The sequence below is a fragment of the Schistocerca cancellata genome, chromosome 2 (assembly GCF_023864275.1).
Source record: "Schistocerca cancellata isolate TAMUIC-IGC-003103 chromosome 2, iqSchCanc2.1, whole genome shotgun sequence".
NCBI lineage: Eukaryota > Metazoa > Arthropoda > Insecta > Orthoptera > Acrididae > Schistocerca > Schistocerca cancellata.
In genome coordinates this window covers 1,088,561,554-1,088,849,911 of record NC_064627.1, presented here as the reverse complement: position 1 = coordinate 1,088,849,911, position 288,358 = coordinate 1,088,561,554, and the positions used below count along the sequence as shown (strand labels likewise).

The 288,358-nt window shown below is 42.4% G+C and overlaps 1 protein-coding gene, 1 long non-coding RNA gene and 1 other non-coding gene across 3 annotated transcripts; 2 read left to right on the top strand and 1 right to left on the bottom strand.

Annotated features, from left to right (window-relative positions):
* The first annotated feature begins 130,213 nt into the window (after positions 1-130,213).
* LOC126161232 (uncharacterized) lies at positions 130,214-182,156 on the top strand. The gene is made up of 4 exons (XM_049916974.1): positions 130,214-130,374; positions 150,284-150,448; positions 181,852-182,010; positions 182,103-182,156. The coding sequence occupies exons 1-4, from the start codon at positions 130,297-130,299 to the stop codon at positions 182,154-182,156; spliced, it is 456 nt and encodes a 151-aa protein (XP_049772931.1). The 5' UTR covers positions 130,214-130,296.
* A 14,554-nt stretch (positions 182,157-196,710) lies between these two features.
* Positions 196,711-246,153, top strand: LOC126163099 (uncharacterized). The gene is made up of 3 exons (XR_007535159.1): positions 196,711-196,871; positions 212,662-212,688; positions 245,947-246,153. It is a non-coding gene; the product is annotated as an uncharacterized LOC126163099 (long non-coding RNA).
* A 13,281-nt stretch (positions 246,154-259,434) lies between these two features.
* Positions 259,435-259,505, bottom strand: Trnag-gcc (transfer RNA glycine (anticodon GCC)). The gene has a single exon. It is a non-coding gene; the product is annotated as a tRNA-Gly (tRNA).
* Positions 259,506-288,358: the final 28,853 nt, after the last annotated feature.

The window sequence follows — 288,358 nt, the reverse complement described above, 5'->3', positions numbered from 1 at the left end:
GCCATCCAAGCTCTGTTTGACTCAATGCCCAGGCGTATCAAGGTCGTTATTACGGCCAGACGTGGTTGTTCTGGGTACTGATTTCTCAGGATCTACGCACCCAAACTGCGTGAAAATGTAATCACATGTCAGTTCTAGTATAATATATTTGTCAAATAAATACTCGTTTATCATCTGCATTTCTTCTTGGTGTAGCAATTTTAATGGCCAGTAGTGTAATTCGTCTCTCCTCAGTACTAGTCCTAGGTGGGCGAATAACTCTCCCATATACTCGTAACGTTACAGTCTCCAGGAACTTTCCAAGTATTCCTCGTCCTCTTGTGATTTTTGCACGATTTCGCTATTACTAGTTGAAATTTATTGCAAGTCTCTTTGAGTCCTTCTCGTCTGTCGTACCTGTTATAAGCCCATATTATCCTGTAACGGTTTCTTCCAGTCCGTGATTATTACATTATCATCTCCCTTTACATACTGAAGTACCCGTCCAATATCCTCATATACATTGTCTATCGATTCATCTTATGCTTGCAACTTCGGGATGTATACCTGAACTATTGTTACTGGCGTTGGAGTCTTGTCGATTCGGACGAGAACAGCCCCATCACTGAACTGTTCACAGTAATTCGCTCTCCGCTTTACTTTACTATTCATAATGAATCTTAAGCCTGCATACCACTTCATGCTACTGTTAATATTAACCCATATTCGTCTGACCATAAATCCCTAACTTCCTTCCATTTCACTTCACTCACTCACACTGTATCTAGACTGAACCTCAGCATTTGGCTCTGAGCACTATGGTACTTAACATCTGAGGCCATCAGTCCCCTAGAACTTAGAACTACTTAAACCTAACTAATCTAAGGACATCACACACATACATGCCCGAGGCATGATTCGAACCTGCGACCGTAGCGGTCGCGTGGTTCCAGACTGAAGCACCTAGAACCGCTCGGCCACTTCGGCCGGCGAACTTCTGCATTTCCCTTTCCGGATTTTGCAGCTTCACTTCCACATTCATACTTCTTACATTCCGCGCCCTGACTCATTGTGTGTTACCCTTTCGTTGGTTTTTCAATTCTTTCCTCATGGCTACCTCCCCCTAGACAGTCCCCTCATGGAGATCAGGAAAAGGAACTAATCCGGAATCTTTAGCCAACGGAGAGTTCATCATGACACTCTTTAAATTACAGGTGACTTTTTCTGTGGATAGACAATGTGTGTCTTTAACATAGTGGTTTGCACTGCCTTCTGCATCCTCATGCCGTTGATCGTTGACGAGTCTTCCGCCTTTTTCGAACTGTTTTCCACCCCAAGAGTAGGGGGGTGTCGTCTTTTCAAGCGAGTTCAAGTTCTGGCTGCAGCAACATGACGGACATACTGGTGTTTGGAGCCTCTGAGAACAACGAACATAGCAAAATTGCCTTCGTCATCGTCATACGGGTCCAGCACCTGGTCTGATGGTATGGAGTGTCGTTGGGTAACACAATAACCTCTGCTTCGCATAGCCGGCAATTAGGACAGCAGGCGTTACATTTATGAAGTGCTAAGGTCGCTGTTTCATGACGTTAGAGGGAACTGTAGAGGCTAAAAATTGTAGAGGAAGACGGAGACTGGAATAAATGAAGCAAATAATTGTAGACGCAGGTCGCAAGTGCAACTCCGAGATGAAGATCTTGGCACAGGAGAGGAATTCGTGACGGGCCGCATCAAACCTGTCAGAAGACTGATGCTCACCTGCCTACCTCGATACAGGTGTTCGACTGTTGCCTTAGTCAGCGTTTTCTCCAGATCTCTCATTCGTTAAAAAATTTGATCATGGCTCGCCAAGAGCCTGGTACGACATCACTCTACATCTACATCTACATTTATATTCCGCAAGCCACCCAACGGTGTGTGGCGGAGGGCACTTTACGTGCCACTGTCATTACCTCCCTTTCCTGTTCCAGTCGCGTATGGTTCGCGGGAAGAACGACTGTCTGAAAGCCTCTGTGCGCGCTCTAATCTCTCTAATTTTACATTCGTGATCTGCTCGGGAGGTATAAGTAGGGGGAAGCAATATATTCGATACCTCATCCAGAAACGCACCCTCTCGAAACCTGGCGAGCAAGCTACACCGCGATGCAGAGCGCCTCTCTTGCAGAGTCTGCCACTTGAGTTTGTTAAACATCTCCGTAACGCTATCACGGTTACCAAATAACCCTGTGACGAAACGCGCCGCTCTTCTGTGGATCTTCTCTATCTCCTCCGTCAACCCGATCTGGTGTGGATCCCACACTGATGAGCAATACTCAAGTATAGGTCGAACGAGTGTTTTGTAAGCCACCTCCTTTGTTGATGGACTACATTTTCTAAGGACTCTCCCAATGAATCTCAACCTGGACTGGTACCCGCCTTACCAACAATTAATTTTATATGATCATTCCACTTCAAATCGTTCCGCACGCATACTCCCAGATATTTTACAGAAGTAACTGCTACCAGTGTTTGTTCCGCTATCATATAATCATACAATAAAGGATCCTTCTTTCTATGTATTCTCAATACATTACATTTGTCTATGTTAAGGGTCAGTTGCCACTCCCTGCACCAAGTGCCTATCCGCTGCAGATCTTCCTGCATTTCGCTACAATTTTCTGATGCTGCAACTTCTCTGTATACTACAGCATCATCCGCGAAAAGCCGCATGGAACTTCCGACACTATCTACTAGGTCATTTATATATATTGTGAAAAGCAGTGGTCCCATAACACTCCCCTGTGGCACGCCAGAGGTTACTTTAACGTCTGTAGACGTCTCTCCGTTGATAACAACATGCTGTGTTCTGTTTGCTAAAAACTCTTCAATCCAGCCACACAGCTGGTCTGATATTTCGTAGGCTCTTACTTTGTTTATCAGGCGACAGTGCGGAACTGTATCGAACGCCTTCCGGAAGTCAAGAAAAATAGTATCTACCTGGGAGCCTGTATCTAATATTTTCTGGGTCTCATGAACAAATAGAGCGAGTTGGGTCTCACACGATCGCTGTTTCCCGAATCCATGTTGATTCCTACATAGTAGATTCTGAATTCTCGTTAACCACTACGACTGTTGGTCTCTGCGCATAGAGTTGAAGGAGCATGAAATGACACTCGTTGTTGCTGCCAGATGCGGCAGCTCTGTGAACTACATTTCGCATCCTGTACGCCCTAAAATCATCTAAAGATTTAGTAATCTGTTCTTCCTAATGTGCTATACAAGGTTTCATTTTAACTGAAGACATTCAAATAACTGGAAAATGACACATCAGATCAGAAAAAGAATTAAAATTTGTTTGTCTCGGAGGAGTACATCCAAAGTACCACCGTGTGTGGGTGGTGGGAAGCAACTTTGAAATCTTCAATGGGAACCCCGTTTTTTTATTGCAGATTACGTTTCTACAGCAAAATCTAAATACTTTTGTCTGAGGCATTTTCTTCGTTTCGCCACAAAAAATGGTTCAATTGGCTCTGAGCGCTATGGGACTTAACATCTATGGTCATCAGTCCCATAGAACTTAGAACTACTTAAACCTAACTAACCTGAGGACATCACACAACACCCAGTCATCACGAGGCAGAGAAAATCCCTGACCCCGCCGGGAAACGAGAACGCTACCGCACGACCACGAGCTGCGGACCGTTTCGCCACAGATGGCGCTGTAATCAGAGGAATTGAAATTGGTACATAGTCGTAATTTACATGCTACTCAATGACCCTTAAATATTCAATAGCACGTGGGACGCCACTTCCATGCTGCGAGTGTAGGACAGGCCAATATTTTATAACTTCTAATTGGAAACCCCATTCGCAACGTTATATTCCTCCGACATACCGAACGGGGGACTACCGACGCGCCTCTGTGGCCTTGTAGCGAACTACGACGTATCATAACAGGTAGTGCACTGCTACCGGAGCTCACGTTTCGTGCAGACGTAGAACAGATAGCAGTTCTAAACATTACAAGTACTTGAGCAGTGTTGATTGCTTGCAGACCTACTTATCTTTTGGACAACAGACGTGCTAGTGGACGATGAAGGTTGCAACCATGGAAGGGAAAATTTTAATGATCCTGATTTACGGAGAATCTAGAGGAAATTTTGTGGCTGCTGTTGCCTTGTAGGCGGAGCGTTTTCCAGAGAAAGTTCGCTCTCTTGCGTTCTTTTACAAGGTTGTGAACGCCTTTATGTGTGGTGGCAGCGTGCAGACCGGCAAAAGGAAAAGAAGTAAACGCGTTGTGGCACACCACAACTCACAGATAAGCTTCCTGCAATTACAGAGCGATTCCGGTATGTCTGTCGGTAGTATTGTCACAATATTGAATCATTAAAAGTATCGTCTGTACCATGTGTCACTGCATCAAGAACTTCATGGCGCCGATTTCCATAACTGAGTAGCGTTTTGTGAATGGGCATGTCAACAAATGCAAATGAACCCCTCACGTTCTCTGTTGAGGTACTATTTTCCTGTGAGTCTACATTCAGAAACGATGGCAGCGTTAACTGGCATAACATGCATTACTGGGGTGTAGACAATCCCCACTAGTTATGACAAGTTGACCGTTAACGTCCTTGGTCGGTTAACGTAAGGTAACAAACTCATTGGTCCGTATTTTATCGGCGGCACATTGAATGCGTGCAAATATCGAACGTTTTTGGAACAGTAACTATCGGCTCTACTGCAGGATGTTTCTCAGGACGTTCAACATGTGTGGTTTCAGTATGACGGTTGCCTAGTTCAAAATGTTCAAATGTGTGTGAAATCTTATGGGACTTAACTGCTAAGGTCATCAGTCCCTAAGCTTACACACTACTTAACCTAAATTATCCTAAGGACAAACACACACACACCCATGCCCGAGGGAGGACTCGAACCTCTGCCGGGACCAGTCGCACAGTCCATGACTGCAGCGCGGTTGCCTAGTGCTTTAGGCAATTGAAGCACTGGAGGTATTAGACTGTGTTTACACTTGTCGGTGGATCGACAGAGGTGGCCCTTTTAATTGGCCCGTTAGGTCGCCGGATTTCTCCTGTGATGATATTTAAAAGATAAGGTGCACCAGTTAGTGCCAACTGACCTGAAGACCGCATCAGAAACGCCCCTGCTGACATTCCTCCTGACATGCTTCTGTCCTGTGCACGTGATTTGAAAAGCAGATCACTAAAAGTATTGAAACTGGTGGTATTACGTTTGAACACTTACACTAATAGGAAAAGTAGAGTAGCGTTCACCTCGAGCCACGACCGCAGTGGTGCATCGTGTAGTCCTCTGTTCAACATGTCGGAGGGATACAACGGTGCGAGTGGGGTTTCCAATTAGAAGTTATGAAATACTGTGCTGTCCTACCCTCGCAGCATACAGGTGGGTTTCTGTTGGATATTCAAGGGCTGGCCGGTGTGGCCGAGCGGTCATAGGCGCTTCAGTCTAGAAACCGCGCGACCGCTACGGTCGCAGGTTCGAATCCTGCCTCGGGCATGGATGTGTGTGATGTCCTTAGGTTAGTTAGGTTTAAGTAGTTCTAAGTTCTAGGGTACTGATGACCTCAGCAGTTAAGTCCCGTAGTGCTCAGAGCCATTTGAACCATTTGATATTCAAGGGCCAGTGAGTAGCTTGTCGTAAATTATGATTGTGTGCCCATTTCTATTCCTCCGATTACAGCGCAATCTGTGGCGAAAGGAAGAAAATGCTTCAGACAAACTTATGTAGATTTTACCGTACAATCGAAATCTGCAATAAGAAATTGAAGATTTCGAAGTTGCCACTCGCAACCCATGCATGGGGTGGGGTGGGGGATCGATTGCGGTACCATTGGCTGTTCCGCTCTGGGACAAACAAATTGCAATCGCAACTTTTTTTGATCCGAAGTGTAGTTTTCGCGATATTTCAATGTCTTTCGTTAAATGAACACCCTCTATATCAACATGTCACAGTTTTGATAGAGATCAGTGTACTGTACTCTATATCCTAGGTCTATTCAGACTAACTGGTTAGGCTTCGTTTTTATCCCGTACATAATCCCAAACGTGAAAATACGTGTTGATCCAAACTCCGACTGCCAGTTAAACATTATGGCATGATTATTTTGCCCATGCCAGATCTTCTCAACTCCACGGCCAATAATGACTGTTGATGAACAACGCAAGCACCCACAAATACAGGGTTATTACAAATGATTGAAGCGATTTCACAGCTCTACAATAACTTTATTATTTGAGATATTTTCACAATGCTTTGCACACATATACAAAAACTCAAAAAGTTTTTTTAGGCATTCACAAATGTTCGATATGTGCCCCTTTAGTAATTCGGCAGACATCAAGCCGATAATCAAGTTCCTCCCACACTCGGCGCAGCATGTCCCCATCAATGAGTTCGAAAGCTCGCAGTTCTGGCACGTTTCTTGGTAGAGGAGGTTTAAACACTGAATCTTTCACATAACCCCACAGAAAGAAATCGCATGGGGTTAAGTTGGGAGAGCGTGGAGGCCATGACATGAATTGCTGATCATGATCTCCACCACGACCGATCCATCGGTTTTCCAATCTCCTGTTTAAGAAATGCCGAACATCATGATGGAAGTGCGGTGGAGCACCATCCTGTTGAAAGATGAAGTCGGCGCTGTCGGTCTCCAGTTGTGGCATGAGCCAATTTTTCAGCATGTCCAGATACACGTGTCCTGAAACGTTTTTTTCGCAGAAGAAAAAGGGGCCGTAAACTTTAAACCGTGAGACTGCACAAAACACGTTAACTTTTGGTGAATTGCGAATTTGCTGCACGAATGCGTGAGGATTCTCTACCACCCAGATTCGCACATTGTGTCTGTTCACTTCACCATTAAGAAAAAATGTTGCTTCATCACTGAAAACAAGTTTCGCACTGAACGCATCCTCTTCCATGAGCTGTTGCAACCGCGCCGAAAATTCAAAGCGTTTGAGTTTGTAGAAAATGTAAACGGTAAGGCTTCTGCTTTAGCCTTTTCCGTAGATTTTCCAAACCGTCGGCTGTGGCACGTTTAGCTCCCTGCTTGCTTTATTCGTTGACTTCCGCGGGCTACGCGTGAAACTTGCCCGCACGCGTTGAACCGTTTCTTCGCTCACTGCAGGCCGACCCGTTGATTTCCCCTTACAGAGGCATCCAGAAGCTTTAAACTGCACATACCATCGCCGAATGGAGTTAGCAGTTGGTGGATCTTTTTTGAACTTCGTCCTGAAGTGTCGTTGCACTGTTATGACTGACTGATGTGAGTGCATTTCAAGCACGACATACGCTTTCTCGGCTCCTGTCGCCATTTTGTCTCACTGCGCTCTCGAGCGCTCTGACGGCAGAAACCTAAGTGCGGCTTCAGCCGAACAAAACTTTATGAGTTTTTCTACGTATCTGTAGTGTGTCGTGACCATATGTCAATGAATGGAGCTACAGTGAATTTATGAAATCGCCTGTACTTTTAAATTCTTTTATTTCGGAGCCATAACTGGTTTCGGGCAATCATGTCCATCTTCAGATGGCTAACATTCCCAGTAACCAGAAACGTCCTCAACAGCAGCGTGTCGTCAGCTCCAGCAGTGCGTTTCATTGGCGGCGCTTCGCCTTACCATGGTCACTCTGCCCTTCCAGGACACTGCTCTGTAAACAGCAGTCGTGCTCTAAACAAATAGCAGTGACATGTAAAACGCACTTCAAAATATTCTTCGTGTCAGACGGGCTTCACATATTTGTTTTACACCCGGTTTTTTATATCTACAAAGCAATGAGCAATCACTGATGCCGGAGGGCAACCGCAGTCGTATATTTCTCAGAATGCGTAGAAAGAAACCTGTGTACCTTCCACAGGATAAAAGAAGGGACGAAGTTAAAATGGTAAAAGTGATCAGTGTAGTAAAGGAAAAGAAAATTAGTACTCATGAAGCAGAAACGTTTTATTGTAATACATTGCTAGATTTGAGGGATAAGGTAAGAAAAAGACAAAGAAGAGAATTCCGGAGGAAATGTTCAGAAGAAAGAGGAGGGAGACAGTTCTTCAGAAGAATCCGTTATTGGAGAAATCAACGTTGATTACTTGGATCTATTATAAATGTACAGATCTTTACCTCTTTTCATGCAACAATATGAAAAAATGAATTTCTTGTCCGTTACGATAACGTGTTATGATATCCCTAAACAGCTACTTTATGCTAAAATAAGTCTGCTGTGATCATCAGATGTATTAGCAATGTGACGTGATGCCGGCTGCATGGTATGTACATCGAATGCCAATTGGGGCACACAGTTTCCAGGTTTCTGGTCCTTTCTCTGATCTCATTCTCTGCAGAATGTGTGGTCTCTGTTTTGGTGCAGACCCAGTACGGGTAGCAAGGCAGACGCAATCTTGATTGACATTTGTCGATCTACATAGCACTAACAATATTCTGGAGTGCCATGTGCCGCGCCTTACGGATGACAGTCGAGTGCGAGTACTATTTGTCATGTGGCATCATTAAGAGAAGCTGGTTGAACGAGAGACACGTCGAGTACGAAAGACCGCTTGAAGCGCGGACTTTTAAAAGGACACAAGTGACGGTCGGGTCGTCTGTTCGCGGGAAACACGCTTCTGACGATGCGCAATACGAGGTGCATTCAAGTTCTAAGGCCTCCGATTTTTTTTCTAATTAACTACTCACCCGAACTCGATGAAACTGGCGTTACTTCTCGACGTAATCGCCCTGCAGACGTACACATTTTGCACAACGCTTACGCCATGATTCCATGGGAGCGGCGAAGGCTTCTTTAGGAGTCTGTTTTGACTACTGGAAAATCGCTGAGGCAATAGCAGCACGGCTGGTGAATGTGCGGCCACGGAGAGTGTCTTTCATTGTTGGAAAAAGCCAAAAGTCACTAAGAGCCAGGTCAGGTGAGTAGGGAGCATGAGGAATCGCTTCAAAGTTGTTATCACGAAGAAACTGTTGCGTAACGTTAGCTCGATGTGTGGGTACGTTGTCTTGGTGAAACAGCACACGCGCAGCCCTTCCCGGACGTTTTTGTTGCAGTGCATGAAGGAATTTGTTCTTCAAAACATTTTCGTAGGATGCACCTGTTACCGTAGTGCCCTTTGGAACGCAATGGGTAAGGATTACGCCCTCGCTGTCCCAGAACATGGACACCATCATTGTTTCAGCACTGGCGGTTACTCGAAATTTTTTTGGTGACGGTGAATCTGTGTGCTTCCATTGAGCTGACTGGTGCTTTGTTTCTGGATTGAAAAATGGCATCCACGTCTCATCCATTGTCACAACCGATGAAAAGAAAGTCCCATTCATGCTGTCGTTGCACGTCAACATTGCTTGGAAACATGCCACACGGGCAGCCATGTGGTCGTCCGTCAGCATTCGTGGCACCCACCTGGATGACACTTTTCGCATTTTCATGTCGTCATGCAGGATTGTGTGCACAGAAATGCCAACTCTGGAGGCAATCTGTTCAACAGTCATTCGGCGATCCCCCAAAACAATTGTCTCCACTTTCTCGATCATGTCGTCAGACCGGCTTGTTTGAGCCCGAGGTTGTTTCGGTTTGTTGTCACACGATGTTCTGCCTTCATTAAACTGTCGCACCCACGAACGCACTTTCGACACATCCATAACTCTATCACCACATGTCTCCTTCAACTGTCGATGAATTTCAATTGGTTTCACACCACGCAAATTCAGAAAACGAATGATTGCACGCTGTTCAAGTAAGGAAAACGTCGCCATTTTAAGTATTTAAAACAGTTCTCATTCTCGCCGCTGGTGGTAAAATTCCATCTGCCGTACGGTGCTGCCATCTCTGGGACGTATTGACAATGAACGCGGCCTCATTGTAAAACAATCCGCATGCTTCTATCTCTTTCCAGTCCGGAGAAAAAAAATCGGAGGCCTTAGAACTTGAATGCACCTCGTAGACCCCACGTCCTTCCAGGAGTAATAAACGTTTATGAGCCTACGGGACCTGGAATTCTTACGCGAGTGCACATGCCGAGAAGGGGCATAGGTGAAGTTAAGCTGCAACGTATTCAGCCAATAACAGTTCTCCGGTGAGCCTTACGTATCTGTAAGAATTATGCTGCGTTGCAGGAAAGCTGAAGAGACGCAGTATTATGTCTGCTGTGGGTCGGCCCCAGGTATCGTTTCTGGAGGGCAGAGTCCCGGTTTGATTGTCGCTGTCCCTCTATAAACACAAGTTGCCGCCACCTTCTCTTTTAAGGGGCCGCATATACCCCAGATTTTAAAACAATTACAGCAGTTCAATATTATTGTAGTGTTAAAAAAATAGAAAATCCGGCAATGTTTCGCAATTGGTAAATAAGTATGAGAATTGGATGTACGTACAGAATTCCGCCGCCCCCCCCCTTCCTCTCTCTCTCTCTCTCTCTCTCTCTCTCTGTCCGCTTCAACCTCACTTCTGTCTCTGCCCATCTCCTCCCCCACTCCCCTCACCCCCCCCCCTTGTCCATCCCCATCTTCCCCCACTCCATCTCCATTTCCCCCCTCTCTATGCCCATCTCCCATCTGACCCTCTCTTCCCCGCTCCTTACTCTCTCTCGATCTTGTGCCTAGTTTGTTGGTATTGCAAACCTTTATTGGGAATTGAAATCGCTTAAAATGAACATGTAAAACGGTTCGGATCATTGGAATACCAGTAATGAGAGCGACTTCTCCACCTGTTGGAGCTATGAGGACAGTAGCTTCAATGACAGTATTTCGTATTGTTACAATCTGAAGAACGGGTACAGTTACAAAATTTCTTAGGCTTCAGTTTCCCTAGTAGCATTCTAATCATGAGCCCATAAACCATAAATAAAATATCCTGTTCTCTTTTAAAACCGACTGCAAGGAAGAAAACAGAACAATATATTGTTGTGTATGCAATTTTTTTTTAAATTGTTTGTAAGGAGAAAGAATAAACAGGGTAATCCATTATTATACCCTTATTGTTATTTAACTATTATTCACCCATTAACAATGTTAAAAGTTGCTAGAATTCTATTTTGTTCTACGTTCCTTGCCATTTCGCATTTCCACATCGGCGGCAGCATTTGTATCACACTTGACACGCAGTTGCAGCACATCGTTCGGTACCCGCGCACACTCTTCCCTAATGACTGCCTCTAAAGTGCCCGAGTCACGTGGTTCCCTGACATACATTTTCTCTTTAAAATATCCATAGAGGAAAAAATCCAACGGAATCAAGTCTGGGCTTCTCGGTGGCCACTTAGGATTTTCGCGACGTCCAATAATACGCCCCGGAACAGCATTGTCAAGCTATTCTCGCGAAATCAACTCAAAATGGGGAGGTGCAATATCGACAATAAAGTGTACATTGTCCACAGCCTCTCAAGTTAAAACAACGGGATGAACCGAAGTTTGTAGCATATGCACAATCTCTGTGCATTCATTGTTTCACGAAGAATGTAAGGGCCGATAAGACTATCATCATGGACACAGCGCCACGTAGTCAACGACGGACGTGACTGCAGTTTTTCAATCGCAACTCCGGAACTGTTGTTACTAGGACCGCAGTAACAGCACTTATGGCAGTTTATGAACCCACCAACATGGAACAAGGCCTCGTCTGACCACAAAATCTCACTCAGGGTATCTGCTTCTTCTTGCATCCATTGTAATGTGGTTTGAGTAAACTCCATCCTAACATCAGCGTTTTCCGATGACGATGTTTGGACAGTGTGGTTCCTTTGGTCTCCAGTCAACGTCTTTCATTAGCCGTTGGACTGAACCATATGATAAACCAGTTTCCCTCTGATCTTGTATCAGAGATTTCGTGGGAATTAGTGGAAACGTCGCTGCAGCGCTGGTTTTAGTCTCTTCAGTGACAGCTCTCTTTGGGGGCCCAGCACAGCTTTGATGAGTGACCTGATCTGTACGCAACAAATTCGCATCCAGTCTCTTCATTGTTTTCACGTCCAAATTTGCGCGTCTTCCCCTCTCCCGTCTCCACCAGCGTTGCACTATTACGGGCGACTACTATTACTTCCATCCTAGCTGCAACCCGAGTACGGTCAGAAATGTGTAGTATCTGCGCCATCTTCACTTAATTCGTGGTTAGACCTGCCACAAACAACACATACGCAATACATCTACATCTACATGGATACTCTGTAAAATCTAATTTAAGTGTCTGGCAGAGGGTTCATCGGAACATCTTCACAATTCAAAAATATGTGTAAAATCTTATGGGACCTAACTGCTAAGGTCATCAGTCTCTAAGCTTACACACTACCTAACCTAAATTATCCAGAGGTCAAACACACACACCCATGCCCGAGGGAGGACTCGAACCTCCGCCGCGACCAGCCGATGACTGCAGCGCTCGGCTAATGGCGGGCGGCCTCTTCGCAATTCTCTATTTTCCAATCTCGTATTGTGCACAGAAAGAACGAACACCTATATCTTTCCGTACGAGCTCTGAGTTTCCTTATTTTATTATGGCGATCGTTTCTTCGTATGTAGATCGGCGTCAACAAAACCTTTTTCGCGTTCGGAGGAGAAAGTTGGTGATTGGGATTTCGTGAGAAGATTCCTCCGCAACGAAAAACGCCTTTGTTTTAATGATCTCAATCCGAAGTGCCGGCCGAAGTGGCCGTGCGGTTAAAGGCGCTGCAGTCTGGAACCGCAAGACCGCTACGGTCGCAGGTTCGAATCCTGCCTCGGGCATGGATGTTTGTGATGTCCTTAGGTTAGTTAGGTTTAACTAGTTCTAAGTTCTAGGGGACTAATGACCTCAGCAGTTGAGTCCCATAGTGCTCAGAGCCATTTGAACCATTTCAATCCGAAGTCCTGTATCATTTCAGTGACACTCTCTCCCCTATTTCGCGATAATACAAAACATGCTACCCTTCTTTGAACTTTTTCTGTGTATTCCATCAATTCTGTCTGGTAAGGATCGCACACCGCGCAGCAGTATTCTACAAGATGACAGATAATCGTAGTGTAGGCAGCCTCCTTAGTAGATCTGTTTCATTTCCTGAGTGTCCTGCCAATAAAACGCAGTGGTTGGTTAGCCTTCCCCACAACATTTTCTATGTGTTCCTTCCAATTTAAGTTGTTCGTAATTGTAATTCCTAGATATTTTGTTGAATTTACGGCCTTTGGATTTGACTGATTTATCGTGCAATCGAAGTTTGATTGATTCCTTTTAGCACTCATGTGGATGACGTCACACTTTTCGTTATTTAGTTTCACTTGCTAATTTTCGCACCATGTAGATATCTTTTCTAAATCGTTTTGCAATTTGTTTTGATCTTCTGATGACTTTACTAGTCGATAAACGACAGCGTCATCTACAAACAATCTAAGACGGCTGCTCAGATTGTCTCCCAATCTTTTATATAGATAAGGAACAGCACATGGTCCATAACACTACCTTGGGGAACGCCAGAAATCACTTTTTCCCCTCCTCGGTGACTTTCCTTCAATTACTACGAACTGTGACTTCTCTGACAGGAAATCATGAATCCAGTCACATAACTGAGACGATATTTCATAAGCATGCAATTTGATTACAAGCCGCTTGTGTGGTACAGCGTCGAAAGCCTTCCGGAAATCCATAAATACGGTATCAATTTGAAATTTCTTGTCAATAGCACTCAACACTTCGTGCGAGTAAAGAGCTAGTTGTGTTTCACAAGAACGATGTAATAATTACACGATGTAATAATTACATAGTGGCACAGAATAGAGCTCAATATAAAGGTGGAGTATTCATCTTACATGATTTGTGATATAAGAGCAGTAAAATAAAAAATATGAATATAATAATGGATGACCCTGTATACGAGAGAAACAATTTGTCTGATGGTTTAAATGCGTTAATATCGTATGTAAAGATCACTGCAGACAGAAAGTGAAACTACACTTTCATAGCACAGCATTTCTTTTTCTCGCAGTCAATTTTAACAGAAAACTTGTACAATGTTGTTTGAAAAAATAATTGAACTATGCCCATTTTAATGTTTATTAGAGCGCTGCGTAAAAATTTGAAGTAAATCGCTCAAGACCTTCTCGTGATTTTTGCTAACAATGTTTCCTCTTTATACATTAAAAATATGCCATTATATTAAAAGAAGTAGTTGCCTGTGTCCGTCTGAACGAATATTGTATAAACATTTGAAATAAATTGTTTTCGAGATTTTTGGCAACAACGTTAAACAACGTCTTGTCCTTATATAGTAGAATGGATTTGATATGTATTTATTTACAACAGTGCTTAGTACGTCGCTTCAGCTTAACTTAACAAATTGCGTCGGATAAATACATAATCTGAAAAGCATTTGTCCAAAAATTGGAGAATTACCTATGTCATCAGTTTTTTAAGAACTGTAATAAAAAAGACTTTTACGATTTTAAGAACTTCATAATTTATCTATACTAATATGTAAAAGGGAAACGTTGGTTCCAAAAACCTCGAAAAGTTCTTGATCAATTTACATCAAATTTTTCACGAGACTCTAATAAACATTCGGATGGAGATAGGCTATATATTTTTAATGTATATGTAATATACAAAGAGAAACGTTGTTATCAAAAATCTCGAATGTTCTTGACCGAATTACTTCAAATTTTTACACGATGTTCTAATAAAGATTCGGAAGGGCAAGAGGTATACATTTTCTTAAATATATGTATAAAACGGTATAATATACAAAGAGGAAACGTTGTTAGCAAAAAACTCGAGAAGTACTTCACCGATTTAAGACTAAATTTCCAAATCAATATCTAATTGAGACGTCAAATACCAGTTGTCATAGCTGTAGGTCTAAAAATGCTTTATTAGTATTTTAATAATGATTTATTTCCAAGAAAATTTTCACCCACTATTTTACCGTCTTCGTGGCTGAATTTCCACAAATGCTGAAACATGCATTTTTATATTTCTGACCGAGAAAACAAGTTACCAGTTCTCGCACTTTCAGCTTCAATATTTTCAAAAATTCTCTGATCCCCTACTTCATCCCCTTAGGGCGGATTTCTACAATCCCTCACTAAACGATGCCTACAGTGTAAGTTCAAGATCCTCTCTCCAGATTTCAAACTTCTATCCTCAGCGGTTTGGGCTCGGCGATGATGAGTCAATAAATCAGTCAGGTTCAATTTCACCCCCTTAGGAGTGGAAAAAAAGTGAATCGCGTTGTTTTTTATTTCTAACTGAGAAGCCAAATACAAATTTTCATAGATTTCGCTCCGAAAATGCTTTCATAAAAAAATATTTCCATAAAAGCTTTCATCCCCTATTTCACCCCATAGGTATTGAATTTAGAAAAGTACTAAACGTGTATAATTTTAATTTCTAACCGAGAATTCATACCAATTTCCATAAGTATAGCTTTAAAATGCTTTAGTAGTTACTTAACAATTATTTGTTTTTTAAAAGAACTTTTACCAAGTACTTCACCCCATAGGGGTTAAATTTCCAAAAAATGCTGAAACATATATTTCTTTATTTCTGGCCGAGAAACGAGACACTAGTTTCCGCAGTTCTAGTTTCAAAACCGCGTTAATAGCGACATATTTTCGAAAAACCTTTCGTCTGCTCCTCACCCCCTCAGGAGTCGAATTTCGAAAAATCCTTTCTTAAGCGATACCTATAGTGTAGGATCACCAAACCCTCCAAATTTCAAGCTACTATGCTTAGCGGTTTGGGCTGGGCGATAATCCGTCAGTCAGTCAGTGCCTTTTACATATAGATATTAATTCTGCCACTTTTCCTCCGTCATTTTGCAATAGATGCCGGCAGCGCAAATAATGGTGCACGTGCTAGGTCGTAAGCGTCATAGAATAAGCTTAGCCACTGTAAACGTAAAGCTATCAAAATATTAGTCCATTTGTGATTGCATCATAAAGTTATTCTCGATTTATTATGTAAATTTCAAGTCCAGTTCACGTCATTTGCGGGAAGTTTTAATTTTGTGCTTTGACATGAATAAATCTGCGCCTGGGGCTCATGGCGAGTAAGACCTATGGCGATGCACATATTAGTGAAAGAACGTGCGGAGAATGGTTTCAAGGCTTCACGAACGATGATTTTGACGTCGGAGACCGGCTGTTGGTAGAAGAGAGGAGATTTTCGAAGCCACTGAAACTGAAGGAAACAATCATAGAACATCATTATCGAAAGCAAGTGTTGCGTTTGAGATGAGCACTGAAATACAAACGGCCACAATACAGCGATAGACATGAAAAAAGTGATTTTGCAGGGTGACAACGCTCGATCCCATGTCACAAAACCTCTCAGCAGATAGTTGGACATGTTGAAACGGGAATTCATTGCCCATTGCTTCCTCTGACTACCACCTTTTTCGATCAGTGGCACACAGCCTGACTGACCAGCACTTCTGATTGTTTGATTAAGCGCGAAGTTGGATCGATTCAGGGATATTCTCAAAACACACCAAGTTCTTCCGCCGTGGGATTCTTATGCGCCCCAAAGATGGGAAAAAGCAGTGGCCAGCGATGGTTAATACTAGACAAATTGTTGCTGCCAGACGTATTCTTTCTCCACACATATCATTTTAAACAAAAATTGCATACACAACAATGTACTGTTTTGCCTTCTTCCGCGCAGTCGGTTTTAACGGAATAAAGGAAAATTGTATTTATGGCGTGTCAGCTTACAATGAAAATACTACTGAGCAATCTGAATCGTACAAAACTTTGTATTGCTGCCTGTTCACAGACAGAAACTATGAAAAGCAAATGTCATTGCAGCTACTATCTTGACAGATCCAGATGCTGGACTGCAACAAATAATCCTGGACAAATAGGGAGTATCATGACGAACACAGGGATTAGCGGCCACGAGGCAGTTGCTGCTAGGCTGAATACCGTAACGCTCACAAAAAGCATGCCAAATTTAAAAGAACGCAAAATCCCCAAGATTGGCAAAGTTTTTCAGAAGTTCGAAATATAGCACGTACTTCAATGCGAGATACTTTCCTAATTTACGAAACTCTGTCTCGAAATCTGGCATAAAACCCAAAAAGATTCTGGTCATACATAAAGCACACCAGTGGCAAGATGCAATCAATACCTTTACTGCGCGATAACAACGGTGAAGTCACTGATGACAGTGGCACAAATATCCCTGAATTTCAATCACGAACAACAGCCAAGATAAGAAACATAGAAGTAGATATCCTCGGTGTAGCAAAGCAGCTTAAATCACTTAATAAAGGCAAGGCCTCCGGTCCAGACTGTATACCAGTCAGGTTTCTTTCAGAGTATGCTGATGCAACAACTCCATATTTAGCAATTATATACAACCGCTCGCTCGCAGAAAGTTCCGTACCTAAAGACCGGAAAATTGCTCATCTCACACCAATACCCAAAAAGGGAAATAGGAGTAATCCGCTGAATTACGGGCCCATATAACTGACGTCGATTTGCAGTACGGTTTTGGAACATGTACTGTTTTCGAACATTATGAAGTACCTCGAAGAAAACGATTTTTTGAAACATAGTCAGCACGTATTCAGAAAACATCGTTCTTCTGAAACACAACTAGCTCTTTGTACTCATGAAGTAATGAGCGTTATCGACAGGGGATCTCAAATTGATTCCATATTTTTAGATTTCCAGAAGGCTTTCGACACCGTTCCTCACAAGCATATTCTAACTAAACTGCGTGCCTATGAAATATCGCCTGAATTGTGCGACTGTCACTTCTCCTGTCCCATAGCCACAGTGCCCTTCGTTCTGTCCTACCACTACTGTCTCCTCTTTCTGTCACTGTCTTCCTCTTGCTCCCTGTTACTGCTACTACCTCTTTTTCAGAATGAGATCTCTGCAGCGGAGTGTGCGCTGATATGAAACTTCTTGGCAGATTAAAACTGTTTGCAGGAGAGCTTCGGTTAAGTTTGGAAGGTAGGAGACGAGGTACTGGCAGAAGTGAGGCTGTGAGGACGGGGCGTGAGTCGTGCTTGGGTAGCTCAGTTGGTAGAGCACTTGCCCGCGAGAGGCAAAGATCCCGAGCTCGAGTCTCGGTCCGGCACACAGTTTTAATCTGCCAGGAAGTTTACTACTTCTTTTGTTCGTTCCCACTACTTCGGTTTCTTCTCGATCCCATAATGACTCTCTTCCTCGTTGTCATTGTCGCAGACTGTCTCTCATTACCACCGTCTCCCACCCAATTCCACTTTCTCTGTCTCTCTATTCCTCACCCACTGCAGCGCCCCTTCATTCTTTTCCTAGCACTGCTCTGTCACTGTCAGCTATGCTTCACTGCAACTGTGTCTCTCTCTCTTTCTCTGAAATTGCCAGTCTCCTTCGCTTCTTTTAAACCACAATCACTCTCTACTATCTTCCGGCACTTATTACTTTTCCGTCTCTTTCCCACTGTCCCTATCTCCTTCTCTCTCAGCAGAAAAAAGCGCGAATACGTTCGCATGCCAATATTTTCGCGAACTTTTTTAAAGGTGCTGAGGAAGGTAGAATGAGGCAGCTGGTACCCCATTTTTCAGTCAGAGCCTTTTAAACATGAGTATATTCGCCTCTGTGCTCCGATAAGAACCTATTTTCTCTGATTTCCTTCATTTTCCTGCTACAGCAGAGCAAGTCACTCATACGAAAAGAACTGTATTGGTCTGTAAAATTGCTTACGTAAAATTGAAATAATGCGAAATTCATTTTACACCTCAGACCGGATTTTACGTGCACAAAGATTTTGCGTGTGCTTCAGTACTATAGCATGGGGTTTCCAGATTTAGACTGATGGTAAAGGAGACACTTTATAGTACATTTCTCCCTGCTACGTCACTTTATAAAATACGTTTTCCCCTCACACCGGATTTTACGTGCGTATTTTACTTCTACAGGTACGGTAACTTTGAACCTACTTATCTGGGAAACGGATAAAGATATCAACAAAATTTTGAAGGTTGTTCGATATCGGTCTCTTCATATTTTGAGATTTTACTGTAAGATCCTTCCTTTTGAGATCGGAATCTTACGAATATACAGTGAAAATAACACCGATTTGCAGTGCGTGTCCGCCTTGGAACCTTCAACTTGGTATCAAAAAACCATGTTTTTGGGCTGTTCTCGATACCGGATATAGATTTTTGAAAACTGGAAGATGCCACTTCTACGTAAATATTTAGGGAATGAACCATCAAAATTTCAGCAGTTTGCTGCGATGGATTATTATTTTTATATCGTCTCACATTGGATTTTTCGCGTATATTTTACTTGTACATATAAGGTAAATTTGAATCTCTGTATCTCGGAAACGGATAAAGACATCAACAAAATTTTGATGGTTCTTCGATATCAGTATCTTAGGAATATATTGTAAAAATTTCAACCATTTGCTGTGTATAGCCGACTTCGAATCCGCGGTTCGGTTATGGTACGAAAAAATGAAAAAATCCGGTGTTTTGGGGTTTTTTCCGAGGAACCACCTAAGAAATAATGGCGCCTCCACAAGCCCCTTACGGGTCACCAGAAACCACATCAAATACACTCCTGGAAATGGAAAAAAGAACACATTGACACCGGTGTGTCAGACCCACCATACTTGCTCCGGACACTGCGAGAGGGCTGTACAAGCAATGATCACACGCACGGCACAGCGGACACACCAGGAACCGCGGTGTTGGCCGTCGAATGGCGCTAGCTGCGCAGCATTTGTGCACCGCCGCCGTCAGTGTCAGCCAGTTTGCCGTGGCATACGGAGCTCCATCGCAGTCTTTAACACTGGTAGCATGCCGCGACAGCGTGGACGTGAACCGTATGTGCAGTTGACGGACTTTGAGCGAGGGCGTATAGTGGGCATGCGGGAGGCCGGGTGGACATACCGCCGAATTGCTCAACACGTGGGGCGTGAGGTCTCCACAGTACATCGATATTGTCGCCAGTGGTCGGCGGAAGGTGCACGTGCCCGTCGACCTGGGACTGGACCGCAGCGACGCACGGATGCACGCCAAGACCGTAGGATCCTACGCAGTGCCGTAGGGCACCGCACCGCCACTTCCCAGCAAATTAGGGACACTGTTGCTCCTGGGGTATCGGCGAGGACCATTCGCAACCGTCTCCATGAAGCTGGGCTACGGTCCCGCACACCGTTAGGCCGTCTTCCGCTCACGCCCCAACATCGTGCAGCCCGCCTCCAGTGGTGTCGCGACAGGCGTGAATGGAGGGACGAATGGAGACGTGTCGTCTTCAGCGATGAGAGTCGCTTCTGCCTTGGTGCCAATGATGGTCGTATGCGTGTTGGCGCCGTGCAGGTGAGCGCCACAATCAGGACTGCATACGACCGAGGCACACAGGGCCAACACCCGGCATCATGGTGTGGGGAGCGATCTCCTACACTGGCCATACACCACTGGTGATCGTCGAGGGGACACTGAATAGTGCACGGTACATCCAAACCGTCATCGAACCCATCGTTCTACCATTCCTAGACCGGCAAGGGAACTTGCTGTTCCAACAGGACAATGCACGTCCGCATGTATCCCGTGCCACCCAACGTGCTCTAGAAGGTGTAAGTCAACTACCCTGGCCAGCAAGATCTCCGGATCTGTCCCCCATTGAGCATGTTTGGGACTGGATGAAGCGTCGTCTCACGCGGTCTGCACGTCCAGCACGAACGCTGGTCCAACTGAGGCGCCAGGTGGAAATGGCATGGCAAGCCGTTCCACAGGACTACATCCAGCATCTCTACGATCGTCTGCATGGGAGAATAGCAGCCTGCATTGCTGCGAAAGGTGGATATACACTGTACTAGTGCCGACATTGTGCATGCTCTGTTGCCTGTGTCTATGTGCCTGTGGTTCTGTCAGTGTGATCATGTGATGTATCTGACCCCAGGAATGTGTCAATAAAGTTTCCCCTTCCTGGGACAATGAATTCACGGTGTTCTTATTTCAATTTCCAGGAGTGTACAAAAGTAACCAACCGATGCGCTCCATTTGCCTCAGAAATGATAAGGAAGTAATATTCATATTTTGAGGTTGTACTGTAAGACCCTTCCGTTGGGTATACAAATGGTCTCTTGCCCAAGGGCTATCTAAAACATTTCAGCCTACCATTCCATCACCGATAGAACCCGAGGTATGAGCCACGAAAGAGTCACGTTTTATGCGCAGAGTTTTGGAAGGTACTAGGTAGGGCATGCTATCGCCTGCGTACCGATTTATCGTGTGGATTTTTGTGCTGCGAGTCCCCGAAAAGATATTATTCTGTTCGCCATCGACAGCTCTTTTCACCAGTGAGCCTGCATCTTTAAGAGAAGTGGGTTCTATCAGGAAAGAAAGGAATCCGGAAGGATATGGCTGTGTCTATAGTAAGAGGCCAACACCGGCATTCACCTAAACTGAAAATAGAAAAGCACGGAAACCCATTTTCAGGGTTGTCTGCATACGGGTCGGCATACGGGTTCGAATCACTTCGCCTCCTTTATCCAGGGGTTGTGATCTTCAACCTGCGATGCGGTTGTGCGTGCTTGGCTTCACGGTATTCAGCGTGTGGCTAGCGCTGTAACATGCCGTTCCATTTCACGCCTGATAATGTATTTTAGTATGTTGATGACACCCAAGGATTGTGCGTCTTTTAATTCTTTGTTTCCCCGGCGGATTATGACGATGGTTTCATCCTATCATACGTGTATTGTCATGTGCTGTCCGGGCTCGTCTTTTAACAGAGTTTTGGAGATGTTTTTCTGATCATGCACGGTTCGGATCAGATGCAGTTTCCAACTGTACTCAGAGTGGAACTGCATATCATCTCGGACATACCGTGTGTCACGAGGGTGAACTTATTCCTCCTGAGTCGGCCGTCTGACGTTTGACAATTCCAGCACGCACCGTCGTGCCTGTGAGTCAAACTGGTTTGGCCAGACCAGCGAACGGGTCCACCTCACATAGAAATCTGCCGGGATTTTGGAACTCTGATAGTGAAGATTCCCACGTCCTGATGATCAGAACGCCTGACCACGTAGTTTGCAAATTTTCGTGGACAGGTCAGGACATTACAGCTGCTGCAGTGCGCTGTTCCTACCTGACAACGCTCCATTTTCTGCTGCCGCCGGAATCACGGTGAAAGGGTGAAGTACTGCTGCACCGGCGCTGGGTTGTTAAACGGTAGTTTACAACTCCCTGTTCTCAAGTGAGCCATAGTTTGTGGTGTACATGGTCGTAGCTGACTCCATTTGAATAGAGTTAGGCTTCAAAGTGGATTCATGTGAGTCCGCAGCTCGTGGTCGAGAAGCCGGCACGGTAGCTCAGCGTGTTCGGTCAGAGGGCCAGTGTCCCTCTGTAATAAAAAAACTGAGTTAATGGATCAACAACGAACTGAAACGGGTGTCTTTCGACGTCCGCCTAGAGCAGATACAACGAACGAAGCGTTCCACATTTATAATTGTCCGCAGCTCGTGGTCTTGCGGTAGCGTTCTCGCTTCCTGCGCGCGGGGTCCCGGGTTCGATTCCCGGCGGGGTCAGGGTTTTTTTCTACCTCGTGATGACTGGGTGTTGTGTGTTCTTCATCATCATTTCATCATCATTGACTTGCAAGTCGCCGAAGTGGCGCCAACTAAAAAATAAGACTTGCAATACGGCGGCCGAACTTCCCCGCAAGGGGCCTCCCGGCCAACAATGCCATACCCCAGATCACGTAAGAAACAGATTGACCGTCCTTACGGCGGAACAGGCAACCGTAAAAATACACTCCTGGAAATGGAAAAAAGAACACATTGACACCGGTGTGTCAGACCCACCATACTTGCTCCGGACACTGCGAGAGGGCTGTACAAGCAATGATCACACGCACGGCACAGCGGACGCACCAGGAACCGCGGTGTTGGCCGTCGAATGGCGCTAGCTGCGCAGCATTTGTGCACCGCCGCCGTCAGTGTCAACCAGTTTGCCGTGGCATACGGAGCTCCATCGCAGTCTTTAACACTGGTAGCATGCCGCGACAGCGTGGACGTGAACCGTATGTGCAGTTGACGGACTTTGAGCGAGGGCGTGTAGTGGGCATGCGGGAGGCCGGGTGGACGTACCGCCGAATTGCTCAACACGTGGGGCGTGAGGTCTCCACAGTACATCGATGTTGTCGCCAGTGGTCGGCGGATGGTGCACGTGCCCGTCGACCTGGGACCGGACCGCAGCGACACACGGATGCACGCCAAGACCGTAGGATCCTACGCAGTGCCGTAGGGGACCGCACCACCACTTCCCAGCAAATTAGGGACACTGTTGCTCCTGGGGTATCGGCGAGGACCATTCGCAACCGTCTCCATGAAGCTGGGCTACGGTCCCGCACACCGTTAGGCCGTCTTCCGCTCACGCCCCAACATCGTGCAGCCCGCCTCCAGTGGTGTCGCGACAGGCGTGAATGGAGGGACGAATGGAGACGTGTCGTCTTCAGCGATGAGAGTCGCTTCTGCCTTGGTGCCAATGATGGTCGTATGCGTGTTTGGCGCCGTGCAGGTGAGCGCCACAATCAGGACTGCATACGACCGAGGCACACAGGGCCAACACCCGGCATCATGGTGTGGGGAGCGATCTCCTACACTGGCCATACACCACTGGTGATCGTCGAGGGGACACTGAATAGTGCACGGTACATCCAAACCGTCATCGAACCCATCGTTCTACCATTCCTAGACCGGCAAGGGAACTTGCTGTTCCAACAGGACAATGCACGTCCGCATGTATCCCGTGCCACCCAACGTGCTCTAGAAGGTGTAAGTCAACTACCCTGGCCAGCAAGATCTCCGGATCTGTCCCCCATTGAGCATGTTTGGGACTGGATGAAGCGTCGTCTCACGCGGTCTGCACGTCCAGCACGAACGCTGGTCCAACTGAGGCGCCAGGTGGAAATGGCATGGCAAGCCGTTCCACAGGACTACATCCAGCGTCTCTACGATCGTCTCCATGGGAGAATAGCAGCCTGCATTGCTGCGAAAGGTGGATATACACTGTATTAGTGCCGACATTGTGCATGCTCTGTTGCCTGTGTCTATGTGCCTGTGGTTCTGTCAGTGTGATCATGTGATGTATCTGACCCCAGGAATGTGTCAATAAAGTTTCCCCTTCCTGGGACAATGAATTCACGGTGTTCTTATTTCAATTTCCAGGAGTGTAGTTTTCCCGTCGGTCAACAGATGTCGCAGGCGACGCTACAATGCTAACTGACCTGTCCATATCGCGGAATTGGCAACGCTGTATCTTCGGTGACGTGAATGATGCTGATTTGTGTTCGGCTAGAGCGCTGCGCGCGAAATGCATTCGTCACACAGCTGACTGTAGACCATGATCGGCTATGTTTTTTCCGAGTTTTCAATCGAAGAATGTAGATTAGCTCCTGTAATTCGACAAACCAAGTTTATTTCTACTGTAGGGATACTTCTCACAGTCATATGCGAAATGAAAAGTAATACACAATCTGCACTCGCGCAGACCTGTTACTATAAGCAGTGTTGTTTTCGAGTGAAAGCTGTGTGAGGATTATTAGCGCAAAGATAAAAAAAAATTAAAATAGGCAACGTCTATAGTTTGCATGCTATGCTCGTTCTCTTCTATCCTCCTCCCTTCATTCCAGTATAAACGTTTGTTCACATGTATACACGAATGGCAGTGCACATTGGCGAATTATCTATGAATACTCATTTGCAGCAGTGTAAACGAGGTTTTACACTCGTTCACTTCGTTCGCTCTTGTATATACCAGGATTTAGAGGGACCGATGACCTAGCAGTTAGATGACGGCTATTATTCATTTATTTCACTGTTGCCATCTCAGCTCTAGAGCCATTTTCAAGTACCAAAGGAAAGGTCTTGTAAGGTAATGCTTCTTAAATTGTTTACCAAATGTTACCACACTATGCTTTGCATTTTGTTATCCATATCTTATATTGGTTTCAGTTTTCACATTGCACACAAAAACGCCTCTGCAGCTAAAATTACGATAGTGAAGTGAATAAAGTTTAAAAAAAGTCCAAAGCGCAGCAAAGATTTCATTTAAAAATTATATGATATGATTCTTGTACAGGAAGGGCTGCCACGTTATATCAGAGTATAAGATCGACAAAATTTAGATAGGATCGAATGCTTAGGGCTCTTTATTAATTCTTACTCGTAACTAATTTATAGATTTACCTGAATTTAAAATCCACTCGCGTAACCTTTCTTTATTTTTGACGGGAATCTGAACATTTTTAGTTCAGGATTTGTTCGTCTACTCCTTCCACAGTTGATATACTCGCAGGCCCTCGGCATGACGACTCGATCCACTACCACCGGTATGTCGGAAACAGCTGTACTTCACTGACGCCAAACAGTGGAAAGCTGCACGCGTTTGGCCGATGTTGCCACATATTTCACAGAACGGAGTGCCATCTAGTGGTTGATTCCACAAGTAAGGGTGTGACGCTGTTGCCGCCTGGTGGCCATTCCCTGACAAGGGTTGCCTGCTAGACCAAGCGATTGGGCAATCTGTTTCTTATGTGATCTGGGGCCATACAATCATTTCATTTCCTTAGCCAGCCGGCACAGTAGCCCAGCGTGCTCGGTCAGAGGGTTAGCCGCCTTCTGTAATAAAAAAAAACTGAGTTAATAGATCAACAACGAACTTAAAAGAGTGTCTTACGACGTCCGCCCCGATCAGATACAACGAACGAAAACGAACAAAATGAAATAAAAAAGCGTTAGCGTTCTCGCTACCCGCGCCCAGTTTCCCAGATTCGATTCCCGGTGGGGTCATGGATTTTCTCTGCCTCGTGATGACTGGGTGTTGTGTGATGTCCTTTGGTTAGTTAGGTTCAAGTCGTTCTAAGTTCTACGGGACTGATGACCATAGATATTAAGTCCCATAGTGCTCACAGCCATTTGAACCATTTTTTTGGATTCATGTGAACAAACTTGCCTTGTAAACGGGATTAATTCAGGGGAGAATTTGTATAGCTTCCACCCCAATGTGTGCTTTGCCTATCAAACACCATTCCTTAACTGATTCGTGTTTGTCAAATTTTTGGTGAGATTTTTCAGCTAGCTGTAGTAATTAAAAAAATTTGTCATTATTTTGTACACTTAAATACGCTACTGTTCTCATTCATACTCCCTCGACTATTCACCGTTTTTATTTTATTGTGGAGTACATGAGTAGCTTAAAGTGAACGACGGCTTGGAATTGGCGTCCCTTGGCCAGGATCTCGAACCATGGCACTTTTGTGAGGAAGTGCGTTATCTTGCGGAAAAGGCGCGTTTGTCATATTCTTTTTCAAAATGAAACTAAGTGTGCTGAGAACATTTAGACCCTGGTTTGGTGGTATGCGTTGTATCTCTGCAATTTGTAGTATGTTATAGTTATTTTATTTCAGTGTATGTATTGTTTGTGTCCCTTTTTTGTTTTGTTTCTCATTGTATCTTGTCAGTGACTTCTGCGTCACTTCTCATCTTACGTGGTGCATTCAAGTTCTAAGGCCTCCGATTTTTTTTCTAATTAACTACTCACCTGAAATCGATGAAACTGGCGTTACTTCTCGACTAATCGCCCTGCAGACGTACACATTTTTCACAATGCTGACGCCATGATTCCATGGCAGCGGCGAAGGCTTCTTTAGGAGTCTGTTTTGACCACTGGAAATCGCTGAGGCAATAGCAGCACGGCTGGTGAATGTGCGGCCACGGAGAGTGTCTTTCATTGTTGGAAAAAGCCAAAAGTCACTAGGAGCCAGGTCAGGTGAGTAGGGAACATGAGGAATCACTTCAAAGTTGTTATCACGAAGAAACTGTTGCATAACGTTAGCTCGATGTGCGGGTGCATTGTCTTGGTGAAACAGCACACGTGCAGCCCTTCCCGGACGTTTTTGTTGCAGTGCAGGAAGGAATTTGTTCTTCAAAACATTTTCGTAGGATGCACCTGTTACCATAGTGCCCTTTGGAACGCAATGGGTAAGGATTACGCCCTCGCTATCCCAGAACACGGACACCATCATTGTTTCAGCACTGGCGGTTACCCGAAATTTTTTTGGTGGCGGTGAATCTGTGTGCTTCCATTGAGCTGACTGGCGCTTTGTTTCTGGATTGAAAAATGGCATCCACGTCTCATGCATTGTCACAACCGACGAAACGAAAGTCCCATTCATGCTGTCGTTGTGCGTCAACATTGCTCGGCAACATGCCACACGAGCAGCCATGTGGTCGCCCGTCAGCATTCGTGGCACCCACCTGGATGACACTTTTCGCATTTTCAGGTCGTCATGCAGGATTGTGTGCACAGAACCCACAGAAATGTCAACTCTGGAGGCGATCTGTTCAACAGTCATTCGGAGATCCCCCAAAACAATTTTCTCCACTTTCTCGATCATGTCATCAGACCGGCTTGTGCGAGCCCGAGGTTGTTTCGGTTTGTTGTCACATGGTGTTCTGCCTTCATTAAACTGTCGCACCCACGAACGCACTTTCGACACATCCATAACTCCATCACCACATGTCTCCTTCAACTGTCGATGAATTTCAATTGGTTTTACACCACGCAAATTCAGAAAACGAATGACTGCACGCTGTTCAAGTAAGGAAAACGTCGCCATTTTAAGTATTTAAAACAGTTCTCATTCTCGCCGCTGGCGGTAAAATTCCATCTGCCGTACGGTGCTGCCATCTCTGGGACGTATTGACAATGAACGCGGCCTCATTTTAAAACAATGCGCATGTTTCTATCTCTTTCCAGTGCGGAGAAAAAAATCGGAGGCCTTAGAACTTGAATGCACCTCGCATGTTATGTCGTTGCTAAGAGCGTTGCGCAAGCTTTTTTCGAGCAGATTTGTTTATGGGCATGTGTACGACATTTTAGAGTAGGTTTTGTTTCATGGGCTTAGGCATACATGTGTGCGTTGTTTGGAAAAATGTCAGAGTAAAGTTGTGGCGTGTGACGCATTAGAGTCGGAAGCTTGCGGAAGTAGCTGTTGATCTGAATGCTTACGAGAAGCAAAGCTCGTGGGTGTAGTGAGAAAGGCTGCGCACTATTGTCGTCCAAAAAGAGGCACGAGCCAGCCACTAATGTTGAACAAGATAGGGCGGGGGAAGAAGCTCATTTAAATCACTCTGCAAGAAGGGCGCAAATGTCAAATGCCGAATTCTCCGATGATGAAGGTTCCGTTCAGTCAGGAAATGAAAGTTGAAACAACGCGGAAGCGTCAAGTCGTGTAGGTTCTGTAAATAGCAAAAGAGGTTCGTCAGGGAAAGTAACAGTCCGATTTCGCGGGAAAGGCTGCGTAGAGCAGCTGAGTCGTGTGCGTCTAATCCACGGTAGGTTACTGGAAGTGCGTAATTATAATCGATCATTCAATTTATGCAAGAGGCAGAGAAGAGAGACAGGAAGGAGATTCAAAATCGTTCAAATGGCTCTGAGCACTATGGGACTCAACTGCTGTGGTCATAAGTCCCCTAGAACTTAGAACTACTTAAACCTAACTAACCTAAGGACATCACAGACATCCATGCCCGAGGCAGGATTCGAACCTGCGACCGTAGCGGTCGCGCGGTTCCAGACTGAAGCGCCTAGAACCACTCGGCCACTCCAGCCGGCAGGCCAGGAACGAGACAAACAGAAGAACAAAAGGGAAGAAAAGAGACGTCAGGAAGAAGGCCAAAGACAGAAGATCCTCATTAATGAGATTAGGGAAATTCAGAACGAACTCACGAAATAGCTAAGGAAATTCAAAGGAGGACTGCCGAGTTTATCGAAAACATACAGTAAATCAGATCAGGAATGAAATTCAAGGTGGAAAAACAGATGTAGAAGACATTAAGAAAAAGTAAGATGAGACACGAGGAGTAGCTATAGAGTCCAAACATGAGTGTACGACAGCAAGATTGGTAGCACGAGATGCGCGAAAAAACGCTAAAGCTGCGCAATATCAGGCAGCGCTGGCAAAGGTCGAAGTGAGCGCAACCAAGAAGGCTATTTCTGCTCTCAAGAAACAGAGACAGAGGGCAACTGAAGTACACAGAAAAGAATGTTAGAAAACGAAAGACGAGCAAACACATCTCACTACCCTGCAGAATGAGCTGGCGAGGAGACGAGACAAATGTGCGAACAGGTCGCTCGAGTGAAAATTCAGCCAGAAGCAACAGCAGGTCGCCGTGAGCTCGTTGGTCACCAAAAACATGCAAGACAAAATTTTGCAACTCAAACTGTAGCCATATCGCCGGCACAGGCCGATATACGGCAGGAGCGCCCGCCTAACGGGGTATGGCACTCGGCCTAGCGCACGGGGTCAGTGGCGCGAAGTAGACATGGGCAAAACTGTTCTTTTCAGAGATTGGATCAAAACTGTTCACTCCCTGAAATGAAGTAGCTCTTTTTCATGACTCACCACTCATTTACAATAGAAAATAAATGGAAGGCACATTGCCCTTTAAACTTGGTTTATTCCAGTACTATACCTGTATTTTGATCTTATTTGATCCTATTTTGAAGTAACACAGATAATGAGTAAGAATTTTGTATTGTTTATTGAAATTTCACGATATGACAAATTTTTGGATTATTGATTTATTTTGCACTATCGTGGTTTTTTGGGTGATCGGAAAATGTTGTAACTTGAGATTTACAAGTGAACGTTTCCTTCCGAAGACGCCTAAAATCGCAAAATCCGTACCAGAATAAGAAAAAAAAAATATAAATTTGACTGTAAAACGAAAGTGCTGCATATAGCCTTACGCAGAATAAAACAAGGAAAATATTGGTGTATCACATTTTGCGATACGTTTATCGGTTCGCTCGTAATTAAAGCGTAAATTCGAGTGTCCATAATAAAAATCCTATAGTAAGAGGAGTCGTCAGGAACCTAATCTAATCAGTTTAAACAAAGAAAAATAAAATAAAAACAATTGATGTATACATAACATAATAATGTAATATACATAGCGGTATTACTACGAAGAACAATATCCAGTAGAGACGAACTCCGATGCAGAGGCGCTGAGTCGAGCAGGTCGAGCCGCGAGCTGTATTACTGCGTGAGCTGAGACCGCAGAGACCAGAGTGACACCTGAGTCGCTTTTCTCAACGCTCTGGCTAGAGTCGAGACGGTGGGGCGAGCGTTGAGCGGGCGAGTTCCGAGGGTGGGGGGGGGAGCTGTGAACTCACCCGCTCCGAGACAAATCGTCCGTTCCCTTGCGAGCAGGTTGTTGCAAGTAGTTCCTATGTTATCCGCTAGGTGGCTCTCTGTCCTGTTGCTCGCATCAACTGCCCAGAGGGCAGGACGTGCGACTGAAACGATCGCCGACAGAGTGCGATGCGAAGTTACGCTGCGCCAGACACTGCAGGCGGCAGACGACGCACAGAGACGGCACGGCATATGTGAAACACAAAATCCAATGGGGCACTGCACAATGCAGGCAGAGGCCGGCGCTGGCTGTGTTGTGTGGCGTGCACTGTGCTCTGACCAGCAGAGGCGCTGCTGATATGCTCCGTCTCTCTCTCTCTTTCTCTCTCTCTCTCTCTCTCTCTCTCTCTCTCTCTGCCGTGGGAAACGTTTGGAGCTACCGTTCTTTTTTTCTGAATCACTGATTGTTCACTCCTTTGAAAAATGCAACTCTATGCATTAGTTCAAGAGCGGATCCCCCATCTCTAGCGCAAAGTACACAAAGTACCGAGCCGGACCACAATCCTACCCTATTCTCACATACGGAAACACTACTACATGACTCTGATGACACGAGACGAGGGTGCAATAGCATTCAGGGATCTGCCGGCCATGAAATCTTGGGTGTACGAGCGCCAGAAGTTAGGGAAAGTCCAGAGGCGCAAAATCATGAAAATTCCGACTTAAAACATTTTCCCTCAATACAAAATTTACAGATTTACAAAGATAACCACACTTCATTACACTCCAAGTCATGGATTGCGCTGTATGATAGGGTACCACCCGTGTCATGACCACTAGTGTACAAATTGGAATTTGTCTGTGGATACCTGAAAGGTTCAAAAGCAGTGCGCAAGCGTTGTGTTGCAGCAAACGGTCGCAACTACGGCGAATTCAGAGAAGCTTTTCTAAAAACCTACTGGTCACAGGACACCCAATAAAGGATTAAACAGGAGATTATGTTAGGGAAGGATTATGAAGCATCGGGGTGCCTTAATCTGCTAAAGTTTTTCGAGACGCGTGTCAACAACAACCGTTGCCTGGACCAACCATATTGTGAGAAGGAGATAATGCGACTCTGATACATGAAACTTTCCTTAAGGAACCAGGAACTGCTCACTGACACAGCAGAGTCATTCAAAAGCGCTCTACGAGATTTAGACTTCGTCAAGGAAGTAGAAAACGGGAGGGACCGAAGGAGAAATAATGAAATAAATTCGAAAGGTGCATCTGGTTGAAATAATGATGGGCGAAACACAAATAGAAACAGAACGACAAGAAACCACTATCAAGGTCAAAGATTTAATAAAGAGCCTCAGTGGAATGATAGAAGCAGACGGGGAACTTCCAAGAATACAGAAATAGCAACGGAAGGGAAATACAAAAGTCTAACCATTTCATGTAGCCAGTCTGGAACTCAGGGCAAACAGGGAACAACGGAGGTTTTGGTTCGCGAAATACGCAATATGACTACCTGAATGACGTAGTGGAAATAAGATCACCTAACCTCTCAAACAAAAGCCGCAACAGAATTCCACTTAGGAATTGACAATCGGCCGCTTCGGTCTCGGCGCAAAGCAAACCCGCACTTAGTATCGGTATGGGCAAACTTGTACAGTTATATCATTAAGTTAGTGTTAAGAATCATTTGTTTCCAGATCATTTATGTAGCCATTTAGTGTATTATTCTTCATTTGTTCGGACTTGCACTTTTTGGATATTTACTATTATAATTAGCGGATAAGATCTTCTCCTGTGACACCCGATCAATGAGTGAGGCGTTTGTAGTTTTCTGTACAGCCTTTGCGCTTTGACAATTTACCGCCGGCCTAGGTGGCCGAGCGGTTCTAGGCGCTACAGTCAGGAACCGCGCGACCGCTACGGTGGCAGGTTGGAATCCTGCCTCGGGCATGGGTGTGTGTGATGTCCTTAGGTTAGTTAGGTTTAAGTAGTTCTAAGTTCTAGGGGACTGATGACCTCAGAAGTTAACTCCCATAGTGATCAGAGCCATTTGAACCATTTTTGAACAATTTACCCAAATTCAAGACGTACTGGCGTTCTACAATGTTTCACACATAGAAAATTATTTCGTGGATAACAATATGCCGATTTCTCAGCGAAAACCTCTTGATTTATGATAAGACTCCTTGCTTTAACGCTTGAGTAATGCTACGTTGGTAGCTTGTCACGCCACAGCAAGGGTATGTGTTGTAACAGCGTGAAAATTGGAAATTAAATTTGTGGTAAGGTCTTATGGGACCAAACTGCTGAGGTCATCGGTCTCTAAGCTTACGCACTACCTAATCTAACTCAAAATAATTTACGCTGAGGAAAACACCCATGCCCGAGGAAGGACCTCCGCCTAAGACCGCACGGCTACTCCGCACGGCGTGAAAATTGCTTTTTTGGTTTAGAAATGATTGTACAAGTCTTGGAGACACAATTCTTCTCAAAATTCATATTGGAATGTAGTAATGGATTGGTTTGTTCCATTAATATTGTGTGCATTGCCAGTGGGGTGAATGCACTATTTGTTCAACAATTGGTATGCGAGAGGCGTTCAATGAATTCGAAAGTAAAGTTCTATGTACTGACTTGGCAGAAAATCCTAAGAAATTTTGGTCTTATGTCAAAGCGGTAGGTGGATCAAAACAAAATGTCCAGACACTCTGTGACCAAAATGATACTGAAACAGAGGATGACAGACTAAAGGCCGAAATACTAAATGTCTTTTTCCAAAGTTGTTTCATAGAGGAAGATTGCACTGTAGTTCCTTCTCTAGATTGTCGCACAGATGACAAAATGGTAGATATCGAAATAGACGACAGAGGGATAGAGAAACAATTAAAATCGCTCAAAAGAGGAAAGGCCTCTGGACCTGATGGGATACCAGTTCAATTTTACACAGAGTACGCGAAGGAACTTGCCCCCCTTCTTGCAGCGGTGTACCGTAGGTTTCTAGAAGAGCGTAGCGTTCCAAAGGATTGTAAAAGGGCACAGGTCATCCCCGTTTTCAAGAAGGGACGTCGAACAGATGTGCAGAACTATAGACCTAAATCTCTAACGTCGATCAGTTGTAGAATTTTGGAACACGTATTGTGTTCGAGTATAATGACTTTTCTGGAGACTAGAAATCTACTCTGTAGGAATCAGCATGGGTTTCGAAAAAGACGGTCATGTGAAACCCAGCTCGCGCTATTCGTCCACGAGACTCAGAGGGCCATAGACACGGGTTCACAGGTAGATGCCGTGTTTCTTGACTTCCGCAAGGCGTTCGATACAGTTCCCCTCAGTCGTTTAATGAACAAAGTAAGAGCATATGGACTATCAGACCAATTGTGTGATTGGATTGAGGAGTTCCTAGATAACAGGACGCAGCATGTCATTCTCAATGGAGAGAAGTCTTATGAAGTAAGAGTGATTTCAGGTGTGCCGCAGGGGAGTGTCATAGGACCGTTGCTATTCACAATATACATAAATGACCTGGTGGATGACATCGGAAGTTCACTGAGGCTTTTTGCAGATGATGCTGTGGTGTATCGAGAGGTTGTAACAATGGAAAATTGTACTGAAATGCAGGAGGATCTGCAGCGAATTGACGCATGATGCAGGGAATGGCAATTGAATCTCAATGTAGACAAGTGTAATGTGCTGCGAATACACAGAAAGATAGATCCTTTATCATTTAGCTACAAAATAGCTGGTCAGCAACTGGAAGCAGTTAATACCATAAATTATCTGGGAGTACGCATTAGGAGTGATTTAAAATGGAATGATTATATAATGTCGATCGTCGGTAAAGCAGATGCCAGACTGAGATTAATTGGAAGAATCCTAAGGAAATGCAATCCGAAAACAAAGGAAGTAGGTTACAGTACGCTTGTTCGCCCACTGCTTGAATACTGCTCAGCAGTGTGGGATCCGTACCAGATAGGGTTGATAGAAGATATAGAGAAGATCCAACGGAGAGCAGCGCGCTTCTTTACAGGATCATTTAGTAATCGCGAAAGCGTTACGGAGATGATAGATAAACTCCAGTGGAAGACTCTGCAGGAGAGACGCTCAGTAGCTCGGTACGGGCTTTTGCCAAAGTTTCGAGAACATACCTTCACCGAAGAGTCAAGCAGTATATTGCTCCCTCCTACGTATATCTCGCGAAGAGACCATGAGGATAAAATCAGAGAGATTAGAGCCCACACAGAGGCATACCGACAATCCTTCTTTCCACGAACAATACGAGACTGGAATAGAAGGGAGAACCGATAGAGGTACTCAAGGTACCCTCCGCCACACACCGTCAGGTGGCTTGCGGAGTATGGATGTAGATGTAGATGTAGGTAGCAAGGAGATGATAGTAGTGTCATGGAAGTTGATTTGCATCCGATAGTGGATCTCGGCGCGGTTTTGATCACACCACCATTACCGATGGGGATACGTTGCGAGATGGACATATGTTGTCGACGCCAGAGGCGTGTTGATGTTCAAGTATGATTCTTTTTTCTCTTTTCGCTGTGGTTCGATTAGGGTTATCACCAGTGGAATGATGTACTCTGTCGGTGGTTTTCGAATGTGGTTACGCTTGTGGATAAATGCCTATGGTGCGATATTTTTGCTCTGCTGCTACTTTTTTGCTTGTGGTTGTCGCCAATAGTGCGATGATGTTTTCCTTGTGGTATTTTGATCGTGGATCGCCAGCGCCAGAAGCGCGTCATCGGCGATGTTTACCGTAACGCGGCGTGACCATGTGGAGTGTGGGTCGCAGTAGTACATTTTTAGATGAAGAGGAAAGATATGGCGAATTGAATCAGATAAAAACGAAAGATAATCACAAATCTTTAGGCACTACAAATTACGAAAACTGGCATTTTATGTCTTTACAGCAGCTGTTATTTGATGATATCTGTACATCGATTTTTGAGAGTTGTAGGTCAGTTTCAGAGGGAAAGGTGAATTCGTTGCTAAGTCTGATCTATCCTGACAGTTCAGTAAGGAGCGGTGAGGGGTATTCGACCCAGACTCTGCGCCAGGTGGCCGCCCCAGCATCACCATCAAATAAGATGGCATGATGAGATGTACCAAAATTCAGATTAGCATAAAGTAGAACGGGGTTAGAGGTAGCTGGAGTTGGTAATGGGTAGAATATATCTAGAAAGAGTGAGGGTGCTTGAAGTATGAATGTGTGGGCTGTGCCAGCTTAGCCCATTGCAGTGCAGAGTAGTATTCGGAAACTAGCAGAATACTGACATACACTACAGCAACACGACTTCACCACTAGAAAATAATTAGGTTATGTCTTTTAAATAAGCGATTAATTATCGATATTTATTAAAATAAAAAAATCTGTACGGCATTACATTTTTTTTTTTTTTGGAAAGAACCTCAGCAGTAACACTGTTTAGATAAAACAAAACAGTAAGGCACTTTTCAATTTTTTTGCACTAATCATGTTGTGAAGTTTCAACTACAAGCAATTCATATTCTGTTATAATTTTCTAGGGATGTATTTTGTAAACATTCATTGTAAAAGCACGGGACTAAAATACGTGCTAACGATTGTGGAGTGGACTATAGCATTTTAAGTGGAGTGACCGACCAGCTGATGTGACATCACCTAATGGGCACATCAATTGCTGTCAGCTACCGGTGGCCCATCCCCCATCTCCCTCCCCCAAGGCGGCAGTGCTGGTAGCTGGCTATGTGACTACAGCGCAGGGCTCACAGGTGATAAATGTGTGCACAGTCCCACTCATCCCCTTCACTTGCGCCAGTGTTGAGGGAAAAGAATGCCAGATGTTATGGCGCATCAGCAGGGGTGCCTCACCTGCAGCCAGCAGGTAACGGAGGCTCGCCTCTGACATCACGTGACCACCTGGGGCCACCACTGTTTGACGTAAGGGTTTTGAGTGAACAGACCCTTGCTGACGAAAATAGGTGGGACTAGAGAGTGTAAGTAGGCTGTTTAGGTTTTTATATTGGTAACGCCATGTAGCGCTCTGTATGATAATCACGGGCTGTGCTGTGTGCAGTCTGTGGCTGGTTTGCATTGTTGTTGGCCATTGTAGTGTTGGGCAGTTGGCTGTTAACAGCGCGTAGCGTTGCGCAGTTGGAGGTGAGCCGCCAGCAGTGGTCGATGTGGGGAGTGAGATGGCGGAGTTTTCATTGGGCGACACCCAATGCGAAATCCTGGCAGGGTCGCCATATGAAACGTCCCCTTATAAAAATTATACATGACTGTGCTTAAATTGACACACAATATTTTTAGCGCAACGGAATCTGACTTTCAGTAATCGCTACAAAGAATAGCCCTGACTAACATTAACCTATACCTTTCACAAATCACTTACCTCACAAAAATCTTCATTACTCATACTACTGCAACTCAGCGAATGCCACTACTGCCAGCTAAATAAAAGATTCAAACTACTGAAGGCACAAACTACTGATAGGCATAGTTAGCAAATGAAAGATTTTGATAGAGAACAAACAATGTATTTACCTTACTAGTATTTAAAAGTCATAATATCTATATCAGTACATGATATCCAATATTACAAATTTACTGTCCAGATCATCTGCTCTCAAAACTCCGCCATCTCACTCCCCACATCGACCACTGCTGGCGGCTTACCTCCAATTGCGCAACGCTATGCGCTGTTAACAGCCAACTGCCCAACACTACAATGGCCAACAACAATGCAAACCAGCCACAGACTGCACACAGCACAGCCAGTGATTTTCATACAGAGCGCTACGTGGCGTTACCAATACAAAAACCTAAACAGCCTACTTACATAGCCGCCATGCTCCCCACAAAAAATTTTACAAATTGTTTTGGGCAGTGGCCAATACGGATTTGAAAAAATTTTTCATAATTACAATAACAAAGAAATAAAATGCACACACTTATTGATACAATGTTGGTCAAAAGCTAAAATTTTTTCACAGTCCATAAAGACAGTCCTGATCACTCATCACAGTAAAATTGCAGTGTTTTTCTCAAAGTCTGAGCAGTAAAAGAAAATGCACACGGAAGTAGTGGATTTCCATGCAGTCTTGAAGAAGTAGTGTTGTCCTTCCAACGGAAAGACAGTGCTGACTCTTGACATGCAGACAGGTAATGGGCCACAACAGAGCAATCCCACAGCAGAGTCAGTCGAAGTTTTGAAGAATATTGGTAGGTAGGTCATCGCAGAACAGACCCACTGTAGTCCTGGTAGAGATTACGGTATTGGTGGGCCACCAGAGGAGCAGACCCAGTGCAGTCCTTGTAGAAATAATGGTATTCGAGGGCCATCAAAGATGCAGACCCACTGTAGTCCTTGTAGAGACGGGCAGCAGCCATCTGTTGCAACTGTGCAGGTGCACAATCACCATCGAAGAGTCTTGCGGAGAATATAGCAAGTCCATAAACCACCACTTGTGCACGCACAAAGTTTTTGGAATTGTCCTTAGAACCAGCAATGGTGTTAATCAGTCCCTTGCTGAATTATTAACACACTTCCAAACACTAACAGTCCTCTTTTTTTTCACATATTGTGCATATACTATGACAAACAGTAATATGTGCAGTGAAATTAATGCTTACAAATTACTTAATTTGATGAGCTGGTGTCAATTACAATTTTATAACATAAGAATACAATAACAAAGGTACAAAATACATCATTAAAACATAATAGTACAGATAACATTTCTAGTAATACAGGCTTCACAAAACAATAGAAATAAACATGTACAATAGTGTTACAGTAATTGTGACATAAGTACATACATAAAAGATCAGAATAACTTTCGAAACATCAACTTCACACATGAGTATTAAAACAAAACAGAATAAATAATATCTAAGCATCTTTACAAAGTAAATAACATATTATCAGAAAAATTCTACAACATAAATCTTATTAGTTAGACACATACAGACAGGAAAAACACAAATTCACATAGTGTAATAACACAAAAATACAGGACAGGGTTTGTTTTCAGTGTAACATTTGTTACTGCAGTCCAACCCAAAACTTCATTCCATAGATCTTTCGTCTTATTTCAACATCTGTTTCCACCAAAAAATCCTATCCAAGCATGCTTTCTGTATTTATATGTTCACATATTTCTTACCTCATTATTTATTTTCCATTATCTTACCTCATCATTTATTTCCAAGAAAATCCTGCCTAAACTTGTTGTCTCTAAACCCTACTTTTTTGTTCATATCCTCTTTCAAAATACTTTTTTGGCCAAACCATTTCCTTATAGCTTCTCAATGTATTTCTTTCAATTCATCACAGCTCGTTCTCTTATATAGCCTACCCCATCTTAAGCTAATTTAAATCTACTGAGCTCAGATGCTAAGGGACAAGGCAATGCAGCAGCACAAAACAATTAACACAAACATCAATGACAAAAAAATGGAAATTAGCAAAGCAAGCTACAGTAAATCTAAATTACCAAGCAAATGCAACATTAAAACTAATATGAGCCAATGTGCAGCAACAAGAAAAATAAATCAGTAGTAAAACTGGCTTAACAGAGTAATGCAAAGTGAAATTTAGTAGCACTATGCGTGGCAAACAGCAGCAGCAAATGCAATAACTTATATCTAAACATGACAAAGCTCAAGCAGAAAAAATATTACAGTAAAAATGGCCATGTTTAATACCTATATCACATCTTAACACTAGAGTGATGCATCACGATAACTTACTCTACCAAAAAAATTGCCAAGTAGTTGAAAAGAAAATTATGTATGCAGCTACTGTTATTAATACTTCTTATTGTTCTTTCCATTCCAATTGCTCCTTTTTCGAAGAATATGGATCATAAAATTATTACTTAATAGATCTGTTGGCAGAAAGTGTTCACATTAGCAAATGCACTTAATTTTGTTTTATAAAGCCAATGCTGCAACACAGCTGGAAACCAGATATTAAACAAAATGAGCAATCTCTCAACTAGAAAGACAATAGATGTAAAATGTTTCTCATCATTTCATTAGGAATTTTAGTAAATATCATAAATTAAGAGCTCCACAGAGTAATCATATGTTTTCAAGTTTGAGCTTGTCGTATTTGCGATGCTTTCTACAAAGGAATGTCAATAGCGAGAATAATGGCCCCTTCATTTTCCTCCACCTGCGCCTCTGAAAGGCACACAATAGTGGCTTTTTTCCAGGCACTGTCGTGCAGCTGGGTGCCCACAATGCATTACGTGAAGGTGGTCACTTAACTTTCTTACTGATATATTTACGACACCAGTTTGCATTACAGTGACACTCTCATATAAAAAATTTCACAGGTCGAGAATTTGCGTTGCAAATGTGTAGAAACAAAATCCTATGAATATAACTGTGCAAAAAATTTTCGCCTGAATTGTGATACATTCACGCATTTACACACATATCATAACTCTTAAAGTATGGTTCTTGGTTTCCAACATCCTTTTTCACAAATCAGCGTCCCTGACAACTACTCATTATTCCTTACCTTATTACACATATACATATTCGTCGTCACTTCTTCAATATTTCATCTTAATAAATACGTAGCATAATCAAATCCCTCATATAGCATCAGCTTATTGATCATAAACATACGTCAACGGCATAATACACATTGTCGTCGTAATAATAACATCATAACACCTCAGTCAAATCTCAAAAACGTCGTAGCTTCTTTCAATAATTTCAAAACCTTCAATAAAGACATCTACCTCAAACGTACTTCAAAAATCATGTTCCCTTACCAAATACATCATTCAAAGCTCTAATAGTATCACAATGGTTCCAAAAAAATATGGACAGTTCACAAAGTACAGACAAAATTCAATTTCATAAGTTAGAAGTTATCCAACTGTGTAATTACGTAAACATCTGTCACTGATGCAGTGAAATAAATGTTTGTCTCTACCAATTAAATGATCAGATAGCTGTGTAATTTATGTGTTAGAGAAATATGGTACCGATGTGTAAAGTTGTATAAGCAAATACCATATTAGCTAGGGCTCCTTGTGCTTGCCAAACACATGGTACACAAAGTAAGCGTGTACCTCCCTGAGGATTAATGTAATTATACCCTCAGGTGTTACAGACTACAGCAATGGAATGAAATGTATCACGGAAAACCTTTGTATCATGGTAATTCAAAAATCTTTAAAAATAAATGTTTTAAGTACAAAATTAATCACTCAAATACGTGTGTAAGTAGGCTGTTTAGGTTTTTATATTGGTAACGCCACGTAGCGCTCTGTATGAAAATCGCTGGCTGTGCTGTGTGCAGTCTGTGGCTGGTTTGCATTGTTGTGGGCCATTGTAGTGTTGGGCAGTTGGCTGTTAACAGCGCGTAGCGTTGCGCAGTTGGAGGTGAGCCGCCAGCAGTGGTAGATGTGGGGAGTGAGATGGCGGAGTTTTGAGAGCAGATGATCTGGACAGTAAATTTGTAATATTGGATATCATGTACTGATATAGATATTATGACTTTTGAACACTAGTAAGGTAAATACATTGTTTGTTCTCTATCAAAATCTTTCATTTGCTAACTATGCCTATCAGTAGTTCCTGCCTTCAGTAGTTTGAATCTTTTATTTAGCTGGCAGTAGTGGCGCTCGCTGAATTGCAGTAGTTCGAGTAATGAAGATTTTTGTGAGGTAAGTGATTTGTGAAAGGTATAGGTTACTGTTAGTCAGGGCCATTCTTTGTAGCGATTACTGAAAGTCAGATTCCGTTGCGCTAAAAATATTGTGTGTCAGTTTAAGCACAGTCATGTATAATTTTTCTAATGGGACGTTTCAAGAGTACCAAACCAAGCGATTTATGTCTCTGAACACTGACCAGAACTGCTGCTGGAGGACTGTCTTCAACAAGGGCTACAGTTTGTCAACTATTGCCCCATCCCTTGACTGTCAGTTGCCCAGATGCCTACCTGTTGCTGACATAGACAGGCGATAGGCCCTGCCACACACACCACTGCCATCACTGATGATGTTAAGCAAAGGGGTAACTCTTCTCTTAGCACCAAGTCTTACGCTACAACTGCCACGTCCAATCTGTTACATACCTCATGAGGCTAGTGCTGTGTTTTTTTGTGTGACTAATGCAAAGTTAATTTTTGGACTCCCTAAACACCCTTCAGAAGGGAGCAATAGGAGACTTATATGTCTGTGTTTTTTAAATTCTCATTATTGTGTGCCTTGCTGTATTCATTTTATTAGGTTACACGTAATTTTCACGTTTCTATTCTGCTATACTACTGGCCATTAAAATTGCCACACCACGAAGATCACGTGCTACAGACGCGAAATTTAACCGACAGGAAGAAGATGCTGCGATATGCAAATAATTAGCTTTTCAGAGCATTCACACAAGGGTGGCGCCGTTGGTGACACCTACAACGTGCTGACATGAGGAAAGTTTCCAACCGATTTCTCATACACAAACAGCAGTTGACCGGCGTTGCCTGGTGAAACGTTGTTGTGATGCCTCGTGTAAGGAGGAGAAATGCGTACCATCACGTGTCCGACTTTGATAAAGGTCGGATTGTAGCCTATCGCGATTGCGGTTTATCGTATCGCGACATTGCTGCTCGCGTTGGTCGAGATCCAATGACTGTTTGCAGAATATGGAATCGGTGGGTTCAGGAGGGTAATACGGAACGCCGTGCTGGATCCCAACGGCCTCGCACCACTAGCAGTCGAGATGACAGGCATCTTATCCTCATGGCTGTAACGGATCGTGCAGCCAAGTTTCGATCCCTGAGTCAACAGATGGGGACGTTTGCAAGACAACAACCATCTGCACGAACAGTTCGACGACGTTTGCAGTAGCATGGACTATCAGCTCGGAGACCGTGGCTGCGGTTACCCTTGACGCTACATCACACACAGGAGTGCCTGTGATGGTGTACTCAACGACGAACCTGGGTGCACGAATGGCAAAACGTCATTTTTTCGGATGAATCCAGGTTCTGTTTACAGCATCATGATGGTAGCATCCGTGTTTGGCGACATCGTGGTGAACGCTCATTGGAAGCGAATTCGTCATCGCCATACTGGCGTATCACCCGGCGTGATGGTATGGGGTGCCATTGGTTACACGTCTCGGTCACCTCTTGTTCGCAATGACGGCACTTTGAACAGTGGACGTTACATTTCAGATGTGTTATGACCCGTGGCTCTGCCCTTCATTCGATCCCTGTGAAACCCTACATTTCAGCAGGATAATGCACGACCACATGCTGGAGGTCCTGTACGGGCCTCTCTGGATACAGAAAATGTTCGACTGCAGCCCTGGCCAGCACATTCTCCAGATCTCTCACCAATTGAAAACGCCTGGTCAATGGCGGCCGAGCAACTGGCTCGTCACAATACGCCAGTCACTACTCTTGATGAACTGTGGTATCGTGTTGAAGCTGCATGCTCAGCTGTACCTGTACACGCCATCCAAGCTCTGTTTGACTCAATGCCCAGGCGTATCAAGGCCGTTATTACGGCCAGAGGTGGTTGTTTTGGGTACTGATTTCTCAGGATCTATGCACCCAAATTGCGTGAAAATGTAATCACATGTTAGTTCTAGTATAATATATTTGTCCAATGAATACCCGTTTATCATCTGTATTTCTTCTTGGTGTAGCAATTTTAATGGCCCGTAGTGTATGTTGGTCATGAGGGACAACACTATTTTCAGATGCGCACTGGGGTACAATGTCACTCTCATCTAAAATTTAAGATTGACGAAGGATCACAGACAACAAATACACTAATATTCAAACCACTTTCTGAAATTGACTCATGTTTTTATTTTGTCTTTGTCATTTGCGTAAAGTTACATCATGTTTCACATGTCATTTCAATGTTGTTTGTGTTAAGACCTTTTACACCTTTGTACTAAAAGAACAGAAAGACACCTCACTATGAAATAAGGTTAAGAGATGACACAAGTCATAAGAAAACACTGTTGACTTGCCTAGAATTTCTGAATGTTTGGCTAGAACTTGTCACGTTATTTGTCTCTACAGAAGATTGAATCATTGTGAATAAAATCTCAGACACAGAGAATGCTCAATACTCAACGATATTGTATTGTGGTTAGGGAAACCAATTATCTCTGACCTCAGTTTCAGTGTGAATGGGTTAATTAAATGTCTGCACGACTTTTTAACTATTCAGTCATTCTATTTAGAGTCCAGGATGTACAACAAAGACCTGAGGGTCCACAGGAACAATTCTAACGCCGAGAAAATCACATAACTTTTGCAGGCATGCAGCAGTGTGTGTGTCTGTGTGTGTGTGTGTGTGTGTGTGTGATCCCTGTTGAATGGGGTCAAGACTGGTTTTTGGATGGCAGAGCTGTCATGGTCTGGCAAGTATTTCTTGAAGAAATAATTTCTTTTGCTCAATATCACACTGACATCTTTATTGAAGTGTGACTCTTCCCATGCAGAAATTACTGCGTGACGAGGAGGGGTGAGAGGTGGCATGACACTCTGACTGTAACAACAGTGTCAGTCAGATTAACGTTCATATTTTAGGACATGATCTCAGTGTTCCCCGGTACTATATTTGCTATGTGTGGTTAATGAATTTTCCTACACGGAGGAATTGTGGGTAGGAAGTTCTTGTAGCTATATGTGTAACCCTGTATCCAGGAGGCTGTAACGGAGGCGATCGAGAATAGCTAACGAGATGAACTGGGGACCATAAAAGTTGGATGCAGCAACCTGGCCATGCCGGTGATTCTGTTTCTTTTTCTTTTTCTTTTTTTTTTGTTGTGGAGGTACATGAACAGCTTCACTCAGACATATATTTATGATTAAAGCGAGCGACGGCTTGCAATATAACAATATACTGTAAATGTGCTGTTTAAATAAACTGTTTTGTTTTCTTTCTGGGAGTTGGTTTTAACTATGACAGCACGGCATTTGAACAATTAGACAAATGTTTCGTATGGTCAGGTGCATGTTGCCCTTTCACGAACTGGTAGTTCAGAAGACCAGTTCATACTCATGCCACACAGTATCCAAAAGACGAAAGATGTTTAGCAGGGGTTCTGTAATTTTACTGTGTGCAAAAAGTTTAAAGAAACCCTTCAAAACAATAAGAATCAAAACCAAAATTGTGATGCATTGCCGGGTTCGATAGAACGGTATAAAATCGAAGCGTACACTCACAATTATCAGTATTGCGTTTAGGTCTAGGACTCTCTACGCAAGTCTGACGGCTACGGTTATGCAAGCATATAAATTGGGGAAATGCTGTATTTTTCTGTCGTTTCCACCTACATTCGGGTAAGTCGGTCTTTCTATTACGAAACTTCCTGGCAGATTAAAACTGTGTGCCGGACCGAGACTCGAACTCCTGCAAGGTTCGCAGGAGAGCTTCTGTGAAGTTTGGAAAGTAGGAGACGAAGTACTGGCGGAAGTAAGTTGTGAGGACGGGGTGTGAGTCGTGCCTGGGCAGCTCAGATGATGCCGGCACGGTAGCTCAGCGTGTTCGGTCAGATCGCTGGTTGGCCTCTGTAATAAAAAAAAAAAAAAAAAAAAAAAACTGAGTGGAAGGATCAACAACGAACTTGAACGGATGTTATGTGACGTCCGCAATGACCAAATATAATGGTAGAACACTTGCCCGCGAAGGCAAAGGTGCCGAGTTCGAGTCTCGATCCGGCACACAGTTTTAATCTGCCAGGAAGTTTAATATAAGCGCACACTCCGCTGCAGAGTGAAAATCTCATTCTGGGCCGTTCTGTTGTTTTCTCCTCAGTAGAGTATGTTGCTTCTCCTGTCTCACATCGGTGTGCGTAGAAGTGTGCTGTGAAAAACATTAAGAAATGCTTAGTGCTGCAGAACAACTAAAACTTAGACCAAAATTATCAATGTCCAAGGCAGAAAATCATCAACGATATGGCTAGCAGACGGCATTTCCCGATGTAAGAGGGAAATCAAGCGAAAATCACCACCACTGATGACGCTTTACCTCAAATAAAGCGCCGCGCGGGATTAGCCGAGCGGTCTCAGGAGCTGTGGTCATGGACTGTGCGGCTGGTCCCGGCGGTGGTTCGAGACCTCCCTCGGGCATGGGTGTGTGTGTTTGTCCTTAGGATAATTTAGGTTAAGTAGCGTGTAAGCTAGGGACTGATGACCTTAGCAGTTAAGTCCCATAAGATTTCACACACATATGAACATTTTTTCAAATAAAGCGAAACGCGTCTGATAAAGAAAATCGCGTACTTTTGTGAAACTTCCTGGTAGATTAAAACGGTGTGCCGGACCGCGACTCGAACTCGGGACCTTTGCCTTTCGCGGGCAAGTGCTCTACCATCTGACACGACTGACGACCCGTCCCCATAGCTTCAATTCTGCCAGTACCTCGTCTCCTACCTTCCAAACTTCACAGAAGCTCTTCTGCAAAATTCTTCTTGCAGAACTGAAGCTGTGAGGACGGGTCGTGTGTCGTGCTTGGGTAACTCAGATGGTAGAGCACTTGCCTGTGAAAGGCAAAAGTCCTGAGTTCGAATCTCGGTCCGGCACGCAGTTTTAATCTGCCAGGAAGTTTCATATAAGTGCACACTCCGCTACAGAGTGAAAGTCTCATTCTGGCGCGTCGTTTTTTATTTGCAATGACAGAACAAAAATGCCCTCAAGATTCAAAATTTCTTTATCACACCGTCTGATGATGCCCCGAAAGAGCGAAACGCGTTATTGATGTTAAGCGTCTTTGCATCCATGACTGTTTTTATTCTGAAATAATTCAAAAGTGCGATTGCTGTGCCACCCAGCTGCAATGGAATGGAATAAAATAGCTCCACATGAAATCGTTTATCATTTAATATCCGTTATGTGACAAACATCTCCACAGAGTTTGACAAATATCAGCCTGATGCATCATGACGTCACATTTTCCATTTACGTCAGTTTGAATTCAGGCGTCTTTTACACGAATAAACAAGCAGCACTGGCGATGAAAATTTGTGCCACGACCAGGATTCAAACTGCCGAATTCCGAGTCGAGTGCACCCGCACAGGTACGCACATTAGACCTCAGCTGTGGAGGGTTTTTGTGCAGCAGTAAGACTCCTTTGCTCCCTTTCGTTTTGACGTTTTATTGATGGCAGAACTGGCCAAGAGGTACGTGGCTCGTGGCGTGACAGGCGGATGGCCGCTCCGGTTGCCTCGCGCAATTCCCGATAAGGCTTATCAGCGGCCCTGCGGATTCCGTTACCGCGACAGCTGCAGGTCTCGGCCCACTAAACGAAACACCTTCGGCTTCCGCTGTTGACGCCGCAATTCTCCATTAAAGAGAGACTCTCGGCCGTAAAACTGCAGCAGAAACTGGGACGAAGCGCGGAATAGCTGCGCGTCTGGGAATGCGGTATAATCTCCATCAGAGATAAGCTAAGTACCGCAGCGTGACAGAGACCTAGATTGCCTTAATAGGAACGTCGCGAAAATTCTGAGACGACGACACTGTCGTATTGTTGGGCAGAAAGAGGGTGCACGGAGAGTGACGACAGAGAATTAATAGCAGATCGTGCACACGTAAGGCTACATTCTTCCCTTTGTACAACGTTTGTTCTGCTCTGTCTAAATCTGTCCTTAAATGGCGTGAGAAAAGCATTCGAGTACGAAGAACTATTCGAGTTTTGTGACTTCACGGTCCATAGCATTTCGTAGCGTCAAAAACTGTTAAGTCATATTCTCGCTCCGTCGTGAGGAACTGTTGACGCCGCAATTCTCCATTAAAGAGAGACTCGCGACTGTAAAACTGCAGCAGAAACTGGGGCGAAGTCGCATTCTACACTCCTGGAAATGGAAAAAAGAACACATTGACACCGGTGTGTCAGACGCACCATACTTGCTCCGGACACTGCGAGAGGGCTGTACAAGCAATGATCACACGCACGGCACAGCGGACACACTAGGAGCCGCGGTGTTGGCCGTCGAATGGCGCTAGCTGCGCAGCATTTGTGCACCGCCGCCGTCGGTGTCAGCCAGTTTGCCGTGGCATACGGAGCTCCATCGCAGTCTTTAACACTGGTAGCATGCCGCGACAGCGTGGACGTGAACCGTATGTGCAGTTGACGGACTTTGAGCGAGGGCGTATAGTGGGCATGCGGGAGGCCGGGTGGACGTACCGCCGAATTGCTCAACACGTGGGGCGTGAGGTCTCCACAGTACATAGTGGTCGGCGGAAGGTGTACGTGCCCGTCGACCTGGGACCGGACCGCAGTGACGCACGGATGCACGCCAAGACCGTAGGATCCTACGCAGTGCCGTAGGGGACCGCACCACCACTTCCCAGCAAATTAGGGACACTGTTGCTCCTGGGGTATCGGCGAGGACCATTCGCAACCGTCTCCATGAAGCTGGGCTACGGTCCCGCACAACGTTAGGCCGTCTTCCGCTCACGCCCCAACATCGTGCAGCCCGCCTCCAGTGGTGTCGCGACAGGCGTGAATGGAGGGACGAATGGAGACGTGTCGTCTTCAGCGATGAGAGTCGCTTCGGCCTTGGTGCCAATGATGGTCGTATGCGTGTTTGGCGCCGTGCAGGTGAGCGCCACAATCAGGACTGCATACGACCGAGGCACACAGGGCCAACACCTGGCATCATGGTGTGGGGAGTGATCTCCTACACTGGCCGTACACCACTGGTGATCGTCGAGGGGACACTGAATAGTGCACGGTACATCCAAACCGTCATCGAACCCATCGTTCTACCATTCTTAGACCGGCAAGGGAACTTGCTGTTCCAACAGGACAATGCACGTCCGCATGTATCCCGTGCCACCCAACGTGCTCTAGAAGGTGTAAGTCAACTACCCTGGCCAGCAAGATCTCCGGATGTGTCCCCCATTGAGCATGTTTGGGACTGGATGAAGCGTCGTCTCACGCGGTCTGCACGTCCAGCACGAACGCTGGTCCAACTGAGGCGCCAGGTGGAAATGGCATGGCAAGCCGTTCCACAGGACTACATCCAGCATCTCTACGATCGTCTCCATGGGAGAATAGCAGCCTGCATTGCTGCGAAAGGTGGATATACACTGTACTAGTGCCGACATTGTGCATGCTCTGTTGCCTGTGTCTATGTGCCTGTGGTTCTGTCAGTGTGATCATGTGATGTATCTGACCCCAGGAATGTGTCAATAAAGTTTCCCCTTCCTGGGACAATGAATTCACGGTGTTCTTATTTCAATTTCCAGGAGTGTACATCATCACCAGGACTTGGGGGCGCCATATAGGTTTAAGTCTTGAAACTTCCTGGCAGATTAAAACTGTGTGCCGTAGTGAGATTCAAACTCGGGACCTTTGCCTTTCGCAGGCAAGTGCTCTACCAACTGAGCTACCCAAGCAATATGGTTTCAGTTTACATAAACATGACTTATTACGAACATTAATGATACAACTGTAACAGAGATATATGTGATTAACATTGACCGTCGTCTGCTAGTAACGATTACAATGGAGTATCTTATTCTCTGGCTGACGCGGTACCTATGTGTTCGTAATATGTGTTCCCATTCTGCTACATTACGTACTATTCATCGATGATATTAATGCCTCTTCGTAACGGATAAGGTAGGAAAATTAGGTTCTAACATCCTGTCGATGACTTGGTCATTAAAGACAGAGCCCAAGCTCGACCTGGAGAGGGAAAGGAAAGGAAATCGGCTTCTACTTTTAAAGCAACCATTCTGGTAATTTTGGGGAAATTATTCGAAACCTAAATCTACATTGCCGACGGGGTTTTAACTACCATCAGCCTCAATGCGAGTCCACTGCACCAACACTGCACCATCTCTTTCAGTTACATCAGATAGATTACATGTTTCTATGATTCTATTTTTATTATTTTTTCTTACTACGAGTAGGCTATCTGAGGACCACGTTCCACTTTCAGTTTTTTTCTTTGTACTTCTCTTTTCTTCCAATATTCATCTCTTCACTATGTTTCTTCTTTCTGTCTTCAGACCATTTTGGACCTGTCGTTTTAGCTACCCTGCCTTGGATTCCTTCCATTTTTAATACTTTTTCCCGAAAGGCTTCTCTGTTGTTTATATATTTTGTTTTTACATTGTTTCTTTCTAAATCTTTTTTTACTTCGTTGACCCAGCTTGCTGTGGACTTCTTACAATCTTATTAGTTAACCCACTGTCTTGAATTCGAAATAAATGTCCAAAAAAACTTGAGTCTACTTTTTCTCATTACGTTTGAAATATTTTCTATATTTTGGTATATTTCAGCATTACTTCGTAATTTCCATACTTCTACTGTGTTTTGTGATTCTAATATTTTCCTTATAATCCGCCTTTCTAGTACATCCAATTTATCTAAATTACAATTAATGCCAGGCATTCTGGCTTTACTGCTGTGCTGTAATGCCTTATTTTTGGGTTTTTGGATAGTCACTTTTTGTTGTAGAGGTCTTTGGCGATACCATATACTCTCCTTTTTTATGCAGCCTTTCCTCTATTGCAGATTTTTCCAAAGCTTTTTATTGGGTTATCTCCCCTAGATATTTATATTTTTTTAGCCTCTCTGTTTGGCCAAAATCTTTTCACGAATTTTGGAGCATGGCTAACGTTTGTTACAAATTTTGTTTTTTCTGCAGAAATTCTTAAGGCAGTTTTGCTGGGCTTTTCCTTAAAGGAGATCTGTGTTGTTGCAAATGTAACATTTTTGGAAAGTATAGAAAAAAATCTGCAAATGCAAGACAGTTGATTTCGATCTTTTTGCTTCCTCTTCCTAACCTTATAGGAGAGATGTTTAGTTCAGTAAGTGTTTCGTTCCAAATTCTCACTGTTTTCTCTAACACACTATTAAAAACACTTGAGGTAGGCCGTCACCTTGTCGTATGCCTGTTGTTATTTTCAGAAGCTGTGAAATTTCTCCCATAAATTTTATTTTATGAGCTGTATCTCTAAAAATTTCATGGGTTAGGTTTGCCAGTTTAGACTTTACGACAAATTCTCGAATTATTTTACATATAGTTTCTCGGTCAACAGAATCAAAAATCTTTTTTTTTGAAATCCACAAACATAACTACAACGTCCTTCGAATTAAGTAATCTGTGGCGAATTACTGACTTGAGATTAAATAGTTATTCTGAGCATGACCTCCCCTTCCTAAAACCACATTGATATTCACCTAAATTACTGTACTGTGTTGTTCCCATTCTGCTTAATAAAATCTTGGGAAATACTTTATGCACTACTGGAAGTAAAGAGGTTCATCTGTAGTTTTATACATCCTGTTTACTACCTTGTTTGTGGAGTGGACATATCAAGGCAACTTTCCATTACTCTGGGATTTATTCTGTTTTCCAGATTTCTTCTGACAGTAAATTTAGCTCATTTGCTAATTTGGCAAGAAGCATTTCAAAAGTTCAGTTGTAATACAATCTTCTGCACTAGCTTCATTGATTCTGAGGGTTTTAATTACTTCTTCAGTTTCTTCCATAGTTGGTGGTACATCTTCTTCCAAATTTTCATTAATATATGAGAAATACAATTTATGACTTGGTTCAGTACAGTTCAGAAGGTGATGAATATATCACTAGCGTTTCACAATTTTCAGTATTGCTTTTTGCTATTTTCATTTTTGAAACAGACATTTGAAGTTTGAAATGCCTTTAATTTGGTCTTACAAGTTTGACCAAAGTTATGAGTATTCTTTTTTAGAAAGTTTTTGTCTATTTCCAAAAGTTCCTCCTTTTCAAAAGGTCATTTGGCATTTCTGATTAACCTGGCTGTTTCCTTTCTTTGTTGAAACTTCCTGGCAGATTAAAACTGCGTGCTAGACCGAGATTCGAACGTCCCGAGTTCGAGTCTCGGTGTGGAACGCAGTTTTAATCTGCCAGGAAGTTTCATATCAGCGCACACTCCGCTGCAGAGTGAAAATATTGTTCTGGAAACATCCGCCAGGCTGAGGCAAAACCATGTCTCCGCAATATCCTTTCTTCCAGGAGTGCTAGTTCTACAAGTTTCGCAGGAGAGCTTCTGTGGAGTTTGGAAGGTAGGAGACGAGATACTGGCGGAAGTAAAACTGTGAGTGAGGTCGTCAGTCGTGTTTGGGCAGCTCATTTGGTTGAGCACTTGTCCATGAAAGGTAAAGATCCCGAGTTTGAATCTTGGTCTGGCACACAGTTTTAATCTTCCAGGAAGTTTCATATCAGCACACACTCCGCTGCAAGGTGAATATCTCATTCTTTTGTTTGAGCATTTCCATTTTTCCCCATTTTTTTAGCCTTCTGTGCAATGGCTTCTTCGCATATTTCATTCCACCAAATTTCCTTTTTTTTATTGATCCAAATGTTTTCTATGTAGCCTAAGTAATTGCTTTAGATATTTCTTGCCAATTTCCATGTTTAACCACTTTAATTTCGTCTTGAGAGTTTTTACTTCATTCTTTTGTTATAGTAAGTCTATAGACTTACTATAGAGTACATTTTATTACATTTTATTGACATTATTACATTTTATTGACGTATGTGATTTTTTTGTTCTTTATTAAGAAAGAGTTGGACTTTAATTTAGAGAGGTAATGATCAGAATCAAATTCATCATTCCTTACTACTTTCACATTCATAATTTCCATTGTACTTTTTTGCGAAGTAGCCACACGATCTAACTGAAATTCTCCTAATTGTGGGTTGGGAGATATCCACGTTTTAGCTCTTCTTGGGAGTTGGGAGTATTATTATTATTATTATTATATCAAATGATATGAAATGATGTGTTGTTTGTAACACACCTCCATCCACAAACCACTTAGAATGGTTGTGGACATACCAGCGCATTGTCTACAGGTCGAACAAAATCCCACGTCCCTACGTATTGGTAATACGTTTTGTCATCCACAGTCTGTTCTTGTGTGCTCGACTCTCAGCCTGTAGGCTATTGCAGATGACAGAGCTTATTACCAATATCTGAGGAGACGTGGGATTTTGTTCGACCTGCAGATGATGGGCTGGTATGTCCACAGCTTTTATAAGTGGTTTGTGACTGTAGGCGAGTGGGCTGTGTTAAGGGCTCGTAATTTCCCGTGTTGGCTGAGGTTTTCCGACACCTGTTGGAAAGAAGCTTCTGAAACTCCTAGTAGGAAGAAGGAGTTAACAGAAACTCCTGTCAGTGCCAGAAAGTAATGGCCAACAGGAATTCCTGAATTCCATCTTTGAGGCTGATTCGCTGAAAAGACTCAACGTAAAATAGGTTTTCGGAGTGGTGGAGCTCATGACATCGAGGAGTTGGCCGGTCAGCTCTGCGAAGTTAGATGGCCAACCTTGTGCTATCTGGGGCAGAGGTGATTATTTATTTATTTATTGCTTGTTTAGAAAGACCAGATTAGGGCCTTAACGTGCTCCCTCACAGCTGCCTAGGAACAACACACACAAAAATATTACATAACAATTACAATAATAATAATTTGCATTATTAGTAATAATAATTGGCAATAATAACAATAATAATAATTACCAAAAATAATAGAGAAATTTTTGGCCAAACTTTTAAACATGTACTTAAAGGATAACAAAGGCTAAGTATTTGTTTCAAAGATAAAAATTACAAAATAGGATTAAATGACAAAGAAAATGTTGAAATACTAGCAAAAAATTTTGATAAGCTATTAAACTGTCCACTTACAACAACTGAAATTTCTGGCAATGTCACAAAATCTCGCGGAAGATTTCCCGCCAACAGAGCGAGAAATTCATGAAGTCATCAAATCAATCACAAATAACAAAGCAATTGGGGAAGACTCCTTTACAGCAGAATTGCTGAAATGGTCAGAACCAAATATTATAAATGATCTATGACTGCTTTTTGAGAACATCTGGAAAACTGAAAAGATTCCAGAAGAGCGGAAAATAGTGTTAATCCACCTGCTATGTAAAAGGGAGACAAAAAAGCCGACAATTACAGAGGAGTCTTACTTCTATTAGTGGTATATAAAACATTACCAACAATTCTGCTGGACAGAGTTTTAGAAACTTTTGACGAACAATTGGGAGAATATCGGGAAGGTTTTTGAAAGGGAAGATCCTGCACAGAACAGATTTTTAACTTAAAATCAATAATTCGCCACAGGATGTTAAGTAGTAAATAATTAACTGTATAATTCATTGATTGCAAGAAATAATTTGATTCGGTAGACAGAGAACAACAGTTAAAATCGTTACAGAATCTACTGTTGAAGCAAATTTAGTGAACATAATTCGTTAAACTTTTACAAATACAATATTTAAATTTTTAAATACAATATTTAAATTTGTGGAAGAAGTATCAAAGACATTTGAAATAAAAATTTGTGTTAGAGAAGGGAATGGTTTATCACCTTTACTGCAGTGTAGAAAAAATTGTAAGGTTCCAGAATTTGGAGTTAAAGAATCACAAAAGTGAAACAATAATGCTAGTAAGGAAAACAAATGGAATAAAGGTAAGCTGCCTGGCTTTTGCAGACGATTTTGCAATGATTTTTAAAAACCTGACAGGCACAGTTATTCAAATTAATCTTCTGGAAAAACAACAAATAGGACTAGTCTCAAAGTTTCATCTGAAATGCAAAATTCGTGACAAACATTAAAATGCACCAAAATTCATAGAAGATATAGGTAAAATAGAGCGAGTAAGTAAATTAAAATATCCTGGAGAGACTATAAAACAGAATGGACAAGAAAAATCTGCAGTTGGTATAAGAGTTAACAAAATGGAGAGAGCGTATTGTTTGACAAAGAATATTTACAACAAGAAATGCTTACCAGTATCTAGAAAAACATAACTAAAATACCATCCCACAGTGGTGCAGTCAGAATGTTTATATGGATGTGCATGCTTAAGAATGAATTATAAGCTGGATGGAATAGAAGTACATGAAAGAAGGGTAGTTAGAAAAACAACAGGTGCAGTACAAACTACAAAAGGCTGGAAAATGAGAAGTAATGAAGAGATCTACAAAACAGTTTTTGATATTGTTGAGCAACAGTCATACAATATTTTTTATAGGAACACACCGCCATTTGACTGTTTTATTGTTTATTTAAGTACAAACCAGGTTTTGGTCCTTTTATGGCATTTTCAAGTATTTGGTTTTATGTCTTTAACATATACTGCAGGAGATTTAACACGTTGTCAAGCGCAAAGTTGGCCATAAATTAACAAAAATATTGGCTCCCCACGAAATACCAAATGTAAAATCATCATATTGTACCAGATCAGTAAATAATTGTGAGAGCACGTCATATTTAGTAAAAACAGGCTTTCGTTGGTAAATAAAAGATGAGCACAGTTCCTTAAAACGTAATGATAGTGAAATCAAAGAGTATAAAAAGAGATCTACAAATGTATGCAGAAAATATTAGAAGTAATGGCTAAAAGAAAATTAATCTTTTTTGGACACCTCTACCAAATGAATGAGAACAGGCTCACAAAACAAATATTCCTATATCTGGAAGAAGAAATCAATAACAGCAATGATTACAGAAATAAGGAAATATCTAGAAAGAAACAATATCAAAGAATCGGAAGAGCTGGACAGAAATCTTTTTAGGAATAAAATATTAAATTTAGAAGGTTTTCAACACAAAAGAAATAAGAACTCGGGAACAACATGGACAGAAGAAAGGAAAAGACAGCATGGGGAGAAGATGAAGGAATACTGGAAAAATATAAAACAGCAAGGAAAGAAAAGAAACTGAGGTTGTTACGTGATCCTAATTTGTGAATTCGAAAATAAAAAATAATAACGATAACACTAGTAATAACAATAAAATAAGGGACACATTAACATGATGTTGATTAGTTAGTACATAACATTCTCACTAATAATAACTTGCATTATTAATAAAACAGAAAAATTGTCAAAGGTAATAATAATAACAATAATAATAATAATATGGCTAATAATAATAATAAAGTAATGGAGACATAATGAATAATATTGATTAGTTTAGCACATTTGAAGCTTTCTTTGATATTAGGAGTGGAAGGAATAATGAAAGAGCATTGAAATGAAAGTGACAATGGCTGTTAGGAAAGAAGAGAATTTTAACAGAGAACTCTTCAGACAACACACAGGGAAAAATGTTAGGCGATGGAGGGTTGATGAGACTGAACTGCAAGCAAGCATGTGGAAGAGAGAACTATTGTGATAGAAAGTGGGTCATTGGCTGTCTTTTAAAGTTTGAAAGGATTTCGATTTCTCTAACATTCAAAGAAGAGTGTGCTAAAGTCGAGTTCCTGATACAGAAAATGATGTAGGGAACATGACAGTGTTGTGTAGTGGTGCAGATAGGCTTTTATTTTCTTGAACAAGGGTATTTCTAGTATTTCTGTTGTGCCATTCAAGTAGTAGTGTAAGGGATAAATAAGAGGGACTGCAATAATAAAGGAAACTGTGGAACATGAACAGGGCCTCTATGCTCATCGGCATTTAACCATGATAATTATTGTTCATAGGCAACAGTGATATGGTTGAAATAATATATATCACAAATGTATTGCACGCTAGACTTTATCGCCATTTCCAGCTGGGGTGAGCTATCATACGAAAGTCCTTGGAGAATAGGCTCACCGTAATCAAGGATGGGGAGTGTTAGTCCCTCTGAATTTCTTTTTAAGTATGAGAAGAAATATTTTTTATATTTCTGTAGTGAATGAAGTGATGCTGATACCTTCTTACTGACTGAAATTTTGTGTTCAATCGAGAATTATCCCCAAGTTCTTTGCAGAAGAAGGAAATATTATTTCTGTGTTGTTTAAGGTTAAGGGTGTAAGAGATTCTCTGAACTGAGGGATAGTAAGTCTTCTGTGAGCGACTAAAATTGCTTGCATTTTGGATGGGTTACATTCCAAACCTATGGTCTCCATCCATTTTGATAAGGATAAAAAGAGCATCTACAAGCTGTACTGTTGTGCACAGGTTTGTTGGCCTTGAGTTTTCGCATAGGTATAACTGAAGGTCGTCAGCATGTAACTGATATTTTCAGTGAGAGATAATTATCTACACAGGACTAACACATGATGTGAAAAGTAATAGGCCCAATACTGAGCCTTGTGGGAACCCTGAAACTACATTACTCCATTGTGAGCTTTTTGTTCCAACCATTGTTCACTGTCAGCGCGCTGTAAGATATGAGTGGAACCATTGTACAGTTCTTGAGGAAAAGTTTTAACTTTCGAGTTTTTCAAGTCGAATATCAAAGTCGACAGTTTTGAAAGCTTTACCGAAATCCAAAAAGCATATAATCGTCGCCTCCTGTTTGTCTGTAGCTAGATTCAATTCAACTTAGTTTAATGGTGTTTAATACTGCCGTTCAGGAATTAGTCATAACCACACAGGCCATTATGGCGGCGACTTGAGGTCTCATTTTTCCAATTTTTTGGAGAGGCAAAGGCACTATTACTCCTGGTGGCTTGGTGTGAGGATCCAACAAGTATGACTTCACATCATGGCTGGTAATAATTGAACGAAGTCTTACGACACAACGGTATGTCACGGACGTCCTGCATATTCACGTGTTAACACTCATGCGACAGTAACATTTTGCCGTTTTTCAATAGGACAATGCTCGTCCACACTTGTCATGTTGCTCTATGAACTGTCTGCCTGATTTCGTTGTATTCTCATAGCCAGCAAGATTCCTACATTTGCCACCGGTAGAACAATTCTGCCGCAGTGCCAGCCTCTAGGACACTGAAGACCAGCTGCATCAGCTGGGGTCGAGCTTGCCTCACGAGAGGATACAATAGATTTATGAAGACACACTTCCCAACCAAATCAGTAGGTGGATCCAGGCCAGAGAGGATGCAATGTTGTATTGAGAGGCGGTCTCGTACTGCCAAATTCTTTGTAAATTTGACTCCTTAATCACTGAAACAACATAACATACTCTCTCAAACAGTAAAGTTTCCATTCCTCCTCCGTTTTTGTGTGCTTCAAGTTTTGTCGGTATTGTATTTGAACGATTTCATAATATTCTCATTTTCCATTCAATGTAAAATCATACAAGGAGAACAGTGTAATGAAACTGGAGTCATCATTTGGACAGTCACTCTTGTTTGTAAAGAGAAACCGTTTATACTGGGTAAGGACTAAAGCTCTGGTATCGTCTGTTACGTCGTTTTTTTTGCGTGTGGTGTAGAAGACGGTATTGAAATATACGCTTTTAAATAATAACCGTTTGTTATCAACTGCTTCTGAAGACGAACATGATTACAAGTGAAACGTCAGTCCTTGATGATGCCCAACAGGTGTTCACTGTGAAGATGTCCATGGACGTCATAGTGGTGAGGAGCAGGGTAGTTAAGTAACGACAGAGTCCCACGACGCTGGAAGCTCATGGGCAGTCACATCACATGCAGATCCTGCGAAGGGGTGCCCTCGGGAGAGGCATCGTACAGGGCTCGTGGTGACGGTGATATGACAGTTTGGGGTGGCAGCAACAGCGGCAGGCACTGGGTCCATAATGGAGACTCGTGGTGACAAATGGTCGGTATGCAGCAAGGAACTTAAGCAGGTCTCGAGGATCTCACTGGCGACCTAAGTACCGTCAGCGGAAGACTGGTAGTTCAGTGTCACGTAGATATATGACAACTCTATTGGAGATAGGCGTCTGTGACTGCAGTGGTGTGTACCACGACCTGCACGCCATGCATCGGCACGGCTCTTGCTCCTAGTAGAGTGACCAGCTTTCCCACATTTCCCGAAATCTCCCGTATTACTGAAGATTTTTTTAATCCTCCCGACTCCCTTATCGTCCGCCTGTTTCACACGTATATATGGTCACTTATCACTGTTACAATAAATTGTAATCACGCTAAGTTCTGTCGACGGTTCAATTTCCCTGAGCGATACATCTCGAAAAGTTTTGGTATAATACATCGATCCTACTGTCGACATAGTTTGTTTCTGTATATGCTTCTACGGAAAGAGAGCGGATTTGCTAAGGGAATGCAAGTAGTGGAGATAGAATTCCACAGCCTAATCGTCTAGAGGTGTCGTGAAACGTGGAATATTTTTTGTTTCCTGGCCAGTAAAGTACTGACCACCCACAGGTGCGCTCGCCTTGTACCGAACAGCAGCTGTGGTACAAGTAATGCATGGAAGTAGCAAGGACGCGCGCAAGCGGTTTATAGAGATGCTCATATCAAAACACACTCATTTTGTTATTTATTTCCCATTTAATTCACACAACAGAACAACATTTCGTTGCTCTTCGAAAGAGCCAGTCAGTCAACACTAAATGTTTGTGAAATCTTCTTTGTGTAATCATAACCACAACACTGTTGAGCGTATACATGTGTCTTCATGTACACAAGAAACAGCAATGGACCCAAGATGGAACCTTGAGGAACACCACATGTGACCATGTAATTAATTCCGAATCAGATGAAGACTGACTGCTTACTGCACAGGTATTTTGCAATGACACCCTTGCTGTTAGATAGATAAGACTCAAACAATTTTGCAGCATTGTCAGTGACACCATAACAGTCTAATTTACTTAAGAGAATGCTGTGTTTCACACAGTCAATGGCTTTTGACAGGTCACAGAAAATGCCAGTAGCCTCTAATTTATTATTTAATGAATTAAGTACATTCCCACTGTAAGTGTAAATAGATTTCTCTATATCAGAACCTTTAAGAAATCCAAACTGTGACTTGGACAACATATATATTGCAATCAGATACTTAAGGAGATGCTTGAACACAATCTTCTGTAATGTTTTTGAGAAAGCCAGAAAAAGTGAAATTGGTCGATAGTTTGATGGTATCTCTTCATCGCCCTTCTTATAAATAGGCTTAACTTCTGCATATTTTAGCCAATTTGGAAATGTTTCGCTGATAAGAGATTAATTACACAAACAACTTAAGATGGAACTCAACTCTCATGAGCATTCTTTGATTAACTTTGTTGATATGTTGTCATACCCAACGAAATACTTTGATTTTAAGGATTTCATGATGGATGCTACTTCCCTGGGAGACGTGAGTGTCATTTCCATTTTACTGAAGTTATTTTTACAGACTGTTCTTATGTACTCCATTGCACTGTACATCAAACCTGATAACCACAAGCTGTCTGTAACAGAAATGAAGTACTTGTTTAAGAGGTTTGCAACACTGCATGGACTTGTTACCGAAGTTTCATTTATTTTTAGAGCTATCTGTTCATCTTCTTTTTTGGCCCCACTTGTCTTTGTCTTCACTGTATCCCATACAGTTTTTATTTTCTTGCCTGAGATAATTATCTTTTTCTTCTTCGATTTCTGGATTACTTGCTTCAGTATTTTGCAGTATTATTTGTAATACATTACAATTTTAACATCAGAGCTGTTCCTAGATATAAGATACGGTCACCTTTTTGTGCTGTATGATATGTTTATTCCCTGTGAAAACCACAGTTTATTTTGTGACTTATGTGTGATTTGAATTACCTTTAGGGGAAAACAATTTTCAAAAGTGGAGGTAACTTTATTAATAAATGCTTTGTATTTTCCATTTGAGTTAGAAGTACTGTAAACATCTACCCAGTTCATGTCTTTGATCAATTTCCTGAATTTCTCAATTTTTGACTGATTTATGATCCTCTTGTACTCAGATTAAATGGATTTTTTATCCTGACAAGTTACAACATTTAACACAAGATGCTGCATGTTATGATTAGATAGCCCATTTACTATTGGTTTGGTGATATGACTTTTTACCTATATTTGTCTACAAAGATATTATCAATAGCAGTCTTAGAGCATTTGCATATCCTAGTTGCAAAGTTCACAGTAGTAACTAAATTGAATGATAGTGCTGCTGACTGCAATAATCGTTCACTGACAAAGATTTATGAAGAGGTTAATATTTCCTGAATGTGGTCTGTAGGTAGCTACTATTGTAAAGGACTTATTATGAAATACTGCTTCTGTTGTACAAGGGCTGCTCTGAACAAAATTTATTAATATCAATATTCTTGAAATCAAAACGGTTTTTGACAAATGTGGCAACTCCTCCTTTCTCCACATTTTCTCTAAAGAAGTAAAAAGCTAACTTGAATACCGTAACATTTAACATATCTATACCAGTGGTCACATTATGTTCAGAGAGGCAGATAATATCAACTGGCTTGCTCAACTCTAATTCTTCAACACAAATAAGCAACTCGTTAAGCTTACCTCTTAGTCCTCTGATATTCTGATGCAATAAGGATAACTGATTTTTTGCACTGGCCCCTAAAAACGGCTGATCTGTCACTTGTAACCGCTGGTACTTTACCACTTGTGACAGTGCCCCTCCTTAAGTTATTTGCTATTAGCCTAGACAGTTTTCCATTCCCTTTCCTGTTGAGGTGACGGCCATGCCTAGTATAGCCCCACCTGCTCATAAAGTTAACATGAACCACACTATATGAGGACCCATATCTGATCCAAGCAGCCATTCCACCTCCAAACTAACTCTCCTAACAGAAGAGATTAAATGAGGTCGGTCATGGAGTCTCAGAACAGACACAAGCTCAACACCAGTAAGTCTCGTTGCTGAAGCTATCTTTTACTTTAAAAGGATGAGAGATGAATAATATTTAATTTGTGTGTGTGTGTGTGTGTCTTAGAATGAATGACGAAGGGATTCATGGTGCATCGCAAGTGCTACTCACAATTAACTATCCACAGTGAGGATAGATGTTACAAAATGTGCTCCCCATGCATTATTACTCCTCGCCATTGCACGACTTGTTTGACCTGCACACTGCAACCCCATTAAAATCAACCAAGTTGAAATGTGTGCACCATACTTAATGTTCGTAAATCACTTGATTCCTGCACTCCTTACTTCTGAACTGGTACAAATTGGAAGACTTCAGGGTGTTAATGCTCTGTGTCTGACCACATCCACTCGTAGTAATAGTGATAATAATAATGTTTATACTGTGCACTGCACTGTAGTAGCCTTTACGAAGTTACCGCTGTGTCGTGCTGTCAATGAATTCATTTATCTGCCTCGAAACGAGTAATGAAACAATTTCTGGACTACTGCAGCTACTATCTACCACTTAGAGAATACATTTTCTTGAGATATTTACCATTTTTACGTATACGTCTCACTTTTGTCATCAGCGACGTGCGGGACAAAGCACGATATTTGTGTAATGGGTCGTGTATGCGAGGACCTGTTACCTCCACTGCATTAATACTACTAACTGAGAAAAAGTAGTTTCAGATAACGTCTCTGCTCAATATCAGAGTCTTACAAAATTGTGATAATAGTAATGATCTTCGGCAAATAATTAATGTCTTGAGTGAAACAGAATCTCTTTCTTCCGTGGGGATCTACAGCCTCTGAGTGTTTGCTAAAAGAATACACTGTCGGTCGTAAGCTGCATTGTGCTTTATTAAAATTGTGCCATTACCTAATTTCGGTCGTGAGTCATTATCAAGCACATTTGCTACGTCATTGTGTGATGAGCACGATGTGTAATACATGACGTAACAAATGTGCTTGATAAAGCTTCACTGCCGAAATTAGCTAACACGACGATTTTAATAAAGCATAATACAACCTACAATGGACGATGTATTTTTCGTGAAAGAGAATCGAATCGTTTAGCTTTTACCCCTTGATAAATTTAATTTCCTCTCGGGGGGTAATTAGCACCAGGTTGGGAACCCTCGCTCTAAACGCTGTGGAAGCTGCAGCAGGCTCTTCTATTGAGAGACAAGCTCCAAGGTGAAGCAGAAGCCAAACTGGCCCGCGAAGCATATCCGAGTGTGTGGTGGCCGAACACGCAGGGACGTAGCCCTGCATGCACCACGTCGTCTGCTTTTTTAAAATTAGATGTAACCGTACGGAGCAACCTGAAGTGGAACAACAACATAACACTCGCTACATGAAAAGCAGGTGCCAGATTGAGATCCATATGGAGAATCATAAGGAACTGTAATTGGCCTTTGGTAGGGGCAGCTTACAAGACAATCGTTCGATTGATTCTTGTGTACCGCTATCACTGTAGGACCCTTGCCAGGCAAAAGTAACATGCCAAATAGAGGAGATTCAAAGAAGAGCAGCGCGTTTCGTCACAGGTTCATTTAACCTGCACTAGATCGTCGCGGAGGTGCTCGCTCAACTCCAGTGGCAGACACTACGAGAGAGGCGTTGTGCATGATGGAAAGGTTTACTGTTAAATTGCCGTAACGGAACATTTCAAGAAGAGACGGCACTTCCTCCCACACACGTCTCGCGGAATGACCACGTCGATAAAATCAGGGAAATTACGATTGAGACTTAGTGGCAGTCGTCCTTGTCACACAGCATTCGGAATGAGACAGAAAAGGAAGGATAGCGTTGTACCATGTTTTCCCTCTGTTACATTTCGTCTGTTGGCTGGCGGAGCATACATGTAGATGAAGAATATGTTTTGGGACGGATGGAGTTAATTGGTTTCACGAGTAGTTAGATGCAGCCCGCTTGGCCTCGAGTCCATGTCCTTTGCCAACTCTTCATCTCAGTGTGACAGCGTCCTCAAATACACTATAAGATAAAGAAACGACGCACCATGAAGGAACTGTCGAATGAAACCGTAATCAGCAGATAAGACATAAATGTACAGACAAACAAATGACTACAGTTTCAGAAAAATTGGATGTTTTCTTCAAGAGAAAGAGCTTACTCAGTGAGTAGCGCATTGGTCCGCCTCTGGTACTTTTTCAAGCACTTATTCGTCTTGGCGTTAGTTGTTAAATTTCCTCCTGAGGGATATCGTGCAAAATTATGTCCAACTGTCGCACCGCATCTTCAAAGTCCCGAGCTGGTTGGAGGGCCCTGGCAACAATGTCCCAAACGTTCGCGTTTGGGGGAGATCCGACGATTTTGTTAGCCAAGGCAGGATTTGGCAAGGACTAAGACAACCAGCAGAAACCCTTACCATGTGGGGGCGGGCATTATCTTGCTGCAGTGTAAGCCCAGGATGGCTTGCCATGAAGGCCAACAAAACGGGGATTAGAATATCGTCGACGTGTCGCTGTGCTCTTGGGGTGCCCTGGATGACAACCAAATTGGTCCTGATATAAAATGAGATGGCAGCCAGACCATCACTCCTGGTTGTCAGGCCGTGCGACAGCCGACAGGTTCGTATCCCATCACTGTCCGGCGCATCTCAAGACACGTCTTCGGCCTGGAATCTCATTGTTTAGAGTACAATTATCTTCAGCGATGAGCCTCGCTTCAAACTGAGCCCCGATGACCAGCGAAGACGTGTCTGGAGACGCCCTGGACAGTGGTGAGATTGACCAGACTGTCATCCGCCGTACAGCCTGACAACCATGAATGATGGTCTGGGATGCCGCTTCTTTTCATAGAAGGACACCTTGGTTGTCATGCACCCTTACAGCATAGCGGTACGTCGACGCTATTCTATGCACCGTTTTATTGTCCTTCATGGTAAGACATCCTGGGCTTACATTTCAGCAAGATAATTCCCGACCACACACTAGCTTTATGGACAACGAACTCCAACCAGCTTGTGATTTTGACGATCTAACACGCCAGTTGCCAGATTTTTGCACAGTATCCCTCAGGAGGACATACAACAACTCTATCGATCAATACGAAGTCGAATAACTGCTTCCTTAAGGGCCAGAGGTGCACCAATGCGTTTTTGACTTGATCAATTTGTGAAGCTTTTGCTCTTGAATAAATCATCCAATTTATCTGAAATTGGAATCATTTACCTGTCTGTAAATTTATGTAAATTGATATCCCCCACCATGAACCATGGACCTTGCCGTTGCTGCGGAGATTTGCGATACAGACAGCTGTATCGTAGGTGCAACCACAACGGAGGGGTATCTGCTGAGAGCCCAGGCAAACGTGTGTTTCCAGAAGAGAGGCAGCAGCCTTTTCAGTAGTTGCAGGGGCTACAGTGTGGATGATTGACAGAACTGGATTGTAACATCTACCAAAACAGCTTTGCTGTGCTTGTACTGTGAGCAGCTGAAAGCAAGGGAAAACTACAGCCGTAATTTTTCGCGAGGGCATGCAGCTTTACTGCATGGTTAAATGATGATGGCGTCCTCTTGGGTGAAATATTCCAGAGGTGAAATAGTCCCCCATTCGCATCTCCGGGCTGGGACTACTCAGGAGGACGTCGTTATCGGGAGAAAAAGCTGGAATGTCAAATCCCCTAATCGGGCAAGTTGGTTAGAAAATTTAAAAAGGGAAAAGGATAGGTTAAAATTAGATATAGTACGATTTAGTGAAGTTCGGTGGCAGGAAGTACAAGACTTCAGGTCAGGTGAATACAGGGTTATAAACACAAAAGCAGATATGGGTAATGCAGGACTAGGTTTGACAATGAATAAAAAATAGGAACGTGGATAAGCTACTACGAACAGTATAGTGAAGGCATTATTGTAGCCAATGTAAACACGAAGCCCACGCCTACCACAAGGGAAAGGAATACAGTAGAAGAGGAATGGGTAGCATTGAGAGATGAAATAGTGAAGGTAGCAGAAGATCATCCAGGTAAAAAGAAGAGGGTTAGTAGAAAACATTGGGTAACAGAAAAGAATTTAACTGATGAAAGGAGAAAATACAAAAATGCAGTAAATGAAGCAGGCGAAAGGGAATACAAACGTCTCAAAATTGAGATCGACGAGAAGTGCAAAATGGATAAGCCGGGATGGCTAGAGGACAAATGTAAGGATGTAGAGGCATATATCACTAGGGGTAAGATAGATACTTCCTACAGGAAAATTAAAGAGACCTTTGGAGAAAAGAGAACTACTTGTATGAACATCAAGAGCTCAGATGGAAACCCAGTTCTAAGCCAAGAAGGGAAAGCAGAAAGGTGGAAGGAGTATATAGAGGGCCTATACAAGGGCAAGTTTCTTGAGGACAATATTATGGAAATGGAAGAGGATGTAGATGAAGATGAAATGGGAGATATGATACTGCGTGAAGAGTTTGACAGAGCACTGAAAGACCTAAGTCGAAACAAGGTCCCGGGAGTAGACAACATTCCATTAGAATTACTGATAGCCTTGGGAGAACCAGCCATGACAAGACTCTTCTATCTTCTGAGTAAGATGTATGATGCAGGTGAAATACTCCCAGATTTCAAGAAGAACATAATAATCCCAATTCCAAAGAAAACAGGTGCGGACAGGCGTAAAAATTACCGAACTATCAGTTTAAGAAGTCATGGCTGCAAGATATGATACTAACACGAATTCTTTACAGAAGAATGAAAAAACTGGTAGAAGTCTACCTCAGGGAAGATCAGTTTGGATTCTGGAGAAATGTAGGGACACTATGACTTATCTTAGAAAGTAGGTTGAGGAAAGGCAAACCTACGTTTATAGCTTTTGTAGACTTAGAGAAAGCTTTTGACAATGTTGATTGGAATACTCTCTTTCAAATTCTGAAGGTGGCAGGGGTCAAATACAGGGAGCGAAAGCTATTTACAATTTGTGCAGAAACCAGATGACAGTTATTAGAGTCGAGAGGCACGAAAGGGAAAAGGGAATCAGTGGTTGAGAATGCAGTGAGACAGGGTTGTAGGCTATCAAAAATGTTACTCAATATGTATACTGAGCAAGCAGTAAAGGAAAGAAAAGAAAAATTTGGAGTAGGAATTAAAATCCAGAGAGAAGTAATAAAAACCTTGAGGTTTGCCGACGACATTGTAATTCTGTCAGAGGCAGCAAAGGACATGGAAGAACAGTTGAACGGAATGGACAATGTCTTGAAAGGAGAAAATAGGATGAACATAAAGAAAAGCAAAACGAGGATAATGGAATGTAGTCTAATTAAATCTGGTGATGCTGAGGGAGTTAGATTAGGAAATGAGACACTTAAAGCAGTAATTGAGTTTCGGTATTTGGGCAAAATAACTGACAATGGTTGAAGTAGAGAGGATTTAAAATGTCGACTGGCGAGGGCAAGGAAAGCGTTCCTGAAGAAAAGAGAGTTCTTAGCATCGACTACAGTTTTAAGTATTAAGAAGTATTTTCCGAAAGAATTTGTATGGAGTGTAACTATGTATGGAAGTGAAACATGGACGATCAATAGTTTAGACAAGAAGAGAATAAAAGCTTCCGAAACGTGGTGCTACAGAAGCATGCTAAAGATTAGATTGGTAGATCACGTAACTAATGAGGAGGTGCTGTATGCAGTTGGCGAGAAGAGGAATTTGTGGCACAATCTGACTTGAAGAAAGGATCGGTTGGTAGCACACATTCTGAGACATCAATGTTTCACCCATTTAGTAGAGGAGGGAAGTGTGGAGGGTAAAAGTCGTAGAGGCAGACCAAAAGATTAGTACAGTAAGCGGAATCAGAAGAACATAGGCTGCAGTAGCTACTCGAAGATGAAGAGGCTCGCACAGGATAGAGTAGCATGGAGAGCTGCATCAAACCAGTCTCTGCACTGAAGATCACAACGAACAAATTTACGTCACATCTAACGATCTCTATCCCACTCGTATAATTTGTTCGTAGACATATTTTTGTCTTAGAGTGAATTTATTGGTTACGTTTTAATCTCTGTCTATGTTTACAGTTTTTCTCCCATAGCTCTCCCTAGTTGCATGGAAGATAATTCTCCGACGTCTTAACTAGTCTTTGTCTGGTGATTGTTTTTCACAAGTTCATTTCCTCGCCGATTCTGTGAAGAACCTCCTTATTTTTTATCTTATTATTAATTTTCAGCATTTTTCTGTCACACTGCATCTCAGAAGCTAAGATTCACTTTTTTCCTGTTTTTACATATCTTATGATTCACATCCACACAATGCCGGGCTGCGGAAGTATATATCAGAGCGCGCCGAAAAGTAATGCGCCCGAATATTTTATGTGAAAGCTCTTAAAGCTTATTAAATAAAACGTACGTTATAAGCATTCTACATCTATATTCTTAATGTTTACATATTCATTTCTCAACACACGCACCCTGGCAAACACATTTCTTCTAACGAGAGACCTGTTGGTTCATACCGTCACCGTAGAATGTTTGACATTGTTGATGGAGCCAAAGCCTCACCTGTGCTAGTGCCGCTTCGTCACTATCAAAGAGAAGTTCTCGAAGGTGTTCTTTGAGTTCTGGAAACAGATGAAAATCGGATGGCGCCAAGTCGGGACTATATGGAGGATAATCGATGACAGTGAACTCAATGTGCCTGATTGTTGCACATGTCGCAGCGCTCGTGTGTGGTCTGGCTCTGTTATGCTGAAACGGAGGGTACTCCGTGTCGGCACGAACTCGATTGCAGCAGGCTGTTTCTCAAGCACCGACACAGCTACGTTACGGTCTGCCATGTTACACGCTTCAATTCGGAGCCCTCTAGCGGCAGAGGGCTCCAAATATGTAGACATGGAGAATAAAGATGTAAAATGTTAATAACGTTTGCTTATTTAAAAATATTTAAGAGTATTCACATAAAAAATTCGGAGGCACTACTGTTAAGCACGCCCTCATACATTCTCAGAAATGTCTTCCTCAAATTAAAACTTATGTCTGATTCTAGTGCATTTGTTTTGGCAAGGAATGTAGGCTTTGCTATGCTACTCTGCTCCTTTTTTTGTTTCGTCCATAATGCGTTATTTTAGTAGCAGAACCCTTTAACTCCATGTATTTTGTGCTTCCCATTTCTGCTTTTAAGTATATCGCTAATCGAATTCCTGGTACACATAACCCCTTCCGTCCCTTTTCAGCCAATCCTCAGTCCATAATCTGACTCCCTTCCACTGAGGGAACCAATATCATCAGCGAATCTTATCACCGCTATCCTTTGACCCTGACATTAATCTCACTCCTTAACCTTCATTTTATTTCCATCGTTGTTTCTTGGATTTACAGGTCGAACAGTATGAGAAAAATATGACACTCATTTAAGTGTTGGTCTTCCTTTTTTTTTTTCCATGCTGTTCTTGTACATATTAACCTCTTTCCGTAGACCTTTACGTGTATTCTTTTTTTAATTTTGTTTTAAATTTTTTTATTTTAAAAATCTTGCACCTTACTACGTTGCCGAACGCCTTTTCTAAGTTTAAGGATCCTACGAATGTGTCATGACTTTTCTGAAATCTTCCTTCCATTGTCAACCGGAAGGTCAGAAAGGTCAGAACCTCCTCTCTGGTGCCTCCATCTCTCCTATAACCAACTGATCGTCCTATAACAGATCCAGAATTTTCTTTTCCAGTCTTCTCTCTTCCATTCTTGACGGCAACTTCGGCGCATGAGCTCGTAAGCTGGCTGAGCGATAATTCTCGGTTTTATCTGTCTTTGGTAACTTCAGTATTGTATGGATGATATTTTTCCGAGAGTCTGGTGGTATGCCTCTACTCTAATAGATTGTACACACTATCTTGAATAATAGTTTGGTTGCCACTGCCACCACCGATTTTAGGAGAATTCCGAAGGGATGCTATCTATCTCTTCTGCACTATTTGATCACAAGCCTCACTAACATAGGACCTAAGAGCACGTGTAAATACGAAGGGACGCATTTCAGTCGCGTGTAAAGAGTACTAACAGTCCGTGGTTAGCACGCTCGTGAGCTGTCGCCTTTGGAATGCAGACACCTGTCTGTTGTGAGTTTGCTAATCAGCAGGCAAACCGTTGCGACAGCTAGTTTTCGCAGTATGAATGGAGCAATTGTACAGCAGCGTGACCCGTCGCTGAGAAAGAGGTATTGAGAGAAGCTCCAGCAAAGGCTGTGCAGAGAAATTGTGCACCTCTGTTTCCAGAGAAATGTGGCTCTGGAGTATTGGACCAGTCTATGGGACAACTTCGACTATTATGGACTTCGCATAGGAGATGTCGTCCGAGAAAGAATTTAAAAACAGAAGAGATTCGTTCTACAGTTTCCAGTACATACATCTATAAAATTCAACAGAAATCATTCCATCCCAAAGCTATAATAATTAAAAAAGAAAATGTAACAACCATCGGAAGGACAAAACTAACCTAGATCAAGGAGCAAAATATTGTCAAAGACTGTCCGATGTCGTTTATACCGTAAGACAGTTCTACCCATGTATCTTGTTATTGCGGTTCTCTGTTCCTGCCGCTTCAGAATTAACCTCCTCATTTCAACTAACAGCTGCATTCAACTTTTTTTTCGTTCCGTCCCTGATAGGGATGGACGGGCCTCATAGATCGTTTAGCTTTATTGGGCCTGAGGCCAATATATTTTCTTTTCCTTTAGCTGATCACAATTTATCAGTTATATTCAGATTATTATAATATTTCGTAATAACTTTTATTTTCTAACAGTTGTAAACTTATATCTAATGCCTAACGTGATTAGAGCTATTTTTTGACGTGAATACGTCTATTCGCTCGTCGGTTAGGCTTCTTTGTGTGACAAAATAGAGTCAGAATTTAATCGCTAATAACAACGAGACTAATAGCGCATAAACAATGGTTGAGTCCACAGCTGATAGATAGCGTCTATACGTGTTTGTCGCGCAGTTTGACTGTGACGTCTTCGTACCAGCGTATGCGCATGCGTGTGTTTGTTACGAATTACGAGAGGCATTCGATAAGTGACGCAACACTTTTTTTTTTCTTTTTAGGGCCAGTTTCTGTTGGAAAAAGTACGGAATTTGTTGTGAGACATCGTGGAACATTCCTCCTTCGGACCCTATAGTTTCATGATGTTCCGATAGGTGGCTTCGCTATATGTAGCCCTCAAAATGGCGTCTACAACGGAGGTGCTTTCCAAGGAGGGAGGCGTCACTGAGTTTCTTTTGGCGGTAAACGAGAGCATCGCAGGTATCCATAGAACGTCTACGGAGACCTGGCAGTGAACAAAAGAACGGTGAGCCGCTGGGCGAGGCGTCTGTCGTCACCGTAATAAGTTCCGTAAAACTGTTCTACCACTCATGTGCCGGCCAGCCACGCACAGCTCTGACTCCTTCAATGTTGGAACGCGAGGACACTTTCATTCGAGGTGTTGGTCGCCACAAAAATGAAAAAGCACTTCCGGTTCTCCACGACAACGCAACGGCTTACACAAGTCTGCGTACCCGAGACGAGCTAACAAAACTTCACTGAACTGTTTTTCTTCATCCACCCGACAGTCCGGATCTCAAACCTCCCATCTCTTTGGCCCAGTGTAGGATGCACTCCGCTGGAAGCAGAACGTGGATGGTGGGGAGATTGTTGATTGGGCAGCACCGAGAGAGGTGGTGCAGTTGTTAGCAGACAGGACTCGCATTCGGGAGGACGACGGTTCAAATCAGCGTCCGGCCACCCCTACTAGTTTTTCCGTTATTTCCCTAAATTGCTCCAGGCAAATGCTGGGATGGTTCCTTTGAAAGGATACAACTGATTTCCTTCCCCATCCTTGATACCATCCGAACTTGTGCTCCGTCTCTAATGACCTCGTTGTCGACGGGACGTTAAACCCAACATTCCTCCCTTTCCATCGTTCATTGATGCAGCAAGACGTTGACTTCGACTTCGACCAGTAGAGTAGTACCATGCGGGCATACATGCCCTCCTAGTAATGTGGCGCAAGGCCGTCGCATTGAAAGGAGATTATGTCGAAAAATAGGATTTTGTAGACAAAAGAATCGGGAGTACTATGGTATATTGGAATGCTGAATAAAACCAACATGCTTCCAGAAAAAGATGTTGCGTTACTTACTGAACACCCTACGTAGTTTTGGGCAAATTTATGAACTGATATAGCTTGAAAACCCGTTTAGGTAGGACACTAGTTGTCGTGTCATTTTGAAGAGCTTCTGGAGCACCTCTAGGACATAAATATATATAATGTAAATATTCGCCGGAATATAACTGAAAATCGGTATTAAAGTGAACGTTAAAAACAATGAAAGATGCGTTTCATATGACTCGTAAATATGCTCGTAATTATAGAAAGCGCAAGTCAGAGGGAAGTTCACGTCATAAGGAATCCAAAAATCGTAAAATGCCCAGCGCCAAGAGAATCGGAGATCCATGGCATCGTCAAAAATGAAATGAGAAAATGGCCCGAAGGGATTATGTATATATCGAGCAGCGACAGTCCAAACTTGTGATTTATCTATTCTGTAACAATTACTCTGTGCAAAGTTCGCATTAAGAGATCGATAATTAAATTACATATTAACACGAAACACTTCTTGTGATTTGATCCTGATGTTTTCACAAAAAGTCTACGGTGCGGACCTGAACTCCGCACACAAAGGGTTTTTATTTATTTTCTCTCTTTACAATTAAAATTTACTAATTTACTTATTTAAAATAATACATTGTTTCAGATTTTCATAGAATGATTTTTGAGTATACAAGAACGCAACACAGTTACAGAGAGCAGAGTTACTGCTACCTGGATAGTGGATTAATTAATATTTATTTCTATTGGTTTGGTGTGCAGCTTTTTGGTAGTTAATTTTTATGGATAGTACGGTGTAGAGCTAGACTTCACAAGTTTTTACTTTTTTTAGTACTGCCTCTGTCATTGTTGGTCTACTTGTGGTTACTTGTAGCATCCACTAGTTGTGTCTAGTAACGCTACTTGTAGTTTTAGCCCAGTTCCAGTAGTTGTCTGAGTTACTTCCACTAAGTTCCTTAACTCTCCTGTCAGCTCATTTTCGTTGACTTCTTCGGCGAACTGTTTTTTCATCTTTTGTGTTTTCGTTCTTGATGGAAAAATATATTTCTGTTTGTCTTTCGTCGTTCTTTGGGAGGCAGTGGTCGAAAGTTGGTTAATGTCGGGTCTATCTTTTAGTAGCTGTCTTTCCTAATGTGCCCTTAGTCTGGCTAATCTTCTCCACAATGGGGTGACCTGCGCTGCTTCTGCTCCGGATGTGATGGAGAGAAGTTTGATTATGCTGCTATGCAGTACAGTAATTCCGCTGTAGCCTCCGTCCTACCTGGTAGGGGAGCTGCTGCCTAGTCCAGCAGGGGTCTGATGAACGACTCGTATATACAGGGCTATTACAAATGATTGAAGCGATTTCATAAATTCACTGTAGCTCCATTCATTGACATATGGTCACGACACACTACAGATACGTAGAAAAACTCACAAAGTTTTGTTCGGCTGAAGCCATACTTCAGGTTTCTACCATCAGAGCGCTCGAGAGCGCAGTGAGACAAAATGGCGACAGGAGCCGAGAAAGCGTATGTCGTGCTTGAAATGCACTCACATCAGTCAGTCATAACAGTGCAACGACACTTCAGGACGAAGTTCAACAAAGATCCACCAACTGCTAACTCCATTCGGCGATGGTATGCGCAGTTTAAAGCTTCTGGATGCCTCTGTAAGGGGAAATCAACGGGTCGGCCTGCAGTGAGCGAAGAAACGGTTGAACGCGTGCGGGCAAGTTTCACGCGTAGCCCGCGGAAAATTGGCTCATGCCACAACTGGAGACCGACAGCGCCGACTTCATCTTTCAACAGGATGGTGCTCCACCGCACTTCCATCATGATGTTCGGCATTTCTTAAACAGGAGATTGGAAAACCGATGGATCGGTCGTGGTGGAGATCATGATCAGCAATTCATGTCATGGCCTCCACGCTATCCCGACTTAACCCCATGCGATTTCTTTCTGTGGGGTTATGTGAAAGATTCTGTGTTTAAACCTCCTCTACCAAGAAACGAGCCAGAACTGCGAGCTCGCATCAACGATGCTTTCGAACTCATTGATGGGGACATGCTGCGCCGAGTGTGGGAGGAACTTGATTATCGGCTTGATGTCTGCCGAATCACTAAAGGGGCACATATCGAACATTTGCGAATGCCTAAAAAAACTTTTTGAGTTTTTGTACGTGTGTGCAAAGCATTTTGAAAATATCTCAAATAATAAAGTTATTGTAGAGCTGTGAAATCGCTTCAATCATTTGTAATAACCCTGTAATTATCCCTGGCTCGTCACTGTGCCCGTATACACTGATCTGCTAGAACATCATGACAACCGACCTACTATCGATTCAAACCCATCCAGGCGATAGCAGCCTCAACTGACAAGGAACGACTGCTAGGCAGACACACGCACGGTCGATATAGTACCAGTGAGCGCGCTGACCTGGTGTAGAACGGGGAAGGCGCGGTCTGTCTGACTTTGACCGAGAGCAGCTTGTGATAGCGCGGAGGCTCAGCACGAGCGTTTCGGAAACTGCACGACTTGTCGGTATTCGAGAAGTGCTGTGGTGAGTGTCTTCAACACGTGGCGAAACCAAGGTAAAACCACGTCCAGACGCCGTGGGGTTTGGCTACTATAATGGCTGGGCGGGCCGTGTTGTACGGTGGTATAACAAGGCCTTTCGGTCCACGGAGGTGCGTAAGAAACAGTTATATCTTCATGGCGATACAAATATCGGCAAGTCAACATTAATTGAGAAAATACTTTCGCGTAAGCAGCATGTATATCTACCGTTTTGTTCCGAATTTGGATTTGGTGGATACGATGCTCGTGTTCATAATGTTATTGTTTTTGAGGAGTTCGAATGGTCCAGGTGGAGGCCGTATGCTTCAATTTTGAAGCGTATAGTCGAAGGACGGCCTGTCACTGTTAATGTAAAGAATAAACCCGGCATGGTTATTAAACACCGTGGCTTGGTCATATTTGTATCAAATGAGTATTCTATTGGTGACGAAGCTTTGATTTCACGACTCAATGTAATACATGCTGATTGTCACATTTTGCACTGTTGTTCTATCAAGGCGGAATTGGATGCGTCGGACACGTCGGATGTGGAGACCCCGCAGGAAGTTATTTGCATATCGTCGGATGAGGACGTACCGCAGGGTTCGCGCTGCACGCCCGAGGCGTTGGATACGCCGACGGACGAATCTGAGTAGGCCTTACTTCGGTCATATGTGCAGATGGCGTACAGAATATACACAGGCAGATGGTGTTAGGTTTGAGTATGGAAAAATGGGTGCCGTTGAGAAACACGATGAAACTGCTATGAACTTTTCAAAATTACAACACTACGACATTACAGATGAATTTAAGTTTTTCTCGAACAAATATTCGTCAGTAATAATTAATAAGGTTGTTACGTATGTGTATAGGATTAATGTCAGAATAGAACGTTTGACATTGGATGATAGAGATAATAAAAAAATACTTGAGGACCAAGGTGCTTTGGAGAAAGTGCGTATAGCTTGTAGTAATAAGATTGGTGCATTTAGTCTTAATCCCGAACGTTCTTCTGGTGTACCATGGCGTAGATATAGTAGAAGAAATAGATTTAAGTTTGTAACGTATTCCAAGCCGGAGACAAGTGCTGATATTTCGAAAGTAAAATCATGGACAGATTTGGAAACTCAGTGTCGAGCTAAAATAAGTTGTTTCAAGGTATTAATCCCTTTTATATTGGCCTTCAAATTGCTGGTGATGAACCTGCGAAGAATGATGCGGTCCAGAGTGAAGTTAAATATGTAACTTTTGTTGTTAGAAATAGAGTTTATATGACTTTTTGTAAAAGGAAGGGTACTGTTACGTTCTGAATAAAGCTTGTTGTTTACAGCTAATGTCTGCGTTGGAGTTTTTTTATGGCAACTGGGACCATATCAGAAATTATCCGGATGACCTGCGCCTCGCCTTCCTTGTTCCTACCAACCAAGAAAGGATTGATGAATTAGCTATTACCTTCTACGGAAACAAAATAAATTATTCAGCAGCCATTATTGTACTTGAAGAACTTTGGTATTATAAGCCAAATCTTAACGATTTAATTCGTCAATTCAGGGATGCATATAGAGAGTTTGTGTTTATGCCTAATGGAATAAGATGTGCACATAGGTATTACGATTTCAGACAAGGACGTTACAGGCCTTTCTGGTATAACTATTAGAGCCTCAATAAACAAAACCTCAGAAGTCATACCTCAGACGCACAGCCGAAGGCCATCCTAGAAAATGGCCTCACGGGTAGTGAGGTCTCCTAATCAGGCTAAAACCAAATATAGGCTTGTTAACAAGTTATCTGCGGAGAAAGAGCGTTGGCATTGTACCTGTCAGAATGAGTTTTGTTTACATTTTAGATGGCAGGTGTTGGCACGTTTGTATTATGTGTTGGATATTTCAGGATGGCACACAACTTGCGTTCCGCTTTGGGATACCGAAGAGCAGAGTATGAAAATGTTGCCAAACCCGACCCCTCATTACCCCTCATTTGGCTACCCCTCATTACAGATGTAGGACATCATAGGCTGGGCAGTCTGCTAAAACAGGACGGCGGTGAACTGTGGCAGATTTTAATGCTGCGTAGAGTATAAATGTGTCTGAACATACGGTAAACTGAACACTCTTAACAATGGGCCTCCGCATCCGACGACCCATGCGTGTACCAATGTTAATAACACGACATCGGCACGTGACCATAGGCACTGGAGGTTGGTGCAGCGGCAGACCATTGCATGGTGTGATGAATCCTGATACCTTCTTCATTACGCAGGTGGGAGGACGCGAACTCGTGTTCTTCCAGGGAAACAGCTCTTTGACGCCTGTACTGCAGGACGGAGACGAGCCGGTGGCGGCTCCATTATGCTCTGGGAAAAATTGACGCGGGCCTCCATGGGTCCAGTGGAGCTCGTGCAAGGCCCCATGATGGCCAAGGAGTATCCTACACTGGTTGAAGACTACGTACGCCATTTATGGCTACCACGTTTTCCGACGCCAGCGGCATTTTTTGACAAGATGACGCAACATGTCACAAGGCCAGGAATGTGATGAAGTCGTTCGATGAACCCAGTGGCGAATTCCAGTCGATGAACTGGCTCCTCAGCTCGCTAGATCTGTACCTGATCGGACACATCTGGGATGTAACTGAACGTGGCGTCAGAGTTCTTCGTCCCTCATCCCGGAATTTATGCGAATTAGGTAATTTGTATGTGCAGATGTGGTGCCAACTCTCTCCAGCGACCTACCAAGGTCCCACTTTTGTTATCCGTGCCAGAGGTGGGCATACCGGCTATTAGGTAGGTGATCATAATGTTCTGGGTGATCGGTGTGAATGTCCCTTTAAATGTCTCATTAGGTTCTGTCTTTTTCTTACTTTTTCAAGTGTCTGTCTTACGTGTATGTCGAAATATACGTACTAGTCAAGGTGGGTGTCAAAGTATTTAGAAGTCGTCTGTGAGGACGAATGGTTTATTCCACAGACGGGGCCAAAATAAAACTCCCCAGAAAAATATTTACGATAACTCTGACGCGGGTCTGAACTTTGTTAGCGAACATCACAGAAGTTTATGGAAATGGCCGACGTTGACATCAGTGCAGCGCTGTGGTTCACTTTTCAAAGTGTGGGACGCACTTAAAAGCTCTTTCTCAGTTATAGCACAAAAGCGTTTTCATTGTTCTGCTGTAGCTGTCCTAGAGTGAGAGGGTTATTTGACTACACTTGACCGTTATATTTGATCCTTATCTAAAAATAGAGAGATCCGGCAGGCGATTGAAGAAGTCACGGTATTTCACTACCTCTGCTGATGGTCCTCTCCTCAACGAACAGCTCAAGCAAGCGTGACAAGGCTGTCAAAGTGGTGTGTGCCGCGCCCGTCTTTCTGCGAACACCTGTACTGTCGTTCATGTTCTGTGAGATGGTTTCTGGGCACATCATTTAGCATTCATAGTTCGGTGAGGGTATCGTTTTACGACGCGGAGAAAAGGCACTGTACACCGAACACCAATCTTAAGAACAGGAACACGAATAAAGAAATGAAAAAACTGAGCATTCAAAAGACCTAATTCCATTTCCCTCAGAAACCACCGACAGAACTTAGCACGCTAAAGTTAGTCCTGACGTTTTACCTCATGTACAAGAGTAAATCAACTAAAAAAGCATGCCGAATTTAAACGAACGCAAAATCCCCAAGATTGGCGATCTTTTACAGAAGTTTGAAATTTTGCGCGGACTTCAATGTGAGATGCTTGTAATAGTTTCCACAACGAAACTTTGTCTTGGTACTTGGCAGAAAATACAAAGAGATTCTGGTCATATGTAAAGTATGCTAGCGGCAAGACACAACCAATGCCTCCTCCGCACGACAGCAATGGAAATACTATCGAAGACAGTGCTGCCAAAGTTGAGTTACTAAGCACAGTCTTCCGAAATTCCGTCACCAAAGAAGACGAAATAAATATTCCAGAATTCGAGTCAAGAACAGCTCCTAACATGAGAAACTTAGCTGATATCCTCGAATTAGTGAAGCAACTTAAATCACTTAACACAAGCAAGTCTTCCCGTCCAGGCTATATACCAGTAAGGTTCCTTTCAGAGTATGCTGATGCAATAGCCCCGTACTTAACAATCACATACAACCGCTCGCTCGACGGAAGATCCGTACCCAAATATCCGTACCCCCCGTACCGTTGCACAGGTTACACCAGTATTCAAGAAAGGCAGTAAGAGTAATCCACTAAATTACAGGCCCATATCATTAACGTTCATATGCAGCAGGATTTTGGAACATATATTGTGTTCGAACATTATGAATTACCTCGAAGAGAACGCTCTACTCACACACAGTCAACACGGATTAAGAAAACATCGTTCGTGTGGAAAACAACCAGTTCTTTACTCACATGAAGTGTTGACTGCTATTGACAAGCGATTTCAGATTGATTGCGTATTTCTGGATTTCCGGAAGGCTTTTGACACTGTACCTCACAGGTAGCTTGTAATCAGACTGTGTCCCTATGGAATACTGTCTCAGTTACGCTACTGGATTCCTGATTTCCTGTCAGGGATTTCACAGTAACTGAAAGAAGGGCGTCGAGTGAAACAGAAGTGATTTCTGGTGTTCCACAAGTTAGTGTTATTGGCCCTGTGAGTAGTAGGGAGGTCGGGTCGTCACTCCACTTTTGATATCAAATTGATAAGCATATTAATTAAAGTGATCAATTAATCACCCATACCCACCCCCGTTCCCGACCACTCCTACCGCCACCCCGAGGTGACGTCACTCGTTTTCTTAGCTGCATGTGTGTTCCAACAGCTTCCACTACCACGCCTCTCCCAACCTACCCTATTGGCGGGAATTTCTTTCTCCCAGGGCTGTGCTGGCAACGCAACCCACCTCCCGCCTGGGAACTGACGGGAAGTTACAATTGACAGTACCCTTTCCGGGACTCCAGCCCTGGCCCTCCTGGGCAGAAAGCTCAAGTGTAACCCCCCCTCCCCCCACTACCACCAACACAATTAAATCCCCAGAGGCGCTCGGAATGGGCGGGAAATTAAAAATGGCTGTGCCCTTTCCCGGACTCGTCCGGACTCGCACGCTGTTTCTAATGGATGGAAAGCCCAAGTGCACCCCCTAACACATGTAAACTGTCCAGACGGTCGGAAAACTGATACAAAGATCGATTCTAATTATCTAATTAATCACAAAGATTGGGTCTAATTACACAATGTGCATAGCGCTACACAAGGACAGCATAAAAGCGCAATACAGCTCAAAAACTGACGATACCATACAACTGGTGTTATCCTGCTGGGAAAAAATTTCGCAGTACCACTCGAAACTAGCGACAGACACACTCAAAATGTACCCTACACCTACAAGCTGGCAGGAAAAAGGCAGGGATGTAAGATACTAACTTTATACTTTTTGGTGGGAAATCTACTGACGAGATGCTGGTGATGGACAGAGAGGAATTTAAAAGTGTATTACCTTTAAGCGTGCAGTATCTATCGCTATTTTACATCAGAGTTCGCTACACATACCTGCTCAAAAACCATCCTGCAGCCCAGGTAATTGAAGCCAATACACGCTACCACAACTGATGGAAAAAAAAATACATCACAGTTCTAATTAAACTTCGAAATTGTCTTGAAAAAACCAGCTCTCGTAAAGAACATGTCGTAATGCAGCACATGTACTGGGGGAAAATCATCATCCTAAAAGACTGCAAAGTGCAGAGGGAGTGGTAGTTAATGTGCGTTCTTCACGATGTACAATCACAAACTGCCGAAAACCAAAGCCTTCTCACTTCCCCTCATGCCTCCCCGTCCCCCACTTTACAGTGCTCCGCCGAGCATCTCGTGCCCCTGTTACCACCCTCTAAGGCCGCTCTACATTAAGCAATTTCATCCAGCTTGTTGAAAAAGCTGGAAGCAATTGCTTAGTATAGATTTTGTTTTGGAGTTTAAATTCTCTACATTAAAACAATGGAATCCGGCACTTTCATGGTTCTTGGTCTGTAGTACCATACATTACTGTGTATATCCGAGGCTTCACAAAATTATATGTAGGGGTGACTATTTGTTCTGATAAGTTATTGGAGAATCTGGAAAGCCTCATCTGTGTCTTATAAACCAATGTCGGCTGTGCTCTGCACCTACATTTGTAAAACGTTAAGAAGCAATAAAAAGCAGACCAGTAAACCAAACCAGAGTCTCATTTCCCTGTCATCACCATATCTACGTCCTTTACCCTGACATCCAAGCCTCTCTATACTGTCTCCACCCCTCTAGACCAAAAAAATTTCACCTTGAACCCGTCGCCGTTTCAGTCGTGTGTACAGCCGCTCGTGTATCACGAAACGGATGATCCCAAAATCTTGCGTCACCTCTGATCTGAGAGTATGTCACGAGTCACGTCAGGTTACTACAGATATAACAGAACGATACTGACCGACTTTGAGAGGTGTCGAGAGTGCCTGGAGGAACAAATTGAGGATGGGAAGCCACATCCGGAAACTTCGCACACCGACCCGACCGAGGGTTGAAGTGACAGTGGGACAAAACGCCTGCCGCTAGGCTACACCTTCGGCAGGGATGGGCCGCGGGCCAGACTACTCGCGATGGGCCAGGGAGCATTCAGGACGTCAGACGGCGGCTACAGCCACATTTACACCAGCGCGAAAGCAAACGAACACAGACGAACGAGCATTCGCCAACAATTCGTCAGTGTTCGCTATGTTTTGCCTCCACCTGAGAACAAGCGTTTACACTGCAGGGTGCGGAAGACAACGCGAGATACGAGTGTAGCGGTGCAAACACATGCAGTAACAATCGTCACACGGGTCTCACTCGAAAAACAGCACAAATGATAGTCGCGATGCGAACTTTCCTATTCAAATTCGATTATTAAGCATTTAGAGCGCTCTATTTTGCTGAAGCAAGCATAATAGGGCAGTTAAAGAAGAAAGTAGGTGCTTGAATTTGTAGGTAAGTTGAAAGGAGTCTACTGGGGCACCGCTTGTATGTGGCACCTGAATATGATAATAATGTTAATGTAAACTAAAATGAATATATTATGTTATAAACGATCTCTGATAGGCTTTATAAAGCGGATCGCTGATTGTGCACGACCGCAGAGCCAAAGATACTGTTTCCGGTCTGAGACTGTAGTGTTGGAGTAAGAGACCGCTTGGCGCACAGTGGTGAATAGCCGTCTGTGAGCGAAAGAGGATGTAGCAGGCAATTTTTGGGCCGTACTCTGTGAAGCCACCAAGTCTTACATTAATACAGCAATTACAAGAACATGTAAGCAAAGTCTTCTCGCAAGCAAGGTAAAGATGTTAAATATTTATGATTCTCGTGTTGCAGCACGTTAGTCTAGATGAGTTGGCTGATAATTTGTAATTGTTGAGTAACTGGTTTGATGAAGAGAATAGTTAGATATATCCCTCCTGTAATGTTTCTAAGATTTGTTAACACAGGTAGGCCTATATGTAATTTTATATGATTTGTGTTAATGCCCTTTTAGTGAAGTTAGATAATACTTTCTGTATAAATCTCATTGTTTGTGGCTCAGTTAGTAAATATGATGTAATTTTCCTGAGTAATTGTAACTGCAATTGTCAGATGTTTTGAAAAGCGAAACTTAGCTTGGAATATAATTTCACTAAAAATTCAGTATCAGTAATTCATCACAATCCGTACCGCCTCCCTGTTCAGGTCATATGTCTTTCAAAGACGTTACATTCTTCTTAAATGTTTTCATTTATCAGCCAAAAGAATTTCATGTGCATTTCATGTATGACGGCCAGCATTGCACACCCCTGAGCCTGTAGATAGCACTTTTTTTTCATGAGAGACCAGAATATATGTCTTTCCACCGTTGCTGCTTTAGAGGTAAGACATTTCATTTATTTGCTATGTGAACAGGGACCAAAATTATCAGTATTGAACATGGCCAGAGGATTCAGTGCCTAAGGGGCTAAATGTATTTTGCAGTGACTGTATTTCTTTATTGGCATTGGGAGTTGCAGTGCCCAAACAGTTCGCATAAAGTTCTTGCTAACAATAACACAGAGGAAGCACACCGCTTGCACTTACAACAAACACGCCAATCCTCAGTCTGGCATTCATTCAACATAATCTTAAAGCTTTCTTTTAAAGAACGTCACGAAGTGTGAAACGCGTGGAGTTAGTGCACACTTAGCACGGAAGTGCAGCTCCAACTTTCCTTAGCGTTATTCCTAAACTTACATGTAGTGTGGCATTGACCACCAGATATAACGAGAGGCGGCGCCCCCCCCCCCCCCCACTCCACCCCAACCCCGCCGGTAGGAAAGGAGGCGGGCAGTATTGTGTTGTCAGTAAAGAAGCGGTAATAGCAGAATGGGTCGTTCAGGGCTAACCATCGGATGTCACCTGAGAAACAGATGCACAAGGGACAATTAAACCCTTCTAAAGCTGTCCAAGTTAACTGTTGTTGATGTGGCTGTTAGGTGGAAATGGGAAGGAACAAAATCAAATGGTTCAAATGGCTCTGAGCACTATGGGGCTTCACATCTGTGGTCATCAGTCCCCTAGACTTAGAACTACTTAAACCTAACTAACCTAAGGACATCACACACATCCATGCCCGAGGCAGGATTCGAACCTGCGACCGTAGCGGTCACGCGGCTCCAGACTGAAGCGCCTAGAACCGCTCGGCCACTCCGACCGGCCAGGAAATCACAAATCCAGTCACACAACTGAGACGTTATGCCATAAGCACGCAATTTCACTACAAGCCGCTTGTGTGGTACAGTGTCAAAAGCCTTCCGGAAATCCAGAAATACGGAATCGATCTGAAATCCGTTGTCAATAGCACTCAGCACTTCATGTGAATAAAGAGCTAGTTGTGCTTCACATGGACGATGTTTTCTAGACACATGTTGACTGTGAGTCAATAGACCGTTTTCTTCTGCTACTTACTAGGCAGATGCCCTGACATCTGCACCACCGGGACACAGAGATCGTTGCACCTGCACGGAACACTCTAGCCCGCCTCCCGTCAGACCCAAATTCTCATCTTATTCGTACACTACTACTGTAGCATGTAACCTCCCCCTCACTTATCGACCTTAATGACAGTGAAAAATTAAACCGCGTGTATCTAATGGAAATCTGGGAAAAAGCAATCGTCACCGAAGTTAATTTGTCGGTAAAGAGGGAGGAAAGGGTTACATCTAAATGAAAGGAAAAATGCAAATGAAACTGGTGGAAATTAATTTTGAAAAGGGGTAAAGTTAATAAAGAAAGTAAATGTGCGGCCGTTACGTTAACAATTAACTAGCGGTAATTAGATATTTGAGATTTGGGGGAAAATACGGTCGCCATTCCTAAGGACAATTACTATAGTACTGAAAAAGAAAGGTTATTACACCTATAATTAGCACTAGAAGCGTGGCAACTGAAGGTTGACACGTGCAGTGTGAAAACTGAAAGTTTGTCAGAAGTAATAAATTTCGCTACACTCTGACTTAATTTAGCAAAAGAATTAATAAAACCGGAAAATCGAAAGTTAATTTAGTGACTGAAGTTAATAGTGAGCTTTCTTTCTGAAGCACATCGAAATTCAGTCAAATACGGTTAGTCTTGGACTACCTCAACAATCATTTCAAAAGCTACTTGAATCTACGCAATTTACAAAGAAGAGATCTAACTTTGAACTTGAATTAAATGATTCTGAACAATTAACAATAGTAAAATTTAGTACGTACCAAGCTGAGCTGCAGTCACAGGTAACTAAAATATGGTAACAAAACTCGCACTCTTAATTTGTGCTTGTGCAATCTAAATATTGTAGCCAGCTGTGAATACTTTAACTCAACTTTGATATTAAAGCAGTGAAATAGAATATTACTTTAATGATGGCGTTTGAATTTCAATGACACTCGGGTTCATTCCGGAAAAGGAAGGGACCCTGCTTGGTAATGCAATTGGGACAATGAGCAACAAAGGTTCATGCTACGTTGCTGTAATTTTGCGATTTGAACAGTTTGAAAAGCTGAGGTCTGCCATACAGTTCTAAAACTTTACGTGCTTCCAGTCTTCCTTGTTGGTTGATTGAAGGTAGGAGGTGGCGACAGTCACTCATTGTCGGCCGTCGCTGTTGCAGAAGCTGGATGTTGGCGCGCCTTCTTCTCGACACGGTCACCAGGCGAAACGGGCTCTTGATGTCCGCCAGCTAATGCTTCCCGTCCGCGACACCATGTCCGAAACTATCATCGCAAGTCGAGCGCAATTACATTCTGCCAAACCCCGAATGCGCGGCAACTCGCGGGAGCGTCACACAACACACCTGCTCCACTCGCTACTCCCGCCAGACTCTCTCTCTGCCCGCGCTCCACGCGACAGAGTTAACACTACCAAAGATCCTACACACTTTGATTCTTCACACGACCTATCGATGTAATCGTTCGATAGCAGTTTTCCCTAGGCAAGACCCAGCGTAAAAATACAAATAATATTTACGAAACAAACCAATTATACATCGACATAAATGCATAAATATATATATACAAATAGTAAAACAATTACAATATACGAAGACACAGAAATGTTATACACTCCTGGAAATGGAAAAAAGAACACATTGACACCGGTGTGTCAGACCCACCATACTTGCTCCGGACACTGCGAGAGGGCTGTACAAGCAATGATCACACGCACGGCACAGCGGACACACCAGGAACCGCGGTGTTGGCCGTCGAATGGCGCTAGCTGCGCAGCATTTGTGCACCGCCGCCGTCAGTGTCAGCCAGTTTGCCGTGGCATACGGAGCTCCATCGCAGTCTTTAACACTGGTAGCATGCTGCGACAGCGTGGACGTGAACCGTATGTGCAGTTGACGGACTTTGAGCGAGGGCGTATAGTGGGCATGCGGGAGGCCGGGTGGACGTACCGCCGAATTGCTCAACACGTGGGGCATGAGGTCTCCACAGTACATCGATGTTGTCGCCAGTGGTCGGCGGAAGGTGCAGGTGCCCGTCGACCTGGGACCGGACCGCAGCGACGCACGGATGCACGCCAAGACCGTAGGATCCTACGCAGTGCCGTAGGGGACCGCACCGCCACTTCCCAGCAAATTAGGGACACTGTTGCTCCTGGGGTATCGGCGAGGACCATTCGCAACCGTCTCCATGAAGCTGGACTACGGTCCCGCACACCGTTAGGCCGTCTTCCGCTCACGCCCCAACATCGTGCAGCCCGCCTCCAGTGGTGTCGCGACAGGCGTGAATGGAGGGACGAATGGAGACGTGTCGTCTTCAGCGATGAGAGTCGCTTCTGCCTTGGTGCCAATGATGGTCGTATGCGTGTTTGGCGCCGTGCAGGTGAGCGCCACAATCAGGACTGCATACGACCGAGGCACACAGGGCCAACACCCGGCATCACGGTGTGGGGAGCGATCTCCTACACTGGCCGTACACCACTGGTGATCGTCGAGGGGACACTGAATAGTGCACGGTACATCCAAACCGTCATCGAACCCATCGTTCTACCATTCCTAGACCGGCAAGGGAACTTGCTGTTCCAACAGGACAATGCACGTCCGCATGTATCCCGTGCCACCCAACGTGCTCTAGAAGGTGTAAGTCAACTACCCTGGCCAGCAAGATCTCCGGATCTGTCCCCCATTGAGCATGTTTGGGACTGGATGAAGCGTCGTCTCACGCGGTCTGCACGTCCAGCACGAACGCTGGTCCAACTGAGGCGCCAGGTGGAAATGGCATGGCAAGCCGTTCCACAGGACTACATCCAGCATCTCTACGATCGTCTCCATGGGAGAATAGCAGCCTGCATTGCTGCGAAAGGTGGATATACACTGTACTAGTGCCGACATTGTGCATGCTCTGTTGCCTGTGTCTATGTGCCTGTGGTTCTGTCAGTGTGATCATGTGATGTATCTGACCCCAGGAATGTGTCAATAAAGTTTCCCCTTCCTGGGACAATGAATTCACGGTGTTCTTATTTCAATTTCCAGGAGTGTATATTCAGGTAACAAAAATAAGGAAAACAAATTTATAGTACAATAGATGGAAATAGGAGGATATGCATTTCCGGTGTTACAAGCACCCCTTGCCCATCACTCTCATTGCGCGCGGCATTTCGCCCTTTCCCGTAAGAGTTCAAGCCTGGTGTGCATTTCCACTGAAGACCTGTCGTTGGCTATCGTCGTGTGTGTGTGTGTGTGAGTGTGTGTGTGTGTGTGTTTGTAGTGTCGGTTTTGTTGCACATGCCAGTTATTAGTTAACACGCCTGATAAATTCGAACAACTGTGATTAAAAATAACGCGGGTACTTATGAAGCAAACGTTAAGGTGGCCAGGGGAGGGGAGGGGGAGGGGGAGGGCTTATCTTCGGCCAATTCCGAAGGTCCACAGTGATAGTGAATCACGAAATTCGACAAAAGAAGCCCCCTTCCAGACCGCTGCCTCGACGGACTTTTATCTGCTTTAGCTGTTGTAGAAGGTAGCCTTAGCATGATGAACGATTAGTTAGACGATCCGAATAACGTGCAGTTGGATAAATGTATACATAAGCCGAAGTTTTTGGCATTTTCAGTGGGGAATCAGTTTCCAAGGAGAGGGTCGAGCACGCAGCTTCAGTAGTCAGTGACGCATGCAGAAATACGTTCATTTATAAACTGAAACTTTCCCATTAAAGCAGAGTATACACATCAAAAGTTTCTACACAGATTCAGTCATCCTCAGTCAGATGACCAGAACTTTCATAATAATTGATACATTTGATTCTGAAATGTACATTCTTTTTCTGAAAATGAAAAGGTCATTTACGCAATAATAATGACGAAATTATAACAATTTTATTGAACATGCTAATAAACAACAGCTTGTAAAAGTTTCCGATGCATACTGTCTTTCAATTACCTAATTTATTAAAAATTCCTGAAGCTGCTATTGGTCGCTTGTTTCACTGCTGTGTTACTTTTGTCTATTTCTAACAAATGCCAATGAACTCTGTTTACCCATAAATGAAAATTTTAGCTTTAGACAATATTTAAATAATTAATGAATTTTGTATTGCTCTTCAGAGCAAATAAATTGGATCTCTTCGGATCATCATCAGCTTCATTTGGAATACATCTGTCGTTCACAAAACAAATAAATTTGTTGTTAATAATTCCTTAGAACTGTGTTCCACAGTGATGTAAACGTTTCCTTAATAATACTGTTAGTCTGAATCAGCGGATTTGGGTATGCGTGGCTATCTAGTCATCAACACGTTTATATAACTTACAAAACTGCGTATTGAGTACAAATTACACCAGTAACTGTAGAGAAAAGCATCAGATGACAGCACATACTCTGACAATCTTTTGCTAGTAAACAGTGCAGTTCTGTACTCAGTAAATTACACATACACATGTTGGTGAAACAACGTTTACTAGCAAATGAATTTCAGATAACTTGTGGAAAGTTGATATATGTCTCTACAGTTATAGGATATGGGTTTCGCCTTTTTGCAAGCAAACTGTTTTTTTATTTTTACTCGAACATGTTTCAGCACCTCTGTGCTATCTTCAGCGGGCTTTTGTTTATTGAAAACTTGGAAAATTGAACATATTTCGTGTTGTAAGTGATCTAACAAAGTGAGGCATAAAGAAAGTTTTCGTTCGTTTTGCTTCTTACCGTAATTTTTCATTTATGGTTTTGTGTGACCAACTGTATGGATTCCTGCATTGACAGCTTGTCATCTTCAAACCAAACTATGTAAATGTGCATTTCATCGGCGAATTAACACATCCTTTGATTTGTAAAAAACGTGATTTTGGAATGTCAAAATGTTTTGCGTATATATTTATTACTACTCATGTTTTGCGTAAATGTGTATTGCTACTCACGCATCGCTTTCTGAGGACACTGCGCACACACATTAATGTACTTCGTGTACTTTCGTCCTTTATAAACGCCTCTTTACTTCGCAAAACGCGGTGAGCACTATGTTGTACACTACCTGAAAAAAAGTGAAGTACCGAGAAGATATGGTGGGACATCAACATAACTGTGCACTTTTACACACCGTCGGCGCGTGTGTAAATGTTTTACACTGCATTTCCATGTGACAGATAGAACAGTACCAGAGTGCATTGGTGTTGTTCATGTTTAGTGTCGCTGCCACGCCTGGTAGGGTGCAGAAAGGGCGTGAACAGCATCATCTACATACATACTCCGCAATCCACCATACGGTGCGTGGCGGAGGGTACCTCGTATCACAACTAGCATCTTCTCTCCCTGTTCCACTCCCAAACAGAACGAGGGAAAAATGACTGCCTATATGCCTCTGTACTAGCCCTAATCTCTCTTATCTTATCTTTGTGATCTTTTCGCGAAATATAAGTTGGCGGCAGTAAAATTGTACTGCAGTCAGCCTCAAATGCTGGTTCTCTAAATTTCCTCAGTAGCGATTCACGAAAAGAACGCCTCCTTTCCTCTAGAGACTCCCACCAGAGTTCCTGAAGCATTTCCGCAACACTCGCGTGATGCTCAAACCTACCAGTAACAAATCTAGCAGCCCGCCTCTGAATTGCTTCTATGTCCTCCCTCAATCCGACCTGATAGGGATCCCAAACACTCGAGCAGTACTCAATAATAGGTCGTATTAGTGTTTTATAAGCGGTCTTCTTTACAGATGAACTACATCTTCCCAAAATTCTACCAATGAACCGAAGACGACTATCCGCCTTCCCCACAACTGCCATTACATGCTTGTCCCACTTCATATAGCTTTGCAATGTTACCCCCAAATATTTAATCGACGTGACTGTGTCAAGCTCTACACTACTAATGGAGTATTCAATCATTACGGGATTCTTTTTCCTATTCATCTGCATTAATTTAGATTTATCTATATTTAGAGTTAGCTGCCATTCACTCACAAATCCTCTCCAAGTCATCTTGTATCCTCCTACAGTCACTCAACGACGACACCTTCCCGTACACCACAGCATCATCAGCAAACGGCCGCACATTGCTATCCCCTACCCAAAAGATCATTTATGTAGATAGAAAACAATAGCGGACCTACCACACTTCCCTGGGGCACTCCAGATGATACCCTCACCTCCGATGAACACTCACCATCGAAGACAACGTACTGGGTTCTATTGCTTAAGAAGTCTTCGAGCCACTCACATACACTCCTGGAAATTGAAATAAGAACACCGTGAATTCATTGTCCCAGGAAGGGGAAACTTTATCGACACATTCCTGGGGTCAGATACATCACATGATCACACTGACAGAACCACAGGCACATAGACACAGGCAACAGAGCATGCACAATGTCGGCACTAGTACAGTGTATATCCACCTTTCGCAGCAATGCAGGCTGCTATTCTCCCATGGAGACGATCGTAGAGATGCTGGATGTAGTCCTGTGGAACGGCTTGCCATGCCATTTCCACCTGGCGCCTCAGTTGGACCAGCGTTCGTGCTGGACGTGCAGACCGCGTGAGACGACGCTTCATCCAGTCCCAAACATGCTCAATGGGGGACAGATCCGGAGATCTTGCTGGCCAGGGTAGTTGACTTACACCTTCTAGAGCACGTTGGGTGGCACGGGATACATGCGGACGTGCATTGTCCTGTTGGAACAGCAAGTTCCCTTGCCGGTCTAGGAATGGTAGAACGATGGGTTCGATGACGGTTTGGATGTACCGTGCACTATTCAGTGTCCCCTCGACGATCACCAGTGGTGTACGGCCAGTGTAGGAGATCGCTCCCCACACCATGATGCCGGATGTTGGCCCTGTGTGCCTCGGTCGTATGCAGTCCTGATTGTGGCGCTCACCTGCACGGCGCCAAACACGCATACGACCATCATTGGCACCAAGGCAGAAGCGACTCTCATCGCTGAAGACGACACGTCTCCATTCGTCCCTCCATTCACGCCTGTCGCGACACCACTGGAGGCGGGCTGCACGATGTTGGGGCGTGAGCGGAAGACGGCCTAACGGTGTGCGGGACCGTAGCCCAGCTTCATGGAGACGGTTGCGAATGGTCCTCGCCGATACCCCAGGAGCAACAGTGTTCTTAATTTGCTGGGAAGTGGCGGTGCGGTCCCCTACGGCACTGCGTAGGATTCTACGGTCTCGGCGTGCATCCGTGCGTCGCTGCGGTCCGGTCCCAGGTCGACGGGCACGTGCACCTTCCGGCGACCACTGGCGACAACATCGATGTACTGTGGAGACCTCACGCCCCACGTGTTGAGCAATTCGGCGGTACGTCCACCCGGCCTCCCGCATGCCCACTATACGCCCTCGCTCAAAGTCCGTCAACTGCACATACGGTTCACGTCCACGCTGTCGCGGCATGCTACCAGTGTTAAAGACTGCGATGGAGCTCCGTATGCCACGGCAAACTGGCTGACACTGACGGCGGCGGTGCACAAATGCTGCGCAGCTAGCGCCATTCGACGGCCAACACCGCGGTTCCTGGTGTGTCCGCTGTGCCGTGCGTGTGATTATTGCTTGTACAGCCCTCTCGCAGTGTCCGGAGCAAGTATGGTGGGTCTGACACACCGGTGTCAATGTGTTCTTTTTTCCATTTCCAGGAGTGTATTTGGGAACCAATCCCATATGCTCGTACCTTAGTTAGGAGTCTGCAGTGGGGCATCAGATGTTGAGTGATCAGTTTGAAGGACACGGAGATGTTCTGAGGAATTTTGAAAGGAGCCTGATGGTGCGTCTCCATTTGGCCATCTTCTCGATTCGTGAAATATCCAGTTTCGAGGGGCGTTCGGATATGACAATGGCTCCATGTTGGACTCCACGGGAACCTGAGGACAGGCAAACTCGCCGTCAAGGTTTGAGTCGGTCGTGTCTGACAACAACAATGGAAGGTCGCCGTAATGTGCACCACGCACGTCACAAGCCCTTCGCATCTGTACCTGCCATCCAACATCATTCCATCGCAACATTCTGCGTCATCTCACGTGATTGGTCGGAGGCTAGCAGCGGCCACACTAGGGCATTACCATGTGATGTGTAGGTTGCCATTAACGTCATGACACATATGGCTGCGATTGGAGTGGTGCGCTGACCGGGAAGCATGCACTGTTGTTGAACGGCGTCGCATTGTGTTCACCAGTGGACCGTGGTTGCGTACGACCCCGGTTGACCGTCGTCGGCGAGAATGTCAGCATCCTACATCTACATCTACATCTACATCTATACTCCGCGAGCCACCTTACGGTGTGTGGCAGAGGGTACTTATTGTACCACTATCTGATCCCCCCTTCCCTGTTCCATTCACGAATTGTGCGTGGGAAGAACGACTGCTTGTAAGTCTCCGTATTTGCTCTAATTTCTCGGATCTTTTCGTTGTGATCATTACGCGAGATATATGTGGGCGGTAGTAATATGTTGCCCATCTCTTCCCGGAATGTGCTCTCTCGTAATTTCGATAATAAACCTCTCCGTATTGCGTAACGCCTTTCTTGAAGTGTCCGCCACTGGAGCTTGTTCAGCATCTCCGTAACGCTCTCGCGCTGACTAAATGTCCCCATGACGAATCGCGCTGCTTTTCGCTGGATCATGTCTATCTCTTCTATTAATCCAACCTGGTAAGGGTCCCATACTGATGAGCAATACTCAAGAATCGGACGAACAAGCGTTTTGTAAGCTACTTCTTTCGTCGATGAGTCACATTTTCTTAGAATTCTTCCTATGAATCTCAACCTGGCGCCTGCTTTTCCCACTATTTGTTTTATGTGATCATTCCACTTCAGATCGCTCCGGATAGTAACTCCTAAGTATTTTACGGTCGTTACCGCTTCCAATGATTTACCACCTATGGCATAATCGTACTGGAATGGATTTCTGCCCCTATGTATGCGCATTATATTACATTTATCTACGTTTAGGGAAAGCTGCCAGCTGTCGCACCATGCATTAATCCTCTGCAGGTCTTCCTGGAGTACGTACGAGTCTTCTGATGTTGCTACTTTCTTGTAGACAACCGTGTCATCTGCAAATAGCCTCACGGAGCTACCGATGTTGTCAACTAAGTCATTTATGTATATTGTAAACAATAAAGGTCCTATCACGCTTCCTTGCGGTACTCCCGAAATTACCTCTACATCTGCAGATTTTGAACCGTTAAGAATAACATGTTGAGTTCTTTCTTCTAGGAAATCCTGAATCCAATCACAAACCTGGTCCGATATTCCGTAAGCTCGTATTTTTTTCATTAAACGTAAGTGCGGAACCGTATCAAATGCCTTCCTGAAGTCCAGGAATACGGCATCAATCTGCTCGCCAGTGTCTACGGCACTGTGAATTTCTTGGGCAAATAGGGCGAGCTGAGTTTCACATGATCTCTGTTTGCGGAATCCATGTTGGTTATGATGAAGGAGATTTGTATTATCTAAGAACGTCATAATACGAGAACACAAAACATGTTCCATTATTCTACAACAGATTGACGTAAGCGAAATAGGCCTATAATTATTCGCATCTGATTTATGACCCTTCTTGAAAATGGGAACGACCTGCGCTTTCTTCCAGTCGCTAGGTACTTTACGTTCTTCCAGCGATCTACGATAAATTGCTGATAGAAAGGGGGCAAGTTCTTTAGCATAATCACTGTAGAATCTTAAGGGTATCTCGTCTGGTCCGGATGCTTTTCCGCTACTAAGTGATAGCAGTTGTTTTTCAATTCCGATATCGTTTATTTCAATATTTTCCATTTTGGCGTCCGTGCGACGGCTGAAGTCAGGGACCGTGTTACGATTTTCCGCAGTGAAACAGTTTCGGAACACTGAATTCAGTATTTCTGCCTTTCTTCGGTCGTCCTCTGTTTCGGTGCCATCGTGGTCAACGAGTGACTGAATAGGGGATTTAGATCCGCTTACCGATTTTACATATGACCAAAACTTTTTAGGGTTCTTGTTTAGATTGTTTGCCAATGTTTTATGTTCGAATTCGTTGAATGCTTCTCTCATTGCTCTCTTTACGCTCTTTTTCGCTTCGTTCAGCTTTTCCTTATCAGCTATGATTCGACTACTCTTAAACCTATGATGAAGCTTTCTTTGTTTCCGTAGTACCTTTCGTACATGATTGTTATACCACGGTGGATCTTTCCCCTCGCTTTGGACCTTAGTCGGTACGAACTTATCTAAGGCGTACTGGACGATGTTTCTGAATTTTTTCCATTTTTGTTCCACATCCTCTTCCTCAGAAATGAACGTTTGATGGTGGTCACTCAGATATTCTGCAATTTGTGCCCTATCACTCTTGTTAAGCAAATATATTTTCCTTCCTTTCTTGGCATTTCTTATTACACTTGTAGTCATTGATGCAACCACTGACTTATGATCACTGATACCCTCTTCTACATTCACGGAGTCGAAAAGTTCCGGTCTATTTGTTGCTATGAGGTCTAAAACGTTAGCTTCACGAGTTGGTTCTCTAACTATCTGCTCGAAGTAATTCTCGGACAAGGTAGTCAGGATAATGTCACAAGAGTCTCTGTCCCTGGCTCCAGTTCTGATTGTGTGACTATCCCATTCTATACCTGGTAGATTGAAGTCTCCCCCTATTACAATAGTATGATCACGAAACTTCTTCACGACGTTCTGCAGGTTCTCTCTGAGGCGCTCAACTACTACGGTTGCTGATGCAGGTGGTCTATAGAAGCATCCGACTATCATATCTGACCCACCTTTGATACTTAGCTTAACCCAGATTATTTCACATTCGCATTCGCTAATAACTTCACTGGATATTATTGAATTCTTTACTGCTATAAATACTCCTCCACCATTGGCGTTTATCCTATCCTTGCGGTATATATTCCATTCTGTGTCTAGGATTTCGTTACTGTTCACTTCCGGTTTTAACCAACTTTCCGTTCCTAATACTATATGCGCACTATTTCCTTCAATAAGAGATACTAATTCAGGAACCTTGCCCTGGATACTCCTGCAGTTTACCAATATTACGTTAACTTTTCCTGTTTTTGGTCTCTGAGGACGGACGTTCTTTATCAACGATGATAATGCCCTCTCTGGTAAGCCGTCAGGTATTTTATCGTTTCGCCCAAGGGGGGGTCCCTCTAACCTAAAAAACCCCCGTGTGCACGCCACACGTACTCTGCTACCCTAGTAGCTGCTTCCGGTGTGTAGTGCACGCCTGACCTGTCTAGGGGGGCCCTACAGTTCTCCACCCAATAACGGAGGTCGATGAATTTGCAACCATTATAGTCGCAGAGTCGTCTGAGCCTCTGGTTTAGACCCTCCACACGGCTCCAAACCAGAGGACCGCGATCGACTCTGGGCACTATGCTGCAGATATTAAGCTCAGCTTGCACTCCGCGTGCGATGCTGGTTGTCTTCACCAAATCAGCCAGCCGCCGGAAGGAACCAAGGATGGCCTCAGAACCCAAGCGGCAGGCGTCATTCGTTCCGACATGTGCTACTATCTGCAGCCGGTCACACCCAGTGCGTTCAATAGCTGCCGGAAGGGCCTCCTCCACATTACGGACGAGACCCCCCGGCAAGCACACCGAGTGCACACTGGCATTCTTCCCCGACCTACCCGCTATTTTCCTGAGGGGCTCCATAACCCGCCTAACGTTGGAGCTCCCTATAACTAATAGGCCCGCCCTCTGTGACTGTCGGGACCTTGCCGGAGAATCGGCCACTGGCCCAACAGGCGAGGCATCCTGTGGTGGCTCGGAAACGATGTCATCACCACTAGGAAGCACCCCGTACCTGTTGGAAAGGGGTAAGGCAGCTGCCATGCGGCCAGATCCCACCTTCGCCTTTCGGCCAGGCACGCGAGAGCCCACCACTGTCCGCCATTCACCCTGGAGTGATGGCTGACCGGTAAGATGCTCACTGCCGGAAGACGCAGCGACATCAGGGGTTCCATGTGATTCCAAGGCCACCGAAGTAGGCATAGGTCTCACCACAGTTGCCCCAACGCCACTACGAGCCGACGCCTGCGCCTCGAGCTCGATGAGCCTAACAGACAAAGCCTCCACCTGCCCCCGAAGAGTGGCCAATTCTCCTTGCGTCCGCTCACAACAACCACAGTCCCTACACATGACTATGTTTACCCTACCCTATACGGTGACAAATTCCCAAGATAATCTTCTGATGAGCTACTCTGATAATCAAGAAACACTCACTGAAATACGAGACGCGAAAACTACGCTAGGTTTTCCCAGAAAAACTATTTAAAAGCTAAGCGCAGCAAATAAGTACAAAAACGCTTTATACAAACAGTACTCGGTGCTGCTGGTGCTCTCGCTCTCGCTGTCACAAGACAACTGCTGATTTAAGTGACTAGTGGCTAACGGCCGCGAAACAAACAAATGACGGTTTTTAGGGCGCTTTCTGTTCTAAACGATCAAGAAAACACTAAGAAATCTAACACGAAAACTACGTAAAGTTTTATCAAGAACTGTTAGTTACTATGCAGAGCAGATAAACACAAATAGAATCCCTTCCTTAGTGGAAGGTCGTAAACAAAATGCAAAATAAACGCTTTATACAAACAGTACTGTGCTGCTGCTGGTGCTCTCGCTCTCGCTGTCACAAGACAACTGCTGATTCAAGTGACTAGTGGCTAACGGCCGCGAAACAAACAAATGACGGTTTTAGGGCGCTTTCTGTTCTAAACGATCAAGAAAACACTAAGAAATCTAACACGAAAACTACGTAAAGTTTTATCAAGAACTGTTAGTTACTATGGGAGAGGTCTCATCTTCCATTGTTTTGGAAAGGTTATTCTGAACGATAGACCCATTTTCAAAAATTCGTATGTATTCAAGTACAAAGCTAAAATGAACAAGCTTTATACAAATGAATAGAGGACGTTTCAAAGTTTTTGGCGCGCGGTTGCGCGCGGGAGGTAATGGTTTCAGAAGCGGCCGGTAGAGTTCGCACAGCAGTAGAACCGTCATTCCGTTTCACCACAGTCTAACATAACAGCCGCAACACTTCGCCTTGATTTTGTTGCCCACTACGCCAACAGCACACCAAGCGGCCAGTAAGTAAATCTGTTGAGTTCGACACGATCGTGAAAGCGAAAGCGAATAGTAATTCTTTATGTTGGTTTGTACAATGGTTTTTCCAAACAGGAGCGTCTGTAGCCCAATAAATCGCGGCAACAACAAGAATAAGATAGCACATCTGCCTTTTTTTAAGGTTTTCTAAGGATCGTGAGAGGTATGAACCGTCATGTTACTAAAGCGTATCGTCAGGATTCGCTTGCAAACTACATGTGTATTAACGATTAATGTTTTGTTTAAGGAGCAGAAAATTTGTACCCCACTGTGGCTCGAACCCGGATTTCCCACTCATTTATACTCTATGAAAAGAAATAGATGAGTGTGTGACATATGGACAGTTGGGTCAGTCCGAGGAACATGCTCGTCTAGCCTAAGTGGTAAGGCGACTGCTCGCGATTAACGAGAAATCCGGGTTCGAATTCCAGTCCGATGTAAATTTTTATATGTTGCTTTAAATAGTACATCTGCCCTCGGTTGTCCAACCTTTTAGCTTATCTGGGCCACACTGGAAGAAGACGAGTATTTTTGGGCAGCATTAAAACTTAACGCTAAAAAAATGCGGGCTCTTGGAGGTACATAACTAACACATTTAAGTAATTTAGAATTTATTACTTTATGAATCTTTATTTTCTAAAAATAAGCATGTTGGAATTGTTTTACCGATCGTGTGATACACTCCTGGAAATTGAAATAAGAACACCGTGAATTCATTGTCCCAGGAAGGGGAAACTTTATTGACACATTCCTGGGGTCAGATACATCACATGATCACACTGACAGAACCACAGGCACATAGACACAGGCAACAGAGCATGCACAATGTCGGCACTAGTACAGTGTATATCCACCTTTCGCAGCAATGCAGGCTGCTATTCTCCCATGGAGACGATCGTAGAGATGCTGGATGTAGTCCTGTGGAACGGCTTGCCATGCCATTTCCACCTGGCGCCTCAGTTGGACCAGCGTTCGTGCTGGACGTGCAGACCGCGTGAGACGACGCTTCATCCAGTCCCAAACATGCTCAATGGGGGACAGATCCGGAGATCTTGCTGGCCAGGGTAGTTGACTTACACCTTCTAGAGCACGTTGGGTGGCACGGGATACATGCGGACGTGCATTGTCCTGTTGGAACAGCAAGTTCCCTTGCCGGTCTAGGATTGGTAGAACGATGGGTTCGATGACGGTTTGGATGTACCGTGCACTATTCAGTGTCCCCTCGACGATCACCAGTGGTGTACGGCCAGTGTAGGAGATCGCTCCCCACACCATGATGCCGGGTGTTGGCCCTGTGTGCCTCGGTCGTATGCAGTCCTGATTGTGGCGCTCACCTGCACGGCGCCAAACACGCATACGACCATCATTGGCACCAAGGCAGAAGCGACTCTCATCGCTGAAGACGACACGTCTCCATTCGTCCCTCCATTCACGCCTGTCGCGACACCACTGGAGGCGGGCTGCACGATGTTGGGGCGTGAGCGGAAGACGGCCTAACGGTGTGCGGGACCGTAGCGCAGCTTCATGGAGACGGTTGCGAATGGTCCTCGCCGATACCCCAGGAGCAACAGTGTCCCTAATTTGCTGGGAAGTGGCGGTGCGGTCCCCTACGGCACTGCGTAGGATCCTACGGTCTTGGCGTGCATCCGTGCGTCGCTGCGGTCCGGTCCCAGGTCGACGGGCACGTGCACCTTCCGCCGACCACTGGCGACAACATCGATGTACTGTGGAGACCTCACGCCCCACGTGGTGAGCAATTCGGCGGTACGTCCACCCGGCCTCCCGCATGCCCACTTTACGCCCTCGCTCAAAGTCCGTCAGCTGCACATACGGTTCACGTCCACGCTGTTGCGGCATGCTACCAGTGTTAAAGACTGCGATGGAGCCCCGTATGCCACGGCAAACTGGCTGACACTGACGGCGGCGCTGCACAAATGCTGCGCAGCTAGCGCCATTCGACGGCCATCACCGCGGTTCCTGGTGTGTCCGCTGTGCCGTGCGTGTGATCATTGCTTGTACAGCCCTCTCGCAGTGTCCGGAGCAAGTATGGTGGGTCTGACACACCGGTGTCAATGTGTTCTTTTTTCCATTTCCAGGAGTGTAGATGCTCATTTCTTGGGTGGGATTGATACTTGCTCTGGGCCGCATGTGGCCCGCAGCCAGCGGATTGGACACCCCTGATCTATACCTGTAACAGTTAAGTTGATTGAAGCTGCACCACCAATGGCCAGTGCAGTGTTTTTCTCTTCACACAGCAACATCGCGTCTTCTCGTCCGTTGTGCCAACGCCACCTTTTGTGGCATTGTATGTCATTATAACTTCAGCTTTCTTTACTTCTTAGGTAACACCGTTTGGTTGGTTACGAAGAGAGCTCAGGACGGGAACAACATCATTCTTCTTAAGAACGTAAGAGGTTATCATCACATCTGGCCGGAAACCAAATAATGTAGAGCATTCTTTAGGTGTAAGAAATTCGGCAGGCAGTTCACGTATTTTTTTCCGGGTAGCATCGACTAGTGACAGATCTTTTGGCAACAAATAATGAGCTGAATCAAGAGGTGTAAAAAGAATTATCACAGGTGGCTTCACGTCGAGGTTTTTCAGGTTCAATCACCAGGGTTTTCACAACATTCTCTTCAAGTTGCAAAGCTCTTGTTTCTTCTTTCTTCCCCAAATACACTTCCATCCTCTAGCATCAGCCTTTTGGACTGTCACAAACTGCCCACAACTTAATTCCGTATCTACCGGGTTTTGATGGCATGTAGGCCTATTGTCGAAGTGGACAGCGACCTCGAAATGTGACCAATTGTTCACCAACGATCATGAACCACCCTGGAAGTCGGCATCTCTCAGGGTAGTTTCCCACATCTCAGAAACTTCTCTAATTGGTTCCAGTTTCTCAATTGACCCATGTTCACATGGGGCTGTTGCACTGTCAGAGCGCAACGCCCTCAGAATATCATGGAGACGGTTTCAAGACAAAATTTCACTGAACTATGATCGGCCACTCTCATCGCTCCAAAGCTGACTGATGTATTGATTTTTGACTTGTAAACCAATCAGGATCAGAACACCAATAAACTCTTATCATGAAAATCTGTATCCACTCAGTCCTTATAAACGATTCGACCTTTTTTGTTGGTGCATATACATACTTTCTCACTGAGGGGTTCGCGAAAGAACAACATAAAAAAGGCTGTTATTACCACAGTCGCTAACCGAAATAGATCCCTGGTCCTTCTTTAATAAATTATTTTTGCTCTGCCTACCAGACATTTCAGCCTCGGGGACTGTAGGTCGTATTTCATTCTCATTACGAGAAAACCATGTCACACTTAAGAGCATTTGCACTAAATTATTGTTCTTCTACGTTAAAGGATTCCTTATGATCACCATTATCTTCGTGTTGTTATGAGTTTTCAGCGACGCCTACCTTATTATCATCATAAACAGAAAATTCAAATTCACTCAGAAGACTGCTCCAACAATTATCTCCTTGTCTGATAGTCTTCTTATGTGTAACATTTTCAGTTTGTAGAACAAACAACTGTTATGAAATGACGCTCGGAAATAAACATATGCTTATCACAAGAACAAACACTGAAAGAATAACAACGCTAATCTACAATAGCAAATGACGTAACAGAGGCTGCGCAGACAGATATCTGGTTGTTTAAATACTCCTTCTAACCCACGGGCTTGTGACGTCTCTACGGGAGGAAACATGAACCAACACTTTAAAGCCATCGGTAAATTTTTACAATTATTTTCCAATATTATTACTAACAAGGCAAATTAGGAAAATCCTGAAATTTCATTAAAGTAAAATGCATAGTTACTAACAGAGAAATTAATAAAAGTCGCAGATAGGCCTCTGAGGCCTGATGGTAGTTAAATGGTTAATTATACTTATTTAATAAAATTGTTTAAGTCCTTAATTTCAGAATTAATACTGTTGAGCCTCGAGATTAACTTTATTTTCTCTCAGTGTTAAATGAAACATTTTTTAAACTGATTGTAACCTGGTTGTCATCAATGAATTGTGCAACTAGCATCATGCATCTTAAATTATGTCTAATATTACTAAAATAATTATGAAAATCGTGGCAATCTGTTCAGAAAAGTAATCAATACTATTTGTAATTTGAATTCTGATTACGTAACATGATGGCTGTATTATGCAGCAGTGGCTAAGATCATACGAAAAATTAGGCCCATTTAGGTCTCATTTGTTGAATTTCATTTAGAAGTGAATCTATAGCCACCTGATGAACAGTTTTAATTCAGTTGTTGGACTAATAAAGTTTTGCAAAACAGACTGTTGGAAACATTTCTTTGAATTATAGTAATTGTCTTATTTCACGATAGGAAACTTAAAAATAAATGTAGGAAGGAGCACGGCATACACTTTTGTACGTTTGAATTAATCATATTACGGCATATAAATGAATTCTTAGAAGACAGACAAACATCAAAGATTATCCGTTTATGGAAGACGATTAATCAGCATTAGTTGGAGTTTTCATGGTGCTCATTCAAACAGTCGGTGTCTATCCTGCTTCCAAGATACTTAAAATTTTGCACCTGTTCTAGTGTTTCTCTATTCAGCATAATTTTTATTTCCTTATTTCCTCCTAGTGCCAATACTTTTATTTGTGTTAATTTTTATTCCATATTTTTCATTTACCCTTGAAAACCATTTTTGCTCGAGACATAAATTTTTGTGTGGGGATCATTTTTGTTGCAAAATTGATGTTCGACCAACGCAGTTTCATTTACAAATAGTTTATTCGCAGAATACAAAATATTCAGTAACAAAACGTATTATAAAGAGTTGTTATAAACATTATTTCCTTTTATTAGAAGATTTTTTGAGAAATACCGATGAATGAAAATTCCCTGTCTTTTAGTTGTAGCAAAATCAACAAAAACTTATTTTGGCAGAAAAGTTGTCGTAAGAGTGCGTGAAACTTAGGGCGAAGTTACCGTGAAATTGAATGAGATCCTTCAGAATTTGTGCTCAACAGAATCTGGTACATCACGTGTAGGTGGAAGAATTCCACAAAATTTTTGTAAAAAAATATTTGAAGAAACTGTATCCAAATTTTATTGATACTCAAATAATTTAAAAACACAGGACCTACAGATTATACATAATGTATTAGAATTTCAGTTCATCATCATCAATTACCTGCTATATTAGCAGGTCCTTTGCCTCTCTATTTTCTGCGATCCATTGCTTCCTTCTTAAGGCTGCTGTATGTTGTACCGTCCATCATGTCATCCAGTATCTGGAATCTCTTCCTTTCTCGCTTCCTTTTCTCTTCTACATAACCTTCTAAAACTGTTTTTATCAGTCCGTCATTCTTTCTTAATATATGCCCAATCCAATTTCTTTTTCTTCTCTTTATTACGTCTAGTAACTGTCTTTTCTCTCCCACTCTTCTCAGTACCTCTTCATTTTTTACTTTGTCCATCCAACTTATTCTTTCCATCTTCCGCCATGTCCAGATCTCAAAAGCCTCCAACCTTTCTCAGTCTTTTTTCCTCATAGTCCATGTTTCAGCGCCATATAGAAGAACACTCCATACAAGACATTTTATGAGTCTCTTTCTGAGTTCTCTGTCCAGACCGCTGCAGAAGATTCTCCTTTTCTTATAAAACGCCTCTTTTGCCATTGCTATCCTTGTTTTTATTTCTGTGGTGCACTTCCAGTCGGTGTCTATCCTGCTTCCAAGATACTTAAAATTTTGCACATGTTCTAGTGTTTCTCTATTCAGCATAATTTTTATTTCCTTATTTCCTCCTAGTGCCAATACTTTTGTTTTATTTGTGTTAATTTTCATTTCATATTTTTTTCCGTTAGTTGAAATGGTGTCCACCAAATCCTGTAATTCTTTTTCCCCTGTGGCTAGAAGGACCATGTCATCAGCAAATCTCAAACACCCTACTCTTCTTCCTCCAATTTCTACTCCTTTGTCATCTAATGAGCATTGGTCAATCATATTTTCCAAGTAGAGGTGATAAACAGCATCCTCGTCACTCCTTTTCCTTTTGTGATCCAGTTTGTACTTTCTCCTCTCACTTTAACGGAAATTAAGATATAATGAATTTATAAGTCTTCTGGTTTTCCTGTCCACTCTCTTTTTCCTCATTATAGTCGTCAGCTTGTCCCAAACCACATTGTCAAATGCCTTTTCTAGATCGATGAAGCACATATATAGGTCTCTTCCTTTTTCAATAAACCTTTCTCCCAAGATTCGTAGGAGCCCTATTGCATCTCTGGTGCCCGTGTTCCGTCTAAAGCCAAACTGCTCCTCGCCAAGATTCTCCTCCATTACTTTTTCAAGTCTTTTATTAATTATTCTTAACATCACATTGGCTGCGTGTGAAATGAGGCTGATTGTCCTGTGCTCGCTGCATTTCTCGGTTCCTTGCTTTTTCGGTAATGGAATCATTACTGTTGTCAGAAAGTCCTCAGGCCGTTCACCACTGTCATACATTTTATTACATAACCTCAATATTTCTCTTATTCCATCGTGGTTCAAGCATTGTAGTATTTCTCCAGGTATTGTATCTGTACCTACCGCTTTGGCATTTTTCATTGCAGCTATGGCAGACTTTACTTCTTCCATTATGATGGTCGGTCCTTTCTCGTCATCACTTACACTGATGTGTGATTCAAGTTCCAGAGTTTCTGGTTTGCTATTTGTGTCGTATAGCTCTTTTATATATTCTTCCCATCTCTGGAGGACATCGTCACGATCTTTGTACACTACCTCTTCGTCTTTACTCAAAATTTCCATAGTAGCACTTCCTGCTCTGTTTTGTTCCCATGTCATAGTCTTTACTCTGTTGTATAGTAAGTCGTATCTTCCCTTCCTGTCCAGTTCTTCAATTTCATCACATTCCTCTTTTAGCCATTTTTTCCTAGCCTGCTCTGTTTCTCTTCGCAGTTCATTACTTAACCTTCGGTATATCTTTCTTGCATCTTCAGTGTTCTTGTTTTTCAATTTTCTTCTCTCCTCCATCTTGGAAATCATTTCTTGTGTGACCCATGGTTTTTTTGACCTTTTCCCTTTTACATATCGTATATTTTTCTGTCCTACTTTAATGATTCCTTCTTTCAGCATATTCCAGTACTTGTTTGCATTATCAGGTGCTTCTTTGTCTCGTAATGTGTTTAGAAAGTCCCGAGACATTATTTCTGTAATTTGTTCTTTGTTGGATCATATCTTCTCTAAATCCCACTTCTTCACCATGGTCGCCTTCTTCAGGTTTTTCATTCTTATTTCTATGTCTGCCATAAGTAAGTTGTGGTCACTATTAATATCTGCACCTGGTAATGTGTGCACCTTCTTGATTCCAATCCTATATCTTTCTTCTACCAGTATAAAATCGATTTGGTTTCTGTATTTATCCCCTGGTGATTTCCAAGTGTAGAGCCTCCTCTTGTGGTTCTTGAACCATGTGTTTGCCGCTATCAGCTGCCTTTCCCTGCAGAAGTCAATTAACCATTCACCTCTGTCACTTCTCATTCCAAGACCGTGACTGCCTACTATGTTTCCCTCTTTCCTTTTTCCCACAATGGCGTTCCAGTCTCCCATTACTATTTTGCAGCATTTTTTATTTTCGTCCATTATTCTCTCTATTACATTGTACGTTTCCTCTACAATTTGGTCATCATGTTCTGAAGTTGGCATATACACCTGGACAATCAGTAAATCTTTTTGTGCTCCTTTCAGCCTTACGCCAATAACCCGATCATTTGCATAGTCTACATATTCCACACATTTAGCCAATTCCTTTCTCATAATCATTCCTACTCCATTAATTCCTTTTACTTCTCCTCCTGAGTAGTAGAATACATATTCATCTGATTGCAACTCTCCATGTCCATTCCATCTTACCTCAGCAAGTCATACGAGGTCCAAATGATTCTTTTTCATCTCTCTTTTAAGGTTTTCTAGGTTTCCTGCTTGTAGCATGGTTCTGACATTCGAGGTACCAATTCTCGTTCTGATTTTTTGCTTCCTTTCAAGTTGTCGTCGTCCCCCCCGCCCCCCCCCCCCCCCCCCCCGGAGATCCGAATGGGGGACTATTTTACCTCCGGACACTGATTTAACATGAGAGGAAGCCATTTTTTGTGCACAAAATGGAGACTGCATTATGCAGGGAAGATAATCTGCGGTGGTATTCCGTTCCCTTCCGCAGTTCTAGAGGCCGCCCCTAACATAGGATACATACGCCTTTTGCAGCCGCCCGCTCCGGGTCAGTCGCTGCATGAGAAGTATAGGTTGGAAGATGAAAGACCCCTAGCCCTGGCAACCTAATAGCGTCAGGGTCGGAAAAGAACAAGAGATGGCCGAGGGTGGCCAGATAGGATAGATAAAAGTGAGGAGCCTGGCATAAGTAAGTGGAAGCAATGCCAGGACTCAGCTCGGGGCCCCGTGACTCCCTAGAATTTCAGTTACACCGCATAAAATTTTGAAATTGGTGTGATAATGTTTAGCAGCAGATATTCTGACTGATATAAAACAAGCTTAAAATATGATCACCTTACAAGTCTTATCACAGTGATATGCAAAGTGTGCGTAACAGCAGCCTATATAGTTGCTCCATTTAAAGGCGTCACAATGTATGACGCCTGTCGACTTTGAGCTATGACGTCACAAGCTACCACAGATGATGCAGCGCAAAGACGATGGAGGTAAAAAAAGAAGGGATTTATCATTACGTCACAAACTTGGATCCGATGTCCGCCATCTTAACTAGCCCAAAACATTAGGTTCACTGCGGTGATACTTTCCCGTGACGTCACTCTGACGTACCGTGCCCAGTTTCGACACTTCTGGGTGCTTTGATTGTGTGGAGATGTAGTTTTTTTCATAAAAAAAGGCAGGTTGCATTTTTTACAGGTGTACTAATCGATCCCGTCGCAATCTAAAGTTTAAAGGGAATCACATTTCATTCGTAACTGGAGCCGTTCAAGCATTTTTTTTTTTGTATACATGGATTATGATTGCAATGTTTACTTTTATTGTAGTGATTTTATTTCTGTCAATTGACTTTAGACTTGCCTTCCGTTATTCAGTGTCCGTTCCTTCTCTTCTTTCCTCTGTTTTTCATGGGGTTGCAAATCGCAAACGCTCCGACGTCCGAGCCACAATGTATCAACGGATTCCTCAACGCACAACACACGGTTGCGTGACCGCGCTGATTGTTGGGGCAGCATCTCCTCCCACCGATAGTTATTCATTGTTCACATTTCTTCCTACTTTAAAAAAGATTCTTGCTAGAACAGACCGAAATAGCAGTTGTGTGTGAGTGTGAGTTTTGTCTGCATGACTGTATGAATGTGTGTGCTTGCTTTGCTTTAAATCTAAGAGTAAGTTTTGGCCGAATACTTATGTGAGCACACTTTCCGTCGTGCCTTGTTTTGTTTCTTGTAAATAATCTACTGCATTTCAACAGTAACAATGATTACAATACCAGAAGAAGAAAAATGGCATTTATCACGCCACATTAAGGTTGTCTGTAGCAGAAAATGGATTCACAATGCTGCAGCCAAAAGTTCTGATCATTTACCCACTGACATAAAATGCTTGACACACAGTGAAGTAAAATTTTAAACCAGACTGAAAACGTTTCTGTTTGATAACTGCTCCTATTCTGTGGAAGATTATGTATTACCGTAATGTATAAATGGCGATGGGTAGGGATTACTGACTATCATATGTCTGTCTTTAACTAAAAAACGTAAAAACTATATAATTGATCAGCGTAGAGGTATATTTATAAAAAGAATTGATGTCAAATGTAATTGTGTTTTTCAGCCCCTGCACACTGTACGTGCCCACAAGCTACACAGCAGGCACATGACGCGCAACTCTCCTTTTGTGCCCTCTGAAAACTTCCCAGAACAGAATATGCACTCAGTGTCTTCATCATCTTGGGAAGGCTTAACTCCTGGAATGACTTCTAATTCAGACGTTCCACTAGAGATGCTGGCATGTTCATCTTCATTGCCGTATTTATAGTCTTCTTTCTTGAAATGAAGTCGCTTTTTTACTGTTGCTTTTCCTTTTCCTGAAGACCTGACTGATACAAAACCGTGACCGCGACCACGTCCGCCCTTTTGTCCTTGACCAACTCTCTGTTGCTTTATAGCTTCTTTTTCTTCTTTAGATTTCTGAATTTCAACCAGTTGTGTTTTGTAGGACTAGGAATTCATCACAGTAGAACTACAACCTTTTCGTCCCCTAGTAGAGATCCGCTTTTTGATATGCGGGACCAGAAATATGTAGAATGGACTTTTTTTGGTAGACGAGCTAAATTCTGATGATGCACCACATGGTGGTGGAGTCAACCCCTGATCTGCCAAAGATGTCGATGGCTTTTTTTGGATTGAATGCCTCTGGATGAGCTGCTGAAGATGTCGATGGCTTGTTTAGATCGAATGGCTCTGCCTGGTTTGCCAAACAAGTTGATGGACTGTCTGATATCAACGGATGTCTCTTAGCGGTTTCATAGAAAGAGGTTGTTTGCTTCGTCAGTGTATTCTGCATCTGAGAAAAGCATCTTGTTCAAGGGGTATATCCTTGTAATTTTAAAATCAGTGATAGCAATTTGAGCTATTTGACATAAGCTCTGCCAAAAAGCTCCATGACGTCACAAGCGCAGAGAGCCCTTTGATTTTGTCTCAGCAACTGCCTGACTTCTTCGCTGTAGTAGACTTTCAAAGGACTCATAAACGTCCTACCCAATGGCTGCAATTTATGTGAGCTATGAGGAGGAAATGAAACTATGGCAACATGGTTTGTTCTCGCCAGATCAAGTCAATGTTCTGTGCATGGCTAAAGTGCCCATCCAAGATCAGTAGCACAGGCTTTTCCTTTGTAGGTTTGGTATTTTCAATGAAGTGTTGGAACCATTGAGTGAATAGATTGGTTTGGATCCAACCAGAGGCATGCACTGCAAATATTGTGCCTGGCACTGCCCCTTTCTTCAATTAGCCATTCATATTTTTGCGCAGAAAAATTACCAGAGGACGTGCAAATGAACCAGGAGCATGCATACAGCAGACTATAGTTATAAGAGCTCCTCTTTCTGCTGATGTTAAAGTAGCTATTTATTTCCTCTTCAGGCCGATTACTTTCGCAACTTTGGACTGTACGACACTGATTCTGCTTCCGTCCACATTATAGATTTTGTCTGGGGTGAACTTTCCTTTATCGTAAACTTCCTCTAGAAGTTTGTAGAACTTCTGTGTATTTTCTTTGGTGAAACCAAAGGCCCTGCTCTAAGATGTACCAGTAGGCTTCCTTTCTGATAATATAGCATGATGACGTTTTAAAAAAAGTCTGACCCACTTTCTTCCAGCGATGTCATTATTGAAAGGATGTTCAAGGCCAATGTTTTCTGCCAACTGAACAGCCATTTTCCTCAGGCGAATACGAGTAAGCCCGAACAACGAAGCCTCCATTCGAAGACAATAACTGACAAGCTCATCTTCAAGGGTACTGCCTAAAATTGTACGTATGCCCCTTTTAACACTCGCTGCTTCCTCTGGAGTGCTGTATTTCATGTTAGATAATCTCATTAGCGTAGTTTTCTGGACATTATACTGCTTACATGCTTTTTTCCAGCCCACCTTTTTACTTCTAATAGCATCTATGCCTCTTTCATTTTGGTTGGACTCCGCCCCTTCTGCTTCGTTTTCACCATTTTATTCCCTCGGATTCTAGAACAGAAATCCAAAAGAATACATCCAAAATAAGGGGTCCTATTTGGTAACCAGATGGGGTTCCGATTTGAGGCACCCATACAATTAGATTTATAATTAAAATAACTTTTTAGATAAATGTGAAAATAACATAACTTGGATATAAAAATGATCCCCAATCCTTCCCATTAAAGAATGTTTATAGATATTATTACTCACCTTTCAGTATTCTAACGAAAAGTAGTAATAAGTAGCACTGTCTCATAACTTTGATTTCATAAAAAACACTCGTTGTCATCTGAGCAAGCGGCAGCTTGCGCACATGACGCGAGCGCTCCACTACATAGTGGCACAAGCCTAAACTAATGTTTAGAGGAATTTCCGCCAGAGTTCAGCACAATGCAGAGTCTGGAGCCCTAGGGGTCCGCTTGGGAGCCGGGGTCCGGAATTAGATACTTTCCTCTACTAGCGAAGGCCAAAAAGCGATAAACGTAAAATTCTTATCTAGTACTTCAGCTGACCTAGACAGGTCAACTGAAGAATAGGATACAACCTTCGTAGTTCAGCTTAGGTACTGGACGCCAGTATTACGGATGTCGCTTTTTTTTCTTTCGCTATTGTTAGTATCCAATTCTTCAGTTAACTTACATGGTGCAAGATACGAGCCGATTACAGTGGAAACAGAAATTGGAATGACTCATCATCAGACAAAGGTACAATTCAAAACATCTACACGCAAATGGTTTGAAATTACCACCAGCGACAAAAAGCGTACACAATATCTAACTCTTAATAACACATTCATTTGTTTCTATTTACGATTACGACGCTTCGCCACAAAAAATAACCGATTTATTATCTATGGTTGGAAAACAACAAATTATTGTAACATCATTGCTCAAAGCCGACGGGTTGTAACCCATTCTTCAGTTGACCCCGCTACTGACAGATTCTTTATGGAACATCCTAAAATCACAATGGAGTGGCTGACTATTTTCATGTTAGTTATTTTGCTGTTCTCACAGGTTACGAAATAATGGCGACACATACTCTTCATCCTTGGAAGGTTATCCATTCTTTTTACTCTATGTGATGTTGTTCGGTCAGAACCTATTACTGTGTTCTTTCTTTTCCAGATCAGTGAGACCAGTTCTTTAATCTAGAGAACACAGTCTTCCGTCAACAGTTTGAATTTGCTAGAACGATGATAAAAAATGCAGTATTTTGTCTCGGTCAGAGGCGTCATAATTTGGTTAAACCGAAGGAAAAATACGCATTCCTTAGAAGCTATTGTCAACTTGCAAATGTTTTATTTTCTGTGTCACATCACACAATTCATACATATGGCATTTGTACTGATAAATACTTGGCTGGTCTACTCTTGACGAGCCTCATGGAAAACAAAAGTTGATGATCACTTTCACATGGTACTGTTGAACGTTTTTAGTCATTGATTTTCTTCTGTTGCCACAGCCAGTCCTGCTATCTCTTCTTTTCATACTGTGTTCCGACGAGCGTATTCGCAGTTTTCTGCGAAGAGAAGCTGTAATCAGATTCATGTGTTAGAGGAAGGGTAGGAAATTAGAGATGGGTTACGGCTCTATTCACCCAGCACTTTGTATTCTTCCTCTAAGTTCACTACAAAATGCTACCGTGCACTTGGTTGGTTAAGGCAGGGACGGTTAATGCTGATTGTGGATGACGCTGGAGTTGTCATCCAACAATGTGCCTTATGCACTCGATTCGAGACACATCTGGTGATCGAGCAGGCCAAGGTAACATGTCGACACTTTGGAGAGCATGTTTGGTTAAACAATGATATTTGGGTGAGTGTTCTAGTGGTTCTAGTGGCTCTGAGCACTATGGGACTTAACATCTGAGGTCATCAGTCCCCTAGAACTTGGAACTACTTAAAGCTAACTAACCTAAGGACATCACACACATCCATGCCCGAGGCAGGATTCGAACCTGCAACCGTAGCGGTCGTGTGGTTCCAGACTGAAGCGCCTAGAACCGCTCGGCCACAGTGGCCGGCTGGGTGAGTGTTATCCCGTTGGAAAACATCCCTTGGAAAACTGGTCATGAATATCAGCATAACAGAGCAAATCACTAGATTAATGTACAGATTTGCTGTTAGGGTGCGTGGGATAACCATGAGACTACACTTCAGGTGTAAGTGCGGTGTGGTTAGTACACAGACAGGTTGGCTGCAGACTCTCAATTGGCCTCCTTCTAACCAAACCACGGCTATCACTCGCAGCGAGGCAGAACCAGCTTTCATCAGAAAACACAACAGACCTCCACGCTGGCCTTCACTGAGCTCTCGCTTCACACCACTGAAATCGAAAATAGCGGTGTTTTGTCGACTGTGTGATGCACACTACAGGGCATCTGGCTTGGAGCTGTCCTTGAAGTAATCGATTTGTAACAGCTGAGTCGCTGTGGTGCCGACTTATGCTCAAATTGCTGCTATGGATGTAGTAAGATGCGTCAGAGCCATATGCCGATCAAGATGGTCTTCCTTCTCGGTAGTGCCACGTGGCCGTCTGGAGCCTGGTCTTCTTGCGACCCTACCTTATCGTGACCACCGGTGCCAGCAGTCATGTGCAGTGGCTACATTCTCGTCAAATCTTTCTGCAGTATCTCAGCAGAAAGATCCAGCTTCCGCTAGCACTTTTACGCGATCTTCGTTGCATTAACCCTAGAACGGTCAAGCTGGCTCTTTGAGGCGCACTAACTTTTATATATTCTTGTAGTTGGTGAATTGAGACGAGCGCTCCGCTAGCTTCCTGAAACATCCGAGAGAAAGCGTTCAAGTCGTGAATGAGGTTTTGCTTTGTTTATTCATTGTTTGGCAGTCTTCCAAAAAGCGTGCGGGTCCGTCAGACTCAGTCCGGCCGTTAAAGTTACTAATTTCTGCCAGTGCGATCCTATTTTTATTTTGCTGTAGGCCTAACACTGAGTTACTTTGCCAACTATTTGTTATGTCTTAAAACTCAGTTATCATTGTCAGTAGTTTACACAGCGAAGTTTACAGAATTTTGTATGATGATGAGAGTGAAGAAGACGATCCTGATGCGGACCCATACTTCCAAATAAACAGTGATTATCACAGTAATCGTGAAATAAGTGGTGATTAAGAGGAAGATGTTCAGCCTTCTGCTAGCACCGATGCACCTACTGTTGCTGATTCAAGTCAACTCCTATAACTGACTCAGGCAGATCACCTGTGATCTTTTATAAAGAAAGGAACGGAGCAACTAAATGGAGAAAAAGTTGTTACCCACAAACCGTTCGAACAAGACATCACAACATAGTTACTGTGCATTTGCTTGGAACTATTTGAGCTGCGACATTCACCGTTAGAATCATGGGAGTCATTTTTTAACAATCCATTGATTGATTTAGTTCTTGAACCTATGGTTGTCACATAGATTCGATTGGAGATAACACATACTAAGTACCGAATACGCATTTATTAATCACTGGTACCTAACATAACATGGCAGTTGAACAAGTTACGCACCGAAAACGAACGCTAGAACAAAGTAGTCCAAAGAATCAAAGTCACAAAGATAGAGCACTCTGCGCCAGAGACGCCACAGAGCCACTCCCCCCCCCCCAATCCGCCCCCTCCTTCCCCCCCCCCCCTCGCGCTAGACGGCGGCCCAGCTCGAGGAGTGAGAAGTGGGGCTTCAGTGTCGGCAGTGCAGGAGTCCAGTGGTACCAAATGGCTGCACAGGCGGAGACGCGTCAGCCGAAGGCAGGGCGGCATCGTCAGGAGGCAGATCGGTGAGTTACCACGCCAGTTTAAGTCGATTAACAGACACTGCCTATGGCCATCCATGTAGGAGGATGACGGACATGTTTGTACCGCGACGTAGCATGCAGTGAGGGCCCGAATAAGGCGGTTGCAGAGCTGGTCACATGGTGTTGTCCCGCACCATCACAAAGTCGCACGAAGCGAGGTCCTTGTAGACGAACACAGGTGTAATGGTGTGGGGGCGGGGAAGAGGCGTGCGGAGGTGTGCAGTGTGCGTACAAACCCGCTCGAGTAGGGTGGGGAGATCCTTGGTTGTGGCTGATGGTGAATCCTCGACAAACTCAGTGAGAAGGAGGATTCGCTGTCTAGAATCTCAGTGAGTGTTGTGGCTGATGGTGAATCCTCGGCGAACTCAGTGAGAAGGAGGATTCGCTGTATAGAATCTCAGTGAGTGAAGCATTCAAATCTTCTTTATGGGCCAAGCGAATACCCAGCAGGACCCATGGGAGGGCCTCTTACCATAGGCCACCGTGGCACAATAGCACGGCCTTGAGTGTGCGATGCCACCGCTTGACCAGGCCATTCGCCTGGTAAGCCACAGTGTGAAATTTGGCTACACTCTAGAGTTCGCGGAGTTGTGGGAAGAGGGCGGACTCAAACTGGTGTCCCTGGTCTGTTGTGAGAGACAGGGGACAGCCGAAGTGGGCAACCCACGCCAAGACGAAAGAATGGGCAACGGTCACGGCCGTGATGTCAATATGTGGGACTGCCTCAGTCCAGCGGGTCACAAGGCCGATGATCGATAAGATCTATCTGTAACCCTCGGAAGGGGACAGGGGACAAACGACGTCGATATGGACATGCTGAAACGCCCCTTTGGAATGTCAAACTTGCCCAACAGAGGCTGAGCGTGACTGCCGGCCTTGCTGCGCTGGCATGGGACGCACGCACAGCTCCAAGTGCGGCAGTTGAGATTCATCCCAGGCCAGACGAAGTGCTCTGTAACCAGCCACATCATGGCTTGCATTCAACGGTGGGCTAAGCCGTGCAAGGCAGTAAAGACTCTATGCCGAAGGGCGGTAGGGAAGAGGGGGCAAAGTGTGCCTGTAGAGGTGTCACAAAGGACAGCAATCGGCGATCCATGTAGTATATGGGGCTGCACAGAGAGCGATGATTCGCTGTCTGATATTATTTCCTGCATATCATCGTCGTCGGCTTGTAGTCAGGCGAGCTCCTCCAGATTCAGTGGTGTGGTTAGCACGCAGATGCAGGATAGGTAGTCTGCCACAATGTTCTTCACACCGTGGATATAGCACCTGTTTGAAGAGTGCTGGCCGATGTAGTCCATGTGGTGGAAACGCCTCAGCGGAAGGAACTTAGCCGAATTACAAATATCATCCATGAGTGACTCGTGGTCTGTATAGACCGTGAAAGATCGCCCCTCGAGGTCAGTACAGAAATGTTTGATAGCCTCGTACACAGTGAGGAGCTCACAGTCGAAAGCCGACCACCTGCGCTGGCTCTTTGTCAGTTTCTTGGAAAAGAAGCCGAGGGGTTGGGTGGAGTCAGCGGTGTGCTGTTGTAAAGCAGCGTCCGCAGCTGAGTTGCTGGCATCAGTCGTGATCGAGACACAGGCCTCAGGGTCAGGGTGGGCGAGTGTGATGGCTTTGGCGAGGGGAGTTTTAAGGTTACCAAAGGCGTCAAGCATGTGTTCGGTCCACTCCAACTTCCGTTTCCCTGTGGTGTTTTTGCCGGAGATAGTGTCAGTGAGGGTCACTTGGATGGAGACAGCTTGAGATATATGGCGCCAGTAAAACTTTGTCATACCCAGAAAACGACAGAACTGAGCATAATCCTGAGTGAGAGGAAGATCAAGTATGGTTTCGACACGAAAACTCGTCGGTCGGAGACTGTCGGCAGAGACAGGGCCTAGGAAGGTAACTGATGTGGAACAAAATTGAGATTTATCGTGGTTGATCACCACGCTGTTGGCAGCGAGGGCGAAACAGAGTGCATCAAGGTGAACTTGATGCTCCTCAGTGGAGGAGGAAAAGATCAGTATATCATCTAAGTATGCATAAGCAAATGACAGAGAGAGCAAAATGGAATCAATGAACCGCTGCCACGCCCGCGCAGCATTTTGCAATCCATAAGGCGTGTAACAGTATTCAAATAAGTCGAAGGCTGTGATGATGGCCGTCTTCGGAATATCCTGTGGATGCATAAGGATCTGGTGATACACTTTGGAACAATCCAATACGGAGAAAAAGGTAGAACCATAGAGTAATTGCGTGAAATCCTGGCTATGTGGGATGGAGTAGTTATCGATAATGGTGCAAGCATTAAGGGACCTGTACTCCCTGCTCATGCGCAAAGTGCCGTCCTTTTTTGGGAACAAGGTGAGTAGGTGAAGACCAGTTGCTATCGGAGGGGCGGAGGACGCCCGAAGCCAACAGATCCTGAACGATCGCCTTCAAGCACAGAAGTTTGGAAGTGTTAAGGTGCCTGGCCTTATAACGAACAGGTGGGCTGTCGGTGGTGCGGATCCTATGACAAGTGCCATTACTGATGGCTGATACTCGTGTGGGAGGGTCGGCAATAGGGATCAAGAAGCTATCTTGAGGCAGGGGGTCGGCTGAAGTCGGCGATGGAAGACACAATGCAGGAGCGAAGCATGCAGATGCGTCTTGTATATTCATCTGCGCCGGTGAGAAAACAACGGCAGGTGGCGGAATGCTCGACACATGAGCAGATTGATGTGAAGACGCTGTAGAGGTGTGTGATGGAGCGCCTCGTTGCGGGTCTGCAGATAGACGATGTATGGTACGCTGTGCAAGTGACAGTTCAGCGGAGGCAGAGGTGATGCGGGTGTGTAAGGTATCTGGGTGTGGAGTTATTTGTGAGCTCAAGTCCGACAGGTCAGAGAGCCGTGTAGTAATGCACTCGACCAGGGATGCACATGTGGAAAGCATAGCCAAGGAGGCGGAGAGCGAAGTCGTACAGAATTCGTGTGAGCACGGAACTGTAGAGTCAGAGGCGTGGCAGAGGGCGGCGGCCTGCGGTCTGGTGAAACTTTCAATCAAATTTACTTGTGTTTCCAGTTTACGTAAATTTAGTAGTACAAAGAAATATTTTCTCAATTTTTTACAATCATTTTGTAATTGTTGTTGTGGTCTTCAGTCCTGAGACTGGTTTGATGCAGTTCTCCATGCTACTCTATCCTGTGCGAGCTTCTTCATCTCCCAGTACCTACTGCAACATACATCCTTCTGAACGTGTTTAGTGTATTCATCTCTTGGTCTCCCTCTACGATTTTCACCCTTCACGCTGCCCTCCAATACTAAATTGGTGACCCATTGATGCCTCAGAATATGCCCCACCAACCGATCCCTTCTTCTAGTCAAGTTGTGCCACAAATTTCTCTTCTATCCAACTCTATTCAGTACCTCCTCACTAGTTATGTGATCTACCCATCTAATCTTCAGCGTTCTTCTGTAGCACCACATTTCGAAAGCTTCTATTCTCTTCTTGTCTAAACTATTTATCGTCCACGTTTCACTTCCATACATGGCTACACTCCATACAAATACTTTCAGAAACGACTTCCTGACACATCTATACTCGATGTTAACAAATTTCTCTTCTTCAGAAACGCTTTCCTTGCTATTGCCAGTCTACATTTTATATCCTCTCTACTTCGACCATCATCATTTATTTTGCTCCCCAAATAGCAAAACTCCTTTACTACTTTAAGCCTCTCAGTTCCTAATCTAATTCCCACAGCATCACTCGATTTAATTCGACTACATTCCATTATCCTCGTTTTGCTTTTGTTGCTGTTCATCTTATATCCGCCTTTCAAAACACTGTCCGTTCCGTTCAACTGCTCTTCGTGGTCCTTTGCTGTCTCTGTCAGAATTACAATGTCATCGGCGAACCTCAAAGTTTTTATTTCTTCTCCGTGGATTTTAATTCCTACTCCGAATGTTTCTTTTGTTTCTTTTATTGCTTGCTCAATATACAGATTGAATAACATCGGGGAGAGGCTACAACCGTGTCTCACTCCCTTCCCAATCATTGCTTCCCTTTCATGCCCTTCGACTCTTATAACTGCCATCTGGTTCCTGTACAAATTGTAAATAGCCTTTCGCTCCCTGTATTTTACCCCTGCTACCTTCAGAATTTGAAAGAGAGTATTCTAGTCAACATTGTCAAAAGCTTTCTCTTAGTCTACAAATGCTAGAAACGTAGGTTTGCCTTTCCTTAATCTTTCTTCTAAGATAAGTCGTAGGGTCAGTATTGCCTCAGGTGTTCCAACATTTCTATGGAATCAAAACTGATCTACCCCGAGGTCGGCTTCTACCAGTTTTTCCATTCGTCTGTAAAGAATTCGTGACAGTATTTTGCAGCCGTGGCTTATTAAACTGACAGTTTAGTAATTTTCACTTCTGTCAACACCTGCTTTCTTTGGGATTGGAATTATTATATTCTTCTTGAAGTCTGAGGATATTTCGCCTGTCTCATACATCTTGCTCACTAGATGGTAGAGATTTGTTAGGCCTGGCTCTCACAAGGTTCAAATGGCTCTGAGCACTATGGGACTCAACTTCTGACGTCATTAGTCCCCCAGAACTTAGAACTAGTTAAACCTAACTAACCGAAGGACATCACACACATCCATGCCCGAGGCAGGATTCGAACCTGCGACCGTAGCGGTATGGCGGTTCCAGACTGCAGCGCCTAGAACCGCACGGCCACTTCCTCTCCCAAGGCTGTCAGTAGTTCTAATGGAATGTTGTCTACTCCCGGGGCCTTGTTTCGACTTAGGTCTTTCAGTGCTCTGTCAAACTCTTCACGCAGCATCATATCTCCTATTTCATCTTCATCTACTTTCTCATCCATTTCTATAATATTGTCCTCAAGAACATCGCCCTCTATATACTCCTTCCACCTTTCTGCTTTCCCTTCTTTGCTTAGAACTGGGTTTCCATCTGAGCTCTTGATATTCATACAAGTGGTTCTCTTTCCTGCAAAGGTCTCTTTAATTTTCCTGTAGGCAGTATCTATCTTACCCCTAGTGAGATAAGCCTCCACATCCTTACATTTGTCCTCTATCCATCCCTGCTTAGCCATTTTGCACTTCCTGTCGATCTCATTTTTGAGACGTTTGTATTCCTTTTTGTCTGCTTCATGTACTGCATTTTTGTATTTTCTCCTTTCATCAATTAAATTCAATATCTCTTCTGTTAGCCTAGGATTTCTACCAGCCCTCGTCTTTTTACCTACTTGATCCTCTGCTGCCTTCACTATTTTATCTCTCTAAGCTATTTTAGAATTAAAAAGTTGAAATAATATCACTATCGCATTTAGTACTGCCGGGACAAAAAATTCGTCATTTGATGTAAATATGCTGTCTGACACTTCTTATAAGTGTTTTATTTACTGCGTCCAAATGACCAGCCTGACCGTTCTTCACGCTATTTTTCGGCCGACCGTTATAGGGTTAAAGGCATTCTTGACTAACTTCAGCTCACCACTTCCAATCCCAAAGGCAGTTAGCGCTCACTACCGTTACAGCGTATGTTTAAAGGAAAGCTGATTTTCATCCTTATATTGGTTCTACTAGCACCACTCTTATGCGGCTGGCGCGAAATTTGAATTGACATTCACTTCCAGATATAGAAACACGCCTGCCATGTTTCGTTTATGTCGCTCAACTCCTTCTTGGTGTTGCGATTTTTTTCCATCAGTGTGTAAACGATGAACCATGAAGACAAGCATGAGGACGCACGTTACTCGCTGACTGATAGAAGAAATTCTGTGTTCTGTATTAGGGGCAGGTCTTGTCATGGGGGAGCCTCGTCAGAGAGGTCCATTGCATGAGCGCCTAGGGAAGTGATTCCAGTGGTGGTTTCCCGTTGCCTTCCACTGATGACAATGAAAATGATAATGAGGACAACACAACAGCCAGTCCCTGAGCAGAGAAAATCTCCAATCCAGCCGGGAATTGGAACCCGAGCTCCTTAGCGTGACTAGCCGTCGCGCTGACCACTTTTTTTTTTTTTTAATGTCACACAAGAAAAATCATATATAAAAAAGAAGGGAAAGAAATATAGGACTGAAGTGACATCCTCGTCACTTCACTGGGAGTACATCCTATCCCTCGAATGAACGTAAACCTGGGACTCCCCACCGCTTCGGGGGGTTATGAAACATGCTGCCTAGAAAGTTCGCAAAATGCGTTTTATATTTAGAGTGGCGTCGGATAATTTCGTGTTGTTCTAGTAGATAATGCCAATAGTCCATGCCCGATATCAAGGTCCGCGAGAGCACGTAGTGCGATGCGTGTCCTCCAATCCATCGGATTGCCGAAGTTTTTTTGTGAGGGGAAAAATACAGCGTCAGGGAAAAATAAAGCGTCCGTCGTGATCGTTGATTCGTCGGTGCGTCGGAGGAGGGCCATGATGCGTTGCGTCAGCCGCCAAAGATCCTTTGCCTCACCGCACTGCAGAGAATGTTCGTCGGTGTCCTGCATGCCGCATATAACGCAGAGCGGGGAATCTACCATGCGAATGTCGTACAATCGTTGGCGGTTGACTGTCTTGCGGTTGATTAGTGTATACCATGACGATCGCTCTGCTGTGGTGAGGAGAGGTGTATGGACAGCTCGCCAAATCTGTCGCCAGTTTCGTGTTGGGTATTTAAGTTCGACAACATTGCTGCCATGATGACGCCGCCAGTATCGATATATCTCACGGGTAGTGGGGATTCTTGTAGAAGGTATCTGTAACTGAACATAACTAAAATCAACAAAAAATCGCGCAACGTGAGAAAAAGAGGGCGAGATTGTGCCTACCGCCACCGGTGGTTCAAAGGACGTAGGAAGAAGCACATCCAGGATGGCCAACGTGATGGCGTGTTGCCGTTGGTTCCAAGTGCGTAGCGTCGCTCGCAGGTATAGAGCTAGAGCCTTGTTCCGCACATCCGTGAGGTTAAGTCCTCCAGAATGGTGTGGGAGAGTTAAAGTCTTGTATTTGATCTTAAACATCATTCCTTGGCTGACACAGTATCCAAAGGCCGCCATTAATCTGTCAGCAATACCATGTGGCATTGGCAGTACCTGTGCCAGGTGCGGCAGTCGCGAGGCCAGGTGAACATTAGTGTAGTCCACCCTTTGGAGCAGGTCGTGCGTTCGGAGTGAATTGTTGCGTATGTGCAGTCAGACGTTCTGGAGGAGACATCGATAGCTCGCCGCCGCTGATTGCCGTAGCGATCGGGTGAACAATACACCTAAGCATCGCAAGATGTCCACCGTCGTAAACGGACTGTGCAGAGCGTCCAGCCCTCGACCGGTGTGCATGATCTTGGTTTTATTCATGTTGACCCTGCTTCCCGCAGCTACTCCGTACGTAGTAAGAAGGGTAACCACCTGACTTACTTCGTTCTCCGACCGGACGTCCACTCAACTATCGGAGCGGACACTGATGGAAGTCCAGCGCTAGAGAACTTTCAAAAGAGCCTGCTACTCCCGAGACGGAAGACGTTGGTCGCTTCAGATGTAGTAAGGGTAGAGAGTACGATAGCAGTGATGTAGTTGGCTGTTGCTGACTACTGCGATGACTCTATTAGAGTTTCGTCAGGCATGCTGGGGGCGCCACAGTTACGGGAATGCGGCGGACACAGTTCGTGTGCTCCGGAGCACTGCTTGTACATTGTTCGCTCCTGATTTAGCGAAACAATTACAGCCACCTGTTTGCAGACAACGTTACTGGTTTATTGTGCACCGCGGAAGGACGTGCGGCGGACTGAATTGACACGCGAACCCGATGTATGTCGCGTCAGTATTTGTTTGCGTTTCCGGGAACGCGTCCTGCAGAATGTACGCGCGCTGTGTAGCATGTAATGTAGATTACTTGCTGCTGATTGACCGAAACAATAAAACCACGTGCGTAGATAAGGTTGCCGGGTTATTTGGCCGCATGGAAGGATGTCGGTCGCGCTGAATTAACGCGCGAACGCGACTCACCTGAGGTCAGGGCTTGGTGTCAGAACGACCTTACTCCCGACCTTGGAGCCGCCGCTTCCCACCAGAGAGGGTCCTCATCACGAGGCTAAATGCATACCGTTCCAGTTCTTTGACTGAGGGGAAAAAAAAGAAGGCGTACTTAATTGCGACATTACCACGTTTGGATTGCAAAGAACTGCAAAAGTTTGAGACTGGCATCTGTGTACCTGTGCGTAATAGCGATGTTTGTTTGGAACACACATTCAGTTAAACCTGATGTGGTGTGCACCGTGTTGTGGCGCGAAGAATGTCTGTCTGTATGAATCGTGTTATTGTGTTAATGTATTGTAAAGACATGTACACGCTGTGAAATGTATTGTACGAATCTGATAAAGCTTGGTTGTGTATAATAAATGTTTGGATGTGGGCCTAGTTTAATATTGTTTGCGTACTGCATTACGTGAAACTTTCAAAATATACACTCAAAACAATTGTTCATCTGCTTTATCGGAAAATATATCTCACCTACAAGCACAAACTACAACCACACAGTATTAAATTGTCTTTGGTGGGTAGAGCTACAAATTCCGGCTAGTAAGCTCTCAGGGGTATCTCTTAATTAAATATCGACTGCAGTTCTTTAATAAAATATCCAGCTATCATAGCATGAACAACTGTTTCTACTATCTCCTAATATTGAAACTTCTCTGTATAAATATTTGCTTACTTTAAGTATTGATAAAACATCGCCGGCCGTGGTAGCCGACCGGTTCTAGGCGCTTCAGTCTGGGACCGCGCGACCTCTACGGTCGCAGGTTCGAATCCTGCGTCGGGCATGGAAGTGTGTGATGTCCGTAGGTTAGTTAGGTTTAAGTAGTTCTAAGTTCTAGGAAACTGATGACCTCAGATGTTAAGTCTCATAGTACTCAGAGCCATTTGAACCATTTGATAAAACATCTTCTTTGCCACAGATTCTATCGGCACACTTAAGCACGACGTTTTTACGTAAAATTCCTTGAAATTAAGCAAAATACCTATCCATTCTGAAGGAGTGTTATTAGTATTATTTTTAAACAATCTGAGTTAAATATTATTAATTATTTCAGAAGTATAGTGAAATATTGTGATCGGCCTTAAAAAGGCCGACAACAATATGAATAGCATCTGCCCCTCTCGCGCGCTATTTAAAATATCATAAACATTTCTCAAAGTGTAGGCTGGTGGGGTTACCAAATACTACAATAAGAGAGTACAAAATTAGGTAAAATTTCATCTATTGCTTGAAATTACCGAACTAAACTTACAGCAACCACGTCTGGCCTCCAACACGCTAAAGATACACCAGAAATCAAAGAAGAAGACGTGAGAACAAAGAAAAAATAATCAAAGCATTTGTTCTAAGAATGGCGATACATATTAGTTTCCCGTATAACTGTTCTTTGTAGGTCATGACACAATTAACTAGTATTTTTCGTAATATTTTTGTAAAGGAAGTTCGTCATTATCAGTTTTTGACACTTTATAACTCGCAACGAAGTTTTTTCGTGGCAAATAAAGTTCACTTTCACGAAAGTTTATCGCAGAAGTGTCTGCTCCAGGAGACAAACAGTACACTGTCCCCACATGGGACCCGTTTCTCGTCGCGAAGCACGTGAGAAATTGTGTCCATCGTGCTAATAGGGGGAAACCAAATTATGACACCATTTGTATGATCTGACGCTGAAGGTATACCTGAAATAATCCGAGAATTTGGTATAAGGTCTGAATCACCAAATTTAACTCGAGTAACAAAATGGTTCAAATGACTCTGAGCACTATGGGACTTAATATCTGAGGTCATCAGTCCCCTAGAACTTAGAACTACTTGAACCTAACTAACCTAAGGACATCACACACATCCATGCCCGAGGCAGGATTCGAACCTGCGACCGTAGCGGTCGCTCGGTTCCAGACTGAAGCGCCTAGAACTGCTCGGCCACTCCGGCCGGCCCTCGTGTAACATTTACTGTTGCAGTAACAAAAGTTAAATTTATGGGAGAAATACGTACTAGCAAAGATAATGCAGTGAGCGTTCAGCTACGATCTACTCTCTTCTGCAAGAAGGAAGTCAGTACCAAGACTAAGTTATCTGTGCACCGTTCAATCTTTCGACCAACTTTGTTGTATTGGAGCGAAAGCTGGGTGGATTCAGGTTACCTTATCAACAAGGTTAAGGTTACGGATATGAAAGTAGCTAGGATGATTGCAGGTACTAGTAGATGGGCACAATGGCAGGAGGGTGTCCACAATGAGGAAATCAAAGAAAAACTGGGAATGAACTCTATAGATGTAGCAGTCAGGGCGAACAGGCTTAGATGGTGGGGTCATGTTACACGCATGGGAGAAGCAAGGTTACCCAAGAGACTCATGGATTCAGCAGTAGAGGGTAGGAGGAGTCGCGGCAGACCGAGGAGAAGGTACCTGGATTCGGTTAAGAATGATTTTGAAGTAATAGGTTTAACATCAGAAGAGGCACCAATGTTAGCACTGAATAGGGGATCATGGAGGAACTGTATAAGGGGGGGCTATGCTCCAGACTGAACGCTGAAAGGCATAATCAGTCTTAAATGATGATGATGATGATACGTACTAAGACAAAAAAAAGTACCGCGAAGGAATTATCGGAGTGGGACGGAAATCGGTAGAAAATTTTGAAATTTGTGGTATGGCCTTATGGGACCAAACCGCTGAGGTCATCGGTCCCTAAGCTTACACGCTATGTAGTCTAATTTAAACTAACTTACGCTAAGGACGACACACAGACCAATGCCCGAGGGAGCACCCAAACTTCCGTTGAGGAGAGCCACGCGGACCGTGACAAGACGCCCCAGACGACGCGGCGAAATCGGTAGATGTAATGTACAAGTGCACACAAACAAATGACGACAATTTAAAAAAAATTGGTTGATTTATCAAACTTCAACAAATTGAACAAGCGATAACGGGTTGTTACACAGCCCTTATGCAAGCAGTTATTCGGCTTGGCATTGATTAACAGAGTTACTGGATGTCCTCCTGAGGGATAGCGTACCAAATTCTGTCCAATTAGACTATCAGATCGTCAGAATCCCGAGATCGTCGGAGGACCTTGCCCATAATGCTCCAAACTTTCTCAGTTGGTGAGAGATCCGGCGACCTTAGTAGCCAAGACAAGGTTTGGCTACCACGAGGACAAGAAGTAGAAACTCTCTCCGTGTGTGGGAGGCCATTATCTTGCTGAAATGTAAGGCTGGGATGGCTTGCCACGAAGAGCACCAAAACAGGGCTTAGAATATCGTCGACATACCGCTGTGCTGCAAGTGTTCCGCGAATGACAGCCAGAGGCTCCTGCTATGATATGAAAAGGCACCGCAAATCATCACTCCTGGTTCGCGGGCCCTATGGTGGGCTACAGTCAAGTTGGTATCGCACTACTGTCCTGGGCGTCTCCAGACACGTTTCCCGCCTGGAATCTCATTGACTGCTGTAGAAATGCCTTCAGTAATGATTCCCGCTTCGAACTGAGCCCCGACAGCGCCCTCGATAGTGGTGGGGTACAACAACTTCTGGTCTGCCATTTCTTTTCATAGCAGGACGCCATTTTTACCAGGTGTAGAAGTATGAAACAGGAATTTCCCTACAGCTGATGCTTGTCGTCATTGTAGGACCCGTGAGGCCACGTCTGCAGGTTCAAATGGTTCAAATGGCTCTCAGCACTATGGGACTTAACATCTATGGTCATCAGTCCCCTAGAACTTAGAACTACTTAAACCTAACTAACCTAAGGACAGCACACAACACCCAGCCATCACGAGGCAGAGAAAATCCCTGACCCCGCCGGGAATCGAACCCGAGCGTGGGAAGCGAGAACGCTACCGCACGACCACGAGATGCGGGCCACGTCTGCAGCGCCATCTGCTTCCTGTAACGGCTGACGACCGGTGTCAACAGACAGTAACCCAAGTTGCGTTAAACCTAACTAACCTAAGGACAGCACACAACACCCAGCCATCACGAGGCAGAGAAAATCCCTGACCCCGCCGGGAATCGAACCCGGGCGTGGGAAGCGAGAACGCTACCGCACGACCACGAGATGCGGGCCACGTCTGCAGTGCCATCTGCTTCCTGTAACGGCTGACGACCGATGTCAACAGACAGTAACCCAAGTTGCGTACATCGGTATCTGTTTCAAACCCATAAACATGTCGAGTTTTGTGCCTGTGAACTACGATTTGCGGACAGCATTGGTTTTCTCTTATCATTTGAAGAAAACTGCCGCAGAATCGCATCGAATGCTTCTCGAAGCTTTCGGCGAACATGCTCTTGGGAAAACACTGTGCTTCGAATGGTTCGAAAAATTCAAAAGTGGTGATTTAACGTGAGAAACGACGAGCGCGGGAAACCACCGAAAGACTTCGAAGATAACGAATTGCTGGTCTTACTGGATGATGATGATACTCAAACTCTACAGGAACTCGCGGAACAATTGAATGTGAGGCGGAAAGCCGTTTCTTTTCGGTTGTAAGCTACGGGAAAGATACAGGAAGTGGGAAAACGGGTTCCGCATGAACTGAATGAAAGGCAGAAAGCAAATCGAAAGACCACTTGTGAAATGCTGCTCGCCAGATACAACAGGAAATCATTCCTCCATCGAATAGTGACAGGTGATGAAAAATGGATATACTTTGAGAATCAAAGGGCCGTAAATCATGGGTGAATCCAGGCAAACCATCGGCATTCACTGCAAGACCATTCCGCTATGTGTTTGGTGGGGTCAGAAGGGTGTCATCTATTATCAGATGCTAAAACTTGGTGAGACCGTTAACACTGATCGCTCCCTACAGCAAATGATCGAGCATTACGTGAAAAACGACCGGAATATGGAAAAAGGTAGCACAAAATCATATGTACCATGATAACATTCCATCGCACACAGCAAAACGGGCCTGGGAAACGATCGATGCGTTCAGTTGGGAAATACTGCGGCATGCGGTTTATTCTCCAGACTTGGCTCCGTCCGATTATCATCTGTTTGCATGACTGGGACACGCTCTCGCTGAAAAACCCTTCAGTTCGTATTGTAACGTCCTTCGGATCTTCGGCCTTGGGTAACACTCAGCGGTAGAGCAATGAGATTGTTCTTTCTTATGTATCGGTATCGACATTACAAACAGAACTTGGATGAACTGAACTCGCAACTTGTGCGAGATATTTACTTCACCAAATGCCGTAATTAAATCGTTTATAATAGATGGTTTATCAGGTGCTATTTAAATATTAATGATAAGTTCAAATTAGTTCCAGCGACACCGAATTCCCTATAGACTGGTTGTAAACTCAAATCTATAATCAGTCGAAACAGTGTTATTAATTCCTAACGTCAAGGAGTTTCTATATAAGCGCCGAGCGCTTCAGTCACATAATATCGCAGCACGTTATCTCTATAAATAATATTGTAAAACTTGAATGATAAATGCGTGAATTGACACGATATGCTAGTTTAGTACACAATATTAGTCACTTCCTAACAGAGCCGCGAGGAAGAAGCTTTCCCGGGTGCTGGGGGGAATTATAAATTATATGCTTCGTAACTGTCGCCAAGTTCCATAGTCCATTAGTTATTACGAATGAAATTGTCTATCTGTGTTCACTTCCTAAATAGTGTTAACTTCAGGTTATCTAATTTGTTGGAATTGTGTGAACAATATATTTCGTGTGTGACGGCGCAAAGTGCATTGTGTAAAATAGACCTCTTTGGCATTGTCTAACACTCTTTGTGTGCGCTAATTATTCTGTTGTGTTCGCTGCAAATTTTTTTTGTTCTTGAATGTGCGAATATAGTTATTAGTAAAATGTCCTTTTTTTCTCCTTAATACTTATTCAGCTGCGCAAATTCCAATAGGTTATGGGCCCAGGCTGCATTTGGAATAAGTATATCAATAAAATAGTAGGGAGAAAGTATTGGAAAAGTTCCAATTTACGTGAAGTGCGAGTTATCCTTACAAGACAATCGCAATTTTTTTTCCGCATTATTTTTCGGTGTTCTTTACGGCAATAAAAAGCAAGTTACCGTTAAGAAAGAGTGCGGCACAAATTCCACAGATTGAAAGACTTATAGGTCGCGAAAACTATGCAACCTGGAAGTTCGCAGTAGAAGCGTATTTACGTTTAGACGACCTATGGGACGTGGTAGATGGGACAATGAAATCCACAGATCAGAATTATTCAAATAAAGATAGGAAAGCAAAATCAAAATTGATATTACTGATTGATTCGGTGAATTATGTTCACGTTGAAAGAGCTGCTACAGCGAAAGAAGTCTGGGACAATTTACGAAGTGCATTCGAGGATGGTGGTCTTACGAGAAAAGTAGGATTATTACGCGAGTTAATTGCCACTTGTCTGGACAAATGTAAGAGTGTAGACGAATACGTTAACAAAATAATAACCACGTCGAACCGACTGAGAAACATCAGATTCGAGATCGCTGACGAATGGATAGGAACATTGCTCTTGGCAGGACTGCCCGAAAGGTATGCACCTATGATTATGGGACTTGAAAGCTCGGGTATACCAATCACAGGCGACAGTGTTAAGGTGAAAATCCTGCAGGACGTAAAGAGTGCTCCAAGCTGTTGTACATTGGAGAAGGAAGGTGCGTCTGCTATCTACTCAAAAAGAAGAAACCGGTGAGGTGCTATAAATGTCAGAAGATGGGACATATTGCGTCTCAGTGCAAAGAAAAAGTAAGCCCAAGATCAGACACTCAGCAAAAAAGGTATGTTACTGATAGCCCAGAGAGAAGGACTAATAACAAAGGTAAGGCACTCTCATGTTTTTATTCTTTTGGTGGGATGAGTAATCGTGATATGGAATGGATTTTAGACTCAGGTGCATCTGTGCATATTGTTAAAGATAAGTCACTTCTTTATGACATCAAAGATAAGACTCATATGGGAATATCTACTGTTGATGGCAACAAGCCCCAGTGTCACCTGGCTGGGAAACTAGATCTACATGTAAGTGTAAATGGTGAATCAGATATGGTTACAGCACACAATGTTCATTATGTGAAAAATGTGGCAACTAACCTGCTGTCTGTAGGGGAAATTGTCAAGAAAGGAAATACAGTCACTTTTGACATGCAGGGTGCAAGAGTAATCAGTGAAAGTGGTGAAGTTATAGCTACAGCAAGTAACGAAAGGGGTATTTTTAAGTTGGATACCACTGACAGTAAGCATAAAAATTTTAGTGATTCAGTATATTCAGCAGAAGGTTTTTTATGGCACCGGAGGCTTGGACATCTAAATAGAAAGAGTATGTCTATAATAAAGGATATGGTAAAGGGAATACAGAATTTTAGTGTGTCCAAGGATCCTTGTGAGACATGTATAAAGGGAAAACAAGCAAGGTTACCCTTCAAGACTAGTAAGAGTAAATCAACAGAAGTCTTACAGTTAATCCACACAGATGTATGTGGCCCGATGGAGTGTGAATCCATAGGCGGGAGTAATTATTTTCTTACGTTTATTGATGATTACTCACGATATGCTCATGTTTATTTTCTTAGTTCTAAAGACCAAGTGAGAGATATCTTTGAGGAATATTGCAATATGGTTGAAAGGTGGACGGGAAAGAAGATCAAGATCATCAGGTCTGATAACGGGAGAGAATATATTAACCAGAAACTGAAGAAACTTCTGGCAGAAAAGGGAATCAGGCATCGAACTACCATAAGGTACAGCCCATCTCAAAATGGGGTTGCTGAGAGGGCTAATAGGACTATTCTTGAGAAAGCAAGTAGCATGATGACTGACGCTGAATTATCCAAAGATTTTTGGGCAGAGGCAGTGTCAACAGCTGTATATTTGAACAATAGATCCCCTACAAAAGCATTAAAGAATAGAACCCCTTATGAGATATGGATAGGAAAGAAACCTGATCTAAGCAATATAAGGGTTTTTGGGTGTGATGCAATGGCACATATTCCAAAACAGCTATGGGGAAAATGGGATCTGAAAGCTAAAAAGTATATTTTTGTAGGCTATTGTAAAAATTCAAAGGGCTACCGATTAATGGATCCATTGACTAAAAAGATTGTCACAAGTAGAGATGTAATATTCTTTGAAAATAGAAAGGACTCAAAAGAGAGCAAAACCACTAAGTCAACTTCACCTAGTTCAGAAGGTGAAACCTTGTGTGAGGAAATAGAAAGTGAAGAAGAGGAAGACGACAGCCAAGGACAAATGGATACAATTTATGATGACAATGAGTTAGAGGATGAAAAAAATGAAGAAAACAATGTAAGGCGTTCTTCTCGTGTACCAAAACCGAAGGAATATCCGTATTTTGAGATGTATACAGCACAGTCTTTTAATGATGAGAGAAGAAGCAATGAGTGGCCCAAACTCTCAAGAATGGAAAGAAGCGATGAAGAGAGAATTAAAATCTTTATATCAGAACGAAACCTTTGAATAGGTAGATATGCCAGGGGATAAGAAACCACTGCAGGCAAGATGGGTATTCAATTTGAAGAACCCTGAAAGCTCATCACCAAAATACAAAGCAAGACTTGTGGTAAAAGGATATTCACAAAAACAAGGGGTAGATTACGAAGAAACTTTTTCACCTGTAGTCAAGTATGCATCATTGAGATATCTTTTAGCCTTGGCAGTAAAACGAAATTTAATAATTCATCATATGGATGTAAAAACGGCATATTTAAATGGGAAATTGGAGGAGGAGATATATGTCATTCCACCAAGGGAAGCCATAAAAACCAGATCAGAAAGTAAAAAGATTTGGCGTTTGAGAAAAAGTATTTATGGACTTAAACAAAGTGGACGTTGCTGGAATCGATGTCTACATGAAACTCTAATAAATATGAATATGAAGCAATCCAAGGCAGATCCCAGCATTTACTACAAAGGGAGAAAAGAAGAAATAATAATAATGGCGATATGGGTGGACGATTTCTTTATCCTGACTGAAAGTGAAGGCCAAATGAGAATTTTCAAGAAACTGTTGCAAACCAAGTTTAAGGTGCATGATTTGGGAGAAGTCAAACGTTATTTAGGTATGCAGATTACTAAGGATGAAGAAAATCAAGAATTGAGCATAAGTCAATCATTATACACGGAAAAAATATTAAAGAAATTTGGCATGAGTGATTGCAAACCCATAAGTACTCCAATGGAAGTAGGAGTGAAGTTAAGTGTAAATGAGACTGATGTGGAATGTGACAAGAATGTTCCTTATTTAGAAGCAGTAGGGAGTCTGTTATATTTGTCTCAAACGTCACGACCCGACATTGCTTTTGCCACCAATGCAGTGAGCAGATATTGCAGAGACCCAAAGGAAAAGCACTGGAAAGCTGTAAAGAGGATATTCCGATACCTAAGAGGAACCTCAAACTATGAGTTAAAATACCATAGAGATGGTAACGCAAAACTAAAGGGATATGGCAAGGCGGACTGGGGGAGTGAATTGGGAGACAGATACTCCACCACTGGCTGCTGTTTTAAATTAATGGGGGGCCTCACATCATGGTCCTGTCAAAAGCAAAAAATTGTTGCATTGAGCACCGTAGAGACCGAGTATATGGCACTATCTTACACCACACAGGAAGCATTATGGCTACGAACATTAATTAGTGAAATAGAACCCAATTTAATTGAGGAACCTACAATCATCTTCTGTGACAATAAGGGAGCCATAAACCTAACTAAAAATGGTGTTACTAGTACTAGAACAAAGCATATTGATATACGGCACCATTTCATCCGGGACCACATAGAGCGACAGAACATTGCCGTGGACTATCTGCGCACAGAAGACATGTTAGCTGACCTTCTGACCAAACCCTTGGTAAGGAAGAAGTTTGAGAAGATTGTGGGACTATTTGGTTTATCTTGCGGAAACAACACACAAAATAAAAGTTCAAGGAGGGGTGTCGGAATTGTGTGAACAATATATTTCGTGTGTGACGGCGCAAAGTGCACTGTGTAAAATAGACCTCTTTGGCATTGTCTAACACTCTTTGTGTGCGCTAATTATTCTGTTGTGTTCGCTGCAAATTTTTTTTGTTCTTGAATGTGCGAATATAGTTATTAGTAAAATGTCCTTTTTTTCTCCTTAATACTTATTCAGCTGCGCAAATTCCAATACAATTAAAAGTCACTTCCGTCTATTATATGCAAGTCCTCTATCTGAATTCTATATAACGTAATATTTGAAGTCAAAGTATCGTTTCACTGCGTCATAGTAGATCTCAATCAGTTCTGAAAAAACAATCTAATTGCGCCTACATATACGAGCATTCAAAAGTATGACCTGCTTCGGCTAACTCTCGTAACGTAGTGACAATGGATTGAATTATCCTTAGCCATTACTCACGAATCTCAAAGAGCACTCACACGGAGTATGCTTTGGGGACGTTGGTTCTACTTTGCGAATTTTAATTATAATGATTTTGCGATTTACTATGATTTTGAATTTTGAGTTTGATTTTTGTGGAAACCTAGCTTTCTCTCGTATGTTAATAAATTACTAAGTGTTAGATTCCTGATTCAATTACTGGTTAATATCCAAATAATAGTGTTAACTGGAAATTTGTTTGCTTGTTCATGTTTCATGGAATTTGGAACTTGTTTTGGGGAAATCTTTGGGAATTTTGGAGCTAATTTTTTATTTTCATTTCTCGTCCGAGGAAGTGGCATTACAGTATGTAAGTGTACAAAAATAGCTCGCCGAGTGGTTCGCTTGAAAAGAAGAACTGTGCTTTAGGCGTGACATTCATAGCCTGCCGGGGAGGTGGGAGAAACTTATAAATAACAGTGTAGATTATTTTGAATAAAATATTGTTTATCAGTTTCAAACAACAGACGTATAATTATTGCAACCAAATTCCGGTTTCATACTTCTGCACCTGGAAAATTGGAATCTTAATCAGAAAAGGAAAAATTCTTCCTAAAGGAACTGTGCGATGCCGTAATTTCAGTTTGACAGGCTCGTGTGTCGATAGTAATGCTTTTGGAGTCCAAATTCCGCTTTCATACTTCTACACCTAGTAAATTGGAATCCTAACCAAAAAAAGGAAAGATTCTTCCTAGAGGAACAGTGCGATGCCGCAATTTCTGTTTGACAGGCTCGTGTGTCGGTAGTAAGGCTTTTGGAGTCCAAGTATTCATCTGACCCGCCAAGGTAGAGTAGTCGCCGAGCCCGACTTCCCAAATTAGAAAAATAAAGTAGAGAAGATCGTCGGGAGAGATGGTATCGGCTGTCAACAAGCGCGCAGTGGAGAGGGAGTGCTTTGTGGCGTGTGGCGGCGCGTTTACAAAAGGGCAGGACAGCCGGGGACGACAGACGGCGCTGGGTCGCAGCAGCGCGATCACGGCAGCGCAGGACAGAGGTAGAGAGGCGGAGCTAGAGGGGCGAGGTAGAGGGAGATCATCCGGTGGCGCCCAGCATGGGGGCCGGAGCGCTGCTGATGCTGCTGGCAGCGGCGGCGGTGGCGGGCATCACCAGCGCCAACATCGCCCTCGCCGTGAGTATCCGCACTGCCTCTTCTCTCCGTCAACCGATGAACCTACAGCATGTTTCCCCGTGGAATTACGAGACTCGCCCTCCTACGGCTCATCAGCGCAGTTCTACGTGATCGCCACTACTGGAGCTTGTGCAGACTGTGATCAGCCCCAAACACGGGAGGGAGGGGCGGGGAGAGGCGCAGGGGGCCCATGTCCACCACGCCCCTTCCCTTATACTGGCTACAACAGAATTGTTTTTAGTACCAGTGTTCGTTTTTCCCGCGCTCCGTTCGAGAGTGGAACAGTACAGGGTTATTACAAATGATTGAAGCGATTTCACAGCTCTACAATAACATTATTATTTGAGATATTTTCACAATGCTTTGCACACACATACAAAAACTCAAAAAGTTTTTTTAGGCATTCACAAATGTTCGATATGTGCCCCTTTAGTGATTCGGCAGACATCAAGCCGATAATCAAGTTCCTCCCACACTCGGCGTAGCATGTCCCCATCAATGAGTTCGAAAGCATCGTTGATGCGAGCTCGCAGTTCTGGCTCGTTTCTTGGTAGAGGAGGTTTAAACACTGAATCTTTCACATAACCGCACAGAAAGAAATCGCATGGGGTTAAGTCGGGATAGCGTGGAGGCCATGACATGAATTGCTGATCATGATCTCCACCACGACCGATCCATCGGTTTTCCAATCTCCTGTTTAAGAAATGCCGAACATCATGATGGAAGTGCGGTGGAGCACCATCCTGTTGAAAGATGAAGTCGGCGCTGTCGGTCTCCAGTTGTGGCATGAGCCAATTTTCCGCGGGCTACGCGTGAAACTTGCCCGCACGCGTTCAACCGGTTCTTCGCTCACTGCAGGCCGACCCGTTGATTTCCCCTTACAGAGGCATCCAGAAGCTTTAAACTGCGCATACCATCGCCGAATGGAGTTAGCAGTTGGTGGATCTTTGTTGAACTTCGTCCTGAAGTGTCGTTGCACTGTTATGACTGACTGATGTGAGTGCATTTCAAGCACGACATACGCTTTCTCGGCTCCTGTCGCCATTTTGTCTCACTGCGCTCTCGAGCGCTCTGACGGCAGAAACCTAAAGTGCGGCTTCAGCCGAACAAAACTTTATGAGTTTTTCTACGTATCTGTAGTCTGTCGTGACCATATGTCAATGAATGGAGCTACAGTGAATATATGAAATCGCTTCAATCATTTGTAATAGCCCTGTACAGAGACAGCTTGAATGTGGTTCATTGAACCCTCTGCCAGGCACTTTATTGTGAATAGCAGAGTAATCACGTAAATATAGATAGGTGCAGACGTTCTTAGTATTATTCACTGTTGATGACGACTAAACGCCAAGTGATTTTTAGGTGTAAAGAAGTTGATGAACAACATCAGAGGGAGATTCACGAAACTACACTACTAGCCATTAAAATTGCTACACCACGAAGATGACGTACTACAGACGCGAAATTTAACCGACAGGAAGAAGATGCTGTGATATGCAAATGATTAGCTTTTCAGAGCATTCACACAAGGTTGGCGCCGGTGGTGACACCTACAACGTGCTGACATGAGGAAAGTTTCCATCCGATTTCTCATACACGTAACAACACTTGACTGGCGTTGCCTGGTGAAACGTTGTTGTGATGCCTCGTGTAAGGAGGAGAAATGCGAACCATCACGTTTCCGATTTTAATAAAGGTCGGATTGTAGCCTATCGCGATTGCGGTTTATCGTATCGCGACATTGCTGCTCGCATTGGTCGATATCCAATGAATCGGTGGGTTCAGGAGGGTAACACGGAACGCCGTGCTGGATCCCAACGGCCTCGTATCACTAGTAGTCGAGATGACAGGCATCTTATCCGCATGGCTGTAACGGATCGTGCAGCCACGTCTCGATCCCTGAGTCAACAGATGGAGATGTTTGCAAGACAACAATCATCTGCACGAACAGTTCGACGACGTTTGCAGCAGCATGGACTATCAACTCGGAGACCATGGCTGCGGTTACCCTAGAAGCTGCATCATAGACGCGATGGTGTACTCAACGACGACCCTGGGTGCACGAATGGCAAAACGTCATTTTTTCGGATGAATCCAGGTTCTGTTTACAGCATCATGATGGTCGCATCCGTGTTTGGCGACATCGCGGTGAACGCAGATGGAAACGTTTATTCGTCATCGCCATACTGGCGTATCACCCGGCGTGATGGTATGGGGTGCCATTGGTTACACGTCTCGGTCAACTCTTGTTCGCATTGACGGCACTTTGAACAGTCGACGTTACATTTCAGATCTGTTACGACCCGTGGCTCTACCCTTCGTTCGATCCCTGCGAAACCCTACATTTCAGCAGGATAATGCACGACCGCATGTTGCAGGTCCTGTATGGGCCTTTCTGGATACAGAAAACGTTCGACTGCTGCCCTGACCAGCACAATCTCCAGATCTCTCACCAAATGAAAACGTCTGGTCAATGGTGGCCGAGCAACTGGCTCGTCACAATACGCCAGTCACTCCTCTTGATGAACTGGTATCGTGTTGAAGCTGCATGGGCAGCTTTACCTGTACACGCCATCCAAGATCTGTTTGACTCAATGCCCAGGCGTATCAAGGCCGTTATTACGGCCGGAAGTGGTAGTTATGGGTACTGATTTCTCAGGATCTATGCACCCATACTGCGTGAAAATGTAATCACATGTCAGTTCTAGTATAATATATTTGTCCAATGAATACCCGTTTATCATCTGCATTTCTTCTTGGTGTAGCAATTTTAATAGCCAGTAGTGAATATGTGGCTTCAACTCTTACAACGCAGAGTAAATGGTGAACAGTTTCATTACATTACTAAATCTGTATTTGCGTAAGGATTTCCTTGTGGATGAAGTTAGATCAGCCGAGGATAGGTTTGAGCTAATTAGCTTCCTCTGTCTCGAGTCTCAGTGTCTTAGACATACAAAGAAAAATTTAGATCCAAATGGCTGCGTCTGGGCTATTTCGGAACGGGACTTCAGGTAATTGGTGTTCGAGCTTAAAGATAGAAACGGTTGTTGCCTGACTACTACGTTGTATCTTTTTAGCAGACAAAGATAAGCTGTAGTTGGCTGAAGATCTGTTTCTCATTTTGCTTGAATTTCGTTTTACTTATAAACCCATCTTTCACTTAAAATTTCATCTGCGTTATTTTGTCCGTAGTGCAATAGGTATTTAGGTTATGTTTTAAATGTTTGTATGACTATTACCAGCAAAGAAAAAAAAAAAAAAATTGGGCATCTGGTAACAGAATACATTTTTCGCACCACTGCACAAATATAAATAGATTATTTGTTTTTTAACTGTTAGATCGGAATTTTCGAATAACTGAATATTATAACAGATAAGTAAAATTATATTCATATTCACAAAATTTCCGGCTGAAAAAACGGCGATATAAATAAAAATGAAACGAATGAAAAAGTTCATACAGTGATTTAAAAGAATTGACAAGGGAATAGAAATAAAAAACTACGTTTAAACTAATTAACTGAATAAAAATAATGATTGAAGTAATTTCAATAAAGATTTAAAATACAAAATAATTCTACATGTGACGAGAATCAAACCGACAACATCCTGCACATGGAGCTGTTATTCTATGCGTTACACCAAGCAACCACACCACACAACGTAAATTTTTTTAAGGTTTTTAAGTGTCACAGAAAATTCCGATTTTTTCTTTCGTCAGTTGCTCGCAGACGAAGGCCCACGACAGGGTGAATGGCTGCAGTGTGTGATACCAGGGATCGTAACTACATCACTGCGCAGATAGTTTCAAAGAAGTTGATCGCACCGCTGGGTAGTTCTCCTTGTTAGTATGAAATACTAGTTATCGTTAATTGTATTATGGTACATATTTTCGTGCCTTTATTTCATTGACATTCTCGAAAACTTCATTGATATCTGTTTCATTCGAAACATTTCTTTCAGCTGATAATGGGTAGACACAGGTTAGTCGTTCTTGATTCAACGTAGAGCGAAGATAACTTCATATTAGATCTAGTTTAGAAAAATTTCTCTCGCATGATGCAATTGAGACACAGATAGTCTTGTTGTAGTGGATTATTAGTTCAAAAATGTTCAAATGTGTGTGAAATCTTATGGGAATTAACTGCTGAGGTCATCAGTCCCTAAGCTTACACACTACTTAACCTAAATTATCCTAAGGACAAACACACACACCCATGCCCGAGGGAGGACTCGAACCTCCGCCGGGACCAGCTGTACAGTCTGTGACTGCAGCGCCTTAGACAGCTCGGCTAATTCCACGCGGCGGGATTATTAGTGTTATACTGGGTAACGAATCACGGAAATCTCCAGTGCTACAGTCATAGCGTCATCGGAAGCTCCAAGAATAAATTTTGTTTCCAAAAGCTTGGAAAATTTGCATGATTTCCTTCATGGCCGTCTATCACTGTTACGGTTCTTGTACTGTATAGGTCGATCTACGTATTCAAAAACTGATCGACGAACTACTTACTGACCGATACTCTTACGCTATGAGCTAGTTCTCCCGGTATTGTTTTATTTGCCCTCTTCCTTTCTCGTCGGTCAAAGTTAATGTCCATATCATTGCATTTTTTAGCGCCAAAAGTCACAGCGTTGTCTATAATTGTAATTCGTTCCGTGATAAAAATCTCAACTGGGGCTATTAACTTAGTGAGTCCTTAATTGAAAGTCATTTTTGAAGACTGTAGACATTGTTGGACTAAATTTAGTTCCTCCAGTAACGTGTGCCAGAAGTTGATGTAAGTCAAGGTAAAATCTAATAGCGCTGGAAGGATCATTCTTGCTGCAATCTAGTATCAAGGTTTGCCTTGCATGAATCTTGCATATCTTCTAGAATGCTTTCAAATGTTTCGACTTAAACTGCACTGTGATCAGCACTCCAGCGAGTATCAGTCATTTCAAACCTTTTCTCGCTCTTTTCCCCCATGTATATGTTGAAGGCGATAAGAAGTAATATAACTTTTCTACAATTACAAAACAGACCACATAAGGATGCATGAGCTCCACAAAGGTTTAAGGAATGATTAGTGTACGAAGTGAACAGAGTTTCTGGACTAAGTTTTCGAATTTTCGCTGTTGTGCTCCTCCATGAATACCCTACATTAATGCGGCATTGCCATAACCTTGAGCGCTACACAACGCAATATCCAGCAGACCTTTTTCCAGTTGCAGGTGAGTATCTTTTCACATACACTCCTGGAAATGGAAAAAAGAACACATTGACACCGGTGTGTCAGACCCACCATACTTGCTACGGACACTGCGAGAGGGCTGTACAAGCAATGATCACACGCACGGCACAGCGGACACACCAGGAACCGCGGTGTTGGCCGTCGAATGGCGCTAGCTGCGCAGCATTTGTGCACCGCCGCCGTCAGTGTCAGCCAGTTTGCCGTGGCATACGGAGCTCCATCGTAGTCTTTAACACTGGTAGCATGCCGCGACAGCGTGGACGTGAACCGTATGTGCAGTTGACGGACTTTGAGCGAGGGCGTATAGTGGGTATGCGGGAGGCCGGGTGGACGTACCGCCGAATTGCTCAACACGTGGGGCGTGAGGTCTCCACAGTACATCGATGTTGTCGCCAGTGGTCAGCGGAAGGTGCACGTGCCCGTCGACCTGGGACCGGACCGCAGCGACGCACGGATGCACGCCAAGACCGTAGGATCCTACGCAGTGCCGTAGGGGACCGCACCGCCACTTCCCAGCATCCAGCAAATTAGGGACACTGTTGCTCCTGGGGTATCGGCGAGGACCATTCGCAACCGTCTCCATGAAGCTGGGCTACGGTCCCGCACACCGTTAGGCCGTCTTCCGCTCACGCCCCAACATCGTGCAGCCCGCCTCCAGTGGTGTCGCGACAGGCGTGAATGGAGGGACGAATGGAGACGTGTCGTCTTCAGCGATGAGAATCGCTTCTGCCTTGGTGCCAATGATGGTCGTACGCGTGTTTGGCGCCGTGCAGGTGAGCGCCACAATCAGGACTGCATACGACCGAGGCACACAGGGCCAACACCCGGCATCATGGTGTGGGGAGCGATCTCCTACACTGGCCGTACACCACTGGTGATCGTCGAGGGGACACTGAATAGTGCACGGTACATCCAAACCGTCATCGAACCCATCGTTCTACCATTCCTAGACCGGCAAGGGAACTTGCTGTTCCAACAGGACAATGCACGTCCGCATGTATCCCGTGCCACCCAACGTGCTCTAGAAGGTGTAAGTCAACTACCCTGGCCAGCAAGATCTCCGGATCTGTCCCCCATTGAGCATGTTTGGGACTGGATGAAGCGTCGTCTCACGCGGTCTGCGCGTCCAGCACGAACGCTGGTCCAACTGAGGCGCCAGGTGGAAATGGCATGGCAAGCCGTTCCACAGGACTACATCCAGCATCTCTACGATCGTCTCCATGGGAGAATAGCAGCCTGCATTGCTGCGAAAGGTGGATATACACTGTACTAGTGCCGACATTGTGCATGCTCTGTTGCCTGTGTCTATGTGCCTGTGGTTCTGTCAGTGTGATCATGTGATGTATCTGACCCCAGGAATGTGTCAATAAAGTTTCCCCTTCCTGGGACAATCAATTCACGGTGTTCTTATTTCAATTTCCAGGAGTGTATCTCTGCAGTATTGCCCGACGTAATAAAACCTAAGATTACAGCTCAGCTGCGTACATGGTATAGGTATGAAAAAACGTTTCATGTAGAATAACTGCGTCTAGCTGACTACTGGTTATCTACCAAGAATCAGCAGTATAACAGGTTTAAAGTGTCGTAGCTGTGTTTGGAAAGTACCAGAGCTCCAAGCGCTGATAGGAAGGACTGATGCTCAAATCGTTATAGGCACTGAAAGCTGGCTAAATCCAGAGATATGGGCAGCCGAAATTTTTGATAAGGACCTAACGGTGTTCAGAAAGGATAGGCTGAACACAGTTGGAGGTGGCGTGTTTATCTTGTAGAGAAACTGAAGTAGGTAGTTCCTGTGAGTTAGTATGGGCAGAGGTCACTCTTGGCAACCGAAATAAGTTAATAATTAGATCCTTTTATCGACTTTGCAACTCAGATGATTGAATTGCTGGCAGGTTCAAAGAAAACTTGAGTCTAATTTCAAATACCTACCCGGTTCATACAATTACAGTCGGCGGTGACTTTAATATACCATCGCGATGTTGACGAAAATACATGATTAAATCCGGAGGTACGCGTAAAATATGATCTGAAACTGTCCTGAACACATTCTCTGGAAATTATTTCGAGCGATTAGTTCATGAGTCCACTTGAACAGTAAACGAATGTGAAAACACAATTGACTTCTTAGCAAAAAATAATCCTGAGCTAATAAAGAACGTCAAAGCAGATACAAGGATTAGTGAAGAGAAGGTGGTCGTAGCGAGACTGAATACCGTACCTGCCAAATCCTACAAAAATAAAAGAAAAATGTAGATATTCAAAACAGCAGAGCAAAATACGCTTGACGGCTTCCTGAGAGACAACCTCCTTTCCTTCCAACTTAACAACGTAAGTGTAGACCAGATGTGCTTGCACTCAAAGAAATAGTATCGACAAAAATTGAGAGAGTTTTACCAGATAAAAACAAACGACTTGGTACTCAAAATAGTTCAGAACACTGTTGCAGAAACAACGAGAAAAGCGTGCCAGATTAAAGCGAACGCGAAATGCCCAAGATTCAGGGTTTTTTACAGAAGCTCAAAATTTAGCGCGGACTTCAATGCGAGATGCTTACAATAGTTTACACAGTCAAACTTTGTCTCGAAACCTAGCAGAAAATCCAACGAAATTCTGTTCGTATGTTAAGTACGCTAGCGCCAAGACACATAAATGCTTTCTCTGCGCGATAGCAACGGAAATGCTGTTAATGACAGTGATGCTAAAGCAGAGTTACTAAGTACAGCCTTCCGAAATTCCTTCACCAAAGAAGACGAAGTAAATATTCCAGAATTCGAATAGCTGCCATCAAGAGTAACTTAGAAGTCGATATCCTCGGAGTAGTGAAGCAACTTAAATCACTTAATAAAAGCAAAGCTTCCGGTCCAGACTATATACCAATTATGTTCCTTTCAGAGTAGATATTCATCTGTCTATATACAGCAGGATATTGGAACATAATATTACCGTCGAACATAATAAATTACCTCCCAGAGAACGGTCTATTGACGCACAGTCAACACGGATTTAGAAAACATCATTCTTGTGAAACACAACTAGATCTCTACTCACACGAACTGATTACGTATTTCTAGATTTGTAGAATGGTTTTGACGGTGTACCTCACAAGCGGCTTGTAATCAAATTGCATGCTTATGGAATATCGTTTCAGTAATGCGACTGATTTCGTGATTTCCTGTCAGAGAGGTCATAGTTCGTAATAATTGACGGAAAGTCATCGAGTAAGCCAGATGTGAATCCTGGCGTTCCCCAAGGTAGTATTACAGGCCGTCTGGTGTTACTTATCTATAGAAATAATTTTGGGAGACAATCTGAGCAGCCTTCTTAGGTTGTTTGGAGATGATGCCACAATTTATCGCGTAGTTAAGTTATCAGAAGACCAAAACTAATGGCAAAACGATTTAGAGAAGAAATCTATATGGTACAAAAATTGGCATTTGACCCTAAATAATGGAAAAAGTGAGGTCATCCACATCAGTGCTAAAAGGAATCCGTTAAAATTCGGTTACACGATAAATCAATCAAATCGAAAGACCGTAAATTCAAATAAATACTCAGGAGTTAAAATTACGAACAACTTAAATTGGAAGGAACACACAGAAAATATTGGGTGGAAGATGAACCAAAGGCTGCGATTTTTTGCAGAACACTTCTAAGATGCAACAGATCTACTAAAGAGACTGCCTACACTACGCTTGTTTGTCCTCGTTTTAAGTACTGCTGCACGGTGTGTGATCCTTACCAGATACGATTAACGGAGTACATCTAAAAAGTTCGAAGAAAGCAGCACGTTTTGTATTATTGAGAAACAGGGGAGAAAAATGGTTCAAATAGATCTGAGCACTATGGGACTTTACATCTATGGTCATCAGTCCCCTAGAACTTAGAACTACTTAAACCTAACTAACCTAAAGACAGCACACAACACCCAGCCATCACGAGGCAGAGAAAATCCCTGACCCCGCCGGGAATCGAACCCGGGAACCCGGGCGTGGGAAGCGAGAACGCTACCGCAGGACCACGGGATGCGGGCGAACAGGGGAGAGAGTGTCATGGACATGATACATGTTTTGGTGTAGCAATCATTAAAACAATGGCGTTTCTAGTTGCGGCGGGATCTTCTCACGAAATTTTTATCGCCTACTTTCTCCTCTGAATGCGAAAATATTTTGTTGACGCCGAGCTACATGGGGGGGGGGGGGGGGGGGACGAGGACGATCATCCGAATAAAAAAGGGAAATCAGAGCTCGCACAGAAATATACAGGTATTCGTTTTCTCCTCAGCCTGTTAGAGTGTGGACGGATAGCGAATTATTGTGAAGGTGGTTCGATGAACCCTCTGCCAGGCACTCAAGTATGATTAGCAGAGTATCGATGTAGATATAGAAGTAGACCTATACCTATATAAGTACTCTGGAAGTCACCGTATTGTGCATGGCGGAGGCTACTTCCTTCCACTAGTAGTCGCTTCCTTTCCTGTTCGTCTCATAAATGAAGCGAGGGAAAGACGATTGCGTGTACTCTGCACGAGCCTTAATTTCTCTTATCATCCTGTCCCTTACACGAAATGTACGGTGGCGGCAGTAGAACAGTTGTGCTGTCAGCTTCAAATACTTATCATTCGGTAGCTTCTAAGTTTCATGCAACACTTCACAAAAAAATTGAAAAATTCTTAATACTCCATTGACAAGCGCAATGGTCTGATAATGGAGCCTCTATCTCCAGACTGCACCTTATTTACAGAACACTTTTTGACATTGTTTGGGATTTTATTAGAAACAGACCTGACCTGGGGGCAACGTGCGACCCACTTGGTGTACCTGGGTCCAGAATTTTCTCGAATTCTCGGGGAGATCTTTCGCTTACGTATGACAGCGGAAAATTTTGTACGCTTCGTGCTTCGATGTTTTCAAAGATTCACGAATGTCTTCTAAATTTCGCCTCTCGACATTTGCATGTCCTTTTCTGAACCGAGAGTGCAACAATCTCTACTTTTTCAGTATTTCCCGAATTTTATTATAGAACCACGATTGGGTTTCTTTCCGTCCTTAATACATTTCTCGGCACATAATTATCCAGAGCGCGATTTACAATCAGTTTAACTTTTGTAGTAATTTGTTTGCTTCCATCATATTCGAAATAAAGATGTCCATTCACTGTCTAAGTAGACAGCTAATAGCCGCTCATCTGCCGCTTCCGGCATACATACTCCCCTAGTCTTATAAAATTGTTAAGGCTTTCGTGGCCACTTGTTGACAAACTGCCTATTGGCTTCTGTCTCGGGTTCTTCGGCCGACGTTCATCTAATGATTTTACTGACGTTTCGCCAACACGAGTGGCTGGGGGTTGTCAAAGCTTCACCATCCATTGCCGGTGGAGGGTGAAGCTTTGACAACCCCAGCCACTCGTGCTGGCGAAACGTCAGTAAAATCATTAGATGAACGTCGGCCGAAGAACCCGAGACAGAATCCAATAGGCAGTTTATTCCATAGTCTTCTTTAGAACTTTAGTAACTATCAAAGCTATGATGATATCATTATCACTAATCTCTATACTGCCACTGTCGTTAAGGTCAGGCCTGTCTGTAACTACAAGCTCTAAAATAATTCCATTACGCATGGGCTGCAGAACTAGCTGCTGAAGACCGTTTTCGGAAAACGTGTTCAGAACTACACTGGACAATGGAATTAAAGGATCACTTTTACGAAACCCCGCAACTGTCTCCGACTGCAACGCGTAAGTCTGAAATGTGCCTCAAAGGTGCCTGTAGCCTTCCTTATAATGGAGCAAAGCGTCGCACCCTGCTACATCACCCCTGGGGTCGACGACGTTTCAGGCAGCAACCTGTCGACACAGGGGAATAAAAAAGGGCCAGAGCTCAGAACTTCATGTGACGTGTAAAGGATGTTAATGATCACACATTGACACAACATTTCCCCACAATTCTCCCCAACGCCCCCGTGGAAGTGTCACACTGTAGGAAGGTCATTTCAGCCCCTCTGACCGATAATTCACCCCCTATTTTGATGCCTCTCCGGTGGAGGTCAGAACCGCGTCGCACAGCGTTAAAAATCACGCGATTTTGTTATGAATGGCCGAGGAAAACGTTTCAGACACAGAGCCGCTCAGAATCGAAACGAAAAGAGCTCAGGGTGTGGCATAAATGGCGTAAATGAAACCACCTCTTTCCCTGGGACATTGAGTCCCACAAATATCGCGATTGAAGACGACAGCTAGATAGTCTCGACACACTTCGACACTGCTGCCACCCTCGGCCGTTTGAAACGTTTTGTGCAGAAACTGTGGGGTTACGTCCCCATAAAGCTTGATCGCATCTCTTTGGACTGCAGCGCCACCGCAGTTTTCGCCCTTGTGTACACGATGTAGCCACTAGACACTGTTCAAAACCACTCGACGAAATTTAGAGATGATCCGAAGAAGCAAAGGATACTTACGCTTTTTAAGTTCTACTGTTTTGCACGCTCCTATGGTGTGACAATAGAGGAGTGTGACATTGACACATATGAGAATAAAATGGCAAAAGGGTCCTTCCCAGAGCCACCATTTCGGCAAAACCCTCAAGGGCGCCCACCTACATGTATTGAATATTTAGAAATGTGCCTATACAGAGAAAACCTGTGAAATACTCCCAGGCGCCTGCATGCAGGCAACTGGACTTATAGGTGTGTCACATGGTTGCCTGCGTGCAAGTGCCTCAGGCTACTTCACAGATTTTCTCTGTTCAATAAGTAGTGCCCTACTTAGTTTTCTCAAAACATATTTATTGTTAACAGTCAGAATTTAGTGACAATATACATCAACATGTCCTGTCCACATCCTATTTTTCTACGTAGTCTCCATCACGTTCTATGGCCTTACACCAACGTTGCGGAAGAGCATGTATTCCCTGGTGGTAAAAGCTCTTGTCCTGTAGGCGTAGCCATGTTTTCAGCGCGTGACTGACACTCTCGTCATCTTCAAAGTGTGTTCTCCGTACAGAATCTTTAAGCTCCAACAATTCAGATGAAACGACCTTTCTTTGAATCTTGTGGCCCTCTGTGAGCATCTGTGGAACCCATCGTGAGCACCTCTTTCAATACCGGAGAGTCCCGATCATTGCAGACGCACTTCCAATGCTGACCGACAACTGTAGAGTCAACTGCCGAGTTGTGATACGCCGATCGGCACGAATAATGGCGTCCACACGATTCAGCATGTCTGGAGCAGTGGCCGTGACAGGACGTCCCGAGCGTGGCTGATCATGGAGCTCTGTTCCTGCATTTCCTGAGGCTGTAACTTTCTTTATCTATCGCCCAACTGTACTCTTATCAGCTGCAGCATCGCCGTACGCTACACACAAACGTTTATGGATTTTCACCACGGTTCCTTTTTCTGCACACAGGAATTCAATAATAGCACGCTGGTTGTAGCTTGAGTCGTCTGTAGATGCCAATTTGACGCTGTACTACGGCTCTGCCATCTGCCAGAACGGTTCGAAACTTCACCGGCGCACGGGACAAACATCATATGTGAAGCACCAACAAGGACGTTTGTTTATGTATTTTAATGGCTTTTTAAAAAAATGTGGACGCGCGGGATTTGCCGAGCGGTCTAGGCCGCTTCAGTCATGGACTGTGCGGCTGGTCCCGGCGGAGGTTCGAGTCCTCCCTCGGGCATGGGTGTATGTGTGTTTTTCCTTATGATAATTTAGGTTAAGTACTAGTGTGTAAGCTTAGGAACTGATGACCTGAGCAGTTAAGTCCCATCAGATTTCACACACATTTTTGAACAAAAAATGTGGGTCTTTACTTATTGAATGACCCTCGTACATTTTTAAAACTCCCAGTAAATGTGAGCAGGTGCCACCGACGGTTTTGCCACACTGGGGAAAGGGGGGGGGTGTCTTGGAGGGATCCATTGCTATTTTATCCTCGTATGTGTCACTGTCGCACTCCTCTATTACCAGGCCACAGGAGGGTGCGAAACAGTAGACCTGAAAAAGCAGGAGGATCCTTCGCTTCTTCGGGTCATGCTCAAATTTCATCGAATGTGGCTCCACCCTGTACACAAGAGCGAAAAATTCGTTAGCGCTCCACTACAATTGCGTTGCAGCCCCAGAATGTCCACACAGAAGCGTTGAAACGTCTGAGGGTGTCAGCAGTGCCAAAGTTTGCCAGGAATATCATCCTGTCGCTTTTGACCGCGAAATATATGGGGAAACAACGTCCCAAGGAAAGGGGGTGGTTTCATTGACGCCTTTCATGCCACCCCCTCATGTCTTTTCTTTTGGATTCTAAGCTGCGATGTGTCTGAAATGTTTCCCTCGGTCGCTCACAAGAACCACGTAATATCAACGCTTGGCGACACGGTTGTGACCTCCAACGCAGAAGCAAAAAAAAATAAGGCGAGAATTGGGGGGTACCACGTCCACGGTGTGGTTGGGCAGAATCGTGGTGAAATTCGGTACCAATGTGTTGTCGTTAACCAAATTTGCACGCCACATGAACTTCTGAGGTCTGGCCTTTATTCCACAAGTGTCGACAGTTTGCTGTCTCAAGGGTTTTCGAGCCCTAGGGTGATGTCGCCGTTGCACCATTACAGAGAAAGGCTACAAGCAGCTCTGAGCCACATTTCATACTTACGCGTTGGAATCGGAGATAGTAACGGGGTTTCGAAAAAGCAATCCTTCAATCATATTGTGCAGTGTACTTCATACGAGGTGCATTCAAGTTCTAAGGCCTCCGATTTTTTTTTCTGGACTGGAAACAGATAGAAACATGCACATTGTTTTAAAATGAGGCCGCGTTCATTGTCAATACGTCCCAGAGATAGCAGCACCATACGGCAGATGCAATTTTATCGCCAGCGGCGAGAATGAGAACTGTTTTAAATACTTAAAATGGCAACGTTTTCCATACTTGAACAGCGTGCAATCATTCGTTTTCTGAATTTGCGTGGTGTGAAACCAATTGAAATTCATCATCAGTTGAAGGAGACATGTGGTGATGGAGTTATGGATGTGTCGAAAGTGCGTTCATGGGTGCGACAGTTTAATGAAGGCAGAACATCGTGTGACAACAAACCGAAACAACCTCGGGCTCGCACAAGCCGGTCTGACGACATGATCGAGAAAGTGGAGAGAATTGTTTTGGGGGATCGCCGAATGACTGTTGAACAGATCGCCTCCAGAGTTGGCATTTCTGTGGGTTCTGTGCACACAATCCTGCATGACGACCTGAAAATGCGAAAAGTGTCATCCAGGTGGGTGCCACGAATGCTGACGGACGACTACATGGCTGCCCGTGTGGCATGTTGCCAAGCAATGTTGACACGCAACGACAACATGAATGGGACTTTCTTTTCGCCGGTTGTGACAATGGATGAGACATGGATGCCATTTTTCAATCCAGAAATAAAGCGCCAGTCAGCTCAATGGAAGCACACAGATTCACCGCAACCAAAAAAATTTCGGGTAACCGCCAGTGCTGAAAAAATGATGGTGTCCATGTTCTGGGACAGCGAGGGCGTAATCCTTACCCATTGCGTTCCAAAGGGCACTACGGTCACAGGTGCATCCTTAGAAAATGTTTTGAAGAACAAATTCCTTCCTGCACTGCAACAAAAACGTCCGGGAAGGGCTGCGCGTGTGCTGTTTCACCAAGACAACGCACCCGCACATCGAGCTAACGTTACGCAACAGTTTCTTCGTGATAACAACTTTGAAGTTATTCCTCATGCTCCCTACTCACCTGACCTGGCTCCTAGTGACTTTTGTCTTTTTCCAACAATGAAAGACACTCTCCGTGGCGGCACATTCACCAGCCGTGCTGCTATCGCCTCAGCGATTTTCCAGTGGTCAAAACAGACTCCTAAAGAAGCCTTCGCCGCTGCCATGGAATCATGGCGTCAGCGTTGTGAAAAATGTGTACGTCTGCAGGGCGATTACGTCGAGAAGTAACGCCAGTTTCATCGATTTCGGGTGAGTAGTTAATTAGAAAAAAAATCGGAGGCCTTAGAACTTGAATGCACCTCGTAGAACTCTCTGCCTGTACCACCTGCACTGAATCCATAGACATCGCAGTGTGTACTTGGTAGGTTAAATATGCCTCCAACTAATACCCTTCGCTAGTGTGCATACTTTCTTTGATGATTCTACAACTGTTACGGCGGAATCGGATGGCTGGTATAAACATTCGATGATTAATTTGAGTACACCTGGCGTCCAAATGACTTCGCAGACTCAACTTCGACCTGTATTGATAAAAAAAAAATTTTGTACATTGCATTGTGTACTTCCACTGCGATGGTGTATAACCTGCCTTTTCGATACACGTTTCATCACTCGTAAAATATTTCGATGCTCTATTTAATTTTCTATATCTGAATTTTCGTTGAATTTTGGTACATCCTTTATTAGAAAACCATTTGGTGAAGTGTTATTACATTATTAACTAGCCAAATCGGCAATGCGTCGCAGTTGCTAAATGTGCATGGGAACTGGATATGCGTCCTAGTCTGAGCTATCCTGAAAATTTTGTCCGGAGGCTAGTTTCGGCTTCTCGTTACGAATTCGACTATTTGAAGGCATGGTGTCATGAAGTGTTATAACTCATATACAATATGAACGTATGAGACTCATTTGTTTTAAGTTTTGGTTGTTGTTCTTAAGCTTTTTGGAATTTCTTGTACAGAAAACAATCATAATACCGCAGAATATGCCATACTTTTCGTATGTTTGAATACTGCGTGGTAAGAGTACGAAGTAGTTCTCTCCACCACTAGTTCATGAAAGGGCAACATACAGTGTGACAATTATTGAACTATATGAAATAAAATCATCTCAGCTTCTGGACGGTTTGCTGTAGCACGTTCAAACTGCACGGTTAGCCGCGGCGAATGATGGGAATTAGTATGCGCATGCGCACTCGCATTGCTGTTGGCCATTTGCGCCTGAAAATATCACGGTACAGCGTGCCTGAGCGTATAGCGCTTGTAAGGCCTATTATGCGAGCAATAACGGCCCAACTGGGGCTCAAAGGAAGTTTGCAACTGACTTCAAGCTGAATACAAACGGTCCAAGAATGTTAAAAATCGAGAATTTGATCGCAAAGTTTGAGAGTAGTGTTTGTGATAGTGTTTGCTATAACAGTGTTGGCAATGTCGGCCGTCCAAAAAGGGTGACAACGCCTGAATACATAGAGAACACACGCTCCGTGTTTCAAACCAGCCCCAGAAAATCGATTGGACGAGTTGCACAATAGGTGGGAATCAACTGGGAGACACTGCGACAAATTGTTGTTGAAGATCTGCAACTCTTACCAAACAAAATTCAAATTCATCAACCATTCAGCCCCAGGGCCATGGAACAGCGGTTGTGTTTCACCAACACTATTGTCCACAGAACTGACGAACAGGATTCCGATGTGAATATGGTTTGGTTTAGCGACGAAGCCCACTTTCATTTGGATGGGTTCATCAATAAGCAAAATTGGCGCATTTGGGGGACTGAGAATCCGCATTTCACGAACGAGAAGTCTCTTCACCGTCAACAGGTGACTGTGTGGTGTGCAATGTCCAGTCGTGGAATAATGTGTGCGATATTCCTTAATGGCACGCTGACCACCGAACGGATGCAAAGGTTCTGGAAGATGATTTCATATCCATTATCCAAAGTGACTCTGCTTTCGACAATATGTGGTTCATGCAAGATGGAGCTCGACCCCTTTTAAGCAGGAGAGTGTTTGATGTCCTGGAGGAGCTCTCTGGGGACAGCATTCTGGACCTGGGGTACCTAGTGGCCTCTAGCATGGGTCTTGATTGATCGCTATATTCTCCGGATGTGACTCTTTTTGTGGGACTATATTAAAGACAAGGTATACAACGGTAACTCAACAATCATTGCTGAGATGAAAACAGCCATTCAGGAGGTTACCGACAGCATTCGTCTGCGCCACATCATCGCCAATGATGACAGGCGTGACGAACATGCCTTAACCTAAATTCGAATATCTGTAGTGACGTTTACATGTTGAGTAAAGTGTGTGCAGGCCTTAGTTTGTAACTAATTTACGTTTTTTTCATATAGTTCAATAATTGTCATCCAGTACAACTGATCATGTGAAAAACTTTTCTGATTATTAAACAATGCCCTGCTACCTTAGTTAAAACCGACCGCAATGAGGACAACAAAAGGGCCCATTAATACAGCACATGTATGCTATTATATACTTATTTACTGTTGTGTGCACAATAGTTGTTGAAAGATATGTAGCCTGCACCCTAATAGTACAGAGTATAGTTTAAGTTTTGGCGTATCTGTTTGGTAAGTGTTAGTGAAAAGGTACATGCAATTGACCAACGTATGAACACTGCGATCGTAGATCAGTTCCAACGTATTTTGGTGCCGGACCTTGAGCATTCTTCGTTGTTACTGCAAAATAGATCTTGATTTTCTTGAAATGAACGGTGAATGTCTAGTTCGTTTGCGATCATTGGCATACAGCGTGCGAGAGAGACCTCTACATTGCTTCAGAGTCATTACCTTGCAGTCTTAATGTACGGACAGGGAACATCACAAAGTTTTGCACGATCCATACTACATAATGGTAATCTAATCATAAGCCGTCAAGCCATAATACAACTGTCTTAATGTACAGGTTATGTGAAGTCAAATTTCCGGGAAGAAAACAAAACAGCACCTTCATGAGTAATCATGTGTTGTTTAATATTATTTAACCGGAGAAAAAATATATGTTGGATAAAGAATTTGTGTAGAGGTTTAAAAGCCCTGCTACCGTAATAAAAGCCGACTGGGAGGAAAAAAAATCGATACCACGCGTTTTTCACAGCAAAGAAAAATACTTTCTTTCTCGGACACGGTTTTGACAAAATATGTGTACGTTATTATTTATAAAAAGTGTAGCGTATGTTCGTCCGAACGCTTATAACAGTCTCGTACAAAATTTGTGGTAAATAAGTAAAGGACTTTCCGAGATATTTTTGAAAATAACGTAAAACAACGTTTCCCCTTTATACGAGTTTGCTCAAAAAATTCCGCAACATTCGCAATTTCGCGCCAATGATGTGTTGGAGCGAAATGCGGTTGGCATCCCTCCACACGCCTGTGCTTAATGTATAATCGACAGAAGTTTCATTATTATATGCCTGTTAGTTATTCTTCAGTGCTGTACTGAGTAGAATGTTGTGTCTCACTGTTTGCGAATTTCGAGATGGAAGAGTTAGAGGAGCCACGCGTCTGCACTAAATTTTGGATGAAACTCAAGAAAGCCTTTACAGAGACTTACCAAATGATGCAGAAAGCCTGCGGAGATGAGAGCTTCAGCCGTACTCGGTGTTACAAATGGTTCACGCTGTTTAAAAATGGCTCTGAGCACTATGCGACTTAACTTCTGAGGTCATCACTCGCCTAGAACTTAGAACTACTTAAACCTAACTAACCTAAGGACATCACACACATCCATGCCCGAGGCAGGATTCGAACCTGCGACCGTACCGGTCGCTCGGCTCCAGACTGTAGCCCCTAGAACCGCACGGCCACTCCGGCCGGGTCACGCTGTTTAAAAATGGCCTGACGGAAGTTGAAGGTAACCCTCGCTCAGGACGCCCTTCGACGTCTACCGACGACGCTCACAGCATGTGAGGAAAGTCAACGAAACTGTATGTGCGAATCTCTCTGAGTGGCTGTCAGAGAGATTGCAGAAGAATGTAACATTTCAATTGGATCATGTCATAAAATCCTGACACAGCATATCGGAATGCATCGTGTTCGCACCAAGTTCGTCTCACGGTTCATGAGTCAGACCGGAAAGACGCTCACCTCGCAATCTACGAGGAGCTTTTGGATCGCGCAAATCCGAACGAGATGTTCCTTAAGAGAATCGTAACTTGGAATTACGGCGATGATGTTGAGACCAAGGTTCAATCTTCACAATGGGTTGAGGAAGATTCTCAAAGACCAAAAAAAGCTGGTGGTGTCAAGTCAAACGTCAAAGCGATGCTGATAGCTTTCTTTGACTCTGAAGGGTTTGTTCACCACGAATTCGCGCCGCAGGGCCAAACTGTTAATCAATGGTACTATCGGGACGAGTTGCGACGGATTCGAGGAAATGTGAGAAGGAAACGGCCTGAAATGTGGCGAGAAAATTCATAGTTCGTCCACCACGATAACACACCCGCACACTCATCCCTGTTTGCACGTGACAGTTGCGTAAAAAACTAAATCTCTGTGCTGCCCCGTTCTCCGTACTCTCCAGACCACGCACCTGCGAACTTTATTTCCAGAGTTGAAAACCCCGTTGAAAGGTCGAAGATTTGTAATCATAGACGAGACAAAAGAAAAAATTCACAGATGGCGCTTCACACAGTCCAGCAAAAGGCGTACCGAAACTGCTCCCGGAAGTGGAAATTGCATTTGGAGCGGTGTATCAATTATGGAGCAGAGTATTTCGAAGGAGACAATGCAGAGTAAGTAAAAGACAAGCGTAGAAAGATTTTGTGGACCAAGTTCCGGAATTTAATGAACAAACCTCGTACATTAATGTAGATAAAGCATCAACGTTTTCTTTTCTTAACACTCAGTTTCAGGACAACATCCGTTGTGTTGACACTATTCCCCTGGTCCTCTGGTGAAGACCTCTCGTATTGTTTGTGCTTTGCAGGGCCCATACGCTTTGAAGGTGGTGGACTTCGGCGCCTGCGACGACGGAGGGGAGTACCCGGGGATGCTGGTGAACATTTCGCTGATCTTCGACGAGGCGGCGAACGAGACGGCGTACTCCGGGGACTTCGTCTACAACTACGACTACTTGGCGGACGACTGCGTGGTGAGCACCCGGCGGTAGCTCGGCTCTCTGTCTTGTGACATGTTGTTTTAGTAGGGCGGGCAACCGCAGCCAAACTTCGACATTTTTCCGAAGAAAATTCCGCACTGGCTGTATCAATGATTTTTTATTAAATCTGCTACCGGTTTCGCACCACTTATCGGTGAATCCTCAGGCAATATACGCTATTTATAACATGGTAACGTTTAACATTGCCCTGTAGCCACTCCCCACCATTCACGTCCAATATACTGTCATCTGGTGAAAGCGGTAGTTAAATAATAAAAACCTTTTTTTAAAAAAAATTTAAAATGATGGGAGCGGCAATGATCTTGCAAGCTGAGAGGAGCCGCGCGGCAGCGGACACGGCCTGACTGCCTGGCCGAAACCCGGAAAGCGCTCACGCAGTGGCGCGTGGATCGCCAAAGGCCGGACGACGTGTACTAGGTGTGAAGAGTGGCGGGTGCTGAACATTTGATAAACAATTCCTTATGTCTATTTTCTAAAAAAGTCTAATACCATACTAGGTGGCCAATATAAAACATGGCAGTTAGTTAAAACCGTAAGAATAAAAAATGTGGTGGTTCTGAATGCGTAAGGCCCAGAGTACGTATAAAAATATATAGGACAGAACGTACTAACAAGTAAGCTATAGGGGTAAGGCTACCTGTTTAAGTAATCAAAATTTTATAAAAGACCCTTGTGCCTCTGATCGGTCTGGGCATTAAGTGAGGAGCGAGGGCCGATTTTGAGCCTGGGTCGCTGATGTGCTCCTGAAATCGGGTCTCAAAAATTAGGCCAGAGAGGAAGAAGTTTTGAGACCCGATTTCAGGAGCACATCAGCGACCCAGGCTCAAAATCGGCCCTCGCTCCTCACGTAAGGGGCTCCGGAAAGGCTCAAAATCATGAAAAGTTCAATTTTTACATTTTTGCGTTTTCTGAATCTGCAGACTATTACCTTTTAATAGATACATAATTTATTCAATTCCGAAGACTACAACTACTTTAAATTTTTTTTAAATGTGTTCTACATGGGCGTGACCCACTGTGGCGCTGTTAAACTGCTGTCAAATGGTGTTATTATTAACGTCCGTGTTCATCAGGTACATTTTAGTGATGTGAGATAAAGTATGTGTTGTGGCTAACCTGTGATGGTTCATATATATCGCTGGTGTGATTGTCGATTGTTTCATGTTTATTTACTCTGTCGTTATCTCGAAAATATTCGTAATTAATTCTGTTTCTTGAGTCTCTGTTTTGTTGAAGTATAATAATGAGTAAAAGTAAAGTTGCTGTTGCGACTTTCAATGATGGCAACATTGTAAGGTGCAAGGTACACTCCTGGAAATGGAAAAAAGAACACATTGACACCGGTGTGTCAGACCCACCATACTTGCTCCGGACACTGCGAGAGGTCTGTACAAGCAATGATCACACGCACGGCACAGCGGACACACCAGGAACCGCGGTGTTGGCCGTCGAATGGCGCTAGCTGCGCAGCATTTGTGCACCGCCGCCGTCAGTGTCAGCCAGTTTGCCGTGGCATACGGTGCTCCATCGCAGTCTTTAACACTGGTAGCATGCCGCGACAGCGTGGACGTGAACCGTATGTGCAGTTGACGGACTTTGAGCGAGGGCGTATAGTGGGCATGCGGGAGGCCGGGTGGACGTACCGCCGAATTGCTCAACACGTGGGGCGTGAGATCTCCACAGTACATCGATGTTGTCGCCAGTGGTCGGCGGAAGGTGCACGTGCCCGTCGACCTGGGACCGGACCGCAGCGACGCACGGATGCACGCCAAGACCGTAGGATCCTACGCAGTGCCGTAGGGGACCGCACCGCCACTTCCCAGCAAATTAGGGACACTGTTGCTCCTGGGGTATCGGCGAGGACCATTCGCAACCGTCTCCATGAAGCTGGGCTACGGTCCCGCACACCGTTAGGCCGTCTTCCGCTCACGCCCCAACATCGTGCAGCCGCCTCCAGTGGTGTCGCGACAGGCGTGAATGGAGGGACGAATGGAGACGTGTCGTCTTCAGCGATGAGAGTCGCTTCTGCCTTGGTGCCAATGATGGTCGTATGCGTGTTTGGCGCCGTGCAGGTGAGCGCCACAATCAGGACTGCATACGACCGAGGCACACAGGGCCAACACCCGGCATCATGGTGTGGGGAGCGATCTCCTACACTGGCCGTACACCACTGGTGATCGTCGAGGGGACACTGAATAGTGCACGGTACATCCAAACCGTCATCGAACCCATCGTTCTACCATTCCTAGACCGGCAAGGGAACTTGCTGTTCCAACAGGACAATGCACGTCCGCATGTATCCCGTGCCACCCAACGTGCTCTAGAAGGTGTAAGTCAACTACCCTGGCCAGCAAGATCTCCGGATCTGTCCCCCATTGAGCATGTTTGGGACTGGATGAAGCGTCGTCTCACGCGGTCTGCACGTCCAGCACGAACGCTGGTCCAACTGAGGCGCCAGGTGGAAATGGCATGGCAAGCCGTTCCACAGGACTACATCCAGCATCTCTACGATCGTCTCCATGGGAGAATAGCAGCCTGCATTGCTGCGAAAGGTGGATATACACTGTACTAGTGCCGACATTGTGCATGCTCTGTTGCCTGTGTCTATGTGCCTGTGGTTCTGTCAGTGTGATCATGTGATGTATCTGACCCCAGGAATGTGTCAATAAAGTTTCCCCTTCCTGGGACAATGAATTCACGGTGTTCTTATTTCAATTTCCAGGAGTGTAGATATAAAATGAAACCATTACTTAGCCTCAGTAATAGGTAAAGCAGATGGCAGATTTCGCTTGATTGGTAAAATACTAGGGATACACAACGAGTCTCAAAGGAGCTTGCTTACAAATCATTCGTGTGACTCGTCTCACACCTGTCTCAAAACTTCTTCCTGTCTGGCCTAATTTTTGAGACCCGATTTCAGGAGCACATCAGCGACCCAGGCTCAAAATCGGCCCTCGCTCCTCACTTAATGCCCAGACCGATCAGAGGCACAAGGGTCTTTTATAAAATTTTGATTACTTAAACAGGTAGCCTTACCCCTATAGCTTACTTGTTAGTACGTTCTGTCCTATATATTTTTATACGTACTCTGGGCCTTACGCATTCAGAACCACCACATTTTTTATTCTTACGGTTTTAACTAACTGCCATGTTTTATATTGGCCACCTAGTATGGTATTAGACTTTTTTAGAAAATAGACATAAGGAATTGTTTACCAGCGGTTCAGCACCCGCCACTCTTCACACCTCGTACACGTCGTCCGGCCTGTGGCGATCCACGCGCCACTGCGTGAGCGCTTTCCGGGTTTCGGCCAGGCAGTCAGGCCGTGTCCGCTGCCGCGCGGCTCCTCTCAGCTTGCAAGGTCATTGCCGCTCCCATCATTTTAAAAATTTTTTAAAAAAGGTTTTTAATATTTAACTACCGCTTTCACCAGATGACGGTATATTGGACGTGAATTGCGGGTAGTGGCTACAGGGCAATGTTAAACGTTACCATGTTATAAATAGCGTATATTGCCTGAGGATTCACCGATAAGTGGTGCGAAACCGGTAGCAGATTTAATAAAAATCATTGATACAGCCAGTGAGGAATTTTCTTCAGAAAAAATCTCTGTCTTGTGTCGCTCGGCTCTCAGCCATACGCGGTTTTCGATATACGGGGCGATTCGGCTAAGCTCCGGGGCTGTTGATGAAATATTCTTACTTTGTATCACATTTTTTCACAAATTTCCGCTAAATTTTTCAAACTGTTCTTTTCGAATTATAGCAGAACACAATTTTACTTTCACTGTGTGAAGGAGTCATACTATTTTTCGAGCTTTCATCACGTCCTTTCTTCTCTTTGACTGTGTGAAGCATTATATATGACACAAAAGAAGAACTCCGATTGCACTCCGGGGTGGCGGTGTGAATGAAATAGCAAGATTTACAATGTCAAAAACCAGCACACCATTTTGCATTAAAAAACAATTTTTAAGGCAACTAGTGTGCTATTTCTTCACACTGGCACTCTTAAAAAAACCAGTTGCTGAAAATTACGAAAAAAATCTAAATGACAAGATTGGTCTTTGCTGTGGGCGGAGACGTGGGAGGGGAAATGCTGACGTAATCGCCGCTTGGCGCTACCAGCAGAAACTGAAACGTTTAGCTTCACCACGTAATTTTGACGCTACAATTGCTAGGTCACTGGCGTTTGCAGAAATGAGAAAACAGTCAAGTCGACATGAAGTGTTCGGACAAATCCGGTACGGGACTAAACCGAATGGTGGACCCATCTGACTCCTTTTATTGTGCCACTTACATGCAGTTACCAATATTAGCAAAGTGCTTATTGCCAAGCGTGAACGTGCATCATTCCCCTTACAGTTCTTGCTACAAGAGGAATAGGCATGCTGCTAGCTTGTTGATGTGCAGAATATCTAATAATAAATCAATACCTAAGTACATATCTCTAAAATCGGCAGTATATTTACAACGTGCAGCCGATATTTTTATAGGCAGGTACGTCGATACTTCTTCCGCCGATATATCGGTACTTTCTTCGAGACATTGGGAGCGGATAATCATGCTCTTTTAGGTATCAATATATCGGATTCGCGATATTTTTAAAAATATCAACAGTCCTCCTATGCTCTGCACCTCAGATGTTTTCGGAGCCGTTTACCATGTCGTAATATCATTTTCACCGGCTGAATTGCGTGGAAGTACTCACTAAGAGACGCGTAATGTATTTTAGTAGCCAATTACAAGTGCATAACGTAAATAATTTATGTTAGTGCTATATATGTACATTTATCATGTTTTAGAAAGCTATGCACATGCAATTTTGTGTTCCTCTGTATCGAATGCCATTGATGATGTGTTAAAAACCCGAAAACCGGTTTTGGCAAATAAAACAATTCTCGTGTAGCTGACGGTGTACTGAAGATGTTTTTTAATAAATAACTGAAACCTGTGGAGCACCAAACATTCAAGGAAACGGAGTATTGCACCGATGCCTTAACGGTACACAGGGCACAGAGGAAGTGTAGTTTCTATTATGACTGTATCGTATGCACGTGTTGAGTGGTGGTTAGTCTGAAAATAAAACGAGGAGAAACTAGGTTAACTGCTCTTTTTGGAGAAATGCAAAAGGAACGCACACTGAACAGATGAGTTGCAAGGGGAAAAGCATCCCGACAGCCGGTGTCCTACAGCTACTAGCACACTGATAGATAATGTTTTTATAGACGAAGATAAATTTAATCAAATAAAAACTTCTTCTGTTAAGAATTTGTCTGATCATACTGCACAGCTAGTTCCAGTATATCACACAGATCCATGCAGTAATGCGAAACAGTCCTCCAAAATAGTGTGTTCAATCAAAGGTTTAACAATTGAAAATTTTAGGGAAAGCTTGCAACAGTTAGACTGGGATGAGGTGCACAGGGAACCTGATGCTAATTTAAAATTTAACCTATTTCGTGATACCTTTCTGACTATATTTTTGCAAACTGTTGCCCTAAGAAAACAGTGAAATATAATTGTAATGAACCATTTAAAAATCCATGGCTTGCTAAAGGGATAAAAATATGTTGTAAACAGAAAAGGGAAATGTATATCGTAGCTAGGAGGAGTAATGATCCAGAAACAGTGAAACATTATAAAAACTACTTCACTGTATTAAGAAAAGTTATTAAAAAATCCAAAAGTCTGTGCATTATGTCTGAGATTACCACATCTGATAATAAAATTAAAACAATTTTGAATATTGTAAGGAGGGGAAACAGGTCAACCGAGACTGTATTTCTATCAAATTCAATGAAAAGTTTGTTAACAATAAGACAGAAGTAGAAAACATTTTAAGGACCATTATTTAAGTGTTGTAGATAAAATAGGATCCAGCTATTCATTAGAATATGCAAGACAGTGTGTGGAAGAGGCAATACATATAAAATTTGATAAAAGTGAAATTCAAGCCACCTCTCCTACTGAAGTTAGGAAAATAATAAATTCACTCAAAAGTAAAAGCTCACATGGAATTGATGACACTTCCAACAGAGTACTAAAAGCTTGTTCCCGACAGATGAGTAGGATTCTCAGCCAAATATGTAGTAACTCACTGAAACAGGACAGTTTTCCAGACAGACAGAAATACGCTATTGTTAAACCAGTGCATAAAAGATGGGATAGGTCTGATGCTAACAACTACCGCCCAATTTCACTTCTGACAGCTTTATCCAAAATTAATGAAAAACTAATGTATTCAAGAGTAGCATCACGTGTTTGTATAAACGTACTAACAAAACTTCAATTTGGCTTTTCAACAGAAAATGCTATATATATACGTACGATGATGAAATATTAAATCCATTGAATAACCAAACATCACCCATTGGGATATTTTGTGATCTCTCAAAGGCTTTTGATTGTGTGAGTCATGAAATTCTCCTAGATAAACTTATGTATTGTGATATGCGTGGGAAAGTGCACAAATGGTTTAATTCATATTTAACTGGAAGAATGCAGAAGGTTGAAATTAACGGTACAGATTGTCTGCAAAAATCAGCAGAGTCCTCTAACTGGAGAAGTATGAAGAATGGTGTTCCCAGGTTCAGTCTTGAGTCCCTTATTGTTCTTAACATATATTAATGACTTACCACTCTATATTCGTGAAGATGCAAAGCTAGTTCTTTTTGCTGATCATACGAGTACAGTAATCACACCCAACAAACAAGAATCAGCTGAGGAAATTTTAAATAATGTTCTTCAGGAAATTGTTAAGCGGTTCTCCGAAAATGGACTCTCACTAAAATTTGAGAAAACATAGTATGTACAAATCAGTACAGTAAATGGCATAACACCATTGAGAAATATATATTATGAACAGAAGCCTGTTGCTAAGGCAGAATATTCAAAATCTGGTGTGTGTATTGATGAGAAATTGAATTGGAAGAAACATATTGATGATTTGCTGAAACCGTCAGGTTCCGCTACTTATGTTTAAGGTTACTGAAAATTTTGATGATAAACACATCAGTAAATTAGCATACTACGCCTATTTCCATTCACTGCTTTTATATGGTATCATCTTTGGGGTAATTCATCATTAAGAGGAAAAGTACACATTGCGCAAAAGTGTATAATCAAAATCAGTTTGCAGACATTTGTTTAAGCAACTCAAGATATTCACAGTACCATCGGAATACATATATTCACTTATGAAATTTGTTATTAATAACCCATTCCAATTCAAAAATAACAAAGATGTGCATAGCTGAAACACTAGTTGAAAGAATGATCTCAACTATTTTGGGTTAAATCTGACTTTGGCACAGAAAGGGGTGAATTATACTGCCACAAAAATCTTTGGTCATTTGCCAAATTGCTTCAAAAGTTTGACAGATAGCCATCTAACATTAAGAACCAATTAAAAGAATTTCTGAATGACAACTTCTTCTAGCTAATAGATGAAATTTTAGATATGAAGTAGTAACTGTAAAAAAAAAGTCTACAGAAAACTTATGTTAAAGTGACACGTACCACATCATTACGAAATGTCGTATTCATGTTCTATGGAACAAGTATTTATGTATGTACAGAAATGACATTTCAGCGAATGTGCAAAAAGTTGTGCTTGGAAGGACACTGCAAGCCGTATCAGGTGGCGCTTGAGCAGCAAATTGATTAGAGGGACTGCTGAAGACGCATAGAGTTCTGTCGCTCGTTTAAAATGCGACTTCAAGACACCAGGTCTTTCCTTTAAAGAATTGTCTTTACCGAAACTCGGGAAGCAAAGTTTCCACTTAACTGTCGGCATACCTCTGCTTCCTGCCTTACAAATCCCTGTAATTTGTTGCAGGCACCTTTTTTTCAAAGATCTGACAGAAACAAGACCAGAAATTTTACTGTAGTTAACTCATGTGCTATCATTAGATACCACGTATTTGTATTCCGATTGAAGTGTCTCTTCTACCACATCTAGCCAAGTACGATTAGCACCCACTGTTTCGCTTTTGTAAGCAGCCAACTTGGTTGCATAGGTTTCGTATGGCAGCACAAACTCCCACATAAGACACCAATAGGTTAATGACTAAAACAGTTAAATTCCAAGTTCTAAATACCATAAATTCTCCAAAACTACTATTAGGATTTAAAAGAGTGAAACACAATTGAATTTTTCTCTCTTGGAACTACGATTTTAACAGCAGAAATTACTAAAGTTACATTTGAAAAATGGAAATTGATACCAATATATCAGTAATTGATACAGCTATGATAGATGACTATAGCCGTCCGCGGTGGCCGAGCAGTTCTAGGCCCTTCAATCCGGAACCAGCGCGACTGCTACAGTCGCAGGTTCGGATCCTCCCTCGGGCATGGATGTGTGTGATGTCCTTAGGTTAGTTAGGTTTAAGTAGTTCTAAGTTCTAGCGGACTGATGACCTCAGATGTTAAGTCCCATAGTGCTCAGAGCCATTTGAACCATAGGTGACTATAAGTCATCAAGTGGTAACTAAATGGATATCCCGGTAATGACAGAAACGAAAAAGACCTGCATTCTGTTTTGGAATGGAGCGGAAAAAACTGAAAGAGCAAAATCAGGAGTAGCGGTTCTTATAAAAAGAAAATGGAAAAAAGAAATAATTAATTGTAAGGAAGTGAATGAAGGAATTAATTGCAGGCGTGTGGCCTTAACGAAGATGCACCTGACAAGAAGAAAAGGGAGCTCTTCGATGATCTGCGAGAAGAATGTCCAGATCACTGCGGATTGTTAATAATGGGGCTTCAATGGACAAATTGGAAAAAGATTGAATGATAACCTTGTATGACCATGAGGAGAGGATGTAGAAAACGGTAACCGAAGGAGAGTGATTAATTTCTGTAAGGTTCAGAAGAGTACTGTTATGAATGGCGAATTCCAGAGCAAAGAAGTGCATATCTGAAAGTACACCTGGGCCAATCAGTCAAAAAACCTAAAATCAATTATAGACTATGTAACAGTGCGGAGGCTGCGGTTAATTGAGGTGCAAGATGCAAGGGTAAGAAGAGAATTAAAGTGTGGCTCTGATCATTTTATAGTTACTTAAAAAATTGCTTTTCTGATTAAAACTAAGATAAAACAGGAGGAAAACGAGGAGGATGTTGGAAGTAGAACCATAGAGGATCCAGAGTATAGGATACGTCTGCTATAAGAAGAAAGTGTGAAAAGTTTGTATCAGATTAAATCGAAGAGTGGATGCAATGGAGAAAGACTGTAATGCTAATGAGCTGTACCGTGTCCTGAAACAGTTCATTAATGAAGCAACGGAGGGGACTCTAGGAAGGGAAAGGAAGAAAAGAGTAAGAACTGAATGGATGACCACAGGGTTACTGGAGGTGGCTCAGGAAAAGAAAAAACTATATCACATATGGTTAAACTCTGGGAATCAAGAGTATTGGGATAGGGACCAGGCATATAAAAAGAGGGCTAAGAAATTAACAAGAAAGTTTAAGGAAGAGGAACAAGAAATAAAATGCCACCCTGAATTGTGAGAAGAGGGAAGAAGCATTTTTAATACCACTGACGCTGTGACAAAAATATGCAGTATCTCAAGTTATGATTATAGTTGGACAGTGGTAATAGTGAATTTTCAATCATACCATCGGAACAACTTAACAGTTCGGGCTTCCACCATTCGCAAGTACAAAGACGAGTGGAAGTAGAAACTTTCAATCACAAGTAATGAAAATTTACATAACAACTTAGCTATTACTTATGACGAGATACCCAACTTTGATATCGTGGGGGGTTGTTGCTTCAGAAAGTCCTCGATCCTTGTGTTGCTGTAGTACTAAAGTTGAAATAAAACACGGAGTATAACACTTTTCTTGTCATATATTGTGACTTATTACCAAAAACATAGATGGAACATTCAATGGCCTTCTGACAGCCTCTGATAGACTCTCAAACAGCTTCCAAAAGGCAATAATACACACTGACGTTGTCGCTCATAAGCCATTTCCTTTTATGTGAAACAAAACAATCCAATACATTACTGAACGTAATCCAATGGAACTGAGAACCTCGCTGTTTCGTCCCCTACCCAAATCAACCAACCAACCATTACTGAATGTAAGATTTACAAAATAACAGTTAACAGTTTGCGTCAAAAAACGGACCACATATTGCCATAGATGTTTGGATATTTCATTTGGTACAGTTTGCGTAATTTCGTATATAATTTCAATGAATTAACAGTACAACAATTTAAATTACATTTTAATTAATTATAAATAATTTACTTCTGAGTAAATATTGCAAACAGTATTGCGGCTTGCTCTCAAGTATAACTATCAATTTAGATGATAATAATCAATAAACAACATAGCTTTTCGGAAATAATTTTCAAGAATATGTGGTGCAACATGACCACACAGTTCATATCACGAAATTTCAAAGGTGGATTATTAACAGCATATTCCCCTTAGCTGCTAATATAAATCGGGTAGTATATCGATGTGAAATTTAATCTGAAACAGTACAATCATTTGTACTAATTTTTGAAATGGACGTTTACTACTCAGACTAGATGTAGACATAAAAGTTTTAGGTCCAGAGAGTTGGCACGAGGAAGAAATTTCAGATATAGATGTATTTATTTATTTATTTACATGTCAAATTCCGTAGGACCAAATTGAGGAGCAAATCTCCAAGGTCATGGAACGTGTCGGTACTTGAAATTACAACATAAAAGTAGTAACAGCTAAAAATAAAATATTTATGAATCCAAAAAAAGTCAGTCCATAAGTTTAAGTAAATGCAATCAGTATTTTAATATAAGAATCAGCTTAATTTTCCAAGAAACTCCTCAACAGAATAGAAGGAGTGATCCATGACGAATCTCTTCAGTTTCGGTTTGAAAGCGGGTGGATTACTGCTAAGATTTTTGAATTCCAGTGGTAGCTTATTGAAAATGGATGCAGCAGTATACTGCACTCCTTTCTGCACAAGAGTTAAGGAAGTCCGATCCAACTGCAGGTTGGGTTTCTGTTGCGAGTGAAAGCTGCTAATTCTTGGAATAAGTTGATATCGTTAACAAGAAATGACTGTAAAGAATAGATATATTGAGAGGCCAATGTCAAAATACCCACACTAGTGAACAGGGGTTATCAAAGGGTTTGCGAACTTATAACACTTATTGCCTGAACCACCCATTCCTGAGCCAAAAATATCCATTTAGAATGGAAAGAGTTACCGCAAATTACAATACCATACGTCATACGTGAATGAAAATAATCACAGTGGACTAATTTTAGGGTCAAACGATCGCTTACTTCAGATACCGTTCGAACAGGAAAAATGACGGCATTAAGTCTTTGAACTAGATCCAGAACGTGGGCTTTCCACGACAGTTTACTATCTATCTGAACACCTAGAAATTTGAACTGTTCAGTTTCACTTAACATACGCCCATTCTGTGAAATTGAAACGTCAGGTATTGTTGAATTGTGTGTTAGAAATGTTCATGAAATGGGTCATTTCACCACAAAACAAGACAAAACATATAGCAGAAAGAATATATACGTAACAGTATCAAGATTTTGACTTAGATAAGCATAATCACCATATAGTACATCACTTAATATCCTAACACTGGACAGTTTTCCTCCTGTATATATAGAATTTCAAAGGTAACAGACAAGTCTAGTATGAAAGCAAACAGGTAGACCAGCATAGACCTCACAATGGTCCAAACAGGAAATTCCCAAGAGACAAAATGCTTGCTTAACTCAAAACCTACATGACATCTCATGTGTGAATCTAGGCCAACAATATTTGGAAGTGTAAGATCTTAAATCATTTGTAATGACAGTATAAAGCGTTTGGATCAGAATTATCATCTTTGTGTTATATGAGTACAGTCTTACCGTATGTATAGCCATCTTTAATCTGCATCATGGGATACACAGCATCACAGCTCCTCGCTTGCAAAGTATATATTTTTAGAAGAAAAGCTATATATCATAGCAGTAAACTTAACTTTAAATTCCAGATTTTCCATGTAGTACTTTGAATCCAGTAAGTTCATATATATTATGGTATTAAAAGTGTGTGTTACATGATCTAATCTTGGCCATGTGTGTCATTCAATTAGCATGCAATTAATCAGTAGTTGTTTAGTCAGACAAGACACTTGAAAGGAAATCAAGTTGTCGATTTGCTTACAAGAACGTTCCTGAAATCTCAGGTTGAAGCCAACATATGACACAGATATGAGCAGGGCTTCAGCAATAGAAATATATGCATATGGGAAAGAGTTAAACGGGTTGGGTGATCATCACATGGATGACAGAGTATAAAAGATAGAAGAAAACTTATGGCATGTTAGGAATGAAGAAAAATGGAAGACAGAATCCCAATGGATTTTCCTGAATACCACCCTCCACGTCAATGGAGGTGATACCCAGATGTAGGTGTTGCCATACAGCAACAAACAATAGCATAAAAACAACTGGCATAATAAACTGTCTAACATAAATAGATGAGGTAATATACATGAAAATTAAACAAACTAGTCCTAACATGCTACTGAAAATTGAAAAGAAACTTAAACAGTCTTGTGTTTACACAAGAAGAAAACCAAGATCCAGTTCCAGACCACTATCACAATCACAATACATAGCATATGATGCAAACACGAAAGTCAAATTTACAAGACAAGGTAACGGTACCAGGAGTCAAGTGGGACAAAAGTACATACATAAGTACACAGAACAATCAGTTCCAGATGTCATCATCAGTTCATTTGAAGAATGTCACATCAAACATCAGCTCAAAATCCCATCTCGCTAAATCACATTTCTGCTGTATGGAGCAGGATTGGGAACAAACACCCAAGGTCATCAACACAACATGTTCGAAATTTCAAGAACTTAGCACACCGAAGCCAGAAACAAGGAGAATTTAAGCAAGACAAAAGAGTTTCATCAAATACAAGTAAACAGTGAAGACCCAAGCAGTAGAGTTAAGCATCATGTATATCTGAGCAACTTCGTGGAGTCTTGAGTAAATGTTAATAAAGAATGTCAGTAAAGAATGAAATGCAATGAAATTAGGTAGATAATCTGTTGTCAAACAAGCGCAAAACAGAGGGAAATTTAGGTAAATTATCTGTTGTCAGACTAGGACAAAACAGAAAGCTGAAAGGACAAGTCAGGGAATAATTAGGCAAATTTTCTGTTGTCATGCTAGAACAGTGCAGAAGGCAATTAAGTAAATTATCTGTTGTCACACTAGGACAAAACAGAAAGTTGCGAAGCATAAAGGTCAAGTCAGAGAGATCACACTACCAAACACTCAGCAGAATGATGGAGTCAATCATAGAAACAAAACCATTTAGATCATATCTTCAACATAAGACTTGAATAGAGTAACAGAATCCCATTAAATACTTCATAGAGTCAGACCACAAATCACAACTGCATCAAAATCTACATAATAATAAATATGGTGCATTACCTCCTTCTCAAAGCATCATCCAATAAGTGCAAGGTGTAAGACATTCAGTACAAAAGTGTATCACATGTGTAATGACTGTCAATATATGCATGGCAATAGTCATTCAAAAGTATCATAATCATGTATGTGAAAAGCATAAAGGCATATTAGTGAAAAAGCATAATAAGCATGTATCAGTCGTAAGCATTATCAAAGCATAAGCATCTTAAGTATCTCTCAGGAGCATTATAGTCAGTATATTCCGAACGACTGTGAAACTAGTGTAAGGTAATCTTAATTATCCAGTCCTCCACAGCTCTTCTGACAGTCCGTAGGATCAAGCATCATAACGCAATTTTTGTGAATTACGTGTAAAAGGAGTGTACTATTGATGTGTAAAACTGTAGAAGCAAATACCACATCTGCTGGGGACCTTGTGTTTCCCACACACATGATGTACAAATAAATAAGCAATTAACTCAAATATCACTTCACTGTTCTTCAGTTAACACATTTCAATCTTTCAATACATATATCACTCAAATTAGTGGCTTTGAGCACTATGGGACTTAACATCTATGGCCATCAGTCCACTCAAATTAGTAAGGAAAATGTGTAGATTTATGTGTGAATAATGTGGCATGAGGTGTAAAACTGTAGAAGTAAATACCACGTTAGCTAGGGACCTTGCATTTGTCACACATACGATGCTCAAAGAGTGTACATCCCCCTGAGGGTATAAGTTACGTAAGGTTTCAACTGAACAGTATTTCTTAAACCAAATACTTTTCTTGATTTTGGGTAAATAAGTAGATAAGCATTAGGATGTGGTATCTCAGGAAGTTCAATAGATCCAATGTACACATCATAAAGTTTCTTAATCTCATCAGGAGCTAACTGACAGTCAGTTGACCATTCCCATATTGTGTTTTGCTTTAAAAGATGATGTAAACTACGTGGATTTAAAACTCGAGTCCTAATGTATTTGCGATAGAAATTGCATAGACCAATTCCTTCTCATTTCTAGGTTTGGAAATTTAGCAGTAGCCTAAATTTTGTCTGGATCAGATCATATTCCTTCTTTACAAACCTTGTGTCCTAAAAATTTGAAGTTCTTACAACAAATATACATCTGGCTAACTTAACTGTGATACCTCCCTGCCTGAACTTATTAGCTACCTCTTCGATTGTGTTGACATGCTTGTCCCAGGTGTTGCTTGTTACGTGTATGTTATCAACACAAAGCTCCAGTCTAGAACGCATTTCAGTACCCAACACAAGATTAACAAATTACTTTGAATCAGATATTACTAACAGTATTTTGGTTTGCTTTGAAGTAGAGCTATAATTTTAGATGATCAAAATGAATAAACATAGTAGCTTTTCAAAAATAAGGGCGAGGTAAATTTTCAAGAATACATGGTGCAATATGACCACACAGTTCATCTCACGAAATTTCAAAGTTGGATTATTAACAAACGATTCATTCCTCTCAGTGGCTAATATAAATCAGATATTATATTAACGTGAAATTTAATCTGAGATAGTAAGCTCATTTGTACTAATTTTTTAAATGGAGGTTTACTACTGGGACTAGGTATAGATATAACAGTATAAAGTCCAGAAAGTTCAAAATTCGAGCTAAAATGACCTCTTCAAGAGATGTTGACTTGAGGAAGGAGTTTCAGATAGGGATAGAAGAAAGTCCCATTTCAGAAAGAGTACGTGGGAAAATAGAGTATTCGCTTGGAACAGAAGATCGAAAGAGCCATCGAGGATGATAGGGAAGATGAAAATTGCTGGCAATCCTGCACCCACAATACAACCTGTATCCACCGAACAGTGGAAAAAACACTTTGGAGAACTTATGTTAGAAAAAATAAGTTATAAGTCTACAACAAAAGCAGTACATAAGGTAATACAGAACCTATACAAGAGGAAGAGTAAAAGAGGTACTGAAAAAGGCAAGAAATGGAAAGACAAGAGGCCTGGGAGAAATTGTGAAAATATGGGCCCCCTCAAATGGTGAGAGTTATATGTAAATTGTTCAGTTAGATTGTGGAGGGAGAGGAAATACCAAGAGAGTGTGACTTCTGAAATTTTTCCAACCCATTTCTTCTTCTAATGGTTTTCGGGTGTGCAGCCGGGTCCCGTCGACATTCTGTCACATTTCGGCCATCTTCATGTGAGTAGACAACTACTGAAAAGCCCAGGTGCATTGACGATGTTTATGCCTAATCTCGCGCGTGGACAATGTGTTGGCGTCTTTCAGGGCTTTCGTCAGGTGATGACATGCGCAGGACAGCCGAGTTGTGTGTGCTGCCCTCGGTGGTGGAAGTGAGAGGTGATCCAATCATTGAGTATCGAATTACCCCGTAGATTCCGTAGAATAATTATAGGATTCCAATTTTTATTTAGTTGAAAGCCATTGTCACGATTTATAAGATTATCGGTAAGACATATTTTCATCGATTCTTTGATTACTGAATCCCAAAAACTGAAAACTGGAGCTGAAATTTAGTTCTATTGTACTTCATCGAGTGTGACATGGAAATACAATGTTCTGCTACTGCTGATTTTGACGGTTGCCGTAGACGTGTGTATCTTTCGTGTTCTGTACACCGTTCCTGGACAGTTCGTTTCGTCTGGCCTATATACACTGAAGCGCCAAGAAACTGTATCCAAATACAGAGATATGTAAACAGGCAGAATATGGCACTGCCGTCGGCAACGCCTATATAACACAACAAGTGTCGGTTATTGCTGCTACATTGGCAGGTTATCAACATTGAAGTGAGTTTGAACGTGGTGTTACATTCGTGGCACGTGCGATGGGACACAGCATCTCTGAGGTAGCGTACTACCATTTCACGAGTGTACCGTGATTCGCAGGAATCCGGTAAAACATCAAATCTCCGACTTCGCTGCGGTCGGAAAAAGATTCTGCAAGAACGAGACCAACGACGACTGAACAGAATCGTTCAACATGACGGAAGTGGAATCCTTCCACAGGTTGCTGCAGATTTCGGTGCTAGACTATGAACAAGTGTCAGCGTGCGAACTATTCAGTGAAACATTATCGATATGGGCTTTCGGAGCCGAAGGCCCACGCGTGTACCCTCGATGACCGCACGACTCAAAGCTTTATGCGTCACCTGGGCCCATCAACACCGACATTGGACAGTTGATGACAGAAAAGATGTTGCCTGGTCGGACGAGTCTTGTCTCAAATTCTATCGAGCGCATGGAAGTGTTTGGGTATGAAGACAACCTCAAAAATCCATGGACCCTGCATGTTCTCAGGGGACTCTTCAAGCTGGTGGAGGCTCTGAAATGGTGTCGGGCATCTGCAGTTGGACTGATATGGGACCCTGGATACGTCTAGATTCGGCTCTGACAGGTGACACGTACGTAAGTATCCTGTCTGATCACCTGCATCCATTCGACGGACTTGAGCAATTCCAGCAGGAGAAAGCGACACCCCACACGTCCAGAATTGATACAGAGTGGCTCCAGGAACACTCTTTCGAGTATTAACACTTCGACTTGCCACCAAACTCCCCAGACATGAACATTATTGAGTATATCTGGGATGCCTTGCAACGTGGTGTTCAGAAGAGATCTCGCCCCCTTGTACTCTTTAGGATTTATGGACAGCCTTGCAGGATTCATGGTGTCAATTCCCTCCAGCAGTACTTCAGACATTAGTCGAGTCCATGCCACGCGTCGTGCTACGGCGCTTCCGCGTGCTCCCGGGGTCCCTACACGATATTAGGCAGGTGTGCCAGTTTCTTTGGTTCTTCCGTGTGTGTGTCACCACACTCACAGGGAATTTTGTAAAGGCCCCCTTTTTTCAGTTGTAACTCGTCTTTAGAGGACAGTTGAGTGACAGATTCCAAACATTGAAATAACTTAGACAGGGTTGCAGTATGTCGCCAACCTCTTTTAAAATAAGTATGTAGTATACAGGGTGTTCCAGCTATCTTGTCCACCCAAAATATCTCTGGAACAATAACAGCTATTGGAAAACGACTTTCACCGTTATCAATGTAGGGCTGGGGCCCATGAATGTACATATTTGGAAACATTCTAAAACGAAAGCATATGTGTTTTTTAACACAAACTTATGTTTTTTTTAAATAGACGTCCTATATTTTTTCTTCAGCAACCCATAGCATGACAAAGCACATACACAATGGCGTTGATTGCATCGCAATATTCCCATTACATCCCGAGATATTGAGACGCGAAGTTGACGCTTGAAACACCCGACGTGCGCTACTAGCGCACGTCCTGAGGCTCAGGCGTGAACCCCATGCTGCCCGTAATCGCGATGTGATTGACAAGTAAGTGTCCCTCTTGATAAGTATGGAGGTGTGATTGCACATGTCAATCACATCGCGATTACGGGCAGCATGGGGTTCACGCCTGAGCCTCAGGACGTGCGCTAGCAGCGCACGTCGGGTGTTTCAAGCGTCAACTTCGCGTCTCAATATCTCGGGATGTAATGGGAATATTGCGATGCAATCAACGCCATTGTGTATGTGCTTTGTCATGCTATGGATTGCTGAAGAAAAAATATAGGAGGTCTATTTAAAAAAACATAAGTTTGTGTTAAAAAACGCATATGCTTTCGTTTTAGAATGTTTCCAGATATGTATATTCATCGGCCCCAGCCCTACATTGATACCGGTGAAAGTCGTTTTCCAATAGCTGTTATTGTTCCAGAGATATTTTGGGTGGACAAGATAGCTGGGACACCCTGTATACCGGACCGGTGGAACCGGTCATGAGGAGTTTGTGCTATTTACTCATTACTATTTGCCTCTGACAGCGCCGACCGGTGTGGCCGAGCGGTTCTAGGCGCTTCAGTCTGGAGCCGCGCGACCGCTACGGTCGCAGGTTCGAATCCTGCCTCGGGCGTGGATGTGTGTGATGTCCTTAGGTTATTTAGGTGTAAGTAGTTCGAAGTTCTAGGCAACGGATGACCTCAGATGTTAAGTCTCATAGTGCTCAGAGCCATTTGAACCATTTTTGAGCCTATTACAGCACAAATACAGAGGATGTCAAATTTATGATAATGAAGTTAATGGAACCATTTGAATGAGGTGGGCTTAGAATAAATATGTGCAAAACAAATATCTAGCAGTGGGAGAAGATGGAATGTATATAGTGCGGCTGCGAAGAACTATTAAATCTTTAAAGCAGTTTAAACACTTCGGAATTTCTCGGGAAGCTGGGAATCAGATTTCGAACTCACGTTCCAGCAGATAGGAGGAGTAATATCAAAAGAAGTAAAGAGCAGGATTCTGAAAAAAGTGGTGGAAAGTACACTAACATACAGTGCAGAAGGTTGGGCTCTGGAGGAGTGGCAAGGAAGCAGAGTACAGGCAGTAGAGATGGATAGAATAAGGAGGGCAGCCAGGATATCCAGGACAGGAAGTGATAACATTAGGGAGATAATGGATATGGAGTTATCAGTCGTACAATGAGCTGAGAACAGTACTCTTCAATTTTATGGCTGTGTACGGCGAAAGTCGAAATGGCAGATATTGAGATAATCGATCGCGGAATTGAAAAGCAGCTACAATCGCTTAGTAGCGTACATGCTTCAGGACCAGATTAGATACCTATTAAGATTCTATAAAGATGATGCGAAATAACTTGCTCCTCTTCTAGCAGAAATTTATCGTAGATCGCATGAGCAACGGAAGGTACCTAACGACTGGAAAAAAGCACAGGTCATTCCCGTTTTTAAGAAAGGCCGTAAGACAGATCCACACGATCACGAACGTCTGTACAGTATATTGTTATGTCCATCTGTTATAGAATTATGGAACATATTTTATGCTGAATAATTATGACGTTTTGAAAAATGAACGTCTCCTCTATAAAAATCGACACGGATTCCTCAAACAGAGATCCTGCGAAACTCAGCTCGCTCAGTTCCTCCATGAGATCCACAGTGCAGTGGACAACGGCGCTCAGGTTGATGCCATGTTCCTTGATTTCAGTAAGGCATTTGACAACAGTCCCACACTGCAGTTTAATGGAAAAAATACGAGCTTACAGAGTATTGGAGCAGACTTGCAATTGCATTCAAGACTTACTTGCAGACAGAACTCAACACCTCGCTCTTAACGGAACAAAATCTGCATATATGAAGATAATACCACAGGGAAGTCTGATAGGACCATTGCAGTTTACAATATATGTAAAATATATACGATAAAGCTCGGATAATGTTTTAAGGCTATTCACAGATGATGCAGTTGTTTATGCCAAAGTAGCAACGTCAGAAGATAGTAAGAATTAGCAAAACGACCTGCAGAGAATCGATGACTGGTGCAGGATCTGGCAGTTGACCCTGAACGTAATAAGTGTAACATATTGCGTATACATGGGAAAAGAAAACCATTACTGTACAGCTAAACTAATACCTGTGCACTGTTATATAGTTATTAAATTTGATAATTTTCAGTGGCATTTCGTGCTGTTTGTGGCGAAATAACAATTTAATAAACTTCTGGAAACTTTCGCTCGCTGTGTTTTTTAGAGTTTTCTGTGCGTTGAAGTCGTTTAGTAAATTTCGTGCTTTAGTTTTCAGCTGACTTTTCTTATTGTTTCTATTGAAATAAATCTTCATTCAGTGTATTAACTTCGTTGAACGTCCAGTGGCCGCTTGAATTTTTGGTTTTAGCTAATAAATTTTGTGAAGTTTTGTTGGTATTGGTATTAGTTGTGGTTTAGTAGTATTAATAAAAGTTGTTGCTCTCTTAGTAGAGAGAGAATTTTGAGACACCTATTTTAGTTCTATAAATAGTTGTACTGGTGTAACTGAACTTAGGTAACGTAGACGTTTAGTTTTTTATAGTAAATGTAAAATTTTACCTTGAGTGAGAAGTGTGGGCTCTGTCGTAGGTTTGTGAATAGTGGGTTACGGTGTATGATTTGTTCAAAGTATTTTCACTGGGGGAATGCACCGGGGAATGCAGTGGGCATTCTAGCGAGATCCTCCCCTGGGAATGCAGAATCTGTAGTAGAATTAAATTGATAGAGGAGCAGGAGCTTAAGATCTGTGACCTCCAGGTGCAGTTACAATATGCAAAGGAGGAACTACATAGGTTGACGAGGGCGAAGCGTGGTGGGGAATGGGAACTGGCAGTTGACAAGAAGGCAGCTAGAAGGAGGAGGTATTCAGACTGATGTACTTTGCGTATATGCAAAAGATCTGACCAACTGTCAGAGTTGAGTGGAGAGGAGCCTCTTGTAGCTGTAGATGTAGGGAACATGCAGCAGTCCTCAGCAGTTAGGAGGCCAAAATCAGTTGCAAAGTCTAACAGAAAGAAGAAAGTCCTGCTACTAGGTAGTTCTTACGGTAGAGGTGTGGGCCAGCAGTTGCAGGAAGTGTCTGAGAATGAGTACCAGGTCACCAGCATTGTGAAGCCTAGTGCAGTGTTGGCTCAGGTAACTGACAGCCTAGGGGAGTTATGTAGGAATTTTACGAAGGAGGATCAGGTACTGATAGTGGGTGGAGCAGGGAGCAGTCTTGATAGGGACGGGGAATATGATGTCGGTGGTGACCTGGTAGAGACAGCTACTCAAACTGGTGGCACTAATATCCATTTCGTGCAACTGTTTCAGCGTCATGATCGGCCTCATCTTAATGCGGCTGTTAGGCGCGTTAACATGGGGCTGGGAAGGGCGCTGATGGCAGAGGGCATGGGTCACATTTCAGTGGTGCCAGTTGAGTCTGTCAGTAGATCGGGTTTCACTAGGCATGGCCTGCACCTCAATAGGTATGGGAAGGGCAGGCTGACAAAGCTAATAGTTGACAGTGTAGTGGGTGGTGGTGGGATCAGTAATGGAAAAGTTCCTGTAGTAGTTGGTGTTAGAGCTGCACCTTTTTTAGACTGAAGTCAAATGAAAGGCGTACCTGCTTAAAGAAAGTGAATGTTTAATGTACTCAGTAGTAAAGCCACTTTATAAAAAGGGAGAAAGGGATAATGTAGATAATTTTAGACCTACACTCCTGGAAATGGAAAGAAAACCCATTGACACCGGTGTGTCAGACCCACCATACTTGCTCCGGGCACTGCGAGAGGGCTGTACAAGCAATGATCACACGCACGGCACAGCGGACACACCAGGAACCGCGGTGTTGGCCGTCGAATGGCGCTAGCTGCGCAGCATTTGTGCACCGCCGCCGTCAGTGTCAGCCAGTTTGCCGTGGCATACGGAGCTCCATCGCAGTCTTTAACACTGGTAGCATGCCGCGACAGCGTGGACGTGAACCGTATGTGCAGATGACGGACTTTGAGCGAGGGCGTATAGTGAGCATGCGGGAGGCCGGGTGGACGTACCGCCGAATTGCTCAACACGTGGGGCGTGAGGTCTCCACAGTACATCGATGTTGTCGCCAGTGGTCGGCAGAAGGTGCATGTGCCCGTCGACCTGGGACCGGACCGCAGCGACGCACGGATGCACGCCAAGACCGTAGGATCCTACGCAGTGCCGTAGGGGACCGCACCGCCACTTCCCAGCAAATTAGGGACACTGTTGCTCCTGGGGTATCGGCGAGGACCATTCGCAACCGTCTCCATGAAGCTGGGCTACGGACCCGCACACCGTTAGGCCGTCTTCCGCTCACGCCCCAACATCGTGCAGCCCGCCTCCAGTGGTGTCGCGACAGGCGTGAATGGAGGGACGAATGGAGACGTGTCGTCTTCAGCGATGAGAGTCGCTTCTGCCTTGGTGCCAATGATTGTCGTATGCGTGTTTGGCGCCGTGCAGGTGAGCGCCACAATCAGGACTGCATACGACCGAGGCACACAGGGCCAACACCCGGCATCATGGTGTGGGGAGCGATCTCCTACACTGGCCGTACACCACTGGTGATCGTCGAGGGGACACTGAACAGTGCACGGTACATCCAAACCGTCATCGAACCCATCGTTCTACCATTCCTAGACCGGCAAGGGAACTTGCTGTTCCAACAGGACAATGCACGTCCGCATGTGTCCCGTGCCACCCAGCGTGCTCTAGAAGGTGTAAGTCAACTACCCTGGCCAGCAAGATCTCCGGATCTGTCCCCCATTGAGCATGTTTGGGACTGGATGAAGCGTCGTCTCACGCGGTCTGCACGTCCAGCACGAACGCTGGTCCAACTGAGGCGCCAGGTGTAAATGGCATGGCAAGCCGTTCCACAGGACTACATCCAGCATCTCTACGATCGTCTCCATGGGAGAATAGCAGCCTGCATTGCTGCGAAAGGTGGATATACACTGTACTAGTGCCGACATTGTGCATGCTCTGTTGCCTGTGTCTATGTGCCTGTGGTTCTGTCAGTGTGATCATGTGATGTATCTGACCTCAGGAATGTGTCAATAAAGTTTCCCCTTCCTGGGACAATGAATTCACGGTGTTCTTATTTCAATTTCCAGGAGTGTATGTAGTTTGTGTGATGTGTTGCATTAGAGGTACCTCCAAATCGCATCATTTCAAAATGGTTTGTTGTGATAAGGTACCGGCGAATGCGGTGTCTGTGGCTAAACATGCCATATATGTTGGTATTATTTAGTTGTTTATGAAAGGAAAGGAAACTTTTTCAGAGAGCATTGGCACCATAATCTAATGTCGCCGCAGCACTCATCTAAGGTTCGTTTTTGTAGCACCAGTGGAACACAACATCCAGTGGAGTCTTGATCAAAACTAATAAAAAAGCTTTATCATCCAGCAAGCAACATCAGTTATACAATGTCAGAAAAAAATTAGTACACCCTTTTACAGGTTTTCAGTTATTTCAAGATTTATTGTTGCATATGGAGTATGAAATGATTACATTAGTTAGAGGTCAATAGCACAAACGGTTCAGCCTATGCTGAAACACCTTCACTAGAAAGTGATGTAGTTTCCATGGGCAGCAACGCAGGTACTGATTCTGACATCCAGTTGATCTTACAGATGGCAAATAATGTTCTGGGATACGTCATTCCACGCCTGCTGGACCTGTTTACGTAGTTCTGTAAGAGTTGTTGGTTGACGAGTCTCACGAGTGCCTTCTCCAACACGTGCTCGATTGGAGCCAAGTGCAGAGATCGCGTTGGCCAGGAATGTTGCTGCACGTCTTGCAGAGCGCGTTGAGTTTCACGGGCAGTGTGTGTGTACGAGCATTATCCTTTTGGAACAACACATCACCATTCTGTTGCAAGAACGGCAAAAGAACGGGTCTAACAACATTCTGCACGTACTAGGCGCTGGTTAGCGTCCCCTCCAGAAATACGCTACTGGCCATTAAATTGTTACACCACGAAGATGACGTGTTACAGACGCGAAATTTAACCGACAGGAAGAAGATGCTGTGATATCCAAATGATTAGCTTTTCAGAGCATTCACACAAGGTTGGCGCCGGTGGCGACACCTACAACGTGCAAACATGAGGAAAGTAACCAACCGATTTCTCAAACACAAACAGCAGTTGACCGGAATTGCCTGGTGAAACGTTGTTGTGATGCCTCGTGTAAGGAGGATAAATGCGTACCATCACGTTTCCGACTTTGAGAAAGGTCGGATTGTGGTCTATCGCGATTGCAGTTTATATTATCGCCACATTGCTCCTCGCGTTGGTCGAGATCCAATGACTGTTAGCAGAATATGGAATCGGTGGGTTCAGGAGGGTAATACGGAACGCCGTGCTGGATCACAAGGGCCTCTTATCAGTAGGAGTCGAGATGACAGGCATCTTATCCGCATGGATGTAACGGATCGTGTAGCCACGTCTCGATCCCTGAGTCAACAGATGGGGACGTTAGCAAGACAACAGCCATCTGCACGAACAGTTCGACGACGTTTGCAGCAGCATGGAAGCTCGGATACCATGGCTGCGGTTACCCTTGACGCTGCATCACAGACAGGAGCGCGTGCGATGGTGTACTCAACGACGAACCTGGGTGCACGAATGGCAAAACGTCATTTTTTCGGATGAATCCAGGTTCTGTTTACAGCATCATGATTGTCGCATCCGTGTTTGGCGACATCGCGGTGAACGCACATTGGAAGCGTGTATTCGTCATCGCCGTAGTGGCGTATTACCCGGCATGATGGTATGGGGTGCCACTGGTTACACGTCTCGGTCACCTCTTGTTCGCATTGACGGAACTTTGAACAATGGACGTTACATTTCAGATGTGTTACGACTCGTGGCTCTACCCTTCATTCGATCTCTGCGAAACCCTAGATTTCAGCAAGATAATGCACGACCCCATGTTGCAGGTCCTGTACGGGCCTTTCTGGATACAGAAAATGTTCAACTGCTGCCCTGGCCAGCACATTCTCCAGATCTCTAACAAATTGAAAACGTCTGGTCAATGGTGGCCGAGCAACTGGCTCGTCACAATACGCCAGCCACTACTCTTGATGAACTGGTATCGTGTCGAAGCTGCATGGGCAGCTGTACCTGTAACGCCATCCAAGCTCTGTTTGACTCAATGCCCAGGCGTACGAAGGCCGTTATTACGGCCAGAGGTGGTTGTTATGGGTGATGATTTCTCAGGATCTATGCACCCAAATTGTGTGAAAATGTGATCACATGTCAGTTCTAGTATTATATATTTGTCCAATGAATACCCTTGTATCATCTGCATGTCTTCTTGGTGTAGCAATTTTAATGGCCAGTAGTGTACCAAAGGAGAACGAGAGTTGCAGCTTATTTCACCCCGCCCTACAAGGCTTGGGGTGGGACCAGTGTGTCTTGAACGAATGCACTTTGCGAGACACCATATCTGCATCATACGTTCAGATGACCGTCACTTGCGTGCAGCCAGAATCTGCTTTCATCGCTAAAGAGCACGGCGCGCCGTTCCATCTTCCAAGTGATCCTCTGACGGTACCAGTCGAGCCGTGGACGCCCATACTGTGCCGTGAGTGGAAGACGGGCTAGAGGTGTGCGTGCTAGTAATCGGTTCGTAACTGTATGTGTTGACACATCTGGCTGCCTTGCTGCAAGTGCTGATGAAACTGTTCTCCTTTTCTGGTAACGAAGCTGTGTTGGCCCTGTGAATGCTGACAAGATGGCGGGCCCGGGCTACATAATAATTAGTTGTTTCGTTTTAATGTCTGGTAATACCTGGGCTGTGATTGGTAGTCCACAGTGTGTTTTTTTTTGTTTTTGTTTTTTGTTTTGGCTTAGAAGCTCTCTGCTTGGCCTGCTTCCAAGAAAATAGTGTGACTTCAACAGGTGTTGAAAAATGTGATTGGACGGTGTTATCTGCGCTAAGATCGGAAGCTCTAAATAAGTACCTGTTGGCGCAGAAGGTCTCTGATGGGCCTGTTTTCAGGAAAGGGACTTGGCTACGGGGAGGAGAGATGCATGATGACGTCATCCCACGCAAGCCTCTGCAGCACTGCCGTCAGCTACACCGCCACTGTCTGACAAATGGCGGGTGTGCATATGTGCTGCGCTCCTGCTCACATGTGCCCACGCTTTCTTACGTGTAGCTTGACACAAAGAAGCAGAAGTAGAGTTCTAAAAGAGGACTTGACGAAAATGAACTGAAAAATTCGAGAAATATTTTAAAAATAAGTGTTTGAAAGATATTGTTGTGGTCATCAGCCCAGCGACTGGCTTGATGCAGCTCTCCATACTACTCTATCCTGTGCAAACTTCTTCATCTCCGAGTAACTATCGCACCCCACATCCTTCTGAATCTATTTAGTGTATTCATCTCTTGGTCTCCCTCCACGATTTTCACCCTCCACTCTACACTCCAATACAAAATTGGTGATCGCTTGAAGCCTCAGAACATGTCCTACCAACCGATCCCTTCTTCTGGTCAAGTTGTGCCACAAATTCCTCTTCTCCCCAATTCTATTCAGTACCTCATTAGTTAAGTCATATACCCATTTAATCTTCAGCATTCTTCAGTCGCGCCACATTTCGAAACCTTCTATTCTCTTCTTATCTGAACATGGGCACACTTCATACAAATACTTTTACAAAAGACTTCCTGACACTTAAATCTATACTCGATGTTAACAAATTTCTCTTCTTCAGAAACGCTTTTCTTGCCATTGCCAGTCTACATTTTATATCCTCTCGATTTCGACCATCATCAGTTATTTTGCTCCCAAAATAGCAAAAGTCATCTACTACTTCAAGTGTCTCATTTCCTAATCTAATTCCCTCAGCATCACCTGATTTAATTAGACTGCATTCCATTATCCTCGTTTTGCTTTCGCTGTTGTTCATCTTATATCCTCCTTTCAAGACACTATCCATTCCGCTCAACTGCTCTTCCAGGTCCTTTGCTGTCTCTGCCAGACTTACGATGCCATCGGCAAACCTCAAAGTTTTTATTTCTCTCCATCAATTTTAATTCCTACTCCAAATTTTTCTTTTGATCCTTTACTACTTGCTCAATACACAGATTGAATAACATCGGGGATAGGCTACAACCCTGTCTTACTCCCTTTCCAACCACTGCTTTCCTTTCATGCTCCTTGACTCATAAATGCCATCTGGCTTCTGCGCAAATTGTAAATAGCCTTTCACTCCCTGTATTTGACCCCTGCCGCCTTCAGAATTTGAAAGAGAGTTTTCCAGTCAGCACTGTCAAATGCTTTCTCTAAGTTTACAGATGCTAGAAACGTAGGTTTACCTTTCCTTAATCTATCTCCTAAGATCAGTCGAAAGGGTAGGTATTGTCTCATGTGTTCCAACATTTCTACGGAATCCAAACTGATCTTCTCCGAGGTCGGCTTCTACTAGTTTTTCCATTCGTCTGTAAAGAATTCGCGTTAGTATTTTGCAGCCGTGAATTATTATACTGATAATTCGGTAATTTTCACATCTGTCAACACCTGCTTTCTTTGGGATTGGAATTATTATATTCTTCTTGAAGTCTGAGGGTATTTCGCCTGTCTCACACATCTTGCTCACCACATGGTAGGGTTTTATCAGCACTGGCTCTCCCAAGGCTATCAGTAGTTCTAATGGAATATTGTCTACTCCTGGGGCCTTGTTTCGACTCAGGTCTTTCAGTGCCCTGTCAAACTCTTCACGTAGAATCATATCTCCCGTTTCATCCTCACCTACGTCCTCTTCCATTTCCATAATATTGCCCTCAAGTACAACGCTCTTGTGTAGACTATATACTCCTTCCTCCTTTCTGCTTTCCCTTCTCTGCTTAGAACTGGTTTTCCATCTGAGCTCTTGAAATTCATACAAGTGGTTCTCTTTTCTCCAAAGGTCTGTTTAATTTTCCTGTAGGCAGTATCTATCTTACCCGTAGTCATATATGCCTCTACATCTTACATTTGTCCTCTAGCCATCCTTGCTTAGCCATTTTGCACTTCCTGTCGAACTCATTTTTGAGACGTTTGTATTCCTTTTTGCCTGCTTCATTTAGTGCATTTTTATATTTTCTGCTTCTATCAATTAAATTCAATATCTCTTCTGTTACTCAAGGATTTCTACTAGGCCCCGTCTTTTTACCTACATGATCGTGTGCTACCATCACTATTTTATCTCTCAAAGCTACCCATTCTTCTTCTACTGTATTTCGTCCCCCCACTCTTGTCAATTGTTCTCTAACGCTCTCTATGAAACACTCTATAACCTTTGGTTCTTTCAGTTTGCCTATGTCCCATCCTCTTAAATACCGACCTTTTTGCAGTTTCTTCAGTTTTAATCTACAGTTTATAACCAATAGATTGTGGTGAGAGTCCACATCTGCCGCTGGAAATGTCTTACAATTTAAAACCTGTTTCCTAAATCTCTGTCTTACCATTGTATAATCTATCTGAAACCTTTCAGTGTCTCCAGGCCTCTTCCACGTATACAACCTTGTTTCATGATTCTTAAACCAAGTGTTAGCTATCATTAAGTTATGCTCTGTGCAAAATTCTACTAGGCGGCTTCCTCTTTCATTCTGTATCCCCATTCCATACTCATCTACAACTTTTCCTTCTCTTCCTTTTCCTCTATCGAATTCCAGTCTTCCATGACTATTAAATTTTCGTCTCCCTTCACTATCTGAATAATTTCTTTTATCTCATCATACATTGGAAAGATATACAGTATGTATTTATGTTAAATAGAAAATATAATGTATTTTGTTACACAGTCACAAGCTGCATACATACACAAAAGTGTACCTGAACGATTAATCTTCATCAACAGATAATATCCTTCCAAATCGTGGCAGAAAGTGGTAGAATAATATAACAAAAACGTTGACAATGTTGTACTTAACATCAATCAACGCTATTGGTTACAAAGTTATTTCACAATGCAACCTCTAGCCACTGATGTGTATGCGTTTCCAAGACGAGATTGAACTCCTCTAATAATGAAATCCTAAGTATTTGCAAGAACCTAAAAATAAGATATAAAGAAAATGAGAAAAGACATTTAAGATTAAATGACAAATATTATAAATGTTACATGAATAACATAATACACTCCTGGAAATGGAAAAAAGAACACATTGACACCGGTGTGCCAGACCCACCATACTTGCTCCGGACACTGCGAGAGGGCTGTACAAGCAATGATCACACGCACGGCACAGCGGACACACCAGGAACCGCGGTGTTGGCCGTCGAATGGCGCTAGCTGCGCAGCATTTGTGCACCGCCGCCGTCAGTGTCAGCCACTTTGCCGTGGCATACGGAGCTCCATCGCAGTCTTTAACACTGGTAGCATGCCGCGACAGCGTGGACGTGAACCGTATGTGCAGTTGACGGACTTTGAGCGAGGGCGTATAGTGGGCATGCGGGAGGCCGGGTGGACGTACCGCCGAATTGCTCAACACGTGGGGCGTGAGGTCTCCGCAGTACATCGATGTTGTCGCCAGTGGTCGGCGGAAGGTGCATGTGCCCGTCGACCTGGGACCGGACCGCAGCGACGCACGGATGCACGCCAAGACCGTAGGATCCTACGCAGTGCCGTAGGGGACCGCACCGCCACTTCCCAGCAAATTAGGGACACTGTTGCTCCTGGGGTATCGGCGAGGACCATTCGCAACCGTCTCCATGAAGCTGGGCTACGGTCCCGCACACCGTTAGGCCGTCTTCCGCTCACGCCCCAACATCGTGCAGCCCGCCTCCAGTGGTGTCGCGACAGGCGTGAATGGAGGGACGAATGGAGACGTGTCGTCTTCAGCGATGAGAGTCGCTTCTGCCTTGGTGCCAATGATGGTCGTATGCGTGTTTGGCGCCGTGCAGGTGAGCGCCACAATCAGGACTGCATACGACCGAGGCACACAGGGCCAACACCCGGCATCATGGTGTGGGGAGCGATCTCCTACACTGGCCGTACACCACTGGTGATCGTCGAGGGGACACTGAATAGTGCACGGTACATCCAAACCGTCATCGAACCCATCGTTCTACCATTCCTAGACCGGCAAGGGAACTTGCTGTTCCAACAGGACAATGCACGTCCGCATGTATCCCGTGCCACCCAACGTGCTCTAGAACGTGTAAGTCAACTACCCTGGCCAGCAAGATCTCCGGATCTGTCCCCCATTGAGCATGTTTGGGACTGGATGAAGCGTCGTCTCACGCGGTCTGCACGTCCAGCACGAACGCTGGTCCAACTGAGGCGCCAGGTGTAAATGGCATGGCAAGCCGTTCCACAGGACTACATCCAGCATCTCTACGATCGTCTCCATGGGAGAATAGCAGCCTGCATTGCTGCGAAAGGTGGATATACACTGTACTAGTGCCGACATTGTGCATGCTCTGTTGCCTGTGTCTATGTGCCTGTGGTTCTGTCAGTGTGATCATGTGATGTATCTGACCCCAGGAATGTGTCAATAAAGTTTCCCCTTCCTGGGACAATGAATTCACGGTGTTCTTATTTCAATTTCCAGGAGTGTATATTTTAAACTAACTTAAAGATTTCGGTTGGAGAAGACTTGCCATCCCAAAGGAAAGTTTTTTTCGAAGGGATTCTAAAATTTAATATATTTGTCAGTAATGTAGATCCTGTTGTTATTGTTATACCTCAACATTGCCTAATTACAATATTGCATAACTTTAGTACAATATTGCCTAAATTTAGTTTATCTATTGTATTTCATTTAAATAATGGGCCTGTTTTAGCTTCTTTCTGTGTACCACTTGTCTCATATCTGTTGGACTCACTTTGTGAGTAGTAATATAACTTGAAGAAGCAGACTGTTGCCCTGTCTCGTTGGTATTTACCATGCTGAAACAGTCGACCAGTCATTTTCTAATGCCGTACGATGTCAACAGATTTTTCTCTTCAGGCAGTTAACGATTGTCCAAGTCAGTTGACGAAAGGTTTCGAATTACTGAAAAGTATTCCTTTACAGAGTGAAATGAGTTTTCCTTCCAACTTAGTTTGGATATCTGAGAATTATCGATCATATTTCTCTTTTCTGATGAATGACTGCAGACAACTGAAACCGCACAATAGGGGACACCTTTCTGTGTCTTGGCTTTAGAAAGTATAATCCAAATGGAAATCGTTTCTTTTCGCTTGTTGATTGATACAACAATTTCTTTAAACCTGCTATTTCCTTTTTCGCTGTAGTTAATCCGGCGTGCTTTTGAAAGAGCTTAAAATTTTTGTACTTGATCTCATTTCACTGGACTCGCATTCGGGCGACAACGGTTCAATCCCGCGTCCGGCCATCCTGATTTAGGTTTTCCGTGATTTTTCTAAATCGCTCCAGGCAAATGCCGGGATAGTTCCTTTGAAAGGGCACGGCCGACTTCCTTCCCCGTCCTTCTTTAATCCGATGAGACCGATGACCTCGCTGTCTGGTCTCCTCCCCCAAACAATCCAATCCAATCTCATTTAATTTTCTCCAAAATTGTCCGCTGGTGGTTTGCATGAGAAAGTTTTCGTGAACAGTTCTCTGATTATTTTCTATGGTATCGTTGCAGATGGAGGTCACCGTTTACAAGTGGGGCAGTACTGGTGGATGGGGTAGATTTTACAACTTGACCTTCACCAGACCATTTGACTACTTGGTGACCAACTTCCCGGCCGTGATGGAGTCTATCTGGTTTCCGATGGGGATCACAAAGAAACCTGTGGCTCCGGCAAGTATTCAATCAGTACCATGGGCGGAGTGTCTTCTCAGAAGCATGAATAACAAATTGCATGCAGATTATTTTTTTAAAATTTTGCTTAGAAGTCTGCCACTGGTCCTGGAGCATGTATAAAAGCTACACATAGTTTTATTTAACGTGATGCTTTGTGAAACTGTACGATGGCTTTAAGGGACGGCAATAAGGAAAAAAAAATCTTCGAAATGAATCACTTCAACGGGTTGTGAGGAGGATCACAGTCTTTCCGGCGTTAAACACCTCTTGTGAAAATTGATTTCAACTCAAATGTGGCTCTTACGACACACATCCTAAGAGTGAAGATGGAGGCACTAGCTAATGTGTAAGAAAAATGTCAGTTTCAACTAGAGAAGTAATATCACCAGGAAAAAACCATTATCAATTAAAACCTACTTGTACCAGCTGAAGTTTGTGTGTCCTTTCTTGAATGAAATCAGAGGTTAGTTTAATTACTTTCATGCACTGTGCATTGTAATTTTGACCTGTCGCTGTGATGTGGATGGAGTCACTTTTGTAACTGTAATGCATGTTCTCAGCGAGAAACTCGACAATGTGCTGACCGTTTACACGATTGTCAAATTGTGTTAATACACTTTTTTTGTATTCTCTATCTCCCTCAATCTAACTAACACAACACAGGCAAACAGACAAACACGCACACACACACACACACACACACACACACACACACACACACACACAAGGATTTTTTTTAACAAGTGAAGCAGATATGGTTTCGGACAAAGTTTGATGTTAATTCTATTTCCTATCAAATTCTTTACATTACTTGGTAGTAGCTCAAACACCTCATTCCTTTCTGTGGTACAATATGGATAAATGATGGGTATTGTAGTCATTTCTTCTTCTGCTACTCTATTTATGAAGGGTTCCGTTATTTCTGAGACGTGACTGTTTACGGTAAACAAACTTCAAAAGTAATAAATGTGTAGTGAGTCTCTTGTTGGTGTGCCCAAATCAACTGCAGAAAGAAATGCCTCCGAGATGGCCGCTTTTCCTGAGAAGACGTACCACGTATCTCTGGGTTATGTATTTCTACAATGCCACTGGTCGTTTCATTCTCGAAGGTTGTGTACTTTGTGACAACAGTCTTGTGCAGCAAGACTAAGGCTTCTGTTATTTACCCTTAAGGAGATTTTAAGGACATTTTGTGTTGGAATGTGAACAGTTTGTTACCTGCAGATGTGACTATACTGTCATGCCAGTAGTCGTGACTAATAAACTACTCTGATGCAGCTGTTTCGGTTTTAATCCTTTGAAATGTATCATTCCAGCAGCGGTTGTCCCTCATACCAAGTGATTTGTAGTGTCTAGTACTGTCTACAGTAAACTGCTCTAATTAAATTGTCCACTTACAATGTGTAAATATTGGCAAACAAAATATTTAATTTAAAGTTATCTGACTTCCTGTTAAGAATAAATGAACACAGGAATGACTTACTTTGCACAACGGTTAATCAAAGTGCTCTATTGAATATTTAACTGCACTTTAACAAAACAGTTTCTTGTCATTGAATACATCGTTTGACTTACAAAATGTATACCAATCTTGTAGACGAAGCATGTGTTAAGGACATGCTTGGTTCGCGACTGCTTTCAGTACTTTCTCACACTAGGATTGAGAATGTTGAATAACAGAATGACGCTGAGTGGATACTCGTTTGTCGTAACCTGCTTCGAAAATCCCGATACAAACTTACGTCCTGCAACCTGAAAGATTCGTGCAAAGTACCTACTAGTAATCTTGTGCTCAATAAAGGAGTATCGACTGTGCAAGCAACTTTCAGTGCAACACTACGTCTGCTGAAGGCAAAATGATGCGGGTAGAGTATCCACTATTGTGTCATTCATGAAATCCATGATCACACGGACTGTTGAATACATTCGTTAAACGAATGCTATCAGTTTAATAATGGCAAGGAGCATGAACAAATTAAGAGAAATCGTGTATAAATCACTGATTGTTTCAATTGAAAACACAGCTTGTACGAGGGCGTTCAGTAACTAATGGATCTTTTTTTTTCCTCGGCCAATTTCGGTCGAAAAATTGCAGAATTTGTTGTGGGACATCATGGAATATTCTAACTTCAGCTCGTATGGTCTCGTGAAGTTTCGATAAGTGGCAGCGCTATACGTAACCTTCAAAATGGCGTCTGTAAATGAGGTGCGTTCCAAACATACAGGTGTCATTGAGTTTCTCTTGGCGGAAAACCAGAGCATCGCAGGTATTCATAGGCGCTAGGTCTGTAGAGAGCTGGTGGTGAACAAAAGCACGGTGATATATGCGATTTCAGTCTTTCTCGGCGTATTCCACTGATACTGGGAAACGTTGCGTTAAGCCGATGCCACCACTCGGCTGATAACCCGAGAAGAATTCATCAAAAGCACGGTGAGTCGTTGGGCTAGGCGTCTCTCTTTACCCGCGTGCCGGCCAGCCGCATACATTTGTGACTCCTGCAGGGTTTCCTGGCCAAAAAAATTCAAACGGAGTTTTCCTTCTCTACGACAACGCAAAGTCTCACACTTGTCTACGTCTGCGAGGTTGGTGAGGAAGCAAGATGTTGGCTCCCACGTCTATCAGTAGAGACATGCAGGCATACAGGCCCTCCCAGTAAGGTGGCGTAATGCCGCCACATTAAACGGAGATTATGTTGAAAAACAGGGTTTTGTAACCAAAAGAGTTGGTCATAAGATTGTGTACTGGAATCTTGAATAATATCAATCTACTTTCAGAAAAAAACGTGTTGCATTACTTACTGAACGACCCTCGTAGGATGGGATATGACACGGGAACGTCCTTACTTTAAAAAATCAAAAAAGAAAAGTATTGGAGATGTTGGTAGAATCCTCTTTTCTTTACATTTCTCTACATACTCTGAAGGTGGCCGGCGCCCTCTGCTCAATGCATTTAGAGAGTCTAAATCGAAGTTTCGGTCCACTTTGTTCAGCATGCCTCTGTCTTGGCAACATTGGCACGAATATTGTTCCGTAGCTCACCCAGGGTCCGTGGTCGATTGCTATACACCAAGGAATAACATAGCCTCATAAGGAAAAGTCGCAGCGGGCTAAATGTGGCGACGTTCCTGTTGTGTGACCTGCGGCGCCGTCTTGTTGGAATCTGTCATCCTTCACACCCATTTCTTCAAGTTATGGAAGAGAAACCTCCTGAATCATAACGCTCAAAATTGGCCGTAACTGCTCTATCACTCTCTTCCTGAAACCATGGTCCAATAATAATGCCTGTTTTTTTATAATGCACACCAAACTGTCGCACGTTCTGTACGCATGGGCTGTTCATGAAGTTCTTGGGAGTTCGTTCCACTCTAGTATCGCATGTTTTGTTTATTCAGGGATCCAGCCAAATGAAAATGTGCCTCGTCGCTGGGGGAGACGAAGGTGTCAAGAGGCAAGTTTTCGACCAAGGCTTCACAAGCATTTTTTTGTGAAACAAGATCGCGTGCATTATGTGTGTGCACCACTCTGTTTGTATGCATGAATTTTCAAGTCTTCATGAAGATTTCGTCTCGCTGTGCGATCAGGAACAGCAAGAGCAGCTGCATGCATCGCTTCACGGATTTCAAAATCCCCAGCCTCACTTTCACGACGCTTTCCGGCGTCTTGGTAGTTGCTGAAGGTCCTGGTTTCTTTTCCTGTACACCACCAGTATCCACAAATATGTCCACCCACATTAAAATCGATTTTCGATCAGGGACACGACCTATAGGCGCGATATGAAACAGCAAGGTTGTATCAGGAGACCTATCGCCGCTGACAACAACCGTAGCACTCAATGTTTACAACAGTGTTCGCCGCTTGTCTGAGACAGTTATTTCAGGAAGCAGGGAATAGTAAAAGACGGACCCGAAGTGTTCGGACACCAGACTTCGAGGAAAATGTGATTAATACTGTGGATGGCAACAGCTGTGTCCGTACCAGGCACCTGGCCCGCCAGTACAGCGTAAGCCGGACGACCGTGTGGAACATTCTACGTGACAATTGTTACTACCCTCATCACTTACAGCGTTCAAATGGTTCAAATGGCTCTGAGCACTATGGGACTTAACATCTATGGTCATCAGTCCCCTAGAACTTAGAACTACTTAAACCTAACTAACCTAAGGACAGCACACAACACCCAGCCATCACGAGGCAGAGAAAATCCCTGACCCCGCCGGGAATCGAACCCGGGAACTTACAGCGTGGGCAAGGCTTACTAGAAACAGACTTTCCACAGTGGAAGCAGTTTTGACACTGGTTTCTTCACCAGGCAACCATGATTCTGGGATTTGTGTCATCCATTCTACAGTATTCACTGATGAGGCCAGCTTTATAAGGAGTGGTGTCGTCAACTTTCTTAAGAGTCATCTGTGGGATAGTATGCAGGACAGTGAATCATCAGCATCGGTGCAGCCGGAATGTGTGGGCCGGGATAATTAGCGACCGTATTTTGGGACCAGTCTTGCCTAACAGGCCGGAACTGTCGGTGTTTCTTGCGGATGACTTAACTGTCGGTGTTTCTTGCGGCTGACTTAGTCTCCCCTGCTGGAAGAAGGGCCGTTGATGATTCGACGGGTTATGTGGCTGTTACATGATCGTGCTCAATCCCATTTTGCGGGTAACGTCCGGATGCATCTCAAACGTATCTTACCTGGTCGTTGGATGGGACGAGGAGGCCCAGCTGCATGGCCTGCTCGTTCACCAGATCTCAAACCGTGCGATTTCTGGTTATGGGGCCATCTCAAAAGTTTCGTGTATGCAGAGCCCGTTCCAAATGTGGAGACGCTTTAGCAGCGTATTCATGCTACCTTTGACACTGTTCGGATGCAGCCTAGCCGATGTGAACGTGTGAGACAGAACATTGTACAGCGCGTACACACATGCGTTGAGGCACATGGAAACCGTTTCCAGCTCATACTGTAACCGTGGCTGCATGGTTCAGCATGTATTACACCACAGTCTCTACAACAATGTATGATTGAATAAATGCTCTCTGGCATGGAAATATTTCGCTTCCGGGCGTAAGCTCATTAGACCTTTTTTGTTCCGTATCCTTTCATCAATCAATCGCTAGAGTTGTACTCGGTGACAAAAATTATCCTGTATATAAAAGATAAATAAATTGGTATATTTTGTGATAGAAAACCTATATTACTAATAAGTCTTATATCTACTACCTAAAAGATCCAAAAGAAAAGGTATAACACTACCAGCTACTATGACTAGCGGGAATCGAACCAAGGCTCTAATAGTTGTAAAGTAAAATGTAATTACATGAAGGAAAACGGTCGCCATACTAATTAGGCAAACTGGTATCAAGTGTTTTTATAATTAATTAAGAATTCAACCACTAGGTAAGGCTTTACTTTGCACTAAACCTAGTTATGCAAATGAGACACGGAACAGCAGCACAGTCTAGCATGGAACAGCGGTGTGTCATGAGCAACACAGGTCTAACCCTAGATTGTTCTCAGAGCAAACAGTCTCTCCCTTAAAATATACTTTCTGTATTCAAAATCAGAAAGCATCCGGTGGTTCCTTGTTTCTGTGTTCATTTCTAAGTTTTGTTTTGACATTATTTCATCTTGCGGCGTGGTACGATATTTCGTCACACCTTCATTTACTGCCGTTGCCTCAACATATCCTCCATCCGAACTACCCTCAGAATCTGACCGCTCTGGCTAACTCTTCGGTTCTAACAGGATCGCTATCCTTAGACAGATATTAATTTCTAAATCTGATCCACTGTATGATCCTAAACAAACTAAGTCGCTGTTTTCTCTTGACGTTATTAGTTCTTTTTTTCACAGCTGACTCTTTGTCTGAGCTGACATCTTAATCTGTTCCATTGAGGTCAATTTACACTTCGTACTTTGTGTAACGATCTTGGACTTCGATAATTCGCTACCAATCCTCAGAATCAACCTCTTTTTGCCTACTAAAGACAGTCTGTCCTACTGGCGTTTCGGTAGTCAGGATTGCTTGATCTGCAACGCTGATTATTTCTCCTTCCTCCACTCTTCTCCTGTTTGTAACCATACTTTTCCCCTAGTCTCAAGCTCTATATTTTTTACTGCCCGGTTACGTTTCGCAGCATCTTTGTCTCGGTACCTGTCCCCTCTTTAATATTTGCCGGTCACGAACCTTGCACGCTGCTTTTTACTTCAGCACTCTCCCTACTGCCTGGGAATGCCATCTAGCCCTCCTTCGCTGCTCTTTAACCTCCTGGTCACATAATTCCTTGTGAAATCGATTCATGTCCATGGTGCATTCCGACGGACTTGGGCAATTCCAGCAAGACAATGCGACACCCCAAACGTTCAAAATTGCCACAGAGTGGCTTCAGGAACACTATTCTGAGTTAAAACACTTCCCTTGACCACCAAAACTCCCCGGAAATGAACATTATTGACCATACCTAGGATGCCTTGCAACGTGCTGCCCAGAAGAGATCTTCACCCCCCCCCCCCCCCGCACTCTTACGGACTTATGGACAGCCCTGCAGGATTCATGGTGTCAATTCCCTCCAGCACTACTTCAGACATTAGTCGAGTCCATGCCAAGTCGTGTTGCGGCATTTCTGCGTGCTCGCGGGGGCCCTACACGATGTTGGGCAGGTGTACCAGTTTCTTTGGCTCTTCAGTGTTGCTTGTTAGTACGTCTTTGGAACGAAGTACATCACTGATTCTGACCACAATCTGTTGGTTATGAACTGTAGAATAAAACTAAAGAAACTGCAAAAAGGTGGGAATTTCAGGATATGGGACCTGGATAAACTGACTAAACCAGAGGTTGTACAGAGTTTCAGGGAGAGCACAAGGGAACAATTGACAAGAATGGGGGAACGAAATACAGTAGAAGAAGAATGGGTAGCTTTGAGGGATGAAGTGGTGAAGGCAGCAGAGGATCAAGTAGGTACAAAGACAAGAGCTAGTAGAAATCCATGGGTAACAGAAGAAATATTGAATTTAATTGACGAAAGGAGAATATATAAAAATGCAGTAAATGAAGCAGGCAAAAAGGAATAAAAACGTCTAAAAAATGAGATCACAGGAAGTGCAAAACTATTAAGCAGGGATGGCTAGAGGACAAATGTAAGGATGTAGAGGTTTATCTCACTAGGGGTAAGATAGATACTGCCTACAGGAAAATTAAAGAGACCTTTGGAGAAAAGAGAACCACTTGTAGAAATATGAAGAGCTCAGATGGAAACCCAGTTCTAAGCAAAGAAGCGAAAGCAGAAAGGTAGAAGGAGAATATATAGGGTCTATACAAGGGCGATGTACTTGAGGACAATATTATGGAAATGGGAGAGCATGTAGGTGAAGATGAAATGGGAGATATGATACTGCGTGAAGAGTTTGACAGAGCACTGAAAGACCTGAGTCGAAACAAAGCTCCGGGAGTAGACAACATTCCATTAGAACTATTGACAGCCTTGGGAGAGCCAGTCCTGGTAAAACTCTACCACCTGGTGAGCAAGATGTATGAAACAGGCGAAAAACCCTCAGACTTCAAGAAGAATATAATAATTCCAATCCCAAAGAAAGCAGGTGTGGACAGATGTGAAAATTACCGAACTATCAGTATAATAAGGCACAGCTGCAAAATACTAATGCGAATTCTTTACAACGAATGGAAAAACTGGTAGAAGCCGACCTCGGAGAAGATCAGTTTGGATTCCGTAGAAATATCGGAACACGTGAGGCAATACTGACCCTACCACTTATCTTAGAAGCTAGATTAAGGAAAGGCAAACCTACGTTCCTAGCATTTGTAGACTTAGAGAAAGCTTTTGAAAATGTTGACTGGAAAACTCTCTTTCAAATTCTGAAGGTGACAGGGGTAAAATACAGGGAGCGTAAAGTTATTTACAATTTGTACAGAAACCAGATGGCAGTTATAAGAGTCGAGGGATATGAAAGGGAAGCAGTGGTTGGGAAGGGAGTGAGACAGGGTTGTAGCCTCTCCCCGATGTTATTCAGTCTCTATATTGAGCAAGCAGTAAAGGAAACAAAAGAAAAATTCGGAGTTGGTATTAAAATCCATGGAGAAGAAATAAAAACTTTGAGGTTCGCCGTTGACATTGTAATTCTGTCAGAGACAGCAAAGGACTTGGAAGAGCAGTTGAACGGAATGGATAGTGTCTTGAAAGGAGGATATAAGATGAACATCAACAAAAGCAAAACAAGGATAATGGAATGTAGTCGAATTAAGTCGGGTGATGGTGAGGGAATTAGATTAGGAAATGAGACACTTAAAGTAGTAAAGGAGTTTTGCTATTTGGGGAGCAAAATAACTGATGGTGGTTGAAGTAGAGAGAATATAAAATGTAGACTAGCGATGGCAAGGAAAGCATTTCTGAAGAAGAGAAATTTGTTAACATCGAGTATAGATGTAAGTGTCAGGAAGCCGTTTCTGAAAGTATTTGTATGGAGTGTAGCCATGTATGGAAGTGAAACATGGACGATAAATATTTTGGACAAGAAGAGAATAGAAGCTTTCGAAATGTGGTGCTACAGAAGAATGCTGAAGATTAGATGGGAAGATCACATAACTAATGAGGAAGTATTGAATAGGATTGGGGAGAAGAGAAGTTTGTGGCACAACTTGACTATAAGAAGGGATTAGTTGGTAGGACATGTTCTGAGGCATCAAGGGATCATAAATTTAGGATTGGAGGGCAGCGTGGAGGGTAAAAGTCGTAGAGGGAGATCAAGAGATGAATACACTAAGCAGATTCAGAAGGATGTAGGCTGCAGTAGGTACTGGGAGATGAAGAAGCTTGCACAGGATAGAGTAGCATGGAGAGCTGCATCGAACCAGTCTCAGGACTGAAGACCACAACAACAACAACATTAAATGCATATCTGAAGTAAGACAATTATCTGGTCCTAATCAAAACTTCCACTTACCTCGCGTCTTGACAGCATTGTCGCAAATTTCTCGAGAACACAACAGCAAACAGCAAACAGGCAGCGGCTAAGCTAGATTTCTGTTTTTAAATAAAATTTCCAAACTATATTCAAACTGTTAGATGTGATAATGCGTAATGATAAACAGTGGGATGGGAAGAGTAACTATTCCTATGAAATGATATTCCAAGACAATGATTTTAGAAAGAAGTATATAGTCAAAACGACGTAGTAAACCTTGCCGTGATGTTCACCCGTAACACAGGTCTGAATAATACTATGCTTAACAAAGTGAGCAATGATTTAAAAAGGGTGAAATATTAAAAGAGAATTTCTATAAAAAACGAACATTTTAATCAGTTAATATGTTAATGCATGACTCATGGAAGTGGGGTGGTCTTTCTCTCAGCTCTGAACAAGTGAACAAAGTTAACTATTATTTTTGTTATGTAGTATTCTGCCTAGTGGCAGGTCCATGTCTTCGTAGGGAGAATTTCTGATTCCAGTGTTCCCTGTCTTCAGCTTCTTCCTTCAGTCTGTTGTATCTCCTTCCATCTTCCATGTCGTCCATATGTTGCATTCTTCTTCTTCCTCGTCCTGCGTTTCCTCTGAGTTTCCCTTCTATGACATCATGTATGAATCCCTCGTGTCTAAGTACATGTCCAATCCAGTTGGCCTTTCTCTGAAGAATTGTACGCAGAATACTTCTCTTCTCTCCTACTCTTCGCAGTACATCGTCATTTTTTTATGCGATCTGTCCACCTGATCTTTTCCATTCTCCTCCAGCACCACATTTCAAAGCTCTCTATGTATCTTTTCTCCTTCTTTCTCATGGCCCATGTCTCTGCTCCATACAGTGCAATGCTCCAAATGTAGCACTTTATCAGTTTTTTCCTCCATGCCAAACTCAACTTGCTGGTCAGCAGAGTCCTCTTCTTGTTGAAAGCAGCTTTGGCCATGGCGATTCTTGCTCGGATTTCGTTGGTGCAGTGGGCATCCTTTGTGATAAAACTTCCCAGGTACTTGAACTGATTCACATTTTCCAGTTCTTTATGGTCAACAGTTATCTTCAAGTGTTCCTCACGTTTGGTATGCGCATCACTTTTGATTTTTCGATTTTGATTTCCATGCCGTATTTTCTTCCCGTTCCCACCAAATTGTTCATCATGTGTTGCGGAGTGCTGGAGTCTCACCTCAAGCTTCTCGTCAGAAATAAATAAATTACATTGTAAATAATTTACATTCTCCTCGCTTTCTAATATATACATCTTATTCATCCTTGCTGTCCTTTACAACCAATCTTTTGCATCTAATAGATACAATCACAAGTCAGCACAGCACTACTGAATACGTCCATCACCTACCACACTTCAACTAAGAATGTAATCAGACTGCGCAGAGTCAAGGAATGTGTGCACGACAAGACCAAGCCGGTCGGTGTGGCCGTGCGGTTAAAGGCGCTTCAGTCTGGAACCGCGTGACCGCTACGGTCGCAGGTTCGAATCCTGCCTCGGGCATGGATGTGTGTGATGTCCTTAGGTTTAATTAGTTCTAAGTTCTAGGCGACTGATGACCTCAGAAGTTAAGTCGCATAGTGCTCAGAGCCGTTTGAATTTTTGACAAGACCAAAGATTGCCTAACAGCAACACAACTCTCTCTCTCTCTCTCTCTCTCTCTCTCTGACGTGCACATTGATAACATACGAAACTCAAAATGACATGCCCACTTTACGTTATACGAAATCGAGGATTAGGACCGTCGTGAAGTAGACAAAATCACAGATGCGTCTTTTATATAAACCGTATGAAACCACACTACAATCCTGAGGCGTATGTTGACGGTGGGACTTCTCGTTTGAAGGAAATTTAATACGTGCTTAACGACCTCGGAGCTTCGACAAGAGGGGCTGCCTTCGAAGCTCAGTATGAGAGGATACGCCGACACGACAATGACACCAAGGGCTGTGCGTTCTGCCATTTAGAAGACTGCTGATGGGGTCCAGACTCGGGGCTTTGCATTCGGCTCCAGTGGGAACTCCTGGGAGCCAGGTCTTTGTTTCTAGAGGAGATGGAGCAGAGTCGCGGGCTGTGCTGCATAATTGATGTGCTGTTCATTCTCGACGATCCGCAGTTATTTGCCATTTAGTGCTTATCATTTCTGGAAGGGTCTCGAAATTTGTTATGCATGTCTGTAATACATGTATGATCTTGAATATTCGGTGTTTGTGTAAATGGTAGCAGGCTCCGTCCAGGATTTCATTTATGTTCTGGCTGTACTTTGGTCTTCCGTGAATATACGGAACCGTGTTCACAGAACAGCATGCATTCGTTCCTGATGTGATAAAGACTCAGAAACCCTACCACACGTCGCCCGTTAATAGGGACGGACAGGGTGACGTTCGAAAAAAAACCTCGAAATTTTTTATTGCGGCATTCGAATATATATACATTGAAGAATTATTCCCCAAAGTATTATGCGCGAACTCCAAAAAGTACGATTCTGTGAGCGTTTGAAGCCGTACGTGCACGGCGCGCCTCGGCGTCACAGAACCGGTTGCCACAAGTCATCGTTGCCATCACCCATGTTTTTACCGGTTTGAGTAAACTCGATTTGCTGGAGCGTTGTTTGGGAGATTTTACTGAAAACGTGAACGAAAGCTTCAATAATCTCATTTGGAGATAAGCTCCAAAAACAACATCCGGCCAAAGCGAAATGGTCAACATTGCTTCAAATTAGGCCATATGTCTATTCAATGTAGGCCAGACTGCATTAATGCACCTGGCAAATGCCCTTCTAACCAAAATCGGCGATGAAATGCGACGGTTATGTGAAGATAGAGATACCAGCGGCGTTGCGCACAGCGATGGAAAGGGCTTTGAGGACGTAAATGAGGCCTTATCAGTTCAAAGTAGCACAAAGCGGCCATCCACTAGCCGGGGCGATACTTGTTATGGACCAGACATCGATGATATTCCATAATTTTCAGGCTTTGTTCCTTTTTTTTAATATGATAAATACTTGTCAAACTTTAAATGCGTTTTTCTCGAAACCATGTTTGACTAGCCGGGGCGATACTTATTATGGACCAAACATCAATGATATTCCATAATTTTCAGGCTTTGTCCGTTTTTTTTTAATATGATAAATACTTTCTCAAACTTTAAATGCGTTTTTCTCGAAACCATGTTTGTCGGCATGGTTGTCGTCGCCCACGCAGCAATTTTCATCTGTTTTGATGACTTTTGGTCTCCCTTGAAGCAAAATGAATTCTCTTCAGTTCATCGTAGCCGATTTTTTTATATTGATATTTAGTATTCTTTTCGGCCAAACAAGAGATGTCCAAAAAATGGCCATTTTTCCAATTGTCTATTATAATTTCGCCAAAAAAAGCAAATATTCTGCAAATCCCTCGATGAACTTAAATTACGTCTGTAAGAGTAAGGTGATATGTTAATTTCATGTTTCACATACCCACAACGGAGTTACAACGACAACCGTCGATCTACCTCCTTTCAGTGCTGTCTCGGGAAAATCCCAATTACACGGTGAAGATGTTAATATTTTTCAATTACAAAAACTACACTCATGCTCATAAATTAAGGATAATGCTGATACATGGTGAAACAACCCACTGGTTGGTGGTTTGCGGGTTTAAATCACATCGGGGTATGACCATGCTGTACATTTGAACTGCGGTCGTCGCACGGTGGTGCTGGCAGCAGTCCACATACGCAGAGGTGTGTTGATGCATGTCAGAGTACGGTGCAGCGAGTAAGTGTGCAGACGGTTTCAGACATGCTAATGGTGACTGTGTGTTGAAAATGGCTCAAAGAACACGTATTGATGTCGTTATGACGGATAGAAATCTAGAGCGACTGGAGGTTGGTCAAACACAGCAGGTCGTAGCACGGGCCCTCCGTGTGCCACAAAGTGTGATCTCAAGATTATGGCAACGATCCCAGCTGCAGCAAACGTGCGCAGGTGCTACAGTACGGGACGTCCACAGAAGAAGAAGACCGATATCTCCCCATCATTACCCGCAGACGGCCATGGAGTACTGCAGGTAGCCTTGTTCGGGACCTTATTGCAGTCACTGGAACAGTTGTCTCCAGACACACAGTCTACAGACGACTGTGAAGACATGGTTTATTCGCCCGGAGACCTGCAAGGTGCATTCCACTGACCCCTGGTCACAGGAGAGCCCGTAAAGCCTGATGTCAAGAACACAGTACATGGTCATTGGAACAGTGGTCCCAGGTTATGTTCACGGACGAGTCTAGGTATAGTCTGAACAGTGATTATCGCTGGGTTTTTATCTGGCGTGAACCAGGAACCAGATACCAACCCCTTAATGTCCTTGAAAGGGATCTGTATGGAGGTTGTTGTTTGATGGTGTGTGTGTGTGTGGGGGGGGGTTATGATTGGTGCACGTACACCCTGCATGACTTTGACAGAGGAACTGTAACAGGTCAGGTGTATCGGGACGTCATTTTCCACTAGTATGTCCGCCTTTTCAAGGGTGCAGTGGGTCCCACCTTCCTCCTGATGGATGTTAACGCACGGTCCTACGAGCTGCCATCGTGGAGTAGTACCTTGAAACAGAAGATATTAGGCGAATGGAGTGGCCTGCCTGTTCTGCAGACCTAAACCCCATCGAGTACGTCTGGGATGCTCTCGGTCGACGTATCGCTGCACGTCTTCAAACCCCTACGACACTTCAGGGGCCCGACAGGCACTAGTGCAAGAATGGGAGGCCATACCCCAGCAGCTGCTCGACCACCTGATCCAGAGTATGCCAACCCGTTGTGCAGCCTGTGTACGTGTGCATGGTGATCACATGCCATACTGATGTCGGGGTACATGCGCAGGAAACAGTGGCGATTTGTAGTACATGTGTTTCGGCACGGTTTTCTCAACTTATCACCAACACCGTGGACTTACAGATCTGTGTCGTGCGTGTTCCCTATGTGCCTATGCTATTAGCGTCAGTTTTGTGTAGTCCCACGTTGTATAGCCCCACATTCTGCAATTATCCTTAATTTATGAGCACGAGTGTACCAATAAAAACTTTAAAGTATAGTTCATTCTTTGCAGCAAATCCTATTTGTCTACTACGTTGCAGCACGGAGAAAAAAATTCTGAATTTGAGTAATATTTTAGTCCGTCACCCTGTCGTTTCCCCTAAAATCACTGTCTTAAACCCGCAGAAAATATGGACTCTCTTCTTCGCCACATCGAGTACAATATCAAGACTGGGAGCGTTGTGACACAATAACAGTGTCGTATCTGTTGTGGAAATGGCATCTAATTTTTTGCCGCTGTGATTATATTTCTTAATTTCACACGTGTTAGGCGAATGCCTTGAGATTTCTGGTTTCCTGTTTCCGTCTTTACCATTGCCACCGGTTTCTGTGTATCAGGATGTTCACCCACTGCTAAGCAAACTATTAGACGGTGAATTTCAACACCCTTCGTTATTTCCTTAATTTATGCGTGCCAACATATTATGGCCAAAACACAGTACGCTCGTGTAAAATGTGAGAGGAGCTGAAAAAACCAACAGAAAGAGAACGAGAGAGTGATAATCGTATAGTTTCGATTAGTTCTTCTCTCCACGGCTGAGACTTCTACATCTGGTACCCATTCAATACTCCGAGAAAAGATAATGCCATGCGCCGAAATTTTGGTTCAATCACAATATCTGTGTTGTGTGATAACTTCGCTACGTCTGTTGACAGGGTACCTACTATATGAAGCGACTCTGGACACGACCGATCACACTAAAAAATTTCCCTGCCTTACCTTACGGGAAGTTCAAAGTGTACATGAAGGGTGTGAAGGACGGCAAAAGACAAGTTTGTGCCCAGATGATCGTCGATATCTATGAAGTCGGAATTTTCCGAGGTAAGTATCTGAATTTTGACTAACGCTTGTTCACTAATAATTATTTCAGTACAGTTATTAAATTACGCAACCAAGGGCTCCATGGTCGTTGCAGAGGTGGAGATAGCAGGTACGATTCCTGTAGGTAGAAGTTTTCGTCAAAGTTATTTCGCCGAGAAACAAAGAGGAGCTGGCAGGGCGTAATTCCCGCCCGCCACTGCCTCGGACTGAATCACAAGCTTGTCTCGGCGTTGTCTCACGGACAGACAGTGTGTGACACGGCTGATGTTTTCTTTTCGAAGTTTGGTGCAATATGCCGCAGTCAGCTGCATGTACATGAAAGGTATACCTGATGATTTTAACAAATTTATGTTCGTACATTACAAGCACATAGAAGACAACAAAAAACTTCGCGTCATAGTAATTGGCGACAAATACAATTCCTATGTATCGTTGAGGGTAAAAAACCGTAGGGAGCAGGTGCAAATACACAAATTTGTTCTGAAGGGATATTGCAATTATTCTTCCGGTTAAACCATAGTTTCCAATGTTTTACATGAACCACGGACCTTAGCGTCGGTGGGGTGACTTACGTGTTTCAGATATATACCTAGCTGTACCATAGGTGTCACCACAAAGGACGGATATCTCTTGAGAACGTGTAGTTCCTGAAGAGGGGCAGCAGCCTTTTCAGTAGTTTCAGGGGCAACAATCTGGATGCTTGACTGATCTGGCCTTGTAACGCCAACCAAAACAACCTTGCTGTGCAGGTACTGCGAACGCCTGAAAGAAGGGGGAACTACAGCCGTAACTTTTCCCGAGGACATGTAGCTCTACTGTATGGTTAAATGACGATGGCCTCCTCTTGGGTAAAATGTCCCTCATACGGATCTCCGTGCGGGGACTACTCAGGAGGATGTAGTCATGAGGAGAAACAAGACGCCTTCTATGGACAGGAGCATGGAATGTTAGATCCCTTAATTGGGCAGGTAGGTTAGAAAATTTAAAAAGGGAAATGGATAGGTTGAAGTTAGTTGTATTGGGAATTAGTGAAGTTCGGTGTCAGGTGGTAAAGGACGTCTGATCAGATGAATACAGGGTTAGAAACAGAAAGTCATTCAGGCGCAATGCAGGAGTGGGTTTAATAACGAATAAGAAAATACGAATGCAGTTAAGCTACTTTCAACAGCATAATGAATGCACTATCGTAGCCGAGATAAATATGAGGCCCACACCTACCACAGTAGTACAAATTTATAAGCTAACTAGCTTCGCAGATAATGGAAAGACTGAAGAAATATATGATGAGATAAAAGAAATTATTCAAATAGTTAAGGGAGATAAAAGTTTAATTGTGATGGGGGACTGCAATTCGGTAGGAGGAAAAGGAAGAAAAGCAAAAGTAGTAGGTTAATATCGACGGGGGAAAGGAAATAAAGGGGAAGCCGTTTGGCAGAATTTTGCACAGAGCATAATTTAATAATCGCTATCATTTTGTTTGAGAATCATGAATGAAGGTTGTGTATCTGGAAGAGACCTGGAGACACCGAAAGGTTTCAGATTGATTATATAGTGGTAATACAGAGAATTCGGAACCAGATTTTAATTTGCAAGACATTTCCAGGGGCAGATGTGGACTCTGACCACAATATATTGGTTATGAACTATAGATTAAAAACTAAGAATTTCCAAACAGGTAGAAAATTAAGGAGATGGGACCTGGATAAGTTGAAAGAACCAGAGGTTGTTGAGATTTTCAGAGGAAGTATCAGACAATGATTGACTAGAAAAGGGAAAAGGACTACAGTAGAAGGCGAATGGGTAGCTTTAAGAGATGAAATAGTGAATGCAGCTGAGTATGAAACAGATAAAGACAAGGCCTAGTAGAAATCCCTTAGATGATTGATGAAAGGGGAAAATATAAAAATGCATCAAATGCAGCAGGCGAAAGAGAATACAAATGTGTAAAAGATGAGATTGAAAGGAAGTGCAACATGGCTAAGCGGAAATGGCTAGAGGACAAATGTTAGGATTTAGAAGCATATTTCACTAGTGGAAAAATGATTTAAAGAGACTTTTGGAGAAAAAAGAGAAGCAACTGTATGAACATCAAGAGCTCAGTTGGAAAACCAGTGCTAAGCAAAGAAGGGAAAGTTGAAAGTTGGTAGGAGTATAGAGAGATTCCATACAAGGGAAATGAACTTGACGGAAATATTATAGAAATGGAATTTCTTAACTTTGTCTACTTCGTGGTTACCAGTTTTGATGTTAACTTTATTGCTAATCTTATTTGGTACTTCTCATTACTTTTATCATTTTTCACTTCATTCTCAGTCCTTATTCTGTACCCAGTAGGCACCATTCCGTGCCATTCAGCATATCTTGTAGATCTCCTTCACATTCACTGAGGAAAGCAATGTCATCCCTTACGCAGAAGAAACTGTATGCTCGTGCATCCATTGATAACACTCACCTTGACTGCAGTGAAGATCGCTGCACGTATTGCCGACCTATACTGAAAAAAAAAAATTATGGATGGTAGTTCCCGTTTTCAAGAAGGGTCGTAGAAAGATGTAGACAATTGTACGTCTGTATCGTTGACGTCAATCTGTTGCAGAATTATGAAACATGAAATTTTTCTAAGCTTAAGTAGTGTGGTATGAGTGGGATAGTGCACAAATGGTGTAATTCATATTTAACTGGAAGAATGCAGAAGTTCGAAATTAACTGTACATATAGTCTACAAAAATCAGCAGAGACCTAGTAATCATCAATGCTTAGTTCTTTTTCTGACGAACGTTGAACATCTTTGGCCCTACACATTGTGTGTTGTGTCTCAGCTTAGAGAATGTACGTTTTTTCTCTCGGTGCTTTTAATTTGGTAATAATCACCGATGATAATTGATCTTTCATTAAACCCACTTTCTTCTTACTTACATATGCGATGTTATAAATGGTACTTCTATGGTAAGCCAAAGTGTCAAGCTAAATATGCACATCACTTGTAATAAAATCATGAATAGTTCAGGTATTTTCATGATATATTAGGCTATCTGAATCTGTGTAAATCTTTTTAACAGTTTTAGCTAAAATTTATTGAACATGTACCCATAATTGAAATTTACAGATAGTGTCTTTGAAATATATAAAATATTCATTCATATAGCGACAGGCTTATCAAAAACAATGTTAAGTCTTCTTAATTTAAGAGCAACCAAATTTTCATTAAATATTATACTGCACTTGAAATTCGATTTTGTAATCAGAGCAGCAACTCCATATCTGTCTTTCCAAACTGCTGCAATCTTCAAGTCACACATGTTTACTATATTCTGCATAGCTTTCCAAAATCCCTGTTATCCACAAGTTCGAAGAAATCGTCTTTGAAATCGGTTTTTGCATTCATATGCTTCTCAACATTAACGTCAACACATGGTTTCATTGTGGGAGCTTGAAAGAATGACAATAATTGGTGGATTTTAGTAAAATAAGATAGCTATTCACACACTGCTTTAAATTTCTGTAGTGATGGTGATGTATTTGGTTTGTGGGACGCTCAACTGCGCGGTCATCAGTGCCCGTGTCCCAACTTTTTCACAGTCCAATTTTTTTCACAGTCTAGTCTAGCCACTGTCATGGATGATGAGAATGATGATGAAGAGTACACAAACACCCAGTCCCCTTGCAGAGAAAATCTCTAACCCGGCTGGGAATCGAATGCGGGACCCTGTGATCCAGAGGTAGCAACGCTAGCCACTAGACCACGAGCTGCGGACCAAATTTCTATAGTGAACCACGTAATTTTTCTTAATGACAATGTGGAAATCACCATCTTTGAAACTCCTGGCCTGTTGATGTTAGGCGGTGATACATTTTTCTCTGGACGTAATTACAGATCAGAATGATGTTACCATAAATTATCGAGATATTCAAGATCTTCTTCTAAAATGTAACCTATCTCTGAATCATCTGGTATGATCATTACATTACGACCGTACACAGATATCTATACAAAATATGAGTGTAGTAGGTGTTGTATCATAGCCCATCTGCGAAGACTATTAAGATTGAGCTATATGATATATCACTTTCATTACAATCATCCGTGAACATATTTTTTGCAGACTGCATGTCCATGTGATCAGTAAACTATACCATCTCTGACATCATGCTCAGCATATTGAAACTGTCTGTGTCCACACATAATAAGTTACACTTTTACATTAGTATTTTCCAGCAGTGTCTCGTGATAAGCCAAGTGAAATCATATAATGGGCTGTATCCAGTTCGTATGTTTTAAGACAGATTGTGTGGAAATTTTTAAACACATCAGCGAAAAGCAAGACTTCGCTTTTCAAATACAAGTCGTATAATTTCCTAATTCTTTGCATTCTAATACGATCTACAGTGTGCACGCTGTTTCGAATTCTCGTTCTTTCACTGTTGTTTCATCGCTCGCCAAGCTTTTGAACGCTTTATTTGGCGGCATCTGTTTATCCAACTCAACGGATCTTCAGTTACATAATCGTATGAATACACACTTTTCATACCAAAACAAGCTGCTCGCTTTTGGGAAATGCTCTCCTGTTATCTTCAACTCGTCAGGATTTAAACATGGGACAAGTTATTCTAGACAGCACACCAGAGAGTTAAAGAAATGACTGAATCAAAATTTACGTCACAGTGATATCTCACTGTGATAAATTTAGTGATATTGTGTACTTTTACATGTTTGTCGACTGCATTTATTTTCGCCGTTTCATTATTGTCAGTTCCTTCCACTCAGGTACATAAGTTCATTACTGCAAAATGACCTACGTAATTCGTCAGACTGTAATACACAACGTGCACCGTAAATGTAGATCTGTAATTTAAATTACAGGTATCATGTACAGTGATATTTATTTTTCACATCATTTTGTTTCAAGTGTTTCTTACAAATGTGTCAAGTTTCTGTTGTTCAAAACGCTTCTTCCTCTTTGGAGCTAGTTGACACCTGCTTGTTTGCAACAAGTATTTTTAAGGACTCAGCATCAGACATAACTGTCTGCTAAACTGTTCTGTACGACCAGAACCACAGTCTAGATGAAGCTCTGAATATTCTGTGCTCTAACTGCAGTGTGCATAGAATGCCGTACGATGTGGTCTGTGCACAAGAATTTCGTTACTAACACCCGGTTACACCAAGCATTCGATACCTGGATATTAACAAACGGTAGCTTTAATCGTTTTTCATACAATTCGACTTTTATTTACTGTTTTTCTCCTTTCTGCATGGTACTGTTGACCCAGCTGTGATCAATAAAATAAATGTGCAGCCAACTTCTCTTGAGACTGAAAACAGCACAAAAACCGATCACTTACTACAGATGAATGGCGATAAGCGACAACGTTACTGGGTCCTGACCTCGAAGGGTTTGCTTACAAAAGAGAAATAGTACATTTATGTGCTTTTGGCAGGCAGCATTGACAGATTCTCGTGTTTCTCATATTTGTAGTATTTCAACACATCCAGTGGAACCACTTTGAGATCTTTTCCTGTGGTTTCGTCCATCCTTCCTACAACCATGCATTCGTGTTCATAATACTGAATGTTGTACACGATTAACCGAAACATTTTCATCGTTTATCTCTAATATTTCTACATGCTTCAATTCAGTACGAAATGAAATGTTTGCAAAGTTAGATGTGAATAAGGAAGGTAACTAGACGTCCAGCACACACTAGCATTTGTTATGTACAAATGAGCAATAACAGATCACTGAAAGCAATAGTCATTGATCTTTGAAGCAAGATTTAAAAGAGGCAGACCGTACGATTAACACATGCAACCGTTTTCCTTAGCAGGACATGGAACCCTGTACTACTTGGCATCAAAAAAGAACGCTTTTCGGCCGAGAGTTCGAAAACAGTCTCTGAGTGCCAAATATCGTTGTCGCCGGTGGTCTACTGAGAGCGGCGCCACTAGCCCAGTCTTTTGAGGACTGGCGGCGCACGCGCCGTGTACGGTCCGCAGGCCTGTACAGGACGAGGATTTGCAGCCCCGCAACAGTTTTCAGTGGGATTCAGAAGCAACAGAGTAGTTCTGAAGGTAGCGGACGGATGGATCAGCGGAATATCGGGAGATGTTGATTTTTAGGATCCGGCACCAAACCCAAGGAGACTATCAACATTTATCGTGGCACATTTCTTTTTCATCTTCTTGGGTAATTTTGTGAGCATTCCTCCTTAAAATCCTTCAGTTATATTCACTACAAGGTTAAGCTTTATAATTTCTTCTAACGCCCGACTGGAATTGTGAGACTGGAGAGTTTCCAGATTTTTGGTGATTTATTTTGGTTTGAATACCTAAATAGCAGCTTTTTATTTTTATGTGAAGACAGTAACTGTTCCCAAAAGAACAGATACCATTGATGACCGTGCAGCTTCTCTAGAATAAATGATAATTAATTGAAACCCTCAGCTGCCGACAGGTGTTGCTGAAAATGTGTGCCCCGACCGGGACTCGAACCCGGAATCACCAGCTTACATGGCAGACGCTCTATCCATCTGAGCCACCGAGGACACAGATGAATAGCGCGATAACACCTGTTGCCAGCTGAGGGTTTCAATTTATTATCATTTATTTTATAGAAGCTGCACGGTCATCAATGGTATCTGTTCTTTCGGGAACATTTACTGTCTTCACATATAGTTAAAGGCTACCCAGTCATTGACCTTCGTCTATGCGAATTCGCACAGGTTGCCCGAACTCTTACGGGAATCATCACCTTAGTTAGCGCAAGTAATGAGTGGATGGGCAAATATCTATTAGGAACGTTACGTATGTAGATTATGGACAGTTGGGAATGTGGGTCTCACAGGAACCGTGCAAGGGATAAGTCCCTGCAGTCGCGCTATTTATCCCTATCCTGGGTGGCTCAGATGGATAAAGCATATGCCATGTAAGCAGGAGATCCCATGTTCGAGTCCCGCTCGCGGCACACATTTTCAGCTGTCCCCATCGACGTGTATCAACACCTGTCAGCAGCTGAGGGTTTCAATTAATTACAATTTTTTTATTTTTGATGCGAATTGATGGGTAGATCATGTAACTAATGACGAGGTACTGAATAGAATTGAGGAGAAGAGGAATATGTGGCACAACTTGTCTAGAAGAAGGGCTCGGTTAGTAGGACACGATCTCAGGCACCAAGGGATCATCAATTTAGTACTGGAGGGCAGCGTGAAGGGTAAAAATCGTAAGGGAGACCAAGAAATGAATACACCAATCAGATTGAGAAGGATGTAGGGTGCAGTAGTTACTTGAAATGAAGAAGCTTGAGCAGGATAGAGTAGCATGGAGAGCTGCATCAAACCAGTCTCTGGACTGAAGATCACAACAACAACAACGATTTATTGCGCCATTAACCAGTTTCTGACCCACTGCAAGCTAATCATCAGAAGTAGGTTTTACAAGAACATTATATCGTGGACCAAGTGTGAGCAGACGCTGAGGTGATGGTACTGGCGAAACTGACGGAAATTTAGTTCAGTGACGAAACGTTTATAAAACGGAAAGTTTGTGATGTTTTGAGTACTTACAGCCCACTGCATCGTGATACCCATAACAAATTAGTACACATAATGTATACTATCAGCTAGTATACACAAATATACACTGCATTTAGCTGTTCTTGGTTTTACACTTATTCACAATAGGTAATCACTGGATGTAGTTGCAAAGGATATGAATATGACAAATAAAATCACTTTGCAACATTATGATCTTTGGCGTGAGATGCATTGTGTTAAAGAACAAATACTTACAAGTAGAGTTAATGCGTTTATGTGAATCTTGCTACCTGCAGACAAGTTCTTATATTGAAAACATACGTGTAAAATGAACTAAAAAGTTATACAAAAGATAAACAAATAGAGTGAAATATTCACTGAGTAATTAAAGAGTGAATTCTACAATTGTTACATGACTAAGAGAATGAATATTTCTTATAATTTGGCTCTGTGTTGTTACGATGCCATGATGTCTAGATATAGTGGCACCAAAATACCAGAAAAGACAAGTGAGACATTCATCTTAAGTGGCCACTTGAGGTAATGAACTACGTTGTTGAAAACAAAGAGGTAAGCACCAAGTGAGCATTAGATAAGCAGAGGAAAACAAGCGGAGGGAAACAGGGGACGTCCCACGTGCGTTAATTTCTCTTTTGTTTGCGGTTCATACGCAAGACGTACGTTCCAGGCAGCAACATCGTTCACCAGTCTATCGCAAATGTTGCTTCTCAATAGCATTTTGCTTCTTCTCCCCTCCAGGGATTCCCGTTACCGTAATACTCTTGCATAGGTCGTCGGTAGCGTTAACAAATCTAGCAGCACGATTTACAATTGCTCCCGAACAATCGTGGCCTAGTGACACATTCCTTGAATCCTCCGAGGTTCACGATTCGCCTTGCTCGCTTTCCAGCACTGCACCAAGTTATTTAATCGACAAGACTGTGTGAAGCAGTACACCACTAACACTGGGTTATTTTTCCTTCTGAGCACACTGCTCAATGGATTGGAAGCTATAATTTGGTTACGTGACTTCATAGGTATTAACCGCTCGACAACTGTCGATCAAAGTAACCGATTATACGTCGTGGCTGTCAGTAGCATTGTGTATATATTGTGAATGTGCTGCATAAATTAATGCAGGCAACATGACATGTATAGATTCCGATTCATGTGTAACTATTATACTTAAAGGTTATTTACAAAAACGTTGTGTGCGTGACTAGATCATCAAGTATTCAACTGCTGAGTGTCTCTAAAGGTGACTCACAGAACTTTGTCAAGTACTCGCCATATACTAGATAGTACATAGCTCGCCCAGATTGCTTATACTTTTAAATACGACAAAACAAATATTGATTGACTACTGATTTCTGATGTGGAAGTGGTTGTCACTGCAAATCTTTTTTCTCAGAAAACGTTAAAATACGGAACAAACCTACCATATGTTTGTTTCACCTGGCAGTTTACCACATATTTGTTTGTGTTTGTATTGCTCTCAACAGCTGTATCGAAAACAGCAAATCCAGCGAAGAGGCAGGATGCAGACATCTGCGGATATTGTGCACCTGCCCTTGGACTCTGACGGGTGTCATGAAGTGAAACGCGTTAAGAGCAAACTTCAGAAATAGTTCGAACATTTAGCACTTAGACCGAGAATTAAATGATGTTAAACAACCAACTTTTCCGTAATAATTCAATGCAAGCTACAAACAGTTTTCACTGGAGAGGGTTAAGTGATATCTAAATGTGGTGCTCTCGACATTGTACATCTAACAACAGAAAAGTCATTCGCTATGTTTATGAAACATTCGACAGCAAAAATAGTAAACGTAAAGTTCTATATACAAATTCCGTTAGAATATGTTGAGAAAGTCTGCTACAGCATTCATCAGTTTGCGCTACGAAACAGCTATGTTTTCATGATAATTTTTGGGAAGGCAGCTGTGGGTACAGTAGTTGTTTTTGCAGTAAAATGCTGTCTGTGAGGATGAAAGTGAAACTGTAGAGTACATGTTTCTTTAACACAATACAATTAAATTTTAACTGTAAAGTTAGACACGAAAATTGGATTGTGACCCTTTTAGAGTCCGCAGTCATGTTTTAGACACCAAGTGCATCTTAACCTGTAAATTACACTACTAATGTCAATATCTCTACGTACGTTTTTGTGAATGTTACAGGCAATATAGATGTGAGAATAACATTGTGACGTTTAATTTGAGGAATAAATTATGTTTGAACCAAAGGGCCTAAACTATCAGATGTAGTCGTTGAGAAGTGGGCTACTCATTGATTGACTGTTTAGCTTTAATGGTTCGGAAAATAATGGGCTACGCTTGACTGATTCGTTTTAATGGCTGATAAAATATTGAGCTATTAGTGGGAAATTGATATGCATGTGCGTGTGCGTGTGTGTGCGTGTTTGTGTGTGTGTGTGTGTGTGTGTGTGTGTGTGTGTGTGTGTGTATGTGTGTCACATTTGTGCTATGAAGCACCCTCTGCCATGCAACATTGGATAGATACGTCTTCAACCATGCAACATCAGTAATATGCAACACTGGTAACAAGAATCGTCCAAGATTTATGACTTCGTATGTTGGCTCCTGCTGTGAGGCTATGGTTGATCATTTAGACATTAACAAGATCTGAAACCAATAACCTGTACAGTCAACAAACCACCCCACATAACATTGAGTGAAATGCTAAGGAAAAGTAAGACAGCAGAAATTATTCAACATCTGAAATTAAACAGCGACGGCCCAATTAAACATGACATAAGTGTCCAAGGAATAGAAAAGCAACTGGAATCACTCAACAGAGGAAAGTCCACTGGACCTGACGGGATACCAATTCGATTCTACACAGAGTACGCGAAAGAACTTGCCCCCCTTCTAACAGCCGTGTACCGCAAGTCTCTAGAGAAACGGAAGGTTCCAAATGATTGGAAAAGAGCACAGGTAGTCCCAGTCTTCAAGAAGGGTCGTCGAGCAGATGCGCAAAACTATAGACCTATATCTCTGACGTCGATCTGTTGTAGAATTTTAGAACATGTTTTTTTGCTCGAGTATCATGTCGTTTTTGGAAACCCAGAATCTACTATGTAGGAATCAACATGGATTCCGGAAACAGCGATCGTGTGAGACCCAACTCGCTTTATTTGTTCATGAGACAAAGAAAATATTAAATACAGGCTCCCAGGTAGATGCTATTTTTCTTGACTTCCGGAAGGCGTTCGATACAGTTCCGCACTGTCGCCTGATAAACAAAGTAAGAGCCTACGGAATATCAGACCAGCTGTGTGGCTGGATTGAAGAGTTTTTAGCAAACAGAACACAGCATGTTGTTATCAATGGAGAGACGTCTACAGACGTCAAAGTAACCTCTGGCGTGCCACAGGGGAGTGTTATGGGACCATTGCTTTTCACAATATATATAAATGACCTAGTAGATAGTGTCGGAAGTTGCATGCGGCTTTTCGCGGATGATGCTGTAGTATACAGAGAAGTTGCAGCATTAGAAAATTGTAGCGAAATGCAGGAAGATCTGCAGCGGATAGGCACTTGGTGCAGGGAGTGGCAACTGACCCTTAACATAGACAAATGTAATGTACTGCGAATACATAGAAAGAAGGATCCTTTATTGTATGATTATATGATAGCGGAACAAACACTGGTAGCAGTTACCTCTGTAAAACATCTGGGAGTATGCATGCGAAACGATTTGAAGTGGAATGATCATATAAAATTAATTGTTGGTAAGGCGGGTACCAGGTTGAGATTCATTGGGAGAGTCCTTAGAAAATGTTGTCCATCAACAAAGGAGGTGGCTTACAAAACACTCATTCGACCTATACTTGAGTATTGCTCATCAGTATGGGATCCGTATCACAGGGGGTTGACGGAGGAAATAGAGAAGATCCAAAGAAGAGCGGCGCGTTTCGTCACAGGGTTATTTGGTAAACGTGATAGCGTTACGGAGATGTTTGACAAACTCAAGTGGCAGACTCTGCAAGAGAGGCGCTCTACATCGCGGTGTAGCTTGCTCGCCAGGTTTCGAGAGGGTGCGTTTCTGGATGAGGTATCGAATATATTGCTTCCCCCTACTTATACCTCCTGAGGAGATCACGAATGTAAAATTAGAGAGATTATAGCGCGCACGGAGGCTTTCAGACAGTCGTTCTTCCCGCGAACCATACGGGACTGGAACAGGAAAGGGAGGTAATGACAGTGGCACGTAAAGTGCCCTCCGCCACACACCGTTGTGTGGCTTGCGGAGTATAAATGTAGATGTAGATGTAGATGTAGATGTAGAAATACGGGAAGTATAGCTTACATAGGTGTAATGAGTAAGGATTTCATCAAACTGTGGATTGAATACAAAAGTCACCATAAAATCCTGTTTATTACTATAAGCATTAACTTGATTTCAACCACTGAGCAGACAATACAGCTAATTATAAATTGCAAAAAGCTTCTAATGAACTGCTAAAAGCATACGATAATACCTTGGCACAGGTGGATGTAATGGGAACTGAAATGATACAGTTAGCCATGTCCACATACACCATCGATGATTCCTGCATTATTTAATACATCAAAGAAAAGCCCCAGAAAAAAAATAAGCACCAGTTCCCTTGTCAAAGCGCATGCTGGACTCAACTAGCTGATTTCTAGAATTAATTCAAAGCGACAAAAGTCTAACTGAAAATGAATGCCTTTGTGGTCACTTTTTCACGACGCACACCAATGTGGCTCATGCTTACCATCGTTCTTAAACTCAGGTGCAGTAAATGGCTGTAGTGGTAACTTTGAGTTATAAGTTCAGACTCGGCATCTGCGCTCAGTTCTCGGACGAAGTCCTCCCTCTCTGCAGTTCTAAAGCAAAAACATTTCTCCCTGTGATGATCCCAGACGAAACATTCTCCATGCAGTTCTAAGACGAAGTGTGTATCTGCTCTTCTTCTCATAATCTTGCTGGTTCTGCCAGCACAAGATTCTCGTTCGCCAATCGTTGTAGACTTCCTGAGTTCCGGCCGATGAAAAATTTACAAAAAAATCAACAATCTCACTTCTCCTAAGGAATCTGCTGTAGTCAACCAGTCATATACATTTCTCACTTAGGGCGAGGCAGAACGCAGAAATTCTCTCTCACTATGAGAGTGATTTCACGTTGCAGCCAATGACAGTGGATGGACATACTCACTTCATACCTGCTAGAAGAATAATTTTGTTGAAGTAACAATGGACCTACTTAAAAAAATCTCAACGTCAGTTACTGCTGGCCTTCTTTGGATCCAATGGATACTTCTCTGACAGCTTTGTTTTTTCCCAAAAAATGGTTCAAATGGCTCTGAGCACTATGGGACTTGACATCTATGGTCATCAGTCCCCTAGAACTTAGAACTACTTAAACCTAACTAACCTAAGAACAGCACACAACACCCAGCCATCACGAGGCAGAGAAAATCTCTGACCCCGCCGGGAATCGAACCCGGGAACCCGGGCGTGGGAAGCGAGAACGCTACCGCACGACCACGAGATGCGGGCAGTTTTTTCCCAACCCCCTCATAAACCTCTATCTTTTTTAAAATATCATTATTTACGCTCCTTCTCACAAAGGAAGTTTACAGAACGCCGATTTCTCCCGGCTGCCCCTGCTGTGACCGGCCAAGGCATCGAGCACCTATCCATATTGCAGCCATTTTCCAGTGTGTGACTGGCTGCATTCTCCCTTTTAACAGAAAACAATTTTGCGAAGCACGAGCTATCCTCCTATTGTGGTTCTAGCATTCCCACAGCCAGCCAGCAGGCTCAGCTTACAGAAAAAAAATTACACATATCTGTCACAGCAATAACGAAGATCTTATTAGATTCAGAACCACTGTCGTTTGTTTCAGTTTCATGCATATCTTCATTTGTCGCTAGAAATTTGAATTGATTTGGTAGTCTAATTTGATATATAGGTTATTAATTAGATTATGGAGCAGTCATGGGAAAAACTGTTGCAAATAACTTACACTAGATGTATAGGCAACATTAATGTCATTTGAGTATTTTGAACGTGTACAGAATAGGGCAGGACACACACATCTGGGCTTTCTGAATTTCTCACTACCACAAGCGAGCTTCTTAAATTTCCCTCTGCTTTAAAATTTGGAGAAATGATCTCGTTCCATCATCTTGGATATTTCAGTATTTGCCCTGTCTTAGATTTTTCAATTTCCTGCACCGCCATCTTTGATTCAACCATCTTGAAAAATGATGTCATATACAAAGAAAGATTGCACACACTGTGACAGGTTTTGCCCCAGAGGGCCCATTGTGTCGCTACTTATGAATGTATCTCATTTTCAACACAATACATTACTTCTTTTGTAGTTTTTGTACATTGTGCCTCATTTATGCTTAATTCATCAAATTGTTAACATGTTTAGTACTCACTTATGGAATAATTCAATTTTCTAAAATTATAATTAGGAAATATTTTCCTAATATTCTTCTAAATATTACGTTTTCGTTAAGGAACGATCTGTTGCCTTCTTAGGGCACTGGGAGGTGACAACTGAATCTCACAAACACAGATAAGATAATGTGTGACTTATATACATGTACTCAGAATATACAAATATTATTATATTTAGAATATTTACAGAGGAAACTATTACATTTTTATGTCATACAATAATTGCTACATATCATTAAAAACAAAAAATTAACTTGTTTCTATGTATATTGGTACAGTTAGAATAGGTGAAAAATAGAGTTCAATTAATAATTGTAAGCTAATCTTCATAAAACGGAAACTTACTTTAACAGAGGGGTAAAAAGAAATTGAATTTGACCATTTAAAACTAAGGTGTCATCTTGTGTCACATATTTTTCTAAAGGTCACATGCTTTGCAAAATGGTTCAAATGGTTCTGAGCACTATGGGACTTAACATCTGAGGTCGTCAGTCCCCTAGAACTTAGAACTACTTAAACCTAACTAACCTAAGGACATCACACACATCCATGCCCGAGGCAGGATTCGAACCTGCGACCGTACAGTCGCGCGGTTCCAGACTGAAGCGCCTAGAACCGCTCGGCCACACCGGCCGGCACAGGCTTTGCAAATGACGTCTTACAGTATTTATGGTTACTTTGGATTACCCTGAAAATCTTACATAAAATGAAATTCAAGATATGCGCTTTGTGAGTGTTGAACTCTAAAGAGGTAAAACTAAAACAGCATTCACTGTTATATACGATCAAATTCAATTGCACTGAATGTGAGTAACTCGTTTCGACTGGACAAAACAGGGAAAGAAACTGAACAGTGATCTTTAAAACCACCATTCTCAAATTATTCACTTTATGTGATGTAGCGAAAAAAAACCTTGAACAATTGGCTCATTGAAAATGTAATCCAGAAGATGTAACTTATTTGTTTGTGCCTTTATATTAATAATGCTGATAATACTAAGAAAGACTTCCACAATGATTCACTCTGATGAGTTTTAGAGCAGATCATAAAATAGTTCGTATGTAACATTGTAAACATAATTAAATTTGATGTGTTACAAGTGGAAGCTAAATAAATCTTCATAACAGGTTTTCCTACATAATATCTGCTTTCTGTAATCTCAAAGCCCAGTAGTAGACCATCAGTTCCCTAGTTGAGGTTTGGCATTTGATTGATTTTTGTAGAACAGATTTGTCAACTACAATTTTCTATAATGTGTGACTCACTCATTTAAATTATGATGTCCTTATCCTCGTGGCTGGTTTGAATGCCACATTTCTATAATAGGTATTCTTCTTTGAATAGATTACCACAGCCTCCCTTTGACCTCTGAATTTGTAGTCTAATACACTCCGACATCCAGCCACATCAAACCTTATACTTCCTTATAAGTATAATTTGTCTATATTTACTGAATATCTTTAAACTTGTTTTGATTGTTCACTCAGGCATTGTGATGAGTATGTGTTGTTAATGGTATCTGATTTCCATTCTAAGACTTTTTGTTTTAAGACTGATAAAGAAATTACATATTAAGAACATTGTTAATTGAAATCTGTCTGACATTAAGTTTTTAAACTATCAGTAGAAAGTTTAATTTCTTGCTTCACAATTTAGCTATGTATTTATTGTACACAAGCGAAACTTAGAACTATACTATCGTCATGCACTTCTCTCATTTACTTTTGTACATTTAGATTTACTAAATATAGAATCTGTTGACTTTAAATATTTACATTACTTTTCTTTCTGCAGCTCTGGGGTACATTCCAACTTTAGCAGGTACGTACTGTCAATATAACCAAACTTTTTGTTAGTGCTGAGGATGCATTCTCAATTTTGTAACAGATTCTTCACAACATCGTTTATTACATGAGATGTAGTAACAAAATCCAGTTTCAGTGACCATGCCGTGAAATCAATTGACATAAAAAGTTTTTGTGTATTTCTACCAAATCATTACTTCAGAAGCTTTTGATCCATCGTTTTGGCTTTCTTCCTGAGGTATTATTCCAGTCACTGCATGCAACATGCACTCAGAAACATTGATTGCGAAGATTATTGGAGAACTATGCTGTAACAGTTGTTGTAGTTGACTGTAGGTTGAAGCAGAATATTAACTTAAAGAAAAAAAGACAGGTCAGAAACAAATCCACATCTACATCTACATCTACATGGTTAGTTACTCTGCAATTCACACTTAAGTGCCTGACAGAGGGTTCATCGAACCATTTTCATACTACTTCTCTACCATCCACTCTCGAATGGCGCATGGGAAAAAGCAACACCTCAATCTTTCCGCTCGAGCTCTGATTTCTCTTATTTTATCATGATGATCATTTCTTCCTACGTAGGTGGGTGTAAACAAAATATTTTCGCATTTGGAAGAGAAAGTTAGTGACTGAAATTTCGTAAATAGATCTCACCGCAAAGAAAACAGCCTTTGTTTCAGTGACTGCCACCCCAATTCGCAAAACATATCAGTGACACTCTCACCCCTATTGCGCGATAACACGAAAAGAGCTGCCCTTCTTTGCACTTTTTCGATGTCCTCCATCAATGCTACCTGGTAAGGATCCCACACCGCGCAACAATATTCCAGCAGAGGACGGACAAGTGTAATGTAGGCTGTCTCTTTAGTGGGTTTGTCGCATCTTCTAAGTGTTCTGCCAACAAAGCGCAGTCTCTGTTTCGCCTTCCCCACAATATTATCTATGTGGCCTTTCCAATTTAAGTTGGTCCTAATTTTAATTCCTAAATCAGAATAGCAAAAGAAGAATTCTGCTTTTAGGTAGCAGTCATGGGAGGGGTGTCGGCCAGCAGCTTCAGGAGAAAGTAGGTGCAGGATACCAGGTCACAAGTTTTGTAAAACCAAATGCTAGCCTTAACCTGGTGATAGAAAACTTAGGTCAGCTGTACAAGGACTTTGAGAGTGAAGATCAGGTAATTATAGTTGGGGGGGGGGGGGGCAGGAAACAGCCTTGTTATGAATTCAAGATATAGTATTAGGAGTGACCTAGATAAAATAGGAGCAGAAACTGGGTACGCAAATGTTGGGTTTGTGGAGGTCTTTCAGCGCCATGATTGGTCCTGTGTAAATACTACCATAAGGCATGTTAACACTGAGCTGAACAGGATGCTCCAAACATTGGCAAAATCGCACATAAGTGTTGTTCCAGTTGATGCTATTGGTAGGTGGGGATACACTACACATGGCCTGCACCTAAACAGGAAGGGAAAAGATTAGTTAGCTTCTCTATTAGCAGATACTGTAAAGGGGACCACAGTCACTCAAGGGATGATTCCTGTAGCTAATGGGACCATGGAGATAGGTTTTTTAGGTTAAAACCAAACTCCACACAGACAACAATCAAGAAAAATAGAATAAAGCTAAGGACACTATCAATTTTCTTCATCAAAATATCAGGGGAATAAAAAATTAAGTGGATGAGCTGTTCATGTGTTTAGATGATACCAAAAATAAGAATGAGACTGATGCACTTTGTCCATCTGAACACCTTGTACCTGTGGGGACGGAAAGTGACAGAATAATTGGGTATAATTTAGTACCTTACACTCGCAGATCTAGCATGGATAAAAGAGGGGATGCCATTTACAGAAAACAAGGGCATAAATACAAAACTGTAGAAGTAAGCAAATTTTGTGTCGATCAGCACTTCAAAGTTTGTGCATGTGATCTACAGCTAGCTAATATAGTGTTGATATTGGCAACAGTGTACAGGTCACGTTTAGGCGATCGTTAATAACTTTCATGTTCCATGGATTATTTTGCACGATAAATCGTCATGAAGTGGAATGAGTCATTTTACATTCATTTTGCAAATTAATTTGTACATTTATTTGTACTCTAAACAAGACCAGGTAATTTTTCCCTTGAAATGAAAACAAGATATATAGACTGAGTTAGCAATTCCTACCCACCACCTCCACATTACACACATAGAAAGTCTTCTAAGGAATAGAAGGAGTTGTCAAGGAGAAAGTTTTTAAATTTATTTCCAAATTTTGCCTTGGTGTGTGTTGGACATTTTATACCACTGGGTAAGAGGTCAAAAATTTTTGTTGCAGCATTGTGCACCCCTTTCTGTGATAAAGGCAACCTTAATGTTGAGTAATAAACGTCATTTTTTCTTCTAGTATTGTACTTATGTACCTCATTGTTCCTTTTGAACTGTAGTGGATTATTTCCAACAAGTTTCATAAGGGAATAAAGATCTTGTGAAGCAGTAGTCAGAATGCCCAACTCCTTAAACAGATGTCTACAAGATGATCATGGGTGAGCACCACATATTATTCTTACAGCACGTTTTTGGGCAATGAAGACCTTCTTTCTTAAAGATGAGTTACCCCAGAACATTATTCCACATGACATTACTGAATGAAAATAAGCAGATTATGCCAACTTACTGATTTCTCTGTCCCCAAAATTTGCTATGAATCTAAGGGCAAATGTGGCTCAACTTAGTTGTTTTAGGAGTTCCAAAATGTGTTTTTTCAATTTAAATTCTCATCAGTATGGACATCTAAGAATTTTGAAGTTTCCACCTTATGTATTATTTCATCGCCATGTATTATACTTATCAATGGTGCAGTATCCCTAGAGATGCAGAACTGAATATGATGTGTCTTTCTGAAATTAAGGGTGGGACCATTCGCAGAAAACCAGTAAATGATACTTTTGAGAACTCTGCTCATCATTTCTGCCATTTCTGTATGTATACTGGGAGTGATTACAATACTGGTGTCATCTGCAAAAAGAACTAATTCTGCCTGTTGTACATTAGATGGTAGATTATTTGCATATATGAGAAACAGTAGTGGACCTAAAATTGTGCCTTGGGGAACCCCATACGCGATTTCTCCCCAGTCAGAATTATATATCTGGATTCTGTTGGTTGAATTACTACTAAGTACTACTTTCTACATTCTTTTGGTTTGGTGTGACGTGATCCATTTGTTGGCTTTGGTTCTTTATAAATATCATCCCAGGTTGTTTCTTGTAAACTACTGTTAAAAATATTTGCCCTGTAGTCATTAATGATTCTAATTGACTTCCACTGAGGTATATCTGCACTGTAAGACACTATGTCATTTATTCTGACTAGTTGTGTATCATGATCAGAGAGAGCATATGTTACTGGGTAAGCAGTTATTTCCTTGTTTTGTATTATCAATTAGGGACCTGCTGTCTTTATCCGCCTGTGTTGGAAATTTAACTATTGAGAGCAAATTGTAGGCTCCAAGTAAGGTTGCCAGATCACTTTTCCTATCAGAATCCTTTAGAAAATCTACATTGAAGTCACCACAGAATATTAACTGTTTGCTGATGTCTGACAGAGAGTGCAGTAAGGAATCCTATTCATAAACAAAGTTTTACTCCCTATTATTTGTGGTGATTTCAACGTAAACATTCTATGCAATTCTGATAGGGAAAGTGAACTAGAAGTGTTGTTAATGATATGTAACTTAGAATCAGTGATCAATTGCACTACACATATAGCTCAAGACAGTAGCACTCTAATAGATAATGTATTTGTACAGCAAGAGGATGAAAAATTAACACATACTTTCCCTATGATAAATGGGTTATCACACCATGATGCACAATTGATTAACTTACAAAATCTAGCAGGGTTTACAGTTCAGAAACTGTTAAGTAAAAGTGTATGGTTTCTCAACCCGGTACCTTTAGAGCACTTCAGAAAAAGTTTAATAAACGTTAATTTGGGAGATGTTTATAATGAGCCAAATGCTAATAATAAATGCAACATATTTCTTGATAAATTTATATTCCTTTTCGAACATTGTTGCCCAAAAAAGTGACTAGATGTAACACCAAACAAATTTAAAAGAAACCTTGGATTACTATACGTATTAAAGTGTCTTTAGAAAGTTAAAGAAAACTGTATGAGACATCCAGAATGATTAAAGACCCAGAAGTAATTTTATACTAAAAAGATTATTGTAACATACTGAGAAAAGCAGTCAGAAAATCAAGAAATATGTATGTTAGAGATGAAATTAACAACTTGGGGAATAAAGTCAAATCAATAAGGCATGCTGTTATAAGGGAGACAGAGAAAGTAACCACTGGGTAGATAGTACACACAACAAAAAAGGTTTTGCATCACCTCAGTTCTGACAATTCCGGAACCTGTACGGAAAATTGGAATAGAAATCAACATAAACATCACTTCCGCCCTTTTTATTGCTCATGAAAACTACACATTGCATGATGTACAACGAGACCTTCAGAGATGGTGGTCCAGATCGCTGTACACACCGATACCTCTAATACCCATTATCACGTGCTCTTGTATTGATGCATGCCTGTATTCGTCGTGGCATACTATCAACAAGTTCATAAAGGCACTTTTGATCCAGATTGTCCTACTCTTCAGCGGCGATTCTACGTAGATCCCTCAGAGTATTTGGTGGGTCAGGTCGTCCATAAACAGCTCTTTTCATTCTGTCCCAGGCATGTTCAATAGGGTTCGGGTCTGGAGAACTAACTGGCCACTCTAGTCGAGCAATGTCCTTATTCTGAAGAAATTCATTCACAAGATGTGCACGATGGGGTCGCGAATTGTCGTCCTTGAAGATGAATGCCTCACCAATATGCTATTGATATGGTTGCACTATCGGTCGGAGAATGGCATTCATGTATCATACAGCCATTACGGCGCCTTCCAAGACCACCAGCAGCATACGTCGACCCCACGTAATGCCACCCCAAAACAACAGGGAACCTCCACCTTGCTAACTCTCTGGACAGTGTGTCTAAGGCATTTAGCCTGACTGGGTTGCCTCCGAACACGACGATAGTCTGGTTGAAGGCATATGCGACACTCATCGGTGAAGAGAACGTGATGCCAATCCTGTGCGGTCCATTCAGCATGTTGTTGGGCCCATCTGCACCGCGCTGCATTGTGTCGTGTTTGCAAAGATGGACCTCGCCATGGACGTCGGCAGTGAAGTTGCGCAGAGTTTGAGTCGTAACACGACGTCCTGTGGCTGCACGAAAAGCATTATTCAACATGGTAGCGTTGCTGTCAGGGTTCCTCCGAGCCATAATCCGTACGTAGCGGACATTCACTGCAGTAGTAGCCCTTGGGCGGCCTGAGCGAGGCTGTCATCGACAATTCTTGTCTCTCTATATCTCCTCCATGTCCGAACAACATCGCTTTGGTTCGCTCCAAGACGCCTGGACACTTTTCTTGATGAGAGCCCTTCCTGGCACAAACTAACAATGCGGACGCGATCGAACCGCGGTATTGACAGTCTAGGCATAGTTTAACTACAGACAGCACGAGCCATGTACCTCCTTCCAGGTGGAATGACTGGAACTGATCAGCTGTCAGACCCCCTCCGTTTAATAGACGCTGCTAATGCATGGTTGTTTATATATTTTGACGGATTTAGTGACATCTGAACAGTCAAAAGTACTGTGTCTGTGATGCAATATTCACAGTCAGTGTCTATCTTCAGGAGTTCTGGGTAGTGGAATGATGCAAAACCTTTTTTGATGTGCTTATTACTATTACAGAGAATGAGACCATCTTAACCAACAGTACACAAGTAGCTAACGTATTTAACAACCATTTCTTAAGTGCAGGTGAAAAAATTAGTGACAATAGTTCAAAAGAAAAAGCCAAGCAGTACATAGAAGGGTCAATTTTTAGAAATCCTAGTAATGTTAATTTTCACCTAACAACCTCCTGTGAAATAAGGAAAATCATTAAATTTTGAAAAATGAGTGTTCTGCTGGAGTAGATGACATCTCTAACAAGATATTGAAACAATGTGGAGCAGTTACAGCTGATGTTCTGGGTCAGATATCGTAATGCATCACTAACTCAAAGTATTTTCCCAGACAGGTTAAAATATACCATTGTCAAGCCTCTCTACAAAACAGGGACACCACAGACGTCAATAATTATCAGCCAGTATCCTTGGGTACGGCATTTTCAAAAATTTTCGAGAAAGTAATGTACTCAAGAATGATTAGCCACCTCAACAGTAATTGGATACTTAGTAAATCACAGTTCAGATTCCAAAAATGCTGTTCCTCTGACACAGCAATAAACATTTTCACTGCCCACATTACGCAGTCTTTAAATAGTAAAATGTCACCAAAAGGAATTTTCTGTGACTTATACAAAGCATTTGATTGTGTGAACCATGACATTATGCTACAGAAATTACAATTATATGGTGTAAATGGAACATCATATAAGTGATTTAAGTCATATCTACAAAACAGGAAGCAAAAAGTTTATTTTGTATTAATTGATTTAAGGAAGTTTCCCACTTCATCTAACTGGGGTGAAACTGCATTAGGTGTTCCACAGGGTTCGATCATGGATCCCCTTCTGTTCTTGATTTATGTGAATGACCTCACTTCATATCTGAAACAAGAAGCTAAACTGACAATGTTTGCTGATGGTCATTATTAATCCAGTTAAAAATGTCCAACAGAAAATTATGCAAACAATGTCTTTGGAAAAGTTGTTAACTGGTTTTCTGTGAATGGGTTTGCTCTGAACTTTGAAAAAAAAGAAAAAACACAGTGCATCGAATTTTTTCTGATGCAGGGAGTATAGTTCCTTCAATAAATATAACACAACAGAAGTCAGTAACCAGGGTAGAGCACACTAAGTTTCTGTGTGTACATATAGATGAAAATATTAACTGTAAAATTAATATTTTGGATCTCCTAAAGTGACCAGGGTCAGCAATTTTTGAAATTGGAACAATTGCCAATTTTGAGGATAAAGAAATTAGCAAGCTAACATACTCTGCATACTTTCACTCTATGATGTTATACGGAATAATATTTTAGAGTAACTCAACACTTAGACAAAAAGTATTCACTGCTCAAAAGAAACTGGTTAGAATAACGTGTGGGGCTCATGGTCTCACATCTCGTAGGCATCTGCTTAAAAGGTTAGGAATTCTTACAAAATCCTCACAGTACATTTACTCAGTAATGAAATTTGTTCCCAGCAACATGGGCCAGTTTAAAAATAATAGTGTCATTCATGATTATAATATTAGAGGAAAGAAAGACTTACATTATACTCTACTTAACCTATCTTTGGCACAGAAAGGGGTAAAATATGTTGCTTTAAAACTTTTCGATATATTACCAGATGAAATAAAATATCTGTCAGACAACAGTAATAGTTTTAAAAAATTGAAATCGTTTCTTCTTGACAACTCCTATCCCAAAGATGATTTCTTGAATAGGAATAAATGAATCTATAGGTACAATTTATGTATTTTGTGCCATTTAAGGGAATGGCGTAGGTAATAAAAATTTTAAGCTTAATAAAACCCTTGATTCATGTGTGCACTTCTTATGCACTTGACACATTTCACATATAACGGTTACCATACTAACAGTACAGCAGAACTGTTAACATGACAACTGCTAGGAAAGCTTACATTCTTATAAAATTTTTCTTATAAGATGGACAAAATTACTACAGATTCTGGAAGGAAGCAGGATTGTAGCAATTATTAAATTACATCTTTAGTGCTTGCTCTCGCATTTCATTTAGTAAAAGGTCGTAGATGCGATTGCTGGGAATAATGTTAGTTTGTTACCCTCTAAAGGAAGATAAAAAGACACATTTTCCCCACCTATGGATGAGCTGGTTGATTCCCTGATAGAGTAACCCCCACCCCACTGTACCCCAGCATTGCTTGCTATTGAGAGTATTTTCCACTAAAGAAAAGGTTAAAGAGTCACAGGGAACATTTTTGACAAGACTTTTCTGGGACTGTTATTGGTCCCAACTGAAACTTCAAGTTTCCAGTTAACAGTCACAATATGTTATAGTTCATTTCCAGTGTGCACATCACTGATTTCAGTTATTTAATGGTGGTTTTATGTCAGTTAATATGACAAATGTTTGTAGTAATGACAATGACAAACATTGTTGGGTGCAAGACATTACCATCCCTAGTGCCCAATCTTGCGGAGATCAGTGTGGCTAAAAGAAAATTATAAAAAATCCAACATTAGAATTAGGACAGGCTCTCACACACACACACACACACACACACACACACACACACACATTACTGGCCATTAAAATTGCTACACCACGAAGAAGACGTGCTACAGACGCGAAATTTAACCGACAGGAAGAAGATGCTGTGATATGCAAATGATTAGCTTTTCAGAGCAGTCACGCAAGGTTGGCGCCGGTGGCGACGCCTACAACGTGCTGACATGAGGAAAGTTTCCAACCGATTTCTCATACACAAACAGCAGTTGACCAGCGTTGCCTGGTGAAACGTTGTTGTGATGCCTCGTGTATGGAGGAGAAATGCGTACCATCACGTTTGCGACTTTGATAAACGTCGTATTGTAGCCTATCGCGATTGCGGTTTATCGTATCGCTACATTGCTTCTCGCGATGGTCGAGATCCAATGACTGTTGGCAAAATATGGAACCGATGGGTTCAGGAGGGTACAACGGAACGCCGTGCTGGATCCCAACGGCCTCGTATCACTAGCAGTCGAGATGACAGGCATCTTATCCACATGGCTGTAACGGATCGTGCAGCCACGTCTCGATCCCTGAGTCAACAGATGGGGACGTTTGCAAGACACCAACCGTCTCCACGAACAGTTCGCGACGTTTGCAGCAGCATGGACTATCAGCTCGGAGACCATGGCTGCGGTTACCCTTGACGCTGCATCACAGACAGGAGCGCCTGCGATGGTGTACTCAACGACGAACCTAGGTCCACGAATAGCAAAACGTCATGTTTTCGGATGAATCCAGGTTCTGATGATCGCATCCGTGTTTGGCGACATCACGGCGAACGCACATTGGAAGCGTGTGTTCGTCATCGCCATACTGGCGTATCACCCGGCGTGATGGTATGGGGTGCCATTGGTTACACGTCTCGGTCACCTCTTGTTCGCACTGACGGCACTTTGAACAGTGGACGCTACATTTCAGATGTGTTACTACCCGTGGCTCTACCCTTCATTCCATCCCTGCGAAACCCTACATTTCAGCAGGATAATGCAGACCGCATTTTGCAGGTCCTGTACGGGCTTTTCTGGATACAAAGAATGTTCGACTGCTGCCCTGGCCAGCACATTCTCCAGATCTCTCACCAATTGAAAACGTCTGGTCAATGGTGGCGAAGCAACTGGCTCGTCACAATACGCCAGTCATTACTCTTGATGAACTGTGGTATCGTGTTGAAGCTGCATGGGTAGTTGTACCTGTACACGCCATCCAAGCTCTGTTTGATTCATTGCACAGGCGTACCAATGCCGTTATTACGGCCAGAGGTGGTTGTTCTGGGTACTGATTTCTCAGGATCTATGCAGCCAAATTGCGTGAAAATGTAATCACATGTCAGTTCTAGTATAATATATTTGTCCAATGAATACCCGTTTATCGTATGCATTTCTTCTTGGTGTAGCGGTTTTAATGGCCAGTAGTGAATAAATAAAGTGGGTAAACTGAATGAAATCATGGTTTCTAAAGCAATCAGTTAAAAGAGGAAAGACACAATGAAAGATTTAAAATGGTGCAGCCAAAATCCTGTCTGACTGACCACTGGACTAATAGGGGATGAGACATCGCTCTGAAATACATTAAGCCTCCAACCTAACAGCTTAGGCTGGAGTCTGGACAGTTCACCAAATTTCACAACACCTGTGCACAAAAAGCTACATGTGATATGAGGACAACCACCCTGTCAATTTGATTGGCGGGAGGGGCACCACAGGTGGGTAGTTGACCCCTCAGGTCACAAATTGGTGTGCCTCATCTCAGGCCGCTCTCCCACCTATCTACACCTGACCTTCTGGCTCAACAGCGAGTTCATAGACAGTAGGGGAATGGTGCTTTGTTCAGCAGTCACCCCTTACAGACTTTCATCAGCGCTATATCCGCTTGCTGGTTGCTCTTTATTCCCATGTGCCCAGGTACCTAGCAGGGCAACACCACACAGTCCCTGAACCACTCCCCTCCCTCCCTGGAAGGCAGGTTAAACAAAACATATTTATTCTTTTTACAATTACGTCCTTCAAACCACAAAAAATTTAAGCATAAATAGAACGTGAAGGCCGCCTTTCCAGTGGAACCAATATTAGCCACTACACCTGTTGTACCATCGATCAACGTGTCCATGGATCCATCTAATCCATCATTAGGGCCAGGCATGTCTTCGGAAAGAAAGAGTTCATAAGGTTCTGTCACTTTTTCCAGTTGGTTTCGTTAAATTAACACGAACATAATGTTAACTTCTCATACCCAACAAACCCCAACTGGGGTAGGGTCCAAGACGACACTACCCAGATAATTCGCAAAGTATTAGGGGTAAGCAGGTGGTGTCGTAGACGAGTGAATCGCTCTGATAGGGAGGTCCAAAAATTGAGAAAGTGTTTGTCATCATCTCGGTAAAGATACAATACGGTCAAACTTATGATCCATATCACTGCATTTATGTTAGTACACAGATAAAACGTCATACCCAAGATACCCACTGGACCACGTTCAAAGATCGCAGCAAGTTGCTACAGACATCATTACATACGTGTTGTAGGAAACAAGTATAGGTAAGGTGAGCCATCCATCGACTGTCATGTGTAAAGATAACCCCCAAACATTTGATCATACCCCAGAGTGGGAATGCGGCAAAGCTCCCTTCTGGGAAGCCACTGCCGATGATCATCGCTCCATACTTGTCCAAGTTGAAGCAGCTTCTGGCTGTGGCACGCTAATGGGCACTCCAGTCCAGTGATGTTTGGACATCATCTGGGGTATGCACTAAAAACACTGGATCGTATGTGTACACATGGCAGTCTATTGCCCGTCGAATTTGTAGCAGTTCTGAAGTGAATGCCGTGAAGTGTTTCCTTCAGATTATAAATCGAACTCACGAGGGCTTAAAGTCAGGTGAGTGCAGTAGGCGGTATAGCACTTAGCAGCCCCATTAGTCAAGCAAATCAGTAACAGCTTGCGTTGTACGTGCTTGAGCATTGTTCTGCAAAATGATGGTCAGGTCTTGCAGAAAGTGTCGTCACTTCTGTCTCTATGCTGTTCATTTTTGGAACACAACCTACGATCAGCTGAAGTGTTTCAGGATTTAAAATCGAGTGACTCTGTTCTTGTTTTATGATAGCATTGATCGCCACGTGGTCACGTGACGCTATCATAACGGCCGTAGTTGACGCTGCTAAAGCATTTCAGCTTTTCCTACATCAGATATTTTATTCACTGTTTCACTGTAGTCAGTTGGAGTTGGTGATGAAAGCATAAGCCTTCAGAGTTTCTGTCTGAGTCCATCCGTTTTGTTGTATGCATGCCCGTTTTCCTGTCACACATCAAATAAAATAAAATTGTCTGTTTACGATAAGGCTACGCCACGCTCAATACTCACAACCAAAACTTATCCTCCTGTTCATATGTAAGGGATTAGAATAGATAACTGACGTTTAGTATGTGTAACGAATTAATGTAATACATTGTTAATAGTTAAACATAGAACTAATTGTCGTGACAGATAATTCCATATTCGTCTCCATCACGGAGTATCCAACCACTGACGGTGATTCACCAAAGTGGCTGCACACTAAGTTCAGATGGTTCAAATGGCTCTGAGCACTATGCGACTTAACTTCTGAGGTCATCAGTCGCCTAGAACTTAGAACTAATTAAACCTAACTAACCTAAGGACATCACACACATCCATGCCAGAGGCAGGATTCGAACCTGCGACCGTAGCGGTCACGCGGTTCCAGACTGAAGCGCCTTTAACCGCACGGCCACACCGGCCGGCTGCACACTAAGTGAAATTAGTCACTGCAGGGTTGTACTGCATTTTAACGATTTCGATGCATGCTTATATTCCTTCCTCACTCGGATTTAAGAGAATAGTGAAGGGCCTTATGTCTCAGTCTCGGTCAGTCGTGACTTGGTACAAACCATTGCACGTGCAGTGAACGGCTTAGCCACCAATTGGCGCGCACTGCAACAGGTGAAATCCTACTTTGAGTGCAAGCCTAATTTAAATTCCTTCACTGTACGCAACCACAGATGCTGTGGAGAGTGTGTAGATAAAGTAATAGGGCACGAAATTAGTAACCCCCTTTCCGAATATCTGCGAGAAATAAATACTTTTCTTAAATAAATGTAGTTTCAATCTTTAATTAGGCATTAGCTCAATTTTTTATCACAGGCTGCAAGGCAGATTCATAATCTCTATTCGCGAGATAGATGAAAACAAATTGGATAATAGGCCATTGCATGCTCTGACGATTCGACGGCGCACGTCGTCTGGAGTAATTGAGGCTTCATGACAGGCTGCATCTCTCAGTGCTACCTGCATAAAAAACCAAGCGGAGTCAAATCAGGGGACCTAGGCGGCCATTGTGCTGCAGATTTCCTTCCTGTCCAACGATAAGGAAAATTTTCATTTATTATTAGCGATGCAACACGCGATGAGCGTGCTGGACAACCGTCGTGTTGAAACCACATGCACTGTCGCTTATCCAGTTGTGTCTCTTCTAGAAAAATAAGTATAACGTTTGTAAGAAAGTGTGCATACGTGGCTCCAAGATGGATTTTCCTATGTCGCAGCACCATTCGGTTATTTGTGTAGTACCTGAGGAAACCAGCGACCCGCTGCGCAGGCGTGCTTGTCAGCTAACTTTACATTACCGTAGATTGTAAACGTTGTCGGTAAAGAGGCCACGTTGGGAGAGCGTAATATCATCTCCAAGGCGCTGTTGCGTAAACTGACAACACTCAATAAGACGTTGAAACTCACGGCCTCCGAGTGCCTTGTGTAAATAACAGATGACAGGGGTGGAACCTACGACATGTAAGGTGCGAATGAAACTCATTTGGCTGATCACACATTCCCTGGCAATATGTCTGCTGCAAATATAGTGACTGATTGGACAGTATAGTATTCCTCAATATTTAATAAAGTTAATTCAAATTGGAAATTTGTGGTAAGTTCCTATGGAACCAAACTGCTGAGGTCATCGGTCCCTAGGCTTACACACTACTTAACCTCACGCTAAGGAGAACACACACACCCATTTCCGAGGGAGGACTCGAACCTCCGACGGGGAGAGCCGTGCGAACCGTGGCAAGGCGCCCTATACCGCGCGGCTTCCCGGAACGGCAAATTAATTCAGAGTTTGTATTCAGATAGAAATATGAAGACGGGCGTCTCCGATAGTGCAGGAATGAGAAGATTCACCAAGGTGTCAGGAAAGTCGCCCTTTGTAGCACATGCCTTTTTTTCTTTTTTCTTTTGAGTTGCCAGTCTTCTGACTGGTTTGATGCGGCCGGTCACGAAGTCCTCTCCTGTACCAACCTCGTCATCTCAGAATAGCACTGGAAATCAACGTCTTCAATTATTTGCTGGACATATTCCAATCTCTGACTTCCTCTATAGTTTTTACCCTCTATACCCTCCCCCTAGTACCAAGGAAGTTATTTCGTGATGTCTAAACGTCCTGTTCCTTCTTCTGGTCAGAGTTTTCCATATATTCCGTTTAACGCCGATTCTCCGAGGAACCTCCTCATTCCTTACCTTATCAGTCCATATAATTTTCAACATACTTCTTTAGCACTACATCTCAAATGCTTCGATTCTCTTTTGTTCTGATTTTCCACAGTCCATGTTTCACTGTAATGCTGTGCTCGAAACGTTATTTGACATTTATATACATGACACTGTCAGTAAATGGCAAATGAAAATAGAAGATTCGTATCCACCGAGGCGATGGTATTCAGCAGTTAAGGTTATTCAGAAACATAGGGAAAACGACGTACAATGGGCTGTATGGTCCTAAGATATAATGGCAAAATACGTATGTATAATTTAACAATATCGACAATGAAAACTAAAATTGTGTCCTTTTGTGGAAAAGAATATCTTAAATATCTTACAGCTATTAGGCACGATTAAGAGAACGCTCCTGAATAAAACCAGGAAAGAGACATAAGTTAAATTCTGTAATATTATAACCGTACCGCTACTGCTATATGTATCCGAAGTACGAACCAAACGGTTACTAGAGAATTAAGCGGCAGAAATAAGACTCAAACCTTAGGTAGGATAAAAGCTAGAGGGCCAAAAGCAGAACAGTGGGATAAGAGAGTTGGTACATGTCCTGGTAATAGCAGAACCCAAAAATGTACACGATGATAATGATAACGGTGGCAATGGTGATGATGATGACCTAGACCCTATCTGTATGTTGCTGTTATCTTTGAGACATGTAGAGACGACTTAGTGCAGGACACTGAATGCAGGCAGCCAGAATTCTCCTAAATGTCTTGAAATTGCTGTTGAGCACCATAAGAGGCCGATAATGGTCATCTCCCCTTTCAGCAGACAGCTTGAGGACCGATATATGGATGCCATCAACAAAGGCAGGTGGGATCTGCACTGCAGAGTTCATCAGTTCCTGGTATATCATAACCCATGGGGCATCATAACATCATGGAATGTATGATAAAACTGTGTTGGGAGACCGTCTGGGCCCAGCGATTTGTTGGTCGCTCCTTTGGTGGCGTCCCCTGCCGTTATGGAGTACTTGATGGTCACCACTGCGTTTCCATCGAGGGTCGGAGACAGCAAGTGGAAGACGTCATCCATCTCCATAACATCCTAATCTTCTGGTGCTTAGAACCACCGGTAATGATCTGACAGGGCGTTGGCGATATCCTTTTGGCCCATCAGGCGCTGGCCATCCAGTATATCCAGAGCAGGGGTCAATACTTTTCGACATCTGTGACGTTCGTAGAATATGTGATACAAGGTCAGCAGTTCTCCCCCGATGTGGTCTTGACTACACACACGACCAAGTGTGCCATCGAGACAATGACATGTAATCATTGTCATCTTTACTTGGAATCGCCAGACCTCAGCCTGATATCCTGGCTGCGGCAGTTGGGCGTATTTCTTCAGCAGCGGCGTAAAATGATATTCCATGGTTTCTGTTGCGAACACATAGCCCCTCAATCGCAGTTCGTCATTACACGCCGCAGTGCAGGTTTTGCGCAATCAAACCAGGATCATGGAAGGAAAGGTCAGATGCTGCCTCTCACAGTTCCTCCAGGTCTACACTATCCTCTGCCGTCACTCTGGATCCCCAGGAAGCACTACATTCATCTTCCATGTGCTCCTGATCCGCCACACCCTCTATCGTGGGAGGGAGATGGTGCAGAGGTACAGGTAGGTATCATGATCCATGTAGACTGGTAGCCATATGTCAGCATCAAGCGTCGCTGCTGTAAGTCTCAGGAAGACATATACACTCCTGGAAATGGAAAAAAGAACACATTGACACCGGTGTGTCAGACCCACCATACTTGCTCCGGACACTGCGAGAGGGCTGTACAAGCAATGATCACACGCACGGCACAGCGGACACACCAGGAACCGCGGTGTTGGCCGTCGAATGGCGCTAGCTGCGCAGCATTTGTGCACCGCCGCCGTCAGTGTCAGCCAGTTTGCCGTGGCATACGGAGCTCCATCGCAGTCTTTAACACTGGTAGCATGCCGCGACAGCGTGGACGTGAACCGTATGTGCAGTTGACGGACTTTGAGCGAGGGCGTATAGTGGACATGCGGGAGGCCAGGTGGACGTACCGCCGAATTGCTCAACACGTGGGGCGTGAGGTCTCCACAGTACATCGATGTTGTCACCAGTGGTCGGCGGAAGGTGCATGTGCCCGTCGACCTGGGACCGGACCGCAGCGACGCACGGATGCACGCCAAGACCGTAGGATCCTACGCAGTGCCGTAGGGGACCGCACCGCCACTTCCCAGCAAATTAGGGACACTGTTGCTCCTGGGGTATCGGCGAGGACCATTCGCAACCGTCTCCATGAAGCTGGGCTACGGCCCCGCACACCGTTAGGCCGTCTTCCGCTCACGCCCCAACATCGTGCAGCCCACCTCCAGTGGTGTCGCGACAGGCGTGAATGGAGGGACGAATGGAGACGTGTCGTCTTCAGCGATGAGAGTCGCTTCTGCCTTGGTGCCAATGATGGTCGTATGCGTGTTTGGCGCCGTGCAGGTGAGCGCCACAATCAGGACTGCATACGACCGAGGCACACAGGGCCAACACCCGGCATCATGGTGTGGGGAGCGATCTCCTACACTGGCTGTACACCACTGGTGATCGTCGAGGGGACACTGAATAGTGCACGGTACATCCAAACCGTCATCGGACCCATCGTTCTACCATTCCTAGACCGGCAAGGGAACTTGCTGTTCCAACAGGACAATGCACGTCCGCATGTATCCCGTGCCACCCAACGTGCTCTAGAAGGTGTAAGTCAACTACCCTGGCCAGCAAGATCTCCGGATCTGTCCCCCATTGAGCATGTTTGGGACTGGATGAAGCGTCGTCTCACGCGGTCTGCACGTCCAGCACGAACGCTGGTCCAACTGAGGCGCCAGGTGGAAATGGCATGGCAAGCCGTCCCACAGGACTACATCCAGCATCTCTACGATCGTCTCCATGGGAGAATAGCAGCCTGCATTGCTGCGAAAGGTGGATATACACTGTACTAGTGCCGACATTGTGCATGCTCTGTTGCCTGTGTCTATGTGCCTGTGGTTCTGTCAGTGTGATCATGTGATGTATCTGACCCCAGGAATGTGTCAATAAAGTTTCCCCTTCCTGGGACAATGAATTCACGGTGTTCTTATTTCAATTTCCAGGAGTGTACTTGGTCAAGTCGACTTGCCAAATGCCTGGTAACGTATGTGTATCTCTGTCTGTCGCTGTGGAAACTCTGCAAGGTGTTGACAAGGTGAAGGTCTTGCACCAGGCGTCGCAGTTCTCTGCATGTGCTAAAGTGTGGTATTTGATCCTGTGGTGACAGGACACAATTGAAGTTATCCCCTAGGATAATATGATCATAGTGTCCCTCGAATAAGGGCACGACCTCCTCTGCATAAAATCTTGTATGGTCTCTCGTCTGTACTAGAGAGAGCATGTAAATTCACAATCATGACATTCTGATATCTGACAGCAAATCTTTGTGCTGACAGAAGGTAGGCAAACATGATGACTCCCTTCATAAGAATGGTCGTACCACAGCCATTATCCGTGCATGGCGCCTTATAAACGTTGTATCCATAAATGGATAGGAACTGGTCGAGGCACACTTCCTGGAGGAGTGCGTCATCTAGATCTGACACCCAGAACAAGTCACGAAACTTCTACATCTTGACCTCAGAACTGATGGTATTGAGGTTGATGGTGCCAATCCAGTAGGCCTGGCGTGGGGAGGCTGTATTGTTGGCGCTAGTTGGGTCATGTGCAAGGACAGAAGAACGCCCCACCATCAAGAATGGGTCCCCTCCCATGTGCACTGCAATTTAACTGTCGTGATGTGAAGCAATTGCAACCGCTTTAGCTGCTGCTGCAGACGTCATGTCCTCGATATTGTCGGCCCATGCAGTCAGGCTTGTGCAGTGATCAGCCCTGGAATTAACAGGGCAGCTGAAGGTTGCAGTACATCCAAGATAGGGTCAGATACTGAAACCCTTTGCTGTCCATCATCGAGAAGCATGGCACTGTGAGAGGTCTCCTTCGAATCCGCTGCTGATCAAATCACGTCAGAGGATCCGACGGTCACGTCTTCCCGCTGGGCATGGTCGCCACCGTCGAGATCTTCGTCTTCAGTTGACATCGTCATGGAGGTATTGGATGGAGCCAGTCGACGTTTCTTCCGTCGATTTGGAGCGACTGGGTGTCATTTCCATCAGGTACAAAAGCGTCGGTTCTCACCGACAAATCTGCGACGGCCACCTCTCCCGCAGGGCTGTTCCCCTCCGCATTGCAAAACCAAAGACAGGGGTTGCTCTGGCAGTACAAAATGTCCGTTCGTAGTGCGCTGCCACCACTGCATCGGAGCCTGCTCAGTGTCGACTGAAGGTGACTCTTCAGTCGACAGTCAATCATCAGTTGGAAGGGCCACCACGTATGTCAACTGGAGCATCGTTACATTGGGCGACATCTTCTCATCTCCCTTTGGTATCGCGTAATGTTACGTTGCATACAGCTTGATCTGAGATGTCCCTCTTGTTCGAATCTCGAACAGGTCTTTGGCTGGCCGTCGTAGCTTAAGATGGCACGACATCTGCCATTGTACAAATTGGACAGGAAGTGTTTAGCAAGGTCTATGCGCACCTGGCATGCCCCATTCAAAACTTTGTAAGTAGTAAAGTGTGCCCATTTTTTCACTGTATGGCTTATCACAGTGCCATAGGGTCTCAATGCGGCAATTACCATTTCTGCTAGTACCTCAGATGGCAACTCCAACACTAGGGCCGTCCTCTAGCACCTGATTGTTCCACTTTCACAGAGCCAGTGTGTCTATCCGAAAGTCTGAATTAAAGGTTGATTGTTTTTTGGAGAATACTTTCACGAGCTGCGTCATCCACCAGTTGCACATGGAGAGGTGAATCCCTATTACTTCGTGATGATCGATGTGAACGTCATCTCGTAAAAACTCTTCGATTTCCAACGCTTTTAGTCGCGCAAACTCGGCCGTAAAACTGAACTTCAGCGTCGACTTTCGTCCTGAATATGTCACGGCTCTTCGGTGGAAGTAAGCTGTGCGGTGATGGCTGTAGATCACAGCAACACCACGCGCGCCCTAACGCGGCAGGGACATAAGCAGGACGTCCGAACCGCTGCCCTGCCAAAGGCAGACTCTCGACTTCGGCCACAAAGGCAGGTTACCGTAAATAGTCACCGTCAGATTAGAAGTGGCGGCTCGCCACCTTGGTGCAGGGGGTCAAAATGTACCTGTAGCCAGTCTGATGCCCCCACAGCGGACCTAATGGGTCTGAACGTCACACGTCCATAATGAAGCTAGAACCAAACGCCGGCCGGTGTGGCCAAGCGGTTCTAGGCGCTTCAGTCTGGAACCGCGCGACCGCTACGGTCGCAGGTTCGAATCCTGCCTCGGGCATGGATGTGCGTGCTGTCCTTAGGTTAGTTAGGTTTAAGTAGTTCTAAGTTCTCGGTGTAATGGTCGCCTGGTCGTAGATATTGCTAATTGCTATAATCGCACTATTTCACTCCCATTTACGGAGCTTGTTAGCACTTGATGTTAGGTTGGCGCCATTAAAATGCATTGTGTTGTGGAAATCGCTGCTACTTGCTGGATCGCTGCTGTCTCTCGATGCTGATGCTGGCTCTAAATCTGGTTGTCTAGGGTTAAAAACATGAGGTCCCGTGTTTTTTTATGTGCTTTTGATGATAAAGAACGAGCGAAACCAACAAATATGTAAACTTCAAATATTTATTACTCTGGTGGCCATCTTAATTCCACTGTCCACCAAAGACCATGACACAACACAAAGTAGTACTTCCGTTACATGTTCTTTGCATTGTTTATCCACCTCAAACAATAACACACAAACACACTTTACCAAAGTGACATTCCGACTGCCTCCTGACCGTTCTTGCTGCTTGTATTTATAACATTGTCAAAGAACTACTAAAAAGAGATATAGTTTACAAGTCACATGTACATCTGTTATCATAATTGGTGCAGAAAAGTTATTAATTTGCATCGAGTGACATAATTTAACATGTTATTAAAATGACAGACAGATTTGTTGACTTGATAGAATAATTCTTTGTTACAAAAAGGCCGTTTTTTAGAAGTTTGTCAATTGACTTCTCTAATTTGCATAAATAAGTAAATAACATGAATTATTAAGAATTACATTGGTTTTCGTCTAAAATAGGATTGATTTCGTGAATACTGAGTGAAAACGCTCCTAGTGAACAAATAGGTTTCACTGGGTGATTTTTATTTAAGGAGATCCAAAATACCTAAGTTGGCCACTATTTTTCGTACTTCATATTAATTATTTAAGATGAACTTAGTGTTTTTACATGATGACATTTGCTATATCAGTGATCAAGTGATATAAACTTTTGTGAGGGTCAGTTATTCAGTATAATTTAATGGGTTGACTGTTTATGCAGACATGTTATGCAATCATTGTTAACATACACAATAACTTTTCTATAATCATAAATACTCGTTAAACTGGTTGAATTTGGAGGGTATCGCATACTTCGGTACAGTAAAGCTTTTAATATGTTCCGTTAGAATACCCCCCTCAGGTAATATCATTTACAGAACGTTAATGATATTAGCCGACTAGGAGAAATGTGTCAAATGGTTAAAATTTGGAAAAGTACTACTTTAATAATTTTTTTGTTTTACTATGCATAATGTGTATGTATGCAATGACCGTTACACCGTTTCAAAATGACTTTTTCCTGCAAATATTTTAGTTGTGTTGTTTCAAATGCACTTTGTGTTATGTCATTCAGTATGACAGCATAATAAAAATAATTAGTAATATATGAAAGTAAAAAAAATGTTAATCTTTGCTCCCAGTGAGCCACATGGAAAATGATTAAAAACAGACACAAATATATCACATGCGATTTTAAGATATATCAAAAATGTATGTAAATTATTTCAAAGTCAGTTCTCATTGAGTCACAGATTAATCAAGATAATAGAAGGAACATAAATATATTACATAGATGGACAGGTCATATGTCCATAGGAAAATATTGCAACTGTCTGCTCTTTTTGAGCCACATAAAAGAAATGAAAACAAAGAACATAATTATATGTATGGACATGATATATAAACACAAACACTAGAGTAGTCACATGTATGGGTATAATATGTATTTGCAAAAAAAGGAAGAGTTTTTTAAACATTGTCTCCCATTGAGACACAGTCAAGATAGTACTAGAACATATGAATACCAAAATTGGACACTTAAATTGGTCACAACATAACACAAACATCAAACTTGGTGAACATCTGATTAGCTGTAGAAAGTTGTTCACAAATCTTATGCCTAAGAACACAATAGTCACAAAATGATGGGTCTTGCACAACAATTTTTACATTGTCTTTTATTTGGTGCAAATATGTCCCATATTCAATAATACAAAAGGAAAGTAATAAATGTTTGTCACCTTCTTGCCCATTGCAAGTAAAGAAGATGTCTCAAAATTTAATATTCAATAGTGACAAAAAAAAATATAAAAACATTCTCTCAGAGATCTGGAACTTCTCCATGGTCTGTGTCTGTATTTGACACACCCAGTAAAATCTTTGCTGATAACATGCTTTACGGAAAATGGGTAAGTAACTGTATTCAAACAGGGAAATGTGCTTAATCATGTTTATATGGTTTCAATTCAGTGATGTTTCTTAATCCAAATAACCTTCTTGATCTGGGAAAGATAAGTCTATACGCATTAGGATGTGGGCTTTCTTTTATTTCAAATGGAGAAATGTCAATGTTTACTTTAACATATGGACAACCTAGCTCAACATCTTTGTCTATTTCAGTATTTTCAAACAATAGATCATTTTCAATTTCTTTAGTTCCTAAGACTAATGTCTCTTTCCTACACTTAGACACACCCCTCTCTGTTTGCAAAGCATTGACATTTAAACATAAACCTTTGTTTTCATCTGTTCCTTTTAACACTGTGTTGTCACTTAACAAACTACTGTTTTCACCTCCTTTTTTATAAAGTCCACTACAGATTCTTGTCCACCATGTAGGATACAAGGTTGCACTTACCTTTGCTAATTCTTTCCAAAAGGCATCTTTGTTTATACAGTTTCCATAGTTGTTCCACAAAACTTCTAAAAACTTTTCCCCTTTTTCTTGAAAACACACATTTACATTCCATCCCTTTATATTTTCTTTAATATTATTATTATTACCATTCTCATAGATCAGTGTTTCATAGTTCCCAATAGGCAATAGCTTGTCCTCAGATACACATTCCCTAGTCTGCATTTCACTTAAATTAACCTCGTTATTACCCATATTTCTCACATCACTTACCTTTACCTCATCATCACTTTTCAATTCTACAAATACTTTTATTTCTTCCTCCACACTCTCATCAATAACATCACTTGATTTAGGTACATTATTTAAATGTCCCTCTATTACTTCTTCCTCCTCCTCCACAACAACCCCATATTCAGTTTCCCCCCTATGTATCTGAATCTCAGCAATTGAGTCTTTGGCTCCATTAACCACTTCGTCATCCCCCTTCTTATCAAATAAACCCCCCAAAATAGATTCTATTTGTGGTGTGTCTGACTTGTTATTAACACCAGTATCTTTTTCAGCCCAACTATGGAACTCTGCAATACCTTCAACTTCTGCACTTTCACTAACTACCTGTGCTTGAACACTGTTTTTATTAACTGTATCACTTTTACCCATAGTATCCCAAAACCTTTTATTAAATTTTAATTTATTCTTTCTAACAACATCAGTATCTTCATGGTATTTACTCATTACATTGTATCCTCTCCTTTTCCAGTTTCGGTTATGTGTTGTCATATCATAATATTGTCTAGCCCCAAAACTACGGACATCTAGTGGGACTGTCCACCGTTTCCTGGCTGGTTCCCTCGGTCTGTCCGTTTGTAATTGTCGTTTTGTTCACTAGTTTCAACAAACCCCCTTCTATCTTGTTCTCTTCCCCAATACCTATTTCTATCATTCCTGTTATCTCTCCTCCATCCTCCCTCCTGTGTATTGTTTCTGAAATCATTTCCATATCTCCTATCTCCCCTATTTGGAGCATTATTTCCAGAATTTTCAAAGTCTCTCCTCCCATAATAATCTCTATTTACATTCCTGTTCCACCCCCATACTGGTTGTTGCCAGAGCCAAAACTTTGGTTATTTTCTCTTTCCAAGGCCCTATCTAATCTATCTACAAATTTCAGGAACTCTTCCATTGAATCGTCTGGTCCATGGACCATTTCCCACTGCAGTCTCTCTGGTAACCTTCTTTTTAAAACATCAATTTGTGTCATAATATCAAAAGAGTTATTCAAGTGAGCAAGTTTTTTCAATTGATCTCTGCAAAATTTTTGCATTCCCCCTACTTTCCCTCTATACACTGGTCCATTTAGAAATTCTGACTTTAATCTGGCTTGTATGGATTGTGACCAAAATTTGCAAATAAACTTAGCTTCAAACTCTTCAAAAGTATTCCAAGAATCATTATTCTCATTTGCCCAGGATAGGGCCTCCCCTTCTAGAAACCGTTTTACTAACTTAATTTTTATGTTATCTGACATTCATACAACAAACATATCCTTACATTGGTGAATAAAGTCAATAGGGTGCAGATTTTCACCAGGAAAGCATTTCACTTGGATGTGCCCATACATTGTATTTTGATTGTAAATCGTTTGTTTGGACATCAATGCGTCCTCCAATTGTGTATATTTAGTGTGTATATTTTCTACTTTTGTATCTACATTAGTGGTATACAGGTTGTATTCTTGTTTAAGGTTTTCTGATGTTTTGTCTATTCTCTGATCTAATCTTTCAACTTCAGTATCTACTCTGTTGTAGATGACAGCAACGCCGTCTGTGTTAGCTTGTATGTTTTCATTTAAACTTTCAACTTTAACTTGAAATTCTTTTCTGAAGTGTATCAACTGTTCTCTAGTGTCCTTACTGAGGGTAGTTTTAATTTCCTCACACTTCTCATTGAGATGAGTATTTAATAGATCAAAATTTGAACTTACTTGTTCACTCGATTGTTTAAGTTGCGAGCTTATTTGAGTTGCAAAGGCTGCTAGCCACTCTGTTAAGTTTAATTGTTCACCATCCCCTGGTTCAATTTTTACATTTCCTACGATCTCATCCCTCTCAGGTACAGACATGTTAACTATTAATTATTTTAAATTCAACAACAACAAAATACCTTGCTATATGTAGCTATGATGTCGTGATCGGTGTTCCTGTTGGCTTTCTTCACTTCTATTCGGTTTTGTCGAAGCTGAAGTCTTGATTGATGAATTCCATTGACATAATGCAGACGTTAATCTTCCGAGCGCTGTGATGATTGTTTTTCGTAGTCGCACATACACACGTTTTTTCCGTTTGACATATTTTCACTGCTGCCACACTGCACAAATAAACTAGTTTGGACTGCTAAGCACTTACGAATTTTATCGCTGCACTATTATCATCGATGCACTTAACGATCCTGGACGAGCCCCCACTTTTGTAATGGTCGCCTGGTCGTAGATATTGCTAATTGCTATAATCGCACTATTTCACTCCCATTTACGGAGCTTGTTAGCACTTGATGTTAGGTTGGCGCCATTAAAATGCATTGTGTTGTGGAAATCGCTGCTACTTGCTGGATCGCTGCTGTCTCTCGATGCTGATGCTGGCTCTAAATCTGGTTGTCTAGGGTTAAAAACATGAGGTCCCGTGTTTTTTTATGTGCTTTTGATGATAAAGAACGAGCGAAACCAACAAATATGTAAACTTCAAATATTTATTACTCTGGTGGCCATCTTAATTCCACTGTCCACCAAAGACCATGACACAACACAAAGTAGTACTTCCGTTACATGTTCTTTGCATTGTTTATCCACCTCAAACAATAACACACAAACACACTTTACCAAAGTGACATTCCGACTGCCTCCTGACCGTTCTTGCTGCTTGTATTTATAACATTGTCAAAGAACTACTAAAAAGAGATATAGTTTACAAGTCACATGTACATCTGTTATCATAATTGGTGCAGAAAAGTTATTAATTTGCTTCGAGTTACATAATTTAACATGTTATTAAAATGACAGACAGATTTGTTGACTTGATAGAATAATTCTTTGTTACAAAAAGGCCGTTTTTTAGAAGTTTGTCAATTGACTTCTCTAATTTGCATAAATAAGTAAATAACATGAATTATTAAGAATTACATTGGTTTTCGTCTAAAATAGGATTGATTTCGTGAATACTGAGTGAAAACGCTCCTAGTGAACAAATAGGTTTCACTGGGTGATTTTTATTTAAGGAGATCCAAAATACCTAAGTTGGCCACTATTTTTCGTACTTCATATTAATTATTTAAGATGAACTTAGTGTTTTTACATGATGACATTTGCTGTATCAGTGATCAAGTGATATAAACTTTTGTGTGGGTCAGTTATTCAGTATAATTTAGTGGGTTGACTGTTTATGCAGACATGTTATGCAATCATTGTTAACATACACAATAACTTTTCTATAATCATAAATACTCGTTAAACTGGTTGAATTTGGAGGGTGTCGCATACTTCGGTACAGTAAAGCCTTTAATATGTTCCGTTACATCGGGGACTGATTACCTCAGATGTTAAGTCCCATGATGCTCAAAGCCTTTTTAGAACCAAACAAACGCTCTATAACACTGGAACAGATATGCTTGACCTCCTCCCCAAACTCTGTGTGCTGCACGCTTTAAACTTTTAAGGGGTCTGATGGATCGAGAGGAAAAGTCCCTCAAGTGTGGCAGGTAAGTAAATATCTGGTAGAAATTGGTGTCCACATACCTCACGACTCGTTAAAATTTAAAATGGTATCCCTCAGTATGCGTTCTGGGATATGAAAAGGGGACAGGAACGGTTAACAAGCAAAACATACAGTTTATTTTCTGGCGATGACTTACGACCACTTCTTTATGCCCATTTCTCCAGTCTCTTAGTAGTCATTTGCAGGTTACATTATAAATCACAGGTAACTAACGCTCACGTTATGACGTGTACTTGAACTAAACCTGATTTTATCCTCGTAGTAACGCCACTTTTATGCTACTGGCCCGAAATCTGTAGACATATGCCTACCAACTTTCGTTTATGTCGCACAACTCCTCCTTGGTCTTGCAATTTGTTTCTGTCAGTGTATTTTTGTAAGCACATTCAGCACATATGTGGGTCCGGTCGGCAGAATGTGTTGCGAATACAGTTAGTAGGATAGAAGTAGTAAATTAAAATACAATGATTTAAAAACGGTCTTGATCGCAGACGATGTTAACTTATGACCGGTTTCACCGTTTTAATTAACAGCCAGCATCAGAGTTTGAACTTTGTTTCTTTCATAATTTTGTGAGGGTTGTCAGCGACAGTAGGTTTTGGAAAGATTTGAAATTATGTGTGAAGTTTCTTGGAAGTCAAAAATTGCCCGTATTCTAAAATACTGGGCGAACAAAGAATGGAATTCGCGCGTCGTTGGCTACATTCCTTTTTCATCCTTACTTCTTTGATAGATGGGTGTTCCTAAACCCTACAGCGATTATCTCTAGACAGTAAGTGATATGTGTGCCAAGTTTGGTTGAAATCGGTCTAGTGTTTTTGGAGGGTATGTGGAATGCACATAAATACGTACATCCATTTTTGTATTGTATGGATTCCTGTCTTCCCCTGAACTCTTTTATAGTTTTATTTTTCGTCAGTCAATCGACTTAGTTCTTCTGTTACCAAAGGTCCCATCTTAGTTACCTTTCTTGTACCTATGTCTGACTGCAACATCTGTGATGCCCATTTTTAGAGATGTCCACTCCTCTTCAACTGAACTGCCTAGTGTACTGTTCCCCATCGCAGTACCCGCATACTTAGCGAACTTCAAACGCCGTCTCATCACTCATGAGTACTTCATTGTACCATTTCCTTCCACTCAGACTCCTCCGTACGATTCTCCTAAACCTCAGTCGATTCTTCATCGATACTAAATTATGATCTGAGTCTGTATCTGCTCCTCGATATGATTTACAATCCAATATCTGATTTGGGAATCTGTGTCCGATCATGAAGTAATTCAGCTGAAACTTCCAGCGTATCTGGGTCTTTTCCAAGTTTTCTTCCTCCTCTTGTGATTCTTGAACAAGGTATTCACTATTACCTTCAGAAATTTGTTACAGAACTCAAAAAGTCTTTCTCCTCCCTGATGCTTACTGCCTATCCTATATTCTCCCGTGACCTTTTCTTGTATTCCTTCCCCTAAAACCGGATTTCAGTCCCCCACGATTATTAGATTTTAGTCTCCCTTTACATACTGACTTACCAGTTAAATATTCTCATAATTACACTTCTTCCATATACTCATTTTCCGAAAGCGACGCCGGCATTTATATCTGAACTACCGTTGTCAACATTGGTTTGCTGTCGAAACTGATGAGAACAACCCTATCACTGAACAGCTTCATGCCCTACTTTCCTACTTATATCGCATCCTAATACCGTTAAACTGTTTCCTGCTACTGCTGGTATTACCCTATATTCGCCTGTCCAGAAATCCCTTGCAGTACCCTCCCAGAGAGCCGAATGGGGGACTAGTCTGGAATCTTTCACCAATGGAGTGATCATCGTGACATTTTTGTAGTTACATGCCACATGCCCTGCAGATGTACATTATGTATCTTTAACTCAGTGGTTTCCAGTGCCTAGAATCTTCATACCGTTCATCATTGCTGACTGTTCCGCCTTTCGTGGACATTTTCCCATTAAATGGGCAAGGGACTGTCCTGAAACTCTGTCTGATACTCCGTCTTCTTTGACAAGGTCATCGGCTGAACGAAGATGACTTCTTATGCCGGAAGTCTTCGGCCGACGTTGCTGATGATTCTTAATCGAAATTTAAGCAGCGACCGCGTTTGAGCCCGGGATAGAGAACGTTTCGATTAGTAGTCAATGATGCTCCCCTAGGCCACAGGTGAAAGAGAAGACGTCTTTATGTTTTACATATCGACTCCCATTACTTATGTCACGTCGTGAGACAAGTCCACTTCTGCACAGGAACCTCTATGTGCTCTTCCCACCTGTCCACTTGCTCCTCTGCGTTTCACCGTGTAATTCCTCCTGCAATGCTGAGGCATTAGCTTTTAGTTCCTTCTGCGTGTATTTTTGCCTTTCTACATGCTGAATCAGTTTTTCGACACCAAGTTGTTTTTCGATTTCTTTCCATCTCTCTTGCATCCACTTCATCCAGGCATCCATTCATTTCGTGTTTACTTCATTGCGAAGTGACTTGCACTCCTCTATTCGTGTCATCTGCTGAACGTTTATGCTCTTCCTTTCTTTCGTCGATCTATTATAGTATTTCTTCAATCACTCGAGGTTTCTTTGCATTATCTTCCTTGTACCTTTATCGGTCGATCACAATTATGTGATTTCCTCTTCTAGAGATGCCAATTCCTCTTCAACTGAACAGCTTATTGTGGCATTTACTATCGAAATATCTGCAGCTTTAGGATACATCAAACGTATCTCATCATTCCTCACTTGTTCAGTACTCCACTTCTTTCGTCATTGGATCTTCTGGATGATTCTCATAAACTCCAATCTACTCTTCATCATTACTAAATTGTGTCCTAAGTCTAAATCTGAAGACCAACATCTAATATGGGAATGCTGTCTCATCCTGGAAGTAATCCAGCTGAAATCTTCCATGTGTCTGAGTATTTTCCAAGAACATTCACCTGTGTTGTGGTTTCTGAACAGTGTGTTCGATATTAATATCTCAAATCTATCGTAGAACTAAATTAGTCTTTAACTTCCTCGTTCCTACAACCGAGCCTACATTCTCCTGCAAATCTCTGTTACATTCCTATGGCTCCTATTGCTTTCCAGTCACCCAGCTTCAATTCACGCCCCTACCCATCTTAATTTTCTCTTTCTTAAGTTGTCAGTATTGCTGATGCTCTCCGATATTGGAATAACACCACAGCTTTGTACATAACGAAGAAATCCTGTGCTTACCTCAGGCAAGAGACCGGGGTTCAAGTTCAGGTATTGGAACAAATTTTAATTCGTTACTTCAGCTTCTGTCCTTATCGAAGATAAATTTTTAAACTCAGTATGTCTCCAGGAACGTGTAATTCCATCAGATGCTAGCACTGAGTTGTTTATAGCAACTCACTCTCTGCCTGTACTTTTTCCTCTCCTTTCGTTTCACACTCTCTGAGGTAGATTTGGTCAGTCAGTTTTTGTATGTTGTTCTTTTCTCAGTGCTCAGTTCATTCATTCTTTCTGATCTCCTTTTCCTCTCTTCTTCTAGAATCATGTGTTTGGGTATTTGCGTAGATTCGTCTTGGAACCTAATATTTTCGTCTTTAGTAACTAATTCAGGTATTTGATCGATTAGTGTTTTTTTCTGAACTCCTTAGTTTCTCGGTTTTGTTAAACCATCTGGAGTTGTTTTGCAGTTACGGAAAAAGCCAAGGATTTGTTTGCTTAATCTGTTTGGCTTTATTCTGAGAAGAAGCCCATAGAAAATTATCCTCCTTTTTCGCACTGCATGTGAAAGTCTTGTTCGATTTTCTGGTAGAGAGTTTAATTTTTGATGTAAACTATCTTATTATCTTGGAATTTTGTTCGTGTGATTTTTCTTAAAATTTTTCTTCCCTTTACCTCAAGTTTCTCCTTTAGGCCTTTGAAGTTCATGTTTAGTGTTTCTGCTACATACAATGTTTCTAGCTTTATCACTGTCTTGCAATGTGTAATTTTGGACCCCCACGAAAGGGATTATTTGTTGCATGGATATTTTGTTAGTTGGAAAGCCAGTTCAAGTTTATTTTTTCTCGAGTACATTACTTTGCTTTTCCCAGAATTCCAACTAATCCACTCTCAGAGACATTTAAATTCGTTCACTATTTAAATCTTTTGTTCTTGGAGTTTGAGGTGTTAACGTGAGTTCTCGATGTTTGTCATGACCTCAGTTTTTTTGAAGGAGATGTGAAGACCTATTTTAGCTGCTTGTTTCTTTAGTTCAAGGCCTGTGATTCTTCCATTGTTTCGGCAAACAGGGCCATATCACCTGCAAAAGCTATGCAATTTACCTTAAGGCTCCTCTTTTTGCTACCCAATCTTATACCACTCTTTATATTTGTTTTCCATTCTCTGATTACTTTCTCAAGCGCACAACTGAACAGCAACGATGAGTGTCCATTCCGCTGTCGTACCCACGTTTTTATTTAGAAGAGTTCTGGTAGTTCACCCATGAATTTAACTTTCGAAAATGTGTTTGTAAGGGTCGCTTTCTTGATACTAGTTGTTTTCTTATCCGAACCCATTTCTTCCAGTGCTGCTAATAGAGATTCTCTGTCAATCGAATCATATGCTTTTTTCAAATCAATGAAGGAGAGTAAATATGTATTTGCCCTTGATTTTTGGTATGACATAATGTTTATAAGTTTAATATTTGTTCTGAAACCTCCCAGGTATTACATGATGTTTCGGCCCAGTTGTGGCTCTACACTGTTCAAAAGGACTTTAGAAATAATCTTATACGGTATATCCAGCAGTGATATTCCTCTATAATTGTTATGGTCTATCTTTAAGCCTTTCTTGTGGTTAGGGTGGATGAGAGCTATTCTTCATTCTGCGGCTCTCTCTTCTTCTTTCCTGATTTTATCGAAAATACATTGAATATATGTAATTGAATTTTTGCCAGCTTCTTTCCATAGTTCGGTCATTATTTGGTTTTCTACAGACACTTTCTTGTTTTTCTATTCTAAAGTTACCTTCTGTAGTCCTTCAGACGTTGGTGGTTCTGTATCTGGCTTCTCGCTGTTACTTGGGATGGATTTAAATTTTTCAGGGATGGTTTCACAATTCAGGAGCTTCTCAAAAAAAAAAAAAAAAGGTTCAAATGGCTCTGAGCACTATGGGACTTAACATCTAAGGTCATCAGTCCCCTAGAACTTAGAACTAATTAAACCTAACTAACCTAAGGACATCACACACATCCATGCCCGAGACAGGATTCGAACCTGCGACCGTAGCGGTCGCGCGGTTCCAGAATGAAGCGCCCAGAACCGCTCGGCCACCCAGGCCGGTGCTTCTCAAATTAGGCTACTAGTATCTTGCAATTTTCCGTTTTATTGTGAGCGATGGTCCCATTTACATCTCGAAATTGAAGGGTGGGCACTTCGTATTTTGATAACCTTTATTTGAACGTTCTGTAAAAGCTTCTTGTGTTGTTTTTAGTAAATTCTTCATCAGTTTGGAGAAGGGTTTTGTTTTAATGAGTCTTTTTAATCCTTTTTATACTTTTATATAACAGTTTTAACGCTAATGAAATTTAATCTGCGTTCTTCTGTTTTCTGTGATTGCCAATTTTGCCACGTCTGTTTACCTGTTTCAATGAGGGCATAACATTCAAACGACCACTTAGGGTGTTTTTTGCTTTTTACATTGGGTGCTATCCATTCGGCCATAGTACTGTTTCCCTTGATATCCACCCAACTTCAGGTCTGAATCGTTTCTGGTGCTTTTGTGAATTCATCTGATTTTAATATTTTTTCGGTGTTGTACTCTCGATCCTTGATTTGTTTTACGCTTTCTTTCCTGCTTGGGATGACTTTGAACTTAATTTTAGAGAGGTAGTGCTCCGAATTCTAGGTACACCAATGACTACCCTAATATTCACGATTTCTTTGCGCGAAAATTTCTTTCTTGCCACACGATCAATTTTTAAATTCTCCTAGGTTGGGATTTGGGGGTGTTCATGTCTTTTGTATTCGTGATAGCTTTTTTAAAAGCTGTAGATTTAAGAATTAGGTGGTGTGCTTGGCAAAGTTCTATTAGCCTGGTGCAATTCTGGTTTGTTCTTTTGTGGGCAAGATAATCTCCAACAGTTTTCTTATATTTTTTCCTTTACCAATCTATGCAGTAAAGTCTCCAAGAAGAACGATGATGTTTTTTATCCTGAATTTTCTGAATCATATTATCTAGCTGATTCCAAAAGGCTTCTAGTTTTTGTTTTTATTATCTTCATTCATAGGTGTTTGGGCATTGATGATTGTGTAGATTTTGTTTGTACTTGTGAATGTAAGACTTGAGTCTCTCCAATGGGGAATCAAAGTTAACTATTGAGTTCAAGATTTTTTGACGACTATAAAGGCTGTTCCAAGATGTGGCACATTTTTCATCACTCTCAGTCCCACTTTCCCTTTGTATATCCTAAAAGCTTCAGAGTCGCGTTTCTGGAATGGCTGCTATGAGTATGTTGTGGTCCTTTAGCGCATCTGTCAGTTGTTTTAGTTTTCCAGTCTTCGACAGTGAGTTTACATTAAAAGTTGCTAAGTACGTTGGTTGTTTATATTGAAATTTAGCTGAGGTTCCAAAACTTGTCTTCGTGCAATGTTGCAGACTCCCCAAAATCCGAATGTCTGCTGACGTAATGACTTATGGTGGATCGTCCACCTGGGGTAAAATGGTTTACATCACAGACTTCCGTAATTGATGAACGTTATTTTGGGAGTAGCCCGAGAGCCACAAGAAAATACAACCAAGATTGGGAGTCTTGCAGGTAGTTCTTCCGCTCTCTCCGACGTTGGGAATCTAAGTTTCCTCGACCGTCTTTGAGACCGTTGACCAGGTTTCACCTAATAACCCTAGAAAGGGGCCCTTAGTGGGTGCTACCATCTGGAGCCAGATGGACCCATGTTTATTTACGAGCTGTTAGATAGGGCCCCGAACTTGGGATTGGCGCTGCTGGAGTTTCTGCATATACGATTGTACGCTGCTGTTAATATTACCCATCATTCATCTGACCAGAAGACCTCATTTTCTCTCCATCTCACTTCACTAACTCCCACTGCGTATGGACTGACCCATTGCATTTGTAGTTTTAGACTTTCCAGCTTCACTACCACATTCAGACTTCTGACATTCCACACTCGGACTCCTACACTTTTAACATTTCGTTGGTTATTTAATAATATTCTCAAGGTCACCTTCCCACTGCCAGTTCTTTCTAAATTGCAAAGTATAAGGTAGGAAATCGGATGTGTCCTGTAGGAAAGATTCTAGCAGTTATCTAAAGAGATTGAGAGAAATCGACGAAAAGCTGAATCTGGATGTCATGATGGGGATTCGAATGGCCGACATCACGAATATGAGCTCAGTGTCACACCATTGAGCCTTGTCGCTCAATTTTTCCAAATGGAGTCGTTTAATTCTGTGGTGCAGAACTCCATTGATGGCAACTATGCGCTCAAACTTTAAAGTGGTCGTGAGTATCAGTTCTGACGTTTAAAATCCATTCCAGTTTCTATTGTTTTATTAAGGTGAAAAGCCGCTACATATTAGTCATTGTAAACGCTAATGCTTAGGTTCTTTACAGGTCCAGTATGGGGCCGAAGCTGATCGACACGCACTTCAGCGACGTGTGTGCTTAGGTTGTGGCCTCGCGTAGCGTCTTATTTACAGCTGAAGTAAGGAACTGCAGTGTATTCACTTTATAATAAATAAAAGTTGATAGTGTTCATTGATTTCAGTGCTGCTCCAACCCCGTAGCCCACGATATTTCAAGTGGAAGTCAGTGAAATATCGTATGGATCCCACACACCAGAAAGAATTGTAAAATTTAGTATAGCTGATATGCACATAATGCAATTTGCAATGTGTTTATGGAGGTGTATATACGTACTGAAAAAGATTGTGGCAGATTGTTAAGCTTTATTTTTTCCCAAATATTGGACGATACATTTCACATATTTAGTTCGATTTATGTTTCGACGATTACTTTACTTACTTTACTTTATTCTCTTATAAAAATTCTTATCAAATTGAAATCATTTCAAATGGAATTTCTCAACAGGAATGCCAAAACAGTTCACATAGGCCTAAAATATTGATGTAACAATTGATATTCCTGAAGGCAAGCTCGCACAATAAAGTGAGACTGCGTCAGTCATCGAAATTAACAACGATCTACTGAGGAGACCAACGAAGAAAAAGAGCCTGATAAGCGTTCCAGGGTACAATAAGCTACAAATTATCGAGAAATATGAGTATAATTCCTGAACTGGGCGTCGAACAGTTTATGAGGTAAAGCTTAACCGTCGGTCATTTAGAACACAATGGCGTCAAGGCATATAATCAGTAAAGTTCTGAAACTGAAGATAAACATTTCGCCAGAGCTATATGTTATTGGCTCTTGTAATTGTGACCTTGCACTGAAGAGCCAAAGGAACTGGTACACCTGCCTAATATCGTGTAGAGCCCCTGCGAGCACGCAGAAGTGTCGCAACACGACGTGGCATGGACTCGACTAATGTCTGACGTAGTGCTGGAGGGAACTGACACCATAAATCTTGCAGTACTGTCCATAAATCCATGAAAGTACGAGAGGTTGGAGATCTCTTCTGAACAGCACATTCCACGGCATCCCAGATACTCAATAATGTTATTGTCTGGGGAAATTGGTGCCCAGCGGAAGTGCTTAAACTCAGGAAAGCGGTCCTGGAACCACTCTGTAGCAATTCTGGACCTTTGGGGTGTCGCACTGTCCTGCTGGAATTGCCCAAGTCCATCGGAATGCGCAACGGACATGAATGGAAGCAGGTGATTAGGCAGGATGCTTACGTACGTGTCGCCTGTCAGTCATATCTAAACGTATCAGGGGTCGCATATCACTCCAACTGCACACACCCCACACCAGTGGGAACCGCCCCAGCTTGAACAGTCCCCTGCTGACATGCAGCGTCCATGGATTCACTAGACTGTCTCCATACCTGCATGTCAGCATGCAATACATGAATAGCTGGGCTCCCATATTCCTCGAGATTCCATATTGACTCCAACTTAAAGGTGTCATGCAGCCACAAAAGTTTTTCATAGCCTTTCACATAAACTATGCCATCTTTATGATTATAGTTTGAGTGAAATCGCCTTATTTTCATATGACACTCCTGCAGCATCCCATCACTTTCTGTGATAATGAGAAGTAAGTCATGCAATGGTTTGACGAGTCGTAGCACACTGTACTGTACTAAACGATTTGGTTAAAGCAATGATTGTGGAACCCTTCGTTAATACTTGCACAGGGTTAGAGAAAACAGTGAATTCAAAATCTTTAAGCACAGGATGTCCACAATGGTCTTAAATACACAGTATATTCGCAACAATATTTGCATTTTGAGACGTCACTGTGAGATATGCTTCACGTGGTTCAATAACTTTACACTTATACTACATAGCAGTATATGTGGTTAAACAATTATAGAAAATGACAAAGAAAAGTATATGCAGTATAGGAAAGTAAAAGAGGAGGATAAAAGTGAGGATACTCCTGTTAACAGTGATAGTGAGCAGGACACAGAGGAGTCAGTTTGCAATTAGAAAAACAGTTAGAGAATGTGGATCTTGGGGATGAAACTTTTATGCTGTGAAGCCGATCTCAAATTAAGAAGGAAAAAATAGATTCAGAGGATGAAGACAAAGGGGTAGTAAATAGTACTGAGGAAAATGGGCAACTATCGATAGATTTGTACACATTGCTGCACAGTATGAATACACAGCTAGTAGCACAAAACAAATTTACCAAAATTCTTAGTGTACAAATGCAAGCACAGTCTAAAAACACTGAAAGTATAAGCTAAAAACTGGAAAACCGAACTAAAACTAGTCAGAAACAAACTGAATGAGCAAATGGAAAAAATAAGCACAAGTTAAAAAAAGTATACGACAAAATAGGATTCCTAACTGGGGGACTCTCTAATATAAAGAAAGATGCAAAAAATTAAATGAAACTATTAATATAATTCAGGTATAAATTGTTGACATTAATGACAGATTTGAAATTGAAACAGAGAAAATACAAGAACAGGTCGAACCTATGGTGGACTCAAAGGTTAAGGAAAAGGTTTCACAGGTAAAGAAAGTAATGATTAAAGTAAACGAAGAACAGTTGTCTCAAATGAGAATAACTGTTCAAGAGGCTGAGAAAACTCTGGAGAACAAAGTAGAACGTTGCGAAGAGAAGTGTTGCAGTAATACTTCCAGTATACAGGAGAAAGTTAGAGACAGAGAAAGATCAAGAGTAATAGTACTTACGTTGTAGACGGAACAGCATACAACAAGGTACTTGATGGCGAAGAAAAATTCGACCCTTATCGAAAACACAGTGGACTATCCCCTGTGGACTTTATAAAGCACTGTGAAAGGTTACTTCCTGAAAACTTTACAGATCTGGAAAAAGTAAACATTGTGATTACTGGTTTAGCAGGAGATGCTAAACGATGGGGGATTAACCTAACCAATGACGCAAAGACCTTCGGTGAACTTAATCGAAAGTTTTTAGACAAATATTGGTCCGAGCAAATACAAAACCATCTTTGACGTGCATTTATAATAGTTAGAATGTTGGAAGGTAAAGGCCAAATGACTATGAAAGAATTTTGCGAGTCATGATGAAGGAAGCTGGTGCACTTAAGGAACCATAGGAGTGATTCCAAAATTGTATGGGCACTCTGAAAAAAATTACCAGAAGATTCCAAAAGGTATGTGGGTAATAATGGCCGAACTTTCTCTTCAGTTTTAGAAAAAGTAGTTGGCGAAGACCACTGGCGAGAAATCACAATAGTAGGAACAGTAATGGCAAGCAGAATAACCAGTATCAGGTTAATACTGTTAAGACAGGCAGTGGTAGAGGAAGATTTTCGTCTAACAATCGCGGAAGAGATAATAGGTCCTGAAATTATTCCAGTAGGGAGGAGGAAAACTAATAACCGTGAACATTAGGGGTCGGATGGATGCGGGAACAAGATACATTAGGCCCAAATGCAGGAAGAATTCTCCACACAGACAGAGAAGCTTTGATGCACTGCTATACTGTACGGTTGCATCGCTGGGCAGCAGTAGCACTGCTGCGTCAGGAGTTACAGAGTGTGAATCACATTCAGCTAGGACCAGGAGCAATTTGTGTGCTGAAAAGCAGCTGTGGCGAGCAACCATAGGAAGAGTAACTTCTATAGCAGTGCACACTGAAAGTGACGTCATATAGCCAGTCACTGAAGTGGGACGGCAATCAGCTGAGGCAGAAAGTAAGCGAGTAGACTTAGCACCGAAGTAATTATAGGTATACATTGGCTGCAGAAGCAAAAAGTAATAATTAACTGTACAAATGACACAATTAGCATTATGAATGAAGAAGGTTATAGAACAATTAAAATCTTGTGATGTTTGTCAAAGAGCTAAAGTAACAAACAGTGCTAACCAAGGACCTATGCATAGCCTCAAACCCGAAGATAACTAAGAGTTACTGTCTGTAGAACTGCATGGGCGTCTATCGAAAACTACTGAAAATTTCACATACAAATAATTTTAGACTTTTTTTGTAATTTATTAAACTTCAGTCTCTCAAAAAAGCTACAGCTAAGGAATTATTCAATAAAATATTAGAGTACTTTAATGAAAGAACAGTATCAAAAACAGTACTGTCTGACAATGGTCCACAGTTTATTGCAAAATTTTGGTTATAAGGTATGGAACAAAGGCGAGTACAAGTAACACACATTTCAGCCTACCACCTATCCAGTAATCCCATGGAATGCCATATGCGAGAGTTAGGAAGACTATGTAGGACTTATTGTCACCAAAACCATAGAACTTGGGGAATATGTATTCCAAAATTTCAAATAAACATGAATTTATTACAAAATGAATCCACTGACTTCGCTCCTGAAGAAATTATGCTAGGTTCAAAAAGTACGAGTTTAACAGGGGAAACATTAGAATAACCACCCAGCAAAAGGACAGATTTGGTTAGAATGAGCAATGCAAAAATTAAAATTCACAAAATTTAATATTGGTGAATTAGACTATGTGAAAGCTCACAAAAAAATCCAGTGAGGTAAACCATGAAATATCCTAATTTAAATACTTTTATTACAGTCCCTTTGAAATTATAGGGATACCACCACCAATTATAGGAATACCACACCCAAATGCATATTTCCTGGTACATTCTAAATCCAGAAAACAACTAGGAGTCAGAAATATAGTTGATATAAAGAAATACATAAGAAGAAAATTGTGAGTGTAAAAACTCCAACAACTATTAATAATGGCAAATCTGTATGTTGTATGCAATATTGTTATACCTATGCTAATACCTGTCAAGTTTCAGGTTCTGAGGTACTTGAGTATCAAATATTACAAGGTAGAAAGGCAGCCAACAAGCAAAGTTATACAGAGTGTAATTAAGTAAAGTGAAAAATGGACTGCTTATAATTTTATTAAGAGGCGGCCAAAAAGTGAAATTTATGCAATATGGTTCAGAGGAACTACCACAGTACCCATACTGGGGGCAGAAAGCTTTTTCAATAATACATAAAAAAATTGTGTAATTTATGTAAAAGTGTTTCCTAAGTAATGTGCGATTTTATGATACATTTTGTAATGGAATTCCAGTGAATAATGTCTGTAAAATTTGTTTAAGTCTTAGAAAATATTTTCATAATGACAATGCTTGAAGATAGATGGACTGATGAACAGACCTTTTCTTGTATATTTCAATTATGCTTACATGTTAAGACACACAATTAAAACAGGGACACATATTACATTATTATTTAATCAGTCATCTAATTATAAAAATTTTGCCTTTCAAATTTTCATAATTAACCGTGATATGCAAAGACTGTATGCAAAGTGTGGTATATGTGACGTTACAGGTCTTTGCTAATGTATGTTTGTAAATTATGTAAATAAATATGTGAAATGTATAATTTGCTAAGTAATATTTTGTTATGGATTAATGAAATGAAAATGTTAGTATACATAATTTTATACATTTGTGGAAGTTGTCATTTGTATAACATGGTGCATGCTTAGGGACAATGTGTGGGGTGTGTGTTATGTTAAAGATGGTGTGCTTTTGACTGTATGGGAGATATTGTGGGAAGTGTAAAAGGTCGCTTGGGTTTTTGATGCACTACCTGTAGAGTGAGTGGGAACGAGAAGAGACAGTCAGTAGGCATCAGTGAAAGAGGCAACATTCAGACACAACAGGTAATGCCTTGCCTGTAAATTATGGCACAATAGCCTTGGACGACGACTGCTGGATTATTAGTACTTTAGTACAAATTGTTGGACTATGTTATGGAAGAATTAAGCAGTTCATGCTTCAAGAAACGATTTTAATATTCTACTCTCTTTGTGTTAATAAGTAAAGAGGAAGTGTGTAAATAAGCTTTGTTAAAAAGAGGAACTTGTCATGGATAAATACTGAGATTTAGCAAGTTTAGCTTTGAGTAAAGTGAAGATAAAGTTCTTTCAGTTATAAATGAAATTCAGTAAATTACAAAGAATTATAAAAGTAAAATTGCTAATGTGATACAGTGACACTGAAGTAATGTTGCATATAAACCCTGAATGACAATACAGAGTGACTTCTGACAGATCATTTATTAAGAGATAGATATAAACAAAGTATCTTACTAAATTCAAATGTGTGTATTATACTATTAGGACTGTTAGGTATGTAAATTGTTGTTTATACAAAATGGAGGCATAGAAGTCTCCCTTGGCCAAAATGTTTTTAGCACATAGTTATGATTAAAAATCAGCACTATATATGTATGTGGGTGTAGCGCCTAAAAGATACCTGTGTCTTTCTCAGAACCAAATTCTGAAATATTATATCTATTTCTCAAGTTATGTTAGGGAACAGCAGGAAAATAGGCCAAATTTACTACTGCTTTTCTGAAACTTAACCATTCCTTTGCCTAGACAGGCTTGCGACTGTAAATACATTAGACACTTAATTAACTTAGTACAGAAAGATACTAGATTCAGTATTATTCAATTTTACTGTGTTTCTTTCTAAAGCTAGAAAACTTTTAGGAAAAGGAACTAATAGTCTGATTTCCATATCCACTAGTCATATATCACAGTCAAATCCTGTAAAACTTGATATGACAGTTTTGGATAGTCAGCATGTTTATGACATGTATACTGTATGTAGAATTCCCTGTGAAACAGTGTTATATGTAGCTTTTCCTATAATAGGTCTATTTGTTCTGTTGGGATATAGTTTTATAAGTGTGATCCTTTTTCTATGGAGCAACGGATCAATGCTCATAGAAATCCACAGGGAAATGGAGCCCATGTGTGTTGCTTTGAGAACTGTGTAGTAGTGGTGTTGTGTGTTCCCAAAAGGCTATGAAGACTTACATGACAATGAGCATTTGAGCAGGCCACAGTCTTCTGGGATTGCTGTGGACCGCTCCTGCTGGATTTCATGCCACTAGGAGCAACCATCAATACTGACAGCTACTCTTCTACTCTGTCTGTCCTACACTGTCACTACTGTGGGCTGCCTTCAGGTAGAAGTGTGGAGGTATTCTCAATGTGGACAATGTGGTTATCCCCCACGACAATGCAAGGATGTGTGTGGCAGTCAGATTCACTGACAAGCCCTGGTCACTTTACTGCGCGAGTCTGGACAACCCACCATACAGTCTGGACATTGCCCTTAGTAATTACCACTAATTTTGCATTTACAGAAGCTGCACATACCAGACGTGCCAATCCGTTCAGTTGTATCTGCAAAACATGCTCCAGTATACAAAACTGTCAGGAGAATCAACACCATCTTGAAGAAAATGCTGAACTACAAAAGGAAATATAGCATTAAGAACAGTGTAGATTAGGTTAACAAGTTAATAGATGTTAAGGTTCCAACAAACGCAAAATTAGTCCCTTTTGATGTGCATAGCTTGTTCACATGTATTCCAATGCAAGACTGTATAAATATTGCGGCACATTAATTGTATTCACACAACATAAAACTAGAAGAGCAGCTGAGCATTGTCAGTACAGTAGAATGTTGTTTAAATCAAAATTATTTCTGATTTCAAGGGAGCTAGTATTAGCAAACAGATGGTCTGGCAATGGGCTCACCTTGTCGCCCTATCTCTCTCTTGCCAGTCTTCTCTAAAGTGTTTGAAAAGATTGCAGCAAAACAAATTAATAACTTTCTTACTGTAAATGATATAATTTTTAAAAACCAGTTCGGATTCCAACAGGGTAAAAGCACTGCGAATGCTATAAATGAGTTTATCCAAAAAATATGCTCCACGTTAGATAAAGGTAGAAAGGTCACAGGTATATTCTGTGATCTGACTAAAGCTTTTGATTCAGTGAACCATGCATTACTCCTCCACAAATTACAGATGTATGGAATCAGAGACACTGCTTTAAAATGGTTTAGCTCTTACCTGTCAGGTAGGAAACAAAGAGTAATTTTAACTTCAAATGGAACCAATTATTCATCAGACTGGAAAACAGTTCCCCAAAGAGTCCCACAAGGTTCGATATTGGGTCCCTATCTGTTTCTTTTTTACGTAAATGACCTACCACTTGCTATTGATGTTCATTCAGTCTTATTTGCTGATGATACATCAGTTCTAATTGAAAATGAGGCATCTGAAAATATTCCAGAAAAAGCCAAAAATACTTTAGAAAAACTTGAATCTTGGTTCTGTCAAAATGGACTAAAACTAAATGTAACTAAAACCAAAATGATGCAATTTGAAGCTAAATCAGTAGAAAGGAGTGAAATAAAGATAACTTGCAATGATCAGGATATAACAGAAGCAAACCACGTGAAGTTCTTAGGCCTAAATCTTGACAAAAATTTAAATTGGAAGGTACACATAGATTACTTAGCAAATAAACTGAACAACTTAGCATTTGCAATGTGTATTTTGTCAGGTGCCACAAACATGGATACCAGAAAGATAGTTTATCACTGCTACTTTGAGTCAGTTATTCGTTATGGCATAATCTTCTGGGGAAATTCAGCAAATGTCACTAGGCTCCTAGTATTACAAAAGAAAGTAATTAGAAACATGTGTGTTGCAAAAAAACGGGAATCCTGTCGACCACTGTTAAAAAATTTAAAAGTACTATCTATCCCCTCACTTTACATATATGAGATGGTGGTGTTCCTATATAGAAATCAACATACTCTAGACAATTTCCGTTTTGACCACAACTACAGCACTCGCCACAGAGATAACTTCAAACTTCCAACACATCGTTTAAAACTTTATGCCCAAACTCCAGAGTATATGGGGTTAAAATTTTTCAATAAAATAAAAGGCAGTAATATATTTAAAATGGAGATTGGTTCACTGAAAAGATTGCTCTTTACTGGTGGAAAAGTGTTATTATTCTGTCGATGAATTCATTGAGGACAGCTTCACAATCTGAACACAGGGATTGTAATACATTTATTATTTTATGTACATGTGTAGCTGAAACTTAGAAATGTAAAATATAATGTTAACTTTTGTATTTCTCTTAAAAAAGTGAAAAAAGTTTCTTTTGTAAACCTTGACATGTCTCCTGTACATCAAATCAAATGATTTGAAAATTGTATGTAATGAGATGAATAAACCACATAACATAACATAACATAACCTTTATCCCCCTTACAAGCAGAAATGTTCATGGACAAGTGGGACATTGATTTTCAGAAGGGAGAACCACTGGCAAAACATGTTGTGTATTGGTACAGATATGTAGATGATATTCTTTGTATGTGTAAAGGTTCCAACAGACAACTCCATAAATTTGTAGAAAATATGAACTAGTGGCACTCTAACAAAGGTCAGCATGGAGTTGTGGGGGCCCAACATAAATTTCCTGGACATTACCTTAAAGATAGGAAACAGTAAACATAAATTTAAAATTTACTGAAAAGATTCCTGCACTCACACTTTCATCCTGGCCTCCTCCCAACATCATAAACCTATAAACTTGCAGCATTCCATCACATGATCCACTGGCTCCTTTCTATCCCTATGTCCTAAGAAGACTTTGACCAGGAACTTAACGCAATAAAAACAATAGCCATAAATAATGAATTTGACCCCAACACCATCCATAAAATTTTAGGTAAAAAGATGAAGAAGCAACCCAGGTCCCTACTGTCCCCAATAAAAACACAAACAGGAAAAGAAATGGTGCAGATTACCTTTTATAGGGAGAACATCAAATAGCATAAGTAACGTCTTGAAGGGAAATGGTTTCTCTGTGTTTTTCTGTGTACCTCAGACAACAGGTAGTTCCCTGTTCAACGCAAAAGAGAAACAACCAGCTATCACAAAAATTGGGGTTTATAAAATCACATGCCGGAAGTGTCAGTCTTGCTACATTGGACAGACAGGGAGATCAATCTGTACCAGGGTTACGGAACACCACAGAAGCTGGAGATTGCAGAAGCCTGATTCACCCTTTGCAGAACATTGCTCGAACAACAATCACAAATACAAAATAGACATACAGGTCCTACAAAGAGAGCAAAAGGGGCACAAACTCGATCAGTTAGAAATTAAAAAACAGATGTGTATATCCCCACACCTATTACTAAATGAGCAAACCCAATTCTGTTATACACGTCTTTTTGATGAGATCACAGCACCAGGATAAAAGCAAAACTTTGGACCCCAGTCCATTGTAGTTAAAAATATCTTAGCTGATGCATAACTTCAGTCTGGTCGTTATAGTATAAGTGGCGAATGTGTAATAATGAATGTCATTTGTTGAAAATTAGTCATTGATGTAAGTGCACATTAAGTTATGGATCGATACATAAGAAATTGAGATTATCTTTGCCTTGTCATCATGTTTACCTATAAATTATCTTTGGGGACCGATCCCCCCCCCCCCCCATGAACCATGGGCCTTGCCATTGGTGGGGAGGCTTGCGTGCCTCAGCGCTACAGATAGCCATACCTTAGGTACAACCACAACGGAGGGGTCTCTGTTGAGAGGCCAGACAAACATATGGTTCCTGAAGAGGGGCAGCAGCCTTTTCAGTAGTTGCAGGGGCAACAGTCTGGATGATTGACTGATCTGTCATTGTAACACTAACCAAAACGGCCTTGTTGTGCTGGTACTGCGAACGGCTGAAAGCTAGGGGAAACTACAGCCGTAATTTTTCCTGAGGGCATACAGCTTTACTGTATGGTTAAATGATGATGGCGTCCTCTTGGGTAAAATATTCCGGAGGTAAAATAATCCCCAAATCGGATCTCCGGACGTGGACTACTCAGGAGGACAGCGTTACCAGGAGAAAGAAAAACTGGCTTCTACGGATCGGAATTTTAGAAGATAGATTAAGGAAAGGCAAGCCTACGTTTCTAGCATTTGTAGACTTAGAGAAAGCTTTTGACAATGTTGACTGGAATAATCTCTTTCAAATTCTGAAAGTGGCAGGGATAAAATATAGGGAGCGAAAGGCTATTCACAATTTGTACAGAAAGCAGATGGTAGTTATAGGAGTTGGGGGGCAAGAAAGGGAAGCAGTGGTTGGGAAGGGAGTGAGACAGGGTTGTAGCTTATCTCCGATGTTATTCAGTCTGTATATTGAGCAAGCAGTGAAGGAAACTAAAGAAAAATTTGGAGTAGGAATTAAAATCCATGGAGAAGAAATACAAACTTTGAGGTTCGCCGATGACACTGTAATTCTGTCAGAGACAGCAAAGGACCTGTAAAAGCAGTTGAATGGAATGGACAGTGTATTGAAAGGAGGATATAAGATGAACATCAACATAAGCAAAACGAAGATAATGGAATGTAGTCGAATTAAGTCGGGTGATGCTGAGGGAATTAGATTAGGAAATGAGACAATTAAAGTAGTAAAGGTGTTTTGCTGTTTGGGGAGCAAAATAACTAATGATGGTCGAAGTAGAAAGGATATAAAATGTAGACTGGCGATGGCAAGGAAAGCATTTCTGAAGGATAGAAATTTGTTAACATTGAGTATAGACATAAGTGTCAGGAAGTTATTTCTGAAAGTATTTGTATGGAGTTTAGCCATGTATGGAAGTGAAACATGGATGATAAATAGTTTGGAAAAGAAGAGAACAGAATCTTTCGAAATGTGGTGCTACAGAAGAGTGCTGAAAATTAGATGGGTAGATCACAGAACTAATGAGGAGGTATTGAATAGAACTGGGGAGAAGAGAAATCTGTGTCACAACTTGACTAGAGGAAGGGATCGGTTGGTAGGACATGTTCTGAGGCATCAAGGGATCACCAGTTTAGTATTGGAGGTCAGCATGGTGGGGAAAATTGTAGAGGAGACCAAGAGATGAATACACTAAGCAGATCAGAAGGATGTAGGTTGCAGCAGGTACTGGGAGATGAAGAAGCTTGCACAGGATAAAGTAGCATAGAGAGCTGCAGCAAACCAGTCTCTGGACTGAAGACCATAACAACAAACAACATCTTTGGAAATCAGTAATGTACCTGAAAATGGGTGTATAACCTGGAATGTAGGTTGTGCAATAACATTAATAATAAATTGTGAAGCAAGGGTAAAACAAAGCAGTGTTTATTTAGTTATTGTATATTTCTAACAGTAGTCTGTTTGCTACATTTTCCAGAACATTTGTTGTCAGGACCTCTCTGTGTCACTTTTTCAAGCATAAGCTGATGAAAACCTTAAAAAGAAATTGAAAAGTAAAATCAAAGTAGATAAGCCTACACCAAGCTTTGTGATAAACCAATAATAATACCAGGATGCATCCAACTACTGCTTTTATTTATTCGTTCATCTATCACACAGGAGATCTAATTTGGTACACTGTACTTGTCAAAATATAAGTGTGCATAATAAGAAATATGTATACATGAAGGGTGCACAGGAATAACGTACAAAGCCCATAAAAATTTAATATTTAGTCCATAATACCATATTATTGAGAGAAATGGAAGTACTTTAATGTGGTAAGGTTCTTTCTTCTTACGAAAACGACCAGAGTTTCGAAAATTGTGTTTTGATGTACCTGAGAAGAAACGATCAAGGTCCACCCGGTGCAGAGGAGGAACGATCGAAATCCACTTTGAGTGATTTTTTTTTTGTTTCCTTTTATGTTTCATTTTATAATGTTGTAGCTTCATATTACTGGCTTCCCAACAATGGCTGCCAGTCACACACACATTGTAAAAGAAGTTCGAAATGCTACATTGTCCAGTAATAACGCAGAAACCGATATAAAACGCTGTCACTTTGTGCATCCATAGTAGGCTGGAAAAGGATTTTCTTTTTTCCTCCGTAAGTTGAGCACAAACACTCATGTGTTACAGTTATCGAGACAGTGCATGAAGTTATTTCTTAAGAGAAATGAAGGCATTACAAACAGTTTGTTGGTGAATAAAGATGAATATTCCAGTCCCGTGCAGATTAGTAGTACTAGGAAAAGTTCTGTGTGTATTTCTGATTCTTCAAAAAAGTTAGGGGCTATGAGTCACGTTACAGGTGACGTTTGCAAGTGACTGCGATTGAGATGTTTTCAGCGTGTTCCATTTATTGAAAGGAATAGATTAATGAAGGAATTCAATCAAATGGCTTCCTATGATCCACAAAACTCACTTGACTGACTTACAAGTGTAAATCCTGTGATGCGAAGAAGAGCAAAGAAAAGTCCAGATGAAGCTGTACGTCATGATTTTTCCGACCTCTATAAGGTGCGTAATAATGGAGAAATACAGGATGTTCAGGTATGTCAACTTACCAGAATTCTTGACATTGCATGACAAGACGTCGTATTAGTCTTTAAAAAGCTATTGGGTACTACAGGGAAAGCACATTACTAAAGGTAATAAGTTGGTTTCGATTCTCCTCTGCTCAACAGCTCTCTTGATATTGTTTCCAGAACGGCTTTGCATGTTGTCAAGAAATATAAAACAAATTTGCTGTTTCTGTTGTACTGCATTCAAAACTCAAATGTCAGGTTTCCTCCTCACCAACTATAAGGAGTAGGTGAACGTCCCTAGTGTGTTAGGTAACTGCGAACAAAAGCAAAATACTTGCATCGGCCGGGAATCGAACCCGGGCCGCCCGCGTGGCAGGCGAGCATTCTACCACTGAACCACCGATGCTTGATTCCTGTAGACGAACGCATTTGTATAAAACGTACTGGCTGGGCGGAGAGATGCTTCGTCTCTACCTATCGTAATTTGTATGTTAATAACGCTTTGGTCAAAGTCCACAGTGACAAATCTTCTGTTAACACATATGAATTGTGAGAAAGTCCAATGGCATGTCTTCAAAGAAACAGCACACTACACAAAAAAAACCACTGACGTCGGACCAATACCAATAGGAATGCCGACCGATGTAGGTGCACATTACAGGACAGCACTGGACATCGGCGAAAAGGGAGGGGAGAGGCACATTTACGGGAGATGTGAGCTTTCCGAATTCGTTTGCTGAAACAAGAACTCGGAAATGAAAAAAAGGCACGAGTTATATGGGTTTGGAGCAGCAAGGACTAAAACCAAATTAAGTAATTAATGTTAATCGTGGCTAACGTAGGAATAAAATTCAGCTTCGTAACGAAAGTCACTTTCTCTGTAATGGTTCTACTGTTGCCAGAGTACGAATATAATACTCACCTTTAACACATGAAACTGCAGAATATCTTGGCAAAATTCCTGCCGGTTTAGAAGGACCTCACGTGGCCTTAAGCTGAAATTTTGTACAGGTAACGACAGAATTTTCGCATTCTTAATGTTTATTGCGACGAAATTATTTTCACTCTCCATTTTTCTTTAAACCAGTGATATAAAGGAATGTGCAGACCAGAGGAAAACATAACACTACACCAAACAAACTGAAGGATTGTTAAAAAGCCATGCAACAGCCAAGATCGCATAAAATATGTTTTTTATTTAAGACAATCCATTTCAACAGACTGTGCAGTCATTTTCAGCTCTTAAAATCCTTTTGTTGAAAAACATGTTAATTTTACATCATACAAGACGTCAAGTGGATAAAAATAGCATATTATAAAAGGTTTTTATCCACTTGACATCTTGTGCATGATGTCAGCGAAAAATGAACATGCTTTACAACAAAAAGATTTGAAGACCTAGATATGACAGCATACTCTATTGAAACAGACTGTCTTAAACTAGAAATGATATTTTGACTGTTGAATGGTTTGTAACAATTAAACCGCTCGCCCTTCAGCTCTCATAGTGAAAAAACCTGTTTAAAGTACCGTTATACAGTCACCGAGAGGCTGCAAATCACATTATGGCAAACGGTTATATTTATCAGAACAACTTAATATTCGAAAGTTACACCATCTATACTCACAGATACATCTTCCAAACCTAGTCTCAGACGACTGATACGAGCAATATCGAGTGATTTTTGGGACTAACTACAACATAACTTTGGGTACCCCCAGAACTGGCATGTTCATTGTGTGACCAATTTAGCGTGAAACTGTTCCTCGTGCGGCTTTTTATCAACCTCCAGGAAGCGACCGGCCAAACACAGTGGCCACAATTCCCACAAAAACGCCCGCTCTCTTTGTTGCCTCAATGGAATCACAAGAGTAGTTCGCTGTTTGTGAACACAGAGAAACGTTGTTGCCTTGCTGATTGCACATTTTGCTTTACGTGGCAGAGCTATTGTAGTCGGCTTCGTAGAACACAGCCGTACTATACTTTAAGTATGTATACCTATTCTTAATCTATCGGGCCGAGGCATTAGTCGAAAAGAGAAAATACCATTTTATGCAGGAGGAGAAAACAAAGAAGTTTGAAATTTCAAGGTCAAAAATACGCCCAAGCCAGGGATTTGTACCTACCAACGATCACGAATTCTGCACTTCGGATGACATGGTTGTGCCAAAATGTGACAAACTGTAGACAGGAGGGCAGGCCAATCTGAGGGTGGTTTTGGGAGATGATCCACATTTATTGTCTGGGTGTATACTGGCCCCGAGTTACGATTTATCCACAGAATGTAGCTTGCAAAGCACATTTCCTTCACTTTAATTTATGGAGGACAGGAGTAGGGCAGCAGCCTTTTCAGTAGTTCCAGACGCAACAGTCTGGATGACTGACTGATATGGCCCTGTAACATCAACCAAAACAGCCTTGCTGTGCTGGTACTGCAAACGGTTGAAAGCAAGGGGAAAGTACAGCCATAATTTTTTCTGAGAGCATGCAACTTTACTGTACGGTTAAATGATCATGGTGCCCTCTTGGGTAAAATAGTCCCCCATACGGATCTCCGAGTGGGGACTACCCAGGAGGACAACGTTATCGGGAGAAACAAAACTGGCGTTCTACGGATCGGAGCGTGGAATGTCACATCCTTAATTGGGCGGGTAGGTTAGAAAATTTAAAAATGGAAATGGACAGGTTAAAGTTAGATACAGTGGGATTTAGTGAAGTTTGGTCGGTGTCAGGAAGAACAAAACTTTTGATCAGGTGAATATAGGTTTATAGATACAAAACCAAGTAAGGGTAATGCAGGAGTAGGTTTAATAATGAATACAAAAATAGGAACATAGATAAGCTACTTCGAACAGCATAGCAAATACATTATTTCAGCCACAATAGACACGAAATCCACACCTACCATAGTAGTACAAGTTCATTTGCCAACTAGCTTCGCATATGATGAAGAGATTGAAGAAATGTATGTTGTGATAAAAGAAATTATTCAGATAGTTAGGGGAGACGAAAATTTAATAATCATGGGGTGTCTATTGTAGGAAAAGGAAGAGAAGGAAAAGGTGAATATGGACTGGGGGGGGGGGGGGGGGGTGAAGAATGAGAGAGGAAGCTGCCTGGCAGTATTTTGCACAGAGCATAACTTAATCATAGCTAACTCTTAGTTTGAGACTCATGACAGAAGGTTGTATATGTGGAAGAGGCCTGGAGACACTGGAAGGTTTCAGATAGATTATATAATGGTACGGCAGAGATTTAGGAACCATGTTTTGAATTGCAAGACTTTCCAGTCACAGATGTGGATTCTGACAACAATTTATTGGTTATTTACTGTTGATTACAACAGAAGAAACTGCAAAAAGGTAGTAATTTAACGAGATGGGACCTGGATAAACTGAAAGAACCAGAGGTTGCAGAGAGTTTGAAAGGGAGCATTACAGAACAGTTGACAAGAATGGGGGAAAGAAATACATTAGAAGAAGAATGGGTAGCTCTGAGAGATGAAATAGTGAAGGCAGCAGAGGATCAAGTAGGTAAAAAGACGAGGACTAGTAGAAATCCTTGGGTAACAGAAGTTATATTGAATTTAATTGATGAAAGGAGAAAATATAAAAATGCAGTAAATGAAGCAGACAAAAAGGAATACAAATGTCTCAAAAATGAGATCGACAGGAAGTGCAAAATGGCTAAGCAGGGATGGCTAGAGGACAAATGTAAGGATGTAGAGGTAGGGGTAAGATAGATACTGCCTACAGGAAAATTAAAGAGACCTTTGGAGAAAAGAGAACAACCTATACGAATATCAATAGCTCTGATGGAAAACCAATCCTAAGCAAAGAAGGGGAAGCAGAAAGGTGGAAGGAGTATATAGAGGGCCTGTACAAGGGTGATGTATTTGGGAGGAATATTATGTGAATGGAAGAGGATGTAGATGAAGATGAAATGGGAGATATGATACTGCGTGAAGAAGTTGCCAGAGTGCTGGAAGACCTAAGTCTAACAAGGCCCTGGGAGTAGACAACATTCTATTAGCACTACTTGTAGCATTGGGAGAGCCAGCCACGACAAAACTCTTCCATCTAGTGAGCAAGATGTAAGAGACAGGCGAAATACCTCCAGACTTCAAGAAGAATATAATAATTTCTGTCCCAAAGGAAGCAGGTGTTGACATGTGAAAACTACTGAACTATCAGTCATGATTGCAAAATACTAACATGAATTCTTTGGAAACGAATGGAAAAACTGGCAGATCAGTTTGGGTTTCATAGAAATGTAGGAACAGGCAAGGCAATACTGACCCTACAACTTCTCCTAGAAGATAGGTTAAGGAAAGATAAACCTAAATTTCTATCATTTGTTGACTTAGGGAAAGCTTTTGAGAATGTGGCAGAATTCTGGATGTGGCAGGAGTAAAATATAGGGAGCAAAAGGCTATTTACAATTTGTACAGAAACCAGATGGCAGTTGTAGGAGTCGAGGGGCATGAAAGGGAAGCAGTGATTGAGAAGGGAGTGAGAAAGTGTTGTAAACTTTCACCAATATTATTCAGTCTGCATATTGATCAAGCAGTGAAAGTAACAAAAGAAAAATTCGGAGTAGGAATTAAAATCCATGGAGAGGAAATAAAAACTCTGAGGTTTGCTGACAACATTGAAATTCTGTAAGAGACAATAAGGAACCTGGAAGAGCAGCTGAATGGAATGGACAGTGTATTGAAAGGAGTATATAAGATGAACGTCAACAAAAGCAAAATAAGGATAATGGAATGTAGTCAAATTAAATCAGGTGTTGCTGAGGGAATTAGATTAGGAAATGAGGCACTTAAAGTAGTAAAGGAGTTTTGCTATTTGGGGAGCAAAATAACTGATGATGGTCGAAGTACAGAGGACATAAAATGTATACTGGTGATGACAAGGAAATTCTTTCTGAAGAAGAGAAATTTGTTAACATCAAGTATAGATTTAAGTGTCAGGAAGTCTTTTTCTAAAAGTATTTGTATGGAGTTGAGCCACGTTCAGACAAGAAGAGAATAGAAGCTTTCGGAATGTGGTGCTACAGAAGAATGCTGAAGATTAGATGGGTAGATCACATAACTAATGTGGAGGTGCTGAATAGAACTGGAGAGAAGAGGACTCTGTGGCACAACTTGACTAGAAGAAGGGATCGATTAGTAGGACATATTCTGAGGCATCAGGGGATCACCAATTTAGTATTGGAGGGAACTGTGGAGACAAAGAGATGAATACATTAAGCAGATTCAGAAGAATGTAGGTTGCAGTAGTCATTCAGAGATGATGAGGCTTGCATGGCATAGAGTAGCATGGAGAACTGCATCAAACCAATCTCTGGACTGAAGATGACAACGATGATGATAACACCAACACCAACACCAACACCACCACCACCACCACCACCACCACCACCACCACCAACAACAACAACAACAACAACAACAACAACATACAAACTACATCCGTTACTAGATCATTTGAACAGGGAATTCCAAGACTGCTATAAACTGCTTCAGAATATTGCTATTGATGAACCAGTGGTTAAACTCAAAGGCAGACCATCTCTGAAACAATTAGTGACAAGCAAACCTATAAAGAGAGAGTACAAAGTGTGGAAGTTATTTGATAAATCATCCTACAATTTGAAATTTGATATTTAAACAGGAAAATGGTCATGCTTAGGCTCTGTAACAAAGAGAGTGGAAATGAGAGTTGAGGTTACAACATAATCAGGTTTAGATGGATAGTATTAATTAAGTCTCCTTTGTGAGCCCTGCCCTCCCCGACCCTTTGGGTTCCCTGTTTTGGGATGGGGGTGGGGGGGCTGAACCGTCATGATTGATAGCTCACACCACATCCAGTGGAAAGTGATTCAGAATTTAACCAGTAACCTAATGCAAAGAATCGTTTTATTTTTATGGACAATTATTTTACATCATATAATCTGTTCAAGAACCTAAATTTCAATGGTCTGCACACTTATGGAACAATAAATCCCAAGAGGAAGAAAATGGCAAAATTCAAGGAGAAAAAGGAACTTGGGAGAGGAGAATATGATTACAGAATTAGCAATGTTGAAGTGGTTGAAGTAATTATCGATAGATTGAAGGATAACAGGGCAGTCAACATGATTTATACATGTCATGCACCATCAGATGTGTATACTGTGAAGTCACAGGATAAAGACTTGCCCCCTTGTGCTGAAAGATTACAGTTTCAGTATGAACTATGTGGACAATTTTGAGTGACTGAAGTCAGACTATGCTACAGGCAGAAAAAGCAAGAAATGTAGGATGATATTGTTCTCTCACTTTGTAGACTCTCTTGTAACAAATGCATTCATTATGCATGTGGAGGCTGAAATGGAACAGTTCTCCATTAGATGTGCAGTTTGCAGTTCAAGAAAAACCCGTGTCCAAATTGTGTGGATGTGTTTAGTGTGCACGGTACCTTTGCACCTGAGAGCGGGCAAGAACTGTTTCGAGAGATACCACAAAAATTAAAAGAAAGTTATACCAACCACAAGCTATCAGACTTTATTTATACTGTAATGGGGAGGTGGTTAGCTGTGGTGAACACATTTAAAGTTAATATTTTGTTGTTATTGATGGATACTTCTCACAGTAAATGTTCCGGAGTAATAGTCTCCCAATCGGATCTCTGGGTGAGACGTTTTGTGAAGAATCCAACAAACAAAGAGGGTGCAAAAGAAGGAATGAAGTGCAAAATTAGAGTTGGAACTTTAAACATTGGGACATTGAAAGGAAAGATGAAGATGATGATCGTTATTGGTTTGTGGGGCACTTAACTGCACAGTTATCAGCGCCCGTACAAATTCCCAATCTTTACTCAGTCCAATCTCGCCACTTTCAGGAATGATGATGAAATGATGAGGACAACACAAACACCCAGTCATCACGAGGCAGGTGAAAATCCCTGACCTGAAGGGAAAGAGTTGAGAGATTGTAGACATGGTGCAAAGAAGGAAGGTAAATATCCTGTACTTAGAGGAGACCAGGTGCAAGGGTGGCAAAGCCAAACTATTGGCAGAAGGATACAAGTTGTTTTATAGCAGTGCAGACAAAGAGTCCAGAAACAGATTAGGGATTATTGTGGATAAAGATCTAAAAGAGGAAGTCTGTGGAGTGGACAGAATCAATGACAGAATCATGAGCGTAGGGAGAAGAATTGAAGACCTAGAAATTGAGGGACCAAGGAGAAGAGCAAGACTGAAACTGAGACGGGAGGACAAGGTAGCAGTGGACCTTTGGAGAAAGGATGGCTCAGAGAAGAGGCACTGGATAGACATTTATGGAAGTGAAGGATCCAGCAAAGCAACGCTGACCCCACATGATGTGGGAAAAGGCTGAGATGAAGTTGATGATGATGATTATTATTATTATTATTGTTATTGTTCATGTTAAGATGAATTTTTACAAACCTACTGTAGAAAACATATCACACTAACTAAAGTGTTACAAGTGGATTAAGTACAAAATACTTAAGTTATTGTTCATGCCCCTCTAGGGTAAAGTTTTATGATTATCTGCCTCTCAAAGAGTTAAATCTTAAATCTCTTTCTTGTTTTATTATTCATGTATGGGCCCAATAGGACTATGCAAGGTACATTCAACCAATGTCGCTTTTGATGGTTGGCCTTCCTTTGTGTCCAAATTTGTTTCATGCTTTCAGAATGAAGTCTCTCCCTTTCATCAGATGAGTGTCCAGTCTGTTTTCTAATTTCCCTCTGACCAACTATCCAGTCAAATATCTTTTGTCTGACTGTTTTTCTATTTGCAACATTTGCCTGTGTTATACCGGCTGCTTTATGATCCTACTTAATCGTAGCGATCCATTTAATTGACTCAGTTTTGGCCTTCCTTATGTTTTTGTAGAATTCTACTATTTGTTTGTCAATCTAGTGGGCACCATTCTTTTAATGTGCCCATAAAATTTAAGCCTTCGTTTTCTCATGTCACCATGTATGCCTGTGTATTCTTCTATTTCCTTATTACTACTCAGCCTATAAGTTTCTCCATCAGTAATTTCGGGGCCTAATATTACTCTAATCATCTTTCTTTCTTTCGAATTTCTTCAGTTTCCCTCTTTCTATTTAGAATTAAAGCTTCAGCTCCATAAAAACATTCAGGTTTGATTACAGTGCTGTAATGCCTAAGATTACTGGACCGTTTCCCTATATGATTTCCCCCAAGTATTTAAATTGAGAAACCCTTTTTATTTTTCCATATTTTGTGTTCAAAAACTTTGGTGCTTGTTTGCTGCATGCCATATATTCCTTTTTTAATGATATTTGTAGTCCTACTATTTCCGCAAGTTCCTTAAGAATTTCACTTTGTTTTCGAGCTGTGGTAATATCCTTAGTTAAAATTGCCAGATCATATGCAAAGGCGAGGCAGTCTACTCTAATACTACTTCTAGCTAAGTTGATTTATCTATATTTTGACTCTACTTCTGCTCTCACCATTCTGTAATAATCTTTTCCAAAATGCAGTTAAACTGTAGTGGGGAGAGTCTTTATACGAAATTGCTCAGAAATTTCTTTTACTAATTTAACTTTAGAGCTAGTGTTGGTTAATGTATCCTTAATCAGTGTAAGAGTTTTTTTATCTAACCCTTGTTCCTTTAAAATTTGGAAAATATATTCACCAGCAACTGAGTTTTTTAAAATCCACAAACGAACATACAATATTGTTACTAGAAATCCTTGGGTGCCTAAGGATTAGTTTTAAATTGCGAATTTGTTCCGGACAGGATCTGTTTAGTCTAAAGCCTGCTTGTTATCCACCAATTTTAGGTTCTAACTGTTTTTGGGCTTGATCAAGTAAGCAGTCGTATATTTTGTATGTGACTGGGGGAAGAGAGAGTCCTCAGTAACTATGAACATCAGTTCTATCCCCATTTTTATGCAGTGGATGAATTAAGGAAGTTTTCCAGTCCTAAGGTATTTTCTCAATTTGCCAGAAATGTCTTATTAGTTGAATGATCTCTTTTATAGTGTTAGGGCCAGCTGATTTTAGTACTTCTGCAATTACACCATCTTCTCTGGTTTTGTTGTTTTTAAGTCTATTAACTTGTTTGGGGGAAGGGACCAAACTGCGAAGTCATTGGTCTCCTTGGATTAGGGAAGGACGGGGAAGGAAGTTGACTGTGCCCTTTCAAAGGAACCATTCAGTCATTTGCCTAGAGTGATTTAGGGAAATCGCGGAAAACCTAAATCAGGATGGCTGAACATGAGATTTAACCGTCATCCTCCCGAATGCAAGTCCAGTGTGCTAACCACTGCGCCACATCATTCAGTCTTAATTTGTTTAGTTATTTTGATTTTGTCAGGTTATTTGGAGCTAGGGTTGGTGTTATTAGTTCACTGTGGTTGGAATTTATTCGCTGGTTCTGGACAGTTGAATAGTTTTTCAAAATAATTAGCAAGTACCTTACAATTTTCTTGGTTGTTAACAACCAAACTACTGTTTTCATTTTTGAAAAAAAGACTTTGAGGTTGGTAACTGGTTAGTTTTGTTTTGAATGTTTTTTTCGTTGTTTTTGTGCCTTCATCCTTGGCAGGGGCCTACGTCACCATGGCCTTGGTACCACCTCGGCCCAAGTACATACACGCTTGGAAAGATTCACACAGGGACTGGCACTTTACTCGTATGCAAGTGCAAAGTCTCATTCTTATTTGATTACACCATTGCAGATCAATCATTGGAAACAGTCACAGTTGTAAAATAACTAGGAGTTCACTGTGATTTTCCGTGAAACAGCTGCATAAAACTAGTTGACGAAAAGGCAGATGCCACAATGAGATTTGTTTGAACTCATGAGGAATGAAGCTCACCCTTGGTGAATGTAGTTCACAAAACTATTGTTCAACCAAGAGTTGAGAATTGCTCATCATTCTGGAACCATTTACCAAGTAAGAGTCAAACACAATGTAGAGAAGATTCAAGCATGAGCTCCACATGTTGCCAAAGGCATTCCGTAAGCATGTGATGTTCTTCCATTTCCTGGTGCAGGAGCTGCAAGAGGGTTGACGTACTACCCTGCCACGTTTATTTTTAAAATTCTGAGTGTGAAGTGTTAAGAAGATTCGAACAATACTTACTGTTGCTCACAGTATCTCTGAACACTACACCAGTAATAATCACATTAAAAAAATGAGTGTATGGCATTGTTGGCTGGGAGGCTCCATCCGGGAAAGTTCAGGCAACAAGTGCAAGCCTTATTTCATTTGATGCCACTTTGCATGACGTGTGTGCTGGTGACGAGGATGAAATGATGATGAGGACAACACAACACCCAGTCCACAAGTGGAGAAAAATCTCCAACCCGGCCGGGAATCGAACCCAGGCTCACTGCATGGGAGGCAAGCACATAACCACCCAGCTAAGCAGGCAGACAAAACCACATAAATTTGATGTCACATGAGGTTTGCCAGAAATTGTTCTTGCGGCACACCATTTGAGAATGGAACTGGGGAAGATAATGGGGAGGGATGACAGTTGCTCACAACGTAGCCTCAGGTGACATTCAGAAGAATAACGTAGCTATAGATTTAACTGGCTATATACTTTTCAGAAAGATCCAAAGTTACCCCTGTGGTTGTGAATGACTCTCCAACCAAGATAATATGCTGCATAACGCTCGTCATAAAATTCATGATCATAAGGATGCAAAGAGAGCCACCATGGAAGATTAAGTCTGTTGTTGTTGTAGTAGTCTTCAGTCCTGAGACTGGTTTGATGCAGCTCTCCATGCTATCCTATCCTGTGCAAGCTTCTTCATCTTCCTGCACCTACTGCAACCTACATCCTTCTGAATCTGCTTAGTGTATTCATCTCTTGGTCTCCCTCTACGACTTTTACCCTCCACGCTGCCCTCCAATGCTAAATTTGTGATCCCTTGATGCCTCAGAACATGTCCTACCAACCGATCCCTTCTTCTAGTCAAGTTGTGCCACAAACTCCTCTTCTCCCCAATTCTATTCAGTACCTCCACATTAGTTATGTGATCTACCCATCAAATCTTCAGCATTCTTCTGTAGCACTACATTTTGAAAGCTTCTATTCTCTTCTTGTCCAATATATTTATCGTCCATGTTTCACTTCCATACATGGCTACACTCCATACAAATACCTTCAGAGACGATTTCCTGACACTTAAATCTGTACTCAATGTTAACAAATTTCTCTTCTTCAGAAACACTTTCCTTGCCATTGCCAGTCTACATTTTATATCCTCTCTACTTCGACCATCATCGTTATTTTGCTCCCCAAATAGCAAGATTCCTCTACTACTTAAAGTGTCTCATTTCCTAATCTAATTCCCTCAGCATCACCCAGCTTAATTCGACTACATTCCATAATCCTCGTTTTGCTTTTGTTGATGTTCATCTTATATCCTCCTCAAGACACTATCCATTCCATTCAACTGCTCTTCCAAGTCCTTTGCCGTCTCTGACAGAATTACAATGTCATTGGCGAACCTCAAAGTTTTTATTTCTTCTCCATGGATTTTAATACCAACTCCGAATTTTTCTTTTGTTTCCTTTACTGCTTGCTCAATATACAGATTGAATAACATCGGGGAGAGGCTACAACCCTGTCTCACTCCCTTCCCAACCACTGCTTCCCTTTCATGTCCCTCGACTCTTATAATTGCCGTATGATTTTTGTACAAATTGTAAATAGCCTTTCACTCCCTGTATTTTACCCCTGCCACTTTTAGAATTTGAAAGAGAGTATTCCAGTCAACATTGTCAAAGGCTTTCTCTAAGGCTACAAATGCTAGAAATGTAGGTTTGCCTTTCCTTAATCTTTCTTCTAAGATAAGTCGTAAGGTGAGTATTGCCTCACGTGTTCCAACATTTCTATGGAATCCAAACTGATCTTCCCTGAGGTCAGCTTCTACCAGTTTTTCCATTCATCTGTAAAGAATTCGCGTTAGTATTTTGCAGCTGTGACTTGTTAAACTGATAGTTCGGTAATTTTCACATCTGTCAACACCTGCTTTCCTTGGGATTGGAATTATTATATTCTTCTTGAAGTCTGAGGGCATTTCCCCTGTCTCATACATCTTGCTCACCATATGGTAGAGTTTAGTCATGACTGGCTCTCCCAAGGCCGTCAGTAGTTCTAATGGAATGTTGTCTACTCCTGGGACCTTGTTTTGACTTACGTCTTTCAGTGCTCTATCAAACTCTTCACGCAGTATTGTATCTCCCATTTCATCTTCATCTACATTCTCTTCCATTTCCATAATATTGTCCTCAAGTACATCGCCCTTGTATAGACCCTCTATATACTCCTTGCACCTTTCTGCTTTCCCTTCTTTGCTTAGAACTGGTTTTCCATCTGAGCTCTTGATATTCATACAAGTTGTTCTCTTTTCTCTGAAGATCTCTTTAATTTTCCTGTAGGCAGTATCTATCTTACCCCTAGTGAGATAAGCCTCTACATCCTTACATTTGTCCTCTAGCCATCCCTGCTTAGCCATTTTGCACTTCCTGTCGATCTCATTTTTGAGACGTTTGTATTCCTTTTTGCCTGCTTCGTTTACAGCATTTTTATATTTTCTCCTTTCATCAATTAAATTCAATATTTCTTCTGTTACCCAAGGACTTCACTACGTGAATAATTTCTTTTCTCTCATCATACATTTCTTCAATTTCTTCATCATCTGCAGAGCTAGTTGGCATATAAACTTGTACTACTGTAGTAGGCATGGGCTTAGTGTCTATCTTGGCCAGAATAATGCGTTCACTATGCTGTTTGTAGTAGCTTACCCGCACTCCAATTTTTTTATTCATTATTAAACCTACTCCTGCGTTACCCCTATTTGGGGTTAAGTCTACGAGTGGTTATTTGCTTTCCCATCTCACAGTCAATGAAATTTAAAGAGATTCTGTGAAGAAAGAAAAAAAATTAGGACTGAAACCACACTCCTTATCAAAATAGAAGCATATAATTTACGAACATCTCAATTCATCATCAATGACGCCTCATACCGATAGCTGTTCCACTAGTAAGGTTGGTTTGATGGTAATAAAAGTAGAAACATGCTTGCAGAAGCAGAATGAACTACAAACTAGACACAGATTACATAAAATTCCTGCAAAACATTTGTTTGATATAATGAAAGAAGATAATCCTACTGTCATTTAGATTTGCTTTGCCAAATTTAAAATTTTCCCAGCAAATTAAATGTTCGAAGAGATTTTGGAATTGCAGCCGGTCGTTGTAAAATTCACACTTCAACTGGATACCTGCCCGTCATCTTCCATTGAGCCATAGAAGACGGACGTAGATGTTATCCGCTCCGCCTTATATAGTGCGCTGATAGTAATGCCGCACATGCGTCAGAATCACGGTGAAAGAAGGACCACACCACGTGGCGGCAGCACTCTCACTGGTGGAACCGAAAGGATCAGATGTCTTGGGCATTACCGCTCACAGCAGTTATCAGAGCACTCTGGAATCTTCGTCTGGAGCAAATCTCTGAGATGACGGGATTCCGTGCATTATCCAGCTGGTAGCCACTGTCACGGTTCATTATATTTTCTGCTATGCGTATTTCATTGGATTCTTTTATAATGGAGTCCCAAAAAGATGTTGCTGTGGCCAAAATTAACGTTTTGTCACACTCCATTGAATATCTGTTGGAGATGCAATGTTCCACAACTGAAGACTTGCTGGGTGGCAGAAGGTGAGTGCAATGTTTATGTTCTGTGCAACATTCTTCCACTGTACATGTTCTTTGTTCTATATAGGCCATACCACATTGGCAATGTATTCTGTAAATTCCTGCATTCCACAATAATAAATTATCCTTCACTGATCCCAGCAGGTCCAAAATTTTGGATGGTGGGCGTAAAATCACTTTAACCTGAAAATTATTATGGATTCTTCCTTTTTTTTAAGGAACACTTCAAATAGAGGGAAGAAAAGCTAGCAACCTTGCTGGTGCGTTCTCCTCTGTATCCACTTCCCAGTTCTTTGTTTTGGCTGAGAATGCCCTGTTAATTTGCCGCATTGAGTATCCATTGTCTCTGAATGCCGTCCTTACGTGTACAAGCTCTTTAGGTAAACTGTATGGGCCCTGTGAACAAGGGTTTTAAGTACACTCATAATCTGGGATAGGTGATGCCAACTTGAGGAGTCCAAGTACAAATCAGTGCGAATGGGCATCGGTAAACAGGATGTCCCACAGGAGCCATCACTCTTCCATCTAACCAACACATCCAGGAATGAGAGACAAACATCTTTCTCTAATTCCATAATAAATCAAATATTCTCATGAATGGAGTCAAGATGATGTAAAAACTCCATTAACTTATCTTCTTAGTGGGGCCACACTACCGAAGTATCATCCATGTACCTTCAAAAAACAGTTGGTTTAGAAACTGCCAATTCAAGTGCTCTTTCCTCAAAATCCTCCATAAAAAGTTAGCCACTATGGGAGACAAGGGGCTGCCCATGGCAATGCCATCAGTCTATTCAAAATATTCTTGGTTAAGCATAAAATAGGTTGAGGAAACAGCATACCAAAACAAAGCAGTGATGGTCGACAAACTGTTTACCAATTAGCACGGAGGAATCGGCAAGTGGTACCTTTGTAAAAAGAGATAATATATCAAAACTCACTAGAAGATCTGAATTACTTAGGTGGGGCCCCCAATCTGCTGATAAAATTAGCAGAGTTCTGTATATGATGTAGACATATGCCAACCAATGCTCTCAGCAAGAAAGCAAGATATTTGGCTAAATTATATGTGGGAGCGTCAATATTACTCACTATAGGCCGTAAAGGAAGACCTTCTTTGTGCACTTTAGGAAGAGCAAACGGTCTTGTTGGTAATGTGGTCTTAACTGCATGATGGTCTCTGGAGGTAGTGAGGAAGAATTCAGAAGTGTACACATCTTCCATTGCCCATGTGCTGTAAGGTCTTGATCAATCTTCCTGTACATATTACCATTAAGTAGACCATACACCTTCTCCAAATACAAACTACAAGGTAACAGAAAAGTTGATTTACCTTTATCAGCCTTCAACACCACTATGTCTGAACCCTCTCAGGGATTTTGTGGTGCAGCTCTTTCTTCAGATGTTATATTACTGCGTTGAGAAGAAGCTTTCAAGAGAGCATGACAAGTTTCCCTTCTCATTCTTTGGCAGCGTCCAAAGGAAGGTTGGTTGGTTGGTTGGGTGGTTTAAAAGATGGGTGGAAGGAACCAAACTGCAAGGTCATCGGTTCCTTGTTCTTGGTAAAATAATTACACAAGGGAAAGAAGAAACGAAAGGAGACGTACAACACAATAATAGGAGAAAGGAAGAAACAGAAGAATGGCAGCAGAACAACCAACACTACTATGGACAAAACAGGAAAAGAAAAGCACAAATAGAAGCAAGAAACAGGTAGAAGGATAAAAACAAGAGAGCAGATGACCGTGACTGGCTGATCACGAGAATAAAAAGGTAAAGCCAACCACTACGTGACACATTAAAACTTCCAGCCTAAAAGCATTAGAGTGGTGAGCACAATGGGACAAAGGGCATGCACAAAAACTTATATAGAATGATAAAACCCACTGTCATATATAAAACGTAAAACTAAATTAGCCGATGAGGTGTTGTCGGCTAAAATTAATGGCAACGAGTCCAGTAACTGAAGAGTCTGTTGCAGGGCAGCAAAAGGAGGACAGCTCACCTAGGTACGGGCCACTGTCAGCGGGGCACCACACCGACACTGAGGTGGATCATTACGGCGCAGGAGGTAGCCGTGTGTCACCCAAGTGTGGCCAATGCGGACCCGACAGAGAACCACAGGGTCCCTGTGGGAGGCCTGTGTGGAGGTCTTCCACACATACATAGTCTCCTTATTTTATTTTTATTTACTCGTCAAGTTCTGTAGGACCAAATTGAGGAGCAAATCTCCAAGGTCATGGAACATGTCAGTACATGAAATTACAACATAAATGTAATAACAGATAAAAATAAATGTTCACGAAACTTAAAAATGTCAGTCCATAAGTTTAAGTAAACGCTATCAGCAATACAATAAAAATCAGCTCAATTTTTCAAGGAACTCCTCGACAGAATAAGAGTGACCCATGAGGAAAGTCTTCAGTTTCGATTTTGAAAGTGCGTCGATTACTGCTAAGATTTTTTAATTCGAGTGGCAGCTTACTGAAAATGGATGCAGCAGTATACTGCACACCTTTCTGCACAAGAGTTAAGGAAGTCCGATCCAAATGCAGGTTTGATTTCTGCCAAGTATTAACCGAGTGAATGCTGCTTATTCTTGGGAATAAACTGTTATTGGTAACAAGAAGCAACAATAAGGAATATACGTATTGGGAGGCCAATGTCAAAATACCCAGACTCGTGAACAGAGGTCGAGAATAGGTTCGTGAACTCACACCACTTATTGCCTGAACCGCCAGTTTCTGAGCCAAAAATATCCTTTTAGAATGGGAAGAGTTACCCCAAAATATAATACCATACGACAATAGCAAATGAAACTTAGCAAAGTAGACTAATTTTTGTGTCGAACAGTCCCTCACTTCTGATACCGTTCGAATAGTAAAAATGGCAGTATTAAGTCTTTGAACAAGATTCTGAACGTGGGCTTTCCACGACTGCTTACTATCTATCTTAACACCTACAAATTTGAACTGTTCAGTTTCACTTAACATATGCCTGATCTGTGAAATTAAAACATCAGATTTTGTTGAATTGTGTGTTAGAAACTGTAAAAACTGAGTCATACTGTGATTTAGCATTAGTTTATTTTCTACAAGCCATGACGTGAGGTCATGTACTGCACTGTTTGAAACCGAGCCAATGTTGCACACAACACCCTTTACCACCTAGCTAGTGTCATCAGCAAACATAAATATTTTAGAGTTACCCATAATAATAGAGGGCATATCATTTATATAAATAAGGAACAGGAGTTGGCCCCAACACTGATGATCCCTGGGGCAACCCCCACTTGACAGTATCCCACTCAGTCCCCACATCACAGTCATTATCAACATTGTGAATAATGACCTTTTGCTGCCTGTTGCTAAAGTAAGAGGTGAACCAATTGTAAGCTACTCCCCGTATTCCGTAATGGTCCAACTTCTGGAGCATTATTTTGTAATCAACACAATCAAATGCCTTAGTTAAATAAAAATATATGCCAAGTGTTCAAAACCTTTTGTTTAACCCATCCAGTACCTCACAGAGACAAGAGAATACAGCATTTTCAGTTTTTAAATGATTTCTAAAGCTGAACTGTACATTTGATAGCAAATCGTGTGATATAAAATGATCAATTATCCTTACATACATAGCTTTTTCAATAACTTTTGTAAACACTGATGGCATAGAAATAGGTCTAAATTATCTACATTATCCCTTTCTCCCTTTTTATAAAGCGGCTTTACTACTGAAGGAAAAATTGCAAATATGGCTAAATACAGGCCTAACATGTGCAGCACAGTACTTTAATATTCTGCTAGACACTCCATCATAACCATGAGAATCCTTAGTCTTCAGTAATTTAATTACTGACTCAATCTCCCTCTTGTCTGTATCACAGAGGAGTATTTTAGACATCGATCTCTGATAGGCATTTGCCAAGAAAGTTATATGATTTCCTGTAGAAACTAAATTTTTATTTAATTCAGCAGCAATGCCCAGAAAATGATTGTTAAATACTGTACATATATCTGATTTATCAGTAACAGAAATATTTCTACTGTCAACTGACTTTATATCGTCAACCTTGTGCTGCTGACCAGACACTTCCTTCACAACTGACCATATGGTTTTAATTTTATCCTGTGAATTAGCTATTCTATTTGCATACGACATACAATTTGCCTTCCTAATAACATTTGTAAGCACCTTACTGTTTGTAATGGGCTACTGTAGCTTGATTGTGACTACTTCTAACATTTTGATATAATTCCCGCTTTGTTCTACACGATATCCTTATCCCACTAGTCAGCCACCCGGGCTGTCCATTACTGCTAGTATCCCATTTAGAATGTTCTAATGGAAAGCAACTCTCGAAGAGCATGAGAAATGTGTTAAGGAAAGCATTGTATTTATCATCTATGTTATCAGCACTATAAACATCCTGCCACTCTTGTTCCTTGACAAGGTTTAAAAAACTCTCTATTGCTGTTGGATTAACTTTCGTACATAGTTTGTAATTAAATATGCATTGCTTTGAGTACAAAAGCCTTTTGGGGTTGAAATTTGTGCATCATGGTCTGAAAGGCCATTCACACTTTTACCAACAGAATGCCCATCTAGTAATGAAGAATGAATAAAAATATTGTCTATGGCTGTTCTACTGTTCCCCTGCACGCTAGTTGGAAAAAACCACAGTTTGCATCAGATCATATGAATTTAGGAGATATACCAACATCATTTTTCTTGCACCATCATATACAAAATTTATATTGAAGTCACCACATATAACTAGTTTCTGGTACTTCCTACAACATGAATCAAGCTCAAGCAGAAATGCTCTGAAGTTGAAGTTAGGGGACATATTAACAACAACAATTAGAAGTTTAGTTCCACTAAATTCAACTAGCACTGCACAACATTCAAATATCTGTTCAGTGCAGTGTCGTGATACGTCTGTGGACTCAAATGGAATATTGTTTTTGACATACAGAGCCACTCCCCCACCACAAGGAACTCCTTGAGAAACAGCCAAGCTAATCTGTAGCCTCGTAAAGGAAGCCTCTGAGTTGTCAAATTATGTAAGTGGTGCTCTGATATACCAATAATTTCATAGTCACCATCTATAAGCAATTCACTAACTTTATCTCTAATACTTCTTATATTTTGATGAAATACGCTAATTCCTTCTCTACTTGGAAACATTACATCCTCGGAAGGTGAGCCCTTAGTTAGAGGAACTTCCTTTAAGCAGATATACCTATCAGCAGATTTCAATCTAAAAAGGGTGTAGCTCTAAGTACTACAGGAATTTTTCCATGAGTGGCACCACCATCACCACCACCACCCACTACACTGTCACCTATAAGCTTAGCCAGTTTGTACTGCGTGCTGAGGTCATGCCATTCCGTCTCCCAAAGCCACAAAACCTTGCGGCATAGTACTGAACACATGTCAGTTGCAGAGAAGCCGATCTCCATAAGCGGTTTCCACACAGCCTGTTTGGCCAGCCTTTCGGCAAATTCGTTACCTGGGATTCTGACGTGACCTGGGGTCCAGACAAACACCGCTGAACAACTGGACCATTCCAGGGCCTAGATGGACTCCTGGATGGTTGCTACCAAAGGATGATGAGGGTAGTACCGGTTGATAGCCTGTAGGCTGCTCAAGGAGTCAGTACATAGAAGAAACGACTCCTCAGGGCATGAACTGATGTGCTCAAGAGCACAAGATATTGCCACCAGTTCGGCAGTGAAAACACTGCACCCATTGGGCAAGGAATGCTGTTCAATGTGTCCTCCATGGACATATGCGAAGCCGACATGATCATCAGCCATCAAGCCATCAGTGTAAACCACTTCATGGCCTCAGTACATGTCAAGAATCGAGAGGAAGTGGCAGCAGAGAGCTGCGGAGTTAACTGAGTCCTTAGGGCGATGTGAAAAGTCCAGGCGAAGCTGCGGCGTAGGTGCACACCATGGACGTGTACGTGAATGGACCTCAAATATAGGTGGTAAAAGCAAGGACTTTGGAAGCCCTGACCTGGGCTGCCGATGTGGGAGATGAACCGCCACGGGTCGGAAAAGGAGATGGTAATTCAGATGTGCAGGAGAGAACTACAAACGTGTGCAACAGAACTAGCCAGCAGTTGTGCATGCCTAACCTGCAATGGAGGGACTCCGGCCTCCACCAGGATGCTGGTTACCAGACTCGTCCAAAAACCTCCTGTCACTAGGCGAATGCCACAGTGGTGCACTGGGTCAAGTAAACGCAATGCTGAGGGCGCCGCTGAACAATAAACCAGACTCCCATAGTCAAGGCGGGATTGAACAAGGGCTCTGTAGAGTTGCAGCAGCATAGGGCGATCTGCACCCCAGTTGGCAGTGGAGGGCATTGAGGTGCTGCCAGCACTTCCGCTTAAGCTGATGAAGGTGAGGAAGCCAAGTCAATCGGGCATCAAAAACCAGTCCTAAGAATTGATATGTCTCCACTACAGTAAGGTAAAGTTCTGGTTCCGGATGAACGGGATGACGCTGGCAGAAGTGCATAACACACAATTTTGCGGTAAAAAACTTGAAACCGTCGGCTAGAGCCCATGACTATACCTTGTGAATGGCATCATATAGCTTCTTCAACATTGCTCACGAAACTCAGAGGTACTGACTTGGTGTAGGTACAAAATTGAGTCCTTCAACAAAAACAGACAGCGTTGCATTGTCCAAATTCTACTGACAGCGCTGCCATGGGCAGCCCCTTGTCTCCCATACTGACTAACTTTTTTATGGAGGAAAGATCACTGGAATCACTAGTTTCTAAACCAACTGTTTCTTGGACTTATGTGGATGATACTTCCATAATGTGGCCCCACTGAGATAAGTTAATGGAGTTTTTACATAATCTTAACTCCACTCATGAGAACATTTGATTTACTATGGAATTAGAGAAAGATTTTTGTCTCCCATTCATGGATTTTTTGGTCAGACAGAAGAGTGATGGCTCTGTGGGACATTCTGTTTACCATATGCCCATTCACACTGAGTTGTATTTGCATTCCTCAAATTGCCATCACCCTTCCCAAACCATGAGTGCGCTTAAAACCCTTGTAAACAGGGCCCTTGTGTTTCAGATGCAGGTCGTTTAGCAAAAGCCCTAGGAACATTTAAGGAGTGTTCAGAGACAAAGGATATTTGAGCCAGAAAATTAACAGGGCATGCTCAGCTAAAACCAAGAAACAGGAAGTGGAAAAAGAGGAGAACGCGTCAGCAAAGTCCTTAGCTTTCCTTCCCTCTGTTGGAAATATTTCCTTCAAAATAGCAAGAATCCTTAATTGCTCTCAGGTGAAAGTGATTTTCCACCCACCATCCAATATTTTGGACCTGCTGGGATCAGTGAAGGATAATTTATTATTGCGGAAGGTGGGAATTTACAAATACCTTGCCAATATGGTATGGCCTATATTGGACAAACAGCATGCATGGTGGAAGAATGTTGCACAGAACATAAACATTGCACTTGCCTTCTGCAACTCAGCAAGTCTGCAGTTCCAGAACATTGTATCTCCAATGGCCATTCGGTGGAGTATGAGAAAACATTAATTTTGGCCACAGCAGCTTCTTTTTGGGACTCCTTTATAAAATAATTTGTTGAAATACGCATCGCGGAAAATCTAATGAACCGTCACGGCAGCTACTACCTGGATAATGCTTGGAATCCCATCATCTTCAAGATTTGCTCCAGACGAAGACGCCAGAGTACTCTGATAACTGCGGCAAGTGGCAACGCCCAAGGCAGCTGATCCTTGCCGTTCCAACAGCAAGAGCGTGCTGCTGGGTGGTGTGGTCCTTCTTTCACTGTGACTGACGCCTGTGCAGCAATACTATCAGCACAGTACATAAGGCGGAGCAGAGGAAGTCTTAGTCAGTCTTCAATGGCTCACCTGAGGATGAGTGTCAGGTGTCCAGCTGAAATATCGTGTAATGAAGTTTATGATGGCTGGCTGAAATCCTGAATTCTCTTCAAATATAGATTTGCTTTGACATGCAGCAAAACCAGCCTATAGTGAGGTTTCCAATGCTAGACAAATATGGTTACACAATCTGTGCATCATGATCCATACTAAGGAGCAAAGCCTAATTTTCTACACCTGGGTGGAGACAGGATCTTCAAGAGGATGCAGTCAAGTTGTTTCGGCTTTGCTGGACTTACTTTCTGACATAGATTATGAATTACCTCCAAGAGAATGGTCTATTGACTCACAGTCAACACAGATTTAGAAAATGCCATTGTGAAACACAACTAACTCTTTATTCACATGAAGTGTCGAATGTTACTGACAAGGGATTTCAAATTGATTCTATATTTCTGGATTGCTTTTGACACTGTACCACACAAGCGGCTTGTAGTGAAATTGCATGCTTATGGAAAATCGTCTTAGTTATATGACTAGATTTGTGATTTCCTGTCAGAGGGGTAACAGTTCGTAGTAACTGATGGAAAATCATCGAGTAAAACAGAAGTGATTCTGGCATTCCCCAAGGTGTTGTTACAGGCCCTCTGCTGTTCCTTATCTAAATAAACGATTTAGGAGACAATTTGAGCAGCCCTCTTAGGTTGTTTGCAAATGATACTGTCGTTTATCATCTAGTAAAGTTATAATAAGATCCAAACCAAAGGCAAAACAATTTACGGAAGATGTCTGTATGGTGCAAAAACTGGCAATTGACCATAAATAATGAAAAGTGTGAGGTGATCCACATAAATGCTGAAAGGAATCCATTAAACTTCGGTTACATGATAAATCACTAGTCCAAGGGCTATAAATTCATCTAAATACATGGGAATTATAATTACGAACTGCTTAAATTGGAAGGAACATGTAGAAAATGTGGGGAAGGCTAACAAAAGACTGTTTTATTGGCAGCACACTTGGAAAATGTAACATATCTACCAAAGAGACTGCGTGTGCTACACTTGTCTGCCCTCTTTTAGAATATTGCTGTGTGGTCTGGGATCCTTACCATATAGGATTGACACAGTACTTTGAGAAAGTTTAAAGAAGGGCATCACATTTTGCATTATTGCAAAATAGGGAAGAGAAAGTCACTGAAATGAAACAGGATTTACAACATCTACATCTACAACATCTACATTTATACTCCGCAAGCCACCCAACGGTGTGTGGCGGAGGGCACTTTACGTGCCACTGTCATTACCTCCCTTTCCTGTTCCAGTCGCGTATGGTTCGTGGGAAGAACGACTGTCTGAAAGCCTCTGTGCGCGCTCTAATCTCTCTAATTTTACATTCGTGATCTCCTCGGGAGGTATAAGTAGGGGGAAGCAATATATTCGATACCTCATCCAGAAACGCACCCTCTCGAAACCTGGTGAGCAAGCTACACCGCGAAGCAGAGCGCCTCTCTTGCAGAGTCTGCCACTTGAGTTTGTTAAACATCTCCGTAACGCTATCACGGTTACCAAATAACCCTGTGACGAAACGCGCCGCTCTTCTTTGAATCTTCTCTATCTCCTCCGTCAACCCGATCTGGTACGGATCCCACACTGATGAGCAATACTCAAGTATAGGTCGAACGAGTGTTTTGTAAGCCACCTCCTTTGTTGATGGACTACATTTTCTAAGGACTCTCCCAATGAATCTCAACCTGGTACCCGCCTTACCAACAATTAATTTTATATGATCATTCCACTTCAAATCGTTCCGCACGCATACTCCCAGATATTTTACAGAAGTAACTGCTACCAGTGTTTGTTCCGCTATCATATAATCATACAATAAAGGATCCTTCTTTCTATGTATTCGCAATACATTACATTTGTCTATGTTAAGGGTCAGTTGCCACTCCCTGCACCAAGTGCCTATCCGCTGCAGATCTTCCTGCATTTCGCTACAATTTTCTAATGCTGCAACTTCTCTGTATACTACAGCATCATCCGCGAAAAGCCGCATGGAACTTCCGACACTATCTACTAGGTCATTTATATATATTGTGAAAAGCAATGGTCCCATAACACTCCCCTGTGGCACACCAGAGGTTACTTTAACGTCTGTAGACGTCTCTCCGTTGATAACAACATGCTGCGTTCTGTTTGCTAAAAACTCTTCAATCCAGCCACACAGCTGGTCTGATATTCCGTAGGCTCTTACTTTGTTTATCAGGCGACAGTGCGGAACTGTATCGAACGCCTTCCGGAAGTCAAGAAAAATAGCATCTACCTGGGAGCCTGTATCTAATATTTTCTGGGTCTCATGAACAAATAAAGCGAGTTGGGTCTCACACGATCGCTGTTTCCGGAATCCATGTTGATTCCTACATAGTAGATTCTGAGTTTCCAAAAACGACATGATATTCGAGCAAAAAACATGTTCTAAAATTCTACAACAGATCGACGTCAGAGATATAGGTCTATAGTTTTGCGCATCTGCTCGACGACCCTTCTTGAAGACTGGGACTACCTGTGCTTTTTTCCAATCATTTGGAACCTTCCGTTCCTCTAGAGACTTGCGGTACACGGCTGTTAGAAGGGGGGCAAGTTCTTTCGCGTACTCTGTGTAGAATCGAATTGGTATCCCGTCAGGTCCAGTGGACTTTCCTCTGTTGAGTGATTCCAGTTGCTTTTCTATTCCTTTGACACTTATTTCGATGTCAGCCATTTTTTCGTTTGTGCGAGGATTTAGAGAAGGAACTGCAGTGCGGTCTTCCTCTGTGAAACAGCTTTGGAAAAAGGTGTTTAGTATTTCAGCTGTACGCTTGTCATCCTCTGTTTCAATGCCATCATCATCCCGGAGTGTCTGGATATGCTGTTTCGAGCCACTTACTGATTTAACGTAAGACCAGAACTTCCTAGGATTTTCTGTCAAGTCGGTACATAGAATTTTACTTTCGAATTCACCGAACGCTTCACGCATAGCCCTCCTTACGCTAACTTTGACATCGTTTAGCTTCTGTTTGTCTGAGAGGTTTTGGCTGCGTTTAAACTTGCAGTTAAGCTCTCTTTGCTTTCGCAGTAGTTTCCTAACTTTGTTGTTGTACCACGGTGGGTTTTTCCCGTCCCTCACAGTTTTACTCGGCACGTACCTGTCTAAAACGCATTTTACGATTGCCTTGAACTTTTTCCATAAACACTCAACATTGTCAGTGTCGGAACAGAAATTTTCGTTTTGATCTGTTAGGTAGTCTGAAATCTGCCTTCTATTACTCTTGCTAAACAGATAAACCTTCCGCCCTTTTTTTATATTCCTATTAACTTCCAAATTCTGGGATGCTGCAACGGCCTTATGATCACCGATTCCCTGTTCTGCACTTACAGAGTCGAAAAGTTCGGGTCTGTTTGTTACCAGTAGGTCCAAGATGTTATCTCCACGAGTCGGTTCTCTGTTTAATTGCTCGAGGTAATTTTCGGATAGTGCACTCAGTATAATGTCACTCGATGCTCTGTCCCTACCACCCATCCTAAACATCTGAGTGTCCCAGTCTATATCTGGTAAATTGAAATCTCCACCTAAGACTATAACATGCTGAGAAAATTTATGTGAAATGTATTCCAAATTTTCTCTCAGTTGTTCTGCCACTAACGCTGCTGAGTCGGGGGGTCGGTAAAAGGAGCCAATTATTAACCTAGCTCGGTTGTTGAGTGTAACCTCCACCCATAATAATTCACAGGAACTATCCACTTCTACTTCACTACAGGATAAACTACTACTAACAGCGACGAACACTCCACCACCGGTTGCATGCAATCTATCCTTTCCAAACACTGTCTGTACCTTTGTAAAAATTTCGGCAGAATTTATCTCTGGCTTCAGCCAGCTTTCTGTACCTATAACGATTTCAGCTTCAGTGCTTTCTATCAGCGCTTGAAGTTCCGGTACTTTACCAACGCAGCTTCGACAGTTTACAACTACAATACCGATAGCTGCTTGGTCCCCGCATGTTCTGACTTTGCCCCGCACCCGTTGAGGCTGTTGCCCTTTCTGTACTTGCCCGAGGCCATCTAACCTAAAAAACCGCCCAGCCCACGCCACACAACCCCTGCTACCCGTGTAGCCGCTTGTTGCGTGTAGTGGACTCCTGACCTATCCAGCGGAACCCGAAACCCCACCACCCTATGGCGCAAGTCGAGGAATCTGCAGCCCACAAGGTCGCAGAACCGTCTCAGCCTCTGATTCAGACCCTCCACTCGGCTCTGTATCAAAGGTCCGCAGTCAGTCCTGTCGACGATGCTGCAGATGGTGAGCTCTGCTTTCATCCCGCTAGCGAGACTGGCAGTCTTCACCAAATCAGATAGCCGCCGGAAGCCAGAGAGGATTTCCTCCGATCCATAGCGACACACATCATTGGTGCCGACATGAGCGACCACCTGCAGATGGGTGCACCCTGTACCCTTCATGGCATCCGGAAGGACCCTTTCCACATCTGGAATGACTCCCCCTGGTATGCACACGGAGTGCACTTTGGTCTTCTTCCCCTCCCTTGCTGTCATATCCCTAAGGGGCCCCATTACGCGCCTGACGTTGGAGCTCCCAACTACCAGTAAGCCCACCCTCTGCGACCGCCCGGATCTTGCAGACTGAGGGGCAACCTCTGGAACAGGACAGGCAGCCATGTCAGGCCGAAGATCAGTATCAGCCTGAGTATCAGCCAGAGACAGAGCCTGAAACCGGTTCGTCAGACAAACTGGAGAGGCCTTCCGTTCAGCCCTCCGGAATGTCTTTCGCCCCCTGCCACACCTTGAGACGACCTCCCACTCTACCACAGGTGAGGGATCAGCCTCAATGCGGGCAGTATCCCGGGCAACCACAGTCGTAGCCCGATCGGGGGATGCGTGGGACGAGCTGGCCGTCCCCGACAAACTCCCATCCGGACCCCCACAGTGATGCCCATTGGCAACAGCCTCAAGCTGTGTGACCGAAGCCAACACTGCCTGAAGCTGGGAGCGAAGGGATGCCAACTCAGCCTGCATCCGAACACAGCAGTTGCAGTCCCTATACATGCTAAAAACTTGTGCAAAGAACGTCTGAACTAATCTACAGAGAGCGCAAACAAATCGACACAAAATTGAAACGGTTATTAAAATACGAGATTGCCTAGTAAATGCAGTAACTTGTGCACTGCTGACACACTGCTCGGCGGCGGAAGGAGACTACGCGAATTTACACTATTCAGGTACTAAAACGCGATGCTACAACTCTCAAATACTATAATACGCCCGAAATTTATGAATTAAACAATGCAAGTAACAAAAACACGCAAAGAAATTAAGAATTAAACTATGTAACAAATGAGTGAGCTAGGAGTATACGACTTGCTGCTGCAGCTGCTTATCCAACGGCGGCAGGGAGTGGACTTCGTTAAAACAAAGGCGATTTTCATTGCGGCAGAATCTTCTCATGAAATTTCAATCGCCAACTTTCTCCTGAGAATGCAAAAATATTTTGTTGATGCCAGACACTTAAATGTGATTTGCAGAGTATCCATGTAGACGTAGCTAAAAGAAAAAACATAAAATGATGGCACCAGTACTATACACCTATTCTCAAATTCTTCCAGCACCCAAAATAAAAACAGCTGTATTGTGGTGATGCTTACGGTGTTCTTGGAAAAGAAGAGCACAAAATTCAATAACATTTGTCACTTCTTCCATGATCATGGCCATAGCTACGTTCCTTCAAACCGAGTGTTTGATAAAATTGAGAAGTCTTACAGAAAAAAGGTATCTTGTCTCCTAAAAAATATTATGATATTTTAGAAGGTAATGGTACTCTGAAAGTTCTAAACACAGAGTGGACTGTTAAAAAATCTAAGAGACAGTGCTCAGAAAGTACTAAAATCCAAGCTAGCATCCACAATAAACAGTCAGAATATCACCTCATACATGGAAGAAAAGAAAACTGTTAATGTATCAGTAAATGATACATACTCTAAGAGACCCAGTACAAGTTGACATCCTGAGACAAAAGAAACTGTGCCATCCAACACCCATCCTTTTACCAAAACAAAATATTGTAAGCAAAGCAAAGAAGAAAGATTTGTCTGCCTTACTAAAGTATTTTGAAGTTCCAGATGATACACAGGAGTTTTATACAGATGGCTCAGACGAATAACGTATAGATGTAAGAGGGAAAACTTAACAGCAATAAAATGATTGTAACATGCAGTACTTTTTGTGTTATCCATTTCATACATGTAGTACTGATAACAATGATATAAACCATACGATTATGTTAAACTTATCATTGCTATTATTGCATTATACCACTGTATTTCTATTATTATTGTTTGTGTTCTCAATAAAGTAAAAAACTATAATTAAAAATGCTATCTATAATAACCATAGACTCTGCCATTGGTGGGGAGGCTTGCGTGCCTCAGCGATACAGATAGCCGTACCGTAGGTCCAACCACAACGGAGGGATATCTGTTGAGGGGCCAGACAAACGTATGGTTCCTGAAGAGGGGCAGCAGCCTTTTCAGTAGTTGCAGGGGCAACAGTCTGGATGATTGACTGATCTGGCATTGTAACACTAACCAAAACGGCCTTGCTGTGCTGGTACTGCGAACGGCTGAAAGCAAGGGGAAACTACAGCTGTAATTTTTCCCGAGGGCATGCAGCTTTACTGTATGGTTAAACGAAGATGGCATCCTCTTGGGTAAAATATTACGGAGGTAAAACAGTCCCCCATTCGGATCTCCGGGCGGGAACTACTCAAGAGGACATCATTATCATGAGAAAGAAAACTGGCGTTCTATGGATCGGAGCGTGGAATGTCAGATCCCTTAATCGGGTAGGTAGATTAAAAAATTTAAAAAGAGAAATGGATAGGTTACAGTTAGATATAGTGGGAATTAGTGAAGTTCGGTGGCAGGAGGAACAAGACTTTTGCTCAGGTGAATACAGGGTTATAAATACAAAATCAAATAGCGGGAATGCAGGAGTAGGTTTAATAATGAATAAAAAAAATAGGAGTTCAGGTAAGCTACTACTAACAACATAGTGAACGCATTATTGTGGCCGAGATAGACATGAAGCCTACACCTACGACAGTAGTACAAGTCTATATGCCAACTAGCTCTGCAGATGACGAAGAAATTGAAGAAATGTATGATGAGATAAAAGAAATTACTCAGATAGTGATAGGATACGAAAATTTAATAGTCATGGGTGACTGGAATTTGATAGTAGGAAAAGGAAGAGAAGGAAACATAGTAGGTGAATATGGATTGGGGCTAAGAAATGAAAGAGGAAGCCGCCTGGTAGAATTTTGCACAGACCATAACTTAATCATAGCTAACACTTGGCTCAAGAATCATAAAAGAAGACTGTATACATGGAAGAATCCTGGAGATACTAGAAGGTATCTGATTGATTATATAATGGTAAGACAGAGATTTAGGAACCAGGTTTTAAATTGTAAGACATTTCCAGGGGCAGACGTGGACTCTGACCACAATCTATTGGTTATGAACTGTAGATTAAAACTGAAGAAACTGCAAAAAGTTCGGGATTTAAGGAGATGGGACCTGGATA

Excerpts from the sequence above, each read along its gene's own strand:
- LOC126161232 (XM_049916974.1), top strand. The coding sequence starts at position 130,297 with ATGGGGGCCGGAGCGCTGCTGATGCTGCTGGCAGCGGCGGCGGTGGCG. Across the intron at positions 130,375-150,283 it reads GCGCCAACATCGCCCTCGCC|GGCCCATACGCTTTGAAGGT; the intron begins GTGAGTATCCGC and ends TGTGCTTTGCAG. Across the intron at positions 182,011-182,102 it reads CAAAGAAACCTGTGGCTCCG|AAGTCTGCCACTGGTCCTGG; the intron begins GCAAGTATTCAA and ends AATTTTGCTTAG.